Here is a 284,915-nt window from a genome sequence, read left to right as displayed (position 1 = left end):
CCAACAAGGGGTTTCCAAGATTGTATCATTGACCTCGTTGGGATATCACCCCTTGACATTTAAAAGCTGAAATAGAATCTTGTCCCAGTTCTAACTCATCTTTCCGGGATGACAGAACCTCCATACCTCGTTTCATTGCCGGGATTTCTAGAACGTAAGAGTCGAGAAGTTTGACCCAACAGGACCCATTAAGCCCAATAAATTCTAAAACTCTTGATAACTTATCCTAGAAGATTATGGACTTTTATCTCTTTCAGGTATCCCTAGTAGATTGTCTAACCAGTTAGGCAAAGTTGAAGTTGGACAACTGGTGGCCCATGGTCACATTTTTGGCTGTAGCCTCTTTGTCTTCAGTCAGTTAACTGCTTGAGCGTACAGAGTTCCAAAAGGAACCCCATAAATCATATCAGTTTAGTTTTTTCTTCCATTTTTTGACATACCTATTTCACATATGGTTCTACGCTTCTTACAGCCCCCTTATCCTACTCTTCATTATAAAGGGCCGACCTCCTTGAGCCCCCTCTGCAAGGTTTACTGAATGAAGTTAAGTTGATTCATTGTTACCGATTGGTATTTCCTACACTGTCTTCATACATTTGGGTAATATATATCTATATATACATATAAAACGTCAATAATTCCGTCTACCTATTTTCTGTATGAACTTTCTGAAAAAGTGTTTTTTTTAAAAAAAAAAATCCCATCCCACCCTTTTGTTCGTTTTCCGTTTATTAACGGCTCGTTCTTAAATTATTCATCAAAACAAAGTTATTAAGTCGGTAACTTCAACAAATATCAAAAACTTTAAAAAAAAAATAGTCCAGAATTATTTCGGTTCCACGGAATGTTCTGAAGTACAGCAGGTATTAGAACCTCCGTTGGCTTCAATTAGCACCATGGATTATTTTTAAAATTCTACCCGGTATCTGCCCCCGGTACCCGTTGAGGTATCTTTTGCAGCCCTGCGTCTTCTTGCTGGTTGTATAAATATGCGAGCGCTGCCTGCCAAAGAAATCAGACGTTCCCCTGCCAGTATTTCATCAGGTTTATAACACTCTTTTTAAAAGCCACCAGGGGATAGGCATAAGTTTAGAAAAAAAAGTGGTTTCATTGCAAAAAAATGAGGCTTTTACATTGGAAAATTAATTTGCGAGTAAGAAAGCACACATCATGTTGACTTTAATTTTCACCGAACATCTAGACTTACTGACCTGTGATGTAAATATTGACTAAGATGTTGGCTAATGACTACTTCTCAGGTCAATAAATCTCTCAGCAGTGATAACTATTTATTTAATGTTCCTTCCTACTGACTTTTTTTCCCCTTTCACAAATTTAACATATGTTACTGGCACAGGGTTGTTATAGAAAGAGAGGAATCAGAACGGGATCTCGTAGAGTACACTGGTTGTTGGTACCTATAATCAAGCAGGGTATCTGATTGCCAAAGGGTAGAGTTTTCTATAATTGGGGGGGGTGCCCGATCACCACAGGGAAGGGCTCGCTATGATTGGGCAGGGGGCCTGATCGCCACAGAGGAGGGCAGACTCTAATTGGACAGGGTATCTGATCACTGCAGGGCAGAGCCTGCTATAATTGGACAGGGTGTCTGATTGTCTCAGGGGAGGGCGCACTGTAATTGGACAGGGTGGCTGATCACTGCAGGAGAGGGAGAGCTACAATTGGGTAGGGTACTTGATCACCACAGGAGAGGGCTCACTATGATTGGGCAGGGGGCCTGATCGCCACAGAGGAGGGCAGACTCTAATTGGACAGGGTATCTGATCACTGCAGGGCAGAGCCTGCTATAATTGGACAGGGTGTTTGATTGTTGCAGGGGAGGGCGCACTGTGATTGGACAGGGTGGCTGATCACTGTAGGAGAGGGAGAGCTACAATTGGATAGGGTACTGGATCACCACAGGAGAGGGCTCACTATGATTGGGCCGGCTGTCTGATTATCGCAGGGCGTCCTGTAATTGGGCAGGGTGTCTGATCACTGCAGGGGAGGGCTCACGATAATTGGGCAGGGTATCTGATCACTGCAGGGGAGGGCTCACAATAATTGGGCAGGGTGTCCTATCACAACCTTCAGCCCGGGTGATGAAAACCCAGTAAAATAACCCAGTGTTAAAATGACCCAAAACACATCTGGCACGCAGCAAAGAAAATATATACAATGCCATCCACATTCACTAAAAAAATCCCTATCCCTCTACACACCCCCTGGTGGCTGGGCGCAGAATTACAACTAAAACACAAAACTGTATGCACTCCATGTGAAAGGGGATAAAATATCGAAAAAAGGGCCCTGAAATTGAAGGAAAAGTGCATTGGACTGAAATCAAATGATGGAATTGAGTTAAATTTAAAAAAAAAAGAAGAGACAGTTGGGGAAAAAGTAAAGTCTCGCTACTTTGATACTAGTTTTTTTTCTTATCGCCAATGGAAGTGCCCATTTATCCATTGCGGAAAAACAAAAATCACGATATAATTATTGCCATCCATCAATGTTGCCGGCCTTAGTAAAATTGGAATGCAAAGTTGGGATTTCGCACTGGAATTTTTGGTTCTTTTTTCCCAATTCTTTTCGCATTTGACACCCAACTCTCATCGTCAACACTGCTTGGTCAGCTCTTCCTCTTCTTCTTTTGCATAAATTATTATTATTATTTTTTTCGCCAAACCTCCATCTTCGGCCAGGACTCAATCAATGGCTAATACATAAAAAAAACGGTAAGTGTAACTCTTTGTGTTTTATGTCTTTATAACACGGAATTGTGAGCAAGCGAGAGATACAAACGTATCCTCTCTCTCTCACGAGGCTGCAGTTGGCTGTAAGAAAAGCGTCGTTGGCAAACGCGGGGGATTTACATGTGACGCTGGCACGATAAACCAGCCGGCTTCCAGATATCACTCAGTACGGGTCAAAAAAACATCGGCGTTGCCAACAGCCTGTGTGCCTACATACTGTCGTTAGTCAGGAACCTGCTATTTCAGGAGTGTCAAAAGTACATAAATGTAACCGCAGCGATTATATATGTCCTGTCCTGGCCCATGATCTCGTGCGTCTTGTTTTCCAGTTGCGGCTTATTTGAAATTTGTTTTATTGGCCTTGACAGAATAGCTGAAGTGGCCACAGGAAGGCCGCGCAGGCGAGTCCCTATGAATGAAGCCGTTGACAGGAATCCTAAAAAAACTTTTTTTTTTTTTTAGATCGCAGCAGCATGGGTTTCATTGATAGAACGCCTGCATTCATTTTCTGCCCGCATTTACACGTGTGCGTCTCCTCTGTTTTCTTTGAGGTCTGTAAAATATTCCTTTTTTTTTTACATAATTAGCAGAGTTTATACGCAAAAAAGCTCTAAAGTTAGGATCCGAATTATAACTGGATTACTTTTAATGCTACGTGGTCATAGAGGGTAATACAGCGAGGGTATTAAACATGCGCGGGATAGGCATACGGCCCCTGAATCTAAGACGAGACCAACGACTGATTAAGGTTTGAGTCTTTACAGCAGGAGAAACGGGCGACTAGACGGGGGCCGGATGGGGCCGGTCTGCCAGGGGATTTTGGGGATATGGCTCCAATGAGAACAAGAGAGGCTCTAAGGGGAACCAATCAGATGGCTTCTCTTCCATATATTTTTTCGGCTGGGCCGCTGAGAATTTCATGAAACGGTTGACCTTAAATATTGTATTTTCACTCATACGGCCCTGGAGATTAATTATCGAATAAACCCGCGGTCCAAAGAGTTTATAGAGAATCCAGAGTGTTTGGAACAGAATATACGGCCCCCGAAATACAATATTAATTATTGGTAACGACCATAAAAGTACTTGATGCATGTACACCCACCTGGCAGATAAAGGGTTAAACGGCTCTCACACCTGAAAATGTTCGGTTACTTTTCAGAGCCCGGCAGAGAGTTTCATAAAAAGTATTACTCTGTCTTAACCCCATGAGTGCTGGGATGGATTGCTTGAAGGGCCGTGTAGTGTATCGATATTAACCCGTGAAATGCCATGAGTGGACAAGAACCAGGCTCAGATGTTCCATTTCTGTAATCAGTACCATGGACAGGGAATGGTATGGCACACGCTGGGTTTTGAGCCAGTACCTGGTGTATTGAAGTCATGACGTGTCAATTATAATACGGCTCGTAGGGGTACTGAATAGACAGCCGGAGCCGGCAGGGAATACCTCCATTTTTATTGACTGGTCCGCTTTGTGTTCCATCCCAAGTCCGATCTCCCTGTTTATTTCATGCCTCGGGATGCTGCCTGGCATCTGTGTATTTCTGCATCCAAACTCTCTATTTCCTTTAATATTTGCCAAATAACTCCAGATCGGCGGTACGGCCGCGGTCCCGTTAGAGACGTTTGTTGGAATTGACGTTGGACTAATGTTTAAAAGCTCCCTGGCACGCAGACTCCTTTTCCAGTTATGTAGTTCTCTGTTTATATTTCCCTTAATAAACTTTTAATGTTTCTCTTACAAAGTAAATACAAGTTATTGGCCCATTAGCCATTATTTGCGAGGTTTTTTTTTATTATAACTTGAAAATTAAAGAAGCAAACAGATACAAGCAAACTAATAATAACACATAACTTGACTTTTAACGCTAATTTTAAGGCCATTTAAACTGCTCATTTGGGCTTTAAATTTAATTGGGGGGTTGGTATTAATAATGGGCTCTTTGTTTACATTTTAGTGGCCCTAAACAACTAGATTTTTGGGGCCCACGTGCAATAATTGTGTTTATTTGTGATGGACACAGCAATACGTATCATTGTACATGCATTTTTTATAACTTATATTGTACACCATAGGAGCAGCCATCTTTACTTCTTCATTCAAACTCCCCAGTGGTATATTTGGGTTGGGGGCTGCCATTGGCCTGAGTCGCCTATGACCTCTGCCCCCCTTCCCTCCGCACCAATGTCCTCTGTGCTGGGAGCTGGAATATGACATCATATCCTGTATCTTTGCCCATTAAGGGCGCTCGGCATGGTTACAGCATGCTAGGGGGGGCTGTGCGGACTGGGCACCAGGCTTAACGGGACCAGTAATCTCCATGATCGCACAATTGTGAGGCAGGGAGATTGCCATACCTTGGAACTTCCCATGGTGGGCTTCCTAACGCTCTCCCTCGTGCAAGGAGAGTCTATGTTAAAGGACAGGGCTAGCCACGTATGGACACCCTTTTATGGGCAGGAATTGCGCAGGAAATGGATGAGACATCCGCAGGAAGTGGGCATAGCCAAAATTTCCTCCCCCCTCCGAAGAAGGAAAAAACTGGCCTGGAGACTCAGGGAATGATGGCTTCACCTAGAGACCCCGGGTCAAATCTCTCCTTGTTAAGTTGCTGATGGCTTTTGCTTGGTTAGGGGGAGCCAGGATAAGGAGAAACAAGGTCGCCAAGACAAAATGTGCAAACTATAGGAAGTTTTGGCAAAATGATTTCATTATCCTAAATTACATTATTCCTGCATATAGAGATCATATGACATCAACTCGATGCCCACTCAAGAACGTGAAACACATGTAACTTTTTTGTGCCATATTTAAGGAAAAATCCTGAACAGGTTAATTATTATAATTAGTATTCTGAGGCTATCCCGGCAGAAAAAATCTATATGTTCAAAAGAATCATCCACACCAGGCATGGTGCTTCCATTTCTAAAGATAGCCTTTATACCTAATATATCCAAGTAGCTGTAAAAACAAGCAGTTAGTGATTATAGAATAATGTAAACATATAATCATGTTAAAAAGATGTATAGAACGATTCCCAGCGTTTATTAGAAGTTTATATATATGTGGCGTCTGGGTCAGCACTTCCACTGACATTCTTAATAGTTCTTTTTGCAGGTCTTGTCACGGAGTTCTATGTCCATGACGGGTATCATCAATTTTATTTTCAATAAACCCCCTTGATTTATATTGGAACGCCCGATGTCCCTTTAAATCACCGTTGGAATGTTAAGAAAACGGACACTACAACTTTAAAAGCACCTGTAATAACAATATATCAGACTCCAGCCCTGACAGCGTGAGTTCTGGCTGAGCAACGTTACGGCCCCCGGGAGGACGGCTAGTGGCACTATGCCCATTATTCAGCACTTAAGAAACACCTCCATCCCAACCTTCCTTCACTCAGCACCGCTGGCCACTCTATAGACGTAAACAGAGCGAGCTCTGGAAGCGAGCGGAGAATACCTTGGGAGCCATAACCAAGCCGAAATGCATCGCAGCGCTCAACCTAGCCGGACGCAGCGCCCAGTTTGGGTGTTTTAGTTTAAATTTCCCATTTCTCTCGCTCCTGGGAAACACGTTTTCTAGAGCGAGGGCCATGGAATGCATCCTGAGTCCAATTATGATCGGAGACGGTTCCTGGGCATGATGGGATTTGTAGTCCACAGCTGCCAGAGAGCTAAAGGCTGATCTAGCCTAGTAAAACAGGGACACCTGTGATTCAGAAGGTCATACAACTCTGAAACTTCATCTACTACCGTCTATAACTCCCATCATGAACAGCCAGCACTTCAAACTACTAATCACTCATCATTGGATATTTACTTCTGATACATAGCCTGATGTAACGGTATAGGTGCGGCTGAAATCATGTTCTATATAATACCCTGAATTTATATATTAACTTATTTCTTTCTAAAACAGAAACAAAAAATGTAATTTGTTAAAGTAAATCCAATAAATGTTTCTAATTTCCATGTTTGTCTAATAAGTACCGAGAAGCCCGAACTTGATTAATACATTAAACAGTCACGTTTTGCAATTTGTATTCTTAATCGGAAACATTGTGTTTCAATACGATACCTTTGTGCATTTTAAAGAGGTTCCGAAACATAAACTAAAAAGCCAGGGACGCTATCACCAGTCCGGCCTTGTGCACTGGCATATGATGTAAAGTATCAGGATATGATGTCATCAAGCACAACCTCTGATCCACCTCAATGACCCAACAGACCCATAGACCCTGGGAGCTTGGCTTTAATCATTTTGTTAATTAACAGTTTAGATAGAAATCTGAAAAGGAGAACATTTTTATCTCTAACCGCAGCCAATGATAACGTCTCCAAGCCCCACTCATCGACCAATCACATAAAGCAAGATTCAGATTAAAAAAAAAAAAAAGCAAGTAAAGAAAAACAAAACTCAGCAAATAAGCGAAACCCAAAAGCTCCTCACCGGCAGTAGTTTTTGTAGAAATGAGAGACATTGATAAACGCGTCTGATCAGAGGGCCCCTCTTGTCTCTAAAACACTACATTATAATATTATGTTACTACGGATTTATGGGCGCGCGGCGAGCCAACAATTACATGTGAGTAATGCCGCGCTATTTTTTTTAACACCAGAACTCACCATTAAATCTGATTCACGTATTTAAAGATATCCTGAAATAGGGTTTGCCAAGAGTCTCAAAATAATCATTACACTGGGGGCATTCATGGTGAACGTGCACTCTCTTAGTGCCATTATATGAACTTTAATGATAGCTGAAGGGCCCTTTGGTATCCCCCCCCTTCAAAAGCATGGGGGGGCCTCTGCAGATATCCCCCATATGGATTTTCCCTGAGCTTTGTAGCTCTGGGCTTCATCTAAAGGTAAGTAATTCATATTATTTATTAGTGAATGCATAATGATAAAGTATTATTTATCTAACTCACATTTGGAAGTCAAATAACTCATCTGATTTGGTGTTTTGGCATGAAATTGGCATTAGGAACGAATGGAAATGGATCTGATATGAGAAAAAATGTATTTTGCTATGGTCGTATCTCTCCTATCCCATCCCTTACACCATCACGACCTCCCACCACGACTTGGCCACCGACTAAAGCTTGCTCGAGTCTGTGGACCAAAACAGATGTCCTCAGTATGAAGACATTCCACCAACACTAGAACCGGAACACTCAACAAGAACTTGGCTGAGGAGACAAACCACCAAAAGTAATGAAACACAATATGGCATTCATAGAATGTAAAAACGCAAGGAAGTCGTTGATGTTGAGGAACATCTCATCTTCAGAGGACTACAGATGGACCAAGATATATATTGGGGGTCTTACCCTAAACGAGCAGAAGAAATCAGGTTGTTTGAATTATCCAGAACATTAAAGGTTAATATTCAACGAGAATGAAGCCTCTTTCCAATCCCACACTCATCGCGCATTCTGAAAGCGTCTTCCTCGGCTCCCAAGTTATGGAAAACGTTGTAGCAACTGTGACATAATTTAATAAAGGACTTTATTGCTTTGCAAACAGTTCTGCCCTACAAAAGGTTCTTCATCGAGGAATTCCCAGCAATAATGGGATGAAGATATTAGTGGGTGCCGTGCCGATCACCCCGGAGATCCCATTGTAGGATTTAAATGTTTGTACAGCGATGATAAACCACATATTAACCGATGTCAGGGATTCTCAGTCTTACTTTGTTAGCAGCAGTTAGACATCAGCGAGCGGAAAATGTTAGTCAGCGACCAGTTTATTTCTCGAGTTCCCAGTAACAACAAGAGACAGCAAATAAATTCTCCAGCACATAAACTCTGATGCATTTTTTTTTTTTTAAAAAAAACGCTTTTTGAGTAATCCGTGTGTTTTGTCTCGATAAAGATCAAGGCTGACCAAAGACGTCTTGTGTTTTTATCGAGATATATTTTTAAACTTTGCTTGCGACCAAAGCTTAATAACGTTTCCTAACTGATACCACGATACAATAAATGGAGAGTTATATCAAATGTGTAATAAGCATAAGGTTTAAGGAAGAGTTTTTTGGGTGTTTTTAAAAGTTCCAACTGTTACGATGTTAAAATTTTATTCCCAATAATGCCCATTAATCAGAACGCAAGGTTAGGTTAAATTGATTATTTTAAAGGGATTGTAGCAAATCATCAATTATAAGGTAAATTAATTGAAATTCTAAAATTACCTTCTTTTGCAGACAAGGAGTCTTAGATTCCTGTAATCTTATAATTGATAGTTATTTAATGTATTCTACCATCAGCACAATGACATAAATAATAAATAATATCACTCTATGAAGTCAGAAGCTAAGATATTTCACCAAATGCAAATAGAAGTAAGGTTTACATTAAGGGCAGTAAAGATTTGGAATTCACTTTCAGGGAGTATTGCATTAGCTAGGAACAAATTAGCATTTCATAGAAATGTTGCTACATAATATAAGTATATATATATATATTTATTTATTTATTTATATATATCACAATTACTAAACAGGATCACAGACATTTTACTCCATATGTAGCTAATGCTGCCCAACTAAAAAAGCCGCCAACAAAATAATTAAGAAAAAAAATAACATTATGGAAGAAGTTATTAAAATATCTACCAATAACCAAAGTACTTATCACCCCGGACATTGCTCTGAGCAAAATGTGAATGTAATAGAAAGAAGCAGAGTGTCCGTCGCTTTGTGTGGAACCCAATTAGTAAACATGAATACATAATTCCATCACGTGGACCGCCTGTGTCTTCGTCTCGTTGAGGTTCTTGGTGAGAAACATTAAAAATGCAAAAAGATGATATAAGATCAACGATAGGACTCTTATTGGACGCTTAAATTCAACCAATCACGCCTTAGATTTGAAGACTCGTTGAAATTATTTTTACTTTGACAAAAAAATGTATGTTTGATAGTGGACCATTCTCTAAACCTCATAACGTCATATAAAACGTTCATTGGAACACTAAGAGATCACTGATCTCCCTCGATACATCTTACAGGTGTGTCTCCTACCGCCAAATATCTTCAGGGTCCATTAAAGTCCTGTGGGCTCCAGAAGGATGAAAAAAAAAATATTTTATCCTTATTTCAATTCAAATAATTTAAAATAATATTTGAAGCTACCATTACGTTACATCTTCATAATGAATGTTTTATTTTAATTTTTTTACATTTTTTTTCAATTTTAATATAAATGTTCCAGTGAGCGACCAATACTTCTACTGCTTCTAGAACCTGTAAAGAAAACATTAAATCTAAAAAAAAATACATCATCTAAATCAAAAACCAAATGTCCCTATATTACCCTTAAATATTTGTATGATTTTTTTTTTCTTCATTTCATTTTAAGGTCTAATGGTGAAATTGCGTGTGTGTGGGGGGGGGATTTGAAAAAATAGGCTTAGCTGATATTTTAACCGTTATTTATAAAGTTAAAGTACATTTATAAAGATTATGGATTTTCAAAAAAACAACATATAGACCACAGATGACCTCAGCGGCCCGAGCACTTTCATCAGTGCGCAAAAATCGTTCGCACACAGAGAAAGGTGAGAAAAGAACTCCTGAACTCAAAATCTTAATTACGACAGAAAGAAAACATTTACCCAAAATATTTCATAAGATACCTTTCAAATAAAAAAAAATAAAAAAATAAAAAAAATAAAAAAAAGCTTATTTTGTCTCTGACTCTGTAACGCAGCCAAGAATAATTTGTGGCAGGAAAGTTTCAGCATGTGTAAAAATGAAATAAAAATACAAAAATTTCGAAAGCACTTTGAAAAGTTTGAGAACGAAGTTAAACAGAAAGGAAGGTATTCAGATGTGAAAATAAACCTCTTCGTGGCCCTGACCAGGCCCGGACTGGCCATCGGGCACACCGGGCATTTGCCCGGTGGGCCGGTCCACGGCAGGGCCGCATTGACATAGGGGCTGATGGAGCTGCAGCTCCAGGCCCCTACCCTACCAACTGCGACCGGGTCCGCCACTCTAAGGGGCCGGGAAGTCCCCACCAAGGCCGGCCTTACGGGTCTGCGGCCGCACAGGGCTTAAATTAAAACATCGGGGTTTTTTTTTACTTTATTTAACATGGAGGCTTTTAAATAAAGTTGGAAAAAAAAAAAAACCCGATGTTTTAATTTAAACCCTGTGCGGCCGCACACCCGTAAGGACGGCCCTGGTGGGGGCTTCCCGGCCCCTTAGGGCAGGGCCGACCTTTGGGGTGTGCGAGCGCACAGGGCGCCACACTCCAGGGGGCGGCCGCTCATCAGGGGGTGCCAACTTGCGGCACCCGGCACCCCTCCAGAGACGGACAGTAATGTCCGCCGCTGGAGGAGCAGGCTCGCAAGGGAACGGTATCGGAGGTCTTTAACAGACCTCCGGTTCCCTTGAGTGATTTTAAGCCGGGTTCAACCCGGCTTAAAATCACTCAAGGGAGCCGGAGGTCTGTTAAAGACCTCCGATACCGCTCCCTTGTGATCCGCGCGGCAACAGCTGTTGTACGCCGGGGTTTGTTTTCAGGTCCCGGCGCACAACACTGAAGCCGCGCCCACCGCTGTCCGTGCCCTCTGACCCGGAAGAAGACAGAGAAGACAGAAGAACTGAAGAAGAGGAGAAGAAGCTGAAAGAAGAAAGGAAAGGTAGGAAAGCATTAAGTGAGAGTGGATTGGTATGTGTGTGGATCAGTATATATGTGTGGATTGGTATATATGTGTGGATTGGTGTATGTGTGTGGATTGGTGTATGTGTGTGGATTGGTATATGTGTGTGGATTGGTATATGTGTGTGGATTGGTATATGTGTGTGGATTGGTATATATGTGTGGATTGGTATATATGTGTGGATTGGTATATATGTGTGGATTGGTGTATGTGTGTGGATTGGTGTATGTGTGTGGATTGGTATATGTGTGTGGATTGGTATGTGTGTGTGGATTGGTGTATACGTGTGGATTGGTGTATACGTGTGGATTGGTGTATACGTGTGGATTGGTGTATGTGTGTGGATTGGTATATGTGTGTGGATTGGTATATGTGTGGATTAGTGTATATGTGTGGATTGGTATATGTGTGTGGATTGGTATATGTGTGTGGATTGGTGTATATGTGTGTTGATTGGTAAGTGTGTGAGAGTGATGGGTGTTATGCTGTACCATTTCCAATGTATTTTTCATTATATAATTATGCTCTAAAAGTACATCATAACTCCCATCACTCTATACTGTTCCATACAGTGGCAGAGCTGGGAGGCAGAGGCCTTGCACCCCCACCGCAGGACTCCTGAAAGGTAAGTGAACTTCAAAGAGGGAGAGGGTAGATAGTTAGGAGGGGGTAGTTGCGGCGGGCTTAAGGGGCTCTGCGTTAATGCTGCCATATAGGACCAGTCAGTCCGGTCCTGACTGGGCCTATTTTAAGGTGGGGGCCTGGAGCTGCAGCTCCATCAGCCCCTAAGTCAATCCTGCACAGGCGCGGTCGCAGTTGCCGCTTGCTCCGGCAACAAGGTAAGTAGGGTGAGGGAGGGGGGTGCAGTGAAAAGGGGCAGAGGGGGGTTAGATAGTGAGAAAGGGGGAGAGGGGATAGATAGAGGCGGTACATATTGAGAAGTGGGGAAGGGGGTTACATAGTGAGAAGGGGCAGATAAGATGAAGAGAGGGGGTAGTGTGAATGCGAATGAGAATTAATGAATAAATGTGTGGAGGAGTTGTGTGAATGCGTATGACAATGAATTCATGTGAGGATGAATTGCTTGATTTGTGAGACTGCATTAATGAATGTGTTAATGATTTGTCTGAATGATTAAATGCAAAGGTGGTACATGAAGGGTGGGCTGTAACAATAAATAAATAAATAAATAAATATGGGCTGCTCAGGCTTAAATGCCCGGGCCTATTTTTTGTCCCAGTCCGGGCCTGGCCCTGACACTTTGGATTTCTCACCTCGCGGTGACATCTGGATAAGGAAGGCCCACCTGTCATTGAATTGTGTTTTCATAGCTTGACGAACTTCAGTTCTGGGTACCAACTCGGGACTTTGAGGGACATCGGAATTAAGAGGGAATTAAAACAGGATTATTTGACAAAATGGACACATTTCGCCCAACGTTCTGAAGAAATCTGGAATATCTTTGGGTCTTCAACATACGGCACTGCAACAAGAAAAAAAACAGAGCCATCGGAACTCTCAATTAAGAGCAAGTTCTATAAAGTATCCAAAATGTAAAAAATAATCCAAAAGATAAGGCTGTGAAAAAGGGAAGGATGACTTTTTACCCCAATGCACTTGGATGCTCGCTCAACCCTGGAAGCCGTCTGTCATTGTCTAAGGTAAAAGGTTTTGAGCTTGGTGTAGATCAACCATGAATATCTATATGGGTTGCCCAAAGATCCAGTTGGGTTGCCCATAAAAGAAAATGGGTTGTCAAGCTGACACGAGCATGCTAAAAGCAGCCATGATTGGTTCTTTGATGTCACAACCATCTAAGAGGTCTAAATATTAAAGAGGCCATTAATCCAACGCCACCACCATGGTGATCAGCATGCCTGGGGGCTTCTCATTGTAAGCCACCCATAGCTCTACTACTTCTGGAGGAGGTGATGGGGGTAGGGATACCCGGGAACTCTGTGGGTTTCGCCCGGAGACTCCAGGAGAAGGGCCACTTCTCCGGGGCACCTGGTTGCCACCGAAAAACACTGGGTCGCGGGAGCGGCGCTCCATTTCCCACCCATTTTCCAGTTAAAGAGCTGTGTGTCCCGTAACGTCAGCGGGAGCTCCCACTGACCTTAGCGGGACTTCCTCCCCGAATCCTGCAAAGGAATTGCTCCGGGTAGCCCGAGCCGTATAGTTCCCAGGTATGGTGGGTGAGGTGTGTGGCCAAACACAGCTCCCCTACCCAGAGAAAGAGGAAGGCGGCCCGGAGACTGCGGGTCAAACTCAGAGAGTGCCTCGGTACGGTGACTGTTCCCAGACAGCTCCTTAAATGTTGTTACCTTAAGATATTTTATAGTGGGTCCCTCTTGACCTGGCTAGCTAGCGTATTTCACCTCCTTTCAGCCATCTCATACAGGCCCGGGCTAGCAACTTGGTACACCCGGCAAATGCCAAAAGCACTGGAAATGCCTGAACGCATTCTGGGTGACCATAAAAATGCTACATGCGGCCACACATATGCAGTGGCAAGTTACATCATTTGGTGGCCGCTAGCCTTAAAGCGCCAGGGCCGTCTAGCCATCTTCTGTCCGGCCCTGCTTTGCAAAATATAACAAGGGGGCATAAATATTAGCATTATAGGCATTTTCAGCCTGACAAAGTGGTTACTAAGTTGTAAAACACATGTTTGGCAACAGTCTACTTAGCCAAGTACATAAAGGATTACATTTTTACTAAAAATTATTCAGATATGTAAAATGAATCTATAAATATTTAGCACACAGCAGCAAACGGTACTCTCTATTCTCCAGAGATCCCCAAATACACCCCCCCCCAAAAAAATACAACCGCAAATGATTCATATAATAAAATGATATTCAATAATTGTTCAGATGTGTGCTAAAGTCTTAAAGCTGTTACACCAAAAACTTCAAGAATTATCCCATGGAAGGGCTCAAGAAATGTAAATGAGAAAGAGGAAGCGTATCATCTGCTTGTCTCTGTAGGAACCGACGGATCGCAGCGTGACGGGGGCTCTGCGCAGGGCTTGTACGCAGCGCCATCTAGCAGTCAGCACAGGATTTGCACTAAAAACGACCATTTATTAAATCAGGAAATTAGAGCAAATTAGCATTCATTAAAAATTGTTAGATATCATAAATAAATATCACATTTATTTGTAAAAAAAGAAACATATAAGGAGGAAAACGCATCGCATAGAACACCAGAGATACCGTTCCGACTCCGTTCCGACTCATTTCCCATCTATTATGGTTTTAACAGCAGAATTTAATTATGTTGCGTCCATGAATCAGCTTCTGTTTTCGTTAACATGCGCTGCTTTCACACCCCCAGTCCTTCAAACTGTCCTCAATGGCCCTCTGATAAGTCTCTAGAGACATTTATTTGGGATTCATACCCTGTGGTCATAATGTGCTGAACTTGGGGGCCCCTAGGCATATGCCTAGTGTACCGAATGGATAATCCGCAACTGAATGTCAACCGGTCTTGTCCACGGCTATGTGATCGAACTTTCACCTGACCCAATGACTGCTTATTTTCAGAATACGGCGCAGATTGTTCTTTCAGGATTTGGTCCCTCTAGAATTCTTCTGAGGAGTTCAGACCCCAAATCAGACCTTTGTCTGTGACAACAGACGGCCCTTCAACACTTCAAGAAGAGTCATTATTATAACTCAATTATTTATTAGTGATCGCAGGAGGAACAATAATTCTCGTAGACATTAGAACATCAACGTTCCGGTTCCGTGAAACGATAATTGCCCCCGAGTATGTCGCCAAAGCATAGAACTTGGGTCCATTCGGACATAACTTATTTCTTAAAGAATAGTCAAGACAAGGCTACCACTTATTTATAAAAAGTGATTCTGGTGCAAACTTTAAAATGTGGTCTTATCACCATAGCAACGAATGGAATGTTCCCATTAACATCTTATTGGTCATTATGGTGATATGACTATTCTTCAGACTTGGCACCAAACTTCATTTTTATACACAAACTACAACAAATGGGGACGTTGAGTTAAGTTTAAATTCTTCTGATATTAAGAACTTTTATTGCATCAACGCTTTTAATATAATTTAAAATATTGAAAAGCGGAAGATAAGCCTGTATTTAATGTATATTGATATAATTTTATATATTTTACAAATTGATATCATTTTATATATTTTATTATTTCTTGTACATATACAGTGTTGTATCGCCTTAATTATTGGTTTGTATTTTTTTCCACATTTTCTAATTTCCAAATTTATCTTTCCAAATAAAGCAATAACAAAACTCAATCACTGTATGAAGCGTCACTATACATTGAATCCCCAGTTTTCTATTAAGGGTCTGCAATGTAAATATAAAAAAAACGAAATAATTTACTAGTCTTAGTAACGTCGGAAATCCTAGTCCCTGAGCCAAAGTACGTTCCTCGCACAGATATAATTCTAAAAAACTATTATATATTTCCTTCTGGAATTCTAAGTTCTTGTTGGCAATGTTTAATACTAGCTGGGAGAGGCGTCTATGGTCTATGGTTCATGTGTGTGAATCATGTACAACAACCAAATGCGGCATTTAACATTTTAGAAATTAATCCCAAACTTTGGCAGTTATTAACCACATCTTATCAGAATCAACTTGGATCCTTTGGTGAGTTTTTAATTTTTTTTTTTTTTTTGGAAAAAAAAATTATAAAAATAATTAAATCGAAAAATAATACACTTTTTAGTATTAGAAATGTAAAAAAAATTGCAAATAATTTTATATATATATATAATATTATAAAATAATTAAAAATCTTCTTTTTCAGTTATTTCCTTAACACTCTAATTTGAGAATCTTTAAGTCCAAGATCTTGCATTCGAAAGGTCTCACGTCGCGTACAAACAAGCCTCATTTGAATCAAGCGTTTTAAAATTTTTTTATATTTTTAAATAAAATAGAAATAATTTTAAAAAATTAATAAAAATTTTAAAACATTAATAAAAGAGGAACTGTAATTTTTAGGCAGTGGGATAAAAACCATGCTCGGTGACGCCTTAACGACGGTATCTTCTTTGATTCTGTTTTAAAGGAAGGGCCCTGAGCTGATTTGGGAGCCAAGAGGTCACTATTAATGTCAACAGAATTATCTCTCGTGCCGACAGGATCATTCATTATTTATTTTCTCGCCGATAAATATCTTTCGCAGCATCTATAAAGTGACACGTTGTTTATCAAGGTAGGCTAAGAGTTCTAAACACGGAATTCTTACACGTTAAGCGAGAGTCTGCTGGCTTAGAGCAGAACATGTGAAAAGCTTCAGTAAAAGTCAACATTTGGGACCCCGGCCGCTGCGGGCCAAAGACTCCCATGATCTTTTGGCCCGGTTACACGGCGAGATGTCTAAGGTGTGAGGGCCAGGTATCTGCCACCAGATCTCTGTGGTTTGCAGAAATGCCGGTTGTGTTTATGCACAGCGAGGACGGAGAACGGATCCAGCACTCATGTTTAGTATGTAGATAATTTTATGTGACTTGCAGTAATGAGGATTTTTTTTCTTGGTGTTGTGTCTTTTATTCAGAAGTCGGCACGGGGCCGCGTAGAGCTCAGCTGCGGCATTCGGCCAAGTTTGACCAAGTACATTTTCCACAGTTGGGATATCCTTAAGCCAGCTCACTCCTTAGTGAATAAGCCTCGTTGGAAAGCTTCCATTCCTTTCTAACCACCCAAGATCATCTTTGCCTACAGAACTTATATACCATTATCGTCCCTTATATCGTTGTCAATGAGTTGTATGCATTAACTCTGTAATAGCCCGTTGTAGACTCTATGTAGAGAATACCCAGTTCCTTGTAGACCATCTAGCTTGTTGGGATTTTTTTTTCATTGTTTTTTTGGGGGGGGTCACCTGTAATCATGTTCTGAAAAATACCAACTGGAAACTTTAGACAATCAATGTAAATTTAAACATGGAGGAGACAGAGTCAGTCTGTGTGACCTTGAGAATCTGCTCCTCCACCACAAGATGAAGGTAAATCCATAGAGATTTGGGGTTTCCGCAGTTAGAGAGACAAATCTTTTTTTTTGGGGGGGGAGGGGGGTTTGCAGGGTTCAACAATACTTTGTAAAGGGTTAAAAAAAGAAGATCAACGTCCATGGTCTAAAAGTAGACCAGATCTTCAACTACCTGGGTGCAAAGCTTCCCACCGTGGTCAGCCAAAGCTGGGTAATTCAGAACAGGTGGAGAGCCATAGAGTGCCCCCCCCCCGGGTGTATAGGAATTTACGAATTACAAAAAATACAACGTTCTAATAAACAAACTGCTTTTCTGCAAACAGGTATAAAAAAAAACCACACAAAAAAGAAACTTAAGCAAAAAGTGGTTTACAGAAAACTGCATATCCAGACATCACAGGCATTTATCACATTCTTGGTTTAGCCGTTCTAATTAGCAGCTGATAAACATGACCCCGCGGGGTTAAGTGCCGGGAAGATAGCAAAGTGATTATAACGAGGGAGATCTATCCGAGCCATTTATAAACCAACTTACTCTGTCTTTATTATAAACACGGGGCAGGTTATTGCTCGGGATTCCCAAAGCTTTGGTCCTCCAGGGGTGAGCGCATGGTTATCGGATGTATCAATGCGTCTAAGAGTTTAGAACATATGGATATATATATATATATTGTATCGACACATGGAAGTAATTGACACAGTATCACTTTCTATGTATGTTTGCGTTTTCTCTGTAAACTCGAGGCCATCAATGCAAAAATATCTGCAGGACAAAGTATTTCGGGTTACTTTTTAGTATTAGAATTCTACGCCGTGAACATTCCATTTTCAGAACTATCCCTAAGAAAACCATTCATGGGAGAAACATGCGTCGGAACGCGGAGGGTTTGCCCCCTGCGTCTCAAGGCTTTCACCCCACTCTCATGATCTCCGGTGATCGGGCAGATTCTCAGGGGCATGTAGTCTGGCGCTGACTTCCATTCTATTTTGATTTAATGGAATCCAACGGGCCCATGGGGCCAAATACTTGCCAATACCTCAGGTCGGGTGCTGCCATGTGGTAGATACTGACAGCCGTGTGTTGTGAGAGCATAACATGTAACATGTAACATGTGTATTCAACCGGTGGCCGTACATATGTCATTTGGTGGCCGCTGCCCTTACAGTACAGGTCCATGCTTAACCCAGTCCATCCCTGATATCTGAGCATCCCACTGCTATACCGCAGCTGAAATCCCTGCTTGAACACAGGTGACTTCTTTCAGGAATTCATTTAGCTGCCACCCTTCTCAAGCCCCTCACGTTAGAATCTTTGTGATGGGCTATTAAAGGGTTACTCCCCGAAGTCTCGCCAATGATCATAATCTCCATTTGTAAATGAAAACCTAAATTTACGGCCGTCTCCGTCCTCAGTCAGCGAGGATTTCACATCCTGCGATAGATCTTCGGCGAGCATCATCATCCGACGGAAGCAACAACTCATACGACCATATGGAGTGAACGCCCTGAGCCCGCAGCAAGCGTCCGTGCGGTAAGTAAATCTCCGCCGAGCACATACTCGCTTTTTATTTGTACCAGGAAGTGTTTACCCCCCTGTCTCAGCCGAGGTGTGTTTGCAATTTACAGGGTTGTTTCTTCTCACCAGGGACATGTAGGGAAAAATCCGAGAAAGTGAGACGCGGAAAAATCGCCAACGAGGAGAAAGGAAATATTTTGTGCGCCGGAGAGAGCATTGACAGCATTCATTTAGCATTTTCGCGGAGACGAAGGAAAGCGCACTGGTTGTCAGAGTGAATTGTGGTTATTGCTCTCTGTCGCGGGGGGGCGGGGGGGACGCTTCGCTGGGTTTTCCATTTCTTTGTAACACGGATTGCGCGGCGCGCGAGGGGACCGGCGAGAAACTGGCTCCAGAAATTAGAGCTGGAAACCGGCTCACTAATGGAAGCGTCGCAACTTTCTAGATTGGATGTTCTTGGAATAATAAATTGGGATTCTGTCTCCGAAGCGACTCCCAGCGTCTCCTTAACAGTTCCATTTGGCATTCCCTTAGTCATTGATCAACGGGATCGTTGGTCGAATCACCTACTCTGTCACAAACTGGAATTATGACCTCGCTAATATTTTCAAGATAGAGTTTGACGGAAGCCATTCGGCCCCCGTCTCGTCGCCCGTTTCTCCTGCTGTAAAGACTCAAACCTTTATCACTCATCGGTCTCGTCTTAGATTCAGGAGCCGTATGTCTATCCCATGCGTGTTTAACTACCCTCACTGCGTTGGCCTCTACCACATCTGCTGGGAGGCTGTTCTACTTCTCTATCACATCTCAGTAAAGCTTCCTTACGTTCCATCTAAGCCTCTGACCCTCTCGTTTTTGATTATGGCCTCTTGTTCTAACATTTCTCCTACTATGACATAAACTCTCTTAAAACATCATTTTATTTAATGCTCCTTTTCTACGTTGTATTTTTATTATTATTATTATTATTATTATTATTATTATTATTATTATTTAGGTTCAGCATCCACCAAAGGCAGAGCCGGGGCAATTCTTATGACATTTTTTCAATAATTTCCCACGACGGCGCATTGTTCTTGCTTTTGAACAAAAGTCAACTTTGGTGAATAAGTCTGTTGGATACCAAGTCATCCCCCAACATACAGCGCGCTCTGTGAAACAAAATAACGAATAAATAACTATTACATTTCTTAAATAATACTTTTATAGCATGAATAATAATAAAGTATTTGAGAGTAATTATTTCTGATGACTTAAAGGTAAGCGGCGAATGCGTCGGGAATAAAGTGAGCGGGGTGCTGGGTGGTATGGCCGGTGGCATTCGTGGTAGGAAGAGGGAGGTGGATCTCTGGTCAGATCTCGCCTAGAGTTTTGGGGTACAGTTCTGGAGACCCCCCATCTCCAGAGGGATATTGACATTCTGGGGTTTAGAGAAGGCCTGAAATGGTAAATAGTTTACAGGAAAAAGTCAGAAAAGGTCAGAAAGCATCTCAAGACGTCCGGCTCGGGAGAGAGGAGAGCGAGGGGATGGGGTAGAAACATTTAAATAGTTAATGGGATTTAAGAGGGTCCAGGAGGGAAGTTTATTTCAGAGGAGGTAGAAATGTTCAGGTCAGAGATGTAATGAAAGGAAGTTTTAGTTTAGCGAGAGAGTGATAGATAAATGTAACAGTCTCCCAGCAGAAGCGGTAGAGGTTAACATCTATTCTAACGCAACTAAACCACAAAAATAAATAAAACAATAAAATGTAATAAAACTTTGTATCCATAAAACGCCTTTTTTAATACGTTCGCCTTAATGCTTCAAATTTTCCATAAATCACAAGCAACTCATTAAGAGAGCCATTATTTTACACTCGTTTGGAAACAATTAGGGGCATTTGACGTTTTTTGGAGCTCCTGTGAGGCCGTTCGGAAGAGGAAGCCACACACGGATCATCCAACGGATCGGGTCGTAACGGGGTTAGCACAACACGCTACACAACACGCTACAAACTCACGCACACAAGAGCGCTAAGCATCGCATGACTTATGACGGTAAAAAAAAACACAATGGAATTGTTACAAAAAAAAAATCTAACGGGCAGATTTTTGTTATTTTTCAAACTGACTTAATGCTGTTTTCCATTTTTACTTCTGCAAAATATCCTTTGGAACAACAAATCCGGGACTACACCCAAAAAAGTCATCTTTCCATTAAAAACAGTAGACAGTAGAAGTATTGGGAAGCTCGGGTCCATGCGCAAAGCTCTCTGCATCTCACGTGTTTTTAGGTTTTTAGGATGTAAAAAAAAAATTACAATATTACCTGAATTTCTGAACATTTTCTTTAATGCAACAGCATGAAGAACGACTGCATTCCCGAAAAAGTGTCGATTAAAGGTGTTGTTCCACTTTAATTGTACTTTCTAATATGTTAAGGTCATTTTTAGGTCATTTTGTTAAAATTTCTTCTGAAGGTTTCAATTATAAGGAAATGATAAACTTTTCACAAGCTTTTCCAGTTTCTATGGCAACAGCCTCTCATTGTCAGCTTTTGGGGTTTATGACAATTCAGCATTCCTGGGAAAATTATGAACGAGAAGAAAATTAGTGAAGAACTATTTCAGGAAAGGGTTCAGCGTTAGCGATAAGGGTTTATTCAGCAGAATTGGAGGGACAGCTCCTTTAATTTTTTAAGCCACGTCCATGGAACTTAACATTATTTCTTTTGTTATAAGACATGGTATTAAGAATGACATTATTAGTAACAATATTATACTAAAAATAAAATGAGAACACACTGATGCCAATATTTGGACAATCCATTTTCTCTTGACGGTCCAGACACCGCGTGACCAAGAATACGTTAGCCGCAAACCAATTTTTAAAACGCAATGGGTTCCCTGCCAAGGAAAATTCCTTCCCAAAAAAAGCCACCAAAAAATAAATAAATAAATAAAATAAACATTAAAAAAAAAGATGTTATGTTCATGAACGGAGCATATAAAGGATGCAACCCGGCGATAAATGATGCCTAATAAACTGGATGCTTCTAGACCTATTCCACTTGCTATTTATTATTATTTTTATTAATATAAATATTAATATTAATAATAATAATAATAATAATATTTATATTTATTTATTTTTATTATTATTATCTTTTTATACGGCGCCACCAATTGCCCCAACACTTCTTACACTCCATACATTCAAAGGGTCCGACAAAACTAGAACTGACCGACTAAGACGACTCGATACATTAGGGAAAGAGGGCTCGGCTCGCAGTCTTACGATCTATAGGGTACTAATTATAATTAACTTCTGCTTTAGAAATATATCAAGCAACAGTATGCATTGTTACAAAGTACTTTGCATAAATAGATGTTCTTATCAATAAAAAATGGATACATTAGTGGAGTGCTGCATAATGATAAACCCATGACATATAGCAGACGAGTCCGCAGCCTAATAGCCGGCTCGTTGTAATTACGTCTTTTACGGGTTTTTATAGATTTTGCAACCATATAGATTTTTTTTTTTTGGATTCCCATAATGACCCGAACATCACAAAGTTAATGTGATCTGCATTGATCCTGTGTGAAAATATGTGTGCTGGAAGCGATTTCATGTGGACGGCCCTGAGGTTACCCTCCGGGGGAATTAAATGTAAGTCACGGTGCATATCCCAGCGTTCGAATTATCATGGAACAAGTCAACGCAAACTACTATCAGATGGAGAACATGCGCTTGACTTCATATGATAGCGTTTTAATGCGATCGGATTCCTTCAGGAATCATTAAAGGTGCAGACGGCGTTTGATTGGGGCTGTTATATAACAATTTTGTGGAATTCTACTTGAAAGGCAACAGATACATGAATAAATAATTGCAACTTTCGGGGTTTTTTTAGGATTCCCGGCCATGGATTGTTATCACATCTAAACTCAATTTACAAACTATATATTTTTAACCCATTGATTGCAAAGGAATGATCTGTCCACAATCTCATGGAATCCATTATGATCCATTCCCCCAAATTTGGACTGGTTCCGGAAATATGGAAATATAACGGTATCATTTACTGAAGATTTGGCTACAATGGCAAATAAATGTATAAAAAAAGTATTTCTTTTTTTTTAACCCCTCATTATTGTTATTATCTTTTATTTATATGATGTCAACAGTTTACGAAGCACCTTTTACAGTCCGTACATCGATGGGGTCTAAAAAAACTAGTTTTCAGTAAAAAAAAAAAAAAAAAAGTTTTTTAAAATGCATTTATGTCTATTTTATTTTTTCCTTACCTTAACTCATTGATACAATAAGAAAATAAATAAATAATAATAAATTAATAATATTTGGCTTAGGGAAAAACACAAAAAAAATACTGAATGCATTGTTTTCCAAGGATAAAAAGTTTGTATCCCAAGGTCAAACAGTATCTGGGTAATGATTCCAAGTATATATCCTACACCACAATCAATATTCTATGGTTTAAATAATAACGTTTGGTCCGCTTTAATTTTTCTCCCAAAACATAGTAAGAAAAATTCTAAGAAATACATTTAACATTAAAGTAGAAAATATTTATTAAACAAATCCAATAATGTTTTATAAATCAGATTAACTTAGTAATTAAAGGTGATCAAACCAATTTTTTTTTACCGGATAAATAAAAAAAAGAAGAAAAAAAAATATCTCCTGTTTTCCGAGCTTGACATTCCTTTTTTTTCTTTCATTGAATGTTTAATAAATTTAGGCACCAAATTTAATGCAATTTTAATAAAAGAAGAACAGTGTGCAAGGAAAATGTCCTCCCCGCAACAAATGTTAAAAAGTAAAATATAATATCTAGTAATCATATATATTAGATAAATAAATATTATTTTTAAGGAGAGCGAAATACATCATAATTTACTCATATTTTGTATTAATTGATATTGTTTATATATATATATATATATATATATATATGGAGAGAGAGAGAGAAAGAGAGAGAGAGAGAGATAAAAAATATATATATATATACTTATATGTATGTATATGTACGCAATAAAATGTATATATGTTGACAAAACAATACCTTTTTAAAAAAAAAATTCCAAGAATCAAAAAAAAATCTAAAGATATAGATGGTTTCCCTATGTTAATTTAGTTTTATTAAATTAATTTTCGCATTATCGACAATCCCCTTTTTTTTAATTGGTTCTGTTGATTGCAGTCCGGCGGCAGCTGGAGGGAAGCCGTGACCCATCTCGGAGTCAGGGTGATAATAAATGTATATTTTAAAGCGCATGGGAAAGCAGAAGACAATTCCCGAAAGAACAAGCGGACTGCCCGCTATGTACAGTGCCATAACTCCTCTTGTTTGCACGATGTCACTGTAAGATGATGTCCAAGCTGCCGGTTGCCGAGCGACCGCGATTACAATACCACGATTCTCTGATGTCATGATCCACAATGCGGTTCCCTTGAGAAAAGCGACAGGGGACGGGGTATAAAACAGTACCGGCCATAATTGTTGGCTGGAACCATGCGGTCACTTTATTGGATATTGGGTTCACAACGCTAATTAACTTACTCTTTAAATTGACAAATACCTTCTCCTGTAAATCCTCCATTCAGGTTGGAAATTCCGCGCTCTCATGCTCCCGCACCGTCATTCAATGCGCTCCCAGAAGTAGACAGCCGAGGAATTGTGTTTGTTTTCCTCTCTCTCTCTTTTTTTAAAGCTCTGGATGTTTGCCTGAGAATTAAAAAAGACTTAACAGACATTGGCGGGGTCCTTTACACCTGCTTTCACTGCTTTCACTGCTTTCACTGCTTTCCCTGCTTTCACTGTCAAGTTCCCAGATGAGAAAAATAAATAGCCAGCAAATAGGGGAGGAGGAAAGAAAAGGTATATTGAAACGGATTAGGCCCCGCGACGAGTGTTGTAATAACATGGAATCAGTGCCGTTTCAGCGAACAAAATGATTAAAAAACAAATTTCATTAGGGATGGCGTTTTGGGGATTATTGGCTCGCTGTGGGCACCGGGTCTCCAGGAAGTCAGGGGTTGGGCCTCATTTAATAGAATTTCCCCATATTTTATGATTATGTTGATATCAACAAGACCTAGTCTAACCGCATGAACCAGGCTTCATCATCAGGGGTGTAATTATTGGGGTGGGGCAGAGGGGCAATTGCCCCCCAGGCCTGTCCAAATTCTTCAGACAGGGCCGGTATCATGAGGGCCCACATTCCTTGATATTAGAATGTATTTTTCTGTTCTCTCCCACTTTAGTACCCATTTCTTTACAACATTTCACCCTGATTTTTCCTCATCTATAAACCACTAGAATCATTTATTGGGCACCAGAATTCTTTGTGCCAATGGATGCCCACGGCGTACAACCAGTCCCTTAGGACAATTCACACAAAACAATAAGTTACCTTCAAAACTGACCAGTTTCCAAAAATAGAAGAGAAAAGAGCGGAAGAAACCTGATGAGGAAGAGTAGCAATGTAACAAATTTCCAAGATGGCGGCTCCCATGGCATATTGTAACAAGCCGTAGGAGAGGATCCCGTGAAGCAGAGTAGGTCTGAAAACGAGGCACTGGCGCTCAGACGGGGTCACCCGTGGTCATAAAGCCTCATCACTCGTGAGACCCTGAACCATGTGAGGGTGCGCGCTCCCTAACAGAGAGGCGTAAGGTCACCCGCTCGGTCGATGAGGCAGCAGCAGCCTAAGAAGACTCACTGCCGGCAGGTACAGCCTCCAGAGCGGGTCCCGCGGCAGGAGCAAAGCTTTGCGGGAAGCTGAAGCGGGTAAGTCCTTACACATATACTCAAGGACACTTTTAAGATGTAAATATCTGTTTAAGCTCCCCGATAAGTTCTGCTAAAAATGTTTATTAAAAATACACAACTGCAAAATGTAGGATTTTAGATTTTTTTTTTATATTGTAATTGTAAATCATCTTTTTCCTCCATTATTTCCTTACAATCATCCCAACATTAAGAAGGATAAAAATCAGGAGACACCAACGACTTTTAACGTCATAACAAATGTTGCATTTGAAGAGGACGAATCATTATTTTATCCCTTTTGTTATACACGATCTCCGAAGACGGAATTGTTTATCTGTTGTCGGATCCTCCCTCTCTGGGGAAAAAAAAGGGCGATTTTCTCAGATTTTCGGCTACCGTGTCAAGGTTGGCATCCCCTCATTAAGTTCGGTGCATTGTAAATGTTTCCAGCGTGGTCCCGTTCTATTCCAACTCACATTTATAATCGCTTGGCTGTGTACCGCAGCTGTCAAGTCCCTGTGAAAGAACAGGATCTACTGGTATTTGTCAAACTAACTATATTTTTTAGCTACTCTACATTATTTTTGTTGGCATTTATCAGATTTATCACATTTATCCCATCCCATTTATCCCATAGGACTAAGACCTGGAATTTTGGCCCATAATGTGTCAAAAAATATGTAATAATAATAATTAGATTATATATATTTATTATTATATATTATATATATATATATATATAATGATGTATATATAATAATATAATACATTTATTTGAAAGCTAATTTAATTTAATAAATTACAAAATTAGAATTAATTCATTGACCATTCTTAAATTATTTTTTTCATTAATACATTTTTTTGCATTTTATTATGTTATGTTATTTTTCGTCAATGTGTCGTGTAGTTTTAAAATAAAACTACAGTGCATACCATGGTGAAAACAATTGGTTACATCATCCTACAAATTAACAAAATGTGCTACTTTTAATTCTATTGTTCTGTTTCTATCATGATATAGTTGACTGTTTGTGGCCTGGAAACGTAATAAATTATCTACGTGTGGCAGGGCCGGCATCCAATCACCTTCTTGTCTGAAGTTCTGTCCAATCAACAGCAATCAGCAATTTAACAATAGAGGAGAGATAACGTAATGGGGAGTAATAATCATTCAGATCATGCAGATCCTGTAAGCTGGAGGCTTAGATGGCAGATCATATGATGTATGGATAGAGCATGATTCTATATGTCTTATTTTATTCTATGCATCAAACTGTTAACATGTAAGAAAGGCGACAAATGGACAAAAAAGAAAAGTAGCGGAATATTTTTTTTTTTATTATTTTTTTTGTCTTAAGTACTTTATCACATGAAATGCATGAGAAATTCTACTCGTTCTTATTATCGTGGCCAGAATCTAGAATATGCATAAATTAAGAATTGTCGGGAGATGACCTGATAATTAATAGCATCTTTACATTCTAAACCCACTCCTACATTATAAATAATCCCTTTTGGCGTTCAAGGTCTAGCGCTCTGTCAATACACAGACTCCCTCTTGGTCGTAAGGATAAATTTCTGAATTTTATTTTGATTATACCACTAGAAAGCTGTAAATCCAAAATTAATCCCCCCCCCCTCCTTCCAAGTCAGCCATATGCTACACTGACTTCCTAAAGAAATATATGAACCCATATCCATTCCTTGGTAATTTAATTAGCCGAGCGATCCTTGGTACGAGACTCAACTCAAGGAAGGCTGCCTCGCACTTTGTAGATAATCAGTTTAATATCTCGCTGCCGTTAATCATTTTTTTTGTTCCTGTCTGAAGGTGAATGAAATAAACTCGTTTTTAAAGCATATGGTTTAAGTGATCTTTAGGAAATTAGCCAACAGGAGAAAAATGCTTATTTGCAGTAAATATTGGGGGTGCTCCGCAAATGCGAGAACAGGTCCACAAGAGTCCACAAGAGTCCACAAGAGTCCACAAAAGGATGCCAAGAATAAGGAAGGATCAGCAGAAGTCCCTAATAGTATAATATTTATACATATATATATATATATATATATATATATATATATATATATAGTAGATATTTAATATAACTTAATAATTAATACTACATCTATATATATATATAAGGTATATATATATATATATATATAATATATATTATATATATATATATATATATTACATATATATATAATATATATATATATTACATATATATATATCGTCTTGTCAGTAGATATTTAATATAACTTAATAATTAATAATATAATATATTTTATATATATATATATATATATATATATATATTCCAAAATTCAGGATTCTACTAATTACTCCTTAAAATAACTTTTAATGTCAGCCTATAACTGATGTATCTTCCTTGCTAGTTACCGGCTTCATTGTTTGGTCACCAGAATCCGATTTTTTTTGTCTTATTTCAGCTAACGTTCCTCTATGATGCCACATTTTGGAGCAAAGTCCATTTGTAAATAACACAGAGTGTGAGAATGAGAGCTTTTATTCCCCCTCCTTGTTGGAATCAGAGAGTTTCGTTTGCACCACTTAGGTTTATAGGACCTCATAAATTCCGAGACCAGCTCTGCAGAACAAAACACATATTTTATGTTCTTTTTCTAGATAAATGTCAGATATTGGGAACTTGCAAAAATGTGAGTTGTAAACTATGATATATCTCGTCTTATCGTCTTGTCATATTTATTTATTTATTCCCCGCGCGTTTCCATGTTATTGAAATATTTATTATTGATTGAATTTTTGTGAAAAATCCTATTTGTATTTTGGAAAGGGCATTTGGTTCTGTGTCTATATATTTTTTGTAATAAAAGTAAATCATTATCATTTTCAGATGACATCATAGAAGCATAGAATCTTGTGGCAGATCGGCCCCATTCGGCCCCCATCTAGTCTGCTTGTTTCTCTTGCTGTAAAGACCTTAATCAGTCATTGGTCTTAGATTCAGGAGCCATATGCCTAACCCATATGCAGAGCCTCTATCACTTCTGCTCGGTGGCTCTTCCACCTATCTACTACCCTCTCAGCAGGGGCGTAACTAGAAGCCTCAGGGCCCCAGTGCGAGAATCTGTTAAGCCCCCCAACCCAATCTACCCCCTCTCCCCCCTTCTCAGGCTATCTACCCTATCCCTACGCCCTTCTATCTACAATAGCATAAGAAGCGGGATATAAAAGTTCTCTTGCAGAATGTCTCTTCTCCACTGGCCGTGATTAAAAACCTGATAGAAACAGCTTTTACACTCAATAAGAAGCCAAAAGTAGCAATTTTTGGTTCTAGGAAAAACAAAGTAACCAGCGACTGCAACATATCTGTATATACATAGTGTATGTTTTTTTTAAGTGTTTGTCTTTTGCATCTTCTGAATTTATTTTTTAAAGAATCTCCACAGGGTGATAAAACAGCATAATGGTCTTCACATCAACATATATAGAAAGATAGAATTTGCCGTCAGATCGGCCCCATTCGGCTCCCATCTAGTCGCCCGTTTCTCCTGCTGTAGAGACTCAAACCTTAATCAGTCGTTGGTCTCGTCTTAGATTCAGGAGCCGTATGTCTATCCCATGCATGTTTGATACCCTCACTGTATTACCCTCTACCACTTCTACTGGGAGGCTGTTCCTCTTATCTACCACCCTCTCAGTAAAGGAAAACTTCCTTCCATTCCATCTAATCCTCTGGCCCTGTAGTTTTAGATTATAGCCTCTTGTTCTAACATTTTTCCTCGTATAAAATAAACGTCCCTCCTGTACTTTGTTAAATCTCTTTATCTATTTGAATGTTTCCCCAGATTTGGTTCATTTGCAGGTTTCTGCCTCGTTTTCGGATTTATCTGCCGGTTCTTTGGCTTTGCGGAAGGCAGCAGCTGTTACTTTGCACTCTGTATCTACACATCTCTGGGTGCATACGGAACGCGTCTGCTGGAACTTCCAGGTCACGCGCGCTCCCTTGACTCGTCAAAACAAACTATTTTGTCATTTGCCGCCACACAGTGTCAGCGGGAAATGTAAAAATGATCTCGCCGCGCGACCCGACGAAGGCTGTCTTTAATATTAATGTGGCCCCCGGAGAAACCTCTGTTGGTGCTTCCCAAAAATCGTCGAGAAAAAGGGAACATCTTGGCGGCATCCTTACGGAGATATTATAATTAGCAAAAAATTAGCCATAGAATATGCAGATAATTCAAAATAATTCCATATCCTCATATTTATTCAGCCATGGAGGTGACCTCGGGACACCTAATAGAATATATTGCAACATTTGTAACTAAAAGCACAATGGCGTCTTTTTTTAACCTAATTAATGTTACAAGTAGTAAAAAAAATGTAATTTCCAGGTCATAGAAACCTTTACACATATATATTTGGAAAGATTCCAGATCTTTTACATGGAAGAAATGTCTCACTCAATCCTCCGCCACATCCCAGCATCGCATTTATTCATCCCCTTTGGTAGAACCAGACACGTTTAACCACGGAGGTGAACCCAGGACAGGTACGAGGAAATATAATATAATATTATGAATTAATTATTATCTATGTAATATTAATAAATATATAGATATGAATAAATACGTATTAAATCGTATTTATATATTTAATATCAATAAATATATAAATATGAATAAATATTAAATCGTATTTATATATTTAATATTAATAAATATATAAATATGAATAAATATTAAATTGTATTTATATATTTAATATTAATACATTTATGAATACAAATAAATGAATATTAAATTGTATTTATATATTTAATATTAATAAATATATAAATATTAATTATTAAATTGCATTTATATATTTAATATTAATAAATATATAACTAGGAATAAATATTACATCCTATTTATATATTTAATACTAATAAACATATAAATATGAATACATAATAAATCATATTTAATAATAAATATCTAAATATGAATAAATAAATATTAAATATATACAATTTTTATTATATATATACATATATATGATACTAAAGGCACAGTTAGGCACAAGATAAGTTTCTGCTAATATAAACACTAGAAATTAATCATAATTAATCAAAACATATAATATACCCAGAATCTGGTGTTTGTAACAGATCTACCTTCCCAAAGAAAATACAATAATGTTCCATTGTTTTTCCTAACTGCCCTTTCGGTAACCTTTCTCATCTCCCGCTACAAAAAGAATAAAATGCAAAATTATATTTCTTGAAAAATCCAAAAAAAAAATGTACTTTCTCAGCAATATCCCTGAATTTAGCGACCGCCATGAGCTCAGTTAATGTTCTGAATTGTTTTTGTACGCCATACAATAGCCGGCATTGTACGAAAGCCATATTAACTTTCCTAGCAGCGGCCGTCGGGTTCCGCCAAATCACATTGTTAAAGGTTATTAAACCAATAATATTGCAGAACATCATTTTTTTTTTTTTTTTTTTTTTTTTTTTAAAAAAGCAGGTTTTCACTGATTGTAAGCCGGTTGTTAACCTAATTACATAAGACAGGTTTAATTTGATAACTAAAATCAGAAGGAAGCATTTCACGGCGCAGCTGTGTAAACCGGGCACAAGAAAAGAAATAAAACAAGTATTTTATGTTTTGAGAGCTGTACGCGGAGTTAAAATATTTGAATGATATTATTGTATAAATACAGACTGTGTTATTTCAGCTTTCGCGTTGTAGATTTGTGAATATACTCGCTGTAGTAACAACATGCTTTAATTTGATTGTGTTTCTAAGTACAGCAAATAATTACCTTAAGTTAAAAGTGTCCGAGCACAGAATCCAGATAATTTAAACGCACGAAAAAGGAGGAAAAAAAAATAAAGCAAATTAATCCAAATATTTACTTACTTGCGTTTAAATCCAATATATTGGATGCTTGTAAAACAGGAAATTGGCAATTCACTTTAAGACCTTTTTCTGGAATAGAGATCCGGGTTGCCTCTAGAATTATTTCCAGCTCCTTAGCATTCCAGCTACTGGGCACTACTCGCTTAATGGTGCCCAAACGCGTGCCTTGGTTACACCTCCCAAATAATGACCTTCCGCGCCTTCTCCATATGGAAGCCAGCCTTCCGAAAGGGCTTAGCGCATTTATTAAAAATCAAGTCAAAGTTAAGTCCTGTACAAAAAAATATACAAACTGGAGGAGCGCACAACCTAAGACGCATAAACATTCAGATTCCCGGGTTCCTGCTTGAATAATAATAACCAATAAGGGCACAAAAGTAAGAAAGAACTCAGCGCATACCCAGCGAATACCAAAATATTGGGGATTCCGCCACATTTTACAGCTTTATATCGCTTCGTCCGCCACTGCGTCAAAGTACCCCAAGTCCTGTCTGATTTTTCACGGCTTTATTGCTTACCAAGGAGCTGAATCAGTGGAACTGCGCCACATTTTAACCCAAATGAGACGCTCAAGCAATTTAAAGCCTTCTGACTTTTGACGGGGCTACCAGCCAACTGGCTGAATGTGGGAATTGTAGTCAAACAGCCACTAGAGGGCAGCAGGTGGATCTACCCTACCTGCCCCGGAGAGAGACGGCGCATCCGGTATCTCTGATGAAGAAGAAACATTTCTTCCCCTCTTCCCTCCAATGACAGCAACATTAGACACTCATAAACCATAAAGTATCCATTCCCCTTTTAAAAAGAGACATAATTACACGTGACAGGCACTCACATGCTATTTATTGGCGCTTGTTAAATAAATTCCCAACCGTTTTACAGTCGGGTCCTTGTGTTTACTTCCATTTCTGCGGTAAAGCGGCGGGATCGTGCTGGCGAGTAATTAATGCGCATATCTGAACTGTCGGACGTTTGACGTCTGTATAAGGGTGTATTTTAAATACATTTTAGGTTTACACTTATAAGCAGTACTTATTATCTTCTAATAAACGATATGACCGCCATGGGCGCTAATATCTGGGACGACTGCCTCGTAAATGCAAAACGTCTCACATGTACAACATTAAAAGGTTACATTAAAGTGCAGCGTCCGTGTACCTTAAAAAGAGATTATTTCCCCCATTTTTTAAATAAATCACCGTGTTAATGCGTACTCTGAGAGCTCTTCCTGCCTCGGCTCATGAGATAAATCCGCTTGCTTGCTTCTACTTCCTTTATGATGACGTTCTGCTCATCGGAGACAGCGAGAAAACCTAATCACATGAATTATATGTTTAAAAAAGATAAAATAGACGTTACTTTTATGTGTTTTTACATGTTTCGTAAGCATGTGTGGGAATATCCAGGATCCGGCTCCCCAGAGTCCTTCCTCTTCAGGGTGCCGGTCCATCAACATCAACGGGAGGTCCTCTGATGTTAATGGGCGGATACATCTGATGGGAGTGGGCAGGGCTCATTAGGTTGTGGGTGGGGCTAGCCCCAAAGGCACTAAAATTGTAAGGAGTAGGAGGAGAAATGGGCGGGGAATGGGCGTGCTTTAACAGCACTTCCGGGACCTGGAGATTTTCTGCAGTGACCCGGAGACCCAGAGAAGAGGTGCTTCACCCGGAGTCTCCAGGTGAAACCCACCCAGGTTTGTTCGTAAGCCACTATAGTCACAAAATATTTTTCATGGTATTATTCTTGAGGGTGCAGGGCCTGTTTCTCTAGGCCTTGAAAGGACAGGGGAAAGTCCTTCATGCTGTGCGCTCCCGGAGCTGGAAGTCTTCTACAAAGGACCATCTCGAGGTGGAGCTGAAGAATACTCATGTAGGAGATATCACAGCTTTTTCATCAGATTTTGGGTAATTCCCATTGGAATGAAGATGATTATTAAAGTTGTTGAAAACCATTCCATGAAATGCGTCTCAGCAGCAGAAACAAAAAAAACATTTGCCAGTGTCTCCCGGTGACCAAAAATGTTTCTTAATGGATCTAGACTTTCTACAATGAGTTTCTTTTCTACAATGTTCTAAATTTAGAATTAAGTACGTATGTTCCATGGTGAGCAAAACAAGCAAGCAAAAAAAAAATATGAATCAAAAAGTTTTTTGATCCGAATCTCCAATCCAAAAATTAACAAAAAAAAATAAAATGGGGGCTTGCTACTTTTTTCACACTTTAACATCTCCTACGAAGACCTTATTCACCAGGAATATTCCAAAATGAGATCCCTCAACCAAATGAGTTTAGAGCAATATCAGACAGTCATAAATTGTCTAGGAAACAGGAAGAGTCACATAACCATCTGATTTATTCCCTGCTGAACGTTCCAGTTTTTTTGTGCTTCGAAAAAAAAAACAACACATCTTTGCGGATCCATGTCTCCAGACAGACGTTCGGGTTTCCATGGAAACAGAAAAAGGGGGAGAGGGATGAGCCTTTATCTTCTCAAGACAGAAAGAATCTGGAACACAACTGTATCTTCGCAGCGTTTTTCATAAAAAGGCCATTTTTTCTTTCTTACTGACAATAAGGACCCGTCCAAAATCTTAGATTACAGTAAATATGTAAGAGGAAAGGACTGCTTGTAAACGACTCGTTTCTGGCCGGGTTAAAAGAGACAGTTCTCATCCTTCTTCCGTGTTCCGTGATGGATCCATGCCATACTTTTTCAAGACGATTTCTCGTTGTGCTCCATGAAGTCGCGTTCCTACGAATATTATCCGACCTTGGGAACCTCCTACCGGTCAACAAGACCAGGAGCTACAATCCCTTGCATTAAAAGAACCAACAATGGATTTATTTTATGTTTTTCTTCTGAAAGTTGAGTTTTATTGCAAAAAATAATAGAAAACGTACGAATGAGGCCATTGTCCTCACTCATCTATCTCCACCCAACAGAAAGTCACATTTATAAAGAGGGATTCCATGGCAAAGTTCTAAAAGTTGAGAAATCAGCGATAAAGTCTCATTGGGTCTCGTGACGATTGTTCGGAATTAAGAACTTTGCCCCAAATCTGCTTCTTTTAAATCCACCAAGCTAATGGTTCGTTTTCGAAATATAAATGGAACTTGTATGGCAGGAGGGCAGATGGGCAATTGTCCTATGGGCTGACCAAAGTTAAAGGTTCTAGATCCCAAGTTTTTTTGAACCCGCCATTCCATATTTAAGTAAATTTTATATATATTGCCCAGAAACCCAGTATACCAAATCTGTGCGTTATATTTGGTAATATTGGGACCATTCATGGTGGCTTTTTCCTAGACTCTTCAATTAATAAAAATAAATAAATAAATAAATAAATAATATATTAAAATAAAATAATAATCAAAATAAACGATGCATAATAAAATCATTAAAAAAACATTTTTCATTCTCATTTTTAATTGTACACTTTTCATAAACACAGATGAGAATTGGGTTTTACTGGTTTGGTGGTTTATCTTTCCAACCACCGGCTGCGACTTTCTGTCATTGGGATGCTCACAAAAGAGGCTCATATATTTTACATAGGTTATTTTTTTTTAATTTAATTTGATTTTTTTGTTATTATTATTATTTATTTATTTTTAAGATCCATCATCATTTGGCAAGGTGAAATGGGAAAGCAGAAACGTTCCATCGTTATTTAAAAGAGGAAACAACGCAACCTAACGACCGTAAACCAATATGACATCACGAGGAGGAATACATATGGAATCATATTCAGGAAAACGCTGCGGAAAACAAGATCGTCAGAGAGAGTCAGGATGGTTTTTGCTGGAGATCAGTCAAAGAACTAGGAAGCTGTGGTAGATGAGGTTTATTTACATTCTTCTAAGGTTTGGCCTTACCGCGGATAATGTTACTGTAGAAATAAAAAAAGCTATAGGACTTGGGTTAAACATCTGTTCTCTTACAGAAAACCGGCTGAAACATTGAGTTTGTGTCGTTGTTGTACATGGACCCTTATCAAAATGAACCATATGTATGAACCGTATAGGAAATATTTCATTAGTCCTGGTAAAATATTGAAGCGGTTCATCTGAGACTAAAGTGGAAACGTATCCTGAGGATCACCAAAGTTCTACCATATCTCCAAACATTCCGAGCAACCTCCTTGGGCCACCTACCAAGGGGGCATTCTGGTGCACAAGGACCTTAATATGGCCACTTTCCTTTCCCTGAGCCTATGTCCAGCTTTAAGGTCAAGTTAATAGATAAATGTAGCTGGAACCAAACCAAAAACGTTATGGGCGCAGTATAGAAGGGATAGAATGGGCAAAGCTGTACTTAAAAAGTCTTCCCACGAGGTCTCATAGGCAAGGACCTCGAGTGACCTTTACGTCAATTCTGACTCTGGCCTGAGGACGCGCTACACAACAAAATGAATGTAAACGAGAAGTGATTCCTCTATAAGTTCTTATAAAATATAATTACTGTGCATGGCAATGAACAAAAAGAATGAATTATAATCAGAGGGGTGTTCTTCTTATTGGATATTGTGAGAAATGATTCCTTGCCAAGGAAAACATTGACATAGACAAAGTATTCTCTGCCTTTATTTAATTATGACAATTTTGCTGTCTTTTTGCCTCATCTTGAAGAAAACCATACCACGGTACTTGCTATATATATATATATATATATATATATATATATATATATACGGCATATACTGTATATATTATATATAAATATATATATATCTTCCATATAATACTATGTGTAAATCGCTATATGTACACCGATAACTTCAGAAACGGTTAAACGATTTACTAAGTTTTAATCATCTGTTTTACTTGGAATAAACCAATAATGGAAAGCTTGTTACAAATCAACATTCTGTATCAGCAGATGGAATTTTTAAATAAAGAATTAAGCAAAAATGCATGACTCAAATCACCGCTAAAAGAGTTACCTTCAAAACATGTAGATATATATATTTTTTTTTTATTATTTGATCGCAGATAGGTCAAACGTAAACACTCTCGTTTTGGAGATCTCTGGTTGTTGCAAAATTATTATTTTCGTTGAGATTGGGTTTAACGATTGCGCGTTACGAAAACAAGCGACGGGCTTTACATTTATAACATTTACCGCAATGTTATTAACAAGCAAATGCCAGAGCGATGAATTTATCCTTTAACGTACTGATAAAACGTCTATGATATTAGGGCTATAAAGCTCCGATTGTAATTGTCAGGGTAGCAAATCATTCGCAGTGAGTGATGTTGTTAAATGCCATATGTGTACACACGCAAAAGCCACCGTGGTAGAAGCTTGGCAGGCAACGTTTGTGGAAATAGAACTCCGTCCCGCTGTAGATATATTATCTTTGAGTATTCAACAACCTCATTAACTGTCAACTGATCTACTTATTTTGGCTAAAAGCTAATAAAAAGGTTATAACCATACTTATTACTTCTGATGACTCATGCGTAGGAGCGGCTGAACAAATACAACGGAGAACTTCCCAACGTTTCTGAGCAGCTGAACATCGATTTTCTTTTCTTTCATTGTTTTTACAAACTTGGTTTACGAATTTAACATGAAGAAAGGACACGAAGTACCGATGGAAATAAAAAAACAAAAGCTGGTATAGAAGGCTAGCGGCGGTAGGGGTGGGATTCCTCTCCGGACCTCTCAGGTATCAAGAATTTGAACCACTAATAGATTTTATTTATTTTTGTGGGGTTTTTTTTACATTTTCATAGTCAGTTTACTGCATGCAAATCAACGCATCTGCTCTTTAGTTATTGGAGTTAGAAAATTAGACGTTTCTCTTATTTTGCTCCTCCCCCTGCCCTTCTCTTCTAAAAGCAGGAAGTGTACTTAAGTACATTTTATTGCTCTAAATGAAATCAATGGAAGTGGCAGTAGATGTTCAGCTACCCTAGCTGGGATTGAGTTGACTTGAGAGTTGTCGCTACTCCAACCTAAGTATGCTTCCTGCTTTCAGTAGAGACAGACAAGGGGAGGAGTTAAATAAAACAAAGGACTTCAAAGTGCATGAAAATAAAAACAAGCATATTTTGCACTAGACTGCCCCTATAGTAGGAAATCCACATATCAAATAAGCTAAACACTTGGATCTGGCCAAAAATTGTTTCTGCTTCTTCCATTGAAGCTGCTCTACATCACAACTGGACACTTGGTCTGAGACGATAAGGGGCTTCCCTATGAGTGTATCCTTTCACATACCCCTTCAGTTAAGTCTCCAATTGCCATGACCGCCGGGAAGTCGTGGTGACACTTTATATGACAAAACTACTAAGGGCTAGAACAACAGGGCAAAGGGTCAGGGCAGGAGGAGATCAAACAAGGACACATTGGAAATCTAAAGTCAAAACCTGGAAGACTTTAGCAATAACGACCAGAGCACCGAAAGCTCACCCAGCGGGCATTCTACATGGACGAGGGGAGGACCGCGCCAGGTTTAAGCTTGCTTTGAGACACGACAATGGCTATCAAATCTTGTCAACAGCGCAGCTTTTTATAGGTCCTCGTGTTTTTATTTGGCCAACGAGCTCACCTGGATGTTAGATCAAAACGGGGAAAAAATAACTAAAAAACAGCTAAACTCTTAACAAATGTTGTTTTTTTTTACACGCCTCAAGCCCAAGGGCAGATGGGTAATGTAGTTCTCAGATACAGGGAAAACACAAAAAGCTCTCGGAATATTTTATGACACATTTTTGCACGCAACGACCGCTCCACGAAGCCAAGATTATCTTAAAAATGGCAGATGCGACGGGGCTATTCGTGCAATTGGCCGGCAGAGTCTTTGATTTATGGTGTACGAGATTACCCTGCGTTTCTTCTCCTTGCATTTGGCTTATTAACTAAGTATCATACCTCATTTCAAGAAAAGATCCATTAAGATTTAAAACCTTTTCGCTTACTGGCCCATAAAATTTAGAGCGATTTCCCAGTTGTAATTTTCACGACTCAAAAGTTTCCGCGACTAAGAAACAACTGCAGATAACAAGCTGAAGCTTTAACTTCCATCCAGTTACTAGCGCTACAGACTCAACGAGACCCCCGATTACCGATAAAAGCTACGGAAACTCAATAAAACCTTCGATCCAACCAATTCCAGTCATTCTGAAGGAAAGTATTGATTTGTTTGCTAATTTCCAGTCAATAAGTATCTAGGAAACAGCGTATGGGTTTGTACGTTTCTTTTCTATATACACAATACCGTTCAAAAGTTTGGGGTCACTGAGCTGTTTTATTGTAAATCAAAGAAAATTTCTGGCTGTAACATAATTGTAAAAGGGTTTTCTAACGTGCCGTTGGGACACAGGAGTGATGGGAGTGATAAAGGGCCGTTGGAACACAGGAGTGATGGGAGTGATGAAGGGCCATTGGAACACAGGAGTGATGGGAGTGATAAAGGACCATTGGAACACAGGAGTGATGGGAGTGATGAAGGGTCATTGGAACACAGGAGTGATGGGAGTGATGAAGGACCATTGGAACACAGGAGTGATGGGAGTGATGAAGGACCATTGGAACACAGGAGTGATGGGAGTGATGAAGGGTCATTGGAACACAGGAGTGATGGGAGTGATAAAGGACCATTGGAAAACAGGAGTGATGGGAGTGATAAAGGGCCATTGGAACACAGGAGTGATGGGAGTGATGAAGGACCATTGGAACACAGGAGTGATGGGAGTGATGAAGGGTCATTGGAACACAGGAGTGATGGGAGTGATAAAGGGCCATTGGAACACAGGAGTGATGGGAGTGATACCTGGCCTTAAAGTGCCAGCTCCGCTTTGTTACCGCTACCCCGGTCCTGCCAACACGGCAATATCCATTCAAAGCCGTTTATTAAACCAGAAACTTTCTGGATTCAGTAAGAAAAGTCTTCAATAACATACATCTGCCACAAAACATGTTCTCTGACCCAGTATGCGCCTTTTTGGCTTATATTATTTGTGTCAAAGATTTTGTTACAATGTTCCCGCTTATCGTTCTTCATCTATTACAGCTAATTTGAGTGCTTCGTGGCCTTGGTATGAATTTTCTTTTAATGATTAAGCAAACTATGGAGATATACAGCCAAAGATCGTTCGAATCCTGCTGGGAATTTGTTTTACAAAGTTCCCTAATTAATTTGAAGAAGCTGTGTTTAATAGAGGAGGCCAAACTGCGAGAGACTTTCATTTAAACCGGGCCTGATGTTTGGATAAAATAATAACAAAAAAGGATAAATTACGTACTTATTGTTTTTATTTTCTATATTAGTAGAAATATAGAATCTGCCGGCTGATCGGCCCCATTCAGGCCCCCGTCTAGTCGCTTGTTTCTCCTGCTGTAAAGACTCAAACCGTTGGTCTCGTCTTAGATTCAGGAGCCGTATGTCTATCCCATGCGTGCTTAATACCCTCACTGTATTACCCTCTACCACTTCTGCTGGGAGGCTGTTCTACTTATCCACCACCCTCTCAGTAAAGTAAAAGTTCCTTACATTCCAGCTAAGCCTCTGACCCTCTTGATCAGGTGGTGCAGGACATGCCCAGTGATTGGCCACATTTAGGTCAGGCGGCCACTAGCCTTAAAGTACTAGTACCACCCTGTCAACCCTAGTCCAGCCCTATTATTAATATTTTATTATTATTATTATTTATTATATATTATTCTTTTTACTCTTCAGCTCTTATTATTACCAGGAAACTTTCATTCTGACAAAATTCTTCCCTCTTGTCATAAAAGGAAAAAAAAAAAAAACCTTCTTTTGGGAAACTAGAAAACTATGTTTTTTAAACATAACTCCAGGGGAACACGAGGGCAGCCAGAAGTAAGAGAGATCCATTTATGCGTTGCTAACAAGAAGGAAATTAGCCATCCTTCTTGCTATCCAAATTCTAATAAAAGAGATGATGAATGACAATATGTTTGGAAAGCTGAACGCAATCCATTTGTCTCAGAATGATAACAGTTTACTTAAAGATAATTACTTAAAAATAAGAAATGCTTTTTTTTTCCCCTTTCTTCCCTTTTTTGTATTTTTATTTTTTTTTTGTTGTGTTTTCCACTGCAGTGAAAAATGCGTTTGCAGAACATCTTGTGACTCGAAGCTCTGGATTTATCAATCAGTGACCAAACTCAAAGGTCATAAAAAGTTCTCCAATTCTTTTCTTTTTTTTCTTCATGAGGTCTAGCTATCCAGCACTACACCGACTGATTTTCCAAATGTTTATCCTTAAGTCCCACCAGCAATGCTGGTTGTTACCTTCTTCTCAGACAAGAGCGAGACGGTAAGAAGCACAGCATTGAGAGACCGAGTCTATTTATCCTCATGCTCGTTTAAGGTGGCTCTGAAATACGGTGTTTTCTCCCCAATTTTCATTCCATGATGTCCTAGATAATAGAGAGCTCTGCATTGTTTAAGCGTTCCCTCCATGCTTGCCCATGTTTCTTAGGAGGCTTGTTCTTCGTGGTCTTGGTTGTTGTTTAAGCGTTCCCTCCATGCCTTCCCATGTTTCTTAGAAAGTTTGTTCTTGGAGGTCTACTGGAAGAAGCCTGAGGACTCTTCCACCATCAGCTCAGGATGACGTCCTAGGTAGGGCACCAATAGGGAGCTCCGCATTGTTGAAGCATTCCCTCCATGCTTGGCCATGTTTCTTAGAAGGCTTCTTCTTGGTGGTCTACTGGAAGAAGCCTGAGGACTCTTCCACCATCAGCTCAGCATTTTCTATGTATCCTGGCAGAAAGCACTTAGATGTGACATCATACCCCTGCATTGTGAATGAATGGAGCACGAAGGAGCAGTGAATGGAGTCTCTGTCACCACAGTCCATCGTGTTAGTCTACATTGTGCTCATGTTTGAGGAGATCCCAGAACTGGAACCCAGAAGGCATACAAACCACCTAGAATTCTAGACATCTACAACACTCTTTGTTCCTTCGGAATCATACAGCTGTATAGGTAATATAACTGGATACAGTAACAAAACAGATAGAATATAAGAGAGGGCTGACAATAGACAGCAGCCCTATGTCAAGGACATAAAGAGGAAACATCCTTTTGGAAGGAACGCTTATTCTATGTGTTTATCCAAAAGCTTTGTTTTTCCAACCATTAATCTTTATAAAAGCACCATTTTTATAGTGAGTTTTCCTTATCCTATCTGTCAGGCCGTATTTCATCTGCCTTCAAAGATTCTTTATTTGTATATTGAACAGGGAAGGGTCATTTCAATTCCCATTGGGAGAAAAAAAAGAAATCTACGAAATGTGCTGGCTGTAGCAAAAAATATATACTTTCCACAGATACCGGGGGGGGGGTGGAGATATGAGGCAGAGGACCCTGTTCTCCAACGTGTTAAGGATTCCCTGATCCACATTACTTGTATCCGCATTTACCCAACATTCTCTGCTGCCGAGAAGTGTCCAGGAGGAAGGATTTAGGACCCATTTAGGATAAAAAAATGATTTCAGGTTATTACTGTATACAGCGCTGGGGGTTATATTACTGTATACAGCGCTGGGAGTTATATTACTGTATACAGCGCTGGGGGTTATATTACTGTATACAGCGCTGGGGGGTTATATTACTGTATACAGCGTTGGGGGGTGGTTATATTACTGTATACAGCGCTGGGGGTTATATTACTGTATACAGCGCTGGGGGGTTATATTACTGTATACAGCACTGGGGGTTATTACTCTATACAGCGCTAGGGGGTTATATTACTGTATACAGCGCTGGGGGGTTATATTACTGTATACAGCGCTGGGGGGTTATATTACTGTATACAGCGCTGGGGGTTATATTACTGTATACAGCGCTGGGAGTTATATTACTGTATACAGCGCTGGGGGTTATATTACTGTATACAGCGCTGGGGGGTTATATTACTGTATACAGCGTTGGGGGGTGGTTATATTACTGTATACAGCGCTGGGGGTTATATTACTGTATACAGCGCTGGGGGTTATATTACTGTATACAGCACTGGGGGTTATTACTCTATACAGCGCTAGGGGGTTATATTACTGTATACAGCACTGGGGTTTATTACTGTATACAGCACTGGGGGGTTATTACTGTATACAGCGCTGGGGGTTATTACTCTATACAGCGCTAGGGGGTTATCACTGTATACAGCACTGGGGGTTATTACTGTATACAGCGCTGGGGGTTATATTACTGTATGCAGCACTGGGGGTTATATTACTGTATACAGCGCTGGGGGTTTTATTACTGTATACAGCACTGGGGGGTAATATTACTGTATACAGCGCTGGGGGTTATATTACTGTATACAGCGCTGGGGGTTATATTACTGTATACAGCGCTGGGGGTTATATTACTGTATACAGCGCTGGGGGTTATATTACTGTATACAGCGCTGGGGGTTATATTACTGTATACAGCACTGGGGGTTATATTACTGTATACAGCACTGGGGGTTATATTACTGTATACAGCACTGGGGGTTATATTACTGTATACAGCGCTGGGGGTTATATTACTGTATACAGCGCTGGGGGGTTATATTACTGTATACAGCACTGGGGGGTTATATTACTGTATACAGTGCTGGGGGTTATATTACTGTATACAGCATTGGGGGGTAATATTACTGTATACAGCACTGGGGTTATATTACTGTATACAGCGCTGGGGGTTATATTACTGTATATAGCGCTGGGGGGTTATATTACTGTATACAGCGCTGGGGGTTATATTACTGTATATAGCGCTGGGGGGTTATATTACTGTATACAGCGCTGGGGGTTATATTACTGTATACAGCGCTGGGGGATTATATTACTGTATAAGCTGCTGGGGGGTTATATTACTGTATACAGCGCTGGGGATTATATTACTGTATACAGTGCTGGGGGTTATTACTGTATAAGCTGCTGGGGGGTTATATTACTGTATACATCATGAGGGGGGTCATGAGACTTCCCCTTTAAGTATGCAGGTAATTCTTAACTCCCACTTGTTCACGGATTTGGAGAATTAACCTCTCATTTACTCCAATCATTGATCCCAGCTGACATCCAATTTGACTACAAATGCATAGAAATAACAAAAATATAAATCAAAATCCTTTAATTTCAGTTAAGGTTCTGCTGAATTCCATGTATTTTGTGTAAATCCCAATCTGTCAGAGGGTGATTTCTAATCTCATACGGTGCCTGCCGAGTTACGGATCGTTTCCGCTGGCCGCAGTTACACAGCTGTAATAATAAATCACAGCAGTACCTGAGATTGTCTTCCACGCTGGCAGGAAAACATTTGTAATAAACTCACCGGCACCCAACCCACATTTTCTAAACCATGAAATAAAGCACCTTAAGAATGGATTTTGTATATTTCTTTTTTTCCCCCTCTAAAGTGAGGTTGAATCGAGCTACCAGTACCGAAGGCTGACGTCTGCTATACTTTCGCACATTCAATAGAAACAGAATGGAATTTTGCTGAAAATAATCTATTTTGTGACCTATAAGTATATATAAATCTGACAAATGATGAAATTATTAACTTGTCTCCCATTTGCAGATATCTAATATTTAATTAAAAGGAACCCAAAGCCCCAAGCTGTCTCGCCAGGAAATAAAATGGGAATGTTTTCTTGGAACATGGGGGTTCTCGTCGGACCCCATGGAACTCTGGCCCTAGCCAAATCCGGGGCTGTCTGGCAAACCAATATGGCGGCCAAACCAATCTTCTGCAAGCCAAGGTGCAAGGGGACGGGGAAAGATGCAAAATCCCTCCATACATGAAAATCATTTAAAGGGTCCTTCGGCCACCGTATGCGTTAAAGCGATGGGTTAACTACTGATGCAAAACATGAGGTCTGTAAAGTTATTGAAAGAAATATTAAGCCTCTCACAATGGAGGTTGGGGAGGAAAAAATAGCCATGGTTCTGTAAGATTCGGGGATAACGCAGAGGAAACTGTCTGATGTGAAAAAAGAGCTAGCGTTATCTCCGATAATATCTAACAGAGGGTGTCCTAAACTTCAACTCTGACATGTGAAGCTTTGGACAGGAATCCATGCTCTTAATATTTATGACTTCATTTCTCTCCCACTAGGACACTATATTTTTTACCATTGTCAATGTTATTTTTTGAAACAAAAAATATGGGTCAAGAACAAGTAAAACATCTGAGAAGACAGGGAGCAGTAGGAAGAGTTAATAACAAATTTCCAGAAATGCAGAGCGATCCCGAAAACGATTGTCATTAAAGTAAGAGTTTGGCCATGAGATCGGGGTAACAGTAACATTAATTTCACAAATATTTAGGGAACTGCGATCCTTTTACTTACTATATCTCATTTCATAGGGAAAATGTTTAATGGAATAATGTAGCCATTTAATGTAACTTAATTGCAAAAGGGCTTCTAACGATCAATTAGCCTTTTAAACTTAAACTTGGATCAGCGAACACAACGTGCCATTGGAACACAGGAGTGATGGGAGTGATAAAGGGCCATTGGAACCCAGGAGTGATGGGAGTGATAAAGGGCCATTGGAACCCAGGAGTGATGGGAGTGATGAAGGGCCATTGGAACACAGGAGTGATGGGAGTGATAAAGGGCCTCTTTAAAGAGATTCCATTAAAAATCTGCCTTTTCCAGCTACAACAGTCATTTACAACATTAACCCCGTCTGCGCTGGATTTCTGATCCATTTCATGTTATCTTAATGCACAAAATCTGCTTTTCTTTAAAAAAAAAAAACATTTCTAAGTGACCCCACACTTTTGAAGTGCAGTGTACATATGGTTAAATTCTGTTGTCCTGCCATAATCGCCGGCTTCTAGTTGGTTGAAATGGATGAATGAATTGAGGACGTGGTCTTTTAATCATTTGTATCTGGTAAAAAGGTGACGATCAGACGGCGGCCCCACTAACAGTTGGTCAGCAGATGAAGGTAGATTTATTTTTTATGAATGTGGGGATTGTTGATGATGTAGTGGAAATACTGAACATTATTTCACAACAAAAATGTGTATTTAGAGTGACTTTTTACCTCTACCTAGAAATCCTCCGCACCTGATAGCCTGCGGGCTCGACTTTTTGCATTTTCTAATGCAGCCAACATTTTTGCCTCTGCAAATATTTTGTAGAACTTTTCCTCTATGACGCACGTTCTTACCTTTGATTGGCGTCGCTTCGGAAATGTACACATCAAACCCAAAGCCATTGAAATCGCACCGAATCGAGGGGGGCCAGGCTCAGTTGATTGAGCGGCTGATATTTAGAGAGTGATGATTCTCGCATTGGGTAAGACATTTTCGATGAACGAAAAACATTACATCGTTAATGGAAAAATGCTTCATGTTAATTATCTCTATCACAGACCATTAAAAATAATACAAATAAACGATGATACCAAAAAATTGAATTTTAAAATATATGAAGTTATTGGATGATTCTTATTGGAAATACGTTGGGGAATTAAATTATAAAATCAGCTTTTTTGACTTCTGTAATTTTTCAATAGCAAGTTGTTTTGAAAAAAAAATTCTGGAATATTAATAAAACATTTTATTTTATTAATATATAAGCAAATGTGCTTTTTTTGCATATACTAATGCTATTATTAATGGTAATGTCAAGATATCAAACCTCCTAAATTTCCCTTTTTTAGGTTGGAAAATCCCTCTTTTGAGGTCCTTCTTTTTTTCACTGATGCCCCTCTTTCTTCGTCTGATTCCCCTCTTTCTTCGTCTGATGCCCCTATTTCTTCATCTGATGCCCCTCTTTCTTCGTCTGATTCCCCTCTTTCTTCATCTGATTCCCCTCTTTCTTCGTCTGATTCCCCTCTTTCTTCATCTGATGCCCCTATTTCTTCATCTGATGCCCCTCTTTCTTCGTCTGATTCCCCTCTTTCTTCATCTGATTCCCCTCTTTCTTCGTCTGATGCCCCTCTTTCTTCGTCTGATTCCCCTCTTTCTTCGTCTGATGCCCCTATTTCTTCATCTGATTCCCCTCTTTCTTCGTCTGATTCCCCTCTTTCTTCATCTGATTCCCCTCTTTCTTCATCTGATGCCCCTCTTTCTTCGTCTGATCCCCCTCTTTCTTCGTCTGATGCCCCTGTTTTTCTATGAGCTCATAATGTTTGCTGGGTATGAGGGTATCCTAGGGTTCTACGGTGGTTGAAGCCAAGGGCAACTGTGGTAAACTGGCTTTTGACAAATATGTTAGATGAGGTGGCCATTGGTGCTTCTAGAGCCGCGCTGGGCCAAGTCAGACTTGTGATCCGCGCATGAGCCGATCTGGACTCCCTTCGCTGAAATATACTAAGCTTGAGACAGCATGGCTGCACCTCTTCTTAACTCTTTATAAGCCGAGCCAGTGTTGGGTTGAGCGAGGTTTGGAGCTCAACCATCTCTACAAAGATATCATGGAAACTGCACAGCCTGGAACAACTGCTTTTAAATATCTTTTTTTTTATTGATTTATTGGTTTTTTTTTTCTTCTTCAAATAATTTGTTTTTTTAACTACTGTCCGATTCGGGCGCAGATCGCAGAGCAAAGCATGAGTGCTGAAACCTTTTGGAATTTTCGCAGCCTGACGCGTAAATCAATGGAGGGAAATCATTTTTCCGCACTAAATCACTCTGGTTTGTAAATGTTTCATTGTTTGCCTGTTGAGGTGTGAATGAAGTAATGGTCCTTCTCATGCACTTCATTTGTCTCCGCGGCTGACAACTTCGCTTAGACACATTGTAACGTTCTGTATAAACCCTGTCATCCCACCATCTGAAAACAGGCGGCTTCCTCTGGGAAACCAAAATCTATCGGCCCGGAGAAGCCTGCAAATCACGGCGTCTGAACACCTAACCAACTAACCCCGCCGGGTACCCTGGAGCTCACACGTATCCCATATTGTTGCATAAATGGCTTTAATATAAAGAAAATAAAGATAAATGTATCATTCAGGAATGGATTTCATCACATCAGCACATATTTAGTTAACGAACCTCGGTAAGTAATTAGGAGGTAATTAGGAGGTTTTTAGGTATCAGCATCAGAAGGGTTTGTTCTCTACACTGTGAGTTTCTTACTAGTGGGAAGATTTTATCTTATTTTATTAACCATATGGTATGAAGGGCCATAGAGTTTCTCCTGCAAGCGGCAAAGCTGAGCCATGTTAATGGTAGCATCCCATTGTACAGCGCTACGGAATATGATGGCGCTATATAAAGCCATAAATGAATAAATCTAAACGTTTAATGGAATCCTGGGTTCTCTGATGATCTGCTGGTGGAATTGTCAGGAAACAAAGTATCTACTGAGATGCTCTTCATTGTCTGTCCTTGATGGGTTGTGGACACAGGCTTATGATGTCAGGATGACATCAGGAGAAGAACGAGGGACATGTGATTTGGATCCCAACGAGTCACCTCGGTCCGCATGCTGAGGACAGGCATGGCGCTTATGGAAAGACGTTTCATGTCCTTCTACCGTCCTGGAAAGTTATCCTTAAAAGAAACCCAAACTTGCTGAAAGAACATCAGCTTTGGCTCTCCTTTCTAGGAGATGAACACGCTTAGGTCCCTATCCCTAACAAAACGGTTCTAGTTACTAAGATTGATCAGCGAGATACTATGGAAAACGTTCACATCCTCACATACCGGAGGGGCTGGTGCTCTGTCATCGGACTGATGATGTAATAGGTCATCGGTCATCAATGTGACACGCTATCAAATAAAGTTGTATATCCTAACAGATTCTGATTGTTATCTTCAAAGGAGAAGTCCCATTGACATCAGTTGCTTCTATCTCTCTATAGATCAATCACACCGTATTGTTCTACGAGCTGTCTCCATTCTGTGATCATTGTTTACTCCAGAAAGAAGTTTCCTAATCGTATAATCTGTTCTGCTTCCACCGGCCCTCGGTAAGCACGGCTGCGCCTTTTTCCCCCCCTTTACATCCAAGCCAGGAAAACATTATACGGGGTTTTTTGCAACATCAAAAGGGATCCAGGAAGCATTTTGATAACCAAAGCAAGCAGTAATACCATTGACACACGCTCGCTAAATAATCCGATTTAAACTCTCCCTAAGGTCATTGAACTAATCGTGAACCTCGGAGATCTCCAAAAATCGTGTAAAGCTCTACACGGGTCATACTTCGAAATTGTTAATAATCCCGCAAATAAGCGTATCCACTTAGCTTTCATAATTAGCAGACCCTACGCTCCCCTTTAAATCGTTAACCCCTTCTGCCATCAGAAATTCTCTTATTTCCGAGTTATGAACCCCGTTTTGTAAACTGAAACCCGGCTCGATAGGTAAAACTGAATAGGGGCAGAGTTTGCTTCAAGTTACACCGCACTCAGCAAAGTCTTAAGTAAAGGCATCCCTTGTGAGCCGGGCTGAACTTACCCTACCCACCCCTATGATGTCATTTACTTAATGGTATAGTGTAATGTCCCCAATAACCCCACTAAAGAAGAATGCATGAATAAAGTCCTCTGTGAGTCACGCTAACCCCCCAAGAGCACTTTAATATCCATTCTTTCAAAATAAATGAATAAATGACTTAACTTAGGTAGAAGCTGCAGCCCTGCTGCAGCAGCTGACCTCCTCCGCCATGCTCCATGGATTCCTGCGACTGATTGGCTGCTTCAAGGAGGAAAGCACTCTCAAGGAGATAGTTTTCTGTGCATGTAATAAAAAAAGAAAAGAAAAAAATTACAATGAATTACTATATTTATATTATTATTTATATTTAATTATATTTATTATATTTATGTAAACATTTTACTAATAAATAATAACATTTCATATTTGTTTCAAAAATAATTGTACAAAACAGAAATTCAAATAAGAACAAAGTAAACGGCAAAAATGTATGTTTCCTTAACTTGATTTTGGGGACAGTGAATGAATAACAGGTGTAATTTAAAGGTTTAATGTCAAGCCCGTTGAATAATTTGGGATTCTTGGCCGTCAAGTGGAACTAAAGATTGCCATATCAGCAGATCTTTGCATCTGCACCTTTCTATGCATAAAAGAACATGCATCAACCTAAACTTTGCAGATTCTGAACCTGATTTGGGGATTTTTGGACCACTTTGATAAATCCTGATTAAGAGAAGCGGGCCCTATAAGAAATACACGGTCTTTAAGAAACATTGTTACCTGCATGTGAACTTCATCATTAAAACCGGGCGATCAAAAAGGGAAAACAAAAAAGGAAAATAAGATTTTAGACCTCCAGTGGTTTTTTTAAAGTGTCGAAATTCATTGTAGACATTTTTCCTTCTATATTGGATGATTTATATTTAAAAATCATACCTCAATGGGTCTTTTTTTGGGGGGTTGTTTTTTTTTTTTAATTCGTGTCTTTGGAAATCACAAGGGGCCCGTTTGTAAATGTATGTTTTACGGATAATAAATGGGGCCTTTTAGAATAAGCGATGGTACAAGTTTAGCAGGGGAAGTATGACAAATCTAAATTAAGTGGAGCTTATAAATCCTAAACCGTGGACAGATAAATGGAAGAGCGGAATCGCGCGGTAATCCTTAACCCACGACGCATATCGGGAACTTAAGCACACATCACTCGAGATCTGCTTTACTACATCTTTCGCGGCAACCCAGGGGTTAATAAGCCCATTCTTGCGGTTATCTGTATCTGATTAGACGCAGAGGCTAGCAGCTCATTGAAAAATATGTGTCTTTTCTGGGAATCATTTGGATAGAAAGAATCGTCAGACTAATACCGTAATGCGAAATATTTGGACCACATGGATGCGAAATGCCCGTTCTTGTTTGAAGCAAAAAAAAAAGGGAAAAAAAAGACGTTTCGTCTGGGAAGTTCTGGGAAATATTCATATATACGTTTTCCCAATGCACGAGTCGGTGGCGTCTTCTGCTGATCAAGGGTGGGAAAGAAAGTAGAAACTTCACCGAGCCATCTCTCAAATGCCATTTTTCCATTCCGTTGTAAAATGAGTTGGCAACAAAACCTGAAGGAAGATCAGGAACAAAGTGAGGAATCAAATAGACTTATCTCACACGCTAAAATATTTTCCGCAAACCTCATTTGTTTTTCCAGAGTTTTCTCTTTTGTCCATCATGTTAAGATAAATTTATAAATTAATTTATAAATGTATATATAAATTTATATCTATATATATATATATATATATATATATATAATATGTATATAAATATACCGTATATATATATATATATATATATATATATATATTATATATATATTTAATATATATATATATATATATAATATATATTATATATATATATATTATATATAATATATATATATATGTATATAAGATATATAATGATATATATTTTTTTTTACATGACCTTTTTAAAATTTGTTTTAAAATTCATTTTCCAGAATTCTGTATGTGAATTTAGAACTGGCACAATAGCGAAAAAGCATAATATAAATGAAGCCTATATTATTATTTTTTTTTGTCATTCATGACTTCGGCTTTTACTATATAAATTCATAAAATAATTTCTACAATTATTTGGAATTTTCTCAGCATTGGATACATGATATTAAATCAACAAGGAAAGGACAAAATAAGTTACAAATCTGTTACAAATGGAGGGTCACAGATATATAATGTATATAGAAATATAAAAAATATGCCCTGATGTGTATGTATGTCGGAATATGATTGCAAAGGTAGTGAGAAAGGCTGTAGAAATAATAATAATAATAACAATAATTGTAGGATTCAATGAGATGGCCATTATTGCCATGACCGACGGTGATTGGAGTTCAAATATGTAGACAGTTGGGGCCCTTATGCCGCCTTGTTCCTTTCCTCTGGCACAGGGCATGACTTCTGACCATGCCCCAGATGCCAAGCACCCAAGTTTTGGCCACACACTGCCCCACCTGATCTGCCGCTGGACTATGGGGTGCTGTTTGTATTGGCCCAGCGGGTGTTTGCCAGGTGGGCAGTCCGAGCTTTGGGTCCCAGTACGGGAATGTATTTTTAGGTGCTCTTTTTTTTTTTTGTTTCTTTTATTGTTCATTTGTTTTATTTAATAGTAATAAATAAGTACACCGCTCGACGACCAATTTAAATTCCTCATGATTCCTAGACGGGATTTAATATATTATATCCAACAGTTCAAGGTGGAACTTAGCCCCCAATTTTGACAAGAAATGGAAAATAAACTTTTTCCGACACAGAAAGTCTTGTAATAGGAGCTATTTGTAAGAAACTTTTGACTCCGCTCAAGTTATTTTTACAGAATGAAATCACCGTTAGTGATTTTCTAAAACAATGCCAAGTTCCAAATTTAACAAATCACCCATCAGATTATGACAGACAACTCAACACCCTGAAGGCGTCCTGTGATTAACTTAATTGTTTCTAATCAGCGACTGGTGTGTTTTAACCAAAAATTGTCAATATTAAAACCAGCGCAGGGTTATGTAAATACGATATATATCAGTCTGAATCATGTGAAGGGAGTTAGGAGATTTAATTGGACGTTATGAAAAATGAGCACATTTCAAAACATAGTGACAAGTTTACTTTGTACGTTATTCGAAAGGATGGGGACGGACGCGGCGTGACAGCCTGGTGCACAAACACCGTGAAAACACACATTGGGACCGGGATAAACGTAACTGAGAACAAGACTGTTACTGTATCCCATGTGCTGACTTTAGAATTCATCTAATAGCTGCCAGCAGTCCCGAAGTAGCCAGGACGGAACCAATCAGTACTGGCCTCCAACTATCCTGACGAATGCCCAAGTTCTTCAGACTGCAACGGAACTCTACATGTTTTATGCCCATATATGGCACTGCTGATAAACAACAAGGGTGGAGTCAGGGCATTGTGTGGGTGGAGCTTACGACAACTCTACAAAACCCATGAGCACGCGTTGATGTCACAATCCTGACCATGTTGCATAGGAAGACCCTCGTTGCTTGTGTCACTAGCATGATCTAGTCTGACCTGATGTCCAGACACGAAAAAATATGCTGTAGTTGTACGCATCAAACTTTCTTAATTACAGAGTTTATAGTCCATGTCAAAAAATGGGCTTGCGTCGCCTCTTTTTTTGTTATGTAATGTATTTTTTTCAGATTTTCGGTGCTTTATAAATTAATAATTAAAATATCTTCTTGATCCCCTTATAGAGGACATTTTTACGCTTTGAACGTCCACTTTGAAGTGATAATGAAAGGTCATGTGACCTTAGAGCTAAAGAAGAATCAACCTAACGCAGAACACGAGTACGTTTTCTCGGAATGTTGATCACTTCCTACACGTAACATACGGTGGAAACGCAAACACCGTCTCCCTACGCTCTCGACCTGTTTTTTAAGAAGAGAGTCACTCAATGGTTAAAAAAAAAGGGGTTAACGCGTCTTGGCCTACATGTGCATTCTTTCGATTTGAGTCCCATACATTATCAGATATCATTACGGTAATTTCACCAATTATGGATTACCAGAACGGTATCAGTGACAGAGATATTACAGGACATGCATTAGGGATGAACATATCACAGATCACGTAAACACGGGAAAAATGTGACAGAGAAACGCTCATCTGTTACTGATTGGGAGTCTAAGAGCTTTTCTTTAAACCGCCCAATAAAACTGGCTTGGAAGAGAATTTCCTGAATCCCAGATTAAGTGAATAAAGATGTTGCCAGGGAACAGTGAAGTATTTGGGCAGTTCTTACACTATATGCCGTGGATTTTACCCGGTTTTGCTTAATGAATACCAGAGGATCCCCCTCTTATTGTAGAACACACAAAAAACCTAAATGTTAGAATTCCGAGGAGAACCCCAACAACTTCTCTCCAATACTTCTAGTCTGGTTTTCTATCATAATCTTTTATGTGTTTTAAAGTAACATTTTGGAAAATGTCTGAACACTAATAAATAGGTTTGTTCTATTTTGTATCAGCCATTGGGGTTTATTCACTAAAACATGGGTTTATAGATGATCGAGGTCATAAGAAATAATATTTAAAGTCGCTTTGTATTATGAAGGACCAAGGATCATCAGCTTCTTCTCCAGGAAGGGTAACGTTCTTACTCTTTAATGCATCATTAAATCATCGTCAGATGACAATAAATTACACAAGCTTAACCATGCCTTATTATAGGTTGGATAGATGTTTTGTCTTTTTGTAGAAGAGGTTCACCAGGGTCAAACCCATACATTGGACTTTTGAAAAGATGGCTTTTTTTGAAGGTAAGTTCTAAATGGAACCATGACCTCTAAAATAATAATAGACATAACTAGAGATTTGGTTTTCAACAAGATTAGCCGGTTCCTCTACAGATCTTCAGAAGTTTCAGGACATTTTACGTCTGCAAACACCATGCGCTTGGCTGATCTAACCGTCTATGGGACATCAAACATGTGTCCGGGAGCTGGCACCAACATTGATAATGGTGGCCATTTACTGGGGGTTGAATGATGTTCTGTGGACCTCACAAACCTTCCCAAGGACACTGGCGTCCTCGTACGGACACCTTGCCTATCCCTGATGCGTCACACTCACTTAACACATAACAATAACCCGGTACTTCCTATTAGAACCAATTACTGCCATAAAGCAACCAGCACAGTGTAGTTTGTCAAAGGGGGTGGCGCCCAGTTATCACATGATTGTCTATAATGGCGACCAGCAGGACAGCAGAAAAAGTATTTCTAGCATAATATATATTTATTACAGTTTTTTATACTAAATGTATTTTTGGGTGAGAATACCCCCTACTTTTTTAACCATTGCTAAGTAAAAAGGAAGGCAAAAGCTTTAATGAAAACTGCCCACACACCCTATAGTTTAAATAATATATTGTCCTTCATGTAATAACGAGCATTATTTCCCAATTATTTCACAGCTCTTGCTTCCAGCATCTTAGGTTCAGCAGAATGCATTAGGATTGGCGATTGAACTGGTCAGCCAAAATTATTTGAGATTACAATTCCACGTGCACTTCATCATTTTTTTTGTATAAAAGAATTATTAATGAAAAAAAAAAAAGGCAAAAAGGCAAAAATCACGATGTTCTGGATTCTGTTATCTGTGATAAATGGATCAACGGTTTTATCAAATCCCCTCTCAGACAATGATATAAATGGATGAAACCAGGAAAGCACATAAAACGTCTCATAGGTAATAAAATCCAGCGCGATGTATGTGGCAAAAGTCAAAACATTTATTAAGGGTTATGATGTAAGACCTAAGACATCTCCGCCTTTTTGCCCTTTTCCTGCGTATTGATAAATGATTACTAAATGGCTACTTGTTCCATATTGATATTCCTACTCCCCCCCATTTGTTGAAAAAATGGAGTAACGTCTTCTAAAAATTTCCTTTTCATCGTTTTTTTCACAACTTCACGTTTTAAATGCTTTCTCATTGCCTGTAATGTATCAACGACTCAGCGACGGCAGGAATCCACAAATGAAATTATTTTATATCTTCCAGATTTAAATATATATCACATTCCATATATATATATATATAAAAGTTCCGGAGATCTCTGGAGTCCAGTTGTTATCCGTAGTCCAATAGCACAAATTATTGATTATTATTATTTATTTCCGAGTATTTTTTTTCCAGCAAAAGGGTTGTTTTTATCCAGGGCCAGAGTGGCGATGATCTGGTGGCCCTGGCACTCTAAGGCCGACGGCCGCCTGATGACGTACATGTGGCCGACGGCTGGATATGAGCAGCATGTTACGTTTTTTTTGGCCGTGCGCTGCTGCACCAGACCTGCCACCGGAGCGTTCGGCACTGTCGGCCGGTGGCTTACTGGGCATGTGCCCAGTGTACCAGATGGCCAGTCCTGGCCTGATTATATCATTGTATCAGAAAGTATATAAAGGGTGAGCTTCTTCGTTCCTGTGAGGTCGGGCAATTAATAAATACTTAATTATTATTTATTTATTTATATGGTGCTATCATATTCCACAGCGCTGTACAAAACTATAATTCCTGGGGGGGAAAAAGATATAAAATAGCTAATTTAAATACCATTATCCTTCAGCTACCTGAAGCAGATATTAAAAGCAGAACGTGATACTGCGTCTAAAGAGAATATTAAATGCCCCCTCCCTGCTTAGGAGTAAATAGATGTAAATGACAGTAAAGTTGTAAAATCTGTCTTTCGGCACCTAATATATCAACGGATCTTCTTTGTAGCGATGCGTTGGAAACACTGACGGGAATGGATGATACAGCCCTGAATCAGACAGTTCCAGTAAATAACCATTCCGGTAATACCTGTCCAAAGGCTCCCAGTTTCTCAGGCTTGGTGTTCCAGTAAGGACCAAAAACAGATGGTTTTAGCGCGGGTCATTATTTACGAAGCAGCCTATAATTCCACGTGCAATTAATATGTTAACGTCAGTATATGTAGCACTGCATACAACTGACATATCTTCAAAGCACGTGTTGTGCTGATGTTGATTGAGACCATAGCTGCGGCCGTGCTAAAGATGAGAAGAGATAATTACTATGCAGCATTCCGCTTCATTGTTACTTAGGAATAGTAGCTTATATGGGCTAAAAGGAGCACCTAATTACACAATTTGCCTTCTAATCGGAAATTTTAATTTGTTGAGAGGTTGGTGGATAAATGGAACAGCCTCCCAGCAGAAGTGGTAGAGGGTAATACAGCGAGGGGATTTAGAAATGCATGGGATAGGCATACGGCTCCTGAATCTAAGACGAGATCAACGACTGATTAAGGTTTTCGTTTTTACAGCAGGAGAAATGGCAGACTAGATGGGGGCCGAATGGGGCCGATCTGCCGGCAGATTCTACGTTTCTATGTTATAATTAAAAGAGAAATGTGGCTTTTACAGCTTTAAGCATAACTAAATTAATTTATTAAAACTCTTTCGACGAAGATATTTTGGGGATATTTTAGCAAAATAGGACAATTAGCATAATCCAATCAACATCCTGTCCTGGAGTTCTCTCCATTCTCTTCCCCCAACGGCTGCCTGAACCAATCCACAGCAATCAGCAACTTAACAGCAACGGGAGATAATTTATTGGGAAGGAATAATCATCCATAATTCATACTCATTGCTTATTTTATTCAGTAAACGCTGTAACAAATGTTTTTTTGTAGAGTGATAACTTTCTTGATATAATTAAAATGAGGTTTGGCTGTGTGATGTGCGTAAGAAATGAGGAGAGCTGAAATCGGAGAGAGAGATGCGAGGGTGGAGCGGATCAAGGCAATGACTATGTTCTAATCTGGTTCTTTCTACGCGCCTGCGCGGCAGGGGATCATTTTAATAGTCATCCGGCTGCCTGGGCTGTGCTGGCTCGCACCTCGCTGATGGACGGATCAATGTAATGTCATGGTGTTAAGAGCCAGGAACAGAAGGACGCCAAGAAACTGGACCTCTGAGCTCCTCGGAAATCACCGGAGACCTGAGATGGTTGGAGATAAGAAATGATCAGATATGAAGTCAGAGGCAGTATATAAAGTCTCGCTTATCGTGATGAATGCCTGAGAACGGGGCAAAAACCCCAGAATGCCTCTAATCCATTATGGATCTGGGTACTTTCTTGTAATTTGAAATTGATACTTTATAATAATAATAAAAAAATAAAAAAATAAAAATAATAATAATAATAAATAATAATAAGAAGAAGAAGAATCAGAAGAATAATCACAATAATAATAATAATAATAATATTTTTTATTATTATTAGGTAACAGTAAATTCCATTGCGTTATTACAATAGAGGAGAGCGAAAATTAACAATGACATTAAAATAGATTTTTTTTAAAAATACAAAATTAAGAATAACATGAACATCCAACCTGAAGGAAAAAAGGTCTCTGCGAGATTACAATCTATATATGCGCTGAAACATAATAGAAATCTCTGAACGCGGTCCGCTGCCCCTCTTATTCCCATCCATCGTAATCCTTTCCATCCTCCCGATACCCTTCCAGCGATTGCCAAGTCTGCTCCTCTGAGTCATCCGTCTTTCCTTGGGCCGATCTCTTAATCCTTCACATAATCCACTAACCAAACATTAGAATCCTTCTCATTGCCCCTACACTGTGTGGCAAATATTAACCTCTTCTCCATACAGAGAGGATCATACCGTCATGGCGTCCGATGGCTGCGTCGGTATTAATAGGGGAAATCGACCTTCGGGTACGAGCGGGACCCCCAGCGTAACGGAGGACACCACGACGCAGCAGGGGATTCTGGCGTTTTAAGATGAGATCGGCTCTCATTGCTCCTTAAAACAAGTTCAGGCCTAGTACCACCAACCACGTCAATAAATAGATGTAAAGGGACAGTTTAATGTATCGGGGAGCTGTTCCGGAGATTAACGCAAATTCAAGTCCTTTGTGAATACTTTGATATGCATTCTTGGGGAAAAAAAATACAAAAATTACAATTAATCACTTTATAGAGAAGCTGCAGCTTCAGCACTGTAGCTCCTCAGACCCACCACCCCATGATTTGCACCACCGATTGGCCGATTGAGGCCAATGGGAGGGCTTTCTTTGCCTCTACAAGGGTAATTTCATTCGATCCAGTCCAGGACGCTGGCTTGGGGGTAACTAGTAAGTATATCGCATGTCGGGAGATGTCGTCAGCTGAACAGCTAGGGGGCAGGCAAAGGGGTAAAGGGGCAAAAGGCATATGGGTGGCTACATTTAAAGGGACCATGTAGCTATTATATGCATTAAAGTACATGTGATGGCTGGCATGTCCCTTTAATTATAAAAAAGATCTAAATAATATCATTATATTAATTACTATTTTTAACCATTTATTTAAATGCTTTTAGGGACAAAGGTCCTACAAGTTAAAAGCATCTGTGACATCATTTCTTCTTGACGGACACGAGCTCAGGAAAGCCCCACATCTGGCATAAATTTGGAGATATTTTTCCTTTTAATTTCAAAATCCCATGTAAACTTGCAATTTGACAAACGGATTATTAAAACTCTTTCACTGGATGTAAAACAATTTGAAATTGTCTCTGTGTGTTTAAGACTCGCTGCCGACATAAATCTTCTGCCGGGGCGTTTAAAGCAACAGCAACGTTCTAGTAATTAGGAATAAACCTTCTTCGGTGCCCGTATGAGCGTTTATATCGATACTTTGTATTACTTCGGCGTCTGAGCCAATCAGAAACCTAGCGAAGTTTAATAAAAACACGTATTATGAAATATTTTACATGTGGAATCGATATGAGACTCTGGCTTGACCTTGGTCATCATTCACTCTAAATTTATTTTACGGGCTGAAGGATGATCTTATATTTCATTCTTCATTCCCACCAAACTTGTGTTAGCGTGGGCTGATTAAAGGAGAAACAGTCACACTAACACAAAATGACTAATGACTATATTTGATATGTTTTTTTATTTATCGATGTAGGATGGGGCTGGCAGATAATGATCGGTGTTAATGGTGTCGATGTGTTAATGCAGATTGAATAAGGAAAATGGATAGCCCAATGGGAAAATGGAGCCTTTCGTTAACGTTGATACCTTTTATTGGGCCAAATGTAAAGTTGGGTAAGCTTTTTGGATCTCAGTGGTCTCTTTTTCAGATAGAATCATTCCTTCTGAAGAAGAAACCTCTGAGGTCCCAAAAGTTTATGTAACTTCACATCTTTTCCTATGTTAGACTGCAAGAGGGGGGTCCTCTTCTCCTTCTATACCAACACGTCTTAACATGTCAATTATTATTGACCTATCAGTTAACTGTCCGTTAGAATATAATATAATGGGTTATACGGAGAGGATTAGTTACAGTTTGTTGATCCAGTGAGGAGCCAAGAAGGATTTATTCTGCTTTTTCGAGGCACAATTGGAAATTCCCCAATGTGGGGTTTTTGGACCAACAGCGAGGTTGAACGTGACGGACGCGTGTCTTCAACAACCTTAATCATTGTTTACTCTGTTTGCTTTCCTTGAATAAGCCAAAGTTCTTTTTAGAATGCAGAGTTTGAGAAAGCAGCTGGTATTGCAGAAATTGCAGGCTGCTTCCGGCACGTGATTGCGTAATAATAATAATAATAATATAAAATAGTAATTGTAATTGTAACTAGTGATCCAATTGACATCAAGTCGCTCGGTCACTCATTGTCCTGGAAAACATGGGCGATGTGGTCGCCCTACACCCGAGTTATCTGTGCATTTATTGCGGATATGACTCATTAAAATACAGGTATACGTTGCATTTCGAAGGTGTCGTTTGGATCAGGTGTCAAAATATTGCCCTAAAAGAAAAAAGGTCAGATGCCAGGGCACGGAGCCAGCGCTGGCAGGAAAGTGCCGCGAGAATTTAGTTGTTCAGAAGCCAACTTCAATCTCTCTGGGCTCATCACAGGAATGCGCTTTCCCTGCAAACCATCCTGTAAGCCGCGCAGGAGAACTTGTTCGGGCAAAGGTAGCGTAAGTTTGTTTTCAGAGGGCCGGGCGAGCTTACATAAACAAAGCGAAATGACATTTAAAAGAGATTTGGACTCGGAAAGATGAAAGCTTGATTTCTGTGATATTGGAATAAAATATTCTCCGAATAGCAACCCCCAGGCAAGTTTCCTACTTTAATACATGGAATATGAAACACTCTGCTGAGTCAATGCCTTCTGCTTGCGATATTCATTCCAGAAGTCTATGTGTGTCTCTTAAACATGTGAATCATACTAAGCTGACATACATGCGATCCTCGGTGTCATAGGGGGGATTTCTGACAAGCATGTAACTATTTCAGATGTCAAACTGCAATCCCCGTAAGCGTCGGGATCCGGGAGATGATGTCTCCATCGTCCGAGACAGACAGATGAACACGGGATGACCGTATCCAAACCTATCATCGCTACAATAGTTTCAAATGACCAATTTAGGTCTTCCGGGCCAAACTAAATAGAGGTTTCCGACTTGTAGCTACGACGTTGATTTGCCAATGAAGACTTACACTAATTCACCTCCGAACTAGAACTTTAGATGGTGGGGAGGCTCTATGGTGGAAACCCCATCTCTAATTCTTCCTGTCTTCTGACACGAGACAGCTCTGTTGTATTCTTGCATCAGAAGTCATCTAGGACGAAACAGCTAATTTTTGGAGTTTCATATTAAAAAAAAAGATGGTTTTGGTGCCTTTGGCCCATTTACGACACTTGGCCTGGTGCATATTGGGGAGCAAACAGCAGAATCAGCTCTTTGATGGCAATAGCGATCGACCCATATTTAGAACTCCATTTTTAAAGTTTTTCTGAGAATGTCCCATTTAGTTCCATCAGCCAAAAGAGAGATTTTTTTTAATGGAAATCATATTTAAGAAACATCTTGAAGGAACAATCTACTTCTAAAGTTCTCATTTTAATCTTCAGAAAGATTTCAACTTTTCAACTCCAACCAGATCTTTTTCTTCTTCGATATCCAAAAGTTACATCCTTTGGGTCCCCCTAAAATTCCCAACATGGAACTGGGACATTCACGCCTTCATCTCTCTCTGAAATGTATTTCAAAGAAAGGAGAGAAAGAAAGGGCAGAATCTAAAACTAGAGGCTCAGGGGCTTAGACATAATGTAAGGAAGTGTTTCTTTACTGAGAGGGTGGTAGATAAATGGAACAGCCTCCAATCAGAAGTGGTAGCGGCTAATAAAGTGAGGATGACATTTAACTCCAAATCGAAGACGAGACCAGGATTTGATTCTCTACATCAGGGAAAACGGGCGACTAGATGGGTCCGATTGGGTCTGATCTGCCGGCAAATTCTATGGCAACTTCTACAATCAATTTCTTATTAATTATCAAACAGTATACAGCGCTACGGAATATGATGGCGCTATATAAAACAATAAATCATAATAATACATATCCATAATAGATGTTTTAGGTGATACAATCATAGACTTCTGATTAGGCTGGACAATAAAAATACTGAATAAGAAAAAAATCAGAAAGCTTTCCAAAAGCCTGGTTTAGGTTTAAAAAAAAAAAAAAAAGCTTAAACTCAGCCAGATCTAATATTAAGTGCGTCAAGAGCCAAAGTCTGGAGCCTTAATACCATACCTTTGAGCAGTTTATATCAGGAATGCAGCGGCATCGCAGAAACATGGAAATGTTCTCCAAAACAGATGCTGAATTAAATATTCCTCGTGTCCTCTTCCTGCGTACCCAGCATGAATAATAATGGGGATAATAACTGAGATATTTAAATACGGTTCCATGTTTTTTAATGATTATGCGCATAAACATTTGTGCGATACGTTGTCGAACTTGTAAAGTTGGTGAACGGTAACGCTTACAAAAACGTTATTAAAGGCAGATGGCAGAAAATATATATATTTGCCGGACCGGCGATGATTTGGGGGTCCCGGCACTTTAAGGCCAGCGGCCGCCTGATGATGTAAGTACGGCCGGTGGCCGGATATGCGTTGCCGCATTTTATATTTTTTATGGTGGCATCGCGCGGCCGGGTATATCCAGCCACTGGATGAGTGAGTGGCTCTGTCGGCCAGCAGCCCACCGGGCGTTTGCCGATTGTGCCGGGTGGCCGGTCCAAACCTGCCTACAGATTTGTTTCTTTTCTGATCCTGGAAAGAGATAAATTAACAGAGATGGGTTAAAAAAAGACAAGAAAAGTTTTTCCTGCTGCTTCTGAGTTGAGTTGGGCCAAAGTAGACACGAAAGAATATTAAAGTCCAAGGAATCTACAAATGAGGAGCAATCAGGACCAATGTTCTTTTGGTTTTTGTGATAAATGATCCATATTGTGGATAAAAACTCATAATTCTGCTGCCTACACTAAATATTTACTACTTCCTACAGTACCAATAATCAGCGTAATCACTATTGAGTCTTTGAACCTATTTATGCACGGTAAAAAAAACCCTTTAAATATTCACAGTATTGGTTCAAGTGGCAAAACGTAAAAAATTAAAAGTAAAAAATATATGTTTTGGGCAGTAGATATGTGCGAAAATTTATTTTTTATTTTGGAAAAGCAAATATATATTGTTTGTAATTAGATAAAATCAAAGGTAATTGCCCATCAAACAGCTGATTGAAGAAAAACATAATGGAATGTGAAAAAAAAAAAATGAATGATAAGAATCCCAAATCGTTAATCGTATTCTATTCCTTTAAAAAAGCGTCCTGATAAATCGTTACAAGAGCTTAAGTGGCCGTTATTGTGCTTTTTTAAAAAAAAAAATGTTTAGTATTAGGTTAAATATTACCAAGGAGGCAAATAATGTTATATGATTGTAAATAAGAATTATAGTTGTTAAATTCCCAAATTGTGACTGTCCATCTATGTTTTCCATTGCGGGAAAAAAAAAAGCGGACGCGTTGTCTGCCAGTATCGATGCGTGCGTGTATCAGTGAGTTCGGATTTTACATTTTTGTGGCGTCTGCAGCAGATTTAAAATAAAAAAAATAGAAAAAAGAACAATAAAATGTTACCCTTTGCAGGCGCCAGTGCAGACGATGGAATCGCTAATGAGAAAAATGTTTCCAACATGCCTGGCCATTTAATTCAAACCAGAAAGATAACAGTCATCATCTTCTCGCAAAGAGTGGAATATGTTTCTTATCTGCTAGAACGAAGCCTAAAGGTTGAAACCCCTAAAGTACAGCCCGAGGTGTGGTTACAGAAAGACCATCGCTAAACACAATTCTGTTGTCGGGGTAGAAAACATGAATGTCTTTTGTTTTGTAAATTAGTTTTTGTGTTTTATATTTTATATTTTTTGTAGGGGAAAAAAATCATGAAATGTTGGGAAGAGATCATCGGTAACCATGCTTGACTTCATTTAATTCTTCATTTTTTTTCATCCGATGAAGGGATTTGGGTCCAGGGTACCTGAAATGAGGTCATTCTTCAGTAATCACCTGAAAGCCCCAATCGGCCCCCCATCTAATTTGCCCAAAGACTCAAACCTTAATCAGTCGTTGGTCTCGTGTTAGATTCAGGAGCCATATGTCTATCCCATGCATGTTTAATACCCTCACTGTATTACCCTCTACCGCTTCTGATGGGAAGCAGTTCCATTTATCTACCACCCTCTCAATGGAGTTTAATTCTTTTCATCCATCCCGTTAGGCTCCAAAGTTCATTAACGGAAGTCGGTGGAAAGCCACATGGCATTCTGATGCCAAAAGTACTCTGTTAAGTAGCCAAAACTCCCTGTTTCTGAAACAGACTTCTCAAAGGACTGCCAACAGGTCTGTCCCATTGCTTTTTAAATACACCACTCATCATCCTCAGCCAGCATCTAGAGTTGCATCTTAGAAACCACTGGAAGTCATTGTCATCCATCTTTGTTCTAAACAATGGACCGTAACCGTGGTTTGGTTCTAGTTAGATAAACGAAGAGCCGGTGCTTTCGGGAAATGCCGGCATCTTTCAGATTATTCCCAGGCTTTATATGAAGATCCTCTGGATGTGATTGCCGTTTCTGTCACGGGAATCCACATTACATTGGAACCCAACTGTGGCTTCAGCTGGTTACTTTGTTTCTTTAGTACCCCTCTGTAATGTAAACTGTAGCAATCACACTGAAGCTGATGGAAGAGCTACACTAATGGTAATGCAATCAATCATTATGATCGTCTGACGCAGGACCACACACGCTGCAACCAGCTCGGAATGAAATGATTGAGGTGCTACACAAGTCAACATACTTCTAGGATGGATCATGTCAATACTGGTGGTATCAAGGCTGAAAATGCCACATATGTTTCGAAGATGTGAAGAATTTCAACACAAAACTCAAAGATTCTATGAAAGTTTTGCCAAAATAAGGTAAATTGGAAGATCTGACCCTGGTCCCAGAATCCCAATAGACATGGGACATTTACACAGGACCCAGGGTGTCCACCAAAGACACATATAGTCTTGATATCAGTCGATGAAGGCAGGCGAATGTAAGATATGATCCACTGCAGGTATGAATCTCCTAATCTTCATTCTGGACACCATGATCCAATCTTCAGCTCAGAATCATCAATGTATGGGGTGGCATTTGCGGGCCAAGGTTGGCATCATCAAAGGTTTTGGAGGTGGTAGCGCCCATGAGGCGTCAGAAATCTTTGCCCCTTCAGCACAGGTGTGTTTGATTTCCAGGTACTGCTGCTTCCAGGAAGAGCTTTTGGGTTTGAAGTCATACCTTTATGTTCTGTCATGCGCAGATGCTAGTGAAGCGAGCACCGCCATGGTGCCTTGGCCACCTGGTACAAAGACCAGCGCTTGTGGCGCTTGGGCGCAATAAACCCCTGGAGCCCACTTTAGCACAGCTCTGCCGACAGCTCCAACTGCTAATTTCCCGGGATATGTCCGGGACACTGAAAGTATCGGGAGAAGCTTTCAATCTTGGGACTGTTGGCAACTATGTCCATGGCTCCTCGCTGCAAAGGCTCCATAATTAACTTGCTATAGGACTAGCGTCCTCTATGCTGTGATCTCAAAGCTTAAGGGATGGCAGCCACGGAGTTAAGTGGGTAGGGGTGGTTAGGACACTCAAATAATATGGTACTTTATACAATGGGTTTAAGATGGCAGCCATGATGCCGGCTTTTGTCATAAACAGGTTTTTTAATGTATATCATCATGGGCTATTTTCTCTAAATTGCAGATTACCTAAAACCACATGATTGTTTGGATTTGAACAAGAGTAGCTAAGCGCTGTGAGATTTAATCATTTGGGGGCAATTTTTAAATCTGATCCAATCGATGCGTTCTGGAGCGTAGCTCCCCTGGAGTGAGGCGCGGGGCAGAAACATATCGCCAGGCTCAGGCATTAACATTTGGATATAATATTTCTTTTTTTTTTTGCTATAATGTTGAATGTCATTCTGAAATCTTGATTCTGATGTTTGTTCGATGACCCCGTAACCTCCTAGAATGAAAAACAGAGTATTCCCCATGATGTATGCGGTAATCAATGCGGAAATATTCAAAAACCATAAACAGTGATTAATAATATCGCTGAACGTATTGCAAATATTAATCTTCCATTTTCGAAAGGAAAGAAAAAAACCTCTTTATTCATGAATATAATCCATAGTTCTTAGAAATAATCCTCCAATTAATCAGTCTAAGTTTCAAGAAGGAACACATCCAGGTTGTATAGAAAAAAGTTCTGATTACATAAAAAAAAACACAATGTAAATTAGGTACAAAATCTGGAATATGTTTTCTGCCAATACATAAATATTTAATCATTTTAAAAATGAAATATACCAATGACGATAAGAATATTTTTTATATATATATATAGTATATATATAGATATATGCAGTATATATAGTATGTATGAAAAAAGTTGGCATTTAAACACCTTGATATATATATTTTTATTTATTTGAAAATATGAATGTGTGATTTTTTATCTATGATGTCACCCGTTATTAAAATCCTAATAACATTTAATATGACATCATTAAAAATAAGAAAGATCGTTTAAAACAATGTAAAGGGCATTTATTCGAGATGATTGTATAAATGAAAAGTACCCTGCCACGTTTGTCGTTTTTTAAAAAAAAAATGCATTGTTTTGCACCAAAAAGAAAAAAAGGGGGCGCTGAAAGTGTTAATTCCGACCCATCGCTTCCATTTACATAACTTTCCTGTCTCGGAAACAATCACATTACCTCACCGAGCCTCTCCCCAGGTATTCATAAAGCAGTGTGTTCCCAGGAACAATTTATGGCTTACATACTGTTTGAGAATGAGTTGTGTTTCAAGAGTCAACATACTTGAAATAACTTAACAGCTTTTAAACATGCTTTCCATTTTTCGCCTATTGTGTGATAGGAAAAATGTCTTTCTAGACCTTGGCCGCTCCACAATAACCCCGGATTCAGTATAGACATGTATAAGAAATGTTGTTAACCTACATGTACACGGGCGTGATTACTTAACGGCAAAAAAATGGTATCTATTTATGATGGCTATAATGTATATATATCATTCCCGGAGATATTATAACGCCAGGTTACGTTAGCATTAGTTTAGCACATAAGAGGAGCACCTGGGAACCTTCAAAATGAGTTGACCTTCAACACTTGGATGCATTAACTCATAAAGTGAAACGTATGGAGTCTCTACTTTTAACATGGTGATTCCAAACCAGTAATCAAAGAAAAGACTGTGGTTTAGGTATTTCTAGTTTTTTTCCTGGAAGCAGTCAATCAGTGGCAGGAAAGTCCTTCCATTGGAGTGAATGAGAGCACTTTCTGTGCATGCGCACAGCCGTCTTGCTATATAACAAAGACACACAGGAACGGTCCGTGATTGACCCAGAGTCTCCAGGTGAAGCGCTGCCTCCCCAGATCTCCAGATTACTCTCCTCTTTGTTTAGCCACGCCCACTTCCCACCCAATACTCCACCCACACCCAACCCATTCAATGCTATTCTGGGCTAGCCCTGCCCCTCACATTCCTATCCCTGTCCAGGTAGTCTACCCTAACATGTTCCCAGGTATGAAGACAACCCACTCACATGTCAGAAGATATCTAAGGGGTGGGGAAAGGGTTAAATGCATATGGGAGGATACCATGAAGATTTAAAGGGACCACTCAGCTATCGTTTGCATTATGTGGGTGACGGCTGGGGAGAGCTTTTAATTTTTGGCTGATAAAATGTATCTCTCACCAGCAAAACCAACCATTGCATGCCTGCCTAGAAAATTGTCCCAAGAACCAGATGTATGCCAATGCATTTCACAATTACTCAAGTGTCAAGGATGCTTCACGACATAAATGTACGGCGAGATATGAACGAACGCTGGAATTTTATAACTGAGCCGACAAAAAAATAGACTTGTTATATTTGATAAGCCTTTATCAGGGTAAAATATTTGATTTTCTTATTATGCAGTTTGTCTTTAAAATCTGGCTTTCCTAAGGCTACTTAGCCACAGAGTTTAGAATTACTGCTGTAAATCATTATTTACAGAAGATTCAGCAAATTCCTATAAATTGTGAATTTTCTAACAAACAGCGTCCCTGCCAACATTTACATCACTTAACGTATATTTAGAAATCAGCCTGTAATTTAACTCCCACGCTGCTATGGAACAAACTGGCAATAATTATAATAATAAAAATCCTTTATTTTAATCACCCAGGAGGACCTATTGAAGGTCTACGGGGGAGAAGACCTAAGAAGTCCTGCCATAAATTAATCAGCAGAACGTGGTTTGTGAGTAGGGTTTGGCTGGTGGATATCACATCATTCTCCCCGCTCTCTCCGTACGGCTGTGTATAACGAGTCTGTCACAAACTCTGGGCAAAAATCCTAGATGATTCCTCGTTACTGATGTTGGCACCTTAGCCTCTTGTAGGCTCCTGTCCCAAGGAGATAACACTTCACCGTAGACACTAGACTTTCTCGACATTGGACCACAACTCCCACCATAGATATCTATTTCCCATCGCATGAACATAGGTCAATCAATATTGCCATTTTGGTCCTCAAAAAAGTTAATCCAAAAACTTCTGTTTTACCTTGAATCAGGAAGCTTTCAAGACCTCAGGAGTCCATAATCTTTCATTGTATGCGAAGAATATATCTCTGAGGTCTTCAAAACTTTGGTGACTCTTTATTCTTTGAACATTGGTCCTCACATCACAAACTTTTTCATACTAAGGGGTCTGAAGAGTCAGATATTGACCGATCCACCTGTGCTCGTTTAAGGAGATGCTGAAACCACGTACCACGGGGAGGAACTTTTGAGCACCAACACTCAGGAACTTTCTTCTATACTATATGAGAACCTGGCAGGGCCTGGTCCAGCGGTCCTTCTGCCTCATTTGCATGGACAGATTGGCCGATGGAACTCCCCGATAGCTACTCAATGAGCCAGCAAGGGAGATCAGAAAGAACCACGTCACGTCCCGATGCTCAGAAGACATGCAGAGCAAGAAAGGGATGCTCCTTGAGTTTGGTCAGGGGTCAGACCTCCATGAATACCCCACAGATTGTACTCCCTAGTAAGTATGGGAATTAGATAAAGCACATCAGGTACAACACTAGTACTTATTTTGAGATTTCTTTACATAACTGTTTTCCCCCCAGACAATTTCTCCTTGGACCAGCATATCTTGGATAATACATACATGTTCTTCACTATTGTGGTGGGGGGTTAGATACGTCCTATGTATCAGAATTTTAATATCATGCAGAATAGGCAAATCTGTTTTTGTTCCCCCATTAGAAGACAAATACCAACGCTGCCCTCTAGTGTTCAATAATAACACAAATTGTACAGAAAATAAAACCGATTTAAGATCGAAATAATCTTAACAGTTTAAAGTGTTACTTTTTAAATGTGTATTTGTTTCCCCCCAAAAATGACAGGACATGACTACGTCCGATACATCTATTAAAATAAACTATTTCAGGAACAAAACAGTTGGCGTATCAACAGATGCAAATCATAAATGATTTAGGATCAAGTGGGAGCCCTGAGTTTCCGGATTTTGGTATTTTCATAACATAATAAGTATAAAATATAGCTGCAGAAACACATTTAAGTATAAACTAAAAAAAAAAAGAAAAACAAATCTTGAACAATATGTTGAGTTTTTCATACACATCCTGCACAGATCCTAAAAATAGCCGAAGAGCAGATGGGTCTTTTCACCTCCTAATGTACATCCAAAAGTTTTACCGAATAACCTCACAATAACCTACTAAAGCTCGCATTTTCACAAACTAGTCGTGCGGAATAAGGCGAAAGAGGCCAACGTGTTTTTTTACACAATGTTACCCCGACTAACACCCCGAATAACATTTTGCAACCAGGTTGGACAACCAATCAACGTCTAGAATCTTCCTTTAGTTAAAAAAAATACAAATTACTATATGATCAGTGATGTATGTTGGCCCAGTGGGCCAGTTACAAGGCAGATCTTTCATTCAGACCAGCCTCCATAGACTTCCTTAAAAGGCGTTGCGCTCCTTTAAGGCACACGGATTTTGGACGCCGACTGTGGAGGGTGGCGGCCAGGGGCAGGTGGCCCCTACAGATAAAAACATCACTGCATTTGAAAAAAGGTGGGGCCCCTTTAAATTTCCATAACGTTCCTTTTGCATATGCATTTGCCCCCCAGTCTACTGAGGGAGTGGCTTAATGTAGGGGTGGGGCTATACACATGTAGGGGTGGAGCTATACACATGTGGGTGGGCTAGCTTCACACAGAGAGTTGTGATGGGAGGGATATGGGTAGGGAACATGGAAAAGAGGGCAGGAAGTAGGCAGAATGTGGGTGGGGAGTGGGAGTGGCCACACACAGCCCCTCATCTGGAAAAAGCGTAAACTTCCCACGAGATCCAGAGAAGCAGGATTTCACCCCGAGACTTTGGGTCAAACCCAGGGAGTTCCCAAGTATGACAACGATATTGTCGTTCTTATTTTTGCATAGTTTGTTGCCATGGTTAGCTTCTTAAGAAAAAAACTGTTCTAGCAGCACTAGCCCACGATAAATCAGTGTGTGCTCAAAGATTTTATTAGGCCTGCATTGAAAAAATACGTAAAGCGACAAAAGCTTTTGGGACCTCAGCTCAACTCCAACGAGACCCTGTTAACATTACTCTTGTAGCAGAGATCAGTTTTCTGGTTTACTGTCTGGCTTCTGGCTTTCATTTTCTGGCCTTCATTTATTTTAGTTGATTTGCATGTAATTTTTTTATTTTTTTTGCACTGTAATTATTATTGGTTTGGGATTTAATTAATTAAATTTTACTGTTTTGTTGTTTCATTCAATTTATTTATGTTATTTCCGTATTAATTCCCACGATCTCTGCGGTTTGTTCTTTACTGCGCATTCCTCTGACTGCAGAGACCTCATTTTACCACACAACAGCAGGTTTGAGCCTTTTTTTTTATTGTAGCTTTATTGATACCATTCCTCACACAAACAACTCACCGCGTTCCTGTTGCGGATGCGCATGCGCGCCGTGCGTAACCAATGTTGTACGTACGTCTGACGGCTGTTGAGGTCGAAGGGAAGGCTTTGGGCCTGGGATTCATGCGAATCTGGAGCGATAAACGGTACCGGAGCCGGAGAGACAACGTATTTGGTGAGCGGGTGAGTTTCCGGAGCGGGGGTCTGGCGTTAGCAGGCCCAATTATTTTCTCCGATGTGTAATTTCTTCCTTACACGGCTGTAGGGCTGCATTACGGGCCTCAGTCGGGTGAGGGTTAATTGGGCTAGGGTTTTCCGGTGTCAGGCTTTGGTTTTGACCGGTGCTGGGAGCTGTCACAGGCCTGAGTGCCCTCTGACGTGGATACAGGATGGTCGGTCCCTGGTTACTGGCTGCACAGGTTATGACCAGGAATTGGCAATTATTGTAGATTTAATTATTGCAATTAATAATTAGTGGTCTGGTTAATGAGGTTCTGATGTGCATAAGCATTTGAGTTTTGAAACCTCTGGGGTTTATTGAGTCTAAGCTGAAATCAGCGCCACGGGATATGACGGCGCTATATAAATCAATAATGATAAATTAAAGAGGCACCCGGGGCAGGTTTCTCTGGCGATAAGAATAGAGCTGATCGTGTATAATTCACCATAGCGAACTGGAGGTCATTTGGCAGACAGACTGTAGTGCATCGGAGCCGAACCGCCCCCCGGCTCTCTGCAGACCGGACCCCTATCATTGGAGGATCCAACTCGCTAATAACAGTAAAAATATTCTATTATCTGCACGTGCTTTTCTCAAACCGATTGTATTTCTTGCATTGTTCCCATGTCATCTTCCTACCCCTTCTCTATAAAATGGAAGCTGTATTTGCTGAGATCTAATGAAAACCATATTTCTGTTTTTCTTGCAGCTGCTTTCATGTGGAATATTGGAAAAAGCCTTATTCAAGATACATTGTGAACTTTAAGCAATGGATCTGCCCAACTACAGCAAACAGCTCTTACAGCAGCTGCACACGTTGTGCAAAGAGCAGCAGTTCAGCGATTGCACGATATATATCGGTACGTTACATTTCCGCGCTCACAAACTTGTCCTGGCTGCCGCCAGTCTGCTGTTTAAGTCCTTGTTGGAAAGTACCGACACCATCTCCATCGATGCATCTGTCGTCACTCCAGAGGAATTTTCCTTGCTTTTGGAAATGATGTACTCAGGGAAACTACCCCCCGGGAAACACAACCTTACAAAAGTCATCTCCGTCGCCGACAGCTTGCAAATGTTTGATGTGGCGGTGAGCTGTAAAAATCTTTTGACGGAAATTATGAGCCACTCGGCGCAGAATCAGAAGTTGAAGGATGTTGTAAGTCAGCCGAAACCTGTCACCAGACCGGAAATCCTTCCGAAACAAGACTCTGGGAATACAATAAATAACATAGCGAATGAAACTCCCCCCGTAGATAAAATTGCAGCATCCGTTAATATGGTTGGACTGCCTATGGTTTCAGCGAAAGCACCAGAGGCTGATAAATGCACAGAAATGGATCCCCCTCCAGGAGAACCAGAGGCAGATGGGACTTCACAGTCTCCAAACGTAACGGATTCTGCACTTTCCACGGAGACCGTTCAATCAATGGATACCGACCAAGCCGTGGTTTCAAAGGCTTCTGAAAACTTGGTTGAATATCCTACAGGCGATAATGTGAACGGCGCTGCAGAATTGGACGCCGCCTCTGTCTTGGAGAAGTCTGATACGGTAGCAGGTGTTCTGGAGGCTGACGGTTCGCCGCGTACGCCTACTGACGGCCAAAAGCAAACAGAGCAAGAAATCCACGAGGATTCTGCTACAAGATCAGAGCGTTCTTGTGATTCCCCGCCAGTGTCCTCCGCACAGGTTGATAGTTTAGAGGAGGATTCTGGGCCAGCAATGAAGAAAAGAAGACTTAATGACACAGGTAAATGAAACATTTGCAATACCAATGTGACCATTTACTGTCCCTTACAGCTCAGGTAAAGAAAAAATGCACATTAAAGGACTCTGGGAGCAACACTAACTCCGTGAGCATGTTAAGACGCATTTTCAAAAAAGCCAAGCGTCTGCCTGTTCTTCACGCTAGCTGGATGCTTAAATCAATGGGCGCTCGGGCAAAGGGGTAAATGCATATGGAGAGATTCTGCAGAACCCTGCTTGCGGTTGCATGGGGTCCCTTGCAAAAATTAAAAGGTACCACGCAGCTGTTATATGCGTTAAACTGCATGTGATGGCTGGAGTATCCCTTTTCTCAAGAAATACAAGATAACGTTTAGTGTGTGACCTGTTCTATTTATTTAGAATTTACATGTTTTCCAAGCCCTCAAGTGCCGTTTTTAAAGTAAATTTTGCTTATCCTTTTGAGTTACGTTCGCTTGTCTAAATTTTGGTTATTCACTTTAGTTTCATTTTTGTTTTAGAGAACGAAAAGGGTTCTGGTGAGTTGGATTTTCTTATCCGTTATGAAAGCATCTTCAGTGAGGCTCTTTCAGACCCACAAAGTGTGTTGGAGAACCTGAAAAAATGTCAGCATATCGAAGAAAAGGAAAAGCAGGTGAGTGACGCAGAGGAGACTAATAAGATGGCCTTTCATTATAAGGTAGTTACTACGGGAAACCAAAACTCTGCTGTGTTTTTAAAAAATAACACAACTTATAACTGTGTTTTATGATTTTTTGCATTTAGTTAACCTGTTTTCTGTTTGAAAGCAGGTGTTTATTTTTCTCTAAAACTGTTTAGTTACTAGGGATCATTAGATCAGTCATGTTTTATGTTTAGAATTGTTTATCCCATGCTGCAATTGTATAGTTTAATAGGGGGCCTGCACTGTACACAAAGGGGGGTCTACAAAAACAGTACAGGGTCCAGCATGGGCTGACAGTAGGATTCAGATGCAGTAATCAATGTTGGGTCAAACTAATATGAGCGATACCTTTTCCTTCGTTTTAGTTAAATGGCAGTGCTTTACTTTGCCTCTGCGTTCTCCCTAGTAGCAGGGCTCAATATTATCAATAATATAAGATGTAATAAAAATCTTTGATTTTTACCAGGAGGAAGCATTGAAATAGTGTCCCTTTTAAACAATTCTGTTCTGGCAAAGACCAGAAATTAGTCAACAAATGAGTTATTCTGGTGATTTATTAATAAACAAATGCTGTAAAAGCCTATTTTTAGTTTCAGGGCACAGATGATGGGGATTTTCTAACTAATCATGTACTCTGCTGGTGTGCAGGTAGTGATGGAGTGCTGCCAGGCGGAAGAAGGGAGGTCTACTTTTGCAAAGCTTCTAGAAAAGGTTAGAGATGGACAGAGTATCATTGTAGATACGGTTCTGGCTCTCCTCAAACTGTGCAGGGACACACATCCTTACGTTGATGAGGCTTTACGAGAGAAGGACCCCAAGGAAATCCAACTTCAGGAGGAGGATTCGTTGGATGCAGGTAAATTAACCGACCAACGGCAAAAGAATGTTTTACTTTTAAACTTTTCTCACTCATGTTGTTAAATAATCTTCTCTTCCTTTCATAGAATCGCCAGCAAAAGATAAGACGTTGTTTGATCTCTTATTGGAACACAAAGAGGAGCTGATCCAGTGTATTACTGAGGTCAGTCCGATTATCGAGTGTCTGGACACAGCTGAAGAAGGATTTCTCACTAACATTGAGAAGCAGGTACTTCTGTGCTTGTTTTATTTTTTTTTTTTTTTTTTTTAACATGGTTCTCCTCATATTCTTCATCTTCTTGTGATGATTTTATCTCTTTAATATGAAATGTGTTAAAACTATTAAACGTATGAATGTTTAAAATATACCTCGCCGGTTACGGAGGACTGTCCCTTTTTTTTAATTCTATATGATCTTGTTTTTTCCTGTTAGGTGATTCTTGATTGCTGTGAAGGTAGATCACATAAAGAAGCTATGGACAGACTTGTGAGGAAAGCATCTGAAACTAAAACACTGAGTCCTGATAGTCTGGTGAAGCTTTTACTAGCAGTGAGAGAGGCTTTTCCAGACCTGCATACATTACTCGAATTATTGGAACCACTGAGCAAGAAATCCTTCTCCAAAGGTATCAGAATATTTTACTTAATGTGGTCCATGTACCACTGTCCTTTTAAAGGGTTGTTGACCCGTACATCTGAATCCATGTATTTTGGAACGTTTTATGCTAAAACTGATCCCAAAACTAATTGAAGGCAGGCCCTGAAAGTGCCTATTGGCCGAATGTTTGATAATAAAATAAAACCAGGCCTGTTGGCTCGCTCTTAAACTCGGTGGCAACAAGAGTTCATAGGGGCATACGTCAAAATCATAGTATTTTTTGAATATTTGGGACTTCTTATTTAATAAAGCAATCCACACTTTTTTGAATTATGTGACTCTCATTTGCTATAATAAATATTATAAATAACACATTCTGGAAATCAAATAATTTTTATTGTCGTAACCCCATACAGCTATGTTGAGTACAGCTGACTACGGACTTGAATTGTTGAGGCAGTACCAGGAAAATTTTTGTGAAGTGGTAACAAATTCAGAAATCGTGCTCAGCGGGATATCTTCAGCTACTAATTTAACTAGTTATGAAAGAGAGGTAAGTGTGATGCCTATTTAAAAGCTATTTAATATATTGGGGTTCCAGGCATAGAACCATGATATGAGGCTGAAAATAACAATAGATGAAACCTTTATGGCTCATCTTTAATGCCATGGGCTAAGGGACTGGACAAGAGGAGACAAATCAATAAGTGTTACCTGATGTATTTCAATGAATCACTTATGTGAGTGTTTTAATTTTTCTTAATTCTTGCCTCCAGTTGTTTTTTTTCTTTATTTTATGGAACGAGGATTTTCTTTTATATCTTTTGTTCATGGCATCGTTGTGATTTGTTTAGCTTCATTTGTGACAATTCACATGAATCCCATTTCAACAAAAAAATCTTTTATCAATTTCCAGGTAATGGAAGATATCGTGAAGAAAAATTCGAATACTCAGATTTTTAGCACTTTGATGTCATTGGTTTTGGAAGAACAGACAATGACCGCGATGGCTGTCTGGCAGCTGCTATTAGCGATGCAAGAGACCAATCTATCTCTGAAGTCGCTCATTGAAGAGATTCGTAAGGAGCCTGGTGCCGAAGCCTTCTTTTACACAAGTAACCATAAATTCAGACACTGCAGACTCTGATTTATCTTGTGGTTCCTATTGTAGGAGGTAATTTATTTGTTATGTTGTTACTTTTGGCAGTAACCAACCGAGAAAATGAAGCAGCCGAAATATTAGTGCGCCATTGTGACCTGATAGTTCAAGCAGTCGGTCAGAATGATATTCTCGGGTCTTTACCCTCAGAAGACACGGCTCTGTCGGATTTGGTGAAAGAGGTAACCAACCGTCCTTTGTGGATTGTATAGTACAAATATGTTGTGCACAGATATAATTTATGCAAATTTTAATTAATTTGACAGAATTTGCACCTGATTTTTTAAAACCTTCCAAAATACTTATCTTAATATTTTAACGACAAAAGGTCCTACCATATTGGTCTTTTCTAATATATGTAAAGTATGTTTTTGAAAGGATCTTGGATTTTTTTTTGTGTTTCCCTACTCTGGGCATTTTGATATTCTGAATCTAGATAAATCTATGTCATTTGAACTTCTTCTTTGATCTTATTCCTTCAGCTGCTAAATCCCCCAGCACACAGTGAAGACAATGAGTTGCATTCAAAGCTAGTTCTAAGCTCTGCATTCCATCAGAATGTCCCCGTCATGAAATTCTGTCATTTGCTCTTCAGTGCCCAGGACTCTGTTCCGGATTTACAACCAATCATAAAAGACCTAGAAGAGCTGGGTGAGTTTCGAGGATCCCTAAAATTATAAAAGCTTCAGTGCTATAAATCGAGTTAATTGGAACCTACTATATCTTGCTTCCTTTTGTACATAAAGCTATGTAGTCACATTAATTGTATATTTCTACACATTGCATTTTATCTGATAGTTTATTCACTTTTTATTAGGTTTGTTCATGAAAGCCACAGAAAATACGCAAACTGTTAGTAAATGGAATGTTACTGATGATAGCCAACTAGTTGTCGCTGAAGAGGTTGAAGAGAGAAATGACGAAGATGCAAAAGATGAGGAAAATGAGATGGCCGAGTCCAAGAAGGACCAAACTGAATCGGCGCAAGATAAAGAATCTGCTCGTGCTTCCAAAAAGAGCTTCATCTGCCAGTTGTGCGACAAGATATTCCTGTTCCGCTGCCGCCTGGAGGTGCACATGAAGCGCTGCCGAATGGCAAAGAAGAACCCTTTACAATGCAAAGACTGCAACGAGGTGCTGAAATCCCGGAAACAGTTGGACCGGCACCGTGAGGAAGTCCACGGTTACTCGGCATCTCGGTCAAGTAAAGGGAAGAGGAAACTGCTGGTTACGTGTGACATTTGCGGCAAAGAGTTTGCTCATCCTTCAGGTACTGTTAACACGGCATTTCTTTAGATTTTAATATCTCAGAAACTACCCATTCACTGACCATTTGTAAGATTGTCTGAGTAATTAAATTAAATCTTGGTCTTGTCTGTGATGATTACCAGATATGGCAGATCTCTGGTCATAGCAGTAGTAGCATTTTGAACACATCCAGGCATAAAGACTTCTGTGGAGCCTGATGCACTTAATCGATGGCACCATGAATTTCTGTCTTCAGGTTTACAGTATCACAAAAGGACAGAGCATTTCGACGAGAAGCCGTTCTCCTGCAATGAATGCGGGGCTAAGTTTGCTGCCAACTCTACGCTGAAGAACCATCAACGTCTTCACACCGGGGAGCGGCCATTTGTCTGCAAGCATTGTCACATGACCTTCACCCAGGCAGCGGCCCTCTCCTACCACACCAAGAAGAAACATTCTGAAGGTATAATCCTGTGATCGCTTTTGGTGCCTACCATTTCATACGCACTTCTTAATGCAATGATGTCCGTATCTGTCCTCAAGGGACTTCGGGGACTATACGCTATCTTGATAAGTAACACTCGCTGTTACAAGTTACATGAATCCTAAATTCTGTTTTGTTGCGGACCCTGAAGTAATTTTGCAGTAAAAATAAGTAAAGCTTTGTCCCGCTACACATTAGATTTCGCGAAGCCTGATCTATTGGAAAGATCCTCCTCTCTTTCATAGATAACGCAGCCATGACCTAAGATTAGGACAAAACATTTTAAGCTGCAAGACATGGTCTTTGGTAGTATTTTCATTGTATGTGTGCTTTAAGTTGAAATGCCTAATTTAGCTTCTTTTTAACTTTTTTTCAGGAAAGATGTATGTGTGTCAGTATTGTGATGCTGTCTTTGCGCAATCGATTGAACTGACGCGGCATGTAAGGACACACACGGGAGACAAGCCATACGTGTGTCGAGAATGTGGAAGAGGTTTTAGCCAAGCGAACGGTCTTTCCATACACTTGCGGACATTCCACAGTAAGTGATACTATTCCTACACCCCCCCCCCAGATTTTTTTCCTTTTAGGTGTTTTAGTGTGTAGGGGTTAAAATCACTGCTAAATGGACAGACATATTGGGTTATGAAACAATATTCACTGTTACAGCAGTAAAGCTTTTTTCTCTCCACAGATATCGAAGATCCGTATGACTGCCAGAAATGCAGAATGAGTTTTCCAACATTGGAAGAGAACCGGCAACATATCCAAGTGGTTCATTCCAAGGAATACCATCCGTGCCCTACGTGCGAAAAGATCTTCAGCGCTCCTTCCCTGCTGGAACGTCACATTGTCACTCATGTGGGAGGAAAACCCTACAACTGTGGAATATGCGACAAGGCATACCAGGTAATGTGCCTGTCCTTGTCATTAACATAGGGCGCTGTGCAAAAGGAGATGGGGGGGGGGGAGTGAGATGTTTTATGTGCACATTGTTTAAACTAAGCTTTTTGTACCTGTGTAAACTACCAACATAGAGATAAAATAGCCTATTGTGCCATAGGTAAATATATATCCCATAATACCTTCTGTACACGCATAGGAAGTGTGCTAGGAAGTGTGACTGGATCTAATCTAATGTGTGCCTGTTATTGAATTATATTCAGTTATAGTAACATGCATCCCCCTGCCTCTCCATAGCAATTGTCCGGCTTGTGGTATCACAACCGCACGCACCACCCTGATTTGTTTGCTGCCCAGAACCATCGAACATCCAAGTTTTCTGTCCAGTGTAATATGTGCGAGCAGTACTTCTCAAACACAGCCATCCTCCAGAAACATGCAAAAATAGAGCACGCCGGTGAGTCTGGACATAGCACATTATCTCAGTATTAAGTAATTTTACCTCGTTTCAAGTGACCGTTTTATAAAACGTATCATGGCGTGATTTCTTGCCATTACCAAATCTTACATTTTATTATTCTCACTAAATAAATGTATTAATGTGAATCAAGAAATGGGGCAGCTGGGGTTTTTTTTTTTCTCCTTTCTCTTAAGCAAAGAAATGAAGTCGCTTTGAAAAATTTTGCATCCTCGGCTCACGTGTTTTTTTTTTTTTTTAGAAGGTAAAGTGTATGAATGTGACAAGTGCAAGCTGACATACCCCACGCCTGCCGCATTGAAAGTGCATGTAAAATGTAAACATTCAGGCAAGTACCGGTCAGACCTTTACTCTGAATGTTACCGTGTCTGACTGTTTCCAGTGTGTCCGGTAATTGCGGGTGTGATTACACGCGTGCTCTTGTGGATCGCTCCAAAGTCACCAGAATGCATAATTTTGCTTTGTTTTATTAGGTTCCCAGCCATTCCAGTGTCTTTACTGCAGCGAGTGTTTTCAGTTCCCCGGTGCCCTGCAGCATCACGTCTCCACTGATCACTTTAACGAGACCGAGAGTACTTTCGGTTGCGAGCTTTGTGGCGAGCTTTTCACCAATCAGTCCCAGCTGGAGAGGCACTATGAAACCGATCATCTCACCGAAACGCACTCCAGCGACGCTCAGGTGGTGCAGGTATTGGTTTTATTTCTATTTCTCTCTCTGATTTCCCTAAAATGACTTTTATTCAAAGCACATTATATACCATAAAATAGCCGTGCACTGGGCAGCAATAAAATCTACAGCTGCATTATACAGGAGCCAGAATAGGAATCATACAATCAAATTCACTACTTCACAGCCTTTTTGCATCTAAATAAAGATGGCTGGTCTGCCGCAGTCTTCACATTTGGTGCAACCGGTTACACGCAGACACAAGTTCTTTCCTGAATGTAAATACATTTACCAACACAGAGCAGGGGATGGAAGGTTGAGCACGGGCACGTGCGACTTGTTTTGAGTTTCTTAAAATGATGTAATGAATGCATTTATACGGTTATGCGGGCTTAGGTTTAATCTTACATTGACAGGGTGATGGATATCAGCCCTTTCCACCAGTGTAGGGAAATAAGGCTGAATGGGCTAGGCACAAGCCAGGACCAAGGGCCAAATAAGACATCAGGAAGAAACTGGGCAGACCAGGCGGATTAAGTAGCTCTGCTGTTAAACTTAGTTTGTATGTTTTCTGTATGTTGGCTCCTAGTGACACTTTTCTTGGGATGTAACTGGCTTTTGGTCACAAGGTGTTTTGTATTCTGAATATTGTGTAACAGCAGCCTCCCAGCACAAGAGGCTTTTACAGTAAGGGAGATTTAAACATGCATGGGATAGACATACGGCTCCTGAATCTAAGACGAGACCAACGACTGATTTAAGGTTTGAGTCTTTCCAGCAGGAAAAACTGCATTTTCTAATTAAAGAAACAAAACCCTGAATATGTGTTAGTATCCATTAGAATAAATATTTATTGAGTCTCCAGTTTAACTGTTCTTTCCTTTTTTGTTCTGTCCTCTAAGGTGATTCAAGATCAGGTAGCATCGACAGAGCAGGTAATTACTTTGGATGAATCTCACCTTGCCGGTTCCCAGGTGATCGTTGCTTTACCGGATTCCCAAACCAACCAAGCCACTACCGAGCTGGTGGCCGTCAGCATGGAAGACTTGTTGGACGGCACAGTTACTCTTATATGTGGAGACTCGACAGTTACTGGCGTAACGCAAAGAACTCAAAGCTAAACCAGTGCGCTTTAAACTCAGTTTTTCCTTCCATTGGAATTCTTTCAGGTTGTAAATTGGGGCAGCTTTTATACCACTTGCAAGTATTTGGAACTTACACCGCCATTTCTATTTTTGACACTCGTTCTACAAACTGACTCTGAATTTGCATTCATTTATTTACAGTCTCGCTAGCCTTTAAATCAGCCTTAAGGATGGCAATGTGTTTTTCCCAATTCATGTTGGCATCACATGCTATGTTTTGACTACTGGCTTGGAATTACATTCTACTACTTTTTTTGTACTTTTTTGTCCTTTTTTTCTTTTTCTTCATGCAGAATTTTAGAAAATAAGCTATTTGTAAAGTATGGCTTATAAAGTGACACTTTACCTTTAACATAAAATGTATTTCTACAGATATCCAAGCCATTATGGCATTTAGAAGCATGATAACCTCATACCACCGACGGCTGAATTTGCAGTAACAGTTAACACCGCGTTTATAACAGGTGTAAGAAAAGACGGGGGCTCCCCTTTCAGTAATTTGTTTTTGGGGAGATTCCAGTACGATATTCGCTGATAAACGTCGGAAAAAAACAAAATTAGTACTGTTGCAAAATCAGTAATGCAAATTTGTTTTCTATGCAGAAACAAAATCGTTTTGTTGAAGGATATTTCAAGTTCTATAGAAAATGTATTTTGAAGGTAACCTTGGTATCGCTTACATTAGCAGCCTCAGTTAAAAATTCACACATGTAATGTTAAGTCACTTATTTTTTTCATATATTAGATAATATAAATGGCTTCTTCCTGTGGAAGAACTCTGCAAAAATATATACATGGTTAAAAATCCAGGTCTTTAGCGGTCGTTAGATTTTGAATTTATAATGTAGTTATTTAAATTAGACATTGTGAGTGAGTCCCGTCATTTATAAAAGAAATCATACATTAAACATGTATGCATTTTTTAAAATCTAACTACATTTTGGCTGGAAACCATTTTTCTATAGAGAGAAAAAAAGGTTTGCTACCTTACCACATTTAAAGTAAATTAATTAAAAAGAAATTCTTATGAACCCACTTATATTCCTTCCTAATAGTTTATTGACCTTGTGATTTCATCTTGAAAATGTGTGGCTTTAGATAAGACAAGCAGGGTGATGCACATGATATATAGTATATCTCTTATATTAGGGGGTATGCATGAATCCAGAAATCAAGAAACCAAAAATATTAAAAATAAATAATAATACACTTGGAAACACACAAACAGAAGCAAAAATGCTACCTGGAAATATTTATACTAACGCTCCTGTAACTTGGCGTCCGTCTGCCCTAACACCCTGTAGGGGGTCAGCGTTGTTGCTCTTCTAATATTGTAATTTAAGTTATTAAAAGTTTATATGAAAACTTATAATGTTTGGGGCTTTTTTCCCCCCTGTTGAATGTACAATAAATGTCCATTAACCCTTTCAGCCTGTGAGCAATATCTAATGCGTCTATCCTGAAAATGGTTTAGCCCCTCCCACTGTACAGCACGTTTCCCATGTTCGTCTGACTGTGATTTTGTTCAACTTTTATTCTTTGTTGCTGAAAATTCCCATATTTTTACCCTGACAGTGCTTTATAATGAAGGACATTAAATTCCCAACAGTTTGAACAGTGACTAGTTAGTGAGGGGAAATGGGTGGGGTTAAATGCACTCCCTCCTACTAGGAGATTAAAAGACAGCCCATGAGGAACAGTAACCCGCTGCCTGGAGCTTCTGGTGCAAATATCGTTTTTGGGCAAACAATTTTGTTTGGGGGGGGGTGAGCAATTTCCTCATGGATTGAAACTCTTATTTCCCAGTAAAGAAGGGAGAATGTGGTAAATCGATGTATAAACTTTACATCCAAATTTTTTTGCAGGCAGTGTAACCCACGCAACAACCAGCCGAGACTTGGCGAAGGGGATTACCCCAGAGAACATCCTTTTAATGCACAGTAAATATACAGTTTAGAACAATATCGTGATGAAGTTCCAAAAACCTAATTCAATAAACAGGGAGGGACATAAACTGACCAATCCGGGTAAAGGGAAGGGAGAACCATATAACCAATAGCAGAACAGATCAAATCAATAAGATTATTACAAATGAGGATGGGACCCCCTTCCACACTTTCCACTTGGTCACGGTGTTAATAAAATGTATCATCAATAGAATGTCACTAAACTGCACCGTTTATATGAAATAAAATCCTTCTTTTGTATGAATTATGGGAACGTTAATCTTGAGGGTTCTTTCATTTTAGGGTTCCTTTAAATACAGAGACCCCAACAATACTTCTTAACCCCCAGCGCTGTATAAAGTAATAATAGCCCCCAGTGCTGTATAAAGTAATGCCAATTGGTGACAAAAACCTGGTTTTCTCTCTATTTGTTCCAGATTTTCCTGCTCAAACACCACACTGAGCTGATGCTTTATGGCAATGCTAATGAAGTCTGTTCTTCCTGAGTCTTTCATTAACAAGTATCTGACTGGGTGATTAATACCAAGTCATTCTATTCTGTCCCACAGGCAGTATGATAAGGAGTCGGGATGTTTAGTAGATCGGGGATCAGATAACAGAGCGAAAATCATACAAATGGCTGATATGCAGCTGCCTGAAAACATTATGGGGCAAAAACTGAAAAAACAAAGCAAAATATTTTCAAAGATTAAAAAAAAAAAATCTGATCCTAATAATAAAAACTGCACTTTGCGGTCTGTACTCAGCTTTGAGTTTACGCGGCGCTCTCATGCATAAGACGTTTCTGTGTTCTTTCTCGTTGTTCTGTGATTATGGGATGTTCCGAAAATGCTTTAATGTTGATTTTTAGAACTAACACTTTTTTTTTTTAAAATAATTTTAAAATTCATATTCAGATTTTGTCCCGATGCAGGCGTTTGCGAATTGAGTTTTTAATTTCTGTATTTCTTAAACCATATATTACGGGGTTCGCCAAAGGTGTAAAGACGGCGTACGTGAGACCCACCGCCTTGTCGTAGTCTAAAGAGTAACTCTTGGTAACTCGTATGTACATAAAAGCGATGCTTCCAAAGAAAAGAATCACCACGATGAGATGAGCCCCGCAAGTGGAAAATGTTTTCTTACGTCCTTCCTTGGACTGAATCCTAAAAATCACTTGGATTATCCTTGAGTAAGACAGGAAGACGAAGAAGGAACTCAGAAGAATGATGAAGGAGCTGACCACGAACTCCACCAGAATATAGAGCGTGGTGTCGGTACAGGCTAACGCGATTAACGGGGGAAAATCACAAAATAGATTTTCGATGATGTTGGGACCGCAGAAAGGTAGACGGGAGATCAGCGCCGTCTCAATCACGGGACTCAGGAATCCGGATACGAAGCAGCCGGCCACCATTTTCCCGTAGACTCTGGTGGTCATGAGGGCCGAGTATCTCAAGGGCTTGCAGATGGCCAGGTAGCGGTCGTACGCCATCGTCGTGAGAAGGTAACACTCGGCGGCCCCGAGGGAGTGCAAGAAGTAGGCCTGCAATAGGCACCCGTTCAACGAAATCTTCGTCTCTTCGTCCAGGAGGTTGGACAGCATCTTGGGGATGGTAACGGCCGTGTAACATATTTCCAGGGCAGAAAAGGCTCCGATGAAGGAGTACATAGGAGCGTGAAGACAGGACTCCTTCCGGATCACAAAGATGATCAGCGCATTGCCGCTTATAATAAATACATAGATGAGAAGGAGCGTCGCGAACAGTACGGTGTTCAAGCGTCGGAGCGACGGAAATCCCAATAAGATGATGTCATGGATTCTGCTGGTGTTCACGGGCGCCATGTCTCCTAAGGGCCTGTAACAGAATAGCGTAGCAGTCAGCGGCACAACAGGTCTGGAGAGGTCTTTTACCTTTTATATGGAATTTAAGTCCTGACGTCTCCATCACAGACTCTCAGGGATTGCCCCGGAGTCTCAGGGTTTTTGCCCCAAGGGGCTAATTCTCGGGGACACACAGGACTGACTCCTTCCTATTCTACCCCCGCTGTGATCCTATAAAGGACTCCTAATGAGTTATTTTGCTGGCGCTGTGTTATGGCCGATATCCCTGCTTTAATGCAGGTGACTCGATTAAGTGTATCCTTAAATAATAACAAGTCGAGGTTTCCATGACGACCGCTATTAGAGCCAATGGGATTCACTACGTAGAATCTTTACAAAAGGCTTCATTTTTCAGGAATTTCAGAGTCTGCTTTAGAAAGTAAGCGGAAAAAAATATCACAACAGCCCAAATTCGGTCATCTCGATGTCATACTCGGCACCGCTCTCTCCTTTACCCCCCACGTTCAGTCGCCCATTAAATCCCGCTGCCTTCTTGGGTTTGTTGTTTCCTCTAACGAGACAGTAAAATACTAATTCCTCCCCATATGATCTCCCGTCTCAATGATTGCAACAACTCGGTGCTGACCGACCTCCCTCTCTGCCCCCTTTCTTCGCTCCGATCCATCCCGACCAACACCGCAGACTAATCTCCTACCCCATGATCCTTCATCTGCCGCCCCGTTGTGCCGGACCTTGACTTCCGAGCTCTTACCCTCTCTTTCTCCCGTTCTGTGTCTATTCTCTGCTTCAAACAATCACTCTAAACTATAAGTTTTTATCAATCCTTTTATCAATCATCTGCATTCTGGAAACAAAGCATCCCCCCCCCCGAGAGCTCCGAGCCGCTGACTTCTACCCAACGAAATCATCCTCACCCAAAACCCCCGTCTGTCTAAAGAAAAGACCGTTTGTAGAGCACCCAGGGAGTTATTTGTGCCGTTAGGGGGAAGCTTCAGCAATTCAAACTTTGTTTTCATATTGAAATTAAAAAAATATACATATTTGATGAGAATCGCGCCCGCGGAACTTTCAAAACCTCCCTGAAATCCCACCGTTTTCGAGAAGCCTCCAACCTTTCCTCCTAACACTCTCAGCCGTCATCTGAATGACCAACAACCTCTACAGATCATCCGGACCGATCAACTCATCCCCATCCACCCGTCCTCTCCTACTGTCTCACCTCCCCCTCAACCACCGTATAGATTGTAAGCTCCCGGGATCAGCGCCCTCTTCTCCTTTTGTACCAGTCGGTTCTTGTGTGTGATTTTAAATCATCCCGCTGTTTGCAGCATCGCTACTGAACCTGCTGGCGCTATATAAATAAATGTAATGTAATTTAATGCAGAATCTGCCACCTCGCGCCGCTCATTGCGCTGAAGATTTAACCCTTAATATTTTTTTACAAATAATAATAATTGTGTATTTCAGCCCAACAAGTGCTTGTCTCAATGCGAAGCAATGCGACATTAACCCTTAGCGTGCTTTCCATGCTTTCTGTGTTTAACACAAAGCATTTAGCGCTAGCGGTCACTAATTAAAAAGTCCATCGTTAGACTTGTGCTAATTAATAAAAAAAAACCTTAATTCCAATAATTTCATTCTGTCTGCAGAACTGCATTAGAACCGGTGGGTTTATCAAAGGGATTTTAGAAAGCCGCTGGTCCGGTGATTCTATTACAGACATTAGAAAAAAGTTGTCATTTTTATTATTAATATTATAATTTTCGTGTAAAGATTGAGATGATTATGAAATAAAAATCCCTACCTCCTCGTTTCATCCCTTTTAAGACCACCGATGTCAGCTACGGTTTAAATACCTTCCAGCGAGTCGGGAATTTGTTCCCCCGATGGAAAAGGATAATGGCTGGAAAGATTGTAATTGACACAACGTGTGCAGCTGGCAACACAACACAGACCTCGGGGGTTAAAATAATGATTACAAACTGTTAATTGGAATGTGTGTGAATGCCACCTGGTTTTGGTTAATTAATCTTAACCAAGTTAACGTTCTCATATTGTTACTTACTAAATACCCCAAGCATTCCTCCCAAGGGTCCCTGGTCAAATTGGGACCCAAATCCTTGATGCCTCTCTTAACTCCTCGGATGCTTTTCTTTCCTCCCCTTATGCCCTCTTTCCTCCCCTGTTGCCCCTCTTTTCTCCTCTGATGCCCCTCTTTCCTCCCTTTATGCCTTCCTTCCTCCTCTGATGCCCCCTCTTTCATCCCTTTATGCCTTCTTTCCTCCTCTGTTGCCCCTCTTTCCTCCTTTGTTGCCCCTCTTTCCTTCCCTTATGCCCTCTTTCCTCCCCTGATGCCCTCTTTCCTCCTCTGATGCACCTCTTTCCTCCCCTTATGCCCTCTTTCCTCCCCTGTTGCCCCTCTTTCCTCCTCTGATGCCCCTCTTTCCTCCCCCTCCCCTCCTTTATTCTAGGAAAGTCACAAAAATGATTATTTATGAACAAAAAGGTGTGAATAATATTAATTTTTATTCTTAATGTCTTAATCTCATTAACAGTTATGAACAGGGCAAAGAAAAGGCACATTGACATTTTTTATAAAGCCCCTTCCAACAACCCCCCGTAAATCAAAAGTGTTTTCCACCCAACCTTTACAATAATATCGTGAAATACGTATAGAATGGTTCTTTTTAGCAGAGATAAAAACTCCAAGTCCTTCAAAAAGTATCATTTTATGAAATTCCATATATATATATATATATATTTATCTAACAATAATTGACAATAATTTAACATTTCTTAGTAAACTTTATTTTTTTAACATACTTTTTATATATTCTTAATTCCAGGGATTATTCTAGGTTGTGTTATTAATTATACATTTGATTTGCTCTGTATTTACATTATCTGTTTCTCAGTGATAATAAGAGCTTTTGTGACATAGTTTCCGTTGAAAAGCCACCCTTATCTCCTTGTTCCGTAGACTGTAAATGATGGGGTTGAATATGGGAGTGAGCACCGAGTAAATAACTGCCAAGACGCGGTCATAGTACAAGGAATAACTTTTGGTGAGCCTCACGTACATGAAAATGATACAGGTGAAGAACACGAGCACCACGCTGATATGAGACACGCATGTGGAGAAGGCCTTCAAACGCCATTTAGTTCCGTTGATTTTCATGACCGTGATGATAATCTTAATATACGAGATCATAATAAAGGAGAAGGTCACCAAAATGATAAAGCTGTTGATGGCGAAGTCTACGATGACGTTGACCGAGGTGTCGGTACAAGCCAGACTCAGAAGCGGTGGGAAGTCACAGAATATATGCTGGATCTCATTACTGCCACAGAACGGGAGCCTGGATATTAAAATCACTTCGGAGAGGGGGCAAAAGAACCCAATGGCGAAGCAGGAGGACACAAGCCGCAGGGTGACTCTACCCGTCATGATGGAGGAATAGCGTAGAGGGTGGCAGATTGCCAAGTATCTGTCGTAAGCCATGACTGTGAGTAAGTAGCACTCGCTTGCCCCAAGCGAGTGGAAGAAGTAGGTCTGAAGAAGACAACCTTTAAACGATATACTTTTCCTTGGCGCCAGTAGGTTGATGAGCATCTTTGGGATGGTGACGGCCGTATACCAAAGCTCCAGAAAGGACAAAACACTGATGAAGAAGTACATGGGAGTGTGAAGCTGCGAGTCCAGCCGGATGGTCACAAATACGACGACGTTTCCGAGTATGGTGAGAAGGTAGACGAGAAGGAGGCAAGCAAACAGGTACGGACCATACCTGTAAAGAGTCGGGAAGCCCACAAGGATGAACTCGGTCACCACGGTTACATTCAGAGAGTTCATGCTTTGAGCTGTAAGGAAATTATGTCAAATTATCAAATTTTTTTATTTTTTGCAACTTTTATAAACAAAAAAAAACACATAAATATATCTTTTACAGATGCTGTGAACGAGATACATTGTGACAGAAGAAAAAAAAACACTGGCTTGTCAAATCTGCCCTTTTTTGGCCGTGTTTTACTTCTTTAGGAGACCATCAAGCGTTCTTGAATTCCCAAAGCTTCCATCATGCTCATCCAAAAGTTGGGACACCAGAGGTTAGACAGGACTTCTGAACATTTCAGTTGTGTATTTTGGTTCTTGTATTTGGTTTACAAAACTCTAATTTTGCACAGTGAAATAACACAGACTACTCCATCGACATTAGACGTAACGTCTCCCAGCAGATATGGTAATAACACGCATGGGATAGACATACGGCTCCTCAATCTAAGACGAGACCAACGACTGATTAAGGTTTGAGTCTTTATAGCAGGAGAAACGGGCGACTAGACGGGGGCCGGATGGGGCCGATCTGCCGGCAGATTCTATGTTTTGGGGTCTGGTGTGCCAAAGATGAGTCCAGTTTGGCTCCTAAGCAGGTCACACTCATCCTAACAGAGCTCATCGGACTCTACGACCAGCTCACCCACCGCCAGAATTCTCTAACAGGTTTACTGGAATTTATCACAAAAATACCCTGATCCTCTGGAAAAGGTCCAACAATTTATGCAAAAGTTTACTTGCTTTGTTCTTAATTAATCCAATACAAATTACAAGCTGGTATTCGTCAAACTGAAGAGGCCAAATATTATAAATATTTTATTGCGGAAAAATATTACCTATTACCTAATTTGTAATTGGCCGTTAGATTAGCTCTGTGGTTACCGTGTATTATATTATATTATATATTATATATATATTATATATTATATTATAATATTACCGGTATTATGTTATATTGTATTATATATTATATACATATATATATATTATATATTATATTATAATATTACCGGTATTATGTTATATTGTATTATATATTATATTATATATATATATATATATATTATATATTATATCATAATATTACCGGTATTATGTTATATGTTATTATATATGTTATAAACAATACCCTTCCTTAATGCTAAAACACCCATGGCCGACAGGTTCATTATCCCAACGCCTCAGTCCATTGGCTGACGTTCGTAACAAACTGGTGGTCACTACCCTAACAGCCATAAAGTGAGACCATCGATATGGTTGATTATTTCATGTTCTAAACTCAAATATAAACAAATCAGAAAAAAGGAGCCTGAGCCTTTTTTTCTTGGTATTTCATTGTATGATTTTTGTTTAATTGTTATAATTATTTTATTAATATATTTGCATATTTGTATTGGTATTTTGATTATTCAATTTGAAAAACGAAACGAAAACTTTTTAAAGTTTAGTTAAAAAAATGATCTTAATGTAACAATAATTTTATATTTCGCTTTGCTCGGGGCTACTGTATGCAATACTAATATTAATCGGTCTGTCTGTCTATTACGGTCGGTGCAGTACGGTATTAAGTGATTTTGCAAAATTTTACTAAATATTATTGATTTTACATGCCTGGAGAGTGAAAGAAAAAAAAAACACTGATTTTATTTCTAATTTGTATTACACATTATTGTTTGCTTTTGTACAATTCTTTTAATGTATTTCTAATTCTTATCTATATTATAAACGTTATCAATTTTTTTAATTAATTCAATGGCTGAAGTTAAAATATTCATTTTATTTATTAGGAATTTTATTACAAATTGTTGTTTTTTTTTTGTTTTTTACAATTCCTCTAAACTATACATCATTCTTATTTCTATTATAAAGGCAGTTTTTTTTATATTTCCATAAATATGACATGGATCTATAATAACTGCTCTGTCCTTCCTATTCTATCTTTGGTGAAAATATTGATTTTATATTAATTTATTAATTAATTAACTGAAAATAAACAGAAATCTTTTTTTTCCCATGGAATTTACACCAACTGATTTACAGGCAGTAAAGGAAATCTACTGTTCATTTGCAAAATTGTAAGTTGTATTTGAAAATATTGATTTCCACTAAATAACTACAGTGTTTCGACTTTAAACAAAAATCCTTAGTATTTTTACGTTTTCCCTAATGGAAAATAATATTTTTGTCACCTGTATCCATATTCGTTCATTCACGTATCCTGAAATAGTCTGTTTTAACGAATTAGGATTTAGAATGATCTTAATAAAGTGAATATTTTAGTAAAAAAATCCAAATATTGAAATCTTTTATTAAGTCAAAATGCATTATAATGCTCTTGTAAATTTTTTTTATAGCTAAGTTAAAATTCGGTAGTATTTTAGTCACCTGCATCCATATTCATTCATTCAAATTGCTGACATAACCTGCAATAGTCTGTTTTAATTAATTAGAATTTATAATGATCTAATAAAGTAGATATTTAAAAAAAAAAATCAAATATTTAAATATTTATGTCAAAATGCATTAAACAAATATTTTCAATTTATGTTGCAAAAAAACTAATAAAATTATTAAAAAAATTAAATAAAAAATATTTTAAAAAGGACGGGTAGAAAACGGCAGGAACTTGGCAGGATTCCCTCACAGGTCATCCAGACCAATCTTGTTCGTTGAACTAAACTTACCTTGAAAATTTATGGAGGGTCTTGAATATTTTTCTTTGCTAAGGGCAATCTTTTGAATCAGATTTAATGCAGATCGTAACGTATATGAAATACATCTGGAGTCCCACATGCGCCGGGTCTTTATGGAGTCGGGTATATATATCAGTGAGGTTAGCAACCCCCACCGTCACATGGGACACACCAACCTCCATTGGTCTAATCAGCGAAAAATAATAATTATAATATCTGAGTTATTTTTTTACTTATTTTTTTTGCGATGGAGACAAAGGCTTTTAGGACCATCCAATTAGCCGGGTGACACTTGGGTGGCCGAGCGTCTAGGGATGAAAACGCTTTGTCGAGGTTATTAATGTTTCTTGTTGGCGCAACATGGAGAAAAGGAAGCCCCAAGCAAAAATAACCTTGGGATTATTTATAGAAGGTTTTTAATCCTAAAACCAAGACTGCCTGCATCATATGCAAAGTATTTCCATGTTAGTTATTCATTAATGTTCGTTTTGGAAGTATGAATGTGATTGACTAAATGCACAATAACGGACGATCGTAGTTGACGTGGGTTATATGATGATAATAAGTGAAGATGGTTGATTAGAGGGTCATTTATGGGGGGGGGGAAGTGGCATTTGGGTCATCAAAGACACATCTCCAAACTCCAAACCATAAGTCTGGGCTGTCACAGTCTCTTCGAGCCCTGGCCGTCACAATCTCTACAGCCGTCCATCCTGGCTCTGTTACCCCAAGACGAGAGGACCCGCCGTGATCCGGCATCGGACCGTAATAGCTTTTCTCTCAATCAGTCCATCATGTAGACGGAAAGTCTCGTTTTCTCTGAAGGTACATGTATAGGACATGAAACAATATATGGTGTTTCGGGTTTAAAAATATCCATATCAGTGAAATTCAACCAGTCCAAGATATAACGGATGACTTAACCAGATGAAGGCAACCCCTGCACCCGTTTTCCAACTATAGCCAACCCCGTCTACCAAAAGTGGCGACGCTCTTATAGTTAGCAAGATTGGTTGGACGGTACAACCACACCTGGAAACCTTTAGGCTCCGGCTACCCGGATCCCCCCCTCGCGGGATGTGGCCAGGACTTCCCGGTGACGTCAGTGGGCGTTCCCGCCAATGTCACTGCTAAATTTCCTGTGACATCATTTCCTAGAATCCTTTTCTTACATGGGTGATACAAGCAATATGGACGGACCGGCTACGAGTTGTTTGGACTCCCAGACAAGCTTACGGCTTCGGGACTTTCGTTTCTGGTTTTCAGTTGTCCTGGAAATAGATGGTTTTACCTCAAACGCTTAGCCTTTCCACTTACTCTCCTTAGAAGGCTGCCAATGTCCACTCAAAACGCAAAAAATGATTTATTAGGCAGGAATAATCATGCAAATCCTGAGAACAGGAAGTTAAGATGGCGGCCCCCATGGTCTACACACAGGGTGCGTTTCAAACAGAATATATTGGTTATTTTAACCTGTAGACATCATAACAAAGGTTTATCCGGAATCTAGCATGGAAATAAACCGGTGTTTAGGAAGATGAATTTCAAATCATAACTTTTTGTTCATTCACATATTTCTCAGCTATTTAGGAAAAACATGGCGTTTTTAGTCTGAAAATATCACCCGAAGTAAATAGAAAATGGGCTGGTTTAAGTATTTGGTTTTGTGATGATTCTACCGCTTACCACGATACTGTACAAGCGCGTCGAGGTTTATAATAAAAACCTAAATCAAGGAGTCCTTCGGTCATAGAAAATTGTTTAATAAATCAAGAAAACAAAAAAATAAAAAGACACATAAGGCAACGTGGGTTACAATGATTTATATAGCAGATGCCTTCATATTATCCTTAAGAAAATGAAGTCTTAATAGAAAAAGATGTAAAGTTACATAAGATTTTGGGAGAGGTCTCATGCCACGTGAAGAAGAGACCTCCGAGGTCCCGGAAGCTTATGTAACTTTACATCTTTTTCTACGTCGTCCCAATAAAAGGTATTAATTCCAGCTAAAGACTCCAATTAAGAAACTATTGTAAGAAAATAGGCAAGAAATATTACACCATTTTGATTAAATGAAACCTAAATTCTCCAGACATCTGATTGTTTGTGATTGGGGTTGTTTTAATGAGCCTTATCCTCTTCGGGAATGATGTTTGTTTCACATTGTCTTTTAATCACCAAGCCGAATCTCCCCGGATAAGTAAACGCTAATCAGTTATTTCCTTTGCAGACAATTAAACCTTCGGAGAGCGGAGAGGGAAGAGCGGAGCCGAGGGAGAAGCCTCTCAAACCACCGGTGGCTTCAACTAAACCCTGAATGAAACTCTGGGTGCGTTCAAAAAAAAGTTTTCCATATGTTCAGTGGTTTATATAGTTATATGACAAAACAGGAATAATCAAATTCCACATTCTAATGGAAAAAAACATTATCCACCCCAAAGGGCGGTATATTTAACCTTAAATAAATTACGATCACGAGGACAGAATGCGAGTCAAAATCCTCTGGATACTTATCAATTTAATTCAACAAAAATAAAGCCAAAATGGAGAAGCTGTGTGTGAAGACTAAGTACACCTTATGATTTAATAGCCCTCGGCAATTTAACCTTCTACATGGCAGCTCAGTGTGAAAGCGTTTGCTATCAGAGGTAACATTCTATTGGTTTCCTCGGTGGTTGCACCACTTTTACCAATTCATCCCAGAATAGCCTTTATCCTTTACGCACAATGTATTTGTTAGTACTCCAGATACAAAAGGTTGCTTTGCTATATAAATTTTAACACCTTGTATGTTTGGTCACACTTGTCACACTTTTACAAGGACTCATCATGTGACCAAAGTGATTCTAACACCCTGAATATCTTCTTTAAATTTAAAAAGTAAGGCAGGTGTCCTCCGTGCGGAGCTGGAGTGGTTTTTTCTTTAGGAAAACATCAGAAATAGTTTTAATGGTACCATCCCTTATCGTCCTGCCAACAACGTTTTATATTATATTTGTGAACCTTGCGACTTTATTCACCAAGTCATTTGCAAGGGCATGCAAGGGCATACAAATTTTGCATGTTCCAGGCGAGGGAATGCTACTGCATGAAATGAGAACTCTCATGTCCTCGTCTGAAACGCACAAAATTATCCCCCCACAATACATAATTAAAAAAATAAAAATGTATTTTGAAAAATGGAAACAGGTATCCCCAGGCACCCTTTTAACTAAGGAGTAAGGGGGAGGCAATAGGTAGGGCATAATTAAATAAACCTAGGGGTTCATATCGAGCAAATATACCCCCCCCTCTTAGGTGTTTAAAATAATCTAATTATCCTATGAGAGGTCTAGAGCCCAAGATGTAACTCCTGCCCTGCCCCCATGTGGGTTAAAACAGGAATGATTACCCCTTAGGGGATATTTTTTGCCTCCTTGGCTGATGGGGTGGTTTATCTGAAAACAAAACACTTCGGTAAAGAGCATATTAATGCAATCATTTAATCAGAATTAGTTTATTAAAACAATTTACATAATTTTACAAAGATTACAATAAGAAAATGTAGGAACGCCTTTTCCTGCAAATACTAAAAGAGGTCTCACTGAATGATGCATAAAGCGGTGATCTCAAAATAACATAAAATTCTAATCCATCTCTGTCTCTCTACTCCCTACAAGCTCCAGGTATCACGGCTGGTATAGACTATCCAGGGAAGTGCAAAAATTAATATTTAGCTAATTACCCCATCCTGTCCACCCCCCCTCTGGTGTACCAAATCCTGCCTGATTGGACCCAAATCACCCTCCCGCCATTTTCTACATGGAGCCACCAGATACCAAACCTGGGGTAGCTCCAAGGTATGGCCCGTGTTGTACACCATTCTTCAGACATCTTTCCCCTCGAGCGAAGGTCGTATTTATTTAACCCTTTATACGCTCCTAATCCATTAATAAATGCTTTCTTCTAATCCTCTTCGTCAGATCTCATAAACCCCGCAGACTGCTGATGGAGTCTAAAACCGCTACAGATTTTTTTAAAAAAAAATATACCAATCCCAGCCAACCATTATTCATTATTTTCAGAAAATCAATAAAATACAGTAATAATTAAAAAAAAAAGCAGCCGTACATTCCCTGAAACATCAGATTTCCCAAAGAAAATTAAAAATACAAACTAAAAACCGCAAATATTCTGCATAACCGCCGATCAAATAAAAATATTAATAACACAGAAAATATTTCAGTTTCAAATTAATACCAAAATCCTCAACTTCAACCCCACATCTATTAGATTAATACGCTTTAACCGTTCTATGACCGGCTCTGATGGGCTTGGCTCCCCCAATTTATATCAAAAGCAGATGATGGACAACCCTGGATCTGTTACCATTTACGGAGGAGATACATGAGCATCTTGGGTTTAAAATAATTTTTCTCTTGCCTTTGATCCCAAATCAATTTGCACATAATTCCTGATCCGCTAATATGACGTATATGTACGTACATGCTGACTTTTTCTTATATTCCTCTGGAAGTGCGTCACAAAAAGCTTCCCCGCCATCTGAAGTTCTGTAGACATATATAGGAACCGCACGAATCTTTGGAATTTACTGATATGGGAATTATTTGGGATTTAGCCCTCTTTAATATTTCTTAAATTAAACGGTGGAATTTTGCGGGGGGGACACACAAAAGAATTTGGGGTAAAAAAGACTGAAAATCTTAAGTAACCCCCGCTAGCAGAATTACAATACTTTCACTTCTCTCCCTTTTTGACTTAGAAAAAAAGTAATAAAATGAATTTTGGCAAAATGTTTAGATTTGAGTCAGGATTTTCCGATTAGTTGCATAGTATACCTGAGTTTAGCGTTTAGGCTTCTCACCCAATTGGTTTATACAGTATCGGGTCGTTAAAACAGCCAGGAATTGATTCTACTCCCATCACTCTCTGATTGTTTCTTTAAACCCTTTAACCGAAAAAACAGCAGGGGTGACCCGGAAAGATCCAAAAGACCATTCGACGTCTACCCAGAGAAGCTTTGATAAGAGGTGGCGCTTCCGGTCTATTAAAGCTTTAAACCGAGATGGAACCATCTCTAAAATTTGTCTTCCCAATCAGAACATTGAGGAGAACGGCCTTCCCCTTCCTGCAGGCGTCCCGGGCCTCCTCAATGATGTCCGCCAGCTTGTCTTCATCTTGCCGGGTGACGAGGATCCCCTTGCCGCCAAACCCGTCTGCCACGGTGTGATAATCTGCAGAAGAGATAACGTTTTTTTGTTAATGAAGATGAATTACATTAAATATATAATCGAGCTACGGAAAGGAACTCTGCGAAGGTGGAACGGAGGCTTGAGAGCTTTGCGTTATTTTAAATGGATTATAACCTTATTTTAGGCAGGTTCACGGAGGGAACTCACCATTATATGCCAGGCCGCAGGCTACGTTGCTTCCCAGCATGGGAACTTGCTCTCGAGAGATTTGACTCCAACAGGCGTCGTTCCCAACGAGAGCAATCACCGGCGTCTGTTGGAAAAAAAAGGTTAGAGGACAGGAGAATGGTTGTGGAAGAAGAAAATATCTACCCATTGTACGGCGCTTCGGAATATGATGGTGCCATATAAATTAATAAATAATAATCCATATTGTATTTTGTCTGCATCATCTATAACCTTACCCTTTACCTACTAAGTAAAGTTGGAAGATCTCTGCGAAACGTGCGCATTTGGTTAACCATCTGAGATAGACTTGTTGTTAAATAAATATGCCCCCGGCACAGAGCTAAACCGTATTCTTTGTAAGTAAACACACATAAAAGACATAAAACACATAAAAAATCCCCACCTTGTGACGTGTGTAAGTATCAAATTCAACAATGCTGTATCCTAGCGATCCATCTCCAAATATGATCCAAACCTATGAGAAGCGTAAAGAAAAGAACATTTTTTTTTTTTTTTTAATCAAGTTTAATTTTTGTTTTCAAAAATAAGAAATAAAAAAACAAATTTGGAAGACTAGACACTATTATGTAACAATGTAACACAACAGAGACGGGATGAGGACCTACACAAAACCCGGCAGAGCAGTTTTTAAAATGGTTACAATGTTTCTCCTCTGTAAGAGGAACTTTCTTTCTTTCTTTTTCTTTCTTCCTTTCTTCTTCTTACCTCTGAATCTGGCCGGCAAAGCTTGGCTCCCAAAGCAAATCCTCCTCCGACCCCTAGAGTCCCAAACGCACCTAGAAAGAGTCATCAGAGTATAATCATTAGAGACGATGAAATGGAATTGATTAAGTACCAAAAACAGTCTGACAAATGTTTGTGTTTTAAAAAAAAAATGATTTTTATGAATGAATATCAGATTTTATAAAGGAAGGTTTTATTTTAGACGTCCTCTCCTGGTACCGGATTTCCGACGGGTATTCAGCGTACGTCTTTCCTCTCTGCAGGATAACACAGCGTTATATCACGCTTAGGGTTTCTGGTCCTGGCAGCGACGGAGGGGATATTTCTCAGAGAGACCTTTCTATAGGTGGCCGTTATCCATACGGTCTATAAAAAGGCTTAACTGCTAAGCAGCAAACTCTTGGATCGTGGAAGTCTTTGGCTCCTGACATTGAGAAGAGCCACGCGAAGTTCACGAAGTAACACAGAGATATTACCTGGATCCAGCCAGCGCAAGGGACCCCGCGGGCGAAGAATGTACGCCGCGCTCCCGACAAAATCCCCGCCGTCCGCTACTATTATGCTGTCCTCCGCCATTGCCTCCTCGGCCAGATGCAGAACTTTCAGAGGATTCAGATGCCTTTCTGTCTTCTCTTCAGCTTTTTGGCTAAAGAATAGAAATAATTAAAAAAAAAGTAAACTTTAAGGATCTCTCCAAAAAACACCTATTATTAGAACAGCATCTTTAATAATTCAGCTCTTTAATACAACCATTATTTTTTATATAAATATATATATTTTGGTAGATCCACATTGATTTCGTCGAGCCACGTTAGTCTCCAACACGCAGTGAATGAAATGAATGAAAATTGGCTTTTGGCGTATTAAAAAAATATATATTTCCATTTTAATCGATCAGAAGACTGCAGGTGTTAATCTTTCCTAGGCCCACCATGTAAATATTAATAGTAGATCCCAGTAGATCCCAGTAGATCCCAGTAGATCCCATTCCCATGACATTAATATTTATACAATTACCGGTTTGCTTTTTCCTTATCGGCATCTCCTGTCTTCAGTCCTCCTGCCCAGTCCGAGGGGCACGAATATCCCTTAAGACCCTCGCAGAGATTGACTATAAAGGAGCCGGCGTCCGCTGGGGAATAAAGTAGGAAAAATCATAATATTTGGTGAAAATGAACCAGAAGCTAGAAAAAAAAATTCTAAAATTCTCCCAGATTTGCAGCTGCTTTCCGTGCAATTACTTTAGAAATTAAGAACGTTTACAGAAGAAAAGCCAAGCTAGAGACTCGTTTAGTGGCACCGGCCCCCCGGACGGCTCACCTTGTATCGCAATCGTTGGTTTCCAGAACATGTCGGAGTTCTTCATGAGCTGAGTGCGGTCTCTGTTCACAGCGATGATTTTACTGCGCCGGTTTAGGACGCGGCCGTAGGACAGGCGGAAATCACAGACGGTACCTGGGGCGGAGAGCAGCGGATTCATTCTAATCCTTCGTTATCTTCTATCAAATTCTGATAGAATCGCGGGCAATGTCTTCTAAGCAAAGCTAAACCGGCTGGGTTATGATTCCATAACACCATCAACACAACGGAATACCCTACGGCAGGGGTGTCCAACCTGCGGCCCTCCAGCTGCTGCAGGACTACATCTCCCATAATGCTAAGGGGCCTGCTGAGGAGGATGGGGGATGTAGTCCAGCAGCAGCCTGGGGGCCGCAGGTTGGACGCCCCTGCCCTACGGTATTAACAACCTCCTTTACCAACCACCATCGTGCCACTTTCAGCTCGTCCATTCACCCTTAACGTTTGAGGTGCCAAAATCGGGGCATTTCTAGCCGCTATCCGAGTGTCTTTGGTCCTAAAATTCTCACCAGCCAGAATGACGAGATCTGCTTCCTTCAACGCATCCCTGCGGTTCTGCCGGATGTGCAGCGGGCTGTCCCTTCCCAGCATGCCCCTTGCCATGCCTCCCAAAAAACACGGGATGCCCAATGACTCCAGAGCCTTCCTGGGAGGTATACAAAACAAACGCAGAACCATCAAGAACCAAACGGTGCAGAACCATCGCCGGGGCGCTCAGAACAGCGCCAAGGACCGCAGAGCTTGCACTCTTCACATGTCTGAGATGAGGCGATAAATGGAAAGATTCAGCAATACTTTGGGAAATCGGCTTATTTGAATTTATGGATAAAACATGCAGTGAAAATAATCGCAGCTGCCCTGATTATTGTGGAATTTGGCAGCACAGACTCGGCTACCAGCGATTAGTAATTTTTTATGGAAAAGACCTCATTCTACCCCGTTTCTTTATGGGACCCCCAGCCACGGGGAGAAGAGGTCGGAGCTCTCTGGGGCCAAATGGACAACATTTACTAAAGTCTACAGCCGAAGGCAAGACGCGTTCAAAGGTTCCTTCATCAGGAGAGCCGTCTGCTTGGCGGCGATCGTTTAACCAACAGACAGAAAACCTTTTCCAGGAGGACCGGTACCTGAGTTTTTCAACGGGTGTGGGGGGCAAGGTGACCTGACTCCCCAAAAGGAACACCGGCTTCTTTGCTCGACTCAGAAGCTCCATACATTGCTGAACCTGGAGGATGTTCAATTAAAAAAAAAATCCCCAAATTACTTAAACCGGCATTAAAAATATCAATATTAACTACAAAATACCGGAGACATGGAGAGGAGAACGGTGCGCAGATACCTGGTCAGGGGTGGCTTGCGGGACGGAGACTCGGAGCGGGGAGACGTCACGAGGTTCCCAGGCTCCGGCAAAGAGGTTATTCAGATGATTTTGTAAATACCTAAAATTTACATGCAAGATACGACGCGATGTAAACATCAATCGGGAACGGGGTTTATAGCCTTACAAAAAAAAAATCCCCGTCCAGAACCCGGAGAGGGGGCCGAACCCTCATCAAGAACCAATAAAGAACCAACGATATTATTTCAAGTAACAGATTAAGGAAGTGCATGTGGAGTCTTGAAGAATTTTGGAGTTTTAGGTAATCTTTCATGTCTTGACCGGTCTGTCCAAACCAAAAGGTAAGAGTACGTTCTCCGGCGATAGCTGGGGGGGTCTGTCAACGGCCGTCTTAAATCCCCCCAATATAACCCACTGCTAAAAGCCAGTTCCTTCCGCTTTAAACCCTCGGCACTTACCAGTTGGTAACTTTTCCTACAATTCCTTTGGGGGCGCCTTTTGGGGACAGCTCCTTATAGACCACGTGATAGGGATACAAAGTATCGATAGGAAATTCCACAAACACCGGTCCTGGAGTGGGGGAAGGGAAGAGAGAAAATGATCACCGCTGGCGCCCTTTGACGTGAAACTCTTGCTTATAAAGAATTCCTGTGTTTCAATGACATTGGGATTCCGTCTTCACGTGTTACTCGATACATTGAGCCGAGGGGAGGAAAATTTTAGTTCAAAATGGTTTTTGACTCAAAAAAAATGGAACACCGGTGGGAATCGGGTCACTTTCCAGGAGAAGCATAGACCCCCGTTGAGCAGGTCCGAGCCGTGATAGCCCCAGAGATATTCTAAGATAAAGCGACTGCCCTAAAGGAGCTGATCAGGTAAGGAGATGCTTACCGGGGGTCCCGGACTGGGCTGCGGCCATGGCTTTCCGGAGCACGGGGACAATCTCCCGCACGGTCCTGACGGAGGCGCAGAATTTACAAAGAGGCCGGAACAGGGACATCTGGTCTATGTCCTGGAGAGCCCCTCGACCCTGGAGGGAGATTCAGAACGTCAGGTTATATATTCTTTAAATGCAAATACCCGAAGCCCCCCTTGTGCGTATGTCCCGGTGATGTCAGTGGGCGGTCCCGCATCAGTGGACGCCATTTTTGGAGGAGAAGCGAGACGTGCCACCCCTTCCCCCAACCAGATTCTGGACGCTTCCTCTCTCCTATTCTAGTCCTGCTCATATGCATAGCTATCCCCGCCCCTTAGTGAAGCCACACACCCTTCCCACGAGGAGCCGCAGAGCTTGCATTTTTTTGGGGGGGAAATACCTGCAGTAACGTGGCAGCCGCTCCTCCTATCAGCAGGAGAGGGGATTCGGCCATCTGAGCGTTTTTAATGGCCGTTACCGTGTTCGTTAAGCCGGGGCCCGCCGTAACCGCAGCAACGCCCACCGTGCCTGCGCCAAAACACACAAAAGGTTATTTCATAACGGCTAAAAAACAAGAAAAAAACCTGGAAAACAGACAACTGGCCCGAAAAAAAGGTAAAAAATACTGGAAAAAGATGTGTTATTGTTAAAAACATTTTAGAACGTTCCAGCAAATTAATATATTTTAAAACGTTTCTTAGAAAACATCATTCTAAGGCCCTGACCGAGGTGCCAATTTTGGGCCACTTCCAAGTACTTTACTGTCCAATTAAATATGAGACACTTTGGTGCTATGAGCAATAGTTCTCCCGCAAGTAATTAAACATAAGACGGGTCTACATACCCGACAGCCTGGCCACGGCGTCTGCGGCAAACACTGCCGTGGCCTCCTGCCGCGTATCCACTACGCGGATTCCCAGCTTTTCACAGGCAACCAGGATGGGAGAAATGTGTCCGCCAACCAAGGTGAAGACGTAACGCACCCCGTGGGCCTGCAGAACTTTAGCAACAACCTCCCCGCCGTGGCAAGGACTCTGAGTTTCCACCTGGAAAGGGCAATTGGGGCAAAATATTAGAAATCGAACCAATTAGTACTGGTTCGTCTGGCAAGCAAAGTGCGAGGCCTCACCTTGTGGAAGAGCTGGTAGACGGCCCCGAGGCGGCGGGCGGCCCATATTAATACCAAAGAGACTAAAGCACCAAACGCGCCGCCCAGTATATGGACGCCATCGCAGCCCAGATCCATGGGACTCCCTGCAAGAGATTCACGATAACGCGTCATCCGCCATGATACGTAACGGTCACACAAAGCGCATGGAAATCAGGACTGTCCCGCCAAAAAAGGGACTGTTGGGAAGTATGAGCATGGGACACCAGCGGGCAATCACCTACACCAGGCCGAGTCACGGCCCAGAATCCGGTAGCCGGGGGCCTTTCACACCCAGCTCGGCCACCCAGCCGAGGTGACCTAGTATTATTTTGCTTAGTAAATAACCATTAATTAATCCTGTTTTGTTAATCACGTTCTTCCTCGATGCGTCATTTGATTCCTCTGCGTTTTCACATCGAGTTCCAAACTCTACAAACTATAAATGCCTCGCGTGAAAAATAAAGTAAAAATAATAATTACAATAAAAATAAAAACAGCACTAATAATAATAATAAAATAATAATAATAAATTCACTCAAGTAAATCAGTCCTTCCGACTCTGCCTTTTGTATCGGGTAAAAAGTTATCCTTAAAGTTATAGCAAATGTATAGATCAAATGGTACAGCTTGCTGGATTACGTCTCCCTGCTGTCTCTCACGCAGCCGACTTGGTTACCGTGGCTTTTTTAGAACAATCCCGGTGAGTTCTGTTCACACTCTCAGTGTTTGATCTATACATCCCATCCATAAACTGGGACATGACGACTTCCCAACAGGACAGTTGGTAACTATTTGTCAAACAGACATTTTTACCCAGCGAGCCCGACCAGAAAGACAGACATTTTTCTTAGTAATCAGTAACGTTATTATTTATCGGTTTGTATAGCGCCATCATATTCCATAGCGCTGTCTTTAAGCGAACAGCCGCCCAATCGCAGCCTCCTGCAGAATACCAGAAACATTTTTAAAACGTATTCATAAAAATTCTTTATGTAGATCCAACTAAGCTGATACTTGGAGTTAACCATTTCAGCACCGGTTTCATTACCCACAGAAGTATTTCAATGCAAAGTACGCAGTGATCTGTTGGTGTTATAATTATGATATTATTATTGTTATTATTTCATATTTTTATTAATAATAACATATTGTGTGTTATGCATATAGCAGCAATGCAGACACATATCACCCTGACTGTATAGATCAAATGGTTTAGCAGGATTACAAAGACATATAGCCCTGGATGTATAGATCTAAAGAGTTTAGTTCTATTTCAAACACATATAGACTGTATAGATCAAATGGTTTAGCTGTATAACAAACACATATAGCCTGACTGTATGGATCAAAGGCTTTGCGCTCGCGCTGAGTTCTCCGGTCACTCACCCGGATACGCCGCAGTCTCGCAGAGACGGTAAATACCGAGCGCTTCCTCTCCTCTGCACTTTACCCAGAGAGCCTCCCCGGTCTGATCACGTGATCGCAGTGTCACCCGGCGTTCCAAGTGACAGTAAAACTGCTACAAAGTATCACGAGCGGCGATCTGCCCCAGGAACAACCGGGGGGGGGGGTTGGCTGACAGGTTAACCCTTTGAGGACCGGGCGGTCAGGTTGCAGAGCGCCGCCCGGCTCATCAAAAAGGTTTAAATGTATTATATTATATGTTATTTCAGTCACCTCTGGCCACCAAAGGGTTAAAATCCATACATGTCATCTGTGCCGTACAGAGCCACAGGTCGGACTTTTTACATCTTTATGTGTTTATATTCTCCATGGCCGCGGCAGGCACTGTGAGGGAGATAAGATAAAAGCTCCCCCCGGGGATGATCAGACTTTGGCCCGATGCCCTTTGGACACGAGGAAGGTTGTAATTTATTAAAGGACTTTATTACAGCGCGGACGGATACTAGGAGGTCACTGAGCTGCTGTGATTGGCCCGGATACAGGGTGCATGAGACATGACACGCGCATGCGCAGTGCAGAGTTTCTGAGTGGTGTGAGGCTAGACTGGATACATTGTTGCAATTTATTATTATTTGTATTTCCTATAAATATTTATGTAATGGGATCTGTTCTTCAAAAGGATTACTCCTTTCTTGTAAATGCATATTTAATGCCAATTATATGATCAGAGATCACCTATAGCAAATACACCTCAATCCTGTCTGACCGTAAGGATGTCCATGTTTAGACTACTCCTTATATCCCAAGTGTTATAGGGGGACCCAAAGGCCCCTTGTCCCTAATGCCTAGACGCCCCAAATGTCTGCATGGTATGAATGTGTATAGAATGTGTATAGAAACAACAGGAATGTGGTTGGAAATTAAAACTTATAATAAATGAGTATTCTTTTAAATCACTTTGTTACATAAATAGTAAGTAATACAGAAGTCACAAAAATCTTATTGAAGCCCCATCCCGAGGTGCACCATTTTGGCCCAGGGGGCAGGTATAGCCAAGTGGCCCCCAGCCCCTACCCAGTAAATATTATACGCACTGGAACACACTCACTCACACTAACACACACATTTGCACGTACAAACTCACACTTACACACTTTTGAAGAATTTTGAAGCGGCCTCAGGAGAAATTGCCCCCCGGCCCCGCGGGGCTAGCCCTCCACTGATTCGCTGCTTTCCATCTTCTCAGAGGATCTCAGTGGGGTCTTCGAGAGATTACACTTGGCAGGTTTCCAAGTTACTCGGGGTTCCTCCAGAAGTTCTACCCTCCAACATGTAGCCGGGCAGCTCTTTAAACACCTACCCACACTATTAAAGTTCCAGGGCCAACTCAGCCCTTAGTGAATAGACCCCAAGGAGTTTCTGCGTGTACAGACAAGAAAAACAGGATACAAAAATAGATTTTTAATTAGTAACAACTTTATATAATTACAGAGACAAAATAAACATTAATCTAAGGCCATGATTGCTGCTGGATAATCGTACATCTTCATGACGCCAACATTTAGCTCCTCCGGATAGGGGAAGGAATCTCTTACGGCCTTGATCGCGCAGGCTGGGATAGGTTTATACTTGCGACGATCTAAGTAGTCGTGAGCCCATACTGTGAATACTCTATATGCGGTCCTCCGAAGCTTGCTGTAAAACAGATACAATATTTATCAAAATATTAATTAAATAAATGAATTTATATTGGATATGAATGCCCTTTATTGTCTTAGATTCTGTGTGTTTTAGTTTTCTCTTGTATATGCTGATTATTTAATAAAAAAAGACTGAATTTCTTAATTCTTTACACACGTAGACAGCTAGATGGGGACAACATGCATGTTTTTTTTTTTATATCGAAGTCACGTTATACAAAGGCTCAAACGCAGAAAAGCAGAAAAACTATGAAATCCTAACTGGTGTTTGATTCAGTCGCTGAGATTCCACCACTTTATAAATATAACGCACTCAAACGGTTAAATTAAAATAGAGGGGGAAATGTATCATGTTGTATGAGCTTATACTCCAAGAGAGGAAGAACTTACTGTAAATAGCAAAGAATGTCCTCTTTTTTCGATGTCCGGCCGAGAAAGCGAAAGAGAAAATTGAGCCAGTCATGGCCCAGACACATGTCGCGGAAGAAGTGATGGTTGGTGATGCAACCGCAGTCTTCGTTTAAAAGCGATTGTAAGCTCGAAATGTTGTGACAACACACAGTCTCCTCCTCGGAGTCGAACACACAGCATTTCCCACATTTACACCAGACGGGGGGTCCTGTGCTTGGCGTCTCCTCTTTCAAATCGAGGGGTCTTCTAGGAGACTGTTGACCTTTAATAATGGGATCGTTCATGAAGCACGGCAGGGTTCTGAAGGGCCTGGCCATGCCTTCTAGCATCTGCAGTCTCTAAAATATTGACATTAAGGCATCTTTAAATGAGTAGTGAGTTTTAGATTACACAACGGATGGAGTTTGACACATATATGTAATAATATATATGTAATAATAGAAGTGTTTGTTGTACCTACCCTGATTCTTTTTGTTGTTTCATCCAGGTGAGCTCCGTGAGATAAGACTCTTTGACTCTTGAAAGCTGCCGTCTATTAAATTGAAGAAAACAAGCTTAAAAAAAAAAAAAGGGTCATACGTACATTCACCCTTCTCACCCCCTCAACCTCACCATGATTTCTCTTCTGGCGACCTGCCGTTATCAGGACTATAAGCCACCTGTCCTCACCTAATAAGGACCATGCTGAAAACCGTGTTTAAATGCGATCATCTGAAAACCTTTAGAATACTGAACTACACTGCTGTTCTAAAGGAAGTTTCCTTGTTTTCGAAAGAAAAGTTAATTTTGTCCATTAACCCCTTAAGGACCGGGCTCATTTTTTCGTTTTGTACCCTGTGGAACCGAGGCTGTTTTGACACTTTTGTGGTGCTTGTGTTCAGCTGTAATTTTCTCCTCACCCATTTAGTGAACCCACATAAGTTATATATTGGTTTTTTTTCAGGACAAGATGGGCTTTCTTCAGATACCATTATTTTGATCGTATCATCTTATTTACTATAAAAAACAAAAAAAAACATGGTGAAAAATTGAAAAAAAAAAAACCTTTTATGACTTTTATTTGAAAAATCTTTTACTCACCTAAAAAAAAGCAAGTAAAAAAAAAACTAGCTAAATAGATTCTACTACTTGTCCTGAGTTTAGAAATACCCAATGTTTTTATGTTTTTTTGCTGTTTTTTGTAAGTTATAGGGCAATAAGTACAAGCAGCGTTTTAGGATTTCCAAATCTTTTTTAATAAATCTGGTCAGTCTGCCTACATGTCCTCTTTGGAACATCTTTGAAGCCGGTTAACTCAATTTAACCCCGTCAAATCATATATTTTTGAAAACTAGACACCCCAGGGTATTTCCAGTGCTGTTATTTTAACCCTTTCCATGCACCAATTATACAACCACACTTTGTCAAACTTTGTAATAGTAATTCTTTTTATTTTTTTTCACACAAATTGTAATTCAGTTATAAATATACAGGTCCTGGTATATGTCACTGGCAAACAACACCCCAATGTGTGTTCAGCAACATCTCCTGAGTGCAGCGATACCCCACATGCATCGGTTTGGCAGGTTGTGTAACATTTGAGACCTGCGGAATTCACTGTTTACAACATCCGGTCAAAACTTGTTTTGTACTCAACTTTCAGATGGGGCAGAAGAAAGCCTGGCCCTTCTCCAGGAAGGGATTTGATCTAGCACCGTTAAGCGATTCCCTCATGCCATGGGAAAGACACAGGGGAATCTTGTCAGTGCAAAAAAAATGGTGCAGCAAAAATCATCTAAATAGCAGTAAATGGGGAAAAAATACAAAAGTAGAGCAGGAAAAAAAAAAAAATTAAAAATGGGCAACCGTGTGGTACAGCTTGAAGCAGTTACCAAGGCAGAGGGCAGGTTCTCCAGGGCAATCTGGACAGTATAATGGGGTGTCCTTTCTTTGCCCCCTGCTGTAGCATACCCTGCATCGTTTTTGGGGATTCTGCTTCTTCTCTGTAGGAGGAATTTTAAAAATAAAATGGGTAGCCCCAATTCTTCTAGAGTCCATCGCCGCCCGGGGACCAGGTGCATCTTGGTACAAGATATTCGAAATTACTCGAAGCTGAAATTGCAAAAAAGACATTCCGGGATTTGCTTTCTCATGCAACAAAAAAGCATTGTAGGTTGAAATTTGCATCAGATAAATTGCAACCTTCTTGTACCAGGCCTTTGTCTTCCTCAAAATGAGGTAGATCTGACAGATCAACTCCACCCATGTTCTTGTTATAGGCCCTGATGCACACTGGCTTTCTTACAACCTCAGCTCTGCCACGGACAGAAACCTCCACAGTCCTCTCATCGTGGATGGTGCTCAGCATGCACACTTATTTTCTGTCCTTGAACTTCAATGCCAAAAGCTCCTCTTGACGTAGAGCTGAGGTCTCCCCCTTTCCTAGCCGGGTTCGTGCCAGACGTTGTGGGAAACCCACGCGGTTCTTTCTAATAGTACCGCAAGCTACTGTATCGAAACAATACAGCAACTTGAACAAAGGGACGCTTGTATAAAAGTTGTCAACATACAAGTGGTAGCCTTTGTTCATAGGTGGGAATATTAGGTCCCACACAATCTTGGCACTGGTGCCCAGATGTTCTGGGCAACATGTTCTGGGATTCCACGATATCGAGGCATTTCAAGAACACCAACTGAGTGGAGGAAACGATTGCCGATCGCTTCCTAAACGCTTTTAGATGGCACCGCCATATTTAAAAGACCTGCCGTCTTTTTTTTTTTTTTTTACTAATAAAAAGGCTCCGGGGAGCGATCCCTGAGGTTTTTTTTCTGTGTTGCTGAATGCCTCTAGGTCGATGTCAATCTTTGATTGCTTTCTGAGCCGATTTAACCCCATGACGGTTCAGGACCGTCAAAGGTCATTCCCTGACCGTTTTTGAACCGGCAAAGGTCGTGAAGGGGTTAAATTAACATGTAATGGACCAGAAATCCAGCGCTGATGGGGTTAATGTTGTAAATGACTATTGTAGCTGGAAACGGCTGATTTTTAATGGAATCTCTTAATAGCCCTTTATCACTCCCATCGATCTTGTGTCCCAATAGGCCTTTATCACTCCCATCACTCCTGTGTTCCAATGGCACGTTGTGTTCGCTTATCCAAGTTTAAGTTTAAAAGGCTAATGGTAAGAAAACCTTTTTGTAATTATGTTACCGCCAGAAATGTCCTTGTTTACCATGAAAACAGCTAAGTGACCCCAAACTTTTGAACAGTAGCGTATATACGCGGCACTTACTTTCTTTGCAATACTTGATTTCTGTTTTGAGCCGCCTAATCTTGCTTTACCACCTAGAATACAAATTGAAACGAATATCAGAACAGACCAAAACTAGCAAAGTACACTCAAAAGAAGGAGAAACAAAGAAACTTATTTTAATCGAAGAAACCTGTGAAATGGTTTAGTGACTTTACATTATGAGAGTATTTTATTACAGTACATCTAAAACATCTGCTGATAGTAAATCTATAAGGTGACAAAGTGGGATTTCAGAATTGCCCGACCAGACCTGTCCAGCCCTGAGCGCATTATCCTGGGAGAATCACTTACGGGTGCTATAGCGACGCGTGGCTTGGATTTCTTTGGTGTGATCCACATTCTCTTGCTTTACAACAACAGGAACTGCAACAGTAGAAAACATGTACGTGTAGTAAGGAAAAAAACTAATAAACAGGTGATTATGTTATATACTGATTGCTTGAATTAAGTTTTTTGCATTCCAAAATTTTAAGTATTTTTTTTTGTATGCAAAGTAATTTTATGTCAGTTTCAGCTTATTTCCTCCAAAGGTAAAACTCGTACAGTAAAAGCAGGGATGATTTAATAAGACGATTTGTGGCCGTCGTTCAGTGCAAAACACAGGAGTTCTAGCGGAAGGGGTGGAAACTCCGTGCCTCTCCTAACACAGAACCCTCGGGTATTCACTGAACGTTTTAATCTCAATCTAGTTTTGCTTAAAAATATACGCACGTTATACTCGCAATTAGTATAGCAGTCCTACTGTTTTAAAAAGTATTTATATAAAATTAGAAATACTGAAAACATCCAAATCAAAACATACTTATGTCACCAAGGTCTCCAGTCACTTCTTGCTGGAAGTGATCTACAGGATCCATTTCTTGCTTAATCGCTGAAGTAGGACCTATTAAAAAATAAGCAAATCCCCCCAAAAAATATAATAATGGAATACATATACAGAACACCATACTAAAGGCTTAATGCTAAGAGTCATCAACCTAATCGATGATACGAGTGATCATTGATCTGTAACTTCTATTGAGCGAATGTGATGTCAGCAAGAAGCAGGATCTGCCCCATTCAAAAGTTTGGGGTCATGTAGGGCTACAATAGTCATTTCCAACATGAACCCCGTCTGCACTGGATTTCTGATCCATTACATGGTATTTTAATGGTCAAAACGTGCTGTTCTTTCACAAAATGAGGAAATTTGAACCCAAACTTTATATATATATATATATATATATATATATATATATATATATATATATATATATATATATATATATATATATATATATAAAAAAACAGATAAAATATCTTACTGCAGGGAACGGTTACGACGCTCTCCATGCCTGCAGAGTTATAATTATCTATTGAATGAACTTCTTCTTCTTGCTTAATAGAGAATAAACTGTCTTCTTGGACATCTGCATCTGGAAAATAAAATGCATTTTTATTAAGGGAGATAATATGCTAAGACAGCATTTATATGATGTATAAATAATGACAGATATAATGGCAAGCCGCTATTCCATATACAACTCCTTAGTAATAAGACGCAGATGCATAAACTCGTCGTAATATACAATGAGTCAAACAAACACCAAACTACCCACTTGTTGGCTTCACTTCTGAATTTGGAGAAACTTTCTCTTCTTGTTCTTCCTTCACGTATAAGGAAACCACAGAGGTGATGACAGGACATTCTGCGAGGGTCTGGGATATCAGATTCTCCGACCTTTCGACGTTAGGTTTTTCATCGCTGGAAACGTTTCCTCCATCGGTTTCCTCCTTCACCCTCAATAATAGATCGGGTAGGCCTACGAAGAGAGAGAATACATCCCACCCGCTCTAGTTACTCATGACCTCATTACTGAATAAGGGACGCTGAAATACGAGGCATTTAAATGAGGTCTGATCCTAAATATTACCCGTCAGAGCTGCGGGCCGATATTACGAAAAAAAATTACATCATTAAAAACTTGCATTGAGTTAATCGTGCTTTAAAAGCTGTTTTAAGGGGTTTATTCACTAAATGGTGTGTAATTAGGAATTTAACATCCTTCCACAAAACAGAAAGTTGGAAGATAAATATACACCATTTTTAATATATTATTAACCTGCCTGTTAAGGAGCTTATTATTAAATAAGTACTTTCTTTGTCCAAAGACAGAAATTACAGCGCTACGGAATGTATACAAAACAATAAGTCATAATAATAAATTAGGTGGTATTATGGTCTTACCCGCAACCGTACTTTCCCTTTCCGTGCCGGAACAGTCAATGCGGACGCTTGATTTGTCACATTTTGTGATTTGGAATACAATGTCTGGATTAGCAATTGTGTGACCTGCCAACGGAAAATCGTGGGAATTAGACAAGCGAGTAGAGCTCTGTAATCATCAAGATGTGTTATGGGTCACAGACCAATCTCTGTGAAGTTACCATGGAGACCGACATACTGTTTCTACACATCATCACATTATTGGCAAATAATAAAACATTCTGATTTTACAAAAGAAAAATATTCTTTTCTGTAATAATAATAGTAATAATAATAACACAATTTGCTGGATTTGTATCTTGTTTATGACATCATCACGTGGTCACCATTTGCAAACCCGGCGTTCTCACCCAGTGTTAATAACGCTTGGTGGATTTCTGTGACGGCATTTCGGTAAAGCTCTTTCTTCCAGCTCTCCAGGCCCATCCACTGCTCGCCCGTAAAAGAGGCCGCAACGTCATGGAAACCAACCTGAAAAAAAACGGGTATTGATACGGCTAAATAAAAACGGAAGGGAAGACTTAAGAATATGAATAACTGCCAGTCGGAATTCTGATACACAGAACAAACACTGGGAATGTTTGGCGAATGACAGTGTTGTTGTGAAATAGGCCTTGGACAGCGGCCGGCACAAAAACACTATATTTGTACTAATAAACGAATTAAGATTTTCTACGGCATATTTATTCAAAAAATATTTCCCCCTCATACTTTTCCCTATAATAAGAAATACGACAACAAATTTGACAATAGAACAGCAAAACAGGACCAATGCTAGAGCTGGAGCAATCACCATAGCAACCAAGTAGATGTCCCTGGTGATTGCTCCGAACTCAGCATCAAGTTGTACGTGAAATTCATTGAATGTCAGTCATTTTACCTGAAAAGGCATTGCTTGGATGAGATGGGGTTAATTGTTTTGATTTGTGGCCCCTGTTATTGGAGGTGACCTAAAACCTAAGAACAAAAGAAATTATGACGTTGATTAACTGGCACATCACGCATGCGCGACCCTACAGAGCCCAAATACAATGCCTTACCAAAGGCATTTACCACATACCACCCCAGAAGACGTACCATGTGCATGATGCTCCCTGCCTGTGCCCGGTGTCCATTTGGATGGCTGGTTGGCGGAAACCACGCAAGAATACGTAATGAACACGCATGCGCACTGAAACGAACGCCGGCTGCCCAGCGGGGGGAGACAAAGCATCGCCGCGTCCTATAGCAGAGCGCGAGGATATTTCAGCGACAGGCGCCACAGCCACTCAGGTATTGGGGGCGGGACACTGGTATCTAGAAATACAACAGAAAGCGGCACGTTTAGCGCTCCACTTGCGCAGTGTGCGTACATAGCGCGGTATGGGGTTATTGCACAATGCCTGCGATAGAAGCCCAGAACTGCCCCCAGTAGCTTTTGGGTTACTGTGTAGCAGTCAGAGTGGAAATCCTGTGGAGTTTATGAATCAAAAGTGGCCTTATCACCTTAGCAACCAGCTTCTTTTTCCTAAAGAATGGACCATTTGATTGGTTGCTTTAAATCATGATGGATGATTGAAATCATGGAGGTCATCGATAACAGGTTACCAGAATATGACATGAACACCAGACAAGAGGCCATAGAGTGAAAATATTGTCTAATGTCAAAATATATCTTCACCAGAGAGTAGTAGATCAGTGGAATGTCATTCCGGCACAAGTTACACCCTTACAAAGGCTACCTGAACCAATCAAAAATAATCAGCAACTAAACGATGGGGGCAGACATAACAATGGGGAGGAATAATCCTGCAGATCATAAGAAAAGGAAGTTTAAAGGACTTTCCCAATGTGGTTTTTTTTTTCTTATTTTGGTTATTTTGGGCTAAATTTAGTGTACAGAGCAGTATAATGTAGGATTTGTGGAAAAGTGACAGATAAGAAATACCACTTTATTTTACCATAAAAATGTAAATAAACACATTTCAAAATCCGAACGTTTTTTCTCTATAAACAGACTGTACAGAATTGTAACTTTAATATAAACAGCAGAATCAGCAAAGAAGAATATTTTTAGTCTAACATGTCGACGGCGTTGGGGTCATACGACGCGGAAACCAATCCCAAGTAAGTCTTGTCGGGTTTAGGGAAATGCGTGCGAATTCTGTGGACCACGCACGCTGGAATCGGGCGTCCTTTTTTCCTCCCCAGACGGCCGTACGCCCACATGCAAAAGGCCCTGTAAGCTGTTTTTCTGTAGTCGCTATATGGGGGACAAAAAAAAATAATAGTTTATTTAGGAATGTGCATGTAGGGGTATATTTTCTACTCGCTCATTAAAACACTCCAGACAGGAAAAAGCTGGGGGTGGGGAGAGGGGCAAATGCAGAAAGCCCCCTACCCCATGCTTTCAGAAGGATGAGACCATGAAAATGTAAAGAGACCTCTCAGTTATGATATGCATTAAAGTGGGGTTATGATGCTCTGATAGCCCCCCTCCAGCACAGCTGCCAACAGTCATGATTTTATCAGAGAGTCCCAACAACCAGTCATTGGTGAGGTTCGGGGCCCATGAGGTTGACAGTGGGCAAGGGGTATGTCTGAAATGTTACTAAAACCAGTCAGAATATTACCCGTTTCTTTTAATATCCTAACTGCTAAAAGCTAATATGGTGCTATGTGCCAAATGTGGGGCCATCGCCATGGCGACTAATGAAACACTCTTTCTGCCTTTTGCCCCAGTCTTTTAGCATAGTCAGAAGTTGGGCTTTATTTACTAAGTGAGCATGCAGAGGTTTGGATCACATCTCACCTTTCTTTCAGGTCGTCCATGCGCGGTAACCGCAGCTTGGAGTAACTCGAGCTGTATCGATACAGCGATATAATGTGCTCTCGGGAAACCAGCCTGTCCCTGACGTAATCGCTGTCACAAATGCATTTTTTGCCCTCGGAAAGCAAGGGCTCGATGTTCTTTATCTCAGTGCAACATACGCACTCATCATCCGTGGGCAACGCCACGCAGCCCCCACACGAGCACCAGGCTGTGTCCCCGACGCGCACAGGAGCAGCGGGGGGCTTACGCTTCGTACATTCTTCTCGCCGATCGGGAACCCACTCCAGGCAGTTCAGCAGAAATGGGGGAGTTGGGCGACTGTGACGCTCCCTGTCCATGATTTCTATCTGTAGGGAAGAAATGCAAAAGTAAAAAAAATAAGTAAATATATTTCAAAGCAAGGAACTGAAACTCAACTCTCCATTTAGTGAATAAAGCCCAGAGCGAAAAAGAAACATTCAAACGTACCAATCTCCTCCGCCTTTCTTCGTCGTCACTGCTGTCACTGTTTGAATGGTTTCTGTGGGATAACATTACAAGCAGTATATACCGTTACACTCCAGTGACATTCTGCTACGGAAGTATGTGTTTTCTAAATAATGATACAGAATAGAGTAAAATGCTAAAATATTTATATATCAACATTGGCTGAAACTGGGAATTTTACAGCAAAAAAGACATACGAACACCAAACAGCAGCGCCATCATGAGGAATATGAGGGTTATAACACTCACCTTTCTGTGCCGCCTTCTGCCTGGAAGCCGACTTTTATCCTTTTTACTGACAGCTGAAAGATGAATGCATTTTATTTTAGGATGTTTTATTCTACCGAGAGGGTGGTAGATAAATAGAACAGCCTCTCAGGAGATGTGGTAGAAGCTAGTTACAGTGGGGGGGGTTAAACATGCATGGGATAGGCATAGGGTAGAGGAGTTCTGTAACAGCCATGTAAAGTTTCACTTACTGCGTTTGTTCCACCTGATTCCTCTTCATATTCATGCCTTCTTATAGTGAAATCTGAAAAGAAAACACATAAAAGCTTACACAGACCATATAAAAATCGAGGTAAAGACACGGTGTAACTGGAATCCACGTACCGGTATGCTCGTAGCCTGCGTGACCTTCTATCTGGTCGTCCATTTCTTGTTTTATGGGTTCATCATCTGTTACACCAACAGAACGTATTCATGAATGTGCGCAGAGTGAGCATATTATAAACATTTTAACGAAACCAGGATATACGACTGCGGAATAGATCCTAGAGAAGTAGTATGAAAACTCATGTAAAATACGAATGCGAAACAAAAACATATTTTATAACTACATGGGTGTAAAATAATTTACGGTGACTCAAGGGGTAGCCGTTAAGAGTTGGTCGCAGAATTCTGTTTCACTGGGAATTGATAGAAATATTGATAAAAATATTAAGCAGCTAATGGAAGCCAATCAGACATCATCACTGTGGTAGCTCAAAAAGTAAAAGTGCTCTAGAATGTGACAATATCTATTCTTCATTCTTCTTTTAATAGTTTCTAAAAAAAAAAATATGAATATTTCCCATAATAAAACATAAAACCATTCACCTGTCCTGTAGCGGCCCGTGGGCTGTATTTCCAGCAGCTGTGAGATGTCCTCTTCTTTCACCGCAGTAGGAGCTGTTCACAAAAACAGCAAAAATAATAAATAATAAGTAATAATCAATAAACGGTGTTGCATTAGAATTAGTGAAAAAATATTTTAAAAATAATTTAAAAAAAACAGGATACGCTCCAACCTCAGACTCACGTGATGTATTACAAATATTTTTTATGTGGTGCGCTCAGAAAACTTAAGAGTATAGGAGGGTTTTATGTTCTGCTGATTAATCTAGACTATACACATTTTTTATTTACTTTTTTCATTCAAAAAAGCATACTTTACCTTTTTTTAAAAAAGAAAAATATTCATTAATGTTTAGTTTTTAATTGCCAAGCTTTGTTGATTCTTGCACACACCGCTAGACACTGAATTATGGTTTATTTTTCTTGTAAAGATTATTATTTCGAGACTTCCACATAGTTTTTTGGTATTCTGAATGCCATTTAGGAAAGAATATACCAATGCCTTACGCGAGGTGCAGATGACATTGATATCCAGGTCGGCATGGTTATAATTATCTATGGAACACATTTCTTCCTCTTCCTTAACGAAGGACAGGTTGTCCTCTTGTGTATCTGGGTGATCTGCAAAAAGATTATTTTATACAGAAAACATATTTAATACGGCGAATGTAATTAGAAAAAACAATGAATTTACAGGCAGCCAATAATCATGTAACCTTTCAGTTCATTTTACCAGGAAAGATGTTTCTAACGCTGCATTTAGTTATCATTAAAAAAATAAAATAAATATATATAGACTCACTTTTTGGCTTAGCTTCAGAGCCCATGCTGACTTTCTTGCAAACCTCCCGTTCTTGCTTGATGTTTAAGGAAATCACAGAATGGATTACAGGATATGCTGTAAAGAACAGTTATATACATTTATATGAAATCACAATTTTTGGCCATTTGGTCATTTTGGGACCCAGCATGTTCTTAATCCAGTATTGGGGGATGGGTCTATAAATCAAAATGAATAAAACTAAACACAATAATGGGCAGAATGCAGATTAGCTACATAATCATTTCTAATCAGGGTAGTGGTATTGGAAAGTAATATGGAGATTTAAAAATCTTCCATAAAAAAACTAAAACAATGTTACACCAAAATACTCTGGAATGTCACCCACCTGCATTAAGTTCCTCTTCACTGCAGGGGGTTTCATCTGCTGCTTCCTCCTTTATTTTTAGCAAAAGATCCGGGACAACTACAAGAGTAAAACAAATCACAGTAATTCATTGTTTGCACAGACAAGGGGGTAAAAGTCTGAGACCCCCATATCACTTAACAATATTTTTTAAAAAAAAGGCCATTCCAAAGTGATCACATTCCTGGAAAGTACCTATGGTTCAAAATTTTGGGGTCACCTAGGAATGTCCTTGTTTTTGTTTGTGTTTTTTTTTTTAAAAGAAAAGCACATTTATTCCATTAAAATAACATGAAATGGAAACCCAGCACAGGTGGGGTTAATGTTGTAAATCACTATTGTAGTTGGAAACGGCTGATTTTTTATGGAATATCTTCATAGGCGTACAGAGGCCCTTTATCACTCCCATCACTCCTGTGTTCCAATGGCACGATGTGTTTGCGGATCCAAGTTTAAGTTTAAAAGGATGATTGATCGTTAGAAAACCCTTTTGCAATTATGTTACAGCTAGAAATGACCCCAAACAGTAGAGTATATAACACAGGTCTACAGAAGTTTGGAACCAGGTCAAACAGTAAACGGGTGAAATAATGTTACCGTCATTATGGTCAGAGGAATACTCAATGCGGACACAGGCTTCGTCTTCTTTCGTTATTCTGAATAGGGTGTCTGGATTCACAATTGTGTAACCTGTTTAACGAATACCACAGAATTATAAACAGTACAGCAGCCATGAGCACGAAGGGACCTTGTTCCAGGTTATGATGCAGACCTAGAAGATGTATCTCAGCCAACAGACAACGCTAACAGACACCCATTGGAAAGGTATTTGCAAAGACCCAATGTAGCTGTTGAATTAGCGATGGCCGAACCATCTTTATTTCATTATAGTCAAGAAGTCGTCATTAGAAATGGTCGACATCTACCAGCTAATTACTAGATTTAGATGGATAATCGCCTAATGCTATAAAGTATGCCAGATCCCTGTATTACCTAAAGACACGGAGCTATCTGGATCTGAGTGCATAGAGACGTCAAAATAAATATAAGAAAAGGAGAAAGTGTATCGCTAGCGTCCATGTGATCGGCTGCTGTCCCTCTCATCGGAGGGAGCAGAAGTTAAATGAGACCTAACTGAAGTATTAATTGGAGTCGAAAACGAGGCTACAACATTCATTAGGAAACAAAAACACAATTTTATAGAACTTTATTCCTTTTAGTTTTTGCGTTGTATGCATACAATGCGTTGTGTAACGTTGTTACAACATATTTGCAATATTATAGTCATTACGGAGACTCACCTAGCGTTAGCAAAGCATTGTGGATTTGCTTGATCACATTCTGGTAAAGCTCTCTCTTTCCTCTCTCCAAGCTGGTCCACTGCTCCTCTGTAAAAGAAGCCACGACGTCGTGGAACGTAACTGGGACCTGACGAGATATTTTAATCATCAATATATATCAGATAAGCAGAGTCATGGTGGATAGAATTAAAGAGATAAGAAAAACATGGCTGACCTACATTACTACGCTTAATGATCAAGGAGAAAAGTATTTTGTCTGAAAAAGGGCGTCCGGTGACCCAGGCAGCCTTATAAACACAGAATGTATATAAAAGTACTTTGTAGATACTTTAATATACTTTCATCGAAGCCGTTAAAAAAGGAATACATTATTTACGTTTAGGAGGAGATAAGGTGTAACAATTGGCTGCTTGAAGCAGTTAATCGGTGGCAAAAAAAGTGCTTCTATTGCAATAAATGGCAGTACTTTCTGCACATGCGGACCCTGCCTCCGGGACCCTTACTGAGCCAGTGCTGGAGCTGAGCGGTGCTTAGTATATAACACAGCAGGAGATGTGCTCAGATAACACAAATCCTGCAAGCTAAAGGGTTAAATGTATATTAAGGGATTCTGCAGAACCTCTCCATACAATTACAAGAAGACACCACGAAAATGTAAAGGGGCAGTATTATACCCCTTCGTCAAAAACAAGAAAAAAAAGTAAACTAAAGCAAAATCGTCATTCTTTCTCCATGATCCCACTTGTCTTTCGCCTGATTGGCTGATTAAGCTGTCAATCAGTGACAAGAAAGTGCTCCCATTGAAATCAAAAGGAAGACATGCACCCTGGGGTCTAAAAAGACCCCCTTTTTAGACCCCCTGCACACATCGTTCGACAAAATGACTGGAGGTCCAAAAATGTAGAGAAAATGCTCAGAAAAAAATGACAATTGAAAAGAAAGGGATGTGTTTTATGTTACCGGAGTAGACATTGTTAGAATCAGTCAGGTTGAAAACATAAAACCTTGATTTCCATATGAAGAGGTCCTTGCAATCGGACGCCCCTAAAGTGAGACAAGAAACACGCATCATCACATAGGAAGTCCTGCCTTGTGACATCATACATTCCCTGTTAGTATGAACACAGAAAGCGCCAATCACGCTAAAGCTGTATTCCTTTGTTTATTGATTGGTTTCCATACCGGCGGCAGATTCCCAATATGGGAAAGGGCCAAAGAGGGGCCCCTAAGGGGTGTGGTAAGAGGAGTGGCTAGGGGTAGGGCTTTACCTTTTATGTGATTTGGCGCCTTCTTGATTTGAGTGAGAATAACATATGTTTAATTTATAAAGCCATTCCTGCTGTTTCTATACACATTATGGGGGCTTTTAGGGCTGTAGAACCCTGCGATACCCTCATACCCAGCAAACATTCTGAGTTCCTAGAAAAGAGGTAGGAAAAAGGAGCATCAGGGATTTAAAGACCAGAGAGGACTCTCTCTCCTGAACAGGGACACTTGGGAGGTATGGGACAATACATCCAAAGGGACCATATGAAACTGCTTCTTTATACAGTAGAAAGCCTACTGACCGTATACACAAAACTCCCACTCATCGCCCTAGTTCCCCGGAGATACCTACCGGGGGAAGTTATTATGGTCACTGTGCCCGGACTCCCACGTGAGTACCAGTTATCAGAAGCCAGCCCACAACAGGAACGATACGCGCATGCGTAAAAGGGGACTGGAACAGCAGCAATACGTCATGCGCCCGGCAGGGGGAGTCCACAAAATCCCAATAACTGTGGAGGTGCTTGCGCAAATGCGCGTGCACGCTTCTTTGTCTAGTCAGAAGCTGACAGTTCGCAGCGGGTTGCGCGTTCACTGGATTCGGAGCCGCGCATTCTGCGCGTTCTCCTGTTCTTCCAGACATTAGAGGCTCGTCTGATGGGTTAGAATTAAGAATTCTTCTTATTAATAATAATATTATTATTAAATAATGTGTATAATAATGGTTTGCAGGGCTATAAATGATATATTAAATTATTAAAAACCGTACAATCTCGGGGACGCGGAACCCGCTATTGCCATTCGGGAATACGCGCTTGGCGCAGTTACCTCGTGACGCGCATCCAATCAGACTCACGAGGACATGCGCGCTAAATCCCTGTGACAAGGACGCACTGCAGCGCATGTGCAGAACTGGATTCTTGCTCATTGGCTGCTGAGCTGTTGGATTTGATTGGATTGCAAAACTAGAATCTAAACTACATTTCCCAAGACCTTCTGCCGAGTCGCACAGAGGATTGTGGGAGTTGTAGTCCATCATATGGCATGTAATCCCTAATACTGTTAAAGTGGTGTTTCTTTGAAACTGAGGTTGCTAGGAGCAACTGTTAATAATTATTATTTAAAGTAATTAACAGCAACTTCACAGAGTTAAATATCCTGCGCCTCTGTAGGTCTTCGTAGGTAGTTGAGCTTGGTTCATGCGCGGTCTTGGCGAGGAGAGCCCGACTTGTGCTCATCAACCTCTAGAAATTGGCAGTTTTTTTATTTTAGAGTCCTCATTTTTTGTTGCTTTTTAAAATTACGAATTAGTCCTGAGTTTGATGATTTCTCAGTAAACGAAAACCCACAAAACCCACTGTATCCACCAATAAAGTCATTTTATAATTTATAAAACACACAAAGTTATTTTGGAAACATTTTTGCTTTATTTCACCTCCGGTAAAAAACATACGGTACTTAAAACTCGAGACGGCCGCAAGACTGAAAATATTTCATTGCTTTCATCCAAAATGTTTTTTCCCAAATAGGGATTTTATTGCGTTTTTTACCTCTTGGTTTCTTAGAGTGTAAATAATGGGATTCAGCAGCGGGGTTAGGACCGTGTAAAATATCGATACCGTTTTATCGGCTCTGTACGATACGGAGGGTCTCAAGTAGATAAAAACACATGGTCCAAAAAATAAGGTCACCACCGTGAGGTGGGAGGCGCAGGTAGAAAAGGCTTTCCCGAGACCCTCTTCGGAAGCCGTGTTTAGAATGGTGGAGATGATTCCGCTGTATGAGGCCAAAAGCACAACAAAGCAGATCAAGGAGATCATTCCGCTGTTTGCAACAAACACAACTTCGATGATGAAGATGTCGGAGCAGGCCAGCGCGGACAAGGGGTGGATGTCACAGAAGTAATGGTCAATCTTATTGGGACCACAGAAGGTCAGTTGGCAAACCATGGCCACCTGGATGATGGAATGCAGAAAACTCGCAGTCCAGCAAACGGACTCAAGCAGGTAACACGTGTTTTTGCTCATAATACTAACGTAACGTAACGGGTGGCATATGGCAACGTAGCGATCGTACGCCATGACGGTGAGGAGAATGCTCTCCGTGCCCGCAAAGAAGTGCAGGAAGAACAGCTGGGCGATGCAGGCGTCGGTGGATATCGTGTCGCTTTCGGAGAGGAAGTCTGTTAGGATTTTGGGGACGGTCACCGTGGCGTAGCACAGGTCCACAAAGGACAACCTGCTCAGAAAGTAATACATGGCGGACTGGAGACGCGGCTCCAGGTGGACGGTGACGATGATGAGAAGGTTTCCCGTTAGGATCAATATATAGATGCCAAGCAAGAGGAGGAATAACACGATACCCGTCTTGGAAAAGCTTGCAAGGCCAAGCAGAGTAAACTCCAACACGGCCCCTTCTTCTGTCGAGTTCATCGCCTTCATGTCTTTTGCTCTGGAAAACAAAATCCCCAATAAATATCTCTCATGTTAAATAAATAAAGGATCCCGATACGTCAAATGTCCAAGAAAGGCTATTAAAACACTACGATAGAATCTTGGCTACCAAACATCTACAAATCAGGCATATCCAGAGGAACACAGGGATTAGGGTCCAAAAGAGGGACACTTGGAAGGTATGGTACGTATTAGTCTACATGTTTGCAGGTGAGGTCCACATTTCTGCTTCTTCAAGTCCAAGGACCATCATGGGTGAGAGTCTCCTGCATCAAAGGCTGAGAGCGTATAATCTGCTCAAGATCATCACTTGGAGTTTATTCTCCACGATGTTTGGCAAAGTCTAAAAGTGAATACAGCCCAAAATGTCAGCGATTTATGAATTAATGTTAGCGGCTTACTAACAGGGATGTTGGATGCCAGCGCACAAGTTCTCAGGAGTCAAAAACATTCTTTATTTGATAACATGATCCCAAACAGAGATCCCAAACCTATAGGATTTCAGCCGGCAAGCATTAAGTATGACCTTCTTGATATAGATGAGAATATTATTGGGATTAAAAAAGCAGTTTTTAGGTATAGGAACCCCATTTCAAAATCTAGACCTTTTTTGTATGTAACTTTTCTGAAGCCAGGGACTGTGTGCGCAAAAATGATATTCTAATACTGATCTATTTACCTTAATAAGTAAATTCCAACCTAAGTGAATAATAATTTTCACTAACCCATCCTAAAAATAATAACCTGAATTGGCCAGAATTGTGATATATTCTCCATGGGCTAATACATCTCTCTGAGGTTCATTATAACACCAGGAGCAAATCTATCATAAAAACGCCATTATTATTTTATTTAAATAATAAAGTCGTTTTCTGTTGTTATTTTGAGTGATTGATACATTAAATCAGAGCTAAATTACATGAGAAATTACCAAAACAATAATTATATACTGTTTTAATTAAATAATTAACTTGTAAACATAATAATCCTTTTATTGAAAAAATATTGTTTAATATATTAATAAACAATAGTGCAAGATTTATTAGGAAAGAAGGCAAAGTATTTTCGTATATTTTTTTCATTATATAAAAATTCACTGTAAAAATATACATTCATTCTAGATTAACTAGGGAAAAGGCAAAGTATTTTATTTTTTTCATAAAATAAAAAATAAATAAGCATTAATACTAGATTTATTAGGGAAAATGCCAATGTATTTTCTTATATTTATTTTTTTCATAACAAAAATTTTATGAAAACAACTAATAATGCTAGGTTTAATAGGGAAAATATGAAAAATATTTTTCTGTGATATTTAAATTAAAAACAGTATAAAAATATGTATATAGTACATAATTTCACATTATAAAAGGTGATTTATCTCATTGCTGATAAACTATAACGTTAATAAGTATATTTTGGTAATAAGCAACTCAAGAAATTGTGGAATTACAACTCTCCAGTAAGGGGGTGCTTGTACCTAAGTCAAGGAACGCTACTAAAACAGTGGTTTTCAGAATTAACCAATAGTTTCTGTACTGGCAAAAAAAAAAGAAAAAAAACATAATTTGTTAGCACGATAACTGGAAATTTAGAATAAAAAATGTATATATTTATATATTTATATAAATATATAAAACAGGACAGGGCGAAGATGATTTTCTTAATGTAAAAAAGGTAAATTTTTTGGTGTGTTATACACTTATACACTTATGAATCATAAAAGCTGCCTGCAGATCGGCCCCCATTCGGCCCCCGTCTAGTCGCCCGTTTCTCCTGCTGTAAAGACGCAAATCTTAATCAGCCGTTGGTCTCGTCTTAGATTCAGGAGCCGTATGTCTATCCCATGCATGTTTAATACCCTCGCTGTATTACCCTCTACCACTTCTGCTGGGAGGCTGTTCAACCGATCTACCATTTTTTATGGCCTCTATTTATTTAAATGTTTCTGTCATATCCCCCTAAGCTATACATATGGAAATTGGCAAAATAGTTGACTTACCTATAATAACTTATGTTGCTTTTGACGCGGATGATGATGTCGTCCTCGTGCACATGGCACTCCATCCACTCTTTGAGGGCAGCGCTGTTATAAATTCTCAGCCTACGTGTAAAGATCTGCCCTGGGATTTCTTCCCTTGCCATTAATTTTAAATATTTTGTACAATAACAATAATAACCCCAATGTAATTTTTTTAACAAGTTCCCAAATGCAATTATCCATGGCGTGGGTGATGCAAACCATTCCCTTATTTTGTTTTTTTATTTTATTTGTCAAAACAAATGATCACTGGATTTTTTATTTATAAATAATATTTTCTTCTGTTCGGTTTTGCAGGGGCCACGCACGATGCAGATTACTTACATGTGCTCTGCAACGTCATCCATGGATCTGGCCTAAAAAGACCATGATTATACTAACAGTTATCAATAGCCTATATAATTTGCATTGTTGGGTGATGTCATATAGTGATGTCATACATCGAGGAACATTCCAGTGAAAACAGGGCTCTGTGTGAAGTGAGAGGGAGCGCTGGCAAGCTGCACTGATGTGGGAGGAGAGTGTGTGCGTATGTATGTATGTATGTATGTATGTATAAGTGTATGTGGTAGAGTGTGTGTGTGTTACTGTATGACAGTAGAGTGTGTAAGTGTATGTTGTTAGCATGTGAGTGCATGCGTGTGTGTCAGTATTTGGTGTTAGATTGCGTGTGTGAGTTAGTGTATGGTGTTTCCACAAGTGTGTGTGTTGGTATTTGGTGTCAGCATGTTTTAGTCCGTGGTGTTAGCATGAGTTTATGTTAGTTTGCGTCTATGTGTTCTGATTGTATGCCTGCCCATGTGAGCGCTGCTTAGGACCGGTATAAAAAGTGGGCCGGGACATTCTATTGGTTGCTATGGTGATAAGACTACGTGTTAAACTCTGCATCAGAATCACTTTTTATACATAGTCTCTGTTGTGTCTTCCTGGTTGTTGCTGGTTGACGGTTCCCATAACACTTTGCCGTACTTTGGGCTGGCTGAGTGTTAATGGGACTGCAGTTCACTTCTTGCAAGAATTTACCTTCAAAAAAATTTAAACAGTAAGCTTTAAGCTTTTGAAACATCCAGGAAAGAATACAATTTTTTTATTTGAAACAATTGTAACCATAAAACAATCTGCACGATAAAATAATCTGCTGTACAAAACATGATAAATGCAGGCAAATATATTAAACTCGGTAATTTAGGTTTGGGTTAAACTCATCGCACCCCTGACATATAAATATGTTTACAGAAAATACTATAGGAGGAAAGACACAACCGCCTCCCTCTAAATGCTATGGCAGTTAGAACAATATATAGTTATGTTGGGGTACTTGCCTAGGCTTACACCAGGGCAGCCCCCCAGCACCTACCTCTGCTGCTTTGATTCTTTCTATTGGGCATAGAAATCCATAGTGTAAATGGGACTAGAGATCCCCTGTTTAACTGGCCAATCAGCCAGCAGGATCTGTGGAACTACCGCCCCCGAGGACCTGCCTTCTAAGGTCTCAGCTGGTATACAGCACTTCTTAGCACAGAGGTGTTTTATCCATTCTAAGTGAAGTGAAGTGAAGTGAAGTGAATAAAGTGCATTTGGATAGTATTTATTATGGTTGTGTTTGTTCATGTGGCTAATTTGCTGCTAAGGTAGTTAATACTCGTTAGGAAGATTTCTCTTTTATGATGGTTCAGTAAATATCCATCGCCTCCTCACTTACTGGGTCATGTAATATCCTGTTTTGTGGATGAAGAAATCTAAATTGATTTGAACACAAATGCCTCGGAAGTGCTTGATGTATAGCCCCAATTTAAAGCCATCTCGTGTCTCGTAGACTGCTAGCACAGTGTATAGATCATACGTACACCCAGTAAAACCTCGCTTAGGTGTCGGGTGGTCTTCAACAGGCATCCATGTAAACAGGATTAGCCTGTAATATTAAAATAAATGACTTCAGTGCAAAGGGTGATCGGGTTATATCATTCAGTTGGAAGGAGCACCATAGACAGCTCTAAATGTGGAGAGACAGTCTGAGACAGTCACAGAGCACATGTTCCAGCCTGTTTGACCGGCAGACATGCTGTCGAGACGGGTGGGGGAAACTCCAGGGCCACATAAAAAGCGAGTTAGTAATTAAGAGATGTCCACAATGCTATTTTCTTGAATGATTTGGGACAGTCACTGGGCCATGGTGAGCCTAGAGGTACCAAGATGAGCGGTCTCCCCACATTCAGAGCTGCCTAGTTTCCAAGAATAATATCAAAATAGGAGTGATCTCCCAAACTTTAGTGAGCAAACACTACTGTATTTATAGGGTCCTGCCTAACGTCACCCTATTGCTGTAAAGCACATCCTATTAGTAGAAGTCTATACTTTCTCCATGAATAAAGTATGTTACTTTTTTGGGGTCTTGCAGTTTTTACCTCCTGCGTCACAGGGAGCTGGAGCTTTTGTTCGCAGAGCTTATTCCAAAATGAAAAAGACAGAGAGTTTATCGGTATCTCCGGAACACGTGGGAATCACATCTATTTCTGCTACACAAACAATACTTTCAAAGCGTTTCTTCGTGTTTATGTAACCTCTTATGAGCGACAAGACTTGAATTTTGACTGAAGCGTTTGTCGCAGTAATTGCATTTGTATGGCTTCTCCCCCGTGTGGATCCGCATGTGCGACGCAAGCGTCGAGGTCTGGCTGAAGCATTTATCGCACTCGCCGCACCTGTACGGCCGCTCGCCGCTGTGGCTGCGCGTGTGCCGCACGTAGTAAGACTTGTCGCTGAATCGCTTGTTGCATTCGCTGCACTGAAAGGGTCTCTCGCCCGTGTGGATCCTCATGTGCGCGACGACACTGGAGTTCTGACTGAAGCTCTTCAGACACACGGAACACGAATAAGGCTTCTCTCCCGTGTGCGTTCTCAAGTGACGGAGGAGGTAGGATTTATCGTTGAAACTTTTGTCGCAGTGGCTACACGAGTAGGGCTTCTCTCCCGTGTGAATCCTCATGTGACGGGCTAGCAGCGAATTGCCCCCAAAGCTTTTGCCACAAACCGAGCAAATAAACAGTCTTTCTTTTGAATTTGCTTTCTTCTGAGCGGTCGAGCCGGGGGGTTCGCTCGCCAGTCCGATGTCTCGTAAGCATTCAGCGGGTATTTCTTTCCCGAGAGATTTGGATTCCGCTTTATCGAAGATTTCCTCCCATGAGAAAACGTTCTCTTTGGCTTTTTCCGTATCTGTTCCATCCGTACGCTGTTCCTGTAGATCAGTCCCTGATGTCTGGTCTCCAGCTAAAGATACGAAGGCAGAAAAAATATGGATTTCATTACATTTCAAAAATTAACTTGTAAATGCCTAATTAGGCTAATTAATTTAAGTCTACCTTTTTAGTGTGATACGGCTCACATAAATACATATTTTCCCATAATCGTATCATGCAAAACTCATTAGAATGGCTGCTTAAAACAAAAATATATACATTTACTTGATCTGCAAGACTTGGCAGATTCCTTGTTCATGTTGGCCAACTGATTTTTATAAAATTGTCCTTTGGGGGTAGTTGAGCTGCAATCAAGATGTTGCACACAGTCACCTATTGGCAAAAAACATGTGAAAAATGATATAAAACCCAAAAAAATAATCACAATATTTGTTTTTATTTCAGGTGTACATCACCTACTTGACATAGTTGTTTCAGAGCGGACGTGTCTTTCCTCTCTTCCTTCTGTTTGAAATCGATCCCCTGTAAAATTGTTAGTCTGCTTCTTAATCCGCAGCAAGACATCGGGGTTACGTGATGGATAACCTGTGGGTAATGAGACTTTATAGTTAATTAGTACCATTGTGTTCCAATGGTCGTTTATCACTCCCATCACTCCTGTGTTCCAATGGCCCTTTATCACTCCCATCACTCCTGTGTTCCAATGGCACGTTGTGTTCGCTGATCCAAGTTTAAGTTTAAAAGACTAATTGATGGTTAGAAAATCCTTTTGCGATTATGTTACAGCAAGAAATTTCCCTGTTTTCCACGAAAACAGCTCAGTGACCCCAAACTTTTGATCAGTAGTGTATGTTTTCATGTAGTTATCACGAGAACGTCCTTACCACTCATGAAATTACAGCTGCTCTTCTGTTTGGAGGAATCCAGATTGCAGATCTTTGCTGAATCGAAATTCTGAATCCTAACCAACACATCGGGGTTGCTGATCGTGTAACCTAAGTGTAAAACAAAACAGTATAATGTTTCTATGACAAAAGTAAATGACTAAACCCAAACATAAATACTTTTATATTTAAAAATATAAAAACAATATTATGAGCAGCTACAAATACACCCTCTCGGGTGATGAAACCTCCTGATGTGATGCTGAATAACAGGGCGGTTATTAGGGAGATCTTTGATCTCCCCAAAAGGCAAATTTACCTAATGGAGGCTATGCCGACTCAGCACAGCCTCCATAGACTTCATTAAAAGGCGCTGCATGTCGGGATATGACATCTGTTTCTTAAAGGCCCACAGCACCTTTCATTGTAGTTGGGACGCCACCCATGGAGGGGGAGGCATCTGGGGGTGCTGCCCTAAGTCATATATCAATATATATACATAGGGCTCAAAAAAGTTTAAGGCCCACCGTAACATTTTAGGAGCCATTTATTTTTATTTATACAATTAAACACACATCGTTATTATTACCCATGGCGGTTAAAACACCATGGATTTCTTGTATGGCGTTCCTGTACAGTTCCTTCTGCCATTCTTCCAGACATTCCCAGTCGTCCTCAGCGAAATACACAGCAACGTCGTTAAATGTCACAAAGGTCTAAAAATAAGAAGGAAAAACATTAAAAATTAATTACCGGTAAATCAATAAAATCAAAGAAAATGGTGCCAACCAAAAGAGTATGTATGAAATATAAAAATGCAGTGTTTACACCCCAGAAACACAGGGGATGTTAAAACTACCTCTTATTAAGCACCAACATATTCCGCAGCGCAGTACAATTTATATATGGGATCTTATTAACAAATACACTTTTACGCATACAGAGATAACAGGAGTTGAGGACCCTGCCTGTGAGCTGCCATCTAGCCTTTCATACAAAAGATCCTGGTAGGCTTCTGAGGGCCGTGCTGATGAGCTGACGATCTTAAAAGAATTATATGGGTGTATATAAGAAAAAAATTGTATTTATTGTACAAATTGTATTTATTTTGACTTCTAGATCAACGGTTAAACCAGGAAAGGTGGAACTTCGGATTCGGGAGTAACTACATTAATGAGTAGGTTGCTGATAAGCAGATACAAATTTAATGGGCTGGGCCACCAGGGGTTACTACGGGACAGTTGGGCAGTATCCCGGGTCTCTCCACCTTTGTCTCTGTGTTTTATTTATCTTAAAAAGATCTAAGAAGCTTTATTTACTGCGTTTGTAGAAGACATAACAGGCCAACTCTTGGACCGACCATCAGACACGGTCTGTGTGAATATTTAAAAAAGACTGAATTAAGGCTTTTTGTCTATTTACGTAAATTCCGCAACAAATAAACAAACCGGATCCAATACCTGCAAAGAATTGCTTTCCGACATGGCCCTGCGGGGAGATAAACACGAAACTAAAGATTCAGCCGTTCACACGTTCATCGGAACTTCATCCTAGAAGATAAAACAAATTTTTTTTTATTTTTGCTTCATTAACATATAATAAATATATTTTAAGCTCTCTTTTTTTTAGGCGCCACTAAATATCATTATTTTAGATAATTCCGTAGTTGCCCTGGGATGCTTTGAAAGCAAAGCATGCTGATCGCGGTTCTAAAACGTTACAGAACGCGGTCCGACTGTGTGAGGTCACACGGAAGCGCCGAATGACTCTGATGCAATATTCTAACCGCCATATTTTTATCTTAGTTTTCGGGAATTATCAATAAGTTTGTAAATGTTAATTGCATATAATTAACGGAGCAATAAACGATATGATATCTGGTTATCCACATGTTTGTTTGCCCCAGGGCAGGCTCCATGACACATATGTGTATTAATGCCCCTGGTGGCTATAATTCTTAATGCATGTAAACAGTGAGGGGGTAAAACATTATCCTATTATATTATTATATATTATTATATTCCTCGTCATGCCAAAGCCCACCAACCCCACCTAACTGCCCCTGCAAGCAAAACAAAACATTTTGCCTCCTCACCCTGGTGACACACAGAGGGGGCTTTTGCTGTCTGCCCCGAGGCTCCGCAATAACCCCCATGCCATGGTACATGAAGGGGCACCGAACAGCTGCCCTCCCAGAGTCCTCTGCGGGAAGCTCTCCTGTCAGTGAAACAGCCTCCGTTGCGCATGCGCGGCAAAGAATCCTCTCAGCAGCGTATCTCGTGCAATAAAGCTGCGAAATTTGAACACTAGGCGCAGGGGGTTCTGGGATTTGTAGTCTGGCACAGGTTTATTTGTGGATGCTGCTGTCCAAGCTTCTGTTTGAGGCTTATGGCCCAGGGGGGTTACTTGGCTCTGCCACACACCCGGGCTGCATGCCTGTCCCCCCATATCTGCAATGTCTTTATTTTATGGTTACATATAGCCAATGTACAGCAGCTCCCAACACCCTCAGCCAGATAGCCACAGCTTAGTTTGGCTGAGGGTGCTGAGAGCAGTCTTGGCCTTATATTGGAAAAGTGTAACCCAAGATGGATTCTAATTCATGGCATAAATCTTTGCAGCTTCAGCCCCTTGATTCCGACCGGGCCCCTTTATCTGAAATTGCCAACTTCGCTGAGCGGCAGACCTTGGCACAGGGGGCTCGGCGTCCATCACTGAGGTTATGTATACGTGTGCAGATGCAGCTTTGACACCCAACTAACCATTCCTGTGCCAGATAATCCATTAGGAACTCTAAAGAGAGCCCTAGGGGCCCAAAGATCTTTGGGGGCCACAGTGTTTTCCGATGGATAATCCATCTCTACAGTATATCCAAGAACTAGCGGAAGCTCCGGCCACGGCCTAAAGGAGTAGAGGCAGGCGCCAGATTTGTATCGTGTGTTTGTATGATGGAGCGTGTGCCTATGGTTATTTTTACATGCATATATTGTAATATTAAAGCTGCTGTTCCACCTACGCTGAATTTAACACTTTAACTGCTGAATGCTGAATGGAATCCCAGTACTGCTGAAAAGCTAAACACTTTCAGAATCTTTGTTGATAGGTCGCTGCTCTACGGGCTAAAGGAAAAGGACAGAAATCCAGCCAGGTGACTCGTACAGGTGTTCTGCGTGACAAGGAGATGAAAGAAGGAGAAAGACAAGCGCCATCTGTCTCGGAATAAAATCCGCAGTCACGCTGAGTGGCTATCCCCCCGCAAGTTGCTGATTTGTAGGTTTTGTTGAAGGTGCGATGCTGTCGGAGGAGGAGAAAGTTGGACCTGTGAGCGACGGATGCTTTTGCAGAGAAATCTAAATATCTTTCGCTACCGAAATTCTGAATCCAGTATTTTATAGTCCCATTGATCCCCCCCACTGAATTTATACCCCAGCTGGGGTACATACCATCTGCCCCTTTGCCCAATGAGAAGAAACCCCTTAATCTAAAGTCATTACCACGTATACTACATATCAGAGTGAACGAGTCAGAAGCTTCAATATATTTTCAAGTCATCATGAAACCGAAAAGCCTTTTCAGAGCCTTTAATATTCTTTTTAATATATTTTCATTAGCAGCTGCGGGGGACAAAATACCCTCTTTATACAAAACGTAGCAAAACTACTTTTCCATACAGCGGGACAGAATAAATATACAAGAACTAAAACCGATATGATTGCATAGATGGTAGAATATTGGGTTAAGGTGTTTAAGGGCGATCACGCGCATGATCAGCAAGGCGGCTGCACCTTTTTGTACACCTGCTTGCAGACCTGGTCCTCACAGCTCAGCTCCTGCCAGATGATAAAGAAAGAATTAAAAAAAAAAAATATTCTCAGAGTTTTTACTCCATGATAAAAAAATATTTTTTACGTATTAGAGAATTCCAAGGGTCAGCGGGCCAGTTAGGGATATCAGAGATCAGCACGATGCAACCTCCCATGTGACCTAGAATTGTCGAGCCGATTGGAATGGTCACCCGGCTGGCGAAGCGTTCCCACTTTTATATCATAATTAAAAATTAGAGAAGGACAAATAAAATATAAAACACGGCAGCTCATACCAAATGCAGCTCATCGCCATCAACCCAATGGACCCATCCTCGATTCTTCTTTTCGCCGGTTTGGACACAGACTAGACGCCCGTTGTCCCACGACACGATGCTCTAAGATACAAATAAAAAGAAGTCGTTTTGGAAAGATAAGAATTTTAAAACATTTAAGCGCAGCCCAAATTAAAACATTTAAGTCTGCGCATTGGGATTTTAATGCAATGCCGCCCTCTACTGTTTACAGAAGGTATAGCATTTAATAGTAAAAGTACAGTCATTCATAAAGTTCAACCCAATTAAGGTTTTTTTTTAAAATGTTGCCACTTAGTGGGCTCCGAACTGGAATCAGATTTTTTTATTTGAATCAAGAAGATCTAGAAGATAATCATGGGTCAGAATTTTCATATTTATTGAACCCAATCTTTGGGTCCGCTAGCACAGCCCAAACCGTAGCGGATAAACCGTTTGGTGTTCCTGCCTTACCTTGCATTTTCGGTTATCGAGGCCCTTCGTGTCTTCGTTAAATTCTTCCCCCACCGTAAACGTAACCAGGTAGTTCCGTAGACTGCTTACTGTTTGGATGGTAAACGTATCCCCTTTCTGCTCTATTACTTTTTGGGGCTTCAGGAGTTTTGCCATCTTCCGCGTCACAAAATCTATACCTGGAGTAAAAAAAAGAAGAGATTCAGGACCTGCAGTCATAATGCTTGGGTTATGAATGTAAGCGGCTTGAGTTTGTTACAATCCTAGGCGTAGCTGGGTCAGGACAGCACTCCTGTGTTCCAATGGCCCTTTATCACTCCCATCACTCCTGTGTTCCAATGGCCCTTTATCACTCCCATCACTCCTGTGTTCCAATGGCCCTTTATCACTCCTGTGTTCCAATGGCCCTTTATCACTCCCATCACTCCTGTGTCCCAATGGCCCTTTATCACTCCCATCACTCCTGTGTTCCAATGGCCCTTTATCACTCCCATCACTCCTGTGTCCCAATGGCCCTTTATCACTCCCATCACTCCTGTCTTACAATGGGCCTTTATCGCTCCCATCACTCCTGGGTTCCAATGGCCCTTTATCACTCCCATCACTCCTGTGTTCCAATGGCCCTTTATCACTCCCATCACTCCTGTGTTCTAATGGCCCTTTATCACTCCCATCACTCCTGTGTTCCAACGGCCCGTTGTGTTTGCTGATCCAAGTTTAAAGAGTTTATTTGCCTTTAGAGTTATACTTGAAGCAAAAGAAAGTAACAAATCAATGTAACAGAAAATATTCTTATTTCAAAATGAAAGTTTGTAACTTTCCTGAAAAAGTTATAAAAAAACTAAAATTTAGTCTCTGAGCGGGAGGTCGTGCGCAAGATAAAAAGAACACAGAGTTAAAAGGAACAGATTCAGGAAAAAAAGATAGGAAATATACAGACAAAAGTCCAGCGTGAGCCAAAACTGCTACATTTCAAAGGAATATTTTCACAACAGATACTGGGATTGTTCTATCGGAGGAAGAGCTTTTAATAAACATGTTTATTTATAACAGGTAACAATGTAAAAAAAACACCAAAAATTAAATAATAAAAAAGATCTATTTATATCCTAATTTCATTTCATTTTTTGCCACTTAGGGGGAAAAATTCCTTCTTTCCTGCAAAAGGCGATCAGATTTCTCCTTGGACCAAAAAGCTGTAAAATATTAATGTTTTTTTCTGATATACGATAGAACCCCCTCTATTGGCAGTGAATTCCGTACCCTTATTGCCCTTACTAATTATATATATATATATAACCAATTGTTATACAGGGTATTAAAATAACATACATAGCCGCAGATTAAAGCCCTTGCGCAGCCAAATGGTTCATATATTGGTCTTTATGAAGGCAATGACTTGCCAGGAGGTAAAGATATTCTGAATGAGGTCACCTGTATTCAAGCAGGGATTTCAGCTGTGATATCGCAGGGAGCAAAGCACCAGTCGGATGGCTCGGATATAATAAGACCAGAGTAGAATATGAAGGAGTCGGCTTCAGACTGCGTGACACGGAGAATCTGCCCAATTACCCCCCAAGACCCTGAGATTGGGGTAACATACTGATGCTCGGTGCAAACCCTGCCGTTTCTCAGGTGTGTCGCTGGGTAGTTACATCTCTTTTGCATTCGCCCACAAAGTTTGGCAGCCGTCCCCATCCTTACCGAGGCATTGCATGTAGCCCTCGAAATTCTCATTGCTGATCATGTTCCAGGTGCCGCTGTAATCTGGGGGCGCCATTGGTGGGGGGGCGTCTTGAGGATTGTGGGTATTGTCACCAGCCGGCGGCGAAGATAACCAATAAACTCTACAGCCCCAGACGGCTTTATTTATTCTCTGGGGGAGTGACAGCCCTGGTGGGGGAGGTCCAGGCACCGGCTGCTTATTGGTTTAACCTCTTCTCTCCTTCTGATTTAAAAACACATATTCCGGGGCGTTAAAGCAATGTAACAGCTACTCCACAAAGTGCCATTGCTTAAATAATTAAAAAGAAAAGTGTGATCATTAATGGTTACATGGACAGATCCACATCCGAAATATACACTGAAATCATGTATAATCATATTCCGTAGCGCTGTACAACGGGTAGACGGGACATAACAAGTAGTATATAACATAACAATCTGACAGAAACAACAGGTTACGGGGGCCCCGCTCAAACGAGCTTATACATACAGTATATATATATATCATGCGCAGCGAAAGGGTTAATGGAGTTACACAGGGTCTCTGCGGAGTTGAAGAATAGGGCATTGCTACACATTATAGGGGCAGACGTCGTGAAGAGTACCCGGGGGTCTTCATGGATCTTAAAGGGGAAGCGTCATATATTTTTCAGAATCCTTTATTATTGGGGACGGTTCCGCAGGTCATGAGAGCCGTAACGTTAAGCTTTAAAGGGACCCTGCGGGTTTTACAGAGTCAGACTTTGGTTAATGTTTCGCATACATTAATGCATGCGCGGCGTACGCCCGGGGCTGCACTCGAGTATTTGTTTGACCTGTCCGACTTGGCAGGGGAGAAAGCGTCCGCGAGTAGAGCGAGTATAGAGTATCTCTTCACAGAGGCCACTGTGCCACAGCGACCTACAACGGTCCCTGCCGTCTGCCTGCTGAAGACCACCTCCTAAATATATGAATATATTAAACATACGCATTCTTTAAACCTGCGCATACATTATATATATATACATACATGTGCGTGGGGGTCTCGTTAGACCCCCGCTAGAATGCTTGACTGGCGGTGAGTATATCTCCTGCATGGTAAATAGAGGGAAGGTGAGGATAGGGGGGCAAATGTATATTAGGGGATTACGCAGAACCCCCCTCAATGCATTCACAGGGGGGGGCAACAAATATTTAAAGGGGTCTTTCAGCTATCATATGTATTAAAGTTCAGATGATGGCTGGAGTGTCCCTCAGCAGTTAATGCGCCGCGGTCCTCGGTCGCCGCTCGCCAAAGCTAATCTCTGAATTTGGCCGACGGCAAAAAGCATGCGCGGATCCCCGTATACCCGTATACCACCCGTCGCATGACAGAAGGGGAGGGCTGGCAGTGAAAATGAATTGTTCATCCAACACGGAGGCTTCAGAAAGATAGAAGCATTCCAGGCGACGTTTCTCTTCTTAGTAAATCACACATGGATTGATCTCCTTCACGGAGAGGCATGTTTTAGGTCTCTGTGATTTTTAACCGATTTAACTGCCAACACCCGCGGGGTAACAGGGGCTGATCACAAATACCTTCCGAAATAATATTAAAAATAATGTTTGTTTCCTGGTTTTCTCTTTGTGTCTGCGTTTTGAGATCAGGGTGCAGCCGCTCCCCACCCTCGAGAAGAATAGCGAGGTCCGGGCGGCCATTGTCAGCTCCGTATCAAGCCGCTGGCTTCCCGCTGATAGAGAAATAAATAGCAGTTATTGTAAATGTTACACGACACCATGCGGCTCGGCCTCAAAGTGACCCTGCACGCAAGTTACATTACTTTAGCCTACGGGCCATATCTAGAGAGAGGTGTTCCGGAAGACCGTTCTAAATGCGGAGCAATCGCCATAGCAACCCACGGAAGGTTTATGCCGATTGCTCCAGATAGCGCTTTGAATCTGGAGCAGTCTTATGCATTGCGTTAAAGGGGTAGTGATGTCATAATATACGTGGACTTTATGCACGATATCACAGAGAGGGATCCAGATGAATTCTATACATTTGTTTTGTATGTAAGTTGTTTACTTGTTGTGTGCATTAATTATTTCAGTCCGATTCAGTACCAGGCAGCACTTGTTATACAGAGCCTGGCTGGGATGCTGGGAGTTGTTATTTAAAACCTGTTATTTAAAACTGGGTGATCTAATGGGGGAGCAGTCAACTTTATTCCCAAGGTATGATGTCATACTATTAAAAAATTACCGCATTAGATTAACAACAACCTCAACCTGCGGCTGCCTTTACGTCTGCCGTGTGCAGGAAGGTAAAGGAAGGAGAGGTTGGGGACCCCAAATTACTTAGAAGTTACACCCCTGCCTTACTGTATAACAGACGCGTTACACGGCAATCACCCCGTTATCTGCTCACCCGCGGGATGACCCGCTCTGTACACATCTGTCTGGACAGTCGCTAAACAGAAACACAGGTCACAAGATAAAAGTTCAAGTTTCAAATACAATTTGGCCTTCGTACTGGAAACTGAGGATTTTTACACAATATGATCTCTAATTGCAACATCTGGTGTGTCATCATCGCATTGCATCACTTGCCGTCATTCAAAAACAGTCTTTTTTTTTTTAAACTAATTCCATTTTTTCCCTATTAATTTAATATCATTTTCATGGGCAAAGCCCCAGCACGCTCTCCTGTGACTTGGGGTTTCTGAAGTTGGTATAAAGTGAAATATTGAAATAAATAAAAGGTAATATAAAACACAGGTGAGACCTAAATGCCCAATATGTAAAACAGTTCATTTACTGAATAAACACCTAATGGGCCACTGGCAAGTCACCTACGGACCTCTTTAAACAGGAGAACTTCCACGAAGCGTTTGATGGAAACCAAACTAATAGACTATTAGGGGTCACCTTAGTCTTTCAACAGAGAAGAACAGCTATCAGACTGGATCAATTCCATTGTAAATTTATTTACTTTTTACACCCGTGAGCGCCAAAAACAATATAGTACCGGCACGACCGAGTGTTTCATAGTGTTTAATAAGCGTTCACCAAATTCTAGACGGGGCTTCTGAACCTATAAGACGAGCAGCGTTTGGAAGGCACACAGAGATCCCATCTTCCATGTCCTTCTATTCCAAAATAATATCGCGCATCATCACGGAGCAAAATGACGCGAGGAACTGAGAGCATAGAGGGCATCAAAATCTGGTGGGGTCGGTTTGTAGCTCAGGTAGCAAAAAAAAAAGTAAACATAGCCTTCTAAAAATGTCAGTTGCATTCAGTTGGTTTTACATAAAAATACAATCTGTGATGTAAGAGACAGCTAGGCTGTAGGGTGGATAACCCTAGACCAGGGGCGTCCAACCTGCGGCCCTCCAGGACTACATCCCCCACAATGCTCTTTCAGCTAAGTGGCTGGCAGAGGAGGATGGGAGATGTAGTCCTGCAGCAGCTGGAGGGCCGCAGGTTGGACACCCTTGCCCCAGACCTTTATATCTCAACCGAAAGACGCTCCATAAAACCGCAAACACTAGGATTTCTTGCAGTTTCGTGCTAGAGGCTCTAGAATGAGACCGGCGTTCTTCTCCTCGCTCTCTTCATTATACAGATCGTGTCGCTGGATGTACTCCAGGGCCGGCTCTGGCACCAAGTAGCGGACGCTCTGCCCTCTCCTGAGCGCGCGGCGGATCTTGGTGGAGGAAATGTCGTTGGTGATCCACTCTTCCACCACGTGGATGTTGTTCTTGTGCTTCCAGAGGGCGTCGGACTCGTACATAAATTTACGGGCGTTATTTCCATGTCGGGTGATGCAGACGATCCCAAACGAGGAGGCTATTTCGAAAACATCTTCGTCCTTCCACAAGTTAGGGACGCTCATGGACTCCAGAACATCCGCCCCGCACAGCAGCTTCACCTGAGGAACGGCTGCAAAGCAAGAAGCGAGATCTCGAACCAAAAGACCAATAACCATGTTCCCCGGCAAACTCCGGGTTCAGAGCGCCGCTTAACCCCTTAATGACAAAGCCCGTTCATGTACGCGCTCAAAATGCATTGTTTTCAATGGGTTTTGGGACCGCCCATTGTCCTTAAGGGGTTAAATATCTTCCTACTTGTTTACTTTATGGGTATAAGAATATATTTGTGAGCAAACAGAAGCTTTTAACACAAACATAAAAAAAATTCCGCACAAACGGAGGTCGGTAGGCGAGACGATATTTCCAGAGCTGAAACATTAGAAAGCTCGGAACATTCTAGAAACAGATATATAAAATACGTACAGATTATTCTTCTGGATATTACGTTTCAGCAACCGGTTAGGGGAAAAATACGTTGAGAAACATAAATTTATGAAAAAAGGACACAAAGTGCAAAAATCTCAAGGATTTACCGGTCCAACTTCTGGGAAAACCGCAAGGAACAGAACCCTCACCGATCCGGAAACATTTTTAACCGGACTTTGGATTTTGTTTCTATAAGCGTGATCTCCTTACACCCTCCCATTGCAGCAGCTGCAGACTACAGTTCCCATCATCCCTCCTCTGACACAATGTTTGCCTCGGCCTGGTAACGCCTCCATAAACCCCTTTCCCTCTCGTCTTTTACCTTTGGCCTCAGCGAGGCTGCGGTCCGGCACATCCTGGTGGTTGTGATTTCGTTTTCGCTTGTTGCCCTTCCTCTGCGGGGTTTTGCTCTCCGGGTTTTCTTCTCTCGGGACCCTTGCAAGGCTCTGCCGGTGATGCCTGCGAGGAAGAGAGAGACGCCTCGGAATAAAACGGGGTAAAAACCAACAAAACTAAATACTAGCACTGTGCGGGGGTCGGTATAAAGGTAAATCCGGGAAAATCGTCTTACTTTAACCAGCGATGGAATGGTTTTTATTCATTAGTGAGATTGGTCGTATAAGTACCCCCCCCCCCTCAAAAGGAACACAGAGTTATGTCTCTCGTACCTTAGCACCCGAACGGTCTCTATCCATTCCGGCTGGGCGCTCTCCCATGGGTCCACCTCCACCCAGTCACTGCTCTCCGCTGCCAGCTTCGCCATGGCAAGGCGGTGAGAAGCCTCAACCAACCCTTTCTTCTTGTACCCGTCACCGACCGGGGATATGATGCCTTTAATCACTTTGTATTGACCTGCGCGGGAAGATGGCACATCGATGAGACCGCGTAGGATCCGACTGATTCTCCCGCCCCAAAGGAAATCATTTCGGAGTCGCTGGTGATTACGTTTAGCGCTGGAGCGCAACCGACAAAGCTTACACTTTACAGGGTGGACGGTTCTCATGTTATGAGGCCGTAACCGTAAATAACAGCTAATAAAAAGTACAGATTTCCATGTTCCAGCGCGCTTCATCCGATACGCCTTAATATACGTCACACATTATTGTGTGGACCCGGTTTTCCTGCACTCTTACTCTGTCAGCGGACACTCGCTTTATAAACCAATACAACAGACGCTAACACGCAGAAATACACTCTAACATGCACACAAACACACGCTAACACACAAACACAAGCTAACATGCACAAATACACACACACACACAAACACACGCTAACGCACACCAGAAAGCCGTACCTGTCCCTTGCAGATGGTCCCTGGCCAGTTCAAACATCCTCAGATGCATGACGGTGACGGGGTTAAACGATCCAGTAGCCAGCAGCACAACCTCAGCCCGATTGTCGCAGTCCTCCATGACTCCTGCCGGCAGCCGCAAATTCAGAGGGACGGCCTCAGGGTTACCGACAAAATCTATCACGAGGACGTTCGTATATTCACAACCACGGAACCTCCGATATTCACGTGGAGGTCCACGGACGTAAATTAAAAAAACCCCTTTGCCGTTCAGACAAATTAACTGAAAAATGACCCTACATACTAGAAGTCACCGGCGCGCCTAGAACATATAACACGCGTGATGAAAGATCGCATAAACGAGGATAATGCAATATCATATATATAATGCAATATCATATAAAAAAGGGAAACACCTTACAAAGTGTCAGAAAACTGAACCTTAACCCCTTCAGAGCTTTCCACTACACTGCACAGTATGGTGTTTCACGTAGTCGCGCATCATTCATAGATTCTGTTAGCTTTAAGATTAATTCTATGTTAAAGTCTATAAAGTGGATCGGTCACCGCCTGCACCACTTCATTTATTAAATCCACCTTTTTCTTTGTCGATCAGTGTAACCTGTTTGAGGGATTAAGTTCAGCTCATGGAGGCTGAAATAGGTGGCAGCCTGTGGCAGGGCCAGTGTTAAAATAATATCCTGAAGTTTACCCCCCCCCTTCAAAGGCTACAATGGGTAACTTAATAACACGAGAGCGATAGCTTAATGAGGGGGGGGGTAATCATGCTGATCCTCTAGATTGTAAGCTCCTGTGAGCAGGCCAATAATATACCAACATATTTAATATATTCCACAGAAGCGATTGTCAGCCGCTCAGTTATGATACACATTTTATATATAAAAAGGTTGTAATTCCTTTCATGATATCCTTCATGTCTGCCCCTGAATTCCCTTTTCTTAGAAGCCCCTCAGTAATTATGGATTCCACCTCCATCGGCAGTGTATTCCACAGCGTAAACGGGTTATTTTATCCGGATTCATCGCTGCGGTTTAAACCAGTGACGTATTCAGACCTAGGGTGGTAGGTCGAGGGGGGGTGGTAGGTCCAGGGGGGGCGGCAGCCAAGTGCGTAACATCGGGGGACATCAGCCCGTTTAGACCATGACCATATTTGTAAAAATAATATTTAAAAAAAACAAAACAAAAAAAACATTATAAACAAAGCTAAATAAATAAAAAATGAAAACATAAATAAATAAAACTCACCCCCAGCCCCCTGTGCGTTCCGCAGGCCAAAGCGAGCCTGTGTGCAGCCAGCGCAAGATACCAAGGCGCCAACGTTCAGTAGGTGGCTTTGGTTACCTAGCAACCGCGTATATATGTTAAACGTGCAGAGATTTGGTTTAAGGGACGCAGCTATCCTGGATAATCCCAGCATAAGGATATACGAAGCCCAGCTCACGGCGAGCGCCCGGAGCTACGTCTCATCACCGGTTACTTTATAGCAACCCTTGGAGAAATGCCTCCGCCGAGACTGCAAATAATAATAAAAAAAAAAAAAAAAAAAGGAAAAGCGTTATATCGCAACTGAAAGAAACATAAAAAAACAAAATATAAATCAAATAAACTCACTGGTTGTATAAAAGGGTATCACAGCGCAAATAGGCTAAAGTGGAGTACATTTTGGTTTCAGATACGCCATGTTCTAAAATATATAAAAGGCTAAAATGTTGCAGTATTTAAATATAAAAGGCTGAAACGTTGTTTATTGTCGCAATATACTCTTTCCCATCGGAAAATTGTATGTTTTTTCAGTAGCTCTCCCGTTAAAAAGCGGTCGCACTCTCGTGTGCAGGAGAGGGCGCTGGATAACAAGGAGAAACGACCGAAGAATGGTCCACTTGTGTTGAGGGATCATTCCCGCTTTCCCACGCATTTCATTGTTGAGCTCCGTACTTTTGTTTCTGCCCAACCAGCTGTGAAGTGAAGCGAGACAGTAATCTGGCCGCGGACCGGCCGCTCCCTGCGAGCCCCTGCATTACAGCCATGCTGCTGCTGGTACTTGCCCAGGGTCTGGCGGTCACCCTCATGGTCTTTGTTATAATCATTAACTGGGTCGTGGTAAAAATGAGTGAAGTTGTAAAAGGAGTGATCCAAAAGCTTGCTTGGTAGGAAGTGGGGGGGGGAGAAAGCAGACCCTCCCCACCAGTTCAGCCAGGAATTCTTTTTGAGTTTTAAGCCCGGACAATGAATTGCTTTCTGCCATCACACTAATGAAAGAGGCGAAAGCGATGGGGGACAATGGACCGACTAATGCCCTACAGGACACCGTGAGCATCTGAAGGACACATCTTGGCTTGGTTAGCAGAAGACACCTCGGTTCCTATCTTAAGGCATTCACCATCATCTAAGGACTGGTTCTCTTGGCGCAGGTATGTTGGGTCTCTCTGTATCTGGTGTACGGGGGACTTTATTTTCATTGTATCTGGATGTTTTATGCCCCTGTGGGTTGGAAAAGATCCAAAGTTTTCTTGTGAATCGGCCTTTGAACCAGGAGACGTTAAGGTTCTGGACTGAGGTCACGAAGTCAGGATGCGTCTCTTATCAGCTCTTATGTTTGGCGGCTGTTAGATAGACGTCGATGCCAGAGAGGAATATTTCAAATGTTTCATCAAAGAAGATTCTAAATTGGAAGGGAGTAGGAAGCTACGGAAATCTCATTTGAGGAGGACAGTTTAGGGATCAGTGCCAGGTTACGGCAGCGGTGCCATGATAACCATACTTCACAGATCAACGAGGCATGGACTCAAGTATTTACAATTAATCGGGAAGGAGTTAAAGCCATTTTTTTTGTTTTCTAAATATATAATTTATATGCAAAGTCCTGCCTAAGCAGCGGCTCGCTGTCACAATGTATCCGGTGACACACAGTGCTTATACCGCTGAGCGGCTTCTCAGGACATCCACAATGATCCACTACCTCCTGGCACATACGGCCCACCACCTCAGCCGCTGGCTCCATCACAAGGACCAAACAAGACTGTAAGTTTCTACCTTCGCCCCCCCCACAGGTGCAAATTTTCTATTTTGTTTATTGATTTCATAAAACTAAGAAAAAATGCCAAGCTACAGCCACCAAACCTTCCATTATGCTGGGGGGTCTAGAACCCTTTTGATCCATCGTGAGAACACGGTCAGTGTCCTGTTATGTATTTTTGTTCTAGGCTGGTGACAGTGCTGCTCCTTGGCGTGGCCCTTGTGGTCCCACAAGTCTACGTTCTGCAAAGGTCAGTGTAACCCTCCTAATATATACATACACACACACATATATATATATTTTGAAGATGCTGTTCCACCTACTCTGCTGAATGTAACTTGTAACAATGTAACTAAACGCAGCCTGGCTGCCATCGCTAGTTCTGCAAACCCTTCCTAGAAATAAACGATTTCATTGTGTAAAATGTTGCCTCCGTCTACATGAATTCAGATGAGATCCAAGCAGTCATAACGTAGTCTACAACTCCCACCAGGTTCAGACAGACAACAGTATTCAGCTCCAGAAGAGGAGTTGCCACCTGGGTCCTGATCCTGTTGGCGTCCATTAATATAGAGTAATCAACTACTCTAAATAGCCAAAAGAGTAATTCTAGAACTGCTCCATAGCTTCCTACGCATGGCTTTTGCCCGGACGATCTTACCTGAAAATCTAGCAGGACAAGTATTCTTACGCACCCGAGAGAAGACTGAAACAGCAGCCTGACCCATAGTTTCCAAAATCCTTTTAGTTGGGGCGGAATGTATTTCCTCGGAGGCTTTCACCAACATAACCCTTATTCATAAAACACGGCAACTCGTTAACACCAGGGCATTCTTAACTACAACACAGATTTTCCATTTGCTGCGCATATTCAGGGTACGTTAACGCCGTGGTATACGGTAGACGTTATCTCTCGCCTCGATGCATCGACCCTCTCACGGAATCTCAAGCAAAACCGTAGCGAATAAGGACAAATAATCACGGAGACTCCTTCTGCTCTCCCCGCAAGCAGGCTTATTAGTAATATCACTTCTCACTAAGGAAAGGCTAAGGAAATAAGAAAACCAACAGGCATATTTATTCATTCACCGTTCAAAACATCTACAAACGTTTAAAGAAAAAAAAGGTCGCCTACATCAGAGATGCGTTTTGGCTTATTTCTGTAAACTTATAAGCACCTGCGCGGATTGTCGGGTACTGTCACTTTAAGATGCCACGCTCAGTATATTCACATTGCATATGGTGACTGGTGACATTTTACTTTCCAGGCCAAGTTCCTCTCGGTTCTGCAGCCAACCTCTCCTCACCAACCTCGTCGGCTTCATCGGTTTTACATTTTTCGCTACAGGTAAGCCAAGTTAGAAGAAAAAAACAGTAATTTTACTCACCGTAAATTCTCTTTTCCCAAGTATAGTGGCAGTACCGTTGGGTTTGCTCTCTTCCCCGGGACAAACACTAAAAAAGATAGAAGGGGTTAAGCTCCACCCCCCCCTTACCCTATAACTGCACATACCGGCGACCAGCAGTCAGTTAATAACAAGAGGACCAAAGGATGGAAAAACATTATCTTATAACGAAATTAGGGAGGGAAACCTGTACTGCCACTATACTTGGGAAAAGAGAATTTACGGTGAGTAAAATTACTGTTTTTCCCGGCGTATAGTGGCAGTACCGTTGGGATATAGCAAGATCCCCCCCAAAAAGGGAGGGAGTTAGATCTGAACAGCGTGCAGGACTTGACGTCCAAACTCAGCTGCCGAAGCAGAGGAAATGTCCAGTCTGCAATGTTTAATGAAAGTGTTCCATGAGGATCACGCTGCTGCTTCACAAATCTTCTCCGGAGAGACTGAAGACCTGGAGGCCCAAGAGACAGAAGGATCGTGTGGAGTGAGCCTTAATCGGAGGAGGAATAGTCGCACCACAGGAGTCATATGCCAGCCGGATGGCATGGAAGCCATCTGGCCAGGGTAGATTTAGATACAGCTTGACCTGAAGATCTTACATGGAACTAAAGGAACAGATGGGCAGATGAGCGAAATGGAAGCGGTACGCCCCAAGTATATGGTAAGAGCTCTCTTAACATCTAGACAGTGCCAGCCATTTCCTTCTGGTGTCATCGGGTTTGGAGAAAACGTTGGCAGGACTACAGGTTGGCTAATAGTAGCTTGAGATAAGACTTTAGGCAGGAATGACGGCCTAGGATACATAAGTACGTCGTCCTGATGAAAGATGAGAAAAAAACCTTTTGAGGCTGAGAGAGCCTGGAGTTCCTCAATCCGTCGTACCGATGTGACAGCTACTAAAAATGCTGTCTTCAGGGAGAGGAATATAAGTGAAACCTTTTGGAGAAGCTCAAACGGAGTCGAGCATAGAGCCTTGAGTAGAACGGTAAGATCTCACGGTGGAAAAAGCGATGTAACAGGAGGTCTCTAATCGTGATGGCCTTAAAAACAAAAAATCTCCGAATGAAATGATCCGACGCCAGATTGAGTAGCAGAAAATGACGAACAGCAGACATCTGCCCTTTTAAATGATGCAACCTTGAGGCCCGCTTTAAATCCCACATGTAAAACACGCAGAATGACCGGAATGGGTGGAGGAGAAGACTGCAGGCCTTGAGACTGACACCATTCAAGAAATTTCCTCCAGGTTCTTAGATAAAATCTTGATGTAGAGAGATTTACTGACCCCAAGAGGAGAGTAGTCATAACTGGGTCTAAACCTTGATATTTCATGATCAGCCTTGCAGCAACCAAGCCGTCAATCTGAACATTTGAAGGATGTGGAGTGGAATACCCTTTGTCTCCAAAACGTCTGCGGACAACGGAAGGTCCCCATATGTTACCAAAAGCTGGCAAAGGTGGGAAAACCAGCTCCGGTTTGGCCAGAACGGGATAACTGCCAGTACTCTTTTCTTGTCCATCTTGACTTCGAGCAAGACTCGAGGAATCATAGACACCGGAGGAAAGATGTATGCCAGGTTGAATCGCCACTTGATCTCCAGACCATCCCAAAAAAAGGAGGGAAAACCATTCTGTATAGAGAGGCAAAAAGAGGGACTTTCCGATTCAGTCTTGTCGCCATGAGATCCACTTCCGGCAGGTCTACTATTGCCACCAACCCTTGAAAAATAGGCGGATGAAGGGCCCAATCTGCTTGAGAACATCTGTTTCTGCCAGTACATTGTTCTGACTTCTGATGTGGACCGCTGAGATAGCTTCTAGATTTTCATGTGCCCATAGCATGATTTTTGTGCATAAACTTTGGAGACTGGTTACTCTCATACCTCCTTGTCTGTTAATATAGGCTAGCGTTGTGGCGTTGTCGGATTGAATCTTCACTGGGATGCTCAATATCCACGGTTTGAAGAGTACTTAAGCCTTGACTCGCTTCCTGCACTGACCACTTCCCTTGTGCTGTGTGAAATTGGAAATGAGCTCCCCAACCAGTCTGGGATGCGTCCATGGTAACTATCAGCCACTGCTTGGGCTGGAAGGACAGTCCGCTTGTCAAATTTCTTTTGACCTTCCACCACTCTAGTCGTTGAAGTACAACCTGAGATATCAGAATGTACTTGTCTAGATCCTCGTCGGTCCCGGACCAGTGTGACAGAACGTGCCATAGCAGAGGCCTCATTCTTGCCTGTGCCCAGGCTATTGCCGGCATGGTGGAAGTCATAACTCCCAAGCTGCTCATTACCCTTCTGATAGAGCAGAGAGGATACGCTTGTAGCTCGGCGACACTTAGCCGAATGCGTATGGCCTTGACTATTGGAAGATAGAGGCGTAGAGATCTTGAGTTTACCTGAAACCCCAGAAACTTGATCTCTGTGGTCCGGTTAAGCGTGAATTGGCTACATTCAGAAGCCAGCCGTGTTCATTGAGAAGAGTGATCATCACTTGAAGAGCTGTTAAAAGTTGTGCAGCGGATGAAGCTTTTATCAGCCAGTCGTCCAGATATGGAACCTCACAGCTATTCCCCTCAATCTCAGTTCTGCCGCCAACGGAGTGAGAATCTTGGTGAAGACTCTTGGAGCAATTGATAGGCCGAAGGGTAGCGCCTTGAACCGAAAATGATGGAAACCTTTGCTTGTCTTCACTGCAAATCTCAGAAATCTCCTTGACTCTACTGCTATTGGAACCTGCAGGTAAGCGTCCTGTAGGTCTATGGAAGCCCCATAATCTTCTCTCTGAATCATTTGAGTAACCGAAGAGATGGTTTCCACACGGAAGTGTTGATATGGAATATATTTGTTGATGGACTTCAGATCCGGTACAGGATGAAGAGTGCCCCGGCTATGGGACCAGGAACCTGTATCTTTGAAACGTTTTCTATAACTCCCTGCTCGAGGAGTGTAGATGCTGCTATAATAAACGCTGCATACTTGTTCAACGCTGGGTAAGAGGATACTAGGAAACAATTGCATGGAGACCTGCAAAATTTTATGGTGTAGCCTTCTGATATAATCTGACGGATCCATGGCTGGTAGTCTGAAGGCGACCTCCCACTTTGACAGAACCGTCTTGCCCTATCTTGTCTAGCTGTTAAGGGAAAGAAAGATCTATCCTACGGTGAGGATCACGCTGCCGTGGAATATCTCTGCCTATAATAGGGATACCTGCGATTCCATGTAGGCTAGACATCAAGAATTCATTACAAAGCTTCAAATTCTCCAAAAGTTGTGAAAAAGATCCTTATCTGCATCCTCCAGAATGTGGCTCCCAATTTCTGGAGCCATAAGCCTTGAGCTCTCGCTACTGCTGCTCCAGCTGAAGTTGCTTTGCTTTGATGACCTTGGAAGATTCTGCTATTAACGGTCTCTGCTCCTATGTCCATGGTATCTTTTAGGCCGGAAACCTCTCCGATCGGCAACGTAGTTTTCTTAGACAACTGAGCAATCTGGACATCACCCTTAGGAAGCTCTCCCCACATGATGTCATCTTAAAGCTTGAAAATATGTTTAAAAGTGTCTAGAAACAAGCACACATCACTTGGATGTTTCCCCTCACGCTGTGCAAATTCCATTAGGTGAGGCAAAATTGGAAAACCCTTTTTCTTAGCTTCTGGATTCAACCATATCTGGTTTACTCCTGTAACAAATTTCCCCAGTTTTTGCGAAGGAAAACCGGATTCCGACTCTGAACCTTCAGAACTGGACACATCCATAGATGAACGCGAACATTCCCCAGACGACAACTCTGATGTGGATGAACTTCGATTGTCGTGCACCCTTGGTTTGGCAGCCTCCTTAAATGCTTGAAATGTTTGAGACAAATTATCCTGGAACCAGGATAGAAAGGACAGCATATCCTTCTGTTTCTCTTTTGCCCGGATATCTGCTAAACACTGCCGGCACATCTCCTCCTGTAGCCGTTTGGGAGAGTAGGTACATTCAAGGCAAGCCAACTGTTTAGACATGCATGAAGCCTTTCAGGGAGGAGCCGAAGGCACTTTATCCTTCTCTGGAGATGAAGGTCAACATATTTTTTGGCGTATCAAAAAGATCACCAAAAACCGTGTGGGGGGTTCAGACAACACGGAAACCTGTCCTGACACACACTCTTGTGGTCAGACAGGTTTGCACAGCATAAAATAGGCAGCCAATTTTGAATTTGGCGCCAAAATCGGATGATCCGAGCCGCGCATGCGCTGTAGCACGGCCGGATCATCAGTGGAACGCATAGCCACCCGGGCGTGCGTTCCACCGTACTGCGCATGCTCCTCCCCTGCTTGAAACAAATCACCGCTACAGATTCACTCTGTAACGCGGTGCTGCAAAGATCAGCCGAGCTCCCACCCGGGGAGCGAACGGACTTGCAGGAACCCCCTTTCGCCGGACACAACCCGTGTGCCGGCCGATCTGGATCCAAGCTGCTGAGGCAGAAGAATGGAGCAGAATCCCCAGTGCTCGTCCCTGCGGGACAAAAAAGAACTGACTGCTGGTCGCCGGTATGTGCAGTTATAGGGTAAGGGGGGGGTGGAGCTTAACCCCTTCTATCTTTTTTAGTGTTTGTCCCGGGGAAGAGAGCAAACCCAACGGTACTGCCACTATACGCCGGGAAAAAATCTAGATTGATATATAGATAGATTTGAGTGTTCTGCTTGAACACAGGTTGCATGGTTATGGAATGCTGATGTTGGGGTGTCCAGATAATTTGAGGTTGAGTTAAAATAGTTCAGGAAGTTCTCATTCCCTATGAATCTAACTTATGGCCAGGGATGATTGTCAGCAACGTTAAGCCTGGCTGACAACCCCATTACTTTGTAGGACAACCCCATAGATCAGAGGATCTAAGCCTACTTAGTGCTGAGTGATGGCCAAAAACTGCATGGCCTTCTTCCTTTTAAGAGACGAGCCCTGGTTAAGACCCCTACGCCTCTAACCATATATACGATGCTTCTGCCGCAGGGTTCGCTTTGCTTCTCGTCCTGATCGATCCGATCCCCGGCTGGCTTCGATTTTCTTTCTCCGTCTTCGGGGGCGCGTCGTTCCTCGAAGGAGCCGTCACCTTCCTGCTGACGTCACTCGCCAAAGAATGCGTGAGTGCCGAGTCCGGACAGAAAGGGTCAAGTCCCAAAACTAGATCTGCATTAACCGGGAGGCACTAAAAGTGCTTTTAAACCCCGTTTCCAACGATCTATCTTTTCCTTAGCGCACGCCCTGGGGTCTCTGGGTAAGGGTTGGACCCGAAGCAAGCATCGCTGGCTTTATTTTATCCCACATTATTTAAATATATATTAAACCTGTATGTATGTTTTTCACATACAGGCCATTAACACGCCTGAGCTGTATTACGTGTCCATGGTGCTATCTGTGGCTTCCATTCTCTCTACAGGTAAGCGCGTCACAACTGCCATTTATTGCATACACAGATCCTTAAAAAAAGGTGTTTATACAAAATATAAGTTAAAGCTTTCTGTTCTGCCACATTTCTTTTTTTATGTAGGATTTTACCTGGTTTTGGCACCTTTTTGGCTTTTAAATTACACATTTCCCGGACTGGTGTTGAACAAAGCGTCAGGGACTGGGATCTGCTACGAAGCTGCGACCTCCTGCCCCTGCCTGTGGCACGTCTAACGGATCCCTCATTACTGAACCAATTTGTGCAATTTTCCCATGAAGAAGAACCACGTGATTTAAGAAGGACCTGCCTTAACGTGATCCCAAATATTATTTGCCCCCCATGAACGTGCAGTGGGGCTTTGGGCAGCTCATCGGTAGTTCACTGTGGTTAACTATTAAAACCCCGGTCTTTACGCGCCTTACTAAGCAGACCCGGCTCTCCCTGAAGGCCGCCCCGCATCAGATACTTTGTGTGCCAGCCGAGCTCAGCGCTCATTTAACCGACGGTCTCTGTCAGGTTCTCACAAAGGACGACGGCTTTGGCAGCGCTCCCTGCATGAATTAATTATTGCACTGTGCATAGTTTAGTGCAGAAAGCGTGGAGGTGGGGAAGACTTGCCGCGGTTAATTCTAGAAACATTATAAAATCTGGAACACTACCGATAACATGAATTCTGCACAAAAGTCCTCAACTGTCTACAGAACAACAGACATCCTGATTGTCTCACTTTCCTTATATTTTATTGTGGTTTTTTTTAATATAGTGTTATTCAGCCTCTAGATATATAATAGTATAAAGCCAGTCTTGTGAACAGCACAGAGATTTTAGGATCCACTCTCACGATGATGAACACCTACGGGCATCTACCTTTGGCTGAGAGATCCATTAGCCTTATTTAACCCAGCTTGCGTTAGAAAATGAAGAAACATTGCTGTAACAAAATTGTCTTTTTAAAGATGTCATTTTCTAATAGATATAAAGAGGATTCTGTGATTTAGAAGGTTCACAGACGAACCTGCTGGATCTAATTAACTAGAACAGAACGACCACCATATAAAACCCCATTGTACAGCGCTACGGAATTGGATGGCGCTATATAAAACATTAATAACTAATATACTGAAGGGTAGCGTTCACGTTACCGTAACTGGATACATAAGGGGTGATTTACAATGGTGTTGGGAGCGAGTCTGCGACACATTGTGACAATAAAATTCATCAGAATTAGCATCTATCAGGTTTTATGCAGCCCCAATAGCATTGCTTCTTTATTCTGATTTTAGCTTTTTTCACAGCTCAGTATACACGATAATCTGGTGCAGCTCTTATCTTTTTTATCTTTAAGCTGTTTTATTAAGTAACAGAACTTCTCTATGTTCAAGTATTTCTGTCATTTGCTATAAAAAATAATATCTAATAAATCAATGAAACTAAGCTCTCGCTGGAATAACTGTCTACAAAACACATGCTGAACATTACAGGTGATATATTTCAATTTAATTAATCAACATGTCACTCATATTATACAGTAACTTTGGCTTTTCAAGGGTCAGCAGGACATTAGACCGACTCATAAGCCACAAATGGAACAGATTTTAAAGTGAAAGGACCGAGATTGAGCGCACAACGCAAATGTTACTTTACATAGTTAAGGGGTGTGGCTAGCTCCATATGCAAAAAAAGTGGGTGGAGTCAGCACCCCCACCCATCAGAGATGAATGACATACCCTCAGACCGGTATTATCAACTGGGATTCCAATTTGCAATTTTGCAAATCCAGAGAGCTCCTTGGTGTGAATTTATTCATCTAGAATAAAAAATCAAGTAACTGATCACACCGACGATGCTGTTTGGCACAAAGAGTTAAAGCTAAAATACTAAATGACCTTATAGACAAATGTTAATATACCACCTACACGTGAAACTGATAATAAAGCCAAAGGGTATATCAATAGTTAAGATTGGGTGCGTAATTCACAAGGCTATCCCCCACCATAGCCCTGATCAATCTATATATATATATATATATATTATTATTATTATTATATACCGTATATATATATATATATATAAACATAGCAGTGGACATGAAGACATGACAAGGCAGGATCCCCTAAGGTTTAAGGGGTAATCTCACCCCTTTAGAAAGGTAACCTTGCAACTAACCGCAAGTACATTTACTATCAATAACAAAGTCATTTATTCAGTAAAAGACCACTTAACACACACCTTCACATTAATGTATGGAGTAAACGTGTTACATTATATCATTCTTCTATATATATATATATGTTTCAATGGCAACAAAAACGTTTTGTATTTGTTAAATATATATTATAATTGCTTTAGATTGTAAATGAACGCTCCTGAGACGCCTGAAATATTAACCCTTTTATAGCCCATCGTGAAGATTCTGTGAAGCGACTCGCCGCCAAGGAAACCTTGACTTGTCATTATTTAAAGATACACGTAACCGAGTCACCTGCATTCAAGCAGGGAGATCAACCATAAAATACTGGGAGCAAAGGGACCAACTGGGAATCCTATATATGATCACACTGTGTGTGTGTGTGGGGGGGGGGGGGTAGGAGGGAGTCAGACCATTGCACCCCAGTGTGGTAATAAAGATGAATTCATGGAGTATAAAGTCATACGTATAGGAGCCCCGGGAGCTGCATTCTGTGTACACCGAGACACTGGCACCTGACACCTCAACTGCCCCGCGCCCTCCCCTGACACCTCAACTGCCCCGTGACACTGCTACTCACCCACCTCATGGGGGAACAATTTCAGCACCGCACACTGTGAAGGCGCCGCTCTGATTGGCCGCACACACCTCCTCCCTTGCTATTGGTTCGCGAGCCGTGACGCGCACCGGAAGAGTCCTGCGCTTTGTGAAGCCCGTTTCCGGAAGCAGGTAGGGTGGAGCAATGTGGCCGCGATTTGTGTACCTCGCTCAGTGACAGGAGTCATCAGCCCATGTGACGTGAAGGTCACAAATTGTGCTGTAAATCTATTCCATGTATCTACTACTACAGGGGAAAAGGCTGGAGGATTCATTAATCATTTATAACCCTGGTTTTACCCGTTCAGCTCCATGCCTTTGTTCCAGTCTTCCTCTATAGCTCTATATTATGGGTTATTTCTCACGTATTTGCATGAAAGTCTGGGTTAGCTTAATTGCATTTAACCATTTCAGTGCTCTATATCACCTTCATATACTGTGTTGCAAATGTTTTAGTGGAAATCTATACAGAAAAAGATGTGCATACAATCTAAGGGCCTCAGAGGTCTCTTCTCCAGGTCCATCATTTGAAGAAGAGACCTCGGAGGTCCTAAAACCTTATATAACTTTTTCTTTTCTATGCCAGCCTAATAAAAGGTATAAGCTTTGCCCAAACTTCACTATTGGAACACGGGAGTGATGGGAGTGATAAAGGGCTATTGGAACACAGGAGTGATGGGAGTGATAAAGGGCCTCTGTACGCCTATGAAGAGATTCCATTAAAAATCAGTCGCTTCCAGCTACAATAGTCATTTACAGCATTAACCCCGTCTGTCATTTTAATGAACAAAATTAATTTCTAAGCTTCTAACCCCAAACTTTTGAATGATAATGTAGAAAGAGGTACAACCATAGAGAGTGATATAAAAGGGGCTGACCTGTTACAGTTAAAGAAAGTTCAGCCCCCATTTGCCAAACAGAACATGTTGTATTTATGTATTTTATTTGAAATTGTTAAGGGACTATTAAAGATGGCATCGAGAGGCAAAACCGAGACGGGTAAATTGAGGCAGAATCTGGAAGAACAGTTAGATCGGCTGATGCAGCAACTCCAGGATCTGGAGGAATGCAGGTAAAATGCAGCCAAGGTGGTCTTTTTCTAAAGCTGTGGAAAATATATGAATAAATGTACATTTCTGTGCAGTTCCATACTGATCCCTACTAATAAAAAGGCGCTTTTATGTTTTTAATGTGGAGTACCGGCGCTCCGGTTTATATCAATGCAAGTGCTTTCGGAGGGGAGGTCTCGTTAAACTCATAGAACCACTCGCCCCGCGGTGGAGAATGTCTCAGAAGGCTTGTTTTCCTTCAGGGAAGAGTTGGACGCCGATGAGTACGAAGAGACCAAGAAGGAGACGCTCGAGCAGCTGAGCGAGTTTAACGATTCTCTGAAGAAGATCATGTCTGGAGACATGACTCTGGTGGATGAGCTGAGCGGGATGCAGCTGGTGAGATCATTTTCTTCCAGGGTGTTTCGAGGAATCGCGGGGCGTGGGTCGGAGGTGAATGACGTTTATCAGCTGCTGAAGCAACGCTAGTGAGAGATCAAGCCCAGGCAAACTGTAATTATCAATTTAACGAGAAAACAGACAAAACGCAGACTTACCTGTACATGCTAGAGCATTTTATAAATCTCTTCTGTATGTAGAGCTTGGGAGAAGTCGGCTGAATGTTTCCTGGTTTTCTTCACTTTGTTCTTTTCCATGTCTCTAGAACAGGGGCGTCCAATCTGCGGCCCTCCAGCTGCTGCAGGACTACATCTCCCATCCTCCTCAGCCAGCCCCTTAGCTTAAAGAGCATTATGGGAGATGTAGTCCTGCAGCAGCCCCTGCTCTAGAAGGACAAAATACCAGTTTGGGACACGGGGTCTTTGCTGCGCGCAAAGACCCCACGATAAAAATGTATCAGTAATTGTATCGAGTTGCCAGGAATACATTTATCTCTTGGAAACGGCCGGTTACACCATATGGTTAAACACATATAATACGCTTTAATATAAAAAAAACCCCAGAACTTATTTTTGCAAAGCGGGGTAACTCGACGGCTTTTTTTTGTTGGTTTAGGAGTTTGGGAAAGTTTCTGGGATAACAATGCGTCACTTAATTGTGACCTGGAACCATTACTTGGAACAAATTATTGTGATCGTCGCTTCCTTTGCTTTGTCGACATTCTAAGACGTAAAAATGAGAATGCCCCCCCCAACTATCCTGCATTTAAAAATAAACCGAAATGCCGCTGGTGTTTATTTTCAGGCGATCCAAGCCGCGATCAGCCAAGCCTTCAAAACCCCTGAAGTTATCAGGATGTTTGCGAAGAAACAACCCGGGCAGCTGCGCACGCGCTTAGCAGAAGTAAGTTCTTCTTGGTCTTCTTTATTATATATTTTTAGCTCCTTATCCTCCAAAAGGATAAAATAGCGACCTCCGGCTCTTGTTTTACGTGCAGAGGTCAAAACGGTTGTTTTAAGTAACACAACGTTGAAATAGCGAGATAAGAGAAATCCAGTGAGGTGGGTGGAAGGCAGGATAAAGATGAAAGCGCATCATTTAGTATTTCTCTCCCACCTCCATCATTTCTCATTTAAGAAGCTTGTTCGCCCGTCCTTTGCGCTTTTCTTTTTGCTGATACATTTGAAAAATTCCAATAAATTGTAAAGTTTGGTTTTTTTCTCCATCCCTTGCACAAAGTTTACTTAAGGGGATGACAGATGGTGACTGGGCATCGCGCCACCTTAAGATAATATTTAACATGTGATATTTTCTGCTAGATGGATCGAGATCTAATGGTAGGAAAGCTGGCCCGGGACCTCTACACGCAGCAGAAAGGCGAGATCCTCACCGCCTTGCGGAAGCTGGGAGAGAAGGTAAACCTCGGAGGTCCATGCGTTCGGAATAAGCTCTCATTGAAGCGGAGACGCCATCGCTGGTGGTTTTGTTTCCCTTCAAATCCTTTGTTGTCGGAAAACAGAAGGGAAATTTCTGAAACCAACAAAGTTTTCAAGAAAAAAAGATACTGTTTGATTTAATTTAATAATTTGAATCGCTAAACAATGTCCGTGCAGAATACACTCCAGTAATTGCATTAAAAGATAGAAAAAAAACATTTTGGGGACCAGGCTGTTCCTTTAATGAACTATATTTTGTGATACAGTTGACTCCGGAAGATGAAGCGTTCCTCTCGGAGAACGCAGGAGCCGCCCTCAGCCACTTTCAGAAGGTCTCAGAAGGACTGGGTGAGTACTGGCCATGCCATAGATTTCCCAGTTTCTCCAGTTTAGCTCCCATTTTCACTGGACTGTGTGTTTTATCCGTGCGACACGATGACATCATCATTCTAATAATAATATATATAGGATGTGTTTGCGTTCTGTCGCTATAGTCTAAAATGTTTCTGTTTATTCTTTCCTGCCTTGTTCGACGCGCAGGATCAGGGGACAAAGTTCTGGCCCTCGCAAGTATCGAAGTGGAGAATACAAAGAAATGAACTTCCAAGTGTCACTGACGTTGAGCACAAAGTTGGGTCCGAGTCGTGTTTTTCTATATTTGAATCCGATGTTACCGTAGAACAGAGTGTGTTTAGCGGCCCCCGGGGGTTAGTGAATTCTCTCCGTCGCCCGTCCAGAGACTGACATTGTATAGATTTCTTTTTTTTTCTTTTTTATCTTTTTACAGGCCACAAAAGGTTCGTTGAGTCATGTTCTTTCACTTGATATTATGAAATATTTAATAATTGATGTTTGTGACATGTTGCTGTGATAAGTATTATGCAGGATGTTTTACTACTTTCAATAAACTGTTTTTTTCTTTATTTTTTTTGCATATAGCGGGTTTTTTTTTCTTTTTTTTGGTGCTAATTCTATTAACTTTAGAGGCGAAATGCTGGATAGAATGACCTAACCGTACGGGATTCTCCGAGGATGCTGATGATATTCTCCAGCTCTCCTTTTTTATATGTTTAATGGTACTTCGTGAGTTGGAGAATAGGAACCTGGAGATCTCTAGATGCTAGAGTGACCTTGGAAATGGGAACGTGATCGGGAAAGGGTTTAATGCGTAACCGGAGAATCCCGGGACGTGGTCAGTTTGAAGATTTGATTGGTCGGTGGAGATGTACCTTCTGTAACTAAACTGAGATCTCCGAACCGCTCAACAGCAGGCCATCTATTCAACATTGTTAGTTGTTACATTGAATCAAGGGCTGAATGACCTTCCTTCCGGACTCAAGAAAACCACCTTGTCCCGGTCCATCCCTGGCTATTAGCGTTACGATTAACGGACGTGAGACTTTCGGCTGCCCTGTGTGATCCTCACACCAGCACGGGATCCGCCTCACTGGAACGAGGATGGCATCATCTGGGTCGGGCTCGCGGGAGGAATGAGCTGACTCCTCGCGTGTCAGATTGTGTTACGTGTTGGCGCGGGGTGACTGCACGCTTAGTAGATATATTTTAGGAAGAGTGCATTCAGCTGCTGGGCTTAAGGGTGTGAGGATCGTCGTTATATCAGATATAACCCTCCACTGCCCAGGGGCGTCTATAATCTCAACCCAGATCCTCTCGCTGATGGAATTCTCTTGGTTTCTCTTTGCTTTGGTGAATTACGGTGGAATTTTCTAATATTCCAGGGTTTTCTATTTAAATATATATTTTTTTATATATATTTAAAAGTCATCCTGAAATGGATGGACATTCTCTGTAGGGGATGCATGTTCTGCGTAGTGGGAGTATGTAGAGTACGTGGCGCGCTGTTAATAATGTAATATATGACTAGAATATTATTATTATAATATGTATTAAATAATGTTATAATATAATTGTAATAATTAGATCATTTTTTCTGTGTGTGAATCACTCAATGGAGAATTTTACGTTGAGTCTCTGAAGGGTCTGTTTCACCCTTTAAATATTAACCCTTTATCAGCCCATCATACAGATTTCAACGTAGAGACTCATCTAATGTGTTCACCAAATGGCTCTTATACCAAGACCCTTGGTTTGTCCTCATTTAAAGATATACATTGCTGAGTCACCTGCATTCAAGCAGGGAAATCAACCATAACATACTGGGAGCAAAAGCACCAATCGTGGCAGTCTTCGATATCTTCACGCCCGGGAACTCTCTGGGTTTCGCCTGGAGGCTCCCGGTGAATCGCTGCTTCTCGGGGACGCCATTGAGAAACTCCAGGTTGTGGCACAAATCCCCAAATCCCCAACGCAGGGTGCAGTCACTCCCAGAACCTCAGCCGGCGTTAATGAAAGCCGGTCAATGGGCTTGAAACTGTCTGATGGATACATTGTATCGCAGCGCTATAGTTACCATTAATATTACTATAGTTACTCTTATTACTCTTATTATTGTTACTATTATTATTACTATTAGCAATATAGTTACCATTATTACCATAGTTACTATTATTACTATTGTTATTATTGTTAGTATTATTATTACTAGTATTAATTCGTATTATTACGTACCATTGCCCGGGTGACGCCGGCTCCCGGCTCCTCCTCCGGAGCAGGCCCCGCCCCTGGCTCCCCCTCCCCGGCCGCTGACTCTCAGGCTCTGGCCGGACTTCCCTCGTACACAGGCCGGAGCCGCCGACACCCTGCCCGGCACCGGACCCCTCGCCTTGGGATCGAGCTGCGGCCTGCCCGCCAGGTGAGTCCCGGAGTGTGAGGCTCCTGCCTGCCCGGTCGGCCTGCTCTTTGTCTCCCGCCTGCATCCGGAGGCTGCCCGGCCTCGCCTGAACTGCCTCCTTGCCTAGGCAACCACCCCCGGCTTCCTGTTACCCCACAGCCGCCTTCTCCCCCCCCCCCGCTCTCTGTTACCCCCACTACCTTCCACCTCGCCCCCCGCTCTCTGTTACCCCCACTGCCTTCGACCCCCCCCGGCTCTCTGTTACCCCCACTGCCTTCTACCCCCGGCTCTCTGTTACCCCCGGCTCTCTGTTACCCCCGGCTCTCTGTTACCCCCGGCTCTCTGTTACCCCCACTGCCTTCTACCCCCGGCTCTCTGTTACCCCCGGCTCTCTGTTACCCCCGGCTCTCTGTTACCCCCACTGCCTTCTACCCCCGGCTCTCTGTTACCCCCGGCTCTCTGTTACCCCCGGCTCTCTGTTACCCCCACTGCCTTCTACCCTCGGCTCTCTGTTACCCCCGGCTCTCTGTTACCCCAACATTCTGCACTCCTGTAGTACCCCAGCTAACACTCCTCCTGTGTACCCCTTATTACCCCCTCAGTGTTCCTCCAACATGTTAAACGAACCACCCTGTATCCTTCCTGAGGGGCTCGTTCTGCCCCAGCTGGGCCCGGTGTTCACGGCCACAAAGTGGCCTCTCTGGGGGGCAGCGGTCTGAGGACTTTTGTGTTGAAACGCCCTGCGGAGTCACTATTGTTATGGATTTATATAGCGCCGTCATACTCCGCAGCGCTGTACAACGGGGTAAACAGGACGTAACGAGCCGTTCATCGCGTCACAATCCGAACGAGATGCCCGTCCTGCGCGTAGGCGTCGGGTTCAGGCAAAACGCGTTGGGGTGTGCAGGGCGCAGTGTTGTTGCCCGGCGGCCCCCCTGGCACTAGCCTGGTGTGTGTGCCAGGTGGCCAGTCCGGCCCCGGTAGGAGACCTACCTCGCTTTTGATGCCGGACGCGGGGTTACCGTGTGACGCGTGTGATTGCTGGGAGTCACGGGATGGACATACGTCCCGGATTAGATTACGTCTGTGCATTCGACCCGACAGCTGGTGCCGTAACTGAAATATTCTATGCATTAACGCGGACGTTCTGATTGGCCGGTAAATGCCCCGCCGCGGCCGCCGGGGTACTTTCTGTAGGTCTCTGCAGCCAGATGCTGATGGAAAGCGGTCTTCGTTTCGTCACAGGCCGGACCCTCTCTCCTTAATGTATCGGGACGGCTTAGTCTGTTGGTTCTGTCGGACCCTTTGAATGTAGGGACTGTAAGAAGTGCTGCGGGGATTGTTGGCGCTTTATACGTATTTATACGGCATTGGGTGCAGCTGGAGCGGAGCGGCTCTCGGAAGCCACTCGGCTTCAACACGGAGAGTCCTGCCGGGTTCTCCTCCTACCCTTAGAGGTAACTTGGTCGCCGGCGGACTGCTCCTCTCCAGTGATTGGCCGGCAGCGATACGGCGTCCGGCTGCTCCGCGTGCCGCGTCACATCAGCCTCCCGTCCTACACCGCAAAATAAATGGAGTAAGAGCCAACCGATGACTCGCTGACTTAATTGAGCCAGGAATTTAACGAGGGAAATAAACAAAATAATAATAATAATAATAAAAGCGTTAACCATGTCATTGCCGGAGACATATATAATATACCGTATATAGAGACTATATGTATATTTGCACACTTTATATATAATCTGAATTATAAATCACGCTAATTCAGAGATAATTTGTTTTTCAGGGTCCTCTTCAACTTTAACCCTTTCGGCTGCAGATCCCGGCACGTAAACCATAAGGTCAGTGAATACGTTGCGCTGCATGCCTGCCGCAGACCACGCCGCTAGCTTTAACTCAAAGCCCTGCACGCACGGGCAGACGGCTCGGTGAATGGCGTATTGCGCGGCTGACGGTTATTTGGTAGCCGTTATTACGCGGGGAAAGGTTGTAGCCGTCGCAGGTGACAAAGAAACACTTTATTGTGTAGAGGAGATCTGTTAGCGGCTGGGGGAAGCCTTTTCCTTTGCGCATCCTGAGCGAGTAGGTTATGTGAGATGAAGCGTGTAACTGAAAAACACTTCCCCCGTGACAAAGGGCAGCGGATGATTCGTTGGAGAATACGTTGCTGTTAACCCTCAACGAGACCAAAAGGCTTTGTTTCTTGGTGTTTTAGGGAGCAGGGCAGGGGGCATGAACCGCGAGGGGCCCCCCGGGAAGAGTCCGGAAGAAATGTACATTCAGCAGAAAGTCCGAGTGCTGCTCATGCTTCGGAAGATGGGTTCCAACGTGAGTATTATTGGGCTTGAGTATAAGGCGCAGCTAAACTGTCTGCTCCTGTTATTTGGCCAACCGTGTCCCTCTTCTTCCGACAGCTCACCCCCAGCGAAGAGGGGTTCCTGCGGTCGTACGCGGGGGTGGTCAACAGCCAGCTCAGCCAATTGCCCCAGCACTCCATCGATCAGGGTAAGTATCGGGCCGCGTCTGCTTGTGATGGATACCTGCAAGTGGTAAGGAGACTGTAAACGTGTTTAGTGTTCCATAAAACATACATCAAAGAGACTGGGCACTCGGTGTAACTAAAGCTGCACTTAATTACGTGGACTTCGCCGAGCCAGTCCTGATTCTGTGTTTCCCGGCCTGCATGCTGCATTTGTTGCGGAACGTCTGTCTTTAGAAATGACCCCCCCCCCCGAAAACATTATAAGAAGAATTGACAGCGATCTCTTTTCGGCACCTTTATCCCGGCGATTTAACTCCTGTACTTCCCTGCGATGGCCACTAGATGTCACTGCAGCACCCCGTAGTAATGCTGATGTCTGCGCATGCACCGTCACCCTCGTCCTGGCTTTAGGGGGGTCTCTTGGTGCCGACGCCATTATCTGGCAGATATAAAGGGTCTTTCTGCTCGTATTTAATGTTTCGTTAGGGATGAGAGCTGCGAGAGGCGTAAATGTTCCACTCGAGAAGAATCTGCCAGCTGTATTTATTATTAAGATGCATAAAATGCATTTTTATAAAAAGTTTATCCTGTTTCTAACCTAAAAAGATGTTTATAAAGGATTTAACCCCTTAAGGGCAATGGGCTGTCCCTAAACCCATTGGGAAAAAATGCATTTTGAGCCCGTACATGTACGGGCTTTGTCATTAAGGGGTTAAACAAACATACAATAGTGATATATTTATTTATTTTTATTTTTTTTAAATGGTATATTTGCAGTAAGTTGTGTTTTCAAATCACATAATTAGTAATTTCAGTTACTTTTATATTCTGATTTATCTGCGATTGGGGTTTAGTTGTAAGATTTAGTCACCCTGATTGTATTTTTCACCCAATCGCAATAAAAATAAATGAAAAACATCGCTTTCTGGCACCCGGAGGGTTTCGCGTGATGAGCAGATCGTTTCACGCGTGTGGGTTTGAAGCGCGTGGGATGAATTGGATATTTCTGGGGGTTTTAGCATCAATATGCTTTGATTTTGTTCTCAAAGTACACATTTTTTTTATAATTTAATTTTTAGGTTGGTTTAATATGTCGGGTGTTTTTCTGTACACAATTGAGTAAAACGCGTCAGGAGTATATTTTTTGTTAAACATTTTTGTTACCATTCCCTATAAAATATGAAAAAGACTTCCTTATATTATATATAAAAATATATATTATTTGTTTTTTTTCAGTGCCAGAGGAGTAAACGATAAATTGCGTTCACGCCGCCGGCAGTTTCATTTTAATTTTATTTATTTTTCTATGCCTTTTGCCGAGTTGCCTTGTGATCCTCATTAGACATCCAGACGTGGAGCTGCCGATTTGCCATCCCGTTGCCGTGGCAACCCCAGAGCGGTCTCCTCGCTCTGCCGGTGACGGAGGCTCGCTCCCTATAGGGTTGGGGTAGCGGGGGGAGGATTATTAGAGCGCATCCGCTCGCCTGCTTCTCTTTTTTTGCAGCTCCGCTGGTAATTCAGGTTGGAGAAAAAAACTAAAAAAAAAAATTCAAGACAAATCCTAAAAATCCAAAAAACATTTGAACCTAAATTTTACAATAAAAATAACAGCTCACGACCCGAGTAGAATCCGGTTCAGGTCTCAGGTGTTGCGCTCTCATCAAACGTTCCTCGAGGAATAATTTTTCACAGGCAAATTGGCATTTTTAATTTTTTTTTATTACAGATTTTTCCCGACCAGCAGTTAAATGTCTTCTTCCCAGTGTTTTTTTTTTCTTTTCTTTATATTTTTATTTTCAATACAAAGAAATATTTCCAGTTATTGGGTGACAATTTAGAATATTCATTTATTTTATTGTGCCCCGGGTCATTGTTCTCAGACATCCATTTTTGTTTTTTGGAGAGAAATGCCGTCTGCCGTACCCCGCAGCAGGTTTAGTCCACGGAGGGGGGGGGGCTGTAATACAGCACGGCGTCGCTTCTTCGTTGCCGTGTATCGGCAGACGTAGCCATCGCGTTCCGGCGTCTTTTTAAAAATAAAAGTGCTGCAGTGGTTGGTAATTCTAAAAAAAATAACAGCAAAATGATTTAACCTTTACTGGTAAGCTCTTCGATGGAAGTATTACCCTTTCATACCTTCCAAGTGTCCCGTGTTTCAGAGACAGTCCAGGTTTTTGTAGGCGACGGGGATCACGGCCCCCGATGCCCTCTGCCCGGCACAGAGAGCTATAAGCCCGTAACGCTCGTATTTATTTCTCTTCCAGGCGCCGAGGATGTGGTCATGGCATTTTCTCGATCGGAGACGGAGGACCGGAGGCAGTAACGGAACAAATGCCGGATGAAGAGCACGGACGGGGGGGAGAGACGTTCTGCAGCGTTTGGAGGGACTTCGTTTCTCTGGATCCTTCGCCCCGCTCTCCTCGCTTTTTTTTTTTTTCTTTTTAAATCACTCGCCTAAAAGTTTTCCGTAACTTTCGTTTATTTTAGCTCTAGATCGCCCGCCTCTCGCCGTCGGGCCGCCTGCCGATGCTTCCACCTTTTTTTGCACACGAGAAGCGGGTTCCGGGCCCCTAAAGAGCAAACTGGGGGTCCCGTCCCGAGGAGACGCTTCTTCTCAATGTTTACCTGACCTGCGAAAGAAGCCGACTTCTTTGTTTTCTCTCGCTCCCGTTGGTGGAACAGAGACCCTCCGTATGGATCCAGCTCCGTGCGCGGCCCCCCGGGACCCTCTCTCTACAACTGGAAGCTTCGCTGAATACGGCTGCTTTTATATTCTGGGCTCTCGGTCGGAAGATCTTTCCATGGACTCGTAGTTGAATTTTTTTTTTAATTTCAGTGATTTTTCCTCTTTTTTGTTTTTTTTTGCTGTTATAACACTGTGTTTTTGACTTGAAAGAGAGTGCATGTTTTTTGCGATATTTATTACAACGGACGGGGGACTGAGAAGAGAGAGAGCGTTCCTGTAATTTTTTGTTTTTATTGTTATTATTATTAAGGATTGGCCATAGTCAATGTGATTTTTGCTTATTTTTAGTTTTTAACCAGCTTTCCTACGCAGATTGCTCAGTAGGGAATGAATTAACCCTGTCAGGGTCCTGGAATGGGGATTAACCCTTTGTGATCCGCCCGTCCAGCGTTCTGAGACCCGTTTTTTCGCTCCGGCAGTGAAGCGAGCGTCTCGGCGGGGCATCCCTCTTTATCGTGGGTGCTTCATTGCACCGGAAGCTGTTTTGTTTTAACCCTTTTGTGTATTTTTTTGTCCCGCGTTTGCTGGTCCACTAAAGTTACATGAATTCCGCTCGTAACGTTTCCTCTTCTGTCGTCCGAGGCTGAAATGCGGTTCTCTGCAAAGGGTGCGAATGTATGGCGGATGAGAACGATGTAAGCGGGGGTGATGCGTTCTTATCGTCTTCTGACATCACCGTGTTGGTTTTATGTATAAATACCTGTTCTCGCTGATGGAATTTAGCAGATTTAACCTCTTTTGCGCTGCCGTTTCCTAAGAGCTGAAGCGCTGTCCGAAGGCACCAGTGACGTGTTTGACTTTTGCGGTTCCTCTGGGGCCACCCCCTCCAGGTCAGCCGCTTTAATACATTAAATGGCGCACAGCGTGCCGTGATATGTCATGCCGCATCTTAAAGGCACGCAGAGCCCTTTAATGCCGCTTATGGACGCTCTGCTTAGACAGCGCAGCCTCCATCGCGTATATAGACCTGCTGCCGAGATCAAATGCCCACCATGATTACCCAAGAAGATGATCTGCCCCCCTGTTTTTGCAGTTGCCCCCTGGACCTGCTGCCCTGGGCCGGGATACATCGCCGGAAGTGTTTTAACGTCTTATTGTCGGATTGCCCAACAAAAAGCCCAAACAATGGGTCGTTTTAATATTTTTATTTTGAGTACAAAGATCATGTTTGCTATTATGTCGTTTTTGCATGAAAATATGATGCAAATCTGGATCCGGATGGATTCCTTTCTTCTAATATTTAAGCAGCCGGGGGGGGGGGGTTATTCCACAATGTCAATAACGAGCGCATGGAATGGCTTTTAATGTTTGCGATTATAAGGAACGTAGATGCGGTTTTGCCAAGAGTGGGGGGAAAAAAAAAGGAAGAAACCGGCTCAGAATAAAAACTGTTATTGTGAGAGAAAGAAAAAGGGTGAAGGTTTTGGGCAAAAGATCTAATTTGGGGCACTTTACACATTTCCGTTCTGTCTCTTCGCTCCCCGCACTGCTTGTTTTTCTCGCTTGCGGATCCAGTAAATTGGCTGCTATCTGCGCCAGCGGGTGGTCAGCGGTTCCCGGGTACAGGGGGGGGCGGCGTATAGACCTGCGCTGCGGGGGGCTGTTCAATTATAGCTGATATCCTAAGCGGAGGGATACAGAGCTTGGATTCATCAGATTTCTGGTTATCGAACAACTGTTTTGTTTTTTTTAATCGTTACCTTGATTTACAATAAAATATAAAAATGTGCCGTTTAACATCACTCACTAAATCCCAAGACAAAAAATGTATTTTTCCGTGGGATTTGGAATACTCTCCCAATTAGAGATTTAATGAATCTGTTCGCGTTTCCTGCCGCTATCCCGTTACCAAAACGCTGTCCGTTCCGCTCTTTGGCACGATAGTAATAGAGTTTTTATATGTTTTATGCATCCAGATTGCTCTGTATCCAGAAACCGTTTTATGGCCCCGGGTGTTTTTGGTAACTGCTCGGCGAGGCAGATCTCTGCGAGTCGGCCCGGTTCCTGGCGGTTATGGTTTATACAGCGCAGGGCGAGGCTGGGGTGGATTTAAATCTCTATAAATGAAAATCATCTCAGCCGGTGACGAATAAACAGCCCGACTGCCTCCCCGCGGCGGGGATCTCGTTGAAGTCTCGGCGTAGGGAGACATAATCATCGTTGGAACGAACCTGAATTCCCTGCCCTCCGGCGCAGGCAGGCTTTCCCGTTGCAGGAACATGTATAGATTATTACGTACATTCAAATATTAAAAAGGGGAATTTTTCGCTACTGTGTTATGGATCTTCACTTACTTGGAACTTCTCTCATTCTTACTGTAAATTCTAAAAGTTCAGTTTCTCTTCCTTTTGCCTGATCGCGTGGCTCATTAGTGAGTAATTGAGATTACCCCGTTGTCATGGTAACAAGGTCAGAAGCTAATAAAATAAAAAGAAGCTATAAAAATTCATACTTTTTTTTAAATAGATTCAATACATCGAATTCTTAGTCTGTGACAGGGTCTGGGGGGTTTATCCTAAAACGTCTGTACAGCTGGAGAGAAAGGAGTTCATTAGCCCCGCCCCTATGGCGTCATCAGTCTGACCCTGCATGCAAATGAACTACACATCTCCACAGCAGTGAAGGAACTATGAGTGGAAACGTGTTATCGACCCCCCCCCCCATATAGGAAACCACGTCCAGATTCTTGGGGTCAAGCCCAGACTAACTTTTTGGCGCGTTGGGCAAATGCCCAGCGGGTCGGTGGCCCACAGTGCCGCACATTTACTGCTCCTCCAGCGGCAGATTGTATCCTGCAGTGTAAAAAATGTAACGAGGCTGCGCGTATCCAGGTGGCCTTAAAGTGCCAGGGCCACTTAGTCCTCCCCACTCCGGGCCTGCTTAAGTCCGGAGTCTATGTATCTGGTGTTCGTCTTGCAGCTGGCATCCCTGCTTGATTACAGGTGAGTTATTTAAGAATCTGCGTACCTCCAGGCATCCCGCACACACCTACATTATGTAATGGAAGAGTCAGTCTTGATGGAACATGAATGATTACGCGTGCCTGCGCCGTGTTAGGTGTGACTCGCCGAGCCGTCTACGCGCTGTCGGGACTTGCAGGGCAGGAAGCAGCTCGGGGTGTGAATGAAGAACGTCTCATTCTTTGTATACGCCGCAGCCAGCGCCAGTCCGGTCCTGCAAACAGCTGGCTCAGCAGTCTCTGTTCATGTACGAGGATCCGGTTATCGTTGCGTAAACGGGCAGGACTCCCCGAATACAGACGTTTCCTTTCTGAAATATATAAATTCAAGGAACAAACAACCCTAGATCTTGGCGTTTAGAATGTTACGTTTCTAACAGCTGGACTATAGCGCCCATCATCCATCGTCTTGGCCATAGTGAGCGTAGGTCCGGAGATAACTTTTCACTCAAATCGTCGGTTTCCCGAGATCCACCAGCGGATCTGCATGAACACTGGTGGCTTTCACGTCATCAATGGTGGCCCTGTGCGTCTGGCAAAACCAGTGACGGGATGGACCAGCTGCTCTTCAGCCTTGATCTCCGGACCACCAACGGTGTCCAAGACATCTCCAACGACACGGACTCCGGGCGCAGAGACAGAGGACGGTCTGCGAGGAGATCCTCCAAACTCCACGGAGTGCCGTTTATTTAAAGCTCTTTAAGGAGTCGGAATTCATCCGGCTTATTATTAATATTATTATCATTATTATTTTCATTATTATTATCATTATTATTATTATTATTGTTATTCGCAGAGAAATTTGGATTCTTCCAGCGAATGAACTTCCTGGTTCTGATCGCATAAATCTTAGAGAACGTCGTCCGCTACGCAGCCACTGCAGCCAACTTATAACAGCGGCCAAAGGAACCAGAAAAACCTGCAACTTTATCAGCGCCTTTTAGGAGAAAGGAAGGCCTAAAAACAACATAAAAACCCTGACATTAACTCATTTCACACTTTCAGACAATTCTAGACGTTTCGATAGAAATTTATTCGATAATAAATTAGTAGTAGTGTTACTTTACTCCAAATAGCTCAAAAACACCGGGAGGATCCAGAGTGAGGGGCACTCACACTAACACACACCCAGACGCTCAACACTAACACACACATACTTACACTAACACACACCCAGACACACACATCCTGCCAATCTGCACTAACACAGACACTCGACACTAACACACATACACACACACACTTACACCCAGACACTCGCACTAACAGACACTCGCACTTACACACATACTCACACTTTAACATACACAACCAGACACACATACTAACACCCCCCCCAAAAAACAAGGCACGTGTTCACAGTCATGTATGCAGTATTGTGAGATTTATTGAATTTAGTGGTAAATAAAAGATTATAAGAATGTTAATAATGATTATTTTTGGGGAGAGGTCCCCGTCCCTGTAAGCAGCGAGCGAGCGCCTACGGTCCTCATTGCTGTGATTAGGGAAGCAGAGGCGAGTGTCGGTGCCGTTTGGGGCTATGAAAGGCGGTGAGGGTGCCGGATTCCTCGCGCTCATCCAAGCGGAAAGGGAACGGCTTTCTCTTACTGCTGTGGGAAGGGGCGGCGAGGGGTCCGAGGGGGGTCCGGCCTTCATCCTGTAAATCAGACCCCTGAAAGGAGAAGCTGATCTTTATACAATCCCTGGGAAGCCATTAAGCAGACATATTTCAGGCTGAGATTCGGGATGCTCTTTGGGCTATGGGGGGGTGGGGGGTCCTCTGCCCAAATTCTAAGAATGAACTCAAATCAAACCAGAACTCCAATAAAACCGCCCAGAAGGTTGCGTTCTCTGCCCTCGAAATACCACAGCTCCGCCGGTGAATTGTAAGCTCTTGGGAACAGGGAATTCCACTCCTATATCTGCATTCTATTAAAGATGGTTCGCTGCCCGTCATCGTCGGAGACCCCGGGGAAGCAGTGTTTAAGCGCGTGCTTATGTTTATACCACAGGAGCGGCACTCTCCCCTTCCAGAATCCGCATGGTTATTCCTCCCCGTTATCTCTCCCTTTTTAGCGATCGTTCAGATTCCATACCGAAAATGTATTCGTCGCGTTCGTTTTTTCCCCACATTTCACCCCAATTCTCAGCTTCCCTATGGGGGGGCGACTGCCTATCAGTACCCAATTCACAGACATATCCCTACGTCAGGACTGGTGAGAGGAGACGCCGGGACACGACATCTGTGTTGTTATAAGAGGCACCGCTTGTCACCGAGCACTGTTTACCTTTATAGTTTACTGTAAGAGCCGGGACATCATTGGAGCGAAAGTATTCATTTCAGCAGCTGCCGGGGAGGAATAAATTCATCCCCCTCCTACACACGAGATTTAACATTTTAAGTAGAGACCCCGCGAGGCGCAGGTCCGGGATAAATTTGTTACTGTTGGAAATCTGTCTCGTGTCGGCCGAGGCCGCTCCTTAAATAGCCGACGTTATTTCGCGGGGATATTTTCAGCGTTTCGTTCCGGGGAATGCACTTTTTTAGTTGCGATATCTCCGGCACAGACAAGGACTTAAGTGCGTCTACGCCGGGGGCCAGGGGCCGGACAGCTGTGCTGCATGAGATGTAACCCTCTGGCTGGCACTATGTGAAATAATAATAATAAAGCATTGTTATGTACCCCCCCAACAGTCCTGGGTTTTCGGGGACAGTCCCAGTTTTCACTGCATAAAATGCCTGAAAAAGAGCAGAAATGGGAGTTTTTTGTACAAATAATATAAGGCGGACGCTTCCTGATTCCTTATCCACGTGAGTAACGCTGAGCAGGGCACTTGTAGAAACGGCCCCCGGGGCATTATCTCAGGGCTCCTGTGAAGTCATGTCTGTAAGTCACACTCGCCCACACCCTCGTTGGCCGGAGTGGCCGCTCGCGTCTCAGCTGATGTTCTCGTCTATTTGAATAGTGAGTCACGAATTCGGGAGGCGAGGTGGAGCCGGCCCTCTGCGGACGCTTTCTGCAGGAAATGATCCAACGCTTTGAGTCACAGAATGAATGGCGTTCCGCACAGCGGGCTCCTGTTTGCCTGTTATGATTATTATAGCTAGAGGGGGGTCGGTCCCGAGGTAACACAGGCGGTGGTCTTATGTCCACGAAAAAGTCTGAAGGGGTCTTATAGCCAACAGCAAGCATTACGTGGCCATGCCTCCCGAGTGTCCTTTTTTTAGGAGGGGCAGTCCCTGCGTCCTCCTTCCCTAAGTTTAACCTGGAGTCTCCGGGTGAAGTACTGCTTTCCTCGGGTTTAACCCGGAGTCTCTGAGTAAAATCCTTTTCCCCCCTGGACCTCTGGATCACTTTTCTCTTTCTCCAGACAGGGGAGGGGTGTTTAGCCACACCCACTCCTCACAAACTTCACCTCCTACTCCCTGCGTACTTTAAGCTATGTGGGGCCAGCTCCACCCCATGCACAGCTAGCCCCACCTCCATATACAGTTAGCCCCGCCCCCTCTGGGTTGCCTACTGGTGAAGCTCCCATATTTTATCTGTATTAAACATTAAAGCTGTGAGATATTCCACCATCCGTCACCAATATTAAAGACGAGACGCGGAAAACCCGGCAGGGACTCCTGGGATCGACTTCCAAGGAATCCATTTTCGAAGTTATTGATCGAGTCGTTAAAGCGCGTTATGGATTTCTGGGCTTTTAGCGGACGGGCGCGCCGTACGAGTTAGAGACGTCTGTGGCGTTAAATGGGGAAGCAAATATTTCTAGGCAGCTGCGGAGCGTCGGCCTTATAAATAGAAGGGGCTGGCTGCTTAAAACGAAGCATTTCTTTTTAAAGGGAAAATAAAATATTTCATGAAAAAGTTTTACCCTTTTAACATATTGTCAAAAAAAGATATAAATACTCTTTATATTTTTCCCATTTATTATTTTATATAGCGCCATCATATTCCGTAGCGCTTCCTTTACATTGTAAACCTTCTAAATGAGACCCCTTGAAATGTTAACCCTTTAATGGAGATTCCATGTAGCAACTTGCCAAATGGCTCTAATACCGGTTGTCATGGAAACCTTGGTTTGCCATTATTTAAAGATACATTTAATTGAGTCACCTGCATTCAAGCAGGGATATCAACATAACATACTGGGAAAGCCCCAACTGGGAGTCTTATATATGATCACAGCGGGGAGAATAGGAAGGAGTCGGCTCCGAGAATCTGCCCCGTCACCCTGAGATTGGGGCAAAACCCCTGAGAGTTTCCGGGTGCGATGGGGGTTCGCTGTTACCTCTGGGTTTAGACGCCGGGTGTAAATCGGTTAAAATGAATTCTATGAAATAAATTCTGCTTATTGTGAAGCAAAAAACGCCTTCTGGTGTCTCCTGCTTAACAATCTGTCTCCTTGTTACACTCGCTGTATATAAATAACAACATGCATGACATCATACCCCTGCTGGCCTCTCGCCCTCGATGATGTCGCTGCTAAATCCTGCATTTTAGCTCAGATGGTGAAAATGCCGGGGCCCAGACTGGCCACCCCGGTGCGTCTCCATTCAAGCTCGAAGCAGCCAATCAGTGGCAGGAAAATGCTCCCATTCAAATCAACAGGAGCGCTTTCCGTGCATGCGCAGTGTCCACGTTTGTATCATGTGACCATTAAGCGATCCCGGCAAAAAAAAAAAATATATAAATGAGGCAAAATTTGACATTTATTTCCAGGAATTTTCTGCCTTTAATCAGAGAAATGTAAAGCTCAGCAGAGCAGGTGGAACGGCACCTTTAAACCTGCGTGCTGTCCGTGCTCCGTTGTGGAGCGGAGCCTTAGCGGTTGTTCCGTGAAATGCTCTGCAGCAAAGCGCGCGGGGATGGAAACGTCGCCCTTCATTACTATAATTGTAACAATTACCCAAATTTCAGGCGTACAATCAATATGGCAGAAGAACAAAGGATCGGAGGATCCGAAGATAAACTCCCCTCCCCCGCTGTGAGCGCGGGTATCGAGCCCTCCCCTATGTTTATGTCGAATTAACAATTTAACGCAAAAGTGTAATTAGAGATTTATTTCTCCGGTGGAGGCCGAAGCCTCTGTTTAACTTGTCTGCGCATGCAAAACATAACCCAACAGAAGATATTTACAGAAAAAATCATATGACGTAAACTAATAAATATTATATAAAAAATCGTGTGGCCGTCCTCGTGGCACAGAGCGGCGTCAGCTTCCAGGCACAGGTCATGGGGGGGAATAAATAACATGAATACATTAAGAATATTTTATTAATAAAACCGCTAATAAAAATTAAATATTTTAATAAATAATATGAATAGATTATGGATATTTTATTAATATTAATAATAAAACCTCTAATAAAAATGTAATACTTTAAAAAATGTATGTATTGAAGAAAGGATTTTTACAGGAAAAAGGGAGCGTGTAACGTGTTTAAACAGAGACAGGAATGATGGGACGAGCCCCCCCCCCGGGACATGTTATGTGTCAGCATTTCCAAGATACGTGCATTAGGCGGTTATACATGTATGACTGCCTTAAACCTACATACCCCTCAACAGTCCCGTTTTTGGCGGGACAGTCCCAATTTTCATGCAGCCTTGCTTTTGTGGGCCGGTTGGGGGGGATCTTCTGACCTCCCCTAACAGGCCCAGGGGGGCTGAAAAGACCCTCTAAAGCCGAGTGCTGCAAGGAGACTCATTGGGTACGGGGGGACTAAGCCTAGGGTGCCAGGTCCAGGGTGGCAGCGAGACCCCCCTACCCACATCCCGAAAATGGAGAGGCTTCCTGCCAGCTGGAGCCTGTATGTTCCCAGATATGGTTGCCACACATCTGACCACACCCACTTCCTGCCCCTTTCCACGCCCCCAATAGAGTGTATATATATATCACACCTGGAAGCTCTGCGGGTTTGGCTCGGAGACTCCGGGAAAATCGCCGCTTCTCCGGGTCACTGCCGGGAAACAGCACAACCCCCCCTGCCCCCAAAAATGGCAGCGCCTGCTGGACCACTCACCAGCACCAGCGGGACGTTGGAGCCACACAACCCCCAGGTATAGGGGTGTATTTACCCCATGGGAGAAGCCAGTTTGGGGAACGTGCGCGATTATTACTCCCCAGTTAGCTCTTTTCCCCCCGTTGTTACATTTTGGGGGAACCCGAGCCGTTACAGCGATCACAAAACATAAGGCACTGGCCGCCAGTGTTCAGACACGGAGGCGACAGTCGCTCTCTCTGCATTACACACCCAGGAGATTTCAAGGACAAACTAACACAGAAGGCCGCTTCATCCCCGCGTAGGGCCGGGGAGGAAAAAGAAAGCCGCAATTTGCGTTTGGCACTCCCCCCCGTTGATTTTAATATTCCGTCTCTCGCTCGGGGAGAATCATTCCGGACGCAGAATTTTCTTCATTACAAAGACATAAGACGTTTCCGTTCCTGACGTGACGAGTTCATCGCACGGCAGACATTATTTTAATTTATGTGAATAAGTAATCGGCCCGCGCCGCGAATATTTCTGGGAGGAATTTGCATTGATGCCTTTTAAATAAAACATTGGACAGACCGTCGGAATTCTTTGGTCGGTTTTTATATCGGGAATAATTGGAGCGGGAAGCTGAAGAGAAGAAATAATAAAGAAATTTTTTTTTTTTCTTAGGCGCTAGATCGTCCCCCAGCCACAAAGCCGGGGGGGGGCAGATTGCCCTCTTGGGTAATTAGGCTCCGCGGCACAGGAGCGGTATTTAGACACACCCACTTCCCACCCATTTCCCCTCCCACCTTCAAAAAAGATTTGGGGCTATCCCCCGCCCACAATGCCACCAGACCCGCCCACCTACGCCATGACTCCCACCGAGGAGCGGGCACCGAGATGCCTCATTCACAGGTATGCCCCCCACCCCTGGTCTCTGATCTCCCCGATTGGTCCATTTAGACTTTAAGACACGGAGCTGGGTTAGGACGGTACCCGGGAACTCTCCGCGTTTCACCTGGAGACTCCGGGTAACCACTGAGAACATCATGTAAACTTTAGGGACCACTGAGGTCTCTTCTTCATATGCCAGGTCGTCCCAAAAAGTGACCGTGATGTCAATTGTGTGCGATAAATCTGATGTCATCCATTCAGTTAATCTGCCCCAATACCCAGAGAAAATCTAACCCTCTACCTCTAGTCACCATTGGGTTAATCCCCTCTCCATCACGGTCCCCCATCTCCATCTCATTCTATGTCTCACCATAGGGTTGCCCCCAATCATTCTGGCCCCCATTACACTGATTTGGCCCCCAGCTCTCTCTAGTTTGCCACCATTCCTGCATCATAGGTGTAACCCCCACCTCTCCCTCCACTGGGTTAATCCCTTCTCTCCATCACTGGGATAATCTATCCATCTCTCTCTCCATCAGGCAGGGGCGTGTCTCAGTGCAGGGGGCGGAATGGCATGCGTTCCAAGAGCATCCCGTTGCACTCGCGGATGGAGCAGAAAGTAGGCGGGGCTGGAGGGAGGTGTGGAACGCAAATGTTCCAGGGTCTGGTTGGGCTGCTGGGGGAGGGTTTGGTAACCGCGGTGCCCGTGGACATACAGACTTCTCCTCAGTAGCAGCATCCGCCATCTTAATTCCGCACCGGGTACCGGGCACAGCGAGCCCACCGTAATACGGGCAGTCGGTGTCGCGGCTTGGAATCCTTTCTGAATACGCCCAGCGGGAGAGCGAGCGCATTCACACCGAAGGCGGGCGTACGAGATGCTGGGGATGTGGCGGGTTCCGCCGGCCTCCCTGCTGCTCATCACAGGGCTGCTGTGCGGGGTCTGGGCCGCCAGAGGTGAGTCTGATGGAGGGGTCTTGGGGTGCGGGTTTACCCGTTTATATGGCGATATGGAGGGGTGTGCTGGTAGATGCCCCAGCAGGGGGCAGTGGGAGGGCAGCGTTGGTATGGGGGCAGGGATCCCTGAGCCGGGTATTTTGGGGAGCACTGATTGAGAGGGGCTGCTCCCCTGCTGCCTGATCCTTTACACCCCCCACCCCCGGTATTACCCTGTTACCCCGCAGGACTCGGCTCTGAACCGGGGATACCAGGGAGTAACGGAGGAGTGTAAAAACCCTTCCCATGGGCAGGATCCCTGCTGGGGTATTTCGGGATGCCCCGATTTATCGAGGGGCTTAGATGCCCCTTCTAAACCACACCCATCACTGGCAAAAACTGAGGGGTAACTGCAGGGAATGGGGTATTTATCAGTGTGTTGGTCTGTGAGCCCCATGCAGGGTGGGCTTTACCCCCCTTGGATCTGCCTGGTGATGCCCCCTCTGCGTGCTATTTGTGGCCCTTGCACATCCCAGTAATACATCACATTTCTAGACTTTGAGATCACCCAGTCCTCTTGCCCTTTAACTCTGTGTGCGCCGGAGGGGTTAATCAATGAATGCATTGATCGCTCATCTGGTTTCCCGGAGCAGAGCTGCCCGTCAGAATTCTTGTGTCAGCGAAGCACGGCGGCGACTTGGCTTTTGCAAGATGTTCTGCAGCAGCTGCGGGGCAAAACCCTCCACCCTCTCTGATCAATTGATTGTTCTGGGGGGGGGGGCGAAAATAACGATTTAAATATTTGTTCCGTTCGCCAGATTAGTTCAGGAGGGGCCCTTGACGGAAACCCCCCGGTTTTGCTTTGGGGGTCCCAGTGTGTTGACGTCCCGTTGCCATGTTGGTTCTCTGTCCTGATTACAGACTGCGCCCGGATCTCTACCGAGACCCCGTCCGTGCGCTCCATACGGCTCGACGGGGAGCTGCGGCCGGCGCTGGCGTGGATGCACGGTGGGGTCGGGGCTGCGTGTGATCCCGGGGGCTGCGTGTGATCCCGGGGGCTGCGTGTGATCCCGGGGGCTGCGTGTGATCCCGGGGGCTGCGTGTGATCCCGGGGGCTGCGTGTGATCCCGGGGGCTGCGTGTGATCCCGGGGGCTGCGTGTGGTCCCGGGTGTTGGTGTGCGTGTCCCGGGATGCCGGTGACGGGCTCCGTCGGTGTGGGATGGGGTCTGTAGGTATGCGCATTGCAGATCTCCCCGCTCGTAGATTTCCGCAGGACTCCGGACCACACACAATCTCTCCATTCACGAGACAATAAAGCGGCTTCAGACAATGGTTGCGGCTGCGTCGCTCTCCCCGCATTCTCCCGCATTGTACCGATCTCTCCGCATACTCTGCATGTCACGATATTCTTTTTCCTCCCCTGTGGCCATGATTTATTTAAGGTGGGGTTTTTTTCTGCCGCCGGCTTTTGAGAAAATGTTCCAAGCTGCGTGTCATTATACGGATTTTTGTTTGAAATTTATGTGCAAGAAATTATACGATTAGAATATTTATTTTGAGCCTGCGGTAAATGTTGTCATTATATACATTTATATATCGCTCTAACCTGTAGGGACATGCCCCCCCCCACACCTGCCCCCCCCCCCCCGACCTGCTGTCATCAGCTTCATCCTATACATGGACCCGGCCATCGTTCTACTTTTTTTATTATTATTATTTATTTTATTAATTAATTTTATTGATATAAAAAAATAATATATGTACTTTTTTAGCCAGAGATTTATTTTTATTTATTTTACTCTCTTGGTGCGCAAAGGGTTAAACCTTTCAGCACCTAAGCATGGTTGCTTTTCGGCGTCCAGCGTTTCAAGGGTTAAACATTGCTCTTATCCCCCTTTGAGTCAGGGGTTGTCTTTCCGAGTTGATGTAAAGCAGGTGCCTGCAGCAGTGAAAGAGTTAATTAACTCCTTGTGGGCCGCTTGTTTTTTTGTTTGTGTTTTTTTCCGCCCCGCAGCCGACGTTGTCTCGTTTGGGTAATCGTGCCCCTCGCGCGTTTAACGTTAACACGCAGCCAGTGCGCGGCTAAATTTGTGAGATATGCGGCATTTAAGTTATTTTGGAGCCTCGGTAAATTAATACTGTCCCGAAAAAAAAAATCTTTCTTTTTGGACCGTGTGCGGCAGCGGCAGCCAATTATAGCGCTAGTCTTATGACAACGCGTCCAGGGGGGGAATAATTGGAATGCGTTCTTTTTATTGCAAACCTGCTTATTTATGGAGTCGCTTAACACTTCGACTACCAGGGGGTTTGCAGCCTTGGAAACGGCTGATGGAGAGGATGATGTTTTAACGAGCGGCTTCCGATATGCCGAGTATCGCCAGCGCAGGAGCGGCGTCTCCGCGTTTATCTGCAAGACTGACCCCCCCCCAAAAAAAATCAATGCAAAATACTTTTATTTGTTTAATTGACGCGCCTGCTTATTCTGTGTTAACCCTTTCATTGTCGTACAGTCGTGATCGCTACTGTATGATCGTTGCTTTTTTCTTTTCTCAGCAGTGAATTAACGTGTGATCCGTACCGGTTAAAATAACTCGTCGGAGTATAACATCCGGCAATAAGGCTACCGGGAGAGCGCTTTATGGTACCCCAAAACAGAACTAGCAGCAGTAAGGTGCCAAAAACTAAATTAGATTGTAAGCTCCTTTGAGCAGGGCTCTCCTTTTTATTTCTACTTGTACGTTCTGTTTATTGTACAGCGCCGCGGAATATGTTGTCGTTATAAATAAATCACCGCCGGTGGGTCTCCGGCTGTGGTTGGAGTAGTGCTGGCTGGGAGTTATGGGAGATGTAGTCCAATGACAGCTGGATGGAGAGCATGTGAGCGAAGGAGAATAGAAACAGCTCTGCACGGTGGACGCACGCCATGGTTCCCGTGTGTATTTGCGTGCTTCATACGTGTCCGGGCGCCGGGCCGGCTGCGTTGTGCTGTGATAGATGGTGCCTCGGATTTCTGGACCAAAGATTGATTGCTGTGTGTCTCACAGAAGCCGTTTGTTTCTGCGGTGATGGGGGCCGGCTGGGACAGGGGGCCGGCTGGGACAGGGTCCTGCGGCTGATGAGAATCTAATGATTTCGCTTCCCGTGAAATTCCGCTCGTCCACCCCAGAGGCTGCTGGGAGTCCTCCCCGGGGGGGGGCAGGGTGACCCCTCTTTCAGCTTCTTAGAAAGCTCTTCATGACAAGTCCTAGGAAGCCGAGGAAGGGTTAATGTCTGTGCTGCGGGAGACCCGTGAGGTCCAAACGTCTGCGGGTGTGCAGCGGCTGCTCCTGTCGCCCGTCCTCGGGATGGTCCGTGACCCGGGTGTCCTTCAGCACTCCGGAGAAGCCGGGCTTTGATGTATCGAGCGGGGAGAGGAATTATATTCCCAAAGCGACCCCTCTTACCGGTTCTGCCAGGTCCCGGCGCGGCTTTAATATTTAATTTGTCTCCAGTAACTCACCCCGAATGCCTCGCCGGATCCTGCGGTTATGGTGGGGAGTCTTCAGCCTCCGTTTGCCTTTTTGATGGCGTTCGGGCTGCACCATTACCAGAGGATGGGAGACGCTGCCGTGACACCCGGTATGTGCCCATCCGGCCCCCGTCTAGTCGCCCGGTTCTCCTAATCAGTCGTTGGTCTCGTCTTAGATTTAGGAGCCGTATGTCTGTCCCATGCATGTTTAATACCCTCACTGTATTACCCTCTACCACCTCTGCTGGGAGGTTGAACTTTGTGCCAAATTGGCAAATGAAGTTGATGTTCTGCTGTCCATATGATGGAGATTTTTTTCTCTGCCTATTAAAGGGACGCTCCAGCCATGAAATGCCCTTTAATGCTACCTGAGAGGTCTCTTTCCATGGTGTTCTTTCTGGAAGGCATACACGGTGCTTTCTGATGCATTGTTTGGGGGGCTCCCTGGGACATCGGAGGGTCTCTGAGCGGCGACACTCGCTGGTCAGGAGCTAGCGATGTCCCTTTAATACTCGCCGTGTGCAATTAAAGCGTCGCGTTACCTGCATGCCCGAGGTGCCCAAACCCCCCGTTCCGGTGATAGCCCGGGTTTGAAGCCGCTGCTGCTTTACAGCCACAAAGGGAGGAAGGTATATAACGTTTCACAAGTGGTCTTAATTACCATGGCAACCAATGGTGGGATAAGATCACTATCGCTATGGCGATAAGATCAGAGTCACTATTGTTCGTACTGCAGTGCCTTGTTTTCATGGGGCTTTAATTCCAGGCTGTTTGTTTTGGGGTTTTTTTTTGTGTCCCGAATTAAATCTTTTCTTCGCTGTTTGTGTGTCTTTTGGCAGCCGTGTTTTTTTCCTTTTCAGCGCGAAAACATTTGCCATTAAAATTGTGTCTTTGTTGCGAATGCATTAAGACAATTCAGCATAAAACCAATATCTCGCAGCTCCATTGTATCCCCCTTTTTTTAATGCATTAAAGTCTTTTGTCCCAAGGAGCTTACACTCTGAATAGCGTTCGGGATGATTGCAAAACAGCCGCGCATGGTGCCGTTTGTTCTTAATCCCAAATTTCAGGGAAGGGCTCTTTCATCTGCTAGGTGCGCTCTTTGTGTGGCTTCGGGTCATCGCTCGGCAGAGGAGACTACCTTCTTCCCAATAATACCACGCGCGGGGGGGTAACGGAGCCGCGGGGCATGTCTCGTCACGATGCACCCGAAATGCCCGACAGCCTCCAAAGGTGTGATGAGACCGCGGGTCATAAGACGGGGTTTCTTCCGTCTCGTGGATCGAGCGGTTTGGACGTGGAGTTGGCACACGATGAGCGTCGGGTATATTTGCATGAGTACACGTATTTTATTTATTTTTTTAGGTGTTTTGTGTACCGCCAAGCACATGTATCAAACAGGAAAAATAATACGTGGGTCCTCCCCATATGGACATTAATACTTCACCACCTACACAGTGTCTTCGCACACATTAACATTAACTCGCAAACTTAGAAACTTCCTTGTATTTGAAAGAAAAGCTAATTTTGTCCGTTCAAATAACATGAAACCTATCAGAGATCCAGCGCGGACGGGGTTAATGTTGGAAATTACTATTGTAGCTAAATCTCTTGATAGGTGCACAGAGGTCCTTTATCACTCCCATTACTCCAGTTTTCCAATGGCCCTTTATCACTCCCATCACTCCTGTGTCCCAATGGCCCTTTATCACTCCCATCACTCCTGGGTTCCAATGGCCCTTTATCACTCCCATCACTCCTGTGTCCCAATGGCCCTTTATCACTCCCATCACTCCTGTGTCCCAATGGCCCTTTATCACTCCCATCACTCCTGTGTCCCATTGGCCCTTTATCACTCCCATCACTCCTGGGTTCCAATGGCCCTTTATCACTCCCATCACTCCTGTGTTCCAATGGCTCTATCACTCCCATCCCATCACATGCGTGTATGACTTTACAAAGACACGGGGTGGGATTGCGGGCTGCGCCCCCGGCAGCCGATACAGTTCTTTTCGGATAAAGCCGCCGTCTGGCCGCGATCTCTGCGTTTTAGGTCAGCCGGTGCTCTTCGTGGCCCTCGTTCAGCGAGCGCGGTGCGGGAGTCCGATTCACCGCAGGCTCCGAGCTTCTGTATTATTCATGGCCGTCTGGCCGGCGCGTCGTTTGGTTCGCGGTTGTTTATCATACGGTTTCATTTACTTATTCCTCCTTTTAATGCCCCTGGACTTGATTTTTTTCTCTTGCACTTAACGAGGACTGTTTTTAGACAAACCTCATTTATTGCGGCCAATTAGTAGCCGTCTGTCTGATCTCCGTGGTCCAGGTGTCCTGTAATGAACGGGCCGGGAAGCCGTCCTTTCATGTTGATACAAAGGCTTCCTTTTCTCCTTCCAGCGCACCCTCCTTTCCAGCCCTCCTAAACCCCCCAGTGATCCTGCGCATGCACATCACCTAAGGCTACGGTGAGTTTGCCTGAGTATAAGGAGCTGATTAAGCAGATTAGAGGCCACGGCTCACTTAACCACTTCGGCTCTAAAGCGGTGGATTCAGGGAGTGAATAAAAACCATAAAAAGGGGGTTTATCCTCTTCGCTCCCTCGCTATTCAATATGAAGGGCCAACGCTGGCAGGTTTCTCCAGCAAGAAGAGCTGAGCTGGCCCCGTATAATTTATTTAAGGAGTAAGGAGATTTTGAGAGATCTCACTTATTTAACTATACATTATTCAGGGCCGGTCAAGCGTTTCCTGCAGCAGAAGCTCCCCCGGGGATGAACCCTTTCCAGGAGCTCTGCGTTTAGTGAATAGACCCCCAATGTGTTCATTCGGTTGCTCTGAGGTTGGAGAGCAGAGATGCGTAGCCGGTTCATGTGTGGGGCTTCTGGAGGATCATAGGCATTATAGTCTACTGGGCTGCAGGTTTCATGCCACAGGATTGTGTGAATGATATTTTATCGTTGCGTGGTGAGGGCCGCGTGGCCCGGCGTGGTGAGGGCCGCGTGGCCCGGCGTGGTGAGGGCCGCGTGGCCGGCGTGCTGAGGGCCGTATAGCCGTGTAGGAGGGTTGGCTCCGTAGAGTAACGAGCTGAATGCTGCTCGGCAGGTTGTCGTTGGAATAACAAGCTCGCGTTTTCAACATAAATCAAGATTTTGCAATACCAAAGTACGTGGCTTGGAGGCGGATGTCTTTAGGCTTGGTGACTACTACAGGTGTGTGCGAAGGAATGCGGGAGGGCTTTTTGTGGCCCCAGGCGCTGCCCTTTTTGCTGGATCTCTTTGTGTAACTTTGTTCCTGGGAATGGAAGTGGATCCATTGATCTAGAAAACCCGGCTTCCTGAATCTTTTATTTTCGTACCTATAAAAAATCTTCTACGCCATTTTGCCGCAAAACCCGGGGTTCTAAGGATCTGGAATGGGTTCGAGGAGAAAGCCACCTGCCCTTAGAGGGACGTCTCAGTCCGCCGAGCGTGTAAATAGTGCTATTGTTCTTTCTGTACACCTCTCCGGATGGGATTTCCATTCCCCCCCCTCGGTGACGTGTCCGGGACGCGCCAGACTGTTTGGGTTTTGTTGGTGGTGATTTGTAGGTTTGATCGAACATTTACACCCGGTTCTGAGTCACGGCAGACCAGTCATTGGTGTTTCATCGGGGTAATAATTACCTGCTGCTCTATTGCTTGTTTCTCTGGCGGCTCCTCTGTTTTTTTTTTTTTGTTTTTTTTTTGTTTTTTTTTAATTTTTTTTAGGAAACTTTATTTTTATTCTTTTTTTCTTTTTTTTTTGTTTTTTTTTTAGGCAATTTTTTTTAATGAAATCTTTTTTTTTTTTTTTTTTTTTATTCATTTTTCTGGGTTATTTACTCCATGGTAGCCATTTGATATATTTAGCGACGCATTGAGTCGCTTTCACTGAATTAATCCCGGGTTCTGGAATCCCTTTCCTTGTGGACGGCCGATTCGTTTTGTTGTCTCGACGCGTTTGTGACGAGCGAAAGAGATTCCAGAGAATGTTCAGAGTTCAGACACAAACGTTGGGTTCTCAGTGGGTTAAATGGCCGCCCGGTCCTAGGAAATACTCGCGTTGCCCGTCGCTTTGAGAAGAATGACATGCGCGGTGGGGTAGACAGTCTCTTGTTTGTTGTTGAAGCCACGTCGCCGGTCTTGTATCCGGCATGGTTTCGGACCTGGAGATAAGCCGGTCGCATGAAATCGGTTTACATTTCTAAAAATACATTTCCGCTTTAAGGACCTCTTATTTTGGTCTGGAGGGTCAAGGGTTGAAAGACGGTTTTAGAAGCCACTGAACGACCTCCGGTGAAACCAGACCTGGCTCCAAGCTGAGGGCCGAAACGTTAGCTTGGAATGGACTTCCTTTGCCGGGGATTTTATGGTGAAACAGAGCGACTTTTCACTTTGTTCCAGGTTTATTTCTAACGTCTGATAATCAAAGTGATGTCCGAGAAATCCGATAAAACCGTTTGTGGGAAGTGAAGTTTATTTTAATGGGATAATTGATTGCTGTCGAGTTGGGAACTGGTTAGCCAAGGAGTGAGTTGGCGTCGCGCTGCCCGTCACGCTGCCCGTCACACAGTGCGTGAAGTCTTATTGGCTGGATTCAAGAGTTCTCGCTGTCGTTGATGGAACCGAGCGCGGCATGAAAAAAACTCCATCGCCAACCGCGTTCTTTTGATTAAAAGATTGAAAACCAGCTGGTGTCGTGAAAGACCATAATCTGCGCATGTTCTACATGGGTTGGACAATATAGAATTATACATGGTACCTCCGATGGGAGCCGGTCTGCGTTTAGAGCTCAAAATAAAGGATCATTTTCAAAATAAAGGATCAAACACACAATCTGCTGACAGATCGGCCCCATTCGGCCCCCGGCTAGTCGCCCGTCTCTCCTGCTGTAAAGACTCAAACCTTAATCAGCCGTTGGTCTCGTCTTAGATTCAGGAGCCGTAGTCCTTTTTGCGGTGACCGTTAATGGGCAGTAATTGTTTCATGCGAGTATCGGATTCACCTCCCGGCGCGCCGCGTCCTGAGGGTCTGAGAGACTCCTTGTGTGGTTGTTTTTCTACTAATTAGACAGCAGAGGTTGAAAAGGTTATCTCTCCTTAGCAGCGACAAATGACAGATAATCATCAGATGAGATCAGACAGGGGAGAGAGGGGAGAGAAACATTTAAATATATAAAGGGGTTTAACAAAAGAGACCAGAATCTAACACTAGAGGATCAGAGACTGAGATGGAATGGAAGGAAGTTTTACTTTACTGAGAGGGTGGTACATAAATGGAGCAGCCTCCCAGCAGAGGTGGTAGAGACTAATACAGTGAGGGTATTAAACATGCATGGGACAGGCATACGGCTCCTGAATCTAAGATGAGACCAACGACAGCAGGAGAGACGGTGTTTATATTGGAGAATTTAGATATTTTAGTGGTAAAACGAATCTTTTTTTGCCGCTTTGTGTTAATAATTGTATGTTTTTGTTTCCTTATTTACAGGTAATAAGCACAAGCCGTGGATTGAAACCACTTACCACGGGATTGTAACGGAAAACGATAACGCGGTCTTGCTGGATCCTCCGCTGATCGCGCTGGATAAGGACGCTCCGCTGCGCTACGCAGGTACAGAACCCGCTTTCTTCTTTCCCGGTTACGACGTTAACGAAACCGCGTGGGGTTTTTATGCGTTTATGAAATGTTCTCTGACGAGGATCGCGGATAACGGAAGGGGTTTGTGTTTCCGTGATCCGTCCGGCCTGACCAGATCTCACGGTTCTGTAAAACGCCCCAAATCATTATTATATATTTAATATATATCCCGGTATATCTGTGTATTTTACCCCCCGTCTGATCTTCTCTCTCCGCTGTTAAGTTGCTGATTGGTTGAGGAAGCCTCTGTTAGAGAGCGCATGGACAGGGAATACGTTGTTTAACGCTGGTCCTGCCACGGGCTGCCGCAAACCTCCACTTCCAACAAACACGACAAGCTTTGGGTGCTTGGTTACCCCGGAAGCCGTGACGGATCCCCCTTAACCGTGTGTTTCTCATGTGTTTGCGGGGTTGTTACCTTTACCGTGTTGCACGCGTGGTTTTATATTCCCGGGGCCCCCCACCCCGTGCTGCGCGGCCGGGGTATTTGATGCAGCGTTCTGTAAATTGCTAGTGACGTCTTGGCGTCCGGCCTGGCCCTCCATCAGCACGCATTAACTCGCCGCCTCGTCTGTGCCGCTCACAACAGAAACGTCCTATTTGGAAGCTGAGTTTTCTGCCTCGACGGGTTTCTGGCCCCCGGCCCTGACGGACAGACCCCCAACCCCCACCCGCACGGGAAGCACTTCTGAATCGTTCCGCTCCATTTGCCACCAAATTGTTCATAAAACGTTTTGCTATTCACTAACCATTGAACGGGGCCCGCGCTCCATCGCCCAGCTACCGTAAGAAGCGATGTCCTCGGACCGGTGGCCGTCTGTCTAAGACGGGAGACGATTCTTATTTCAATTTATTTCTCACCGAGTAGGAAAGCGAATGACTCTGCGGATAAAAATTCATAGCAGAAGGCGGTAACCGGTCGCGCATGTTGGTGGAACGCGGATCAGAAGAGCGCTAACACGTTCGCTTGCTAATTAGCGAGAATGTGTAGCAGATGATGGCAGATCATTTTTCGCACGTCGCCATATTGCGCTCCACGTAACTCTTATTATAACCCAAACCCGGTCCGTCAACCCTCCAAGAGAACAGTCTGTACCGTCTAACGTCTCGGCACAAGGTTTCCGAGGGCTGCTTGTCCTCAGGTTGATGGAATCTTTACCCAGCTGGTATTTTGTATTATGAATGACTCCTGAATGTCTTCTTTCCTTCCAGTCTGTATCTCAGAGTTGATCTTAGGGGTTTTGCCTCTGCTTGTTGGTTGCTGCTGCTCGGTCACGTCTCACGCGCAGGTTTATCTCTGGAACTTCCAGAACTTTCATTGTATCTCCGGATGCCCCTTTAAATTATTTTTTAAATCTTTTATTTGCCATTGAGAAGGTTTGGATGGGTGTGATGGAGGAACGGACCTGGTGAAATCCATCGCGATGGAGAGCGAGTGAGTGGACTTCAAACTAAAACCAGGTGGCTCTCGAGATGTCTCCATCGCAACTCAACCTCATCGTGCTTACTAGGTGCATGGTGACTGGTGGAACACATTTACCGCGGTCTTCCATCACCACCTTTACGTAGCACGGAGGAAGAAGACACCTGGGGTGCCGGGGGGGCCAAAACGAGAACAATATCCTAGCCAAAACCTCAAACTCACATGGAGGTGTCAATTACTTGATGAAGAAAGAGATTCCCTCCAAGCAGACATCTCACTCATCCTTGGTCTGGATCTGCCCCGAACGTGGAGGGTTTCACTGATTGGTGGATATTCGGAGGCCGTTGTCCTCTGGCATGTCTATTAGCCTGCTGCTCAGAGTACACGCGCTGGTTGGCAACATGTGGAAAAAAATGGTGGACGTGCCAACCCTACATCTCTGATTCGAGTTAATATACAAGAAAAGATCGGTGGATGGAGGTTAATGCTTTGTATGGAGCTGTCAACACATCGCGTCATGGAAATGAACATTTTCTATCAGCTGGAACCTGGTTGGAGCGTTTTACAGAACGGTAGCGATTAATTAGGGAGCAATCCCCCCCCCCCAGCACGTCCATGAAATGTTCTTGAGCGATTGTTCTGCGTGAATTGCTAGTCCATCAAAATGTGACCGCGGCCGAGCCGAGCTCCTGTTCTCGGAGGGTTGAGTCGAGGCCATTGTTCTTCTCACAATAGTAAACACTGTATCCTTGTCCCCCCCCCCTCCGATCCCCAGGAATGCATTGCAAAGGCTTTGTCCCGGCTCGGCGTAGTGGGTGTTTTGTGGGGTGTGAATAGCGTAAAGGCCGTTGACTAGGGGTGAGAATGTTTTCATGCAGGATCTGATTGCACCGACGTGTTAAAGAGATTATCGAGGTCTCACCACGATGGTCGGGACTCACGGCCCAGCCTGGGACTGCTTTTGCGATTGTAGTTAGGACAGGTCCTGGACGCTTATTGCCCCCTCTGCCTACCCCCCCCCCCTGTGTTTACTGCATACTCCGTATATGTGTCTCTCTATAGGACTCAATAATCCCCCCCCTCCTTCCCTCCCCGTCCGCTTTCTGTAACAGCTCGGATTGTTTATGGCCGTAAAATATCAATGATTGATCCAGAACTGTACATCTCCTCTCCACGGGAATAAAGTGCGGGGAGCTGGGCCGTTTGGCAGGAACGCGTCTGACGTAACGTCCGCCGACGGCTGGAATGTATTCTGGAATGTACTGAATAGCAGCCAATTAACTCAAAGCGAGGATTTTTGCTCATTTTGATGATTAAAACTGGACAATTCAAATATACATCTACCTTGGCGGGGGCCGCACCGGCGCTCTGCGAGGCTTTTAGTATAACTGTACTTTAAATGGCATTGTCACAGCAGTCAGCCGGAACGTGTTGCCCCTCCAGGGACCGTACGGTTGGCTGCCATGGTGATAAGACCACTTTAAATCTTGGCAGCAGAACCGCTTTTTAAATGCGACCCTAAAATATCTGCTGTCCCCTATCGTTCGGATGAAATGTAAAAGGAGTACATGTGGTGCGATCTGCCTGTGGCCGCAGCTGGGTAAGCAGTCACTGTAATGGTGTAACTGATCTGCTGCTGTCCATTAAAGAGGTTTAAGGCGGAGAAGCACTTTTTATTATTCATTCTTTCGCCGCGTTTCGTTTTTTAAGAATGAATGAACGCCGTGTTCATGCGCTGCTGGAAATGAGGTGTGTTGTGTGCCGTTTTTTTTTCACGTTATTGATGGACCAAGATGGATTTCCATAATGCGGTTTGTGTTTAACGTCAAGGAAGGCAATTTATTCCACTGCGCGACTCCGCTGTGCACAATAGGAAACGAGGAATACGTGCGCGCTAATAGCCGTGACCGTGAGATTTATCATTAACCCACAGGACAGACCGAGCACGGTTCATACGGATGCCTTTTGTAACATGGGAACGGGAGTCTGATCCTCGGAGAGGTCTTTGAGAAGCGGCTGCGAGTGGAAGGGGAGCCGTGCTCGGAATTTGAATGAACTCACTTTGTAGCCTCCACTCGCTGCAGGCGGCTACGAGTTCCTGCAATCAAAGCCTTCCATACTCCTTGAGGGATCTGCCCTCCGCACCGCTTTCTCCTTTCACATCTCTGCATTCTTTAAAGCTCGTCGCCTCTTCGTATTCAATAAGGTGCGCAGGAGGAAATCTCCATGAGACCCTGCCGGGCTGCCGGTTCCCAGTAAACCGGCAGTGTTTTTCTCACCGTCTTTTCCTGGAAATCGCAGGGAACGGTGCTTTTTTTTGGGGCATCTTCCTTTAACCGTCTCCGCTATAAGAGACGTTGGGGACAGCCGCGTCTTTATTACGTCGCTGGTCCTCTGTCTCCCCAGGCTTTCTGCGGGAAACGCTCTGCGAGGCTGCTTGGCCCCTCCTCTTTTACCATCATGGCGCATTAGGCGGTTGGGTTGGGTGGGTGCTCGTAGGGGTCAGTCCTAGATCTTCCTGCCATTGGAAGCCATCAGTACCCTTGTGTCCACATGCGCAGTAGACCTGGGAGAGCTGCCCCAGAGAGCTAAGCAGGCGCTCTTAGAAAGCAGTATTCTAGGCAAGCGCCTCATCGCCTAATGGGGAGCCCTGCCTTGGTGGTAACTCGGTTATCAGTTGGTTATACAGACTCAGTGCCACTGAAACATTGAATCACGAGCCTTGTTGCGCACCGTTGATGCCACGTGGCCCTTTCGCTGTGCGCATTGGACAATTACTAGATGACCAAGACCCGGGGACTGCCATGTTGGCCACGTGCCGGTGCGGTAAAGCCTTGTATGCGGTAGACTGAGATATTGGCGATTTAACGCGTGGAATCGTGTGCTCCATAGGAAGACTGATGTATGTTTGTCCTTAATTAGGCTTTAAAAATATCTCTGCGCCTCCTCCTTTGTTCGGCTGTCCCCTGTGTCTGGTTTTTATTTATCTCGCTAATTTGGCGCACGCCTCGCTGGTAATTATGAGGTCACGGCCGGTTCCTCCAACCCCCCCCTTTGAAGTATTTCTACTGATAAAGCCGGGGTGCTTTTATGTGACTTCTCTCCTCTCCAGGGACCCGATACGGGCTCCGAGCAGACGCTGCCTTCCTTACAAGGCCTTTCCAAACAAAAACCTGACTTACGAGCCGCTTGTCATGGAGGAGGAAGCATGTCTAGTCATTTCACGCCGATCGCCCCTTATTACAATGGCGGGGACTATTAGCCGAAACATCTGGTGCCAACACTGTGACGGGGAGAGTGGGGGACGCGTTAACCCCACCGTGCCTCAACAAGACCCCGCGCTTCATGTTGTGTTGGTGTATTTACAAAGGTGCAGCCTTAAAAAGAACCGGTAATAACTTTACATAAAAAGCCCTTCTTCCTCCACATCGCCCTTATTTTTTAACCCTTTATTTTGCCCTCTGATTTTGGCTCTTTATTTTTTTTCTTTAATATAAATCTGCCTCCTCGATGTCTCCGGAGCCTGTGTGCGTCTGATGGCTTCCAGAAATTCCCTCTAGGATTGATTGATGCTGCTCTACGTTCTGGAGCGGCGGCCTGGTAGAGAGGGTTGGCGTCATAGGTTTTTTTTTTTAGGCAAGATCCATTTATATCAGATTCCCGCATGTTATAGCATGTCCTTCAGCAGCAAAGGAGAGCGGATTCCAAGGACGAGGGAGGGCAATACTCACTAAATATGGGGCTCCGCAAGCCAGCATCCATTCTATATCAAAGACAAACGTTTGCCTGTACTATACGGGTGCTATAGGCAGTGGAGGATACAAAAAGGTAACCTCTCCTGGGGCTACTCAATGGCCTCTATACTATATGTATATTGACTCTCTATAGTACCACAGTCTCTGTATTAAACCCTTTTATTGACCAGTTATGAAGAGTTATGGTCCAATTCTGCTGGGTTTGTCAGACCATGAGAGTAGACTTTTGTTGTACCTGTTTTCAGGTAATTCCAGGTGGTGGATCCTTAGAAAAGAAAAAAAAAACGGGTACAAAGAGCATGGATTAGAAGGGAAATGACTTAAATGGAAACAATGTATTTTATGCAATGTTTATTTTTTATGTTGGATTTATTTTGTCATAATACGATGTATTCCGACCAATCAGCCGCGTAACAGACTGCGTGTTTTATAAAACAACTTAAGTTCAGAGAGAAGAGTAATTGTGTTAAAAGGAGGGCGTGGGATTTGACGTGGCGTCCGTGGCGTGTCCTGTCCTGCACGGAGCTCGTTTGTACGTGGATGCGGGAATCTCAATTGAAGCAGAAGCTTGATTGCATCTTCAGATGTTCTCTCCTTAATGGGTTTCTAAAGACTATTCGCCGACCCCTGCCGATCCAGCGATGAGCCCTCCGTGCAGGTGGAAAAGAAAAAAAATCCTTCTGATTACATGTATTTATGGCCGGGTAGGAAAAAGTTAATTACCCCCAACACCTTGGGGACGCTTTAGAAATTTAAGAGAAAAAAAAAGTGCAATTAACTCTTCGATCACCAAATGTGATGCCTTTTGAACTTTTTTGTTTTTGAGTCTTAAATGTAATTAACTTTTCTGATTTTTTTTTTATTTTATTTTTGTTATTTTTTTTAAATTTATGCAATATTTTAGACATCCGAAACTTTTTTTTTGTGCTACGTAAAACACAATTTTCTACATTGTAATAAACTGTCACTAACAATAAAACTCGTCAAATAGTATTTTCTCTCCCATAGGAGAATCCTGAGTAACACTGTGTCCAGTTACTTTTCCGATGTTACTGAGCGCTCATTAATAACTCAGTCTTAGGGGTGTGGCTAAAGGTGTGGTCAGGGGCGGGGCATTAGTCACCTGTTCACATCTGTCTGTCTCCTCTCTTCCAAGCTCTGCTAGCGCCATTCCTGAACTGGAAGCCATATGTACAGCGCTGCGGACTATGAGGGCGATATGTAAATCTATTAATATGCGCGTTCCCAGCCTCACAAGATGCCGAGCTATCTGTTCTCAAGCAGAACGCCGATGACTTGTGCTTGGTGACGGCACTATAGTGTTTTATGGCTCTTTTTTAAAGGTCCAGCAGAAGTAACCTTTTAACAGCGGATGTTCTAGATTGCGCTGGCTGGGATTTAGGACTCTGCTGTCGGAGGCCAGCTTGTCGGCCCCCTGCTTCATCATGTGCTTCCCTGCCTTCTGTATGAGTCCGGTAATTTCTGGATATTTAACCTTTTAAGTGTCAAGGGCAAGCAATGCAATACATACCGCTTTGGTGATTAACAGGTTAAGGATATGTGACCGCAGTGTTTCTGTAAACGCGCACACAAGGGGTGCGGTATTATTGGCAAAGACTGTGTATTTACACACAAAAGGCCTTCATTGTGTTCCAGGGGCAACAGGTGTAACAGGTACATGAAGCATTCGGAGCTATGTGCAGAGAGACGTTTCGCTGGGGGGAACAGGATGGGTATTCCATTGGTTGCTATGGCGATAACACCCACGTTTCCCCAGATTGTCTCTTTACACGTAGCTCCTGCTGTGCCCGATCTAATCTGCACTGATTACCTTCTGTCTCCTGTGTGTTTTTGTGGCATTTCCTTCTGTCCTGTATTTACTGACACAGGTTTATTTTTTCTCCCTTCAGAGAGTTTTGAGGTGACAGTCACCAAAGAAGGTGATAAAGGGCTCTTTCTATCCTCTTACGACTTTTATTAACCCACTAACCTTTATATTTTTATTTTTTTTTGTTCTGAAAATGGGGAATCAGCACTTAACTCCTTCAGCGCTAGTCAGCCTGCTATGACTTTGTATGGGCTCTGAAGGGGTTAAACAGAAGATCCTGTACTGCTCTGATCCCGTTTTTAAGTCTTCTGTTTTATTATTATTATTATTTTTCAGTTTTTATTTAAAAGTAAAAAGATTTGCTATGTGACCAACCCTTTCCGGTTAGAAATATCCGGTGATCAGACATCCATGTCAGTACATTGAGGCCCAACTAACTCATACAGCTACTGGGCTATTCACTTCCTGTACAGATAGGCCACACCCACTTTAATACCACTACTGTGCCGTTCACTTCCTGTACACCTAGGCCCCGCTTACTTTTATGGCAGTGCCAAGCTATTCACTTCCTGTACACCTAGGCCCCGCCTATTTTATTACCACTACTCTGCCACTCGCTTCCTGTACACATAGGCCCCGCCTGCTTTTATACACCTACAGTATCATTTATTTCCTGTACACCTAGGCCCCACCTGCTCCAACACCACTACCATGCCGTTCACTTCCTGTACACGTAGGCCCCGCCTACTTTTGTCTCTACACATGTCCGCCCCAGCTGTCCTGAGGTCAGTGGGAGTTGCCTGAGATCTTTTACCTGCTTTGGTAGCCGCAGCTCCTGACATTAAAAACAGGGCTTTCATCGCTGCTTGAATATAGGTGACCCCATTCAGAAGTCATGGTTTTCCCATAAAGACCCTTACTAGAATCACTGACTCCCTACACTAGAATCTTTGTTTTTAAAGGGTTGACGTTTGAAGAGCCACGCCCCTGCGGAACCAGCGCATGCAAGCCACCTGCTGAAATGGATGTCTGAGCTGTAGATATTTCTATGTGATCCCGATTTTTTTTTTTCTTCCGATTCCCTAATTTTAGCCAGGTTCATTGCACAGGAAGACTTCATCTTACTGTTAGTTTTCTTTTTTTTATTTATTTTTTTCTCCCTCGCAGATATTTATGTAATTTATTTTTATATCTAAAAGGTGCTGACACTGCCCAGTTGCTTAGCCAATAATATGATTACCTTAACATGCACACCAGCCACCTTGGCTGCATGCCTTTATTTTTGTTTCTGTTTATTTTTTTTATTTTGGCCTTTTTTGTTTCATTTTCATTATTGACATTATTCTAAGTACTCCTGTGAAATGCCTGTCTATATATATATATATTTTTGTAATTCCTGCATGAATGAATGCGATATATTGAAGTTACTTGGCAGGCATCTGCTTTACTTCTTAATTTTTTGTTAATAAACCTTTGGACCTCACTTCACCCCCATTTATTAAAAACATGATGCTTTTTGCCTTGACCACAGATCCTCACAACCCACCCTGGCTGCAAACTTGTCATGTTTTTTTTATTTATTTATTTTTTTAATTATTATTAATTTTGTTTCTGATGATGTATGTTTCTCTGTTTATAGCAATTCATATTGTTCAGGATTAACCCTTTTCCTGCCAGAGGAAGTCTGCACTTTTAAATTTTTTTTTTCTTTAGACTTCCCGTCAGTAAAAGGGTTAAATAGCCGCCCATTCAAACTTGTAACTTTTTTTTCTTTTTTTCCGTTTTTTCTCTTTGTAACGTGTGAAATCCTCCAGGTGAGATCTGTGGCTTTAAGATACACGACCAAGATGTCCCCTTCGAGGCAGTGGTGCTGGACAAATCCACGGGAGAGGGGCTGATTCGCTCGACGGAGAAGCTGGACTGTGAGCTACAGAAAGACTACACGTTCACCATTCAAGCCTACGACTGCGGCAAGGGGCCAGACGGCTCAAACACAAAAAGATCCCACAAGTAAGACGCGTGGGGAGATCTAGCGATTTTTCGGGGGTCCGTGGTGCAACCAATCAGCTTATCACAGGGGTCCCCAGACCAAGTTCCAAAATGAAATATGAGCCATGGCACCCAGGGGTTCCCTAAGGTCTCTTGGGTCCACCAAACCCAAAGGTGGGCTCATCAGAGACCCCTTTTGGGTTACACAGGCTTCTTTGGTACCTTGTATTGTGTCGCTCACAGAAAGCTTTTTGCAGACTCTCCTCAGACCAGGGCTTGTGTTCAGCCACGGAGGCTTATGGGTAATCATTAAAATAATTGCTGTCCCACTTGACGCATTTCTCTAAATATCTAAAGGGGCCCTCGGGTCGCCGGTCCTCACACCCTATCTAGGCTTCCGGGTTTAGCATATAGATTCCGGTGCATCTTCACCGATCTCCTTCTAATGGGGTTATAATAAGCGGCTACGGAGTGCAGCAAAGTTCCATTAATGTTTAAAGGGTCAGCCTGGTGGCAGAGAGCGCGTGGTCTGCGTGGCACGTAAGCTGATTTATGCGCACAATTTACTCCATTTTAGTAAAATCTGCCTCGCTGTGTTCCGAATAACATTAATGGTTTGCTACAGGGCGACCGTGCACATCCAAGTGAACGACGTTAATGAGTACGCACCCGTCTTCAAGGAGAAGTCGTACAAAGCCACGGTGATCGAGGGGAAGAAATACGATAATATTTTAAAGGTGGAAGCCGTGGACGCCGACTGCTCCCCCCAGTTCAGCCAGATCTGCAGCTACGAGATAGTGACCCCCGATGTTCCCTTCACCATCGACAAAGACGGTAAGACCCGGTTACCCTGATCCTTCAGGAGGTTTCCCTCAGTTAAAATAAATGTTTCATTTATCCATAATTTAATAAATGAGGCAAATATAAAATGCATATCTTCTAAACCTGTTCTGATTTCCATGCCAACTACTTAGAATTTTTTTTTTTGTCCACTTGAAATGGAAAAAGTGTGGTTTTTCTTAGTATTTGGTCATCTGGGAAGACGCATTATTTCGCTTTTCCTATGAGTTACACCCCAGACCTCGCGCCGTCTGTCCGTCTGTCTGTCTGTCTGCAGCTGCTTCGTCCCCAAATACCAGGATTTGAGGCAGAAGAAGACGCTCCCTCCGCTTTTTTTGCTTACGTTTTTTTAAACATTCCAGTTAAAAGTGTGTGTGTTTGAAATGTGCCAAAACTGATTAAGCTTCCTTTTAATTTTCAGGTTACATCAAGAACACAGAAAAACTGAATTATGGGAAAGAACGCCAGTACAAACTCGCGGTTACCGCCTACGACTGCGGAAAGAAAAGGGCCGCAGAAGATATCCTGGTTAAAATCAGCATTAAGCCGACCTGCAAGGCCAGCTGGCAAGGTGGGAAGCGTCCTCGTCTCCCGCGGCTCTCGCCATTGGTGGTTCTGGTCTTGTGGTTCTGGTCTTCCGCGGCTCTCGCTGTTGGTGGTTCCGGTCTCCTGTGGCTCTCGCCGTTGGTGGTTCTGGTCTCCCGGGTCCCGTGGCTCTCACCTTTGGTGGTTCCGGTCTCCCGTGGCTTTCGCAATTGGTTGTTCTGGTCTCGTGGCGCTCGCGTTGGGGGTTCTGGTCTCCCGGGTCCCGCGGCTCTCGCCGTTGGTGGTTCCGGTCTCCCGGGTCCCGTGGCTCTCGCCGTTGGTGGTTCTGGTCTTGTGGTTCTGGTCTCCCGTGGCTCTCGCCGTTGGTGGTTCCGGTCTCCCGGGTCCCGTGGCTCTCACGGTTGATTGTTCTGGTCTCCCGGCATCTCTCTCACTCATCTTTATATGTTTTTCCCCCGCACAGGCTGGAGTAAAAGAATAGAGTATGAGCCCGGTACCGGTTCTTTGGCTTTGTTTCCGGGAATACACTTGGAGACTTGCGATGAACCAATTACGTCCATCCAAGCCAACGTGCAGCTGGAAACCAGCCACATCGGCAAAGGCTGCGACCGAGACACCTACTCAGAGAAATCAATTCACCGATTATGCGGTAATTCTACTTTTTTCCCCCCCACACTTTATTGGCATTAATATGAGTTCAAAGTCTAAGTCATGGTTTCCATTTTAATATGAAACTTTTCTTTCTTAACCCAGGCGCGTCTTCCAACACTGCAGAGCTGCTGCCTCCACCCAGTAGCGCCACCAACTGGACTGTGGGACTTCCCACAGATAACGGCCATGACAGCGACCAGGTATTTGAATTCAACGGGACGCAGGCCGTGAAGATCCCCGACGGCGTGGTGACCGTGGACCTGAAAGAACCGTTCGTCATATCGGTGTGGATGAGACACGGGCCGGGCGGCCGAGAAAAAGAAACCATTTTGTGTAATTCTGACAAGACGGGTGAGTAAAGCTTACACGTTGTTTTTGCAGAAGCAGATCTTTTGTTTTAACAGTTTTCCTCGTATTCTGTGAATGTTTTTGGAGGTGTTCATCGAGTCGGGGTCCCTCGTAGCGATGGCGTTACACTTATTGATTGTGCTGTGTATCGTTTTTTGCTGGCAAACGTACAAAAGCCCTGACCGTTCCGAGGTATAGATTTTTCCAGATGACGCATAAACCACCCAAAGAGCTTTAATTGCACGTCTTCCTTCTTCGTGATTCCATAATGGACAATTTTGATCTTCACGCGACCTTCTGCTCCTCCCGGTGTTCCTGAAGCCTCGCAGCCAGCGGGATTAAAAGACTCATCTCTGCGAGTTCTAATCTTTTGGGCAGTAGTACATCTCTTTGGATTATCTCATAGAAACCACAGGCTGCCTCTGCAGCGGAGTCTCATTTGTCTTCTGATTCTATATTTCTGTGGTTACTTGGAGGTCCCCGTCGTGGGTCTGCATCACCCGGGTCCTCGGGGTTTGCGGAAATCTTGTTTTAATCCTTTCCTTAAAGACCTTTGTCAGTTAGTTGTGTTCTAAACACTTTGTTTCTTGCCTTCTTTGCAGAAATGAACCGTCACCATTACTCGCTGTACATAAACAACTGCAAACTGGGCTTTCTGTTCCGCCAAGAGCCCTCGGAGGAGAAGACTTACAAGCCGGCGGAATTCCACTGGAAACTGGACCAGGTAAACACAGCAAAGAAACGTGTACTCTAAAAAAGCCTTTTATTGGTTATTCTGGTTCCTGGTTTAGGGGGCTGCCTCGCCGTGCTCGGGGATCGCCATTAACCCTCCCCACCCCGAAGGTCTCGCGCGCATGTGCCATGGGAAGGCACGTGGCAGAAATAGGGGGTTAACCTCGTGGCTTGTCTCTTTCAGGCGTGCGATAAGGAATGGCATCACTACGTCCTCACCGTGGAATTCCCTACCGTCACGCTGTACGTGGATGGGGTCACCTATGATCCTTTCACTGTGACGGAAGATTACCCTCTGCACCCGGCCCAGATCGATACCCAGCTGGTGGTGGGTGCTTGCTGGCAAGGTAAGCGTTCAGCAGCTCCGGCCCACGAGGAGCCGCATCCTGTGTCATGCCTTTAATCATGTGTTGTAGCATGTTGGGAATCCCTGTACTAATCCAAAGTAAGAACGGCGTTCTCTGCCGGCGATAACTTTTGGGGGGTTTTCTGGTATTTTCTGATAGCGGTGGAACTGCTATGATTGTAAAATGACGGTTGTGTTCCAGTTTTTGGGATAGATTTTTTAATTTGAGCTCAGTTAGGACGCTTTCTCGAGGGATCGTTGAGCAAATCTCTCCGCGTGCTCTGGAAACCGTGACAACTTCTGTACGAAAATCACACCTGGAAAAACAGAACTCGGGGTGAAAATACACAAAGAGAAGAGCGGCCCGAGCCAGCGTTTTGTGCTGTAGGCGATGCGTTTGTTGATCGTGTTGTGCCGGTGTAACGATGTCTGTAACCCTGCGGTCACTTCCCGTGTCTGTCCCCCTTTTGCTTTTCTGCAGAGTATTCGGGAGGTGGAAATGTCACTGACCCAGCGGCGGAGAGCGATGCAGGTGGCCGCAGTTTCGTACCCTTCCCATCCCCCACTTCCACCAAACCGTTTAGACATTCCACCCCATCCGCCTCCGCATGATACACAAACCTCACTTTCTCTGCATTTTTTTCTTCTCATTTTCATATTTTGGGACGGCTGCCGTTCTGTTCTCTTTAATTCTTTTTTCTTAATTTCCATGTTTTTTTCCATCTTATTATTCGCCGGGGAATGCTAACCCAAAGCTTTACGCTTCTTAAACATAATGCTGGTGTCTCCAAGATAGACATTAAGTTTGATGGGAAACGGTACATGACAGACATAACTTCAGCAGACGTCGGTCCCGTCAGCTGGTGTATTTTACTGTCGCATAGAGCCACCTGAGTAGCCATACTGGCCGGTAGCCTTTATAAGCAGCACCCAGACCGCTGAAAAATACATATCGAAAGCCATGTTGCCCGACGTTTATATCTTACAATTAACGCTAGTGATAAGCAGGACTTCTCTTATGTTGGAGATTCTTCATGGCCTGTGGGTTCCATTTGGAGAAATTGGTCTGAAAACCGCAGAATGTTTGTACATTATTGTAATAATTGGCTACTTTATTGGTTTTAAGGTACATTTTGTATAACTCACCATCTCTTCCCAAAAAATGTCTGCCATTCCACCTCGCACCGCCAGGGACCATCTGCATGTGAATGACTCCCTCATCGCTCTGGGCCCGTACCAGAGCCTCGCAAGCACTGAACGTTACTAACCTACCTGCATGCGCGACTCGAACCATCTGCCGAGCGGCGACTCCTTGGGCTCCGTGCCGCCGGCGCACGCCAGTGCCCAGACCCGGCTCAACTTCGCTTGTTTCGTCCTGCAGGCGGCGAGCTCCACATGGCCCAATTCTTCCGGGGAAATCTGGCAGGGTTAATGATCCGTTCCGGCAGATTGGAAAGCAAGAAGGTGATCGATTGCTTGTATACCTGCAAGGAAGGGCTGGAGTTCCAGCCGGCAGATAACATCGGGAAAGGCATGAAGGTAAATCATGGAAAACAATGCCGTTTGCTCAGGCTGCTCTCTGAGAGACATCTTTCAGGTTCTATAAATATTTGTGTATATATATATATATGTATATATATGTATATGTATATAATGTGTACCTCTACTCAGTAGATAATTTTCCCACAAACTTTACTTTTCACTCATGTTTTGCTGGCCGCCGTCCTTTTCTGTCTTTTAATGATTAGATAATGGTCCGCGGCCTCATGAGGATATCGTTTTCCGGCATTAACCCAATTTCCTAGTGTTATTTCCTGCAGAAGTGTATTTCTTGTTAACGCTGTTTTCGTTGGGTTGGAAAGTCAGAGTCCCTGGACTTCCAGATGCATGTAAAGGGACCTCCGGGATGCGGGGTCAAAGAGAGCAGGTTATCTAAACATAAAAGCGATGCCGCTAAACGTGTTTCTCCGTGGGATGCTCCGGGACGGTTAGGGAGACCCCGGGGCTGCGTTTCCACAGGGAATGAAATCCATTATTTATACTCTGGTTTCTCTTCAGACCGAATAAATCTTTCGCCTTTTACTAAAGATTTCCGTGGGGAGGAACGACCATGAGTCTTAATCAATTTTTTGATGCCTGGCGTTTGCTGGGCTTAAAAAAAAAAAAAAAAAAAAAAAAAAAAAAAGAAATCCATTATTTGCCCCCATGAATCACTGATGAATGAAATTAGCATTTTTGGTATTGCTGGTTTTCATTAAATAAAAATCTAACCAATAGGAGCCAGAGGTTTTGCATGCAGGGGTATTAAAGAGAGAGAGAGGGGCAGAGGGGGTCTTGTCTTAAAGGTATCTTGTGCGTGTAAACCGACAGAGTGGATCAGCGGGATCGTTCTGTTGGTTGCTATAGTAATAGATCATTTTTCAAACATGATTGTGGACTTTATGAACGTTGAAATGCTGTGGGACGTCAGATATTTGTGAATAATTTATTATTCTGTCCTTTGCTGTCTCTGGATGTTCAGATCAACCTGAGCCCCAACCAGTCCACGCTGACCCTGGAAGGAGACGACATCGACCGCTTCGACCAGGCGATGCAGCACATCTCCTACCTGAACTCCCGCCAGTTCCCGACTCCTGGGATCCGGCGTCTTAAGATCACCACCTCTGTGAAGTACGTACCACCATGGGGGGGGGGATCTGTCCGGCAGGGGCCGGGGTCCCAGAGACCTTTTCGGTGGGCGACGCGCCGTAAAAACAGAGTAAAAGCTACTAATGATCCTCAAAGATTCTTGATTTAGAGTTCATCAGAATCTGATTAATTTGGAATAACTGAGAGTGATGGGAGTGTAGAACAGGTGGAAGCTTCCATGCGCTGCTTTCATGTTGGGAATGTGTGGGTTTTTTTCCGTCAGAATCTAACGAGGCTGGTTAAATCCCAGAGCCGCAGGTGGCGGGATCTCGTGTAATCTGTTGTTCCATTCATGGAGATATAATGGCGTCCCGCGTTCCGCAGAGACCGACGAGAGTACGATTATTACCTAATAATAACCCTCCCGCTGCAGGGATTTGGGAGATGATGAGGATTTATATTCGACAGCAAAGCGATCCGAGCGCCCTTGAGTCCTCTGAGCTAATGAAGATATGACGCTGATAAGGAGATCACATCTTACCATGAGAAATTACGATATATGACAAAAAGCGAATGTAGAAATCATTATTTCTAGTGACACGTAGATTTCTCTGTCTTATTCTTAAGAGATCTTTTTATCGTTGGAAGAAATACCTTGAATTTAGTTTATCAAACCGCTTGTTTTTCTACCCAATAGATGCTTCAACGAAGAGACGTGCCTCACAATCCCGGATGTTGATGGGTACGTCATGGTGCTTCAGCCCGAAGAGCCCAAGATCAGCGTCAGCGGCATCGATCACTTCGCCCGATCCGCTTCGGAGTTTGAGAGCAGCGAGGGGGTCGCCCTGTTCCCCGAACTCCGTATCATCAGCACGATCACGAGGGAAGTGGAGCCGGAGGAAGATGAAGACGAAGATCCCACTGGTGGGTTTGGGCTCACGGATGAAGTGTTTTGGGGGTTTTTTTGTCGCCAGCAGCAATGCGGTGGTAACTCGCCGTTGGCCGGGTGCCATGCCTTATGCCGACTGACCCTACTCCAAGGATTAAGGAAAGTATGTAAAAAGTGGAATTGAGGTCATAGTGTACCCCAAAAACATATTTAATGAGCTAAGAACCAGCCTGTGGTACCAAAGCAGACATGGGATGTCCTTTAGGGGTTCCTTTTATGCACATTTTTATATATATATATATATAATGTGCTTATTTTTCTATTATCATTTAGTTCAGGAATCCCTGGTTTCTGAGGAAATCATGCATAACTTGGACACTTGCGAGGTCAGCGTGGTGGGAGAAGAGCTGAACCCGGATCAGGAGAGTCTGCAAGTAGATTTGACCCACCTGCAGCAGAAGGGCTTGGAGACGAGCAGCTCCAACCTCGGCATGGTCATCACGGGTGAGTGAACGCTTCAGGGACCTCCGCAAACGCTCAGCCCTCAGTCTGTCTCACATCTCTGCGTCACCTTGAAGCAAGTTTGATTGTCTACATGCATAGCTTAACACGTCTTGCTTTACATCAGTGTGATCTGATCGGTAACTTGGTCCAGCAGCGTTGGTTTTATTTGATGATCCGTGATGCAGTATCGCATGTTCCTGGCTGCTGGGAATGTGAAATACTAACAAAGTAATTTTAGTCTGAAAAAAAGACTCTCGTCCATCAAGTGCAACCCCGCTGTTGATCCAGAAGAAGGCAAAAAGTGGAAAAAGTCCACCTTAGACTCCAAAATGGCCTCTGATTTCTCACTGGATCAAGTAATCGCGTCCTTAAATAAAGGGATCCTTTTTCTTTTCTAGGTGTTGACACAATGGTGAACTACGAGGAGGTTCTGCATCTGATCCGCTACAGAAACTGGAACACAGCCTCCCTCTTCGACCGGAAGTTCAAGCTGGCGTGCTCCGAGCTGAACGGGCGCTACAACAGCAACGAGTTCCAGGTGGAGGTGAGAAATGGGGGGATGTTTTGTGAAGTCAGATTGTGTGTTTTGGGGAATGTAAAATGATGGTTTTTAAAATTGAATGTTTCCGAAGCAGATGGTGAAACCGGTCACCGTTCCTGCATATTACACAGATAATGCATTTCAACTCTACGTTCACTGCTTAGTGAATAAGCCCCAGTGACATGACGATCCTTATCAATCGTTATTTTTATGTTCCAAATTCATAGAACCCAGGGTGCAAGATACTAACTTTGACCGATAACCATGACCGTATTCTCGTTCTTCATCAGTCCCTTTATTACGATAATATGGGGTGAATCATTCGTTCAGACTTTTTATATCCTGCATTTCTTTGCCCGTCAGGTGAATGTCATCCATACGGCCAGCCCGGCAGAGGCACCCAACCACATCGTAGCCCAGCCTCAGTTTGTCCATCCGGTCCACCGATCTTTCTCTGACCTCTCTGGGCACAACCTACCGAGTCCTCACGCGACATCAGGTACGTCGGTGGATGCTCCCGGCCTCCCGCTGGCCCGCTCCACGGAGCTCGGGCTGCCGGTACGATCGAGGCAATGCTTCAGTATTTTACAATCCATGCTCGCTATTTAATGCTTCTTTATCACAAAGACAAACTCAGCAGCGCCCCCTTCTGTGTGAACGATGAGTTACTTCTAGGAACAATCGGAATTGGCCCGACAGTATCATTTATTATGGATGCTGATTATAGAATTCCAAGTAACCATTAAAAAAAAAAATGCTAGGACTCTGCTCAGGTAAAGAGGTGGATATGGAGATCCAGGAGGTGTTAATTACCTGCTCTGTTACTTGGCGTGGGGGGTAGGGTTGATGAGTCTGGCTTTAGTCCCTTGGCGTGGGTGGGTAGGTTTGATGGGTCTGGCTTTAGTCCGGAGGTCATTTCACGAGCCAGCTCCATATATTGTTGGCGGCGCCGGCACTCGTCTGTCACCGTCGTAGTCTAACCCAGTGTCTTCCTCCGCAGTTGTCCCCAGCGCGGCCACCATTGTTATCGTGGTGTGCGTCAGCTTCTTGGTCTTCATGATCATCCTGGGAGTTTTCCGAATCCGCGCCGCGCACCAGCGGACAGTGAGGGACCAGGAAGGAGGCAAGGAGAACGAGATGGACTGGGACGACTCCGCTCTGACCATCACCGTCAACCCCATGGAGGTAAGATTTATCCGGTGATAAAAATCATATCATCAGACGCGTGGCCGGGATATTTTTATGGGTTTAGAAGCTTCTGCAATATGATGAGAAATAACTTATTTGGCTCGCGTTATTTTTGTTTGTTTTTGTTCTCCTCTGCCCAACGCTCGTCTGTTGTGTTGATGTACGCTTTTTGTGAGGGAGAGATAGAAGTGCCGCGTTTTAATGTGATGAATGTAATTAGTGGATTCGGCCCCCCGGAGACTCTTTATCAGAAATTCCAGGGCACGAGCTCCACGGATAATTCTAAAAACAAGATAGTAATGAAAGATTATTCCTCCATTATTTAATGCTATATTTCCATTCATGTATTCGCAGACCTATGAAGACCAGCACAGCAGCGAGGAGGAGGAAGAGGAGGATGACGATGAGGAGGAGAGCGAGGATGGCGAGGAAGATGACATCACCAGCGCCGATTCAGAAAGCAGCGAGGAAGAGGATGGAGAGCCCGAGGAGGACCAGCAGAACGTCAACCGGCAGCAGCAGCTCGAGTGGGACGACTCCACTCTCACCTACTGATTGCCAACACCACCCATCACCCCAAGTCACACTCAACCCCCCCCCACAAGCCCACCATGAACAATACCATTCCAGACACACGGATATGTGCGTGCCTCCTCTCTGCCCCCTGGTGACCGGGGACGTGTAACACGAAGCTTGTTCCATTCTGCACTTTCTGCCGGCGCTCCCTCCGACACCCCCGACGGTCGGGACGCGGCCACCTCTGGACCTCTTACTTCATTCCTTATTTCGCTTCCGGACGATGCAAACATTTCAGTTGGTGGTGGGGGGGCGGCACACGGACTCCGAAAGGACCAGTGATTTTATTGTTTTTAGTTGATTTTTTCTGAATTAGTGCATGTTGAAAAATTATTGGCAAAAACCAGTCGAGCGCCCTTTTCTCTGGCGGAGGGACGGGGTGTTCCTGGCGGGGAAGACGGCTTTCTGAATAATATAACCGATTCTGCAATGAGTGGCTTCTCGATGGGGACGGGGGATGGGAAATGCAGCCGGGAAACTAACTTTTTAATATTTTTTGTAAATACGTTAGGATCGATGTAATTATGTCCATCTTGGTGGTGTAAGTGGAGTTCAGGTTGACGGAACGCAGGTTGGCATTTGGGTGGCCCTTGGGCTGGTCGTCTGTGGAGCCTCAGTGAGGTGACTTTTAAATTTCCCCCCATGGCTGGCCGAGGTCTGCGGCTGCGCAAAGCGATCCACGCGCAAAGCATTGTGGGGGCAAAAATGAGTGTAACCCTTTGTGTGCCACAAGGAAGCATTGCATTGCTTAACCCTCTTGCACTCAAAGAGTTAATGCATTACCGCCGCATGTTCATTACCTGCTCGTTAGTTTTTGTTTGTGAAACCCCGGGGACCGCGTAGCCGAACTTCTTGGGCTTCGGTTACCGTTGAAGTACCAAGTGGGGTTGACTTATGAAGTCAGATGAAGCGTGAGTGAGGGATCATGGGAGTTGTGGTTTATCGGCATGGAGTATAAGGCTTCTGAGGATCATGGGAGTTGTAGTTAAAGCATACAGTAGCTTGTCTTGCTTAAAGCAGAGCTCTGTCTATATGTTACGATAAATACTCTGGCCTTAGAGGGGGGGCTGGAGCGACCCCTGCAAGCGCCAGCACATGTATCGATCCATTCTACCATTAAATCTCTGCCAAGCAGGAATGATACATGTAGGTACTTCTGGCCTTTCTCCTCCTCCCGGTGGAGGCGGTTTTTATTTTAGATGTGTTTGTCGACTCGCCTGCTGTTGTACTCGCTGAGCTTGGCTCCATGTATATAAATGATGGCTTTTAAGAATCTTTACTTTTTTTTGTGTCCTTAACCCCCCCCATCCAGATGGTCATGTAAGAGGGGGTGGCATGACAGGTTGTTGGTGGTATGACGGGGCAGTAGTATGATGGGTTGTTGGTGGTACGATGGGGGCGATTGGTGGTATGATGGGGTAGTAGTATGACAGGGGGCGGTGGTACAGCGGGGTAGTTTCTGTAAGTGGGCACTTCATGGATGTTAACTTTCTGGTTAATTAGATTTCAATGGATTTGTAATTTAGTAAAAGACAGAGAATGGGATGAAGGGGACAGATGGTTAAGGAATGGAGCTGATCGATTAGAAAGGTGATAAAGGGGTAATTATGGAGAGTGGGTCAGAAAAAGGGCACTTTAACCCTTTGAGTGCAGGATGTGGCCCTTGAAGGTTCCTAAGACAGGAGGGGGGGGCATTATGGAGAAAGCTGCAGGCTTAAAAGGCTTAGGTTTTATTTTTTATCATAAATGTAAATTCTTAGATTTCTACGTAAGATATGGGGGGGGGGTTGGTTTTAACGATGTGATAACGTTCTGAGTATAGCCGCTCGCACTCGCGTATTCCGGGGCCTTTTACCTTCTGTCTGCCGCTCGTCCTGTGTTCATGTTATTGTGTAGATCTGTCCGCCCTTTTAATATCACCGTAGCTGCTGTATTTAGACTAAAAAAAAAAACCCAAAGCGACATGAAACGCACCCGCTAACGCGTCCGAACCTTCCCGATGCTGTACGTAGCCGCGACGATTATAACTTTTCAGATTTGTATATTGGTGATAGGTCAGTTTGAACAGTCTATAAGCTACAATAAATTTCTGGTTCTAAATACGAGATACGGATCTTTTCCTTCGTTTTTGTTTTATATGTCGGGAAACGGGGTCCGCGCCGTCTCGTCAGTTAGTTTTCTATCCACCCACCCCGCGAAGGATTTCTCTTCTGTAAAGCGATGAAATCCAGTGGGGTGTATTCACTAAACCAGGGGTTTTCAGCTTAAATAAACTCATTATGAAAGACCAACCCCGGTGAAGGTATCCTGCTCTACGAGGTGGCATGGCCCTGTATAATGCATAAATAAATCAATGAATGGGCTTTGAAGGGGAAGCCGACCCCTAGCACAGGAGAAGCCAGACAGAAATAATAAAATCACCAGCCTTCTGATCTTTTAGGCTCACAGAAAACCTGCGAGGGTTGAGGATTTGCTCACTTCTACGAGAAATAATACACGATGAGGAGCGGCCCGGCCCCAGGGCACAGAATTTGTGGTAAGATCCCCTAAAAAGTGTCTTCTGGGCTCTACTCACTTAATTGCTCGGGACATCTCCCCTGCTTCTAGCCCTTTCCTTCGCGGAAATAGGTGTTCATAAGAAAGTTGTGCATGCGCGGTGTATTCGGACTTCAGGAGCCAGCGTTAACGCGATAAAAAGGTCCATGGGTAAGGAACGTGCATTTTGTAAGTTTGATCAACTTCCTATCTCAAGTCTTCGGGAACTGCATCCAAAACAATCTATTGTAACTCACAAAACATTTTTACACAAAACATGCAAAATGTACAGATTTATTAACATAATTACACAGCATTTGTTTATTGCGCCGCTGCCTCGTAAAAGGCGTTCAGATCCATTGAAAAGCCGGCAGAGGACGACTTGTTATCTAGATCAGTGCAACCATTCGCTTCTTTCAGTACCCAAGTGATAGAAGAACCTCTCGGCCCCTCCAGGCATCAAATTGAAATTAAATACCCCGAAAAATGCCAGAATTTCACAGATTCCAGCCCGGATTCAGATACAGCCCGATCCGTAGGTCTCAGATAAATCTCTGTTGTACGAGTGCTTTTATTATTAATTACCGTACTCATTCTGTGCAAACAACCCTTTGAGTGCTAGGTTTAAGAGCTAACACTCAGCCTGTGACTGCAGTTTGCAGACAGCGTCCGTCGCTCTTAGAATAAGTTCAGGATTCCCCGAGATAGAACGGCAAACTCATAATAATATTAGGTATGAATGTAATGGTTAAGGCCGCCATAGTTGGTGGCAATGTGCCCATCAAAACATGGATCTCATTGTCCCTTTGCCCCCCAGCACTCAATCCTCACAGACTGGTCGAGAACCCTCGCGGACCCCCAGCCTGACCTGGCATCCAAATCGCATAAAGCTACAGTACTAACTCCTGGTCAAAGCGCCCCAAAAACACGGACTCCGAGTCCTTCACCAGTCCGCAGATTTACAGCGTGAGAAGACATTCAATATTTAGGTCCTTAAGTTAGGGGTTTGTTGCCGGCTCGTTACAAAAAGGAGCAAGACCCTCACAGCGAGTCGATGGTGACTGAGAGTGTCGGGGCCGGGTGGTGAAGTACCTGTGCGATGCCCGGACCATCAGTTCTCAGCAGACTCCTTAAAAAGAGGCGTTTCCATTTCTCTCTACAGCGCAGGCTCTGGAATCCCACCGATGAATCCGTCACTGGCGGTTGTCTTTGGACACATTGTGGGCGAACCAGTTCACTTTGGTCTTCCAGCTCTCCCTCAGAGCTTCGTTGAATTTCATCTGGAAATGTTTTAAGGCGTCTTCTTCACTCTTACCGAGCGCCAAGGAGTCCTGATGGGAAGAACCGAGAATAAAAACACGTTTATTATTATTATTTTATTATTTACGGTTCTTTGAGTAAACGCGCCTTCCACACTGCCCGATTTAAAAAGCGGAGCTGCAGCATTTTATCCGCCCCGTCCGTTAGGAAGTTCAACTCTTTACAGACCTTGAATTTGTAAGAATTATATGTTTTTTTGTCCTTAAAAACACTTGAATCCATCCTACCTTGAGATACTGGATGTCTTTTGAACAGCTGAGCTCCGGTAAACCCGCGGCTTTCATAAGTGCAAACAAATTGAGGAAGAGGGCGCCGTGACGTCTCAGGATCATGTAAGCGCTTTCACAGCAGACACGGAACCTAAAGGGGGAATACAAAGTATTTTAATATTTATTATAATAATAAAAAAAAAAAAGTTAAAGCTCAGCTGTTCCTTCTGCTTAAAAGTCTGCAATGTTACCCGACGTGCACCGACTGCCAACCAGGAGCTTCCTTACCTTTCTAACTTTTGGGTATAATCCTAACACTTTATGGTCTGCTGATTAATACTAAAAATTGGACTTTTTCGCATCACAGCGATCAGCTACAAATGAGACGGACGACCATTGAAGTGGTTCGTGCGTCCGACAGAACCGTGACCGTCCCACTTTAACGAGAGACTTCCACGTAAGCTTCATGAAACGTACAGGCGACTCGCACCCCGACAACTTACAATCTATACATAAACGTTCAGCTGTCGGGATTAGTACTGGATTCTAATCGTCGGATAACCGCATCTCACCTCTCGAACTTTTCGCTGTTGCTTGTCCTCCCCTGCTGGATGACGTGCACAAAGTCGTGCGTTAATATGAAGGGGACGCGCTCTCGCTTGATGCCAAATTTGGTCTTAAAATTACCCAAGAAGTGCCCAAAATCTATGTGAAAGAGCTAGAAAAATAAATAAAAAAATAAAAAAAAAATGGAGAAAAATAAGAATTCAGACCAGAGCTTTTAACTTCAGTCTAACGTTCGGTGTATGTCACAATATATATATGTTCATACATTCTGTCACGATACATATACGTTCTTTACGCACCCACAATGCACATCTGTAAGCCATAAACGCAGTCCAACAAGGCATTGGAACACCGAGATGGGTGTATTGGGAGTCTGCAGTCATATTATATATATTTTATACACACACACACACACATATATACACTTCATATATGGCCACCAAGTTACTGTCCTATACATTGCTTGCGTTGGACTCTGGCGAGCAGTGTGTATAAGAGACTAAAAAGCCGGGTCCATTCGGCAAGACACGCGCTCTGCGACACGAAGATGTTGGCGACCGCTCACTCACCCGGCCGGTTTCGTGGATCATGATGTTGTCGCTGTGTCTGTCCCCGATACCGAGAACATACGTAGCGACGCAATATCCAGCGCAGGAGAGCGTGAACTCCTCGATCGCGTGTTCCAAGACGTCCCTGCCGGAGAAGAGCAGACGATGAATATTTGATAGCCGGGCCAGGCAGTCACCACCCGGCGCGTTCATTAAAGCCAACAAGAGTCTTAAAAAAGGTCAGAAAAAGCCTTTCCGGTGACCTTAAATTACCGATTATCCAGCACGTGGACGAAGCAAAGTCGGCATCAACCCCCCCACCACCACCTCCGCGACCTGCTCGCTTACCCCGGATTCTTGCTCTTCAGCCAGTTCAGGAGGGCGTCCTTGTTAAACGCCGCCGTTGCCGCCATGTTGCTGTTGTTGCGCTGGATGTTGGCGATTGTGTCGGAACGCATGACAACCTCAATAAGGCCGGTTTTGTCCCCCGTTGAAAGGCACCCGTAAGGAGTCACCCTAAAAACCAAAACACGTGAGAGACATGGGGGCTTAATATATAAATAAATCCCCCATCTTTGCCGCCACAGTCTGTAAGGGATAGTAAGAAAAGGAGCAGCAGTTGAAGCGCTGCTCACTTCCTTAAAAGCATGGTTTCACAAAAAGACCCTTTAAAAATATTTCGCTGGGTTCCATAAACCCACCGGCCCTCTACGTGGCTTCTACCAAAAGTTCAATTATATAATCAAGTACTGAAGGTTCCCTCACCGGAGATCCAAACCTTCCCTCTTCCATAAGAAGTCCATCAGCCGAATCATCTGTAAGGTCAGCATGTCCTGCCGCAGATCTGCGCCAGAGAACACAGAGTAAGACAGACGGCCTCATCAGGAGACAAGTCCCAGGACCCCGCGGGGTTAATCTTACCATCTCCATTCTTAAACATGATCCCGATGCGGCTCCCGCCGGACATCTCATTGTTGTAAACGATCCAAAGGGGCTTCATCTTGGAATCCTTGAAGGTGCAAAGATCCACGCTGCGGAAGAGACGGTTACAACGAGGTAAGGAGGAGCGAGGACCCCCTGGCGCTAGGCTGCCAAATAAAATGTCAGAAAACGGCAGGGGGGCGCATGGTCCGAGGTCACAGCGTTCAGCCATCGCAATTAAATCATGAGAAGCGACCCCATCGGGGGGGACATCCAGCGAGTACAACCCCCTAATCAGCAATTAGGGATGTCCTGGCACTTTGAATACAGAACAACGCTACTAGAGTTCGTTTTAATATGAAACAAACAGTCAGTATTATAAGAAGCCCGATATGGACCTTGGAGCCATGTAACCATTCCCCCCCCCCCAGCAGAACATCGCTCCTGCAGGTGTTTGCGCAATCAGGTGGCATTTATTCCAGTACGAGACACATCGGGGGATTCTTTTTGCCTCCAAACACCTGTTAGCTTGGGAGCAGGGCGAGTAAGGAGCGCATGCATGAACGTCAGGCTTAATGGTGAATCCCGTCCAACCCAGAGGGACGCATCGAACGGGACGGCGCTCACCATACGTCGGTAAGTATGAGGTTGGGATCCAGCGGGGAGTAGATGTGTGAGAGGGCATCGCGGTAGTTCTCCTGTTTCAGGCACATGTGCATGGCCTCCTTGGCCAGCGGTTTGCCGGTCTTCTGCACGCTGGATCTCACAAACTCATTCAGACCCCGCAGTTTAGTCAGCGCTTCCCCCTGAAACATGGAGAAGACGATCAGATGCCAGGCGGGAGGTCGTCCCACGTGCCTCAAAATACATCCGAAGCCCAACGCCTCTTTACAACGCATTATAAAGATATTTAAATAAGCCGCTTATCGAGAAGTGAAGACTGGGAAATATTTGGGATAAAATTAGGCCAGTAGGGGGCAGTCTTCTACCCATCAACTCCTGAACCGGTAAAAAATACAGTGAGGGTATTAAACATACATGGGACAGGCATACGGCTCCTGAATCTAAGACGAGACCAACGACTGATTAAGGTTTGAGTCTTTACAACAGGAGAAACGGGCGACTAGACAGGGGCCGGATGGGGCCGATCTGCCGGCAGGTTACATACATAGCAAATTGTTGGAAGAGACAAATTGTGGCCCCTTCAGGATGCGATCTGAGAAAGCGCCCTACCTGTTTCATGAGCACCTTCATGTGGTAGTTGCTTCCCCGGCAATAAGCTTCGAGAATGAGGCCAAACCGGACGGCCACGGCAGGAACGTGCATCTCCGAGCTGAAAAGGTGAGGATAGGGGAAGAGAAAAAAAACTTCAATAATCTGAAAGATTCATAAACAAACAAACACTACTTTTCATAGTCTGATTATAGTAATGGTTTATGATGCACAGGATGTATTTTTGGGATATACAACAATAAATGGACCAAAATGAAGTAACACGAAGCGCGTTCCCTTACAAGGAGCCGCCTCTGCCGTAGAGACAGGAACGGCGATATTAGAAAGAATTTTACCAAAAACCTGGTTTTTGACCAGCGTTCGGTAACTGGTTGCCGCTCACCGAAGATGCCAGAACAGGAAGTGGCCGATCTTGCGGTGGATCAGCGCTCTCTCCAGGAGAAACCTCGTTAGTTCACAGTCGAGATAAGACTCGTACTTCAGGACCTGCACCAGCTGCAGGAGATACTGACAGAGCTCGTCGTTCCTACGGAACAAAAACACAGCTAAAAAACATTAAAAAAAACCCCACCGCCGGCCGGATCGAGCCGCCCGTCCCCGGCAGCAGCACTCACGTCAGCTTCCTCAGGCAGCTGATGGTGAACGACTCCACGTAGCGGTCGGGGAAATTAAAGTCCAACAACTCCAGGCACGCGAGGACGGGGAGCTCCGGCCAGGACTGCAACAAGTACACCATCTGTTGGAGACACAAGGCAAGGACTACTACCTCAAACCAAGAAAAAAATATTTAATTTATTATGTGTAATTATTTTAATACATTCTCAAAAACATGTTTTTTTTTTTTAACCATTTATTTTGGATAATACCGTATTGGCTCAGATATAGGCCGCCCCCGTATATAGGCCGCACCCTAAAAGTTTGGTGCTTTTTTAGAGAAAAAGTTTTTTCTTTAAAAAAAAAAAAGCACCAAAAAAACATGCTGCCACTCTGTCCCCAACCCCCCTTCCCCCAGGATATGCTGCCACTGTCCTCCTCCCCGAGATATGCTACCACTATCCTCCTCTGCCCCCCCCACCCCGACTTACCGGAGCAGACTCCCGGGTGTCTTGCGGGGCCGGCGGGGGACATCTACGCAATACAACTTCCGGTGCCGGCACTGGATGTGCCAGCACTGGAAGTTGTATACGCGTATTGCGTAGATGTCCCCCGCAAGACACCCGGGAGTCTGCTCCGGTATGTACGGGGGGGGGGGGTTTGGCAGAGGTAAAACGCATCGTGCGGACGGTACGCTTAGACAACCTCCCATGCCGGCACCCCCCCCCCCCCGTGGGAAGTGCTGGCAGGGGAGGCTGTCTGAGCGTATCGGGGAGTAGGATACAGGTCCCCTGCACCGCTGCGGGGGATCTGTATCCTAACCCCGCTGCCTGCCCGGCATGCAGTCCCGGGCGTCGGGCGCTAGACATGCAGTCCCGGGCGTCGGGCGCTAGACCCCGAATATAGGCCGCACCCCCACTTTAAAGACTTAAAGTGGGGGGGGGGAAAGTGCGGCCTATATTCGAGCCAATACGGTATGTTTTCAGGCAGCTGCATATCAGCCATTTGTATGATTCTCCCTCGGCTTATCTGATCCCCGATCTAAACCCCCCCGACTCCTTATACTTTCTGTGGGGGACAATAGAATGGCTCAGTCTTAGCCACCCAGCCAGACTCTCTGACTAATGGAAATCTATAGAGGAAGGGACTTCATCAGCATCGCCATAAAGCATCAGCTCAGTGTGGTGTTTGAGCCGGGAAAGTCACCCAAAATATCACATGACTGACAGCACCGGCGGCTCCAGGTCTGCAGATAAAGGGAGTTTATTGGAACAAAAATGAGAAAACCAGGTTTTTCCAACATCACGGTATAAGGTGCCGGGGAGGGATAGATTACTGGTTACTTTGTCACCTGTGCGACATCTTCGTGCCGGTTCCACTTGGTGGCGAGGAGCACTTTGCAGAGCGCCTCGGGGTGGGAATCTCGGATCGCGTAACGCAATCTCCACACCAGGTCCTTCTCGTGTTCGTATAACTCGGTTTGTCCCTTGCGCTCCACGATCTCCTCGAGCTGCTCCTTCTGCTCGCGGGAAAAGAAAACAAAAAACACTGAAGCACCTGCTGCATTTCATCTCCTAACAGCCTCGGCGGTCTCCTCGTTATGTATCAGTGACGCACGCGGCACCTCGTCACGCGGCTTCTCCGAGCCCGGACCCAATTATTCAGACAAAGAGGCGAACGTTCATTAAAGAGAAAGCGCGGAGCGGCCGCTCTCGTCTTCTATTATATTAGCAAAGAGCTTCTGAACACGAGTTCCCACCGAGAACAATCAGCCCCCCCCCCCTCCCCGCCGCTCCTTACCTCACTGGGGGTCGTTTTGGAAACTCCGCTGCATCTTCCCAACTCGAGGATCTAGAACGCGGGCAAACAGAATATAAATTACGCCCCGCCGGCCGAAGATGAAACAGACGTCAAAACGGATACAATAAAAGGATTATAAGATAAAACTTCGGGGCAGCGAGCTGTGATGTCATAGTTACAATCCAAGGAAAGTAACCGGAAACAATGTAGGTAAGCGGAGGTTTTCTGGGGTCCGTGTAACAAACGCACATCACAGGGAGGACCCTTTCATGTACAGCGCTGAACACAGTGACACCCGACGGCAGCATCGGCGCGGATTTACCTGATCGATGGAGGGATAATACACCTGGTGCTCGAACACGGGGAAGGAGATCAGCAGGGTGGCCGCGCTCTCCGTGTTCGGGTTGCACTGCACGGTTCCCATCGGGTTCAGGAGGTCCCCCTTTTCATCTGAAAGACAGGACAGGGAGCGATACATTTTCTGATGTCAGACAGGGAGACGTCGCAGGACCACAACTCTCAGCCGACCCGACGGGCTTCATATTTCCGGCAAGAACGCGAGCATTTAAAGCCGCGAGGACCCCGCGCTGGATTACGCAACCGCGATGTAACGGACCACGTTCTCGACTAATCAACAAGAACTTCACGATATAAAATTTCACAAATATATATAAAAAATTAAAAATACATGTTACACGAGGTCATAAGGCAACTCCAGCCCTGTTATGCAGTCATATTGTATAAAGAAATTAGGGAATGACGGTTTCCATAGTTACTGCCCCATTCCTCCAGTAGCACTTGTTAATAGAGGTTATTTGTGGCCCCGCGCGGCTGTCGTGTGGCTTTTCTACGTACGTTCTGACCGGGTGTAATTCTACAGAATTTTGTGGTGAAGCGAGCGGCTGACAGATACCGAGGGGGAAGGAAGCAGAAAAAATAAAAAAACAAACAACGATTCTTGTGAATAAGCGGACGGGAACGCCCCGGGTACGTGCCCAAAACCAACAAAAACAAACCCGAAAACCCCCTTCAAGTAACATTTTGTTGTTACAAAAAATAAAAAGTGAAAAAAATAAAAAAAAACCCAACATATTGTTCCTGAAAAACAGGTTTGAAAATATAGATACATAAAAAAAAAAAAAACCTTTTACTACAAACATCAAAAAAAATTCCCAAAACATTGCGCGCTTTCTAAAACTTTATTTTTGGTTGCAGAAAATGTTTTCAGGCAGCTGCTCTGTATTCTGAGCCCCAATCTACTAGACAACCCCCCCCCCCGACTCCTTATCATACTGCCTGTGGGGAGCAGTAGAATGGCTCAGTCTTAATCACCCGTCCAGACTGACTAGTGAGTGAAACAAGTCCGCATGACTTTTTTTTTTCTTTTTCCTTACCTGGAAACGAGGACCACATACAGAGAGAATAATCCCCAGACTTCAGCATGTCCTTGTAGTCAAAAACCATGGTGTTCACCCAGGCAATGGGGTAATCCTGCCCAAGAAATAAACGGGGTCACCGCGAAGACCTGCCGAAGGGGGATCAATAAACCCGCGTCTGCGGGGGGGCCGCGGGAATACAGAAAAATGAAACTCACGGCCTTTTTGGATTTTTTCTTGGTCGACCTGGCCCTCTTGGACTTGTCCACGGTGTAGAGCACCAGGCTGAGCCGGGTCATGCGCGGAAGGTCACACACGGAGATGTCGAACACCAGGGTCTGTTTCCACACCGGGTCCGACGTGGCGTCCACCTCACTGCTGGCCACGGTTTTGCACAGGAGTTCATTGCCGTGGTACAGACCGCTTTGGACCAGGAGCTACGAGAACTGGAGTCAGGAGCAACCAGAACCCACGACGAGAACATTCCGGGTTCTAGCACCGCGGAACCAGGGACAGCTCTGAGGTCTAGAGCGGCTCCATTACGCCACGAAGTCTTCTGCACCGTCTTACGGTTCAAAAGACAAAACTGATACTTCTCAGGGGCCACGAGACAGACCATATCATTTTACCCCAAAAAGATTTGTTACGGGCCGCGTGTGCGGACGCCATGAGAACGGCAACCGGAAGCTGTCCCCCGGTCGCCCTTTATTCCGTGACCGTGAATACTCAACACCGGACCAGCTCGCCATAAGCAAGACCCCCCACCCCAAACACCGAGCGCCCCCTAACCTTTAATCCTTCGTCTGCATTTACGTTGCTTCCTTGAATGAGGTGGATGGAGAACGGCTGCTCGGTTTTCCAGAGCGAGAAGTAATGCGGCTGAAGAAAAAAAAAAAAAAAAAAAAAATATTATAAAATATATAATTTTTTTTTGTTAATAATAATAAAAAAAGTTTTTTAGTGAAGAGCAGAAGGCGTTACCCATTCGTATTTTACATCAGCTGGGAAGTCAGGGTAATTTTACCAAAACTAACCCCCCCCCCCAAAAAAAACAAACAAAAAAAAACCCAAAAATGAATTCTTTCTAGGTTGGGGATTGTGGACGTTGCTTTAAAGATCATCTGAATGTCTACAGGTTGAGCCTTCCTCGTTTGGAAGCACGGTCGCCCTCACTCAGAGTGACGAGTGGCCCCTGCGGGTCTCTCACCTTCTTGGTTGGCAGCGGCGGTGGTTTCTGGCGCAGTTTGGAGCCGGGGATGATGAAGTCCCCGGGCTTGTCCGGTATCGTGGACGACAAGGACACCAGGGTGAGGTGGGCAGTGCGGTTTTGGCGCAGGCAGCCGTTGATATACTGGAAGTTAAGACAATAGAAAGATCTCAGAAGAGGGTTTGGGAGGAAAGATCAAGAAGACGAGAGGGGGAAGCCAGTGGGGAGGAATAATCATGCAGGTCTTGAGAACAGGAAGTTGAGGACTGCTCCCCAAGTTATTTGGGGTACGGAGGTGCTGCCAGATCCGTCACTTACTGTAAACTGACACAGGGGGTAGTTTCCGTAGACATATTCCAGCACCCCGTTGACCTGCAGGGTGTATTCCTCTGGCCGCTCCAGGAACGGCTGGCCGGAGACGTTGGATTTTTTCTTCAGCGCCAAGGAGATGAGGGATATGGGGGGGTCCATCGGCGATACCTGGAGGGTGAAGCTTTGCTGAAAAAGAAACAAAAAATATAGTGAGGCTTCAAGGAGGGAAAGAAGAACGATGGAGGGGGAGAGGAGAAAAAGAAAAGTGAGAGAGGTCTGCTTGACTCGTATCACAGGGAGGATACTGGTTGGTCTGGGCCGATCCCGGTATGAACCGGAAAAGGGCTCACGCAATACAATGGAGACGGACCACCAGCTGCTTAGACCCTCGCCTTTAGACGAGGAGGGGAAAAAAAAAAATAAAATGTAAAAAACCAAAAAACTAAGCTTTTGATCCATGCATTTGCTGGAAAAATGTGTGGATCAAAGCCATTAAAACGTGTTGAGTTTTATTAGCTCCCCTTTAGGTGCACATATTTTGGGGTCCCTGAAAACAAACGGATTAAAGACCCGCGTGTGTTCAGATCTCCAGCGCCGAGCAGCCCCCCCAGACGGTACCTCGCTGCTTTCGAACTTGACGTTAGTCATGAGCGTTTTGCTGGACGTCCATCCCCGGGGTAACATCTTAGCAGCCACCACAAGTTGGGGCGGAAAGTTCTTCCCCATCCAGTCCTGCCAGTCCATTTGCTGCCGGCAAACCGCCGTCTCTTCGCACAGCTGGCGGATGCTGCAGCGGAAATCGTTAATTTCCGGGTCATTGAGGGAGTCGAATTCGTGGAGACCTGGACGGGGAGACCGGGGGGGTTGGGTGTCAGAAGACGCAGCCAACAGATTCAGGCAGGTACAGGTGTGTGCGACGCGTGTGCAACATTGTAGCCACGCAAACAGATAGATTGCAAGCTCCCATGAGCCGGAACCTCCTCCTCCTCCTGTATCAGTATGTCTTAAACACAACATATATTGTCAATTTCAATGTTTTTGCTGATTTTTATCCCCTCCGCCGTTGTGACGCCACCACGGAGCTCTATAAATAAATGTATTTGTAACTGGAGATCAGATCCGACGCGAAGAATCCGTGAAACAGGATCCTCTCCGCTCGTCTCAGACACAGAACCTCCCGGCGGGTCACACGCGGCAAGGAACGGGAAATAAAGGCCATTTTACACAAACCCTTGTATTCTACATGTGCGATTGTATATATAATTTATATTTATTAATTATTAATATTACCATTATCATACCTACCATTTTTTATTATTATGGACTTTGGGGTCTCACCTTTGCCAATGAGGAGGCTGATCTGGGAGTTGAGTAACTTTTCGGCTCGGTCGCCCTCCCTGGCCACGAGCCGCAGCACGGGGAGGAAGGGTTGGATGTCGCAGAGCCGCCGCTGCTCGTCCTCCAGCTCCTGCTGCTCCGCCGTCTGGTTGATGCAGGTGAATACGTACGACGAGGGCCGGCTGAGCATGTGGAACAGAGGCTCCTGCTGCGCCCGTTGCCATAGCAGCTGAAAACACAATTTAAAAAAAACAGCGGGGATCCTTACTCGGGACACAATGGCGGAGATTAGAAAGTAATTTTTCCCGGGCGGCGCATGGTCTAGGTCAATCTCTGCCGTAATACTATCTACGTGGTTCAGTGTAAATCCATTGGGAAACTCATGTGTGTGAATGAGGATGGCGCGAGTATGCGAATGAGGATGGCGCGAGTATGCGAATGAGGATGGCGCGAGTATGCGTGTAAGTATGTGAATGCGTGTGTGTGAAGCGAGGCCTCTTGTACCTTTTTGATGTTTCCTAGGCTGGCGCTGCATGGCACAGAGAAGTTGAGATAAATGCCGGTCGGAAGCAGGAAATCCACCGAGATGCTCTGCTTCTCTTCTTTGGCCCAGAAGTCCACTGGGCAGTAAACTCCAGGAGGCATCCTGCCCGGCAGCTACCGCCCCACCAGCCCTGGCAAGAGAGAAGAAGATGGAGTATTAGAGGCGGGAAGCCACGCTCTGGCCGGTTCGCTCATTATAAGCCAGAAGCAGCCATAGCAACCAACAATCCTCGCGGCGTCCATGTTTGCAGACAGATGGACGACGTCTCAGTGATGGGAGTCTGATTGTGCCGATAGCCCCGCAGCCTAAAATAACCCAACAGGACCAGAAAGCGTGCCATGGGGCCCTCGGACATACCATCACCGCCACGGCACACAGCCAATGCCAGGAGGCACGAGAACCAAGTCTGTCTGCATGGCAACCGGCGCCGAGGACACCAACCGACTCGATACTCATCAAGTTGATTAATCTAAAATAGTTTTCAGCCAGGTTGCATCGCACGTTGTGATTGGCTGTTTAAGGCATCATGGAGGAGGTTAGTGAAGAAACATCCAATGGCTGTAAAGAGGCAAACGGTCGCTCTCGGCACAAACCCCAAGGAGTTTGCCGATGACCCCCTAGGAGGTTAGCGAGCGGCGCCCTGCACACGCGTGTCCTCAGACCGCGTGTTCATGGCGTACCGGTACCTTGTTTTATAGCTTAGACACTTCCCACGTGAGCCGCACCAAGGACGGCCCTTCGTTTATAACAAAAGTATTAATTTGTGCATTTTATTTATTTGATATTAAAAATATTTCCCCGTTGCTGCTGCTGTAATAAGGATCAGAAACGCGTGTACCGAGGAGGCGACTCGGCTGCTCAGACCAGCGTGAACTTCATGGTTTAGCAGAAGTGCAAATAAATAAAATGCATAAAAATGTAACATTTTGAAATTTGGAACTTTTAGACAATTTTGGCGATTGTTTTTCTTAGGTTCCGCAGCGCTGCTCAGACCCCTCACAAATCGACCCTCCCGTTCCTTCCCTCCGCCGCGCCCAAACACCGGCATGCATACAGTTAACGTTACAAATTTTACAAAAATAAAAAGTGTTAATTTAAAAAAAAAAATTTATTTGATGAGTTTAACAGAAACCCAACTTCTAAAGAAAACGTCTCCTCCCGCAAACATTAATGAAACGCTGGAATAAATGAACGAAGTTCGGCGGGGGATTCTCCGCTGGAGTAGGTAAGATCTGAGTCACCGGGCAGATGACCTCATTACAGACACAAAAAAAAACATGTTTTCCTCCCCAATTTGGCTCCAGAATCTAGCATGGGAATGGGGAAGCCATGTTTAGGGTTTTCTCTACAATTCGCTGTGTATTTTATTTAGATTGTAGTTCACGCAGTGCGCCGCCACGATGCAGATGCATATATGTAGTGTATACGCAGAGCTTACACTCTAGGCGATACGGAAAGAGAATTGGGAGGCGAATCGGTCGGCCCATCTGGTCTGCCTGGTTTTCTTGACCCGAAATGCTATTATTATTATTATTATACGGAAACTGGTGAAAGCCAACAAAATACAAACCAGTATAACGAGAGCGCAAACAAAAAACTGTCATTTTTTTCCCCAAACTGTCATTTTAAGGGTTAAGTTAAGTACTTAGAAAAGCTTTAGCTTCAGGTTTTGTATCCGTGACCCAGCAACGAACTACTCCCAAATATGTCGCAAATGCCAGACTTTGGCCGCACCTTTAACCCTTTGAGGACTGGAAGGCTGACTAACGCCACGTGCTGCACATCCTTCTGGCACTTAAAGGGTCAAAGCCAGCCAAGCGCAGTTTGGTCCGGCGGGCGATAGAGTTTTTTCTTTGTATAGTTTGGTTTCCTCGCTGAGTCAGAATCGAGCGGAATTCGTGACAACAAACGGTACTGAAACTAAAGAGATTTGGGTTTTCCCCGCGTGTTTCTCTTACAATCAGAGATAAATTTCCCCCAAAACGCAACGGCTTCCGTCCCGCGGGGGTCTAGATTTATCAGACCCTCTGAATGCAGGGACTGTAAGAAGCGCTGCGGGAATCGTTGGCGCTATATCATTCATTTTTTAGGTAGGAAAGAATGCGAGAAAATATTTTAATAAATCCACCATCGAGATGTAAATAAAACCACGTGCGTCTCCTTTTCAATAATTGACTGATTCTTTCCCTGTTTAACTGGAGAAATTCTGAAAAGTTTCACTCCAAACAGATACCAGCCAATCAGACGCAAAGCAACCGCAGTTTCTATTTTATTTTTTAAAGCAACTTTACTGACATGAATAAAATCAAGGAAAAAAACAAAACAAAACCACCACATTATTATTTGGGTCAATCTGGTATTTATTACTGGATACACCCGACGGGCGTTACGTTTCTGCCGCTGATCCTCGCTTCCCGGGCGCGGGGAGATCGGGTAACGGCCATAAAAACGATTAAATAAACGAACTCGCTCGCAGCCATCAACAAAACCGAACAAAGGTCGGAGGGGCCGAAGAGCTTACAGCTGGGAGCCTAGCTTGGGGGCGATGGTCCGTGCGGGGGACCCCAGCGGTAACCGCACGGATACATAAAGGGGGTACACTTCCCCCAAAAAACACAAGATTTTCTCATGGCTGCTAAATTCCTTCTGCTGGCAAATCACATCGGGGGCTCGTTATAAAAATAAAAAGCCCCCCAATGTACAGATATAATAAAAATAGTCATTTTGCAAAGTTCTGAAAAGTACTCTTATCCCCATAGCAACCGACAGAATCAATCAGAAAGAACATTGAATTCTCCGCTATGATTAAAAGACCCCGTCTCACACCGGAATCGCCGAATATCAGGGAGCTGGGGCGCAACGAGGAGCCACGGGACCCCGGGTGCGAAAATACCCCTAGGGGCCCCAAACATCAGCAGCTGGTCTGTGCCATCACCCCCCCCAAACTACCTGTTTGTGTCTTCTTTGCCCAACATACACTTACACATCCACGCTCACATACACCCCGCCTCCCTCCAGCCCCCGCTTAACGCTCGTCACGTGACCCGAGACGTTCCTGTTACCCCGTGCCAATATCCCCCAAAACAAAAAGTTATAAACGGAGGCCACGAGAAACGGCTTTACGGAAAAACAGCAGATATTAAAGAAATAAACATTATAATAAGAAAAAAAAACCTAAGTCCAGAAACAGATTTAACAAAGTGCAGAAACGTCAACGAGAGACCGGAATCCAACACTAGGGGGTCAGAGACGGAACGGAAGGAAGTTTCACTTTACTGAGAGGGTGGTAGATAAGTGGAACAGTCTCCCAGCAGAGGTGGTAGAGGGTGATACAGTGAGGGTATTAAACATGCATGGGATAGACATACGGCTCATGAATCTAAATGACCGATTAAGGTTTGAGTCGTTACAGCAGGAGAAACGGGCGAGCAGCCGGGGGCCGGATGATTCTCTGTTTGGCCGCAGCAAAGAAATGTTTTTACACAAAGAAAAACAAACAATCGTCTGCAGACTTCCCATCAGAGGACAGGAGAGTCTCCTTCTCAGGTAATCCCTCACTACACAGATCAACAAACACGTTAACGGATTTCATTCATTCGCATCGTCCCAGAACCCCCAGCCGTACGGCCCGGCCTCGCACGCCAACCGCAAAGCCCTCTAGAGTGTAAGCTCTTTGAGCCGGGCGCTCCTCACCTGCTCTGTAAGACTAATTGTTATGTTATGCGCTACTTGTTATACCCGCTGTACAGCGCTACAGAATATGACGGCGCTATATAAGTCAATAATCCCTGCGGGCCATCTCTTTATATACAACGCCTTCATATACCGCGGCGCTGTACAACATGACAAGCGATTCTTTACTGAAATAACACTTTCCGTAGTAACAAAGAGGCAGCGAGCGATCACAACGCGTGACGAGAGAGCTTACGGGGCACACGCCGGGCGCAGAGGTCGCCCTGGAAACCGCATCCCGCTAACGTATCCCATAATTATATCATATACATACACAGAATACAGAAGGAGAGAGATATATACACACACACGCATGTCATATACACTGCATATGGTATAAACTCGGTGTTTATGCTCCCTCCTGTCCCGACAGCAGGACTTTATTAACCAAATCATTTCACAGAGCGATAAACGGTCCTGATGCGATGTTGTGGTCCGGCTCTACATATCACGGCTCGGCGTTCTATAAGCGGCAGATACCATAACCGCATCTTACCCCCCCGGCCCCGTGTCACTCGTTGTAATTATCACCCTGAGTGACGGCGCTTACTGTCCGGCTGACTCATCCTCATCTCACACCTCATCCCCAAAAACACAGCGAATACCCGGAGGATGTCAGCTCTTGGGGCGACCCCGCGTCGGACGCGTCAGTAGCCCCCGGGGCGGGTTAGGGGTAGGGGGGTCACTGGCCATTGAACGGCGGACACGGTGACAGATACATTGTCTCAACTTCTTCACATTCCAACAGTGTTTATAAACAAGAACAAAAACCAGACACCCGGCTGAGTGCGAGACACGCGTGTCGTGTGTTGGGCTCTCACACGGGCCCCTGGGCCAAGCCGATACCCTGAGAGGAGCATAACATAAAACTGGCCAGCAGATAAGAGCCACTCGGCCCTCAAAGCTCCTTTCTCAGATTCAGGAGCCGTATGTCTATCCCATACATGTTTAAATCCCCTCACTGTATTACCCTCTACCACTTCTGCTTGGACGCTGTTCCACTTATCTACTACCCTCCCAGTAAAGTAAAACTTCCTTCCGTTCCGTCTCAGCCTCTAACCCCCTGGTGTTAGATTCGGGCCTCTGGCTGGAGCGCTGCTCCTCCCGCACTCTGTCAGCCGGGTGTAAGCCGGTAACCGGCAGGCAGTGACAGCCTCCGTGCAGCCAATAACAGGCCCGGCTCCTGGAGGATACTCAGCTCTCACCTGCCGTCACCCCGCCGCCCTGCGCTCCGTATCCAGACGGCATGAACCCGACAAGCACAGCGCCGTCTGCGGGCAGTGATGTCAGATAGGCGGGTCGGAGTGAGACCCGGCGCCCGAACCCCGTTCCAGCGGCAGCCCGCAGCTCCTTCCCCGGTACAGGCCGGTCTCCAACTGCCGGGCGATTCCCATAAGAGGTGGAATGGGCGTGATCAGGAGGCGGCAGCGAATCACAGCGTGTATCCACTGGAAAGGTGGGCGTGGAAAGGGCTTTGTGGGAGCTTGACTGTCATGTCTGACAGCGATCGTGCAGGTCAGCCACACCCCTTTAACTCTTTCATTGTCACACAGACGTACATTCATGCACACAAACACATACACACATACATACACACATATACACACACAGACACACATACACACACAGACACACATACATATATACATACACACATACATTCATACACACACACTCAACACATATACACACACATTCATAGACACACACAGACACACTTACATACACACATACATACACACATACACACACATACACACACATACATATATACATACACACTCATACATACATACACACACAGACACACTTACATACACAGACACACATACACACACAGACACACATACACACACATACATATATACATACACACATACATTCATACACACACAGACACACTTACATACACAGACACACACACACACATACACACACATACATATATACATACACACATACATTCATACACACACACTCAACACATATACACACACAGACACACTTACATACACATACACACACATACATAAACACAAACACACATATACACATACACACACATACATACACACATACACACACTCTCTTAGGGTTTTTTGGCAATAAAACATTTTTTTTGTGATAATTATGCACCTTTCTGTTAAAGGTTTTTTCGAATTACCTGGACAGCAGGCAGTACATACCCCTTCAGGACCGGGGCAAGTTTTGTGGGTTTTTTTTGGTCTTTCTCCAATTATATATAATATTTATTTCCCAGGTGTGGAAAGGGTTAAACTATATGGAAAATTCCCACACCTTGACTTTACGGGTCGCTGAAATGCCTGAAAACAGAAGAAATGCTCATTTACAGTGAATTTACACTTTTCCTCACCCCCCAGTGCCCGTACTGTATATTTTGCAAGTATGATGTCATCGCCTTATACCCGCCACTGACCTGCAACTGAAAAATGCGTCTTTCGAGTCTTTACATATATCCCCAATAATCAAAAAGAAAAATCTATAATCTACGTGGATTTTCATTTTTGCCATAATCTGGGTTTTTTCCCCCTAATTTGGTTATATATTTTTTTATTATTAATAAATGTAGAAGAGAGCATGGAGCCGTCTCCCCCGTCTCCCCCGTCTCCCCCGTCTCCCCCGTCTCCGCCGCCTCCTCCGTCTCCGCCGTCTCCCCCATCTCCTACGTCTCCCCCCGTCTCCCCCGTCTCCTCCGTCTCCCCCGTCTCCGCCGCCTCCTCCGTCTCCGCCGTCTCCCCCATCTCCTACGTCTCCCCCCGTCTCCGCCGCCTCCTCCGTCTCCCCCGTCTCCCCCGTCTCCGCCGTCTCCCCCCGTCTCCCCCGTCTCCCCCGGTCTCCGCCGCCTCCTCCGCCTCCTCCGTCTCCCCCGTCTCCTCCGTCTCCGCTGTCTCCCCCGTCTCCCCCGTCTCCCCCGTCTCCCCCCGTCTCCGCCGTCTCCCCCGTCTCTGTCGTCTCCCCAGTCTCCCCCACGTCTCCGGCGTCTCCCCCGTCTCCGCTGTTTCCCCCGTCTCTGCCGTCTCCGCCGTCTCCCCCGTCTCCCCCCGTCTCCGCCGTCTCCGTGGTCCCCTCGCTTCCTCTGCGGTTCCCAGAAGTTATTTAGAAAATAACGCAATTTTAAAAAATTGAAAGAGAAGCAGCGGGTTTTGTTGGTGAAGATCGCGGCACTTCTGCATTTGTGTAACCGTATATCTTATCTATAAATAACCGTCCGCATGGAAGCAGAAAGAAGCATCGCCGCGCCAGGCCGGGCAGGACGTGCAAAGAGTACTACGCACAGAGACCCACCTGAATCGAAGCAGGTAATGGCTTTAAAGAGACGCTCCAGCCATGTACTGTCTATGACAGCCGAGGGGTCTCTTTAAATCTCCCTTTCAGTGCTGGGATGAGGTCTAATGAGACCCTCTGTGTGCCAAGCAGCCAATCGGAGACTGTCCGACCACAGAGGAGGCGGAGATATGAAGCTCTGGAGCTGCAGCTTCCCCTTAAGTGATTTTTTTACACTTTTGCACTTTAATTTTAGAAACCATTTAAAGTGGAACCCCCCCCCCCCGGTGTAACTCACTCCCCCCCCTGGTGTAACTCACCCCCCCTCGGTGTAACTCACTCCCGTTATTACCGTTACCTACAGCTTCTTATTCAGTACTCTGAATGATTAACGCGCCGGGTATGACTCATATACGACGTCTGACTCTGATAATATATCATCGTGTCCTGCGTGCGGATTGGATAACGCATCATATCCCCTACGGTATATGAGTCATATTCCGGTTTTTCTATACATTGGGGGGGGGGGGGAAAGAGAGGTCTATAAGCTGTTAGAATTCATGAGACCGCAAACGCACGAGACGTATACAGGCAGAGCGAGCGCACATTACATTTATTTATATAGCGCCAGCAGATACCGAGGCGCTGTTACAATAGTGAAAAGACTTCAAAAACGATAATTAAAATTTGACAATAACATCATACATGTTATATATCTCATATATCTCATATATCATACATCCTACATCATGCTATATATATATATATATAATGTATATACCGTATATGTTGTTACAGATGGCGAGTCATGGTGTAGCGAGAGTCATTCAGGTTATGTTAAAGCTGATTTGGGCTGAAGCTCCATTATCTTACATGAGCCAAACTAATAAAAAATATCCTCCTTTTGGCTGAACTCACCAGGGGCAAAGCAGGAAAAAATTATTGTTGAAAAAGTCAAGAATAAAAGCTAATAATTCGGGTAGAGATTTGTCTGAAAAGGTTATAAATTAAATAAAATAAATAAAATATTAATAATAATAATAATAATAATAATAATAAATATATCCAGAAGAATGATTTCATATAGATGCAAGAAATAGAAGAAAAGCTAATAAAAAAGAAACAAAGTAAAGTATAAAAATAGGAAAGAGAAATATATAATAACAATCATATAACAATGCATCAGGCGGAATCAGCTAGACTTTTAATGAAAAAGAAGGAAGAAAAAGCTTTATATGGAAGATAATATTCTGATAGCGAAGTTCAGCCAAAGTTCTTATAATGACTCACACGGACTCTACCGATATTCAGCTAGAACATGATGATGTCAGAACCCGACACTTAAAATGTATCATCCTAGAGTTGTGATGTCAGAATTCGACTGTCAAAAATATGAATGTAACGTTTTGTAGTCAGAACGTGAAAATGCGATTTATTATTAAAATCCGCACTAAAGCTCCGTGGGGGGGGGGTAATAAATCTAACTTAAAAACAACTGAAAACAACTAAAAACAACGTAAAAAAACGATATAGGTTTTTTGCTGCAATTCAGTAACCTAATGAATAAAACGAGTGAAAAATACATACATTTTCATTATTTTGACATTATTTAGCTTTTTCATGCTCTTTCTGGATGTATTTTGTTTTGAATGTAGAACTGGGGAATTTCAAAACCTGTTTTTTTTTCTCATTATTTTCCAATAAACTTCCTTTATCTGCAGAGCCGCCGTCGCTGTCTGCAGAGCCGCTGGAGCCGCCGTCGCTGTCAGTCATGTGATATGACACCACACTGAGCTGATGCTTAATGGCAATGCTAATGAAGTTGGTCCCTCCATAGACTTTCATTAGTCAGAGAGTCCGACTGGGTGATTAAAACTGAGCCATTCTATTGCTTCCCACCGTCATACTCATATCATTATGGAAGGAAGAATAGCACGTTTCCAGGGGAAATCATTTTCCGGTGCACAAAGTCACCTGAGTACATTTTACCCAAGAGATCATTGTACAGAACAGCGAGCAGACGAGGTGCGCCACGTGAAATAGTTCCCCCAACCTGCTGGTTTCTCAGTAAATTCCCGGAATAGAAACCCTGCCAGGTGTGTTTGCGGCTGTTATAAAAGAAGAAAGTTACATATTAACCACTGCTTCCCTTTAAGATAAGGCCGATCAGAAACATAACAGGCAGCTGCCGGTCCGTCATAAATTCATCACCCGCCGGGCGTAACCCACACCTGCTACCAACACAAAGACCCCTCTGTTACTTTAACCGTAGGTGAGCCCCTCGGTTAAGGCGAAGAAAGAGGTCCATACATGGTATCTCCGCTCATCTCTGTCGTTACAGACAAATTATGCCAGAATACACATGAGACGCCGTCATAAATCACAGAACGGCGACTTCTTATTATTGATTTGCGGGTCGAGATTTCACTTAATTAAGTAACGCGATCTTAAAGGTTCCTCTCAACGAGGCCAGCTGGAGAAAGAAAGACCCCCCCGCGCGCGCCCCCCGCATTGGGAGACATTAGTGGTCTTCTTCGGAGACCCCAGAACCTGTAAGTAGCCAAACGGTAAATAAAATTTCTCTGAGAAAAGCGTAAAGCGCCCAAGAAATAATATTAAGCAATCATTTCAATGAATTTTTCAGTCAAAACCAATGAAGGTAAATAAGGTCCCGTTACAGAATATTAGGGGGTCTCGGCACAACGGTCCCCACGACTTCACCCGAAATCCCAAAGATAAATGGGTTTGGTTCATTGACGTCAACAGGGTCTCGGTGATTACGGCCTAATGCGGTGGCCACTTATTGAGTTGTACTCAGGTCGTATTTAGAGACGTGGCCTAAGGGTCCACATACGCCGGCAGGGTTGTCAACTGAGCCGCGGATCCGGGATGCAAAAGGAACCAATGAGGGATGATCTGACTCATCCTGATTGGCTAAGACAATAGAACGGCCTGGTCACTGGTTGCCATGCCGCCAACATTTCAGGTATCCAAATCGGGACAACTGTGTTAGGGGGCAGAGCCGTGGTCGGACCACCTTGGAGCGATCAGCAAGCAATCAACACCAGCACAGACCCCCATTGGGTCGGTCAGGGGAGATCAGAGGTGGCAAAAAGCGGGGCAACTACCCAGGATAACAAGATGGTGCCCAACATCGAGGCTATTTGGTGAAAAATAGGGCACTTGGGAGGTATGGAGTAGTAAAGCTATAGGAAGACCTATCGGCCCCTGCCTCTGCGGATCTTTCACGGGGTAACTCCATCCAGTAACAGCCCCCGCCAGCAGCTGAACCTTACAAGAACGGGGTGAAAAACTCAGAATTCAGCTTCCGAGTCACCACCGCAGCCCGATGGACGGGGAGCCACGGCAACGCTGACGGCCGGGTTATCTCTCGTTAAATCTGGGCAAATGCCATGAAAACCAGCGACGAGCCGCCGTGGCCATGACGGTACAGAACTGGTTAATAGCCCGGCCGTGCCAAACAGGGCAACAACGATTGCAAAAGTAGTTGTTGCGGATTCCCGCCCGAAGCTGTTATCAGCCGGCGGTTAGCTTCTTGCTTTGCTATTTTGGAAAGAGGAAATAAGGCTTGTTTTGTAGAACTGCTTTCTGAAAAAGTCAGCGCGTTTCGCCTCCCGGCAGAGGGGGTCGGACGATTCTACAAACACGTTAACCACCGGAAACACAACAACTCCGCGGTGGAGGCTCGCAAGTCTCTTCAACAAACATCGGCTCCCGAGAGCAGACCAAAGAGACGTTCACTTTAGTTAATCTTTACATTGTGGCAATTTAAAAAAAAAAGGTTTTCAGATGAAAGAGAAGATGGATGGTTACCAGCAGCTGGGATCCGAGGCGCTGCGCATGTTTATAGTCACCGCACTTCAGCCATTGCCGCTAACGCTTTTATGTGGCTCTTTTAAACATGGCGGCGCGCACAAGAAGCCATGCGGTGGCACATGGCAAGTTGGAGTGACTGAGGGCACGTTGAGGGGCATGATGGGGTGTTGAGGGGCTGAGGGGCACCTTGAGGGGTACAATGAAGGGTTGAGGGGCATGATGAGGTGTTGAGGGGCACATTCAGGGGTTGAGGGGCAGGTTGATGGAAGCCGACTCCAGATCTCCAGCCTCTGGTCCGGGACGCTGCACCAGGGCCGGCTAACCCTCCTCTGCGGGAAGTTTTCTGATCTTTGAATTCTTATTGTTTATTGATTTATATAGCGCCATCATATTCCGTAGCGCTGTACAGCGGGCAGACAAGTAGCACATAACAAACTGACTTACAGAAACAGGTGAGGCGGGCTTACAATCTAGAGAATATCTTTCATTGAGTAAATCTCATGGTTGCCATATCAGCAATTCCCCCCCTTCCATTCTTTGGACATCCCTCATACTGTATGGTAGAAAGAAATGAGATTTAAAAGGTGCTGATATGGCAACCCTATATAACACCAGGGCCGGGTTTGTGGCGGTCAGGCCATCCTGGGTCAGTGTGGCCGGCAGTTGGACATGCGCGCCCTTGAGCTGCGTTTTCCGGCTCGTGCCGCGGCTTTTTGCTTCCTGTTGCATTCTCTTCTTCCTCGTCCTCTCGCTTCCTCTCCTCTCACTCTACGCTTTCACTTTCAGTAACGTCTTGCTGGTTAACCCTTTCCTTGAACTGTTATGGATTCATTTCCTGCAAAGTTTTACTCTACCGAGAAGGTGGTAGCTACATGGAACAGCCTCCCAGCAGAGGTGGTAGAGGGTAATACAGTGAGGGTATTAAACATGCATGGAATAAACGTACGGCTCCTGAATCTGAGACTGATTAAGGTCGTTGCACCCTCTCCTGTTCCTGCCCGGGCATCAGGCACCTAATCTGCGAGTTCCCTTTCCCTGGGTGAGCGGTTATTTCCTCCCCACATTAATAACGAGAAGTAAGGTTTACGGGAAACGAGTTTCTCTTCTTCTTTGTTTGCTTGCAGCGCGAACAGAAATATCACCCCTGTTACCCAACGACAACTCCGAGGAACCACAGAACGAGTGCCGCCTGCGCTGCTGCTGGAATTCTGACACCCAATTCTTCCAGTTATTGCCCTGCGAAGGTTGCCATCTGGCAAGTGGAAAGGTGAAAGGTCGTGAGGCTGTAACTGTAACCATTATTTTTGGGTGTATTTTGCGAGACTAGAAGGTCACATAACGTAAATGTAACATTAATACTAGATCTACATGATGTGTTAGATTGTAAGCTCTTAGGCCCAGGAGCGTCATCACTTCATCATCTCATTCATTAGAGGCCATCTTTTTCTTACTTATCGTATTGTGCATCGCTGCCATTTAAACGGTAATAATTGTGGGTAAGCGGGGTAAACATGGCGGGTGTGTGGAGCGATGGACCATGCACCTGATCTCAAGTCTTACAGGCATCAAATGCAAACTTGCCCCATGCAGCCTGACAGATGCTGTACCGATTCTGCATTCACAGGGCGCCCCCTGCTGCTGGGAGTCGGTGCTGCGATTGAGACATCCATGGAAGCCGATCAGAGAGCGTTCCCTGCAGGCGCATCGGCCCCATCCGGCCCCCGTCTAGTCGCCCGTTTCTCCTGCTGTAAAGACTCAAACCTTAATCAGTCATTGGTCTCGTCTTAGATTCAGGAGCCGTATGTCTATCCCGCGCATGTTTAATCCCCTCACTGTATTACCCTCTACCTCTTCTGCTGGGAGGCTGCTCCACCTTCAGTTTTAGATTGACCCATAGTTTTAATCTGGACCTCCGGCTGAGATATATGCTTAACCGACCTCGCTGCAGCGTTTATGGATCCCCAACTAGTTGTGCAGCCACCATCACAATTACAGATCTCTTAAATATAATAACAGCTCACTGGGGACCCAATTATCTCGCCTCGTTATATAAACGCGTGGAGGGAATAACCCCGTGGGAAGTATACTTAGTAATATTTACATACACTTCAGTCCCTGGATGCAGACGTTCTGCTTGGTTGCCGTCTCTCCAGGATGTGAGGCGTCTCTTTGGACAGATATATTTTTAATTTAACCCTCTGGGGGCCGGAGCACAGGTTACAATACACCGCGGCTCCTGGAGATCCTTCACCTGTCTGAAGGTCACGTCCTGGACCCTGGTTGACCTATACATTATACCCGGAGGCCGGTAAGCAAGTCGTTTATGGGTTTAAAATTTGATTTAAATAAATTATATTTCAAAGAAAAAAGTGAGAAATTTGTTGCCTTCGTGTATTGCAGTTTACAAACAAATTTTTTTTTGATCTATACACTTGCTTGCACTTCAGTTGGCAGTATCTGATATATTTCCTGTGCCTACGATTACCATTTGCAGAAGGAGTTTTTTCGCCCCCTTTGAGTCGTTGTACTGGCCAACATCAGAAACCGAAGCCAACTCCCATGACCCCCAGCCAGCACTGTTTGACAGCTTGCAGAACTTTGCTATACAAACCAGCCTTTGTATAGAGTTGTTGCGTGCCAACCACAGAAAGAAAAGAATTGGTAAAAAATTTGATAAAAAGATGACTATTAAGGTCTCTATCCCTGAAGAAGAGACCTAGACGGTCTCAAAAGCTTGCAATCTATTATACGTCAGTTAGCCAGTAATGGCAGCATCTTTACCAAATGTCTGATAGAGAATAAAATAATCCAAACATTAATAACACGGCTCAAAACATTTAATAAACAGAATACAAAGCTCAACAAATATCATTCCGTTCCAAACATTCATTAACACTTAATAATTAACTGTTTTCTATAAAAAAAATAGCAGGAAATGAATGTTTCAGCAGAAAACCACCAATTCCAAAATCTAACAAATGTTTCAGTCTATAGTTCCTTAAGAAAAATATATAACTATTATTATATCAATTAATTGCATTTATTAATTAATTAATCAATCCAGAATTTGGTGTTTTTTTAAACATTTTGCAAACATTGGAAACGAACAGAAATGATCAAATTAATTTCAGAAAATTTTAATGATGGGGATGAGCATTTCTTTAAAGAGAAAATTAATTTGTGGGGATAAATTAATTGAAAATATTAAAGATCAGAAGTGTTTAAGAAATTCTGGGGGAAAAAATATATTTTAAAGAAATAATCAGAGTGCCCCCCCACGGGCTGGGGGGGGATGGGTGCGATCAATGTCTGCCTATAGGTTTTACATCTAGAAAATCCGTGGAACACATTCCTGGCAGGGAGGAGGTTAAATCAGGCTGGGTAGTGGATGATAGGAGTTGTAGTCCAGGCTGTGGATGTATGGAGTCCGGTAATCAGCGGGAAGTGCTGCTATCACAGGCAGATGTGGCACCGGCAGGCAGATCTGTTCTGTGGGGTTCATGCCCTTTAATCCAGCACAGGGCTTTCCTTATGGGCGTAGTGTGGAGCACTCCAAAGAGTAGTGAGTGCGAAGATCAGGCATCCATCCGAGCTGGTATGAAGGGATCGTACTGCCGCTCCTCTTCCCAGTAGTGCAGCATTGGGCCCTCCGTGGGGTAACAGCCTGGTGGGTAGAAATGCGGTGGCAGCCCCGGGTATAGAGGGGACCTCGCGGAGAGCAGCATGTGAGGTGGGCTGCTTCCAGGATGCGGGCCCCAGGGGCCACTCAGCAGATGGAAGGATCCCTGCTGTAGGTAGTAACCAGCCGGCTCTTGGTAGCGGAAGGTAGGGGGGCCGGGGTAAGATGGGTAGGGCTCGCTGATGGGGGGTTGACTGGTCCCTCGAGCCCTCCGCCGCCTCCGGTAGTTGCCTTTCTCAAACATATCACGAAAGGTGGGGTCCAGTGCCCACAGGCTACCCTTCCTGTTCCCCGCGGGGGCGTGGTCTCGGGGCAGTTTGATGAAACACTCGTTGAGGCTGAGGTTGTGACGGATGCTGTTCTGCCATCCCTTGGACTCGGCCCGCCTGTAGTACGGAAATCGCTGCTCAATGGCCCGGTAGATGTCCCTCAGGGTCAGCCGCCTCCCTGGGCTCTCCTCCAGGACCATAGCAATCAGGGCCACGTACGAGTAAGGGGGCTTGTGGTCCGCGGGCTCCTGGGGCCCCTGTGGGTACTCGCTCCGCTCCTGCATGCCCTTAGCACCGGCTCCCTGCTGCAAACTGCAGCCCGACAGCTCCCTGGAGCAGTACATGGATGGACCAGTACCACGTTCCACGCCCACCGGGAGTTAGAGGTCTTCCAAACCACGCCCAGGGCCATTACGCGCTCTTCCTCTGAACACTCCTGTTAGCTAACCACGCCCCATCAAGTTACTTACCAGTGAGGTCACACCCAAGCAGGCACGCCCATGTGAGCTAGGTACTGTGTGGCTCCTACTCCCGCTCACACCCACCCGGGTCGTAGCTCCGCCCAGTGGCCGGTGTCACCAGAGGGTCAGGGTCTCTTACACATTATACCTGACCCAGCCTTGACCCCGCACAGTGTAACAAAGTAACACATCGGCCCTGCACCCTGCCTGGAGAAGAAAGCCAGAGACCCCCACCAGAGGCTGCCTCTGACTGCATTCCTGCCCCATCCATACATGCACGTTTAAATACCCTCACTGTATTAGCCCATACCTCTTCTGCTGGAAGGCTGGTGCATGTACCTTCCATTTGTCTTGGGTAGTTGCAAGAATAAATGTAAAGGCAGCTCTACAGGTTTAACACACAGGGATTTTTTTTTTTTGCTGCTATAACCCAGTAATACTTTAAGCCTGAAAACCCATCATCACCCTGACAGCATAAGGCAGAGTCTGACGCTTCCCTGCGTTTCTAAGCTGCGTGTCCCGGAGCTTTGCCTTTTGTGAATTGATTGATTGGGGTATTTTAGGAAGCCCCCTCGGTGCACCGGATTGGCCCATTCACTCTATGTTATAGCACCTGAAACCTGCTTAGTTCTTGGGTTATCTTCACGATGGTTTCAGCTCCTGTACGAGTAAACTACTCCAGTGGCCTGAACTTTTACATTTCTGCTGAAAGGCTGTTCCCCTTATCCACTGCCCTCTCAGCGAAGAAACACTTTTTTACATTACAACTTGCAAAGCATTTTGTGGCATTTAAGGGAAGATTGTTGCCCCAAACAGCAGCACCAAGTAAAATGGATGTTAGTTACTGGGTAAGTACTTTAACACACAAAAAAAAACAAAACAGCAAATAAAATACTTACCTAAAGAAACGCAACTGGAGCACTTCCTGCGCACGCATCACACTGCGATCAGCAACACTATGAAACCATGCTTGCTGATCAGTGTGATCAGGGGCAGGATAAAAACTTCCCAAAAATGAAAAAATAAAAAATTGCGAAAAATAAAATTTATGGGACCCACAGACTCAATTGATCTGACTTAAGATACAGCTCCCGTCCTTGGATAAAAGCAAAAAAAAAAAAAAAAAACTGCTAGAAGAATATTTTTTTCAGTCTTTTTATTCCCACCCCTCTTTTGGAACCCCCCAAAAGGAACATTCTAGCACCCAAAACATTTTTTCTTTTTGATGCATACCGGAAACGCGGTCACTGCCTGAGCATCCAGATCATGTTCACGATGCGTACTTAAAGGGGAATCTCATCAAAATCCTCTCCTCGAGGGTAACACGCAGTGCGATACAGAGAAACAGAGGTTAACATCGCCCAAAAATGAGTTTCTGTCACATTACTTTCATACTAGTCAGCATGTCTGGCCGGGGGATTAAGACCGAGGCACTCTACTATTTACCACAAGCAATATGATAAGGAGTCGGGGTGTTCGTCTAGCACATCGGGCTCAGATAACAGATCTTAGAACACATACAAATGGGTAACATGCAGCTGCCTGAAAACATTAAATTATGTAAAAACAGAACTGTTTAAATAAGAAAACTGAACAATGTATGAAAACGGATTTTTCTCTGATTCTCGAGTAATAAAGTGTTGGCGGGAGTTCCCCTTTACTGAAGCAGCAGGCCTGGAGGGGTCCGAACGTCAGTACGAAGCACGGGGGATCGTAACACGTAGCACCTCCCCAAGAAGACCCCGTAAAACAGCAATGGGTTAAACCAGGCCAGGCTCCTCGGGGTTAGATTGCAGCAGCACCGAGACGGAGCAGCGCGGGATACCAGCTGGATGGTCAGGCGGCCGCCGTGCTTTCAGGAGCACCATTAAATAAACGACATATCGCTCTCCGTGCAGAGTCCATACGGTCAGTGATATAGGAGGTACAGGCAGCAACAGGAGAAGGCGACGTTCACCGTGAGGCTTACAACCAGAAAGCCGTGGGTCAGCTTGAGCCCGTTACGACCTGTGGAGCAGAACAGAAAAGGGACGATGAAGTTGGATTCAGACGCATGCGCGCCCCCTGGGTATCCTACAACCCCCCACGTACCTCCCGAGGTAGATCGGGAATCCAAGAAGCCCGTGGTCGTGTCCACTTGACACTCCGAGGAATGATTAGTGCAGTTCTCCATCTTGTGTATCGGATTGCTGGAGACGCTTGCCGAATCGAACAAGACCTTTGTGTTGGCTGCAAACAAAGAAGAAGCTCTATCCCTGTAATAAAATGCTTTAAAATATATTATAAATGCTAATCCCACTTGCTAGCAGGACCCTCTATCTAATGCATCAGTCGGTCAATTCTAGTCACATCCCTTGAATATATGTATTGTAAGAAGTGTTATATAAATAAAAAGGGTTATACAATAAATAATCCCCGTACTAACCCATATAAACCGATTCATTTTCATTTATACAGCTCATGATCTGCGGCACGGTATTGTTGTAACCAAAGCCTACGGGGTAACGTCTCGAGAGCAGGACACTCACCCTGATTCTTGGCCACGTAGTACGCGACGTCCGCAGGCGACGCTGTGCTGTCCGGGTGAGACGTCTCCTCGAAACTCCTTCTTCTGGCGAGATGCCCGTTGGGCTCTGCGTTTGAAATCCCAAGCCTCTGCGCCTGCAGGTTGAAGCGGGGGGGACTGATCAACGGACGTCTGTGATACAGGGACCCGTTGCTGGACGTGGCGGAGCCGGCGACTGAAGGTGTTGGCGAGGGCAGAGGAGAGCTTCCAGATAGCAGCGAATAATAATCTGAAAGTACAAGAACGGTACGTAAACACTTCATCTGTCAATCATAAAGCATTCTAACAAAAGAAACTTTCGAATAGTTTGCACATTCTTTATTGTTCCTCTACCATTCTAAGTCTGTTCAGCCCCCATCGAAGCCACAGACTCCACAGGAATGTATCTACAAACATGTTCTTGGGCGGCCAAAAGTTCCTACCTGATCCGGGAGAATACTTGTACGCAGAGGTGACGGAAGGGGGTCGGCTGCCACTGAACAGGTACCCAGAGTCTGTAACGCAAACAAATTATTTCCTAAAAACCTTCCTGTTCAGGGATGAAGCGACTCGCAAGGTTTGACAAAAGTATCTTTAACCAAAGGCACTAATTTCAAACACTCGTGTGCCGTGAAAGCAAAATACCCGGGTGATTAGTGGATACTCAGAAATTTTAATAATTTTATTAGCTGCAGATTAAAAAATTTACTTTTCAAAATGATTGTACCGTATTTTTTTTTTTAAGTAAATGTCTGGAATGGTGGGGTTACCTGTCCGTGTAAGCGAGGGTAGGGTCCCCAGAGACAGAGCCTTGTAGAGGCGTCTTGGCAGCGATGAGGGGAACGCGTCCGACCGGTGGCACGTCTCTTGGGTTAGCAGATGTACAAGTCCCGGGGGAGTAGACAGCTGGGGAGTTGGCACTTCGGGGGCAGCACAGCCGCTGGTCAGGCTCCGGAAGAGGAAGGTCGGGTCTCCAGATGTATACCTGCTGGGATGGGGAGAGTGGAGGGGGTTAAACAACATTTTGGGGTAAATAAACTGAAGTAAAACACTCAAAGCCTAAGAATATATGAAGATTAGAAGTAATAAAATCAGTCATCGCATTACATACAGGAACAAAAAACAAAGCTGGCTTCTAGATTCTCCTAAGAACGCCTAGGGTTCTGTAACTAGGTAAAGTTTGCTTAAATACTATTATTTTTTATTTTAATTTGATTATCTCTGGAATAGTTCCCTTTTAAAACAATGAGGCAGAAACGGTGCCAGCTGCACGATAACAGTTTGTAAAGAGGGCAAATTCAACGCAAGATCCCAGAGCTTTGAACAAAGGAGTAGTGTTTCCCCGCACTCAGCCCGGCAAGAAGTTGGCCATGGCGGGGCGGCAGAGGATCGGATTCTATTTTAAACGCCTCGTATTTCGTCTGCGGGAGTCTGGCTCCTTTGAGTTTGTTTTTACCGAGAGGCGGACAGGAAAACAAAGGAAAGCGGGAAGCCTGATCCACGGACACTTGTCCCCGCAGTTGGTGCAAATGCGATTATCTGGCAGACAAAGTATCAGCATCCCGATCGTTAGCAGCTGTTTTGTAGGAATGAAACATATTCGGGAAATTAATTAAAGCAGCTGTCCCTTCCGCTACACGTCCTGGAATGAGTACTAAAGGGTCAAAAGCCCTGGAGACGTGCATTGTGGGTACTGAAACTAAAACATATTGTAAGTCATAGGGAGAGCGACGTTAAAATTGTAGCCTTATCTGGAGAACTGGTTTATAAATATCCCTCTTTAACGTCCCCACGAAGGAATTCGCTGCAATAGGAGCATTTTGGGATTTTGTATGGTTTAAAAGACTCCCAGCTGATCTATTAGCCAGTGACCCCCCCCCCAACACTGCTAGTTTCACCCGTGGTTAAGGGGTTCATGCGCTAAAGAGCCTGAGCGGGAGATTTAACTGTCACTTCAATATGTATTACTAAGGGCCAACACTGGCAAGTCTCTCGAGCAAGAGGGGCTCAGTCGGCCTTGTATAATGTATAGGTCAACGGGTGATGAGAATTTGAAGAAATCTCAGTGATTATTATCCATTATACAGGGCCAGCCAAGCTCTTCGTTTAGCAGAAGTTCCTTGTGATTGGACCAATAATAATGTATTGTAAAGGAGCTGAAACAACCTTTTCCTTAATAAATAAATCAAAATGTGGCATAGACACCAAAGAATAGTATCTCCCTATATTAACTATACATCACGCAGGGCCACCCAGGACAAGGTAGCTCCTCCATAATTAATCCAGTCAATGAAGGGTTTCCCGTCACCGCTAGGCCTTTTTACTGGTGTGTGTATAAAATGATACATTTTGCCCCCTCTTGCTATTTGAAACTCAAGCTGTTTATTGTAGAAATGAAGCAATAACCACATAAAAGGGGCCGCCATAAGCTGGTTCAGTTCCCACCCTCCGTGTACATTGTATGAAAACACACGTCTTTGACTCGAGTTGGTTTGGTGTAATGGGCCCTACGGCCATTTATTTAAAACAAAAATTGACTGCTATGGTTTGCAAATACAGAGCGCTCAAATTATAAAAACATAAAGAGTCACACAGGAAGACCGGTGGAGAGGCACGGCGAAACGGAACAGCCGAGGCTAGCTGGGAAAACGGATCACGAACAAAAAACAGCCGTGCCAAGTTGAGATGAAATTAGGAAAAATCATTAAAAAAAAAAAAAATGTTACAAAGCAAACAAAACAGCAGTCATACGTGTAATAGCACCGGGACACGGGCAGCTCACGTGCTGGTAAATACCGTACAGGGCGCCCCTCTGACACTCTAGGCATTTAGGGAACCCACGGATGTGCCGTACAATCCAGTTTGTGTTTTAATGCCCTTACGTAGTCGGTAATATGGACTGAGGATTCAAAAAGGTCCATCTCACGCTTGCCCCTCTATTAAATAAGATACAAAGAGTATAATAAATAACACCGCCAAACAAATTAAATAAAAGGCATGGGATTACACAGCTCCCCTAATATTCTACATAGTGAATTAATACATAATTGTATCAATTTGTGCTCTTATTACAAGATATTTAAAAAATTAAAAACAGTAAAAACACAAAAACTGTAGTGTTGCCTTCCACAAATGTAAATGAGGAAGCAGTAATTTATTGATCACCATCATTGATCACCTACCTTCAAATTCACTAAAAAGATAAAAGAAAAAAACTGCAACGTGTACTGTTTTATCCTTCCAGAATAATTATACCCGAAATAAAAGCCATCACCGGATGGATCCCCAAGTGGAGAAGGAACAATAATTGAGATTATCTGTAAGTGGCATGATTTTTAAAACTTATTGCTATTTGGTGTAAATGAAGCCCAAACTGCACGATTTCGAGATGTGACGAGCACATAAAGAACACACATTGTAAGGATTACGCTTTGCGGATGAATACTGGAAACCTTAACTTTAGCTCGGAAGATCTGTTCTGCTTGATTCTAACTTTAAGCGCTTTCCCAATATCTTTACGATGATTTGCATACACAATAAAAGAGTAAATCTTCACAAAATGATCCTGCCACAAGGAACACTAACTTAAATTGCAGTTATTCCAGTGGGAACCATCACAGAGTTCACACACAGCTCATAAACCATTCAACGTGGAGAAGCCACAACTTTATGCGGCTTCAAGGGTTTTCTTTAGACACACTTGGGAGTCAGACGCCACTTACCTGTTTGACAAAGATTCAAGATAACCTGCTCCCTCCTCCACAAATAGCTCCTGTCCCTGTCGCATCACATACACTTTAATGTATATTATAAGCGACTCCCCTAATATTTATCTGATTGCCAAGATCTCTCATGCCCAGTTGTTGCTTTCTATGGCGAGTCCCTCCCCTGCAGAGAGGAGGATGCAGCGCACTACATTTTAAACAAGGTTAGACCCCCTTATCTAAGAAATACATATTGAAGTAGTAAGCACTTTAATATGCTTAAATCATTGGTGAAGCTCTTTAGGACATTAAAAGTAGGGTTCGCAAAATCTTTCCTTTATATGTAATTCCATCTTTGCTTTCCTGTGAAGGTTCAGTTCCCTCCACAGAATCGGACTGCACTGTATAGACAGACGGCTCTGCGGAGGCCGGCTGAACAGTTAACAGAATGGAGAAGGCAAGCAGGGGGTAGCGAGTATCAGGAGGGAAGCAAAGCAGGAATGTATCTCTTAAGGAAACAATTCTGGAAACGTTAAAAAGGTAAATAAGTCTAATATTTAGTCTCTAATAACTTAAATATTTTTTTTGCAAGATGAAAAAAAATGGTTCATTGGCACTTTCACATTATTAGAATTTCTACCCAAAGCTTACATAATACTCCCTGAATGCAACGGCTCCCCTTGTTTTTTAACACATGCTCTGATGCTAGTAGGTGAACACTCCATGTAAGATTATTAAATAGACGAAGCCTACTAGACACACAGGCAGCAAGCAGAAGGGTGCTGGGACTTCATTTTTTCCACCCACAATAAAATATACTTTTCACATTACCATTTCCCAACATATAAAAAGCCAGTCTACTCTCAGCCATGAAGAGAAATGTGGATGCAAGTTAATACTAGCCTTTGCAAAGCAAAGGAATGAACACGAAACATGAACAGAGCGCTGAGAGAAGACCATGAAGGACGGAGAGGTAGAGATGCAGACTGAACAGCTGAGAATCGGGAAGTGCGTTTTCCGGTCCCAGGGTTCACTGCTCTGGTTCTGACCTTCTTGGCCGGTGTCTCCGTTGACCTGTGGCTTTGTGTGTGGCGACGGCTGCCGTGAAGCCAACGAGACAGCACAGAGAGGTGGTACCAAGTTTGGCAGTGTCCAGCCAGCTTGGTGACTCTGCCAGCAGATATTCCTCGGAGAGGTAGAGACCAGCAACTAGCATCCAAAGAAAGGAAGCAAACACGTCAACCCTCCGCAGCCTGCAAAATAAAAAATGTTTACAATTCATACGGAACCCAATAGCAAACAGACGCTATGTTACAAATCATTCCTAGAAAGCAATCGTACATACTGACCTCACACGTCCGCCCAAGAGTATGGCAAAGATGCACATCAGGAACCCTATAAACACTACTTCTGTCTGGTGGGCAAGGCCAAAGCGCCAGGCAATATTCAGGGTCTCCAGTGTTGGCTCAGGTACCATGAACAGGATTTCTTCCCAGAAGGAGCTGTTCTTGGCACGATCAGGTGAAGAGCGGGCCGTCGGAGTCTGCTCTCCGAGAGACACATCTTTGAAGTCTAATAATGCCCAGGACAACAGGAATGCACAGCTTAGGAAGGCAAGGAAACGGAAGGCGATGACATGCATGGGGGCTCTGCTGGATGTAAAGCAGCTCTGGGAGGAAAAAAAAGAAAAAAAAATTACTATTTTATTTTAAAGCTAAATGATTCAACACTTTAAACTGTGAAAAGTTGATGGTACCATTACTGCATCTAGAAGGAAAAAAAAATCTATTTTAATTAGAGCCATGAGAATACTGGCGGCCCTATAATATATGCTACCCCTCTCACTTCGACCTACCCCCAGGGGGCACAAGATCCAAAGCTCACCCACCTGCACAAAGGTTTTATCCATCTCCCTGCGTTTTAGTTGGTGGTTCAGCATCAACGCCCTCAGCTGACGATTCTGGTGTTTCACATAATAGTCTACGGCGGCCTGGCACGGACGACACAGCTTGTACATCTGCTCTAGGTGGTGCTTGAAGACCTCAATCTCTTCATCGTACTGATCCTAGGCAGAACAAAATGATTAAAAGCCTGGTTAACCTCACTTTCATCCACACAGGGACATCGCCTAGGGGCAGGAAAAGCACCACAGATCACAATCGGTCCATAAGCGGAGGTTTACAACTAATCTGAATTTCTAATCCCGATTAAGGCCCAAAAACAAACAACAAAAAAAAATGCCCCCGTTTACGTGAGCCCAATCACAAATATCAATCTCTGAACACTTCTTCAGTGTTGATAGATGCCTTTGGGGCATAAAAATGACAACCGCCTGTTGCCTGCAGCTGTTATTTCGAAAGGGTTCATTGTGAGCGGCAGCAAGCAGCTGCCCCGACATTGTCATCTCTCTGTTAATCACGCGATGTACTAATAGTTATTTAATACACCAACAAAGTCAATAATGTAGACAGAACTTGTTGACGTACTGAAGTTAACCTAAAGAAGTGCAGCAAAAGTAGTCAATAAAAGACCAACTACGCTAATCAGCCGTGTTGCTTTGAAGGGTGTCAGCCTCGCTAATGGCTTATTTGACGGAAAAAAAAACATGCTTTTTTTAATTATGTCAACATTTTAATATTTTAAATGCATATGCTTTGATTTTGGTGCATTTTGATGATGGCAACAAACTGGTCTTGTGTAGCAAGTCAAGAAATGAGATTGCAAGAAAGAGGAAGGTAAGTGTCAGTAAGGAGCCTAAAAGCCTAGCAGAGGACAGTACCTACCTCTTCCCGGGGCGAGAAGGACGCCAGCAGCTTTATCTTGGTACTTTGATTGTTGTTGCATTTCTTGCACAGCAGCATTTGGGAGTTGACCCATTGCTGGGGTTTGGCATCAGACTCGCTGTTTCCTCCATACAGCACGTGATTCAGATGTTCGCTGTGTTGGGCAGGAATGGGCTTGTTGTAGTCTCCATTCTGTAGAGCATTAAATAATAAAAAAAAAGTTAGGGCAAGCATGAAACGGGAAAGGCTTCAAAAGCACATTGGATAACTTCACAGCTCTGATACCTTCAATTATCTACAGCGCAGATTCTAGAACATGTACAGGTTAGTCAAACGACATGAGTTACAAGTCAAGAGCTGCCTTTATGCTCAACATACGCAGAGCATTACGAGTGAAGAAAACTGGAGCTGGCATGGCGGCCATGATGGTGGCAGAGATTGCCTGGACTTGAAATACGTGGCTTTACAAAATAGGAACCAAAGACAAGAGGTCGGGGTGGGGGGGACCTTTGTTCCTGCAGAACTTACATTTGGACATTTACAGACATTCTGACTACTACTAAATCATACGGTCAGCGACACCCCAGATCTGAAAGCGATAAACGTGTCTCAATGTATGTGGTGAATGACCTGCAGAAAACCCGCATCCAGCTAATAATCAGTGCTCTGATCTGGAAGGTATCCTCCTCATACCCCCTAATAATATAGCGCTCTCGACTTACCTCCTGGAAGCCATTATATTGTTCACAGTTGGGGCAGTCCCAGCAGTTCCGATTACCATACGGCACCACCGTGTTCTGGTTACAGAACCAGCAATTCACAGGCACATGTGTAGGACGTCTCCTGTTAAATACAAAATAGGAAAGCAATATTCAATAAAAAAAACGGCAGAACACACACATATATATATATATACATATTTAGGAGTCCATAAATAATCACATACATTTTCAAGTCAGGCAGCAATTAAAAACACACAATACGGCAGCTCCCACAACGCAAAACAGGTAATTTTTGTATTGCATAAAAAAATAAAATAAAAAAAATCTAAATAAAGCAAAGTTCCATGAGAGCGTAAGAATGAAGATCGGGTGATCCCTCCACCACCTTGGAACCATCATTGTTATTTCCAGATACTGACACGCTTGGAACATTGTATCCATTACGTCACGTGTCTCTGTTCCTCTGTCTGCATCCTATAAGCTGTATCAGACGCGGAGCCGGTTCCTGAGACATTCACATAACTACAGTAATCTGCTAAGGAAACAAAGCAACGTACGAGGCGGCTGGGATTTCGATGCACAACACCCGAATATTAAACAAATGAAGCTGTTAGAAGATGCGTTTTCACACGTGGCAAACCTACCCCACCAACTCCATCGCCGACAGCAGCCGTCCCACACGACAGTCCCACACAGAGCCTGGAACATGTCTGTTGTACACAAAGAGCCTCGTCACACGGCTCCGTACACACGGGCAGGGGAAGCCAATCCCAGACGCACACAAAAGGCAGACACCAGACCCCCTCGGCAGAGTTAATTCCTATGAATCAAAGCCGCCCGAGCCCTGCCGAACGCGTTAAACCAAAGAACTACAAAACGACGCTAGACAAAACGTTATTGATCCGCTTTGCCGTTCACCCCAGGGCCAGTCCGGACGACATGTGCCAACACGGGAAAAGCATTCATCCCTATTTAATATATGGAGGAGATTCCTAACCTAACGATTTATTGCCTATAAAATAACTATGATCAACATTCATTAAAATTGTCTCAAAAGAACAAAATAGACAAAATATCACAACCTTTTTCCCTAACGGATCGGCTCGTCTTAAGTCTGTCGTTCTAGTTTTTTCAGGTCTTTTGAACGTAGGGACTGTAAAAAGCACTGCGGGAATTCTTTACTCAATATCAATAAAATATAATCATTATTAATAATCTTTCGCAGAAAGAGGGACTGTGATACTCCCCACATAGGAGAGCAAACTGGGACATCTCCGCACGCTCACAAAAGGAACAATCATTACGCCAACGGAACGTCAGTTACAGCGATAAGTTTGTAGGACTCCATAGCCTGCATTTTACCAAAAACGATAGCATTTCAAAAATGTATCCAATTTGTACGATGTGCTGACAAATGTACTTGAAATCTTAAATTTCACGCCCTAAGATCTGGCAAAAAAAGTACAAAACCGGCTTTCTGTGAATCTACAGGCAACTCCCATGATTCCTAAATGAAACAGAAACACAGACAGACAGAAACACAGACAAACACAGACAGACACCATTGCAGGTAACATTGGGATGCCTACTAATCCCACTAACTGGCTGGGGAATCCGGGGAACACATAGCAGAGAATAGACCGTAACCTGCCGAGCGTCATGCTGCGCAGGTACATAGGGGGAACCTGCTTATCATGCAGGCATCTCCACACATTTATCTCTTGGCCAGAGCTGGCTCGGGGCTGTCCAAGGTCATCGCTTCACCAATAAACCAACCTGTCTATGAGCACAAGGTCATTCGGTGCCGTTAAAGGCTGCTGCCTGAATAGCAAGCAGTGCGCTTGTTACATAACGAGAAAAGAGGATTCCTCCCGCAGGACGCGATGAACAGCCTCCGATTATCATGTCTGCCGAGAGAAATACAACGACGGACAATAAAGCAGAGAGGAACACAGAACCTGCCGGCAGATCGGCCCCATTCGGCCCGTTTCTCCTGCTGTAAAGACGCAGACCTTAATCAGATGTTGGTCTCGTCTTAGATTCAGGAGCCGTATGTCTATCCCATGCATGTTTAATCCCCTCACTGTATTACCCTCTACCACTTCTGCTAGGAGGCTGTTCTACTTATCCACCCCCCTCTCAGTAAAGGGAAACTTCCTTTTCATCAATGACATGATGTCGATTTTACGAATCTTAACGTTTAGTTTAGATGTCGCTACAACTATTCTGCTTTTATTGTGAAGAGTAGCATTGGAGATGTTGAACATATAAAATGCATTTCTTCCAAACACGTTACACAGTAGCTTGACATTTTTACACGGAAACATTATAGATACCCAGGGAAAGCTAAATATTATATTCCTATTTCTAAAAACAGAAGAGCTATAATCAATCATATAGATGGAAAAGGAGATCTAGGAAACACGGGGTCTTCTGCGTAAAAGGTGCAAAGATTGACAAGTAGTCCTCTCACCATAGCAACCAATGAAAAGTCCCAATCAGCGGAATCTAGTGGTTGCTATGGTGATATATGAAATGTTACAAATAAAAAGTACCTGCATCACTTCTTACACGATGTATCACGATAATAACTTCTCAACGAAACCCCCTCGGCTGAAAGTTTTGTGTCCTTTACTTCTAGAATCTGGAACAATTCCGTTGGTACGCAAGGGGCGTCCAGCTATATAGCGGGAAACCCACCGTACAGCCCACGGTAAAGGGATCCGGTACCAATACTCTCCGGCGCTGCCACAAAGCGCTTACACTTTTACACTACTCGGCAACCAATCAGCATCCGCCGCAGAGGGCAACAAGAAAGATCCAATGGATCCCTATGCAGGATCCAAAATATAGAAAGCAGGACTTGCTCTGCCGCACCGGAGCCATGGAAGGGTCCAGCCAGCAGTCGGTTTATTTGGCACGGGACTCCCGTGGCTCGTTAAACGTGTGTTGGATAAGCAGCACATCTTTATATTGTACAGCGCCGCGGAATAGGTTACCGCTGAATAAAGGACAGTTACAAGAAGGACCACGGAGAAATGACCATTTGATGGGCAGATTTTACCCCAACTGTGCAATGATGTAATACAAGAATGACAGCTTATTACAGCAGGGCTGTGTATAAAAGCTTACAGCGCCAAGTCTTATCACCATAGCAACAAATAGCAGAAAAAGAGCATTAAACAAATGTTTACAAAATCTGCTGGCAGATCGGCCCCATTCGGCCCCCGTCTAGTCTGCCCATTTCTCCTGCTGTAAAAACGAAAACCTTAATCAGTCGTTAAATCTGTCTATCCCATGGATGTTTAAATCCCCTCACTGTATTACCCTCTACCACTTCTGCTGGGAGGCTGTGCCACTTAACCACCACCCTCTCAGTAAGGTAAAACTGTCCGACATTCGTGGAAATAAACCAAATGTGCCATCTCATAGAATGATATAGGATTAAATGCACATCCCATACCTTGCACCGGTTCAACTTTTTATACACTATGAAGAAAGCCGAAGGCATCACCCGTCCCGCCTGCCCCCAGCCCCCCCAATACACCGGGCAGCAGCCGTCCTGCTTGCCCCCAGTACACCGGGCAGCAGCCGTCCTGCTTGCCCCCAGTACACCGGGCAGCAGCCGTCCTGCTTGCCCCCAGTACACCGGGCAGCAGCCGTCCTGCTTGCCCCCAGTACACCGGGCAGCAGCCGTCCTGCTTGCCCCCAGTACACCGGGCAGCAGCCGTCCTGCTTGCCCCCAGTACACCGGGCAGCAGCCGTCCTGCTTGCCCCCAGTACACCGGGCAGCAGCCGTCCTGCTTGCCCCCAGTACACCGGGCAGCAGCCGTCCTGCCTGCCCCCAGTACACCGGGCAGCAGCCGTCCTGCCTGCCCCCAGTACACCGGGCAGCAGCCGTCCTGCCTGCCCCCAGTACACCGGGCAGCACTCGTCCTGCCTGCCCCCAGTACACCGGGCAGCACTCGTCCTGCCTGCCCCCAGTACACCGGGCAGCACTCGTCCTGCCTGCCCCCAATACACCGGGCAGCACTCGTCCTGCCTGCCCCCAATACACCGGGCAGCACTCGTCCTGCCTGCCCCCAATACACCGGGCAGCACTCGTCCCGCCTGCCCTCAATACACCGGGCAGCAGCCTCCACCCAAAGGCCGAGTTCTTCACACACAGAGCTAACCCTGCAAAACACAGGGACACACAAGCCCAGCCAGCGAGTGACCGCCACGCCCCTCCCCAACTATCCCACCGACCTCCGGTCTTACCTTCGAACCAGTGCACACAGAAGAACTGCTACGAGCACGGCAGCGGCACCGAGGCCGCCAAAAAGTAGCGGGACGTCCACCTCCATGTGTCCAGTACCGTCATGGACAGACTGACAGAGAATCCGACCAGCGCGTGGCTTTCACTACCGTTTCAGTTAGCCAATCACAGCGCAGCTTCTACGCGCTTCGGTTCCCACAGCCAATGGCAGAAGCTCAGGGTGCACCATGGGGCATGTTCGAAGACTGGCGCACGGGAGGAACGCAGCCCCGACTCATTCTAACAGGAGGCGGGGCCTTGATACGGCCGTGAATTTGCGCGCACACTGCCGTGTAGGGAGGTGTGGTCTTGGCACACAGACACGGAGAGTAGAGGCGGAGCTGCGCTCGTACGGTCTCCGGGGGCGTTAGTCGTGAAAGGCCGCGCAGAGGCGGGGGCGGCTGACTCACTGGTTCGTGCTAGACCAGCGGCTGAATCATAGCTGCATCGTGCCAACCGGGGACTCCGTGCAGCCCTTCAGTGACGGATGCACCGGGTGGGAGGGCGGGGAATCCGATAACAGCAGGATCAATAAAGATCTAGCAGAGAGTTTACTGCAGCAACGTCACTCATCGTCTGTGCCTGAGACAGTCCGGCCATAGTGAGTAACAAACGTTCGGCTGTGAGGAAAATCACTATTAGGAGTGAAGTGTGTGTCTGTATGTATTTATATATATATGTATGTATGTATGTATGTATATATAATGTGTGTGTGTGTGTATATATATATATATGTGTGTGTGTGTCTATTATGTATGTATGTATGTGTGCGTGCGTGCGTGTAAATATATATATATATATATGTTAATGTAGCATCAGGGCACGTAAGAAAAAGTAATCTAATTTCATAATTCGGAGAAATTATATTTGTATATAATACAGAATTACCGATATCTATCAGACGTATATTTATAATTTATTAATCTTTTAGTTCCATCATATTCTGCAGCGCTGTACGCCAGGACATACGTAGCTGATTGGTTAAAGGATCAGGGTAACCCCCCCCCCACAGCCCCACTATAGAGGAATGTATATGAACGTTCTCTGTGAGGATTTAATGCATTCCCCGAAACGGAAAACAAGAAATCAGGCATTTAAATCCCGTCGCTGCGTCACCCTCCACCGCCTCGCTCCTCCAAGCTGTGCGTATTGAGACAACGAAAGATTCTGTAACACAGATGTTATTTATTGATTTATATAGCGCCGTCATATGCCATAGCACAGTGCTATGGTGTATATACCCCTCAAGGTGGACAGGAGGAGGAGGAAGGAACTCCTTTAGTTCCCCTTGGGAAGGAGCTGGTTACACTTCCGTCGGTGTAACGTAGGCTAACCGGCTTCGGCCCCCGCGGGAAGGTGCGGGATTGTGGGGGGAAGCACCGGATACCTCCCAGTAATGTCCTCTTCTTTGGCTAATTGGGACTGGTTTTGCCCGGGGCTTTGGGCACCGCGTTCTGAATCATGGCTTATCCCGTCTGTGACGCTGCCTGATCCTTCAGAAATTCAGCCTGGTTGAGTTCTCGATGACTTGCGCCGGAGGTCTCGTTAGGGAGAGGCACAAAGAGTTGGAGTGTTTGGCACTAAACATTGATACGCTTTCTGTACCCAAAGTGATTAAATTATCCCCTTAAGGCCAATGGGCAGTCCCAAAACCCGTTGAAAACAATGCATTTTGTCATTGAGGGGTTAAAGGCGACGGTCCGCACATCATTAAAGGCTACTTGTTATCTCAAATCATTGGAACCCGGTTTTCAGCGGAATCCTCCGGAGACAGTAAAGGTGCTGCTCCACATAGACGTTTTCCCCAGCATTCCATGATATTTTTTATTATGGAATGCATCCTAAATAAGTATTCTTTATTTTAAAAAATAAACATTTTTCTGTATTTTCTTGTTGAAAACATTTCAGCGAGGCCTTTGAATCCTGTCTGTCTTCACCTCTGAGCCTGCCCATCTCTGACATCACAGAAGGGGCGTTATCTTTAATCGCTCCTATTAACTCTCATCACACCTGTCACGCAGAACACCTCACTCGATCACACTCACTGGCCGTCGCTGGGTAAAGGTGGATACGTAAAGCTCGTGGCTGGTGGACGTGGCTGTAGGTGGTCAGACTCCTGTGATATTATACATAGGGGACGGCCTTGGAGGAATGACAGCATTCTGTTGCTAGGCAACCAGTACTTCAATAAACCTTTAAATACAGTTTAAGAGACAGAGCATTAAAGAGAAAACCAAAGTGGCGGATTTCTTTCACTCCTTCGTACATGATACAGAACTTTAATATTTTAAGAAGCCCCCAAGGTGTAACAAGACCTTTAAAGAATGTTGTAGGTTTATACTAGAGGTAGCCGGGCTTGTCCTGGAATGTCATGAGAAGGGGCTTCGCTTGTCCCCTGATTCAAGGAGTCCTACGGTGATGTGTACGTTGGAGTCAGCTGTTGGTCTTGAGCCTATGACAGCTCTTCTACTTATACTAAATACGCATAAACCCAACAAGAAATATACGGGATGCATTTGGGCCAGAAATACACAGGATCATGCCATGTAAGAGCTGACATTAGAGGAGAAATACAGACTTTTGATGGTTTTAGTAGGAATCATTTACATTGTCAGTAGATACCGGCAATGGTCGCCAAGTAGATTTTTGTTACTTGAAGCAGAAAAGCAGGAAGCTTGCATAAAATTCTGCGGGGGAAGCCCCCGCTGCCCTGAGTCTCCGGCTCGGTTTCTTCATTCTCCGGGCAGAGAAAGCAGTGTGTGGCCACGCCTACTCCCTGCCCATGTTCTGTCTACTCCTTAGCCACACCCCCTACGTTATAAAAGTACTATGGGGCTAGCCTGCCCCCCCCCCCACGAAGCCAGACCCCCACCCCAGAAAGGAGGCTTTGGGAGGACAAAAGCTAAAGGGTTCTAAAAGTACGGTGGGAGTTCTCCTTAAATAATTCCTTTAGAATAAACACCGTATAAAGAAGCCCCCCCCCCCCGTCACGGAAATTATTTAAGACTTGGCACAATAACATCCCAAGAAATAAAGAAGAAACGCGTTTAGGCGATACCTTCACTCTCTCTTTTATAGATATAAATTAGATAAAACCTGTGTGGCAGCCAAGGCCGCGTACATTAAATAGCAAGGATTTCAGTAAACAATCGGGACTCCGCAAGTTTAAAATAACAAAATATACAAATTAACTACTAACGTTAATGATAATCGAAAACCTTCCAGAAAGAAAGAATCCAAAAGGGGGTGGCCCGCTAGGCGAGAAAGTCCTCGGCTTGTATTTAGCGGTCATAACAGTCGCACAAGTCCCGCGTTTTGGTCAAAGTCCCTCGGGTGCCTCCGGCCGGTTATTTGGGCATGTCGCGGAGAAGGTAGACCAAGATTTCGTACGTAGAGAGCACGATGGCCGTGTTGGGGATTTGCCGAAAGAGCTGGGCTAAAAGTCCTCTGTAAAAAGCTGCGTAGCCCTCTTCTCGGGCCACCAGGCGGGCGGTCTGACAAAATGTATTGTACTTGGTGCCTTCTTCCCGCAATCGGGTTCGGATCACCTCTGTAATAAAAAAATTAAAAAAAATATATATAAAAAAAAAGTGGCTACGACAATGCTCTTCTCGATCCGTACAGGTCACATGGTTCTGAGCGCACCGTTTAACCCCCGAGTATCTGGGACCGAAGAGCAGAATACGTACCATGTGGATAAGCGATGCAAGAAGCGCACCCCTTGGCAAACGCGGCAGAGAGCATCAGACCCAGGAAGTTAGCAGAGCTTTTCTCTCCCGCCGGAGCTTTGGATGTCGACAGCTGGATCTCTTGCAGATGCTTCTTCAAACCCTCGTATATTACAAAGCAGATGATGGTCTCCGATATCCCGGCGTAGGAGGCTGTGAGACCCCTGTAGAAGCCGCGCACTCCTTCTGTCTGGTACACGTAGCGAGCGCACTGCAGGGCGTTCATCTGCTTCGAGCCCCGCACTCTAAAAGACGAAGGAGAAAGAGAAAAAGGAACGGGTAAGAAGACTAAAAATACGAATATTACTGCATTATTCAGAATAAACGCTTCCAGCAGCCAATCAGTGACAAGGACAGACAGACCATGAAGCAGGAAGGCAGCTGCAGCAGCAGGGCTTTGTTTTAGAAGAATGCCGACAAGCAGTAAATCTGTCCCTTTTAAAAATGATCATAAAAAGGACCGCCCAAAGAAGTCATGGAAAAAATTGCAGCATATTTATTACTAAGGAAGTAGGGGAGAAAAACCTTTTATTTTTCCCCCTAAAATTAAACACAAACCATTTGTTCTTAGAACAAGTCCTGAAACATCTCACGAATGATCTTACCTCCTTTCAAGCTGCATTCGAGTTTTCACCATCCAGATTGGGTTCATCATCGTATTCGTGACAAACGCTACAAAAAAAAAAGGCAGAATAGGTCAGTGATATTTCAGCATTTTTATTTTTTTTTGTGAAAAATTCTCTCTTTCTGCCCCCCATCAAAATCAAAGCTCCGTGGCATCGCACCCCCAGCAACTCAAGAGTCACAAACAACAGACTTCAATCGTGACCCAGCTTAGAAGGTCAGGACAAATAGAAAACACTCCTATTGTACAGCGCTGTGGAGTATGATGTCGCTATATAGAACAATGAATAATAAAGAAAGACGCTCTGCCCTAAAAGGTTAAGGCAGAAGGGGTGAAGGGCTCTCCTGCGCTCTGTGGGGTCTGCCGGAATAGGAGCTGTAATACTCCCAGACAACCACAAGGCAGCGCTGCCGAGCCGCGTGAGATTGCTGACTGCAGTGCTACTCCACGAACTGCGGAATCAGCTCCTGGCTCCCGGCACCCTCTCTAACGCAGCGATTTCTAGAGACGTCCCTCTGTCGCAGAGCAGCGTTCCCGTTTGCGTCAGCGCATCCCTGCAATGCCGTCAAAAAAACAGGCGAGGACTCACGAGGCCAGCAGCCATCGACATGTGACGGCTTAGCCTTAACCGTTTCACTACCAGGATCACCAATTGGTAAATCCACAACGGAAGCTTTATCGGATGTTGGTAGAGAATTGCGTAGAAAGTTTATTATGATTTAATTCAACACAAAATACACAAATTGTAAGTAAAGTATACGCTACCTGCGCAGCCCGCGGAAAACATGTGCACGATGTTACTGTTGGGGACAAAAATGGTGTTGAACTGCTCCTTGGCTTTGGAATATGATGCAAAGTAGACAGCCCTGGAACATGGAAGAACATATATCTATTAATGCAGAATAGAAACCACCCGGTGTAAAGCAGCCCGTCGAAGGGTCCGCATAAATTCTAGCTCCTTAACAGCTTGCGGCTCATCGATGCCCGCTCTAGAATCTTAAGGTGATCGCAAAAGTAGTCGGATTCCGCTTCTAATTTAAAACATGCATTAATATAGAAATATAAATGAACCCCGCTGTGAGTGAGGGGGTCCGCGCGATGCCCGAGGCACCCCCAGATCTGGAGTCATCGTAGTTACCTGGAAGGCGCTACTCCCACAAGGTTTGGACCCAACCCTCGGAAGAGAGATTTTGGTCCCTCCTTTTCAAGGATTGATCTGTAAAAAAACAAAAGCCCGCACGTTAAGAGTCAATAATAAATAAAGACTAATAAAAGGAAGACGGTTCCAGGAACGACTTGCCACGGAGCGGGCGCACCGCTTCTACATCGCACGGATTTCTTTCCTGGCCCTAAGTGAGCACCAAACAGATTTGGCTTTACCGCACTTTCTGGATCCAGCCAGACCCGACAGATCTCATATGAGGGTCTTTTTGGGCTCTGAACCACGAAATGCTGTATATAACAAGAGTCGTCGTTCTACCAGCTCCCTTCCCTGAGCTGCACAAACCGATCCCGAAACCACAACACATTTTTGTGTAGATAAAAACTGGTTGCGTGCGAGACCTGCGAGTGTCTGTTGGAACCGGATACAGCAGGTGCCGGCGACACTCGGGAATATATATATATATATATAAAAATATATTATATACATCGGCTCGGAGCTGCGACACGTAGGTACTCACTTTAGAACTTGAAGGACGCTGGGGGATACGGAAGCAGCCGGCCTCACGACGCCTCCCCCGCTCAGGGCGCCCAGCTGTACCTGGGGGTAGTAAACGGGCTGGAGGGCGATTGCCGACGACTGTAACCGCGTCTTGATAACTTCCAGCGGACAGGTGACGATGGCTCCCACGGTCCCCGCACACCTACAGAGGGAACAAAATGCCAACTTGAGTCGCGTCCAAGGCCGTAGTCACACACGAGATCTCCGAAGGGTCCGTACGGTCGGGGTCTCGCGAGGAAGACGGATAGAGCCAGAGCCTAGAATGCCGGTTCTCCACCTTCTAGAACGTAGACCTTTCCTTGGGATGTACCCCGTCGTACAGCGGCTTCCTATCAAATATCATCAGCTTTTGGAATTAAGGAGTTCTTGGTGTATCCGCTGGACCCGATACCGCTCTAGAACCCAGACACACACTTCAGTATTCCAATGGAATGTATAATTAATTAGAATTCGTTAATACGCAGATATTGTTATTTAACACATTGCAGGCCATTTTTTTTTTTTTAAATAAAAGCAGATTTTTTTTTGTTTATGTTTATTATGTTTTTCTATAATTTGTCATTGCTAACAGGGATTTAAAAAGTAAAAAACCATGGATATTTGTACCTACGAGGACGTGAGAATTAAAATAATTTGGCCAAGGTCGGAAACATCGTCTTGAGATTACAAGTAAATAACTTTATGTACGGACGGCGTGGGAAAAGAAAAGGAGAAACCCCCAAAGGGACGTACGAACGCGGGGAGGTCTCAGGAGACGAGGTTTAACGTTCTGCGCACGCTCAAAAATCTGCGCCTTCTTTTCAGTGATAAAAGCAGGAATTCCCGGACAGCTGGATTTATTATTCCAGCCCCGTGATGTAATAGATTGCATATATAATATGATGTAATATAACAGATTGCACCAGCAACCCCACCAAAGGCAGAACAGAATAACCAGGGGGGGCAACGCATTAGAGCCCCGTACCCTTAAACTCCTGGTAGAGGTCCTGATGCAGTTTAAGAACATGGGGCTCTAATTTTGTATTTTGCTTGCATTTACGAGAATCGCATTAAGCGACAAACAGCTGACATCGAGTTCGCTTTGCCCTCTGGTGTAACGGTTTGATGTCAAACATTAACTACCTCGCGGTAACCATGAAAATATATTTACACGCCGATTCCCAAAAGCACCACTTAAAACCGGAGAATATGATCAAACGGGGCTAAAGGGGTCATACGAAACGGCAATTAGAAACATATTTAGAAGTCACGCTTCCCCCCGAACTCTACCTCTGTACTGGTTTTCGGGAGAGAGGTAGAGGTAAGGTGGATAGAGCGTCAAAATCGTGACTGTCCCGTGCAAAGCAGGACAGTTGGGAGGCATGGACCTAGCGGTGCCCTGAGCAGACACTGACAAGAGTGATGGGAGTGATAAAGGGCCATTGGAACTCAGGAGTGATGGGAGTGATAAAGGGCCATTGGAACACAGGAGTGATGGGAGTGATAAAGGGCCATTGGAACTCAGGAGTGATGGGAGTGATAAAGGGCCATTGGAACACAGGAGTGATGGGAGGGATAAAGGGCCAGTGGAACACAGGAGTGATGGGAGTGATAAAGGGCCATTGGAACTCAGGAGTGATGGGAGTGATAAAGGGCGATTGGAGCACAGGAGTGATGGGAGTGATAAAGGGCCTCTGTACGCCTATGAAGAGATTCCATTAAAAATCAGCCGTTTCCAGCTACAATAGTCATTTACAACATTAACCCCGTCTGCGCTGGATTTCTGGCAGCAGCCAGCACCAACCTCAGAATAGTGTCTCAGAGTAAACGGCTTTGCTTGCCGGCAGAATGAACGCTGTGACTCTGGGATTAGATCCTGGTTGTGTATTTGTTTTGTTCTTTGTCCTGCGTGTTCTTTCATGTCTCCTTCCAAGAAAAAGAAAAAAGTCTTTTCACCCTACGGCTTCCCGGTTTCTTAGCCCTGGCGAGCTGCCAGCTATTCCCGCCGGAGGTAAAACATAACCTGCCCTTTCTGCCCGAGTTCCAAAAAGTTAATAGACCAGGTCCGGGCCGCGGGTCGCCTGTAAGGACAGTCAGACCAACGCTAAGTCCTTAGCACCGGAGGAAACAAATTCTGCGTAGGTAGAACGCCGGCTCGGAGGTATTCAAACACGTATGCAAAGAGTTATGGAAATTGCCCAATTTTCCATGCTTTAGTAAGTCTTCCACCTGGTCGTCGTCTCATCACGATACCCGGGAACTAAGACCCGGAGTCTCGGGGGTTTTGTCCCAATCTCGGTGTTAGGGGAAGATTCTCGGGGGTCGTACCGTCTGGAGACGGCTCCTTCCTATCCTACCCTGCTGTAATCATAAATAAGACTCCCAAGTTGGGGGTTTTGTCATGGTTGATATCCCTGCTTGAATGCAGGTGACTCAATTAAGAGTATCTTTACATAATGGCGAGTCAAGGTTTCCACGAGGACCAGGATTAAAAGCCATTTGGCGAATTGCCGTGTAGCCTCTTTACAACGGGCTATTAAAGGGTTAATATTTTAAGAGTCTCGGGGCCTGCTCCAATGGTACGCTGATGACTGCCTGTAAATTTAAATTGGATTTTCAGCGTCGGGGGCCAATCAGAACACAGTTCTGAATTCTACGCCTCTCCGGAACAGGCATCAGCCGGCAACCGTCAGATTTGGCTGGGATCGGCTTTTCGGCGGCACCTGTGCCCAAATGATCCGGGGTTTTGAGTTTCTGCACGGCTGGATCTCAGGGCGGCACCGGGAAGGGCCGGGCGTAGATTGCTTTACCGAGCTGTCCTTAAATAATTTGGGTCAGTGGTGACGATCCGACCAGCCGAGCTGCCCGAGTTCCTCAACCATTCAGGTCAATGCCAGGCTGGGGACAGCAAGCGCAGATCCAAGAACATCCGTAAAGGTGTGATGTCACAAGAACATTTCCGATTATATATATATATATATATATATGACACCATTTATCCCATTGTACTGCGCTACGGAATACGATGGCGCTATATGATAATAGGAGAGGAGACGTGGCGGATTGAGTCCGGGGCATTTCCAGCATCCTCGTGGTTCCTGAAAGCTTTCCGGACTTTCGGCCCTTGCCCAAGACTTTTTGAGAAGTGGAAAATTGGCCAAAATACTCTGTCTGAGAAAAATAATAAAGAAAGGGAGTTCGTCCAATTACCCAAACATTAAACACAAACCCCTTAACCTCGCTAACTGAAGAACTTTCCCACAGCTCCGCTTTTGAAAGAGGACCATGCTGGCTTCACGCCACGAAGGCCTCGGCCACGGGACACAAACACTCGTCGCAGAGTAAATCGCACTTTGTCCGAGACCCCCGGAACGGCAAATATAAAAAAAAATAGCAAGCCATTCGCTGGCAGAACTTTGCCTATTTCGACATTTTTTCTTTTGTGTTGCACGTTCTGGAACCTGGTTTCTCGGTAGCCGTGAATTAGGTCAATGCTTTCAAACCGTGCGAGAGCGAGCGCATTCTCCGCACGGACCGGGGCCGGCCTGCTGGCTTCTGGATTTTAAGAAACATAGAATATGCCGGCAGATCGGCCCCCATTCGGCCCCCGTCTAGTCTGCCTGTTTCTCCTGCTGTAAAGGCTCAAACCTTAATCAGTCGTTGGTCTCGTCTTAGATTCAGGAGCCGTATGTCTATCCCATGCATGTTTAATACCCTCACTGTATTACCCTCTACCACTTCTGCTGGGAGACTGTTCCACTTATCTACCACCCTCTCAGTGAAGTAAAACTTTCTGACATTACATCTAAGGCTCTGACGCTCCGGTTCTACATTAAAACCTCTTGTTCCAACATATTTAAATTTAATTTCCTACTAAAGCAAACGAGACGCATCGCACAGCGCTCGGTGAATCATCGGTTACATTGTGTCCAGGGCTCAGGTTAATATTTCATTCCGCAGTAATCGCCTCTGACTGTTCTCGGTGTTCCCATCTACGAGGGACTCATCTAATTACAGCGTTAATAATAAATTCAGAGCCACGAAGAGTTTGCAAACACGAGCTCAACATAAGAACAGCCGATTACGGCCATTCCAAGAGACGGCCATTCCTGTGCCGGGCACCGACTAATTGTTAACAACTGAGATGCTCCATTTCTGCTTCCCTCTCCATGCGCAGCGCGGCCTTTCACGCCGACAGCGTTGTCTTTGACCATCTGTATCAACAGACCCCGGCCAGCCGGCTACATCCTCCAGAACAAATAAAATGCAGCCCAGCTCAGCGCTTATTACTCACGCGCATTCAAATCCACATCAGAGTGCTGCGCGTGACAACGCAGAGGCTCCCGGGAGCCCGTTTAACCCTTAGATGCCTCGTGGTAAATTAGGAATACTGTGTACACTTTACAGTTTAATGCAATACATGTACGCGTTAAATGATGTATAGAAGAAGCAAACGTTATGCGTGTTCCATAGGACATGAAATGGACCAGAAATCCAGCGCAGACGGGGTTAATGTTGTAAATGACTATTGTAGCTGGAAACGGCTGATTTTTAGTGGAATCTCTTCATAGGCGTACAGAGGCCCTTTATCACTCCCATCACTCCTGTGTCCCAATGGCCCTTTATCACTCCCATCACTCCTGTGTTCCAATGGCCCTTTATCACTTCCATCACTCCTGTGTTCCAATGGCCCTTTATCACTCCCATCACTCCTGTGTACCAATGGCCCTTTATCACTCCCATCACTCCTGTGTTCCAATGGCCCTTTATCACTCCCATCACTCCTGTGTTCCAATGGCCCCTTATCACTCCCATCACTCCTGTGTTCCAAAGGCCCTTTATCACTCCCATCACTCCTGTGTTCCAATGGCACGTTGTGTTTGCTGATCCAAGTTTAAGTTTAAAAGGCTCATTGATGGTTAGAAAACACTTTTGTAATAATGTTACAGCCAGAAATGTCCTTATTTTCCATGAAAACAGCTCAGTGACCCCAAACTTTTGAACGGTAGTGTATATATATTTTAAGTACATTATCACTAACAGGCTGCTTCCGCGCACGTGACCCTGGAGTCGCCGCACAGCCGCCGCCGGCTGCCCTTTTGCCTGTTCTGTTCTCGATATAGCTCAGCATGGGAGGAGGCCGGGTGTTCTTTTAATATCTCGGTCACACACTTGGCCGGGGGGGAAATGATCTTATTATATCGGTCGCACGAACGAGACGTCGAGTTCCCAAATCTTCTTAGCAGCGAATAATAAGCATTAATCAGAAAAGGGCCAGAGCTGGAAGTTAGTTTTACTTCTAATCACTTTAATTTGTCACTCATTGCCTCTTAACAACAGTTGGGGTATTAACTCATCACCCCAATACCCAATCCCAGCCCCCATAATCTGCAATAGAACCTGCCGGCAGATCGGCCCCATTCGGCCCCCGTCTAGTCCCCCGTCTCTCCTGCTGTAAAGACTCAAACCTTAATCAGTCGTTGGTCTTGTCTTAGATGCAGGAGCCGTATGCCGATCCCGGGTTTGCAGATACTCATTGTAACTGTCTGGGGCTTTATTCACTAAATGGCGAGTTCTAGATGTGATTTGCAAGAAGATGGAAACATTTTTATCTTACCGCATTTCTCACAAAATTACCCAACCCGAGTGTTCCGAGGAACAGGTGCGGGAACACGGGAAGAAACATTATGTTTCCTCTTAATTAATAGCTTTTAAACCCGGTGACATTGAAGATTACGTTTAAAAAACTGGATATGATGCAACGTTGCAGCAGAAACTCTGAGGACATGTCCTTCCACGCTGCGACACATTCCTGGAAGCAAAACTAAAAAAACAGTTTCACGGCGAAGAACATTTCTGCTACGCATGCGGGAAACTAATTAAAAAAACTTTTTTTTTTTTTTAATTCATTCTGCTATATATATAAAAAAAAAAAGGTTTAAATATATTCTTTATCTCCTGTAATAGAGTTTTACTTTTGGGGGGGGGGTGAACACCCATGCCTTGAAACTTTCTCCCTGGCTTTAGCCCAAGACTTTAAAAAAATAAAAAAAAACTGGCTCAGAAACTGGCTTCATAATAAAAGCAATGGCTTTGGAGATAAAAACCGTCTGTCCTCGAGTTACCTGGAATCTATCGGGATTTAAAGGGACATCCAGACTTTTTTTTTTTTTTTAAGCACAGGTGGGTTATGCACCTGCCTCCTCTCAGCCAATCAGCAGCGAGATGCTTGCGCCAATGGTCTTAATGATTTGGGCTATTTTTAAACGCATAGATCTCGAGGTTCTGAATCGGTTCCAGAAGCTCGGCTGCACTTTACGAGTTACGGCATCCTTTATCCTTTCTGCCTGACAACACGTAACGTTACATGATCACGACGCGTGTAACATGATCAGACGATCTAGAGAGAGGCGCCCCAGGCAACGGCTTCCCGCGCACAGGCGTTTCTTCTCTAGAAACGCGGGGATTAGAGGAAACGATCTCATAGAAATTGCACGCAACGGGAAACGCAGACACAACGGGCCGTGGAATTCTGGGGCTAAACGTGGTGCAGTCACCATAGAAACCAACGGAAGGTTCCTGCTAGAGGTAGCATCTTACATCAGAACTGCGCTCAATCCATAGGACCCAACGTATTAAATGCCAGTATTATACTCTTCTAGCTTCGTCCCGGCTTACTGGGAGTTGGAGTCCAGGCGGATGCACCAGGGCCGCGGCCGCGCAGGATATGCAGACAGATGCGGAAATTCTCTCTGTGTTGGAAATAGAAGCAGCGGGAGGTCGCGCAGGACGGCAGAGATTATATAACCGAGTCGCGCAGGATGGCAGAGATTATATAACGCGCAGCTCCCAACACAACGTTATTTATGCCGACCCGTAGAAAATCCATTAATCATCCTATGCGTTTATAACGGGACATCGCGTGGAACGCTACGGGCCGCTCTTTTTACTTTTGATTGTCTGCATCAGACCGAAAACATGTCAGAACGGGGCACTAGAAAGGCGTTCTTCACCCAGGTGGCTCCAACATAACAGTGGTGATGCACCGAACATGCGCGGCCTGCACACCAGCTGCCAGCAACCCCCCCTCCCTGTTACGCAATTGCAGCTTATCGCCAATTCTTACCCCATATATTATGTATTGTTTTATAGAGCGCCATCATATATTCGTAGCGATGTACACAGGACATAACAAGCAGTAAATAGCATAAACAATATAACTTACAGAAGTAAGGAGAGCCGGCCCAAAGAGCTTACAATCTAAAAATATAACACAACAAGTCTTGGAAGTGGATTACAACTCTCTGCTTAGGCTGGCTGTGATTCCAATGGGATCCACATAGAGGGACATCGGCTTATCAGCCCCCTCCCTCCGTGCAGCCCCCCCCCCTCTGTGCAGCCCCCCTTCTGACCCACGGATTATGATGTCATATTCCAACGCCGTGGCTTTTTAGAATGCGTGGAGCTGGGCAGAAGCAATAACACTGACTTGCCACAGCCCTCTATAGGGTTAATGGGCCGATTGGTCCCATTGATTAATCCTTTATTATGTGGCAGAGGGGCTGCCACCCCAAGACTAGTCCCCCTAGGCCAGAATAGGCCACTGCGGAGGAATCATGGGAAAACAGGCATTGTGTATTAATAATAATAATAATAATAATGTGCTGGATCATCGTCATGTTGGAGTCGGGGCCAGGGGATATATTTGGGGCAGAAGATGTTACAGGAAAAAACTGTTACAATTTGGGACAAAGTAAAAGTACTGAATTATTTCACAATATCGGCTCTTATGGAACGTTACGTAACATCCAGCACAATATTTATATTTATCAAAGACAATAAACATCCAAACGATAAATAAAACAGATACAGGCCGTTCTTTTGTCAGGGTACAAACCTTCAGTGGGGTAAAAGAAAGATTTACTTTACTGAGAGGGTAGTTGATAATTGGAACAGCCTCCCAGCAGAAGTGGTAGAGGGTAATACAGTGAGGGTATTAAACATGCATGGGATAGACATACGGCTCCTGAATCTAAGACGAGACCAACGACTGATTAAGGTTTGAGTCTTTACAGCAGGAGAAACGGGCGACTAGACGGGGGCCGAATGGGGCCGATCTGACGGCAGGTTCTTTATTTCTAACACCAAATTCTAGCCGGCTAATACGGTGTCCCCGTACGGGGCGCAGCGCACCAGGGGCCCAAACCAATAACCCGAGTTAAATAAATCCAGAAAAGGAATTTTTAACAATGAAGTTCTGAGAAGATGAGCAGGAACCAGGAACATAAACGTAAGCTGCGTTAACCCTTTACTAAACATTACAAGAGACTGTTTTTAATGTATGTAAATACTTAGAGGCACTAGAGCGTCAGCCAATAGGGTTTCACCAAACAGCGCAGCGGAGAACAAGGATCCAATCACTGCTCTTTCTCTGCGATCGACTCGTCTCGGATCCTCGCGGTCACTGAAGATCAATCATTAATACCCCAGAACTGACAGCGCCAACAAAACGCGATATTAAACCCGATACTACAGCCAACCGCAGGATAAACGAGCAAAAACGGGCAAAAAGCAGGAGATATATGCAACAGAGAGGAATCCTCAGTGTTACTACAATAACTGCCAAAGGTCAGAGTAACAAGTGTCCAGTCCCTATATCTACACACACAATATTATATATATATATATATATATATATATATATATATACACACAGCATATACACACATAGTATATATATATATATATATACACACACACACACACACACACACAGCATATACACACACACACAGTATATACAGAGGAGAGAGAAGACCCCATTGCAGTCTATGGGGAGATCCCACCCTGATGGGTGCTGCAGTCTATGATGTCATTTGTGTGGATGTGTATGATGGGAGTTTGTCAACTGTCCATACATCTGGTAAAGAAGGGGTTAACTAACATCCTACCTAATATCCCGGTGACAGCCACAAAATGCAAGCAGGAAACGGTTACAGATTAGAAAAAAAAAACGGTTTCTTAAACATCATGAGGATTATTAACCCCTTGAATACCAGAGCTCAACTAGGCACTGAATAAAGGGTTAAGTCTGCCCCAAATCCATAATAACAGAAGTGAAAGCGCTCCGAAACACCGCAAACAGAACTATAAGCAGAGCAGCTCGCTATAACGCGTCATGATGTCATGAATAATAAATATAATAATAATAAATATAATAATAATAAATATAATAACAGATTATATTCCAGCTGCACCTCATCCTCATCCCCAGTAATAGAACGTACCAGGATTCTATGATCATTAACCCTGTAATGACAGGGGGGTCTCTGACCTTGTCCTCAAAGTAAGAGTTTCTAAATCAGCGTTAGAAGTCACTGGGACTTATTAAAATTATATACAAAATCCGGAAATAACCCAAATCGCCTTAATGTATTATTAATCACACAATCAGAGGCATTCTACACATATATTACGATATGGGTGTATGTGACGAGGTGGCACATGTCCTCTTACCCTCCAGCCAGGAGATGTAGCAGGGTGTCCTTGCTCTGAGCCATGCTGGACGGATAGGAAATAGGATTTCTGGGTCACAGCGACATCCTCTCCCTGGAGGGGTTGGTAATGGATACGTCCAGGGGTCCTGAGTCCCGCTCCTGTCCCCTGCAGGCCTCCCTGTGACTCTTCTGGCCGGCAGAAGCCGGTTTTTCCTCCGGAGCCGGCTGGTGATATCGCGTCATCAACAGCAGGGAGGTGTGAGCGGTGACATCACGCGGGGGTGTGTGCAGAGCTGCAGCCGGTGGGGTGACGCTGCGCGTGCGCTCCGAGCCGCTTGGAGACGAGGTGGTTACACTGCGCATGCGCGCCGAGCCGCTCGGAAATGGGGGGGTGTTGTCCGTGACGCCAGTTCCCTGACTTGCAGAATGTTGCGTGATTCCTCGGTCAGGTCATTGAACATGTGCCCTGGGGGAGGGGTGTCACATGGGGCATGGAAATACATATATATATCCACCGGAGTAAACGTTTACCAATTAATACATAAGATATAGGGTAAGGAAGTTTACTGAGAGGGTGGTAGATAAGTGGAACAGCCTCCCAGCAGAAGTGGTAGCGGGTAATACAGTGAGGGTATTAAACATGCATGGGATAGACATACGGCCCCTAAATCTAAGACGAGACCAACAAGGTTTGAGTCTTTACAGCAGGAGAAACGGGCGACTAGACGGGGGCCGCATGGGGCCGATCAACCAGCAGGTTCTATGTAAAATAAATAAGAAGCTACATGCTTTTACGCCTGTGAGGGTGACCGCCGTGCCCATCTACCTATAAGATGCCCCTAAGTCATCTGCAGAGCTTGCAATCTAATGCAATAAAGGTTTCGCCTTCATCACATTCACATTTTGTTTCCCAGGACACACATGTCACACGCGTGTAAAGTGCTGGCCTGCAGTGTGTTCCGTGTTTTATGCGAGACGTGTTACCCGTACTGTGGATGAGCTACATGTGAAAGATATGTTTGTCCCGAGAAAAAAGGTCACTATGGTTACGCTGTTAAGTAATCGAGACGTGATGACGACAACCGCGTGCGCTTTCGGAATGATCAATTAACCCTCTCCTCTGAGGGTAGATGTGGTTAGCATTCATGATCAGTGACTGGCAGCCAAACTCACTGGTCGTCATGGAAACCTTGACTTGGCAACCATAACACACTGGGGGCAAAAGCACCAGTTGGGAGTCAGCTCTTAGATGTTGCCCCATCACCCTGACATTGGGGCAAAACTTATTGATAACATAATGATATTTCTTTTCCGCAGCGCCCGGTCTGCAGCTGAGACTTCATCGATTTAAATGAAAAGGGAACTCAGACCGAGGAACTCGCCGCCCGGTTCCGCTAAACGTTCAGTGCAAGGGACCTTGACGATGTGATTGGTTACTATGAGGATTCGGCATACGGGAGTTAATCTGGGCATGGATCACTTTTTTCACCCCAGTTCCAGTTGATTAAGTTTGTATTTTTAGAAGACATTCGCTTCCTTGTTCCGGTGAAATCATGCGGCTGGCGGCTCGGCGGCGAGAAAGTTCCTGGAAGGTGGGAGAGGTTCTAATGCGGTTCAAGCGATTTACTAATTATCTCTGTAATTCCTCATCCAGAGTATTTCCTCCCCGTATGAGCCTTTACAATGTCATTAGCAGTAAGCATACTGGCCTATGGCGGTAGCCCCTCTTCCGCATAACAGGGTGCCACTTCTCATTGGGCCAGGGTTATGACATCATACCCCAACACCCAGCAGTGCCGAAGGGAAATACATCCCTGGTGGTAAATATTCTACAATCATAAAGCACAATTCTTTGAGATCACATGATTTGAGGGCTATGACATCATCGCCCGCCTCCCACCGCTCCATGCTCCAGAATTCAGCTATTGATATAGGAAAGTTGGGGGGGCAACGGGCGAAGCTTGGTGCCCCTTTTAGCGTTTGCAAGGTGAGCCGGTCAATCTGTATTACAACACCGAATAACCCCCCCCCCGAGGGGCCAATCACACGCTGGAGGCGTCAGCCCCTATATGTTGGGTAAATCGGGTCAATGATCCATCTGATGTCCTCGTTGTCCAACGGCGCGGCTATCGCTACAAAGTAAACTGACAGCGGTTCAGTGACGGACTTGCAACAGATAATTGCGCCGTTGGCATAAATTTCAGGGCTGGGGTGAAGTAAGATGAGCCGGTGCCAGCGGGCGATGCCAAAAGAACCCCCCCCCGTAATCATGTACGGGTTCTAACGGGGGTCCGGGTATCACGAGGCACCAGAAAGGTCACGTTGGAAGCTTTTGACAAAACATGGAACTGGAGGGATCGATGGAACTGATGAATGAGGAACGTTCTGGAATCAGATAACATTCAGAGAACTTGGCCGGCGCGATAACCCGGTGGGTGTTTGATGGAGCGATCTGTAGATCTGTGACGGTTACACATTAGTACATCAGTCAACAGTGACACAATGTATCAACGATCGCGGGACTCTCTGCCAAAGCCGCCCTCGTGTGCCGGTCCTGACCTTGGCTTCATCAGATGGGGAGCTTTTACCCAGAGGAGCAACCGGCGACCGTACTTTACGCCTTCATCTAAAAACTCCAGAATAGTTTTTCTGTCTTAAGGCTCGTGATTCACTGATAAACGGGTCCGGACCGGCCGTCTGGCACAATGGGCAAAAAACTATTCACTGTATACAGCGCGGGGGGTTATTACTGTATACAGCGCTGGGGGTTATATTACTGTATACAGCGCGGGGGGTTATTACTGTATACAGCGCTGGGGGTTATATTACTGTATACAGCGCTGAGGGTTATATTACTGTATACAGCGCTGGGGGTTATATTACTGTATACAGCGCTGGGGGTTATATTACTGTATACAGCGTGGGGGGTTATATTACTGTATACAGCGCTGGGGATATATTACTGTATACAGTGCTGGGGGGTTATATTACTGTATACAGTGCTGGGGGTAATATTACTGTATACAGCGCTGGGGGTTATATTACTGCATACAGCGCTGGGGGTTATATTACTGTATACAGCGCTGGAGGTTATATTACTGTATACAGCGCTGGGGGGTATATTACTGTATACAGCGCTGGGGGTTATATTACTGTATACAGCGCTGAGGGTTATATTACTGTATACAGGGCTGGGGGTTATATTACTGTATACAGCGTGGGGGGTTATATTACTGTATACAGCGTGGGGGGTTATATTACTGTATACAGTGCTGGGGGGTTATTACTGTATACAGCGCTGGGGTTATATTACTGTATACAGCGCTGGGGGTTATATTATTGTATACAGCACTGGGGGGTTTTATTACTGTATACAGCGCTGGGGGTTATATTACTGTATACAGCACTGGGGGGGTTATATTACTGTATACAGCGCTGGGGGGTTATATTACTGTATACAGCGTTGGGGGGTGGTTATATTACTGTATACAGCGCTGGGGGGTTATATTACTGTATACAGCGCTAGGGGTTATATTACTGTATACAGCGCTGGGGGTTATATTACTGTATACAGCGCTGGGGGTTATATTACTGTATACAGCGCTGGGGGGTATATTACTGTATACAGCGCTGGGGGTTATATTACTGTATACAGCACTGGGGGGTTATATTACTGTATACAGCGCTGGGGGTTATTACTGTATACAGCGCTGGGGGTTATATTACTGTATACAGCGCTGGGGGTTATTACTGTATACAGCGCTGGGGGTTATATTACTGTATACAGCGCTGGGGGTTATATTACTGTATACAGAGCTGGGGGTTATTACTTGGTTGTTGTATATTATGTATAAAATCTGCATAATTAACTCTCGCTTTGCTGATTATTGAATGTTTTTATGCTGATGTAAAGTATAAGAATGAGAGGTAGATAAATTGTTTGCGATGATATCCGGGGAGATTCCTCTCAGCAGCAGGAACATCCGATCATTTTTTCCTTCACAGAAACGAAAACAAGGAGGAACTCTGACCCTTCGAGGCTCGTTATTTTTGAGTACGGGATCGGCGCTCGCCATTGGACGGGACGGCCACACACCCTCCAACCGGTCAAAAAACACAACCCCAGCCATCCGAACGGGGATAAAGGCACTTTCTGTACTACCCCTTTAGGTAACCTCCTACCCCGGGCTTGAGGCCAGGGTCTTAAAAATAGATCTATATAGGGGAACATCAGCCTCCTGCACCCGTGACAAAACAAGAGGCTTGATATCCAATGGGTTGGCTGGGGGTTGTGAGAGTTGTATTCCACATGAGCTGTGATGTCATGCTTGCGTGTCCCAGAGCTCTGCCGTTAGATCTGTATTTTGATTCGATTTTCTCTTGCGTGTTTTTACACGTATGATTTAGCCATGATTTAGTCTGACGAGTGTCGATCTGTCCGTTGTTGATATGTTTTGTGGGATCTGGGTGACTCTCTTGCTAATAATACTGGCTCTCGGAGGGCCCGTGACACTTGCCCTATCTGGCAGATCTCAATATGCAGAACGGCTTTCTAGTCCTGCAGCTTCTGCGACTCGCTCTCTGAATTCCAAGCAGTCACAGCGCTCTCTACATGGGGGGCTTTCTCTAAATCACAGTGATCCTTATTGCCCCTGTGCGTTGCGCATTGGGCAGAGTAGGGTTGATGGCCAGGGAAGGTAGCCCCACAGCATTTACCCCACTATGCAAGCAGATAAATAACCGGCGGTGTCAGAGGCGACCTATGTTTTTTACATACCACCCAACCATCCCGTTTCCCTGTGTAGATGCCCCACGGCCCCGTTTTTGCTGGCAGTGAGATCGTGGGCCGGTTGGGTAGATCTATGATCTATGGCTGATTGACTGCTATTCAAAGCTGAGCATAATTTATTAGTTCTTCATCTGAAAAAAAAGAGTGAATATTATGTAATAACTTCATACGCATCAGAGGATCAGAGTGCATGTTAGTGGATGGCGTTAGCATGAGCGTATGTGTATGAATGTTGGTGTCAGCGGGTGTGTGTGTTCGCGTATGGTGCTAGGTATATGGAGTGTTAGGGTTGAGCCTAGGGTTAGTGGTGCGAGGGAGAGGAGGGAGTGAGATATTGTGTATATGTATGTGTATGGCATTAGCGTGAGTCAGTGTTAAAGCATGTTTACGGGTTAACCCTATGCTCACCCCTGATGTGCGTTTAGTGTTTGGGTGCAAGAATTAAACTATAAACTTGCTTGAGGTACCGGAGAATAGGCCTGGATCTTACATACACAGTGGAGGCACCTACGCCATCAGGTAGCAGTTGGCCTTAAAGTGCCAGTGCACCCCGGGGTTGCCAGTCCGGCCCTGCCTAGCCCACTTACTGGAGAAATGTATCAGATAACACACTGTGAATTCAGCGAGTTAAACCCTGAACTCTCCTAGAATCTCGCATACAAACTCCTGCTTTAGTGAATAAGCCCCCGATACGGACAATCAATCCCTCCGTGCCTCAGAACGCGCGTTAATATCCTTGTCACTCACGCCTGCCGTAGAGAATAAACGTGACCTTTACTCGGAGTCTCGCATTATGACTGGGAGCGGATTTACCGGCTAAAAAACACACAAAGGTTAAAAGTGTTTGTTTGTGATGGGAACGCCTGCTGCTGGAGGGGCTTAAAAACACATTTTTGCTTCACAACTTTACAGCCCTAGCACGGCACACATTGTACTCTGTAACACGCAAACTGGGACAAGGTGCAGAGGTAGTGCTCCTTACCTGTATTTGTAGGTCTTTTCGGTTCAGCCAAATAATCCATATGGGGATCGTCCCGATAAACAGAAGAAGTTATACATTAAGGGTCTGCCTTGCAAATGAAATGTGAGAACTAACTGGAGATAATGACTTATGCAGGGGGGGGGTTCTGGGGTTAGTGGCACCTGCGTGCAGTAGTTCTTCAGTGCCCCCCATCCATAACTAAAACACGCACATGCTAACACGCAAACTTGCGCTAACACCTGGCGTGACAACAGCATGCACTCACACATTCAAAACACCATACGTTCACACACCCATGCTAACACTATACATTCATACACATGTGCTAACACCGTACATTCATACACACACACCACACATTTACACATACATAAATGCATATAAACTTACACTCCCTCTCTCAGCATCGCTGTAGCTAGTTAGCTAGCCCTCCACCTTACCCCATGTAAGCTACCCCACTACAACATGCGTTATGTGACCCCACTGGGTGCCTTGGTTACCGGGTGCCATACACCTGGAGCTTGCCCTCCCCTGATCTTTATGGAAGATTGTATATTGCAGGGGTGTCCAACCCGCGGCCCTCCAGCTGCTGCAGGACTACGTCTCCCATACTCAGCCAGCCCATTAGCTAAAAGAGCATTATGGGAGATGTAGTCCTGCAGCAGCTGGAGGGCTGCAGGTTGGACACCCCTGGTATATTGGAAAGGAAACCCATCTAACAAGGACAGTGTCTCGCCCCTATGGTGATTGGACGGTGTGTGTTTCCATTAATAGCTTTGTGATACATTGTAACGTCTTTTGTAACCATGGAGCGATACATTATCCTTAAGCCATACCCTAAAGCTTTATAGATATAAATCAAACGCTGCATAACTATGTTTTAGAAGCATTTAAATTCACAGCTGGATTGTAGCAATATATATAATATATGAATAAAATGTCAACGTGTTTATCCGCCAGAGGCATCTTAGAAAATCAGGCTTTTTCAGTAACATGAACCAAAAAAAAATGCTCCAGCTATTAAGTTGGTCACAGCATGACGTGTCGGGAGCCACCGGGGGCCCGAATAATTATGAAATAATAATATATTTCATATTTCAATAATAATGCATTATTTTATTCAGTACCATGGATAGGGACACCGGCGTCCGGCTGGCGGTGCCGGGCACACAGGATTTGTGAGTTATGTACATATCACAGCAGTGCTCGCCTCTTAGTACAGCAGCAAAGTCACTAGACACACAGATACTATTATTTATTAATTGATTTATATAGCACCACCATATTCCGTAGCGCTGTACAATGGGATAAATAAAAGCACAGTGCTAACATCTAAAAGAGTGTTTCCTCATGCCTATTGTGCCCTGCATTGTAGTAATAAGAGCCAGTCTGGTGCTTTCCGCCTGCTTTATTTCTTTACATTCTTTAGAAGATAAAAGGAAAAAAGAAATTCATGTTTTCTGCAATAAAGGCTCCCGGATCGTTCTCTTTAGCGACCTCTCGTGGTGGATTCTGGGTACTGCATATCTTCTCATGCATTATTCTCACACCTAAAACAATTATACTGGATATATGGATATTTTCATGAATTTACAGATATAAGTAATATATAAATATTTATTTGCAATCATATTTATGACTGCTTAAGAAGGATGGAAAATCTGAAAATGTATAGGGCTCTGGGCAGGATTCCATCGGAAGAAGAGCCCTTCTGATGTCTCGAAAGCTTATGTAACTCTATATATTTTTCTATGTTGGTCCAATAAAATAAGGGATTAACAAAACAAAACAAAAAAAAAAAATATATATATATATAATTTAACTAATCAATGAAAAACTAAAGTAGAAAAGGCAACCAAAAAAAAAATACACGTGTCTTAGGTTAAAGCCCTTCTCGCTTGCACCAAAAATACAAAAAACCCATAAAATTGTGTTTATAAAATGCAACTAATATTTGCTTTATAACCGAATTGTTTGCGTTTCTTTGGTGACTGATACCTCCTGAGCATCTCATGACCATCTTATGTCAACGATCATGCAGTAGCGCATTTAGATGTTAAAAAGTGTCACCGAAAATTAACATATCTGCCCTATAACTAGGGTCGATTTCCAGGGGAAACGGCAGAAAGCCAGACGGCTCCCTGCGAGACGTTACGACATGGATCCCAGCGAGCGCAGGTTCTACCACTCGCACCCCGTGGATTCCAGAAAACTTTTAGACCATTACTGTTCGCCCACCGCGGGCGAGGCGATGCTGGAAACCACGATAAAATTTCCCATTCAACAGGTTCACAAGGCGCTGTCGGCAGGTAGGAGTTCAGAAAACCGTCATTTTCACGTGAAATGTGGTTATTTAATGAATTTTATTTCTTCTTGTAGGCGAAACACTCCCCATAGATAATTGAATAGATTGTAAGCTCACAAGATCAGGGCCCTCTTCTCCTTTTGTACCAGTTTGTTACTGTGTGGGATTTTAAATGATTTTACTGAATCTGTTGTAACAGCGCCACGGAGTCTGATGGCGCCATATAACTAAATATAATATATAAATAATGAATCTATTACACAGATTTAATACAGCATTTTGTTGTATATGGAAAAAGGTATTACTTTTCCCTGAAAGTTAATACTTGGTCTTGGTGGTATATAAGTGGGATAGCCTCCCAGCAGAAATGGTAGAGACTACTACTGCTTCAGCTAAAGCAGCCTACTGGGGAGGAATAATTCTACAGTACTTTATATTGCTCATTCTAATCTGTAGACACCATGACATAGATTTATTTCTGTAGAATTTGGGAATTTAACACATTTCTCTTTTTTTTGAAGGTAATATTAAAGGGGACACCTTTATTGACATCACCATTGGCGGTATTATGTATCCTCTCTTGGCTGCCTGTGAGTTTTTCAAAGACATCATTCTTTTAAAATTCAACGACGAATGCATTGCGGAGACGGAGAAATGGCTGAACGCGCACTCGGAGGCCTTCGACTGGTCTCACGCGTCCAAGTATTTCACGGAGCTGGAAGGCAAGGGGTTAAGTATCACGAGGACCAGTCACTATTTAAAAGGGGAAAAGGCCAACGTGGAAACTATCGTTAGCCATATTAACCCCTTCACGACAAAGCCCGTACCTGTAACGGGCTGACAATGCATTGTCATTAATGGGTTAAAAAATAATGTATAGATAAGGGAAGAGACTATCTAGTAAAATGAACGTCCAATCAGGAAACAGGGATTTTTATGTCGCAATAAACAAAAAAACAAAAAAAAAAACTAGATTTTTTATATACTTTGTTATATAATTTTTTTATTTTTAATTAATAATAATAATAAAACATTTTGTGAATTACAACTCCCATCACCCTTAGCCAGAATGATGAGAAGGGAAATCGCAGCCCTACAGGGGCAGAAGTGATGGATTTTTAATTTCCTTAATTTCATTAAAAAAAAAAACAAAAAAAAAACTTGATTTATGTGGAATCCAGAAATAACGTTCAGCGTTCGCGTTTTCTAGACACGGGTGGCAGGAGAAAGAAGAAAGATTAAAAAGTAAAATCCGACGCGTGGTGAAATGCGACCTGGCGAAAGAAAACCTCACGGAGCCCGAGGTTCTGCCGAGAGCCGACTGCTTGCTGATCCTCGGGATTCTGGAAACGACCAGCGAGGATCACGAGAGCTTCCGCCGGAACCTGAAGAAGTTCGCGTCGTTATTAAAGCCGGGGGGGCGCCTGTTATTATTTGTAGCGCTGAACGCTACAAAGTATCGAGCCGACGAGCGCGACCTCCATTACTTCACGTGCGATGAGGCTCTGCTCACGGCGAGTCTCGGGGAAGAGGGCTTTGCGGTTGAAAGTTGCGAAGTCTTCCAAAAGAAGGAGCACACGGACCTCGTCGATTATTCGGGGATCGCGTTTATCTCAGCGCAGAAAGATTCTGAGGTAACGAAGTAACTTCTCTTAAGTCTTAGGGTCTCACCCCCCCAAAGAGATATTTAACTCCTTTCCTTCTATCACCTCAATGCTAGAAATAGCGCAGATCGGCCCCATTCAGCCCGGCCAGTCCCGCCGTAAAGACTCAAACCTTAATCAGTCGTTGGTCTCGTCTTAGATTCAGGAGCCGTATGTCTATCCCATGCATGTTTAATACCCTCGCTGTATTACCCTCTACCACTTCTGCTGGGAGGCTGTTCCCTCCCATGCATGCTTAAAGTCTCTCTGATGTATAGGAGGAACCCTCCAGAGCCTCCCGGTAAAGCGGTAGATAATTTAACACAAAATCAGTTAACGCTTTAATATTATTTCCATAAAACAGAGGAAATTCTACTTTGATTTTTTGTGATTGCGGGGAGAAGGTGTGTTGGGACCCCCGCAGTGCCCGACGGCCCCCCGTCTGTATTATTTATGCTTTGCTATACCCTCGATGTTGAGATATTCTACACGATGTAACAGTTGGATCAAAGTGTGTTTTGGCAAAACTTGGCTGATAATAAACGTTTAATTGCGTGCAGCGATCGCTGAGTCCATTCAAAGTCCTGTTTGATGTCGGTTTCCCAGCGGCCTCCCTGGTATAAGAATTTGTCACAAAATAAGTGATATATAAATAAGTGATGTATAAATAAGTGATATATAAATAAGTGATGTATAAATAAGTGATATATAAATAAGTGATATATAAATAAGTGATATATAAATAAGTGATATATAAATAAGTGATATAAATAAGTGATATATAAATAAGTGATATATAAATAAGTGATATATATTGAGTGTGGACCAGGATGATGACTCCTTCCTCATTAGTGTTAAAATAAGAGAAAAAAACAACAACAACTGAGTTTGCTGTAGGGGCAGATACCTCCACCACCTGTGGATAAGAAGGCCCCGTCCTCACAAGAACCCCGGAGAAATAAAGGGCCATTGAAACCCAGGAGTGATGGGAGTGATAAAGGGCCATTGAAACCCAGGAGTGATGGGAGTGATAAAGGGCCATTGGAACACAGGAGTGATGGGAGTGATAAAGGGCCATTGGGACACAGGAGTGATGGGAGTGATAAAGGGCCATTGGGACACAGAAGTGATGGGAGTGATAAAGGGTCATTGGAACCCAGGAGTGATGGGAGTGATAAAGGGCCATTGGAACACAGGAGTGATGGGAGTGATAAAGGGCAGTTGGAATACAGGAGTGATGGGAGTGATAAAGGGTCTCTGTACGCTCATGAAGAGATTCCATTAAAAAATCAGCCGTTTCCAGCTACAATAGTCATTTACAACATTAACCCCGTCTGTGCTGGATTTTGGATCAATTTCATGTTATTTTAATGCACAAAATCTGCTTTTCTTTCAAAAACAAAACTCAAAGTGACTCCAAACCTTTGAACGGCCGTGTGTATATATATATACACACAGAATGGCACTGTACCATGCAACAAATCCTGCTGCAAACTTTGCCAACATATATGTGACAGTAACACAGCCAGTCACAACAACAAAACATACAGCATCAAAGACTCTTACTCATGTACATCGGCACACGTGGTGTACATCATACAATGCTCTGCCTGTGACAAAGGGGGCTACACTGGAGAAACGGGGCTTAAGCTGCACCTTAGAATGAACCTGCGCCGAAGCTCCATCAAAAACCATGAGGAAGACAAATATTGCACCCCGGTAGGACATCATTTCACACGGAATAATCACTCCATCCAAAACCTAAAAATTAAAGAACTCAAAGGAAATTTCAGAGACTCTCAGGAAAGAAAAACATTTGAGATGAAAATGATTACACATTTTAACCCCATAAAAGAGGGACTTAATGTGGATTCTGGTTTCCTTACACACTACCAGAACTTCATATGAACTTCATCGAGTCATCCAATGTCTAATTGCTGTTATCTTTGATGTTTTACTGTGGTTATTGGTTTCCCTAAGTTTATTTGTTCTGTCCCTGGGTTATCTCTCTACCTCTCTGCATTTCTCACCTCCAGACCTATTATTTACGACCCCCCCTCACCCCCCCTTCTCTAATACCATCACTTGTTTTAAGTTGTAACCTCTATCTTGTTGATTAGTATTGCTTCAGACCTGATGAAGGGAGGATAACTCTCGAAAGCTTGTCTTTTTAATATTATGTTAGTCCAATAAAAAAAGGTATCACCGCATACTCTGCAATACTCTATTTTTTGACATCGTGTCTACTGGACTAATACGGCTTCACCCTTTTAAATTATAAATATATAAATATATAGCGTGTTCCTCCCCCCCCCTTATATTAATTCTCTCATGGTCAATCTCCCGTTTGGTCTCATCTCTTACATGCCATATAATGGGAACCCTGTGCTGGGTGGGATGGGGTAAGGGATGGGGGGTCTCTGGAGAAGCCCCACGGCTTGTAGTAGGGGGGCAATAAGGAAGAGCAACAGCCAGCTTGGTAATAGGGGGTTCTGAACACCCCCATTAGTTGGTTTTTTTTATTGATTATTTAATAATAATTTGTTGAAGCAGGTATAGTATGCTGGACACCAAATGGGTAATTTACACATAATTAATAAATATCATTTTTATAGATGATTAATATTTATATTTATTAACTGCGAATATTGTGCATCTTTATTGTTATTTCTAACTCCTCCTCATGGCAGCCAATACCAGGCCGGAAAGTTCAATTTGTTAACCAGCACACACAGTCCTATCGAGATACCTTCTTGAAATTTGGTGTAAAAGTGTCTCCCCAATGTAGATTGTAATAAAATTTATAAAAAACTAATATTAACAGATACGAGAAATGAAACAAAGACACATTCAGCGATTCGTCTGGTGCTTTCCGCCTGCTTTATTTCTTTACATTCTTTAGAAGATAAAAGGAAAAAAGAAATTCATGTTTTCTGCAATAAAGGCTCCCGGATCGTTCTCTTTAGCGACCTCTCGTGGTGGATTCTGGGTACTGCATATCTTCTCATGCATTATTCTCACACCTAAAACAATTTTATTAAGGACACGGAGGCTCCTATTATAGTGCATTCTCTTTCTTTATTACTACTCCCTCAGCAGCAAAAAACAAGGGAAGCAGTTAACTGAAGAGAAAAAACATACATAAAGTGCCATAACATATCAACCAATCAGCATAGATCCAACATATCAAAAGGTGAGAGACACTGCTGCACTTCCTCTTTTCTTGCTGCTCCCTCAGCGGACAGTTAAGTAGATTTGCTCTGTGTCTTTATATACTTGCTTTAATTATTGATTTAATTATTGATTTCATTATTAATTTCATTATTGTCTTATTTTATATCCTATTACTGCTTTTATTGTTATTTTCGTTATTCCTGGGTGATTTCTATATCTTGTCCCGTTAATTTTATTGTATGTGCCGTTTTTATTCCTGTCAGTTTTCTCAGTCTGCCCTTACCTTTGGTTTCGCCGTCTCTTCCGTGTCGCGGTGCTCTTTCTTTGAGCAGCCGCGTCTTCGGCCGTTTTCGGCAGGCGTTTTTCGTTCCTCTGACGTTTTGTCTCTCGGTGCGGCCGTTTTTTTTTTTTTTCTTTGGCGCGCATCTGACAGGTTTTTCTGTGTAGCTGCCGCGTCATCGGTCTTTTTCGGCCTGCTGGTGCGGCTCGCGCATGCGCCGTGTATCGCGCGGCGGCCATTTTGTTGGCGCGCATCTCACGGGATTCTCTGCTAGTTCAGGCTGCGTGTTCCACCTTCTGGCGTTTTCGGTTCCTCGTTTTTTCGTTCCTTCGGGTTAATCAACCCTTCACAGGTTTACTACTACCGTTTATATTATTTCTGCAGCTATAATTTTCGTATTATGGATCGTTTTACCGATCAGGCTGCTCCTGTTGGAGCTTCTGGCCCCTCTAGTGGGCATCATGATGATGATTCCCATCCTCTGTCTTCAGAGGATTTTCAATCGTTGTTAGATGCTACCATGTCTCACTCAATCACCAAAGCACTGTCTTCTGCCATGGGTGTTATGTCTCACTCTATTTCACAATCCATTCAGCAGGCCTTGCTCCAGGTACCTGTTGCCTCAGCTCCTGCATCTGTGCCCACCCCTCCTCCCTTAGGCAAGAAAGCCCTTTGTAAGACTAAACACCTGTCTCCACTACTGACTGACAGCCATGCTTCTGTCGTGATGGACAATGCTTCGGCTCCTGTCCCTGAGAGCGCTGGTTTACCGCGCAAAAGAGTCCCTGACCGGACAAAAGCGGCCAGACATTGGAAAAGAGCTAAGGCTCAAATAGATTCATCAGAGTCTGATGAGAGTGGTGACGATCTTGATTCATATAAAGACCCTGGTTCAGATCTGTCTGATGGGGATGACTCCCCTGTGTTGGCCGGGTGTTCTTCTGAGGGTGATATGGCCCATGTCCTTGCTCCTCCTGGAGACGCTGATGACAATGTCACAGACCCTCACGGTAACCCCCTTTTTGATCCGGACGCTTTGCGCCACCCGAGGTCGGCCGAGTGGGACCCACCGGCTCATATTGCGCAATATCTCGCGCTCAGAGTACGCAAACCGCTATCTAAAGAGAGCAGACGTAAGCTTAGGGCTGAATGCCCACGACCTATCGTTCCTGATGAGGTCTGTAAGACCCCCGAGGTTGACCCTCAAATTATTCAGTTCTTGTCTAAGACTGGTTGGAAGCCCAGAAAGGGCTTGGAGTTCTCACTTCGCCACTGTCAGGACAAACTCCTGGACTGTTTGGGCCCCATTACCAAACTTTTTGAGTTGCTTGAGGCGGGCAAGGCCTCCCCTGCTTCCTTTGATTTTGACGTAGCCCTCGGCTGGCTACAACGTTTGGTCTGTTTGACGGGCAATGCGAACGCAGCGCTCTGTGCCGAGAGGCGCAAATCTATATTGATTAAAATCGAGCCCAAGCTAGTCAACATGGCTACTCAGGAACCAGGTCCTTCGGCCAAGGGGCTCTTGTTTGGTGACTCGTTCGTCAAGAACGTTGGTTCCTTCGTTAAGACTTTTACTGCCCTTGATAAGGCCCAGTCTTCCATGAAAAAAGTTTTCGCCCCAAAGGTTTTTGCCGGGGCTGGACGAAGCAGGGGCCGTTCGTCCGGCCGTGGTTCCAGATTCCATGGAAGCTATAGAGGCTCCTTCCCTCAACGCCATCTCCCAGAGCAACGACCGACGCCCTTCTTTCCTTCCAGAGGTCGCCCTGGATCCACCAGAGGCCCCAGAGGTTACTTCCCATCCAGACGTCCCTACGGTAAGTCCTTTTTCCCTTCCTCTCACGAGGGTGGGCGGTCGTCTGGTGCATTTCGTCCACGTCTGGGCTCAAATTACCTCGGACGCTTGGGTGTTGAATACTGTCAAGGGCTATCAATTAGAACTGACCGGTTTTCCTCGACAGGCTCAGCTTCCGCCTTCCCCGCAGTTTCCAATGCTTCAAAGGCGTCTGGTTTCGGAAGAGGTAAGATCACTTTACCAAAAAGGGGCTATTGTTCCTATTCCCATGACTTCTCCCGGGTTTGTCAGTTCTCTATTCCTGGTTCCCAAGAAAGGAGGGGGTGTCCGTCCGGTCATCAACTTACGCCCCCTCAATGCTTTTGTGGTATATCACCACTTCAAAATGGAAGGGATACATTGTCTCAGAGACCTCTTGTTACCAGGAGATTGGATGGTGAAGTTAGATCTTCAAGATGCTTACTTCACGATCCCAATTGCGACCGCTCATCAGGATTTTCTTCAGTTCCTGTGGGACGATCAGAAGTGGAGATTCACTTGCCTTCCCTTCGGTCTCTCGTCGGCCCCGTGGTGTTTCACGAAGGTCATGAAGCCGGTTGTAGCTTTCCTTCGTTCTCGGGGGGTACGGCTGATAATATATTTAGACGACATCCTTATTATGGCTCAGTCCCCTTCTCTTCTCCGTCTACATCTCGACTGGTCTCTCCACCTTCTCCAGTCCTTGGGTTTTCTCATAAATGGAGAAAAGTCCTGTTTCGTGCCTTCGCAGACTTTGGAATTTCTGGGGTTTCAGGTAGACTCAGTTCAGCAGTCCCTGTTCCTCCCTCAGTCCAAGATCATGGCTATCCAGAAAGAGATCAGGAGGTTGCTACGCGCCCCTGTGGTCACCGTGCGTCAAATTGCGAGAATGATAGGTCTGTTGTCCTCGTCCATTCAGGCCATATTCCCAGGTCCTCTCCATTACAGGGCTCTGCAAAGACTAAGAACTTCTTCGCTATCTTCCGTTCCCTCTTACGAAAGCTGTGTATCTCTAGACGACGAATCCAAAGACGAACTGATGTGGTGGTTGTCCCACATGGAGGCCTGGAACGGCAGGGCCATCTTCGGTACCACTCCCGACGTAGTTATCGAGTCGGACGCAAGCTTACATGGTTGGGGAGCGCGCTACGGGACTGTATCTACAGGCGGCAGGTGGTCCTTGGAGGAATCTTACCTCCACATCAACTGTCTGGAACTCTTGGCGGGTTCGTTCGCCATCCGGAGTCTAGCACCTTCCGATGCCCGTTGTTCTATTCTGCTGAAGCTCGACAACGTAGCTGCGGTGCGTTATATCAACCACCTAGGAGGCACGAAATCCAGACTGTTGGCTTGTCTCGCAAGAGACTTCTGGAGATATTGCCTTCTTCATGGGATCTCCGTTACCGCTGTACACATCCCCGGTCTCTCCAATTTCACGGCGGATTGGAACTCTCGTTTCCTCAGGGATTCCGGGGATTGGCGACTTCACCCTTCTGTCTTTCAGAAGCTTCAGCGCCTATGGGGTCCGATGGAAATAGACTTATTCGCGTCTCGTCTGAACACACACCTCCCGACCTTTTTCAGCTGGAGACCAGACCCGGAGGCGATGGCCACGGATGCATTCCTTCAACACTGGCCGCCAACGCTTCTTTACGCGTTTCCTCCGTTCAGCATGATTGCCCGGACGATCCTACACATGATGCGTTGCAAGTCATCTCTTGTACTGATAACACCTCTTTGGAAGTCCCAGCATTGGTTTCCCAGACTGTTGGAGACATCGTCAGACTTTCCCAGGATCATTCCGTCCTTCAGGGATCTTCTCCTCGATCCGGACCTTCATCCTCACGACCTGATTCTGCTGGGCAAGCTTCGGTTGGTGGCTTGGCGTGTTTCCGGGGACCTTGGTCTGTCGAGGGTGTTTCACAACAGACTCTCCTCCTCTTGGCCGATGCTTGGGCTCCGGGAACTAGAAGAGCCTATGCCTCTGCATGGCGATCTTGGTCTTGCTGGTGCCTGGGCAGGTCATTGGATCCCGTTTCGGCCCCTCTGAATATGGTTCTGTCCTTCCTTACGGACCTCTTCCATGGCAACAAGGCCTATCGTACGGTCAATTTATATCGCTCCGCCATATCGGCTGGCCATGTCCCTCTCGACGGGGTCCCTATTGGCCAACACCCTATGGTTTGTAGGTTGCTTAAGGGTATCCGTTTCTCTAGACCTTCTCTCCCACGTTATTCCTCTACGTGGGATGTTGATGTTGTTCTTCGCTTTTTGGAGGCTTGGTCCCCTAATCAAGACCTTTCTCTCAAGGAGCTTTCTGCCAAACTATTACTTCTTCTTTGCATACTTTCCTGTAAACGGGTTTCCGATGTCAGGGCTTTGGATTTTTCTGCTAAGGTCTACCGTCCGGATGGTGTCTTGTTTGATATATCTAGGAGGACGAAGACCAATATAAAGTCGGTCTTCTATCCGTCTTTTCCGCTCAGACCTCTTCTCTGCCCGGTCCTTTGCCTCCGTGAATATGAGTCTCGCACTCGAGTTCTTCGGAATCCTTCCGTTCTCCCGTTGTTCATCTCTTTTAGGCGACCTCATGGTCCAGTCTCTTCTCCTACCCTTTCCAGGTGGCTGCGGTGGATCTTGCAGCAGGCAGGTATTGATATGTCCATTTTCTCCCCGCATTCTGTTAGGAGTGCTTCGGCGTCCAAGGCCCTGGCGGTTGGATGTCGCATGGAGGATATTTTAAAGGCGGCAGACTGGTCTTCGGATTCCACATTTCGGGAATTTTATCTTCGCCCGGTGCAGCATTTTTCTGAGCGTTTGGTTGATCAGCTTTGAACTTGCACTATAATAGGAGCCTCCGTGTCCTTAATAAAATTCTAAGATTTTACTAGTCTCATGACATAAAGTCATGATTTTATTAAGGACACGGAGGCGAGTATTATTCCCTCCCGTTCCCTTCCCTTCATTTGAGTTTCTCGAATGTTATTATCTTCAATGTTTGTTGTGATGTATTTTAATACTGTTTATTTATTGATTCATCTCGGATAGTTTCTATGTGTTTTTTGCTCATATGTTTATGTGGCACTATTGTATTTCGGTTGACATTGTCTTACCTCATTTAGTGTTAACCACTCCAATTTAGTTCTTGGTTTCTACCGTTATTCTTTTCTTCTGTTCTAGTTTGATGTCTTCTGGACTCTCCTGACCCGTTGTCCAAGGTTTCCGATGTCCATGTTTGTTCGTGTGGAGTCGCTTCTGGGCTGATTTCGTTCGCAAGAAAAGAGGAAGTGCAGCAGTGTCTCTCACCTTTTGATATGTTGGATCTATGCTGATTGGTTGATATGTTATGGCACTTTATGTATGTTTTTTCTCTTCAGTTAACTGCTTCCCTTGTTTTTTGCTGCTGAGGGAGTAGTAATAAAGAAAGAGAATGCACTATAATACTCGCCTCCGTGTCCTTAATAAAATCATGACTTTATGTCATGAGACTAGTAAAATCTTAGAATTATACTGGATATATGGATATTTTCATGAATTTACAGATATAAGTAATATATAAATATTTATTTTCATGCATATTTATGACTGCTTAAGAAGGATGGAAAATCTGAAAATGTATAGGGCTCTGGGCAGGATTCCATGGGAAGAAGAGACCTTCTGATGTCTCGAAAGCTTATGTAACTCTATATATTTTTCTATGTTTGTCCAATAAAATAAGGGATTAACAAAACAAAACAAATATATATATATATATATATAATTTAACTAATCAATGAAAAACTAAAGTAGAAAAGGCAACCAAAAAAAAAATACACGTGTCTTAGATTAAAGCCCTTCTCGCTTGCACCAAAAATACAAAAAACCCATAAAATTGTGTTTATAAAATGTAACTAATGTTTGCTTTATAACCGAATTGTTTGCGTTTCTTTGGTGACTGATACCTCCTGAGCATCTCATGACCATCTTATGTCAACGATCATGCAGTAGCGCATTTAGATGTTAAATTAGTGTCAAGTGTCACCGAAAATTAACATATCTGCCCTATAACTAGGGTCGATTTCCAGGGGAAACGGCAGAAAGCCAGGCGGCTCCCTGCGAGACGTTACGACATGGATCCCAGCGAGCGCAGGTTCTACCACTCGCACCCCGTGGATTCCAGAAAACTTTTAGACCATTACTGTTCGCCCACCGCGGGCGAGGCGATGCTGGAAGCCACGATAAAATTTCCCATTCAACAGGTTCACAAGGCGCTGTCGGCAGGTACGAGTTCAGAAAACCGTCATTTTCACGTGAAATGTGGCTATTTAATGAATTTTATTTCTTCTTGTAGGCGAAACACTCCCCATAGATAATTGAATAGATTGTAAGCTCACAAGATCAGGGCCCCCTTCTCCTTTTGTACCAGTTTGTTACTGTGTGGGATTTTAAATGATTTTACTGAATCTGTTGTAACAGCGCCACGGAGTCTGATGGCGCCACATAACTAAATATAATATATAAATAATGAATCTATTACACAGATTTAATACAGCATTTTGTTGTATATGGAAAAAGGTATTACTTTTCCCTGAAAGTTAATACTTGGTCTTGGTGGTATATAAGTGGGATAGCCTCCCAGCAGAAATGGTAGAGACTACTACTGCTTCAGCTAAAGCAGCCTACTGGGGAGGAATAATCATACAGTACCTTATATTGCTCATTCTAATCTGTAGACCCCATGACATAGATTTATTTCTGTAGAATTTGGGAATTTAACTCATTTCTCCTATTTTTTTTTTTTAAGGTAATATTAAAGGGGACACCTTTATTGACATCAGCATTGGCGGTTTTATTTATCCTCTCTTGGCTGCCTGTGAGTTTTTCAAAGACATCATTCTTTTAAAATTCAACGACGAATGCATTGCGGAGACGGAGAAATGGCTGAACACGCACACGGAGGCCTTCGACTGGTCTCACGCGTCCAAGTATTTCACGGAGCTGGAAGGCAAGGGGTTAAGTATCACGAGGACCAGTCACTATTTAAAAGGGAAAAAAGGCCAACGTGGAAACTATCTTTAGCCATATTAACCCCTTCACGACAAAGCCTGTGCCTGAACGGGCTGACAATGCATTATCATTAATGGGTTAAAAAATAATGAATAGATAAGGGAAGAGACTATCTAGTAAAATGAATTTCTATGTCGCAATAAACAAAAAGTAAAAAAACAAAACAAAAAAAAAACTAGATTCTTTATATGCTTTGTAACATAATTTTGTTTATTTTTAATTAATTATAATAATAATTTTGTGAATTACAACTCCCATCACCCTTAGCCAGAATGATGAGAAGGGTAATTGAAATCGCAGCCCTACAGGTGCAGAAGTGATGGATTTTTTAATTTCCTTAATTTCATAAAAAAAAAACAAAAAAAACTTGATTTATGTGGAATCCACAAATAACGTTCTGCGTTCGCGTTTTCTAGACACGGGTGGCAGGAGAAAGAAGAAAGATTAAAAAGTAAAATCCGACGCGTGGTGAAATGCGACCTGGCGAAAGAAAACCTCACGGAGCCCGAGGTTCTGCCGAGAGCCGACTGCTTGCTGATCTTCGGGATTCTGGAAACGACCAGCGAGGATCGCGAGAGCTTCCGCCGGAACCTGAAGAAGTTCGCGTCGTTATTAAAGCCAGGGGGGCGCCTGTTATTATTTGTAACGCTGAATGCTACAAAGTATCGAGCCGGCGAGCGCGACCTCCATTACTTCACGTGCGATGAGGCTCTGCTCACGGCGAGTCTCGGGGAAGAGGGCTTTGCGGTTGAAAGTTGCGAAGTCTTCCAAAAGAAGGAGCACACGGACCTCGTCGATTATTCGGGGATCGCGTTTATCTCAGCGCAGAAAGATTCTGAGGTAACGAAGTAACTTCTCTTAAGTCTTAGGGTCTCACCCCCCCAAAGAGATATTTAACTCCTTTCCTTCTATCACCTCAATGCTAAAAATAGCGCAAATCGGCCCCATTCAGCCCAGCCAGTCCCGCCGTAAAGACTCAAACCTTAATCAGTCGTTGGTCTCGTCTTAGATTCAGGAGCCGTATGTCTATCCCATGCATGTTTAATACCCTCGCTGTATTACCCTCTACCACTTCTGCTGGGAGGCTGTTCCCTCCCATGCATGCTTAAAGTCTCTCGGATGTATAGGAGGAACCCTCCAGAGCCTCCCGGTAAAGCGGTAGATAATTTAACACAAAATCAGTTAACGCTTTAATATCATTTCTATAAAACAAAGGAAATTCTACTTTGATTTTTTGTGATTGCGGGGAGAAGGCGTGTTGGGACCCCCGCAGTGTCCGACCGTCCCCCGTCTGTATTATTTATGCTTTGCTATCCCCTCGATGTTGAGATATTCTACACGATGTAACAGTTGGATCAAAGTGTGTTTTGGCAAAAATTGGCTGATAATAAACGTTTAATTGCGTGCAGCGATCGCTGAGTCCATTCAAAGCCCTGTTTGATGTCGGTTTCCCAGCGGCCTCCCTGGTATAAGAATTTGTCACAAAATAAGTGATATATAAATAAGTGATATAAATAAGTGATATATATTGTGTGTGGACCAGGATGATGACTCCTTCCTCATTACTGTTAAAATAAGAGAAAAAAATAGCACCTAAGTTTGCTGTAGGGGCAGATACCTCCACCATTCCCCATCCCCACAAGAACTCCGGAGAGATAAAGGGCCATTGGAACCCAGGAGTGATGGGAGTGATAAAGGGCCATTGGAACCCAGGAGTGATGGGAGTGATAAAGGGCCATTGGAACACAGGAGTGATGGGAGTGATAAAGGGCCATTGGAACCCAGGAGTGATGGGAGTGATAAAGGGCCATTGGAACACAGGAGTGATGGGAGTGATAAAGGGCCATTGGAACACAGGAGTGATGGGAGTGATAAGGGGCCATTGGAACACAGGAGTGAAGGGAGTGATAAAGGGCCATTGGCACACAGGAGTGATGGGAGTGATAAAGGCCCATTGGAACACAGGAGTGATGGGAGTGATAAAGGGCCTCTGCACGTCTATAAAGAGATTCCATTAAAAATCAGTCGCTTCCAGCTATAATAGTCCTTTACAACATTAACCCCGTCTGCGCTGGATTTCGGATCCATTTCATGTTATTTTAATGCACAAAATTGTGTGATTTTGCTAACTTTGTGACGCAAAATAATGACAGGAGGCGAATATTATGCAAATCTCTCTTTACTACTCCCAAATAGCAGCAAAGAAAATATTACAGCACTGAAACAGTTAACAGAAAACAGAAAACACCAATAGCACAACAGCAGAGTATATATAAGGACCCTGAGTAACTGCCAAATGCTCTTTCTTAGCTGATCTTGCCGTAACATAGTCCCCAAATTTGAACTTCTGCATCTTAAAGGTTCAGAAAGTGGAAACTGAAGATCGTCGGGTCACAACCACATTCTTTGTCAGGAAGGCAAATAACAGCAGGAACGGTGACAACAGGAGCCCCCAGATGCCAGAAGAACAAGTCGTCCTCTGCGGTGCTGAAGGCAAATGCGGCAAATTTAACCTAATGACAATAGCAGAAGGGAGGGTTAATAAACAATATAAACAGGGAGGGATAATATTCGCCTCCTGTCTTTAATAAAATCATTATTTTGCGTCACAAAGTTAGTAAAATCACACAATTTTATGTCAAGACAGGAGGCTTCATATCATGCAAGTTTAAAGCAATTAGAAACATATCAATGAATCATAGAAGTCGAAGCATGCAATACAGGTTTAAAATAAAACTGTTTGAATGTAGATTCCCGGGACCAGTCTGCTGCTCTAAGAATATCTTCTAAACGAACTCCTGAGGAAAAAGCGTTAGAAGCCATAGCACCTCTGAGTGAATGAGGTTTAAACAGTGAAGTGTCAATACCAGCTAATTGCATAACCCACTTAATCCATCTCGCCAGAGTGGCCGATGAAACAGGAGCATAAGGTTTACGGTAGGAAATCAAAAGTTGAGAAGAAGAAGATTGTCTTAGAGACAAAGTTCTGTCTAGATAATGACGTAAACATTGCACAACACAGACCAATCCTGCAGAAAAGAGTCCACTGCTAGGGCTTCCGGATCTGGTCTCCAACTGAAGAACTTGGGCAATTGGGCGTTCAACCTGGACGCAAACAGATCTACCTGGAAGGGGCCCCAGAGATCAGCTAGTCGTTGGAAAATGGATTGGTGCAGTCTCCAGTCGCTGGAATCCTTTAAATATCTGGAGTTCCAGTCTGCTACCGTGTTCAAAAGACCTGGAATATATTCTGCCTGAATCGTGATGCCACGATCCAAGCAAAAATGCCAGAAATCTTTTGCCAATTCGGTCAAAGGTCTCGAGCGAGTACCCCCCAGACGGTTTATGTATCTTACCGCAGATACATTGTCCATTTTGAGTAACACGCAACAGTTCACTTTGTCCTTTGCAAAGGACTTTAGGGCAAAGGATCCCGCTAGAAGCTCCAGGCAATTGATGTGAAGATCTACTTCCTGAGAAGACCATCTGCCTCCCGTTGTTCGATATCCGCAGCGCGCTCCCCAACCAAGTTGACTGGCGTCTGACTCTATGACGATGTCCGGAAGAGAACTGAAAATGGCCTTGCCGTTCCATGCATCTACGTGTTTCAGCCACCAAAGAAGTTCCTCTCTTGCTTCGACCGTAAG

At 43.7% G+C, this 284,915-nt stretch overlaps 18 protein-coding genes and 2 non-coding genes across 28 annotated transcripts; 7 read left to right on the top strand and 13 right to left on the bottom strand.

Annotated features, from left to right (window-relative positions):
• Positions 1-70,618: 70,618 nt before the first annotated feature.
• ZBTB40 (zinc finger and BTB domain containing 40) lies at positions 70,619-80,959 on the top strand. Its single transcript, XM_053452024.1, has 18 exons — positions 70,619-70,717; positions 71,464-72,502; positions 72,999-73,132; positions 73,811-74,018; positions 74,107-74,249; positions 74,454-74,646; positions 75,035-75,171; positions 75,535-75,733; positions 75,826-75,959; positions 76,260-76,428; positions 76,595-77,047; positions 77,282-77,488; positions 77,886-78,050; positions 78,204-78,418; positions 78,710-78,869; positions 79,132-79,218; positions 79,364-79,578; positions 80,460-80,959. Exons 2-18 carry the CDS (start codon positions 71,524-71,526, stop codon positions 80,676-80,678), a joined length of 4,017 nt encoding a protein of 1,338 aa, XP_053307999.1. The 5' UTR covers positions 70,619-70,717; positions 71,464-71,523; the 3' UTR covers positions 80,679-80,959.
• Positions 80,960-83,434: 2,475 nt separating this feature from the next.
• Positions 83,435-84,494, bottom strand: LOC128470505 (olfactory receptor 6N2-like). The gene has a single exon (XM_053452399.1). The coding sequence runs from the start codon at positions 84,492-84,494 to the stop codon at positions 83,562-83,564; it is 933 nt and encodes a 310-aa protein (XP_053308374.1). The 3' UTR covers positions 83,435-83,561.
• Positions 84,495-87,405: 2,911 nt separating this feature from the next.
• On the bottom strand, positions 87,406-88,347 carry LOC128470504 (olfactory receptor 6N2-like). The gene has a single exon (XM_053452398.1). It carries the CDS (start codon positions 88,345-88,347, stop codon positions 87,406-87,408), a length of 942 nt encoding a protein of 313 aa, XP_053308373.1.
• Positions 88,348-95,660: 7,313 nt separating this feature from the next.
• Positions 95,661-103,789, bottom strand: ILVBL (ilvB acetolactate synthase like). Its single transcript, XM_053452214.1, has 16 exons — positions 103,337-103,789; positions 101,930-102,054; positions 101,645-101,846; positions 101,201-101,328; positions 100,776-100,914; positions 100,343-100,454; positions 99,885-99,984; positions 99,673-99,770; positions 99,055-99,191; positions 98,507-98,641; positions 98,204-98,318; positions 97,663-97,832; positions 97,169-97,239; positions 96,846-96,917; positions 96,422-96,527; positions 95,661-96,256 (listed from the first exon to the last, which is right to left on the bottom strand). Exons 2-16 carry the CDS (start codon positions 102,044-102,046, stop codon positions 96,078-96,080), a joined length of 1,881 nt encoding a protein of 626 aa, XP_053308189.1. The 5' UTR covers positions 102,047-102,054; positions 103,337-103,789; the 3' UTR covers positions 95,661-96,077.
• Positions 103,790-104,800: 1,011 nt separating this feature from the next.
• Positions 104,801-112,175, bottom strand: LOC128470503 (uncharacterized). The gene is made up of 13 exons (XM_053452397.1): positions 112,102-112,175; positions 111,905-111,981; positions 111,375-111,495; positions 110,986-111,090; positions 110,355-110,560; positions 110,063-110,174; positions 109,561-109,641; positions 109,050-109,121; positions 108,738-108,790; positions 107,311-107,556; positions 105,926-105,997; positions 105,445-105,803; positions 104,801-105,049 (listed from the first exon to the last, which is right to left on the bottom strand). The coding sequence occupies exons 2-13, from the start codon at positions 111,914-111,916 to the stop codon at positions 104,860-104,862; spliced, it is 1,629 nt and encodes a 542-aa protein (XP_053308372.1). The 5' UTR covers positions 111,917-111,981; positions 112,102-112,175; the 3' UTR covers positions 104,801-104,859.
• LOC128470815 (small nucleolar RNA SNORA35) lies at positions 107,089-107,215 on the bottom strand. The gene has a single exon (XR_008346080.1). It is a non-coding gene; the product is annotated as a small nucleolar RNA SNORA35 (small nucleolar RNA).
• Positions 112,176-112,934: 759 nt separating the features above from the next.
• Positions 112,935-120,076, bottom strand: LOC128469989 (uncharacterized). 3 transcript variants are annotated; one of them, XM_053451806.1, is made up of 14 exons: positions 120,021-120,076; positions 118,887-118,970; positions 117,927-118,053; positions 117,223-117,315; positions 116,608-116,685; positions 116,241-116,336; positions 115,946-116,059; positions 115,421-115,492; positions 114,935-115,000; positions 114,802-114,854; positions 114,572-114,624; positions 114,305-114,356; positions 113,816-114,183; positions 112,935-113,266 (listed from the first exon to the last, which is right to left on the bottom strand). In XM_053451806.1, exons 2-14 carry the CDS (start codon positions 118,896-118,898, stop codon positions 113,077-113,079), a joined length of 1,374 nt encoding a protein of 457 aa, XP_053307781.1. In that variant the 5' UTR covers positions 118,899-118,970; positions 120,021-120,076; the 3' UTR covers positions 112,935-113,076. The 3 variants fall into 3 exon arrangements, with proteins under 3 accessions (XP_053307781.1, XP_053307782.1, XP_053307780.1); XM_053451807.1 differs by lacking the exon at positions 120,021-120,076 and having other exon boundaries at positions 118,887-119,055; XM_053451805.1 differs by lacking the exons at positions 118,887-118,970; positions 120,021-120,076 and having other exon boundaries at positions 117,927-118,235.
• LOC128470502 (olfactory receptor 4Q3-like) lies at positions 119,523-123,712 on the bottom strand. The gene is made up of 4 exons (XM_053452396.1): positions 123,648-123,712; positions 120,812-121,643; positions 119,962-120,069; positions 119,523-119,540 (listed from the first exon to the last, which is right to left on the bottom strand). Exons 1-4 carry the CDS (start codon positions 123,710-123,712, stop codon positions 119,523-119,525), a joined length of 1,023 nt encoding a protein of 340 aa, XP_053308371.1.
• Positions 123,713-126,106: 2,394 nt separating this feature from the next.
• LOC128470035 (zinc finger protein 436-like) lies at positions 126,107-129,949 on the bottom strand. The gene is made up of 7 exons (XM_053451865.1): positions 129,863-129,949; positions 129,228-129,317; positions 128,357-128,483; positions 127,768-127,878; positions 127,343-127,468; positions 127,142-127,255; positions 126,107-126,953 (listed from the first exon to the last, which is right to left on the bottom strand). The coding sequence occupies exons 2-7, from the start codon at positions 129,249-129,251 to the stop codon at positions 126,220-126,222; spliced, it is 1,236 nt and encodes a 411-aa protein (XP_053307840.1). The 5' UTR covers positions 129,252-129,317; positions 129,863-129,949; the 3' UTR covers positions 126,107-126,219.
• A 1,387-nt stretch (positions 129,950-131,336) lies between these two features.
• Positions 131,337-141,135, bottom strand: NMNAT1 (nicotinamide nucleotide adenylyltransferase 1). Its single transcript, XM_053452391.1, has 10 exons — positions 140,884-141,135; positions 139,619-139,792; positions 138,990-139,173; positions 138,644-138,780; positions 137,572-137,965; positions 136,449-136,490; positions 134,042-134,184; positions 132,338-132,516; positions 131,867-131,968; positions 131,337-131,597 (listed from the first exon to the last, which is right to left on the bottom strand). Exons 1-10 carry the CDS (start codon positions 141,053-141,055, stop codon positions 131,535-131,537), a joined length of 1,590 nt encoding a protein of 529 aa, XP_053308366.1. The 5' UTR covers positions 141,056-141,135; the 3' UTR covers positions 131,337-131,534.
• Positions 141,136-153,247: 12,112 nt separating this feature from the next.
• Positions 153,248-156,099, top strand: LZIC (leucine zipper and CTNNBIP1 domain containing). The gene is made up of 6 exons (XM_053452084.1): positions 153,248-153,356; positions 153,597-153,732; positions 154,537-154,635; positions 155,052-155,147; positions 155,435-155,516; positions 155,709-156,099. Exons 1-6 carry the CDS (start codon positions 153,256-153,258, stop codon positions 155,765-155,767), a joined length of 573 nt encoding a protein of 190 aa, XP_053308059.1. The 5' UTR covers positions 153,248-153,255; the 3' UTR covers positions 155,768-156,099.
• A 1,610-nt stretch (positions 156,100-157,709) lies between these two features.
• Positions 157,710-162,964, top strand: CTNNBIP1 (catenin beta interacting protein 1). Its single transcript, XM_053452085.1, has 5 exons — positions 157,710-157,941; positions 159,710-159,764; positions 160,139-160,251; positions 160,338-160,428; positions 162,670-162,964. Exons 3-5 carry the CDS (start codon positions 160,156-160,158, stop codon positions 162,726-162,728), a joined length of 246 nt encoding a protein of 81 aa, XP_053308060.1. The 5' UTR covers positions 157,710-157,941; positions 159,710-159,764; positions 160,139-160,155; the 3' UTR covers positions 162,729-162,964.
• Positions 162,965-173,651: 10,687 nt separating this feature from the next.
• On the top strand, positions 173,652-202,199 carry CLSTN1 (calsyntenin 1). Of its 4 annotated transcripts, XM_053452067.1 has the most exons (19): positions 173,652-173,944; positions 182,936-183,058; positions 190,174-190,203; positions 191,906-192,101; positions 192,706-192,914; positions 193,342-193,491; positions 193,930-194,115; positions 194,220-194,468; positions 195,068-195,189; positions 195,382-195,544; positions 196,025-196,075; positions 196,925-197,082; positions 198,065-198,213; positions 198,869-199,095; positions 199,394-199,564; positions 199,963-200,108; positions 200,469-200,604; positions 201,106-201,290; positions 201,648-202,199. In XM_053452067.1, the coding sequence occupies exons 1-19, from the start codon at positions 173,866-173,868 to the stop codon at positions 201,846-201,848; spliced, it is 2,931 nt and encodes a 976-aa protein (XP_053308042.1). In that variant the 5' UTR covers positions 173,652-173,865; the 3' UTR covers positions 201,849-202,199. The 4 variants fall into 4 exon arrangements, with proteins under 4 accessions (XP_053308042.1, XP_053308043.1, XP_053308044.1 ...); XM_053452068.1 differs by lacking the exon at positions 190,174-190,203 and having other exon boundaries at positions 173,653-173,944; XM_053452069.1 differs by lacking the exon at positions 196,025-196,075 and having other exon boundaries at positions 173,653-173,944.
• On the top strand, positions 197,582-197,696 carry LOC128470801 (U5 spliceosomal RNA). The gene has a single exon (XR_008346068.1). It is a non-coding gene; the product is annotated as a U5 spliceosomal RNA (small nuclear RNA).
• Positions 202,200-205,597: 3,398 nt separating the features above from the next.
• On the bottom strand, positions 205,598-221,482 carry PIK3CD (phosphatidylinositol-4,5-bisphosphate 3-kinase catalytic subunit delta). Its single transcript, XM_053452066.1, has 23 exons — positions 221,311-221,482; positions 216,334-216,503; positions 215,830-216,058; positions 215,110-215,333; positions 214,498-214,677; positions 214,180-214,323; positions 213,762-213,851; positions 213,191-213,409; positions 212,991-213,087; positions 211,919-212,046; positions 211,597-211,647; positions 211,148-211,315; positions 209,817-209,938; positions 209,585-209,728; positions 209,203-209,302; positions 208,597-208,775; positions 207,970-208,079; positions 207,814-207,892; positions 207,397-207,564; positions 207,070-207,193; positions 206,506-206,651; positions 205,952-206,084; positions 205,598-205,735 (listed from the first exon to the last, which is right to left on the bottom strand). The coding sequence occupies exons 2-23, from the start codon at positions 216,472-216,474 to the stop codon at positions 205,598-205,600; spliced, it is 3,114 nt and encodes a 1,037-aa protein (XP_053308041.1). The 5' UTR covers positions 216,475-216,503; positions 221,311-221,482.
• Positions 221,483-230,765: 9,283 nt separating this feature from the next.
• LOC128470498 (forkhead box protein L2-like) lies at positions 230,766-231,519 on the bottom strand. Its single transcript, XM_053452390.1, has one exon. It carries the CDS (start codon positions 231,517-231,519, stop codon positions 230,803-230,805), a length of 717 nt encoding a protein of 238 aa, XP_053308365.1. The 3' UTR covers positions 230,766-230,802.
• A 1,778-nt stretch (positions 231,520-233,297) lies between these two features.
• Positions 233,298-245,812, bottom strand: TMEM201 (transmembrane protein 201). Of its 4 annotated transcripts, none has more exons than XM_053452071.1 (11): positions 245,651-245,808; positions 241,391-241,511; positions 240,669-240,860; positions 239,774-239,950; positions 239,235-239,554; positions 238,935-239,138; positions 234,952-235,169; positions 234,625-234,696; positions 234,165-234,431; positions 233,728-233,865; positions 233,298-233,643 (listed from the first exon to the last, which is right to left on the bottom strand). In XM_053452071.1, exons 1-11 carry the CDS (start codon positions 245,734-245,736, stop codon positions 233,546-233,548), a joined length of 1,893 nt encoding a protein of 630 aa, XP_053308046.1. In that variant the 5' UTR covers positions 245,737-245,808; the 3' UTR covers positions 233,298-233,545. The 4 variants fall into 4 exon arrangements, with proteins under 4 accessions (XP_053308046.1, XP_053308047.1, XP_053308048.1 ...); XM_053452072.1 differs by having other exon boundaries at positions 234,952-235,166; XM_053452073.1 differs by lacking the exon at positions 245,651-245,808 and adding an exon at positions 242,035-242,078.
• Positions 245,813-248,742: 2,930 nt separating this feature from the next.
• Positions 248,743-261,446, bottom strand: SLC25A33 (solute carrier family 25 member 33). Its single transcript, XM_053452079.1, has 7 exons — positions 261,259-261,446; positions 251,723-251,905; positions 251,179-251,256; positions 250,806-250,906; positions 250,021-250,087; positions 249,377-249,660; positions 248,743-249,237 (listed from the first exon to the last, which is right to left on the bottom strand). Exons 1-7 carry the CDS (start codon positions 261,300-261,302, stop codon positions 249,035-249,037), a joined length of 960 nt encoding a protein of 319 aa, XP_053308054.1. The 5' UTR covers positions 261,303-261,446; the 3' UTR covers positions 248,743-249,034.
• A 7,704-nt stretch (positions 261,447-269,150) lies between these two features.
• LOC128470225 (indolethylamine N-methyltransferase-like) lies at positions 269,151-270,983 on the top strand. Its single transcript, XM_053452080.1, has 3 exons — positions 269,151-269,319; positions 269,837-270,044; positions 270,526-270,983. The coding sequence occupies exons 1-3, from the start codon at positions 269,169-269,171 to the stop codon at positions 270,959-270,961; spliced, it is 795 nt and encodes a 264-aa protein (XP_053308055.1). The 5' UTR covers positions 269,151-269,168; the 3' UTR covers positions 270,962-270,983.
• Positions 270,984-280,326: 9,343 nt separating this feature from the next.
• On the top strand, positions 280,327-282,145 carry LOC128470226 (indolethylamine N-methyltransferase-like). Its single transcript, XM_053452081.1, has 3 exons — positions 280,327-280,482; positions 281,006-281,213; positions 281,685-282,145. Exons 1-3 carry the CDS (start codon positions 280,332-280,334, stop codon positions 282,118-282,120), a joined length of 795 nt encoding a protein of 264 aa, XP_053308056.1. The 5' UTR covers positions 280,327-280,331; the 3' UTR covers positions 282,121-282,145.
• Positions 282,146-284,915: the final 2,770 nt, after the last annotated feature.

The sequence above is a fragment of the Spea bombifrons genome, chromosome 12 (genome assembly GCF_027358695.1).
Source record: "Spea bombifrons isolate aSpeBom1 chromosome 12, aSpeBom1.2.pri, whole genome shotgun sequence".
NCBI lineage: Eukaryota > Metazoa > Chordata > Amphibia > Anura > Pelobatidae > Spea > Spea bombifrons.
This window is presented reverse-complemented; position numbering and strand designations above follow the sequence as displayed.

Bases quoted from the DNA above. Each gene is read 5' to 3' on its own strand.
- ZBTB40 (XM_053452024.1), top strand. From the start codon at position 71,524: ATGGATCTGCCCAACTACAGCAAACAGCTCTTACAGCAGCTGCACACG. The intron at 74,250-74,453 runs GTACTTCTGTGC...TTTTCCTGTTAG, and splicing joins TCACTAACATTGAGAAGCAG to GTGATTCTTGATTGCTGTGA. The intron at 75,960-76,259 runs GTAACCAACCGT...TTATTCCTTCAG, and splicing joins TGTCGGATTTGGTGAAAGAG to CTGCTAAATCCCCCAGCACA.
- LOC128470505 (XM_053452399.1), bottom strand. From the start codon at position 84,494: ATGGCGCCCGTGAACACCAGCAGAATCCATGACATCATCTTATTGGGA.
- LOC128470504 (XM_053452398.1), bottom strand. From the start codon at position 88,347: ATGAACTCTCTGAATGTAACCGTGGTGACCGAGTTCATCCTTGTGGGC.
- ILVBL (XM_053452214.1), bottom strand. From the start codon at position 102,046: ATGGATCTGGGCTGCGATGGCGTCCATATACTGGGCGGCGCGTTTGGT. The intron at 100,455-100,775 runs GTAAGCATCTCC...CCCCCACTCCAG, and splicing joins AGCCCAGTCCGGGACCCCCG to GACCGGTGTTTGTGGAATTT. The intron at 99,985-100,342 runs GTAAGTGCCGAG...TGTAAATTTTAG, and splicing joins GTAGGAAAAGTTACCAACTG to GTATTTACAAAATCATCTGA.
- LOC128470503 (XM_053452397.1), bottom strand. The intron at 109,642-110,062 runs GTAAGATATTTT...ATTTTTTAATAG, and splicing joins CGTCGTAACCGTTCCCTGCA to GTCCTACTTCAGCGATTAAG. The intron at 109,122-109,560 runs GTATGTTTTGAT...CTACTGTTGCAG, and splicing joins TGGAGACCTTGGTGACATAA to TTCCTGTTGTTGTAAAGCAA.
- LOC128469989 (XM_053451805.1), bottom strand. From the start codon at position 118,074: ATGATTAAAATATCTCGTCAGGTCCCAGTTACGTTCCACGACGTCGTG. The intron at 117,316-117,926 runs GTGAGTCTCCGT...TTCGTTAAACAG, and splicing joins CAATGCTTTGCTAACGCTAG to GTTACACAATTGTGAATCCA. The intron at 114,625-114,801 runs GTAAGTGAAACT...TTCATCTTTCAG, and splicing joins AATCAGGTGGAACAAACGCA to CTGTCAGTAAAAAGGATAAA.
- LOC128470502 (XM_053452396.1), bottom strand. From the start codon at position 123,712: ATGGAGTGCCATGTGCACGAGGACGACATCATCATCCGCGTCAAAAGC. The intron at 121,644-123,647 runs GTAAGTCAACTA...TTTGTTTTCCAG, and splicing joins AGCAACATAAGTTATTATAG to AGCAAAAGACATGAAGGCGA. The intron at 120,070-120,811 runs GTATCGATATTT...TCCTTGTCACAG, and splicing joins CGTACAGAGCCGATAAAACG to GGATTTAGCGCGCATGTCCT.
- LOC128470035 (XM_053451865.1), bottom strand. From the start codon at position 129,251: ATGTCGGAAAGCAATTCTTTGCAG. The intron at 127,256-127,342 runs GTAGGTGATGTA...TTTTGCCAATAG, and splicing joins CTCTGAAACAACTATGTCAA to GTGACTGTGTGCAACATCTT. The intron at 126,954-127,141 runs GTATATATTTTT...TCGTATCTTTAG, and splicing joins GTCTTGCAGATCAAGTAAAT to CTGGAGACCAGACATCAGGG.
- NMNAT1 (XM_053452391.1), bottom strand. From the start codon at position 141,055: ATGCTGGGATTATCCAGGATAGCTGCGTCCCTTAAACCAAATCTCTGC. The intron at 139,793-140,883 runs GTGAGTTTTATT...TCCTCGTGATAG, and splicing joins GAACGCACAGGGGGCTGGGG to ATTTTGTCGGTAACCCTGAG. The intron at 136,491-137,571 runs GTGTTTGCGGTT...GTTTCTGTTTAG, and splicing joins CGAAACTGCAAGAAATCCTA to CGACTGTCCAGACAGATGTG.
- LZIC (XM_053452084.1), top strand. From the start codon at position 153,256: ATGGCATCGAGAGGCAAAACCGAGACGGGTAAATTGAGGCAGAATCTG. The intron at 154,636-155,051 runs GTAAGTTCTTCT...ATTTTCTGCTAG, and splicing joins TGCGCACGCGCTTAGCAGAA to ATGGATCGAGATCTAATGGT. The intron at 155,148-155,434 runs GTAAACCTCGGA...TTTGTGATACAG, and splicing joins TGCGGAAGCTGGGAGAGAAG to TTGACTCCGGAAGATGAAGC.
- CTNNBIP1 (XM_053452085.1), top strand. From the start codon at position 160,156: ATGAACCGCGAGGGGCCCCCCGGGAAGAGTCCGGAAGAAATGTACATT. The intron at 160,252-160,337 runs GTGAGTATTATT...TTCTTCCGACAG, and splicing joins TTCGGAAGATGGGTTCCAAC to CTCACCCCCAGCGAAGAGGG. The intron at 160,429-162,669 runs GTAAGTATCGGG...TTTCTCTTCCAG, and splicing joins CCAGCACTCCATCGATCAGG to GCGCCGAGGATGTGGTCATG.
- CLSTN1 (XM_053452067.1), top strand. From the start codon at position 173,866: ATGCTGGGGATGTGGCGGGTTCCGCCGGCCTCCCTGCTGCTCATCACA. The intron at 190,204-191,905 runs GTGATAAAGGGC...GAAATCCTCCAG, and splicing joins GGTGACAGTCACCAAAGAAG to GTGAGATCTGTGGCTTTAAG. The intron at 193,492-193,929 runs GTGGGAAGCGTC...TCCCCCGCACAG, and splicing joins CTGCAAGGCCAGCTGGCAAG to GCTGGAGTAAAAGAATAGAG.
- PIK3CD (XM_053452066.1), bottom strand. From the start codon at position 216,474: ATGCCTCCTGGAGTTTACTGCCCAGTGGACTTCTGGGCCAAAGAAGAG. The intron at 214,678-215,109 runs GTACCGTCTGGG...TTTCTTTTTCAG, and splicing joins TCAAGTTCGAAAGCAGCGAG to CAAAGCTTCACCCTCCAGGT. The intron at 207,565-207,813 runs GTGAGGGAACCT...TTTGGTTTTTAG, and splicing joins AGGGAAGGTTTGGATCTCCG to GGTGACTCCTTACGGGTGCC.
- LOC128470498 (XM_053452390.1), bottom strand. From the start codon at position 231,519: ATGTACTGCTCCAGGGAGCTGTCGGGCTGCAGTTTGCAGCAGGGAGCC.
- TMEM201 (XM_053452071.1), bottom strand. From the start codon at position 245,736: ATGGAGGTGGACGTCCCGCTACTTTTTGGCGGCCTCGGTGCCGCTGCC. The intron at 240,861-241,390 runs GTAAGTCGAGAG...AATGCTCTACAG, and splicing joins AATATAATGGCTTCCAGGAG to AATGGAGACTACAACAAGCC. The intron at 239,555-239,773 runs GTGGGTGAGCTT...TTTTCCTCCCAG, and splicing joins TGGATAAAACCTTTGTGCAG to AGCTGCTTTACATCCAGCAG.
- SLC25A33 (XM_053452079.1), bottom strand. From the start codon at position 261,302: ATGGCTCAGAGCAAGGACACCCTGCTACATCTCCTGGCTGGAGG. The intron at 251,257-251,722 runs GTGAGTACCTAC...GTTTTTTTACAG, and splicing joins AGCGTCCTTCAAGTTCTAAA to ATCAATCCTTGAAAAGGAGG. The intron at 249,661-250,020 runs GTAAGATCATTC...TTCGTCTTTTAG, and splicing joins CGAATGCAGCTTGAAAGGAG to AGTGCGGGGCTCGAAGCAGA.
- LOC128470225 (XM_053452080.1), top strand. From the start codon at position 269,169: ATGGATCCCAGCGAGCGCAGGTTCTACCACTCGCACCCCGTGGATTCC. The intron at 269,320-269,836 runs GTAGGAGTTCAG...TTTTTTTTGAAG, and splicing joins TCACAAGGCGCTGTCGGCAG to GTAATATTAAAGGGGACACC. The intron at 270,045-270,525 runs GTTAAGTATCAC...CGCGTTTTCTAG, and splicing joins ACGGAGCTGGAAGGCAAGGG to ACACGGGTGGCAGGAGAAAG.
- LOC128470226 (XM_053452081.1), top strand. From the start codon at position 280,332: ATGGATCCCAGCGAGCGCAGGTTCTACCACTCGCACCCCGTGGATTCC. The intron at 280,483-281,005 runs GTACGAGTTCAG...TTTTTTTTTAAG, and splicing joins TCACAAGGCGCTGTCGGCAG to GTAATATTAAAGGGGACACC. The intron at 281,214-281,684 runs GTTAAGTATCAC...CGCGTTTTCTAG, and splicing joins ACGGAGCTGGAAGGCAAGGG to ACACGGGTGGCAGGAGAAAG.